This window comes from Gymnogyps californianus, chromosome 7, assembly GCF_018139145.2.
Source record: "Gymnogyps californianus isolate 813 chromosome 7, ASM1813914v2, whole genome shotgun sequence".
Lineage (NCBI taxonomy): Eukaryota > Metazoa > Chordata > Aves > Accipitriformes > Cathartidae > Gymnogyps > Gymnogyps californianus.
Window position 1 is genome coordinate 26,109,976 of NC_059477.1, and position 267,252 is coordinate 26,377,227.

Sequence of the window (267,252 nt, forward strand, 5' to 3'; positions counted from 1 at the left end):
TCCAGGAAGCCCCCCATCCTCCACCCCCCGCCGAGGCCAAGTGACGTCCTTGTTCCTTGCTGGGCGGCGGAGCGTGCGGCGGGGCCGCGGAGGAGCCTTGCCTGTGCCAGGCATGCTCCTGACGCGGAGGGGATGACGCATGCAAAGCCTCGTCTCCAGCTCCGTGACCACCGGCGGCGGGGCTGGGGGGAGCCATGAAGCAGCCTCCATTTGCCGCCCCGGCTCCGGAGGGCAGAGAGGGTGGCGTGGGGGGAAGCCGCCGGCGTGGGTCCCAGCCCGGCTGCTGGCACAGGCGGTGCTGAGCACCTGCCCTCTGCCCCTCCTGCCCGGGCTGGCGAGGACAGGCAGGCAGCTGGCGGCTCTGCAAGCAGGGCTGGAGCCGGTGATGGGCAAAGCCCTGGGAAGCCCCGGGCGGCAGCGGCAGGGCCGGAGGGACACCCCCATCCCTATCCCCATCTCCATCCCCATCCCGATGCGCTCCCGCTCCCGGCACTGCCCCCTCCTCCCGGCACCCGCCAGCGCGGCAGCCCGGAGCCCTTACCTGGAAACGCTTCTTCACCCAGATCTTCTTCATGCTTCTGCAGAGCCCCGCTGGCCCGGTCACACCGGCTCAGGCCCGGCAGGACGCCAGCCCGCTCCCGGCGGGGTCCCCGCTGTCAGCACGCCGGGGGGGCAAGCGATGCTCCGAGCATTCTCCACCGCCGGCAGCCGGGAACGGCGGAGGGGGAGGAAGGGGCTCGCCAGGTTGGGCTCTCGGGAGGGCTGGAGCTGTGAGCATGAAGCATCACTGGAGTGCTCCTCCCTCCATCCTTCCCCCGCCTGCCTCCGCCTCCGCCTCCCCGCCAGCCCTGGCACACAGTGACAGCGGCGGGGGACAGGCAGGGCACAGGTGGCGGGTGGCGAGGGCAGCCGCGGGGCGGGGGGGGGCACACGTCCTCCCCCCTGCTGGCTTTGGCTCCACGGCACCCACGGGTCCGAGCCCCTGCCCAGCAATGCGGCTGTACCACTGTCCCCTGCCATCGGTCCATCCTGCCCCACCATGCGGGCCAGGGGCTGCTCTTCTCTCCCGTGCTCAGCACCGTGGGGCACAGCCCACCACCGCGGCTCCCACACGCACCCCGACGGGGACAAGAATAACACAGCACACCACGCCAGCGCTGCACGCGACTGCCCTCCACGCGCTGCCCCCAAAGTGCCCCCAAACGGGGCAGCTCCGCTGCCACGCTGTCACAACCCTGCACACAGCAGCACAGCGGCAGCGTGCCATGGCACTGCCCAGCCAAGATCCAGGCTCACCAGCGCTCTGCCAGCCTCCGCTCAGTCCCCCACATCCTCCAGCCGTTGGCGATGCAGAAGGGTCCCCTTACCAAGACATGGGTGTGGGTCCCAGCACTGCTGACCTGCCTGCACACGAACAAGAGCTGATACGGGCACAGTCCTTCACAACAACCCCCCTGGCCCAGCACTGCACATGCCATGGCATGAGCCCCCCTTGCAAAACACACAGCCTTGCCTTGCAAGCCACACAGCCTCCAGCCCCAGGCACCCAGTGCCCTAAGGCAGACCTTGCACCCTGCCCCCTGGGTGCCTTAGGACCCACGCAGGAAGGCAGGGCTGGAATACTTAGCCCTGGGCTAGCATCACTGCTTTGTGGCTGGTGGGAATGCAAGCTTGACCCGGGGACGTAGGCCGTTGTCGCTGTCCACGTTGCATGACACACACGAGAGTTCCCCTCGTGCTGGGGTGAGGACCCACGGCACAGCTCAGGGCAGGACTGGGTGCCCCGGACTGAGCTGTGATGGGGCTCCCAGGGTGTGGGCAGAAGCTGTGGGTGGGGGTCCCCAGTGAGGCTGGTCAGGGCTATTAAGACCTATTAGTGCCCCCGGGGTGCTGGCACAAGCCTTCCTTAGCCGAGTGTCCCCAGCCCTGCTGGCCTGTCCCTGTTCTCTGGGTGACGCTGCAAATAAGCTGGAGGAGCAGACCCAGCCCCACAGCCTCAGCGGGGCCTTTCCTGCCTGCCATGCCCCCCACAGCTCTCAGTGCCCTGCATCACCAGCTCACCAAGCCGTTGAGCCCTGCAGCACCCATCAGCCCCCTTTCCAGGCTCCAGGAGAGGCTGCCAAGGTCCCAGCCCCACCAGCTGTCCGTGCTGCCCCCTCCCACTGCAGAGCATCCGTGGGGACGCTGCTAGAGGCCTCCCTACCCAGCGCTTGTCCTCATGCTGCTCACCTGTCCCCTGGGGAGCCGGCCACCCCACGCGGGGCTGCACGTAGGCATCACGCTCCCCACGATGCTTGGCAGCTCCGGCAGCTTTTCTCTGCTTCCCCTCCCAGCCCATGACTCCCAACGTGAGGCTTTTCACGGCTCCATAATAACTTGCAAATTACCCAGTACAAAAGGAGCTGTTTATACAACATTTCTGACAGTCCCACAATTCAAGTGATGCTGCGGGGTTTCCGTGGAGACCCTGCACGTCAGGCGAGTCCCATGAATGCCAGAGCTGGCACTAAGGGAATCTCCTGTCGTAGCGAGAGGACTCTGCTGGGCCCCCCAGCCCTGGGTGCGGACAGAGATGGGTACCCCTGAGCCAGGGCACAGTAAAGGGGTGGGCTGTGGGACTCACATCTGTCAGGGTCCCTTGCACCCAGGGTCTCTCTGCCAGGTATTCTCCCCAGGCTGTGCATGCCTGTGGTCCTGCTGCAGACCTGCATAGCCTGTGCCTTTTTTTCACACTCAAGTGGGATAAAAGCCTGGTCAGGGATGCCAGGAAGGAGCACCGAGGCTTGGGCTTGGCACACGGTGGTGCCAGGGCAAGGGTGCTGCCACCACAGCACCTGCAAGGACAGCCCCAGAGCTGGCCCCAAGGAGGGACCACATGTGCCCAGCCAAAATGCAGTCATTCAGGTATCCTCCGACTGCCACATCTGCTGCCCCATCGGCCACGGCTCCCGGCTGGCCGGGCACACAGCCTTTCCCTGTGACTGTGGCTCTGCCACTTGGCCATCCCTCAGCAAAAGCCCCAGGAGTGGCTCAGGGCTGCCCCAGAGATGCTGCACCCCTGGAAGCAGCTGGATCACCTCCGAGGGGTGCACCTGCTGCAGGGCCCGAAAGTCCTTTCCAGAGGCAGCAGCACCTGCAAATCCCCCCGCAAGGGCAAAGCTGGAGTCCCTGCAGAAAGTGTCCGGTGGGAGGTGATGGCAGCCTGCACCCAGGGCGGCCCCTCTGCCCTGCCCTAGCCTGGGGGCAGCCCTGGCACTGCTCTGCTCTTCTGCAGGACAGGGACACGGGGCAGGGGACGGCGGCCAGCACGGCCACGGCATGGACAAGGGGCAGAGCCGGAGCAGGTGGCCCCATCGCCACCCAGCTCCAGCTTTGCCTGCTGGACATACACCGGCCCCAAGCAAAGCAGACAGCAAACACTTGCTCAAAATGCAGCATTAATTACGCTGCTCAGAGAGCTGCGGCTCCCCACGCCTTGCTGGACCTCCCCGGCAGTTCTGCACGGATCCTGCCCCTGCACCACAGCACCGGCTCGGCACTGGCCACCCGGCCCTGGCCATCAGCCCCCTTGTCTCGATGCTTGAATAATTGATAGTGGCGGGTGTGTGCAGCCGTCTCGGGTAGGAGGAGGTCTGGGCATGAATCTTTCATGTGTTTGTGCCTCCTGGAGCTGCTGGGGACAGTCTGCAGGAGGTGGGGATGTGCTGGGAGCCTGGGGAGGTGGGGACCATCCCCAGCCCTGTCCCCAGGGGGAAATAAATGCAGCAGGATGGCCCTCATCGTGGGGCAGGACAGCACTGCAGCAGCTTTCTGGCCCTGGGAAGAGCAATGCTCTACTGTGACCCCTCTCCCGAGGGCTAGGGACACCCCAGGTGCCCTCCCCAGCATCGCCTCCCCTTGCCACTACTAGAAGGATGCCCAAGCACACAGTGCCCACTGCAGGTGGAGGACCCAGGGACGCAGGACAGCAATGTGACCTTGGCTCCGGGTGCCTGGGGACAGAGCGGGATGGCAGGAGGCATTTTGTCCCTGCCCTGCCAGCCCCGCTCCTGGCATCCCCCCTGCCTGGGGCTGAGGGGCTGCTTGCAGAGGGCAGAGGGAGAAACAGCCAAGAGTGCAGGCAGCAGGGTAGAAGCAGCTAGCCCCTTCCCAGCGCCACCGTGCCAGGGCACAAGCCAGCAACCTGGTGTCGGGAGGCAGGAGGGGCACAGGGAGCGCTGGGCAGCCCCGGGAGGAGGAACAGGCCGTCGCCCCATCATGCAGCCCCGAGCAGCAGTGCTATATTTACCCGCCCGCAGGCCCAGGTCTCAGCCTCTCGCCTGTAACACAAGCCCTGCAGCCCGCCAGAATCCGAGGGGATGGCACATTCCACAGCAAAAATAACCCCCCGGCAGCGGGCGAGAGGGCAGGGTGGAGGTGACTGACTGGACAGCTGCACCCACCGCTCCGCTCGCCGGGGAGCAGCCCTCCCAGTCCGCAGCACCCCGGGACGGGGACCCGGCACGCGTGGCCACCGCGCCAGACCCCTGCCCAGGTGGCTGGGGGCAGAGCTGGGAGCCCGGGTCTCCGGCAGCTGCCCGTGGGCTGGCCCCAGTGCCACCCCCGGGGCCAGGGAACGGGCCCAGCCCCGGGGCTCGTGGCTGTGCTTGGGGACTGGCGGCTGCACAGCCAGTCCACCCGCCGGCCCTGCTAGCTGCGGGCATCCTGAGGGCCAGGTCCACCCACTCCCCCCTGCACTGGCCAGCCCTGGGGACCTGTCCCTGTGCCAGCTGAGACCAGCACCTGGGGTGGCACCGGCCAAGCAACTCTGCAGAGGCAGCCCCTGCGCTGGCACAGCCGGGCATGATGCCCACCCCACGGTGGGGCATGGCAGCCTGGGCTGGAGCCTTGCTGGATCCCAGGCTCGTCCAAGATGCTGCCGTGCCCTGGGGCTGGGGGGACAGCCAGGGACAGCAAGGAGAAACTGAGGCAGCCCCAGAGAGTCCCATGGGAGGGAGAAGATGGCAAAGGGAGGCTTTAGGTCCCATTCGGTCCCTGAGCAGGGCTGGCATGGGCTCCAGAGAGAAGGGGCAGTTGGCATTAAACATGGGCACGGCGCTGCAAAGTAAGGGGCTAAAATTAGGCACTGAGAGAAATGGCCAGAGGCGCTGAGGCACCAGGGACACTGTCAGCACAGCCATCCCCACCAGGGTGCCATTGCCATCGCCACGCACCACCAGCCGACAGAAGCAGGCCCACGCTACCCCACTGTAACTCTGGGCTGGACGGGAAGGGGCCCTGCAGGGTCGCCGCACACAGGCAGCTCCTGCCCCCTTCCCTGCCCCCAAATCCAGACGGGTGCAGGCTGTTCCCTGGGCGGAGGAAAGGTTCCAAGGCAGTTTGATTGCTGAGTGCAGGTGGAGGCGAGTGGAGCAAGACCCTGCGCTGGGAGCCCAAGACGGACACATCCAACCTTGAAACAAGAGGCAGCCCCAGCAGGGACGATCAGGCAGCGCTGGCAAGGCGAGGGAGGGCTGGGCTCTAAAAGGAGATTAGCTCGGGTTCTTAAGAGGTGATTTAATCCGGTTTACGGGGAAAAAATTCAGGAGATGCAGCTGAGAGGTGTTACAGGCTTTAGCGAGCCTGGGGGCAATGGAGCCACAGTGGGAACCAGGCTGGAAGGGTCTGGAGGGTCCCTGGATGGACCTGAGAAGCCCCTGGACCAGCCTGGTGCTGCTGTGAGAAGGGCCAACACACTCCACCTGCATGCGTGGAGCTGGGGCACGAGGGAGAACCTGCAGCAGGAGAGGGACAGAGCGGTGGGACACGGTGGGGACAGTGTGACACAGCCGGGATGGTGTGCCCCCAGGAGCCCCTGCACCCGGCTGCCCGGCCAGCCTCACGCGTGCACTCCCCGCTACCCACGCCGGGCACTGACGCACTCAGGGGACCTGGGACAAGAGCAGGAGAAAATCATTAGTGGGGTGGAGCGACAGATTCAGGGCAAGGGATTAGAGGAGCTAAATCGGGCTTGTGCGAGCAAGGGGGAATGCTGAGCTGGTGCAGAAGGAGCTACCAGGGCCGAGCGCGGAGCTGGGCAGCACAGAGCCCCACCACCCCCCCCAGCAGTGACCTGAGCTACCTTAGGCAGAGCCGATGCTGGCCCCACAGAGAGCTGCAGCCTGGCCTGCACGCCGGGGAGAGAAGGTGGAGGACCGGGCTCTGTGCCCACTGGAGACCGTGACCCAGCAGAGGCGAATGGAGCAAGGGCACCCCGATACCTCCAGACACGGGGGGACAGGACCCCAGGCCCAGAGAAAGACCTCATCCTGCCCGGGAACCTTGCACGCATCCCTCTTGCCCCACAAGTGGCCGATGACCCAGCTCACAGGGTCCCCCACGGAACAAGGACAGGGTGTCCCTGCATGGCACAGGGACAGTGCAGCCACCAGTGGAACTTCCACGGTCCCCAGACAGCTAGGTCTCAGTGGGGAGTGTGGGGAGCCCCTGAGCAGCCAGGGCCTCCATGCTGGAGGCTGGCAAGCCACGGCACACATCCTGGCAGGGTGTCAGGGCAGGCGGGTGCAGAGCAGTGGCACGGCTCCTCCATTTCACACGATGACCTGTCTCACCGCTCGGCTGCCGGCATGGAGAAAATGGCCTCGGGGGAACAACACGCTGAGTGCCAGCAACCTGCAATGGGGCCAGGCAATAGGACTGGACCCCCCACCACATTCCATCACCTCCACACCAGCACCCCTCTCCAGCACCCAGCAGGACATGGTTCTCCCTAGGCACTGCTGCGGCACACCACGGAGACTGTTCTGCCCCGGGGCAGGGGCAAAGCCACACTCCGGTGCCCCAGAGCCTGCATGGCTCCAGAGGCATCTCTGCCCTGGGGCTGGCTTTTTGGGTGGCTGTTTGCTCAACGGCGGTGCACCCACAGCCAAGCACCCGCCCGGAGGAGCACCAGGGGCAGGGTGACATTCACCCTGCGTGTTAGGCAATCCTGGCTGCTCCGTCCCTCCCTCAGCTGCTCCAGAAAGGCGGCGGCGAGGGCTGGCGGCTGGGAATTGGAGCAGGGACGAGTGCGTCAGCACAACAGGAACAGGCACCTGGGGAAATCAGGCGGTGCCGTGCCTCTGGGCAGAGGCAGGGGGGCCTGGGCCAGCAGTGCCATGGAGAGGTACAGCTGCACACCAGAGTGTGAGAACAGGGTGACGACCCCTTCCCTTTGCCCCCCCGGGACAGGCTGCTCCTGCCCCATGGGGCAGTGCATGTCTCCCACTCTCTCTGCACACACAGCACCATGCATCCGACTGCACAGTGCCACGGTCCCCAAAGGTGCGATGCACAGTGACCCCCACGCAGACCCATTGCAGGGCAGGACCCTTCCTGCACATTTCTCTGCTCCCCCTGTCCCCTCACCAGGCCCATGAGCAGCACATACACCTTCCTCCATCCTCCAAACGCTGCTCCTCCAGCCTCCCAGCTCACACAGAGCAACCTCTCCTCTTCCTCCATTGCTCCCCTTCAGCACGGTGAAGGCTCCTTCTGCCCCCCTGCTGCCACCCAGTCCCCCTCTCAAGGTGCAGCATCTCCAGCACGCCTCCCGTGCCACAAAGCCCCAGGTGCAGCTCCTTCCCCAGAGCCTCGGGGCTCAGCACCACCTCCCTCGCTCCCTGCCCTCGCTGTCCACACACAGACGGCACAGCTCGTGTCTCAGAGCAGTGCCATCCCGGCCAGCACCACACGCTCCCCAAGACCCAGGTCTGCAATGCCCCAGGGAAGTGGCATCCATCCTGGGGCAGAGGGGGCTGAGCCCCAAACCTGCCTGGCCCCTGTGCAGGATGAGGCCCACCCATGCAAGGGCCCACAGCAGCCCCCATGCACTCCCTGTGCACCAGAGGAGCATACCCGGCTGCTGCACCCAGGGGTGATGAGCACAGGGGCTCCCATAGGGCTCTAGAGGACCAGAAAAGCTGGCTCCACCCCTGCTAATTAACCATCAGGGCTAATTAACCACTGTAGGGCATAGGCTCCACCCACTTGACAGCCCCGCCTCCTACAGTGTTAGGCTCCTCCCCCTGGCCCCACCCCCGGAGGGTCCCAGTTCTCCCAGTGCAGCCCCAGTGCCTGGTACAGCTGTGATGGTGATGCCATGGGCAGCTCTGCCCGCGGGCAGCTGGTGCGCGGGAGTGGCTTGTGCACGGGTACCGGGGGGTACCGGGGACCGTGTCGGTGGCTGCGGAGGGTGGCACCACCGGTGCCGTGCACCCGCGCTGCATCTCTCTCTCTCTCTCTCTCCTCCTGCCCCGAGCAGGCTTGGCATCACATGCTCCCGACACCTCCATGCCCGGCCCTGGCACCCTGCCTGGCCTGGCAGCGGGTACTACAGCCACATGCTCGCTCCAGGCCAGAGAGCCGCCCCGGTGCTGCTGGCACCGGGCACCCCAGCCTGCAGCAGGGCGGGCACAGCAAAGTCCAGCCCTGGCTGGCCCCGGGCATGCACTGCGGCGGGAGCCTGCAAAGCACCGCTGCCACCCTCGGCAAACCTGTGCCCACGGCTGTGCCAGCACAGCCATCCCAGCGGCCACACCGCCCTTACCTTCCACATCAATGATGGCCAGCACAGCGCTGGTCATGGCCTCTCCCCGCTCGTTCTCGGCAATGCAGGTATACACACCGGCATCCTCCTTCTTGCTGTCCCGGATCCAGAGGGTGCCGTACTCCTCCCCACGTGGGGCCAGCAGCTCCTCATTTCGGTACCAGCGGAGGCTGGGCCGGGGGTTGCCCACTGCCACCACCCGCAGCCGGATGTCGCAGCCGGTGCCGATCGCTGCGTTCTTCAGCTTCCGTGCAAAAAATGGCGCTGCCGGGCGAGCCGGGCCCTCTTCGGGTGTCCCGGGCTCCGCCGTGACCTTGGCGCGCTTCGGGGGGATGCCGGGGCTCGGTGGGGCCGCCCGGGGCTCCCCACCGGCCCTACTCGTGCCGCCGTGTCCCTGCGCTCGGTGCATGGTCTGCAGCTCCCACGCCCGCGACCCCCGCCGCCCCGAGCCAGCAGCGCCGTGCCCCTCTTCTCCCCCGCCTGCAGCCCGGGGGTGCTGGGTGCCTGTCAGGGGTGCCGGGGCAGAGGTGGCCCCCGGTCCAGGTGCCGTCCGGTTCGGTGCCTCCCCCCGGCCGGCTGCAGCCCTGAAGGTCGCAGCACCGTGGGCAAGCAAAGGGCTATTTTTAGGCAGGGGCTCGGGTTGCTGCTCGCCGAGCCACCACTCACCAAAGGCCCGGTGCAGTGCGGCACCCACACCCCATGCTCCGCTGCGACCCCGAGCCCACCCAGCGCCTCGGCACCTGCTCCTCCGCCGGCCTGGGTGCGAGTCCCGCGGGTGCCGGCTGCTTGCTGAGCCGTCCCAGTGCTGGGGCCGTGGCGTCCCCCCCCTCGCCCGTCCCGTCCCGCGCAGCCCCCGGCGAGCTGCGCTCCCTCTGCCCCCCTCTCCTGAAATGGCAGCTGCCTCTGATATGTCACATTCCTTGGCCGGGCTCCCCCTCTCCGCGCCCGCCGCCCCGGCCCTGCAGCCCAGCTCCGCTTGCAAAGATAGAAAGGGGCCAGCACCTTTCCATATTAGCAGCGAGGCTCAGGGGGGACCCAGCCTTCCTCCCCGCCTTCCCCTTCTCCGGCGGTGTCACCGGATCGGGACAGAGAGACCCTGGTGGCATGTGGAGGGAAAGAACACCGTCATGCTTCCTGCAACGCGAGACCCCGGGCAGGAGCCAGCCCTGCGGGGCCCCTTTGCCCCATCCCCAGCAGACAGTGGAGGGGGGAACCCTGCATCCCTGCTCACCCAAATCCACCCTGCCGGGAGTCTGCAAACACAGCAAAACCCCATTTCTCTCACCGAGCCCCTGCCTCGCTGCCCTGGGCAGTGTGGGTGCCGACCAGCCCCCCATTCAAGCCCTGCTTGGAGAAGGAGCACCCCACTGTTCGGGTTTGGGGTGCCCCATGAGAGCTCCCACATGCTGCACTCCAGGCAGCGAGCGACCAGGGACTGCCTGTGCCACGCGCTGCCTCACCACCCCCGGGCAAGGCAGGGCTTCCCCGGCTCCCAGTGCGATGGCACACGTCTCGGCACCTGGCCCCGGCCGCCCTCGCCAGGGGCTGTAAATCTGGGTGAGCAGGATGCAAGCGACATGGCATGCTGCTTCCCAGCTGCAGACCAGCCCTGCCGGCTTTGGCACAGCCCGTTGCCACCAGCCCAAGGGCGCCAGCATCAGTGGAGCATCATCGGGGAGGAGAAGATCCCAGGATCCCCCCAGCTCAGGTGGCTGGAGCACGCCGGAGCGGGATGCCCTGCTAGACCCACAGCCCAGCTCCAGAGCAGCTGAGTGAGCCCCAGGGTCTCCGGGGGCTGGAGGAGAAACTCGGGAGAGGCTTGGGGGGCTCTTCCCTGCCTGCACTGCCCTGCGGGCAAAGGGCTGCTCTGTCCCCTGCCTGTCCCCCCCCGCCCCAGGGGCAGAGCCCTGGCCCAGCCACCCTGGGCCGGGCAGGGAGGGAGGTGTCGTCCCTCCCCAGGGCAGCCCTGGGGACGGTCCTCGATGTCACAGGGCCACCTGCTGGAGACAGCCCTTGAGATCCGACACTCCCCCGGCCCTGGCCGGCCCCACAGCCAAAACTAGGGTTTGCCACGCTGGCCTCTCCGTCAGGGACCCCCCAGCCCCGTCCCCACTGCTGGCAGCAGCACCTGCCTTGTCCCTAAAACGCCACCCCGTGCCAAGCCCACTGCCCTCCCAGGGCTCTGCTGCCTGGCAGGGGGGTGTGGACCCTCTGACGCCTCCCGGGGCAGAGTAACCCTGAATGTCTGTCCACCATGGGATGCTTGACCCTGGGTTCCCCTGATGCATCCCCCATCACTGGGGCGAAGGAACCGAAGCCAAGACCCCCACACCCTGACCGGGGGTGGGGGGGGCACGTGTGTTGCGGGGGAGACGGCGCAGGGGGCAGGTTGAGGCTGGAGGTTGAACCTGGGCTGGGAGCAGGCGTGGGGTGGTGGGGCTGATGCCCACGGGGTGCTGGGGAGGAGGTAGATTTGGGATGAGAGGGGTTCTGCTTGCAGGTCGGTGGCAATGGAGGGGGCTTGGAGAGGTCCCAGGCGGGTGTGGGTCTGGGGCAGGGCTGGCCTGAATGAGGGCAGAAAGGGGGCAGCTATGGGGCTGAGAGCCACCGGGCCATGGTGTAAGGCCCTGGGTGTATGGGGGGACAGGGGACGGTCACCCAGAGCCCCTCCAAACCTGCTCAGGGCACGGCTGCCGTTGCCCCCAGTCCCACCACGGGTGCCCCACTCAGTGCAACTGGGAAACCCACCACCACAGGCAGCAAAATGCTCTGGGGCACCTTCAGTGTGAGGGACACACACGTTTTGGGGGGACCAGCAGCCTAGGCAAGAGATGGCTCAGGGGGATGCTGGCCCCCCCCTTCACCCCAGCCCAGACCCGGGGACCTGTGCGATGCACCCCTGAGTGCTGCCTCCCTGCCACCCCATCCCATCCTTGCCCCAGAGATGCACTGGGAGGAAGGGGTGATGCTCCACTGTTTATTTCAGCCGCCTGAAGAGTCACGTAGATGTGGTGGGGTGGGGGTGCAGTGGGGTGAGGGGTAGGGGCGCCTGCCCTGGCCCCCGGCTCTCTCCGGCTCCTCTCCTTCTCTCCCCCCTCTCTCCCACTCATTCACTCCTCCTCTCTCCTGTGTCCACCTACGGGTACCCTCTTGGCTCACGAGCCTGGCCCCACGCAGCCTCCTGCTGCTGGGGGTCCCCGTGATGGGGGGGGCAGGCGCTGCCCTCCTCTGCCCCACAGGGCTGCCTCTCAGGCCGGGGGGAGCGCAGGTCCCTAGCCCCCCTGGGCCAGGAGGGGGATACAGGTTGGAAGCACCCTGGCTCTAAGCTGGGTGGAGAAGGGGGGGCTCGGCCCAGACCCCTCTTCTCCCCATCCCCAGCATCGCCGCCATACACCCGAAGAAGTGCCAGCTCCAGGGAGGCTAGCGGTGCTGGTGCGGCGGGACGGGTCCCTGCTCCCGCGGGATGAACCCTGAGCCCATGCCTGGTGCGGGGAGGGGGCTGCAGGGGGATCCAGAACCCGCTGCTGGGACCGTCCAGCTCTCCGGGGAGCTGGCCCAGGCCACCACCTGCTCCCCCCAGCCCCTCCTGCCTGTCCCCTCCCTCCCTCCTGCCGCCCCCCCAGCCCGGGCCTGATCCTGACGCTGGCGTTGCCGCTGCGAAGCTGCGAAAGCAGAGCGAGCCTTTCGAAGCCGAAGGAGAGAGCCCAGGGGGTGTGGGGGGCCCGGAGGCGGCTGCGGGGGGGGGACCCCTTGGGCGGTACCGGGGGAGCGCCGAGGGGGCGAGGTGGGGGGCAGGAGGGGGGCTTGGCGGCAGGACGGAGGCAGGGACGGAAGGTGCCAGCGGGCTGCCGGAGAAGCCTCCTCTACAGCACTTCATGCTGCTGCTGGGTCGCCTCGCTCACCACCTGCCGGGAGAGAGGCACCGTGAGACGCCATGCCATGCCAGCACCGGAGCCCCCGAGCGCGGGGACAGGCGCCGTGCTCGGCCCCCCCCCGCCTCCCACCCCCACCCCCACCTCCCCCCCCCGCAGTGCCGCCCTGCGCTCACCTCCCCATCGCGGGTTTCGATGGTTTTGATCATCACGGTCTTTTTGGTGTGCACCTCGGAGCCGCGCTGCTCTGGGCTGGTCTCTGCGGGTGGGTGGACACAGGGGATGGGACCGTGGGGACGTGCGGCATGGGGGCACAGCAGTGGGGCTGGGGCCACTGGCGGGCTTCAGGAGCCCTGGCTTAACCCCGCCTCAGCTCATGGCAACACCCAACCGAGCGCTCTCACACCAGGGCCTCAGTGTGGCACCCGTGGGTCCCCAACCTGCCAGCCTGGCTGCAGCCCCCACACTGGGGACCCCCAACGACTCGTCCCAGGTCCCCCTCCTCACAGGGTGATGCTCACCTCGGAAATTGAGTGCGGAGGCGAAGGTCTGGTGCATGGGGATGCTGATCCTGCGGGCACACAGAGAGGAGAGCTCAGCGCCAGCCAGCCCCAGCCCTCAGGCAGCTGCTCACAGGGTGGGAGCCCCAAAAAACAGCTGACCCTGCTGGTCCCTCCACCTTGTCCTGCCCCCCGGCGCTCACCGGTTCTCCTCGCCCTCCAGCAGCTTGCGGTATGTGGCGATCTCCACGTCCAGAGCCATCTTGACGTTGAGCAGGTCCTGGTACTCACGCAGGTGCCGGGCCATCTCATCCTTCAGCTGCCGGATCTCCTCCTCCAGCCGGGCAATGGTGTCCTGGTACCCGCCGGCCTCCCCTGCGAAGCGCTCCTCCATCTCCCGCATCTGGCGCATCAGTGAGTCGTTCTGGGAAGACAGGGGGGCTCAGCGAGGCAGGGGACCCGGAGGGGCCAGAGGTCACCTGGGGTGGGAGCTGGGGATGCCGGGGGGGTCCTGTGGGAGAGCCAGGGACCTGGGGGGAGCTGTGGTCAGCCCTGGGCTGGGTCCAGCTGACGTGGGACCGTGATGGGTGGCCATCACCCTCTGTTTGCCCAGCGCTGGGCAGCAGGGTCTGGTGGGGGCAAGCAGGACAAGTGCTGGGCAACCACAGCACCCTCTGCCCAGGTGCCCAGGCCCCCCAGCAAAGCCATCCTACCCCAGTGGGAGGGCGCAGAGAGGTGCAGGAGCACCGGATGACTGTGCAGGGGTGGCACTGCCACACTGGTGGCTGCTGGCTGGCTCCGGTGACTGTGACCGTGCCGGAGCGGGACTGTTGTGCCCTGTTTGTTTGCAACCACCTTCCCAGACTGCAACCAGACACCCCGTGAGCCCTGCGCCCGCCTGCCTGGAGCCTCCCGGTCTGGGGCACCTTTTGCAATCTGCGCCTTGACTCTGGGGCTCTGCCAAAACACCTCGCAGAGGCCCAGACTGCCACTGGGGGAGGTGCAGCCCAAATGTGGGGGACGAGTTCCCCCATGGCAGCAACTCAGAGAGCTGGGAAGAGCCCCCCGACCCCAGAGATGTCCCAGAGGTCCCCGAGCAGCCCCAGAGCAGCAGGTCCTTGCAGGGAAGCTGGAGGTCTCCCCAACGCTGCCCGCAGCTCACCGTGCCCTTGAGGGCATCAATCTCGCAGGTGTAGGACTGGATCTGGTGCCGGTACTCCAGCATCTCCTGTTTCGCCTGCCGCAGCGCATCATTGTTCTTGTTGGCCGCCTGTGTCAGGTCAGACACCTGGGGAGAGGCCAAGGTCAGCGGGCACGGCCACCGGGACAGCCGGGACCCGCAGCGCCGGGGCCAGCCCGGAGCCCGCCGCCTCCCACACCTTCGACTTGTACCACTCCTCGGCCTCGGCGATGTTCTTGGCAGCGATGCTCTCGTACTGGGCGCGGATGTCCCGCAGCGCAGCCGTCAGGTCGGGCTTGGAGATGTCCATCTCCACCTGGATGTGCTGCTCCTGCAGTTGAGCCTGCAGCTCCCGGATTTCCTGGGGGGACAAGGTGACACCTCAGGGCACCCACTCCGTCCCCCGGCCCCACAGGTGCCCATGGGAAAGGGGGACACCCCTGACCTACCTCTTCGTGCACCTTCTTGAGAAAGGCGATCTCCTCCTGCAGGGACTCGATGCGTCTTTCCAGGTCGATACGTGCCAGCGTGGCTGCGTCCACGTCCTGGGGGGACACGGAGTGAGGGGTAGCAGGGCAGGGGGTGCAGGGAGAGCACCAGGGCTGGAAGGTGCAAAGCTGTGCCCAGGGCCATGCCCTGGTGCTGGAGCCAGGCTGCGGGGGGGAGATGGGGATGGGAGGGGAGGCGGGGGTCCCATGCTGCGTGGGGCGGAGGGCGGCTACTCACGGCTCTGAAAGCAGCCAGGTTGTTCTCAGCCTCCTCCTTCAGCTGGATCTCCTCTTGCAGCCTGCAGGCAGAGAGGGGAGGTTAGGGGGGTCCAGGGGAAGCCCCATCCCCTGGCAGCGATGTCCCCCCAAGCTGTCCCTGAGCCCAGCGTGGCCCGGTGGAAAGACAGTGGATTGTCCTGCATTCCCGGCAGGCGGCCGCAGGGCTGGCGGGGGGCCAGGGGCTCTTCCTCCCATTCCCTATTATAGTCAACGCCGGAGAGAGCACAAAGGCATGAGGTCAGCTCGGTGCCACGCGCGCTGCCCCGGCCCTTATAGGGGAGAGTGGCCTGCACCGGACGGGGTGCAGGATCCGGCACGGGGGGCCCAAGGGATGGCCACCAGCTGAGCCATCCCAGGGGGAGCAGAAGGACAGGCAGGTCTCAGCAATGCTGTGGGATGGGGGTATGGAGCAGGGACCGCTGGGGTGTGAGCCCAAGGTCAGGGCTGGGGAGCTGGGCTGTGCCAGGGGAGGGGGCAGTGCTGCAGGCTACCAGTCAGGGGGAAGGCGGCGGGGAGGAGGCAGAGGTGCCCTGTCGGTGCTGGCACATGGGACGGCAGGAACCCGATACCCGTTTGTTCTGGGCCATGCTCCTCCCTTGACATTGGGGGGTCCTCCATGCCGCTACCTCCAGCCTCCCAGCATCAGGGGCTCTGCCCCACCAGGACCCTAGTGCTGGCCATCTGGGACAGAGGATGGGGTTGCAGGGGGAGGCAGCAGGCTATGTCACCCCCTGGGAGATGGGGACTCGGCATTCCCAAGGCACAGGGGCCAGGAAGGAAGGTGCAGACCAGCATCAGAACAAGCGGCTCCCCCTGAGCATCCGCCCCTGCTGCCAGGTGCCCCCACGCTGGTCAGTCCCTGGGGGGTCACTCAGCCTGGCTGCCCTTGTGGCTATTCCCCCCTGGCCCCAGCCCCCTCCCTGGCACCAGCCAGGCCCACGGCATCCTTGGGGGGTCCCCCTTGCTCCCAGGGCACTGTGGACACCCACACGGCAAGCCTGGAGCGTCCCTGGCCTGCGGAAGTGTGGCCGCTTCCTCCCCTCCCTCCTTCGCGTCCGGAGCTGGTGGAGCTCTCCCCCCCCCCCCCCCCCCGGGTCATCCTCCCCCCTTGCTTCCGCCTGCCTGGCTGGCTCCGTCTGTCTGTTTGTCCTGCAGGGCTCAGTGCACAGATGGGCTGGCCAGCCCTCCCTGGTGTGAGCAGGGATGGGGACCCTCGAGGGGGGCACTCCGATCCCCCAGCTCTGGGGGTCCCATGGCATCACAGCCCGGCCTCGGCCCCACTGCAAGGGAGGGTGCAGGGGACACCCTTGCTGCTGGAGCCACCCTGCCCACTGGGTGCTGCCTGGGTGCCTGGCGAGGTCTGGCAGCAGCCACCTGGAGTGCCCTGCTCTGATGCCCAGGCTGTGGGCACCTCCCTTCCCTTGCCTCACACCGCTGGGCCAGCTCCCCCCCGCCTGCCCCACGCCGTAGGTTGGGGAGCACCCAGCACTGGCGTAGTGGGTCGCAGGTGCCCTTCTCCCTTCCAAAACTCACAGCCACCATGCCAGGACCTGGCACCCTGCAAAGTGCCCTGCAGGCGGGTGCAGCCAGTGAGAGGCACAGCCGGGGTGCTGTCCTGCCCCGGGGGATGGCATGAGGGGGATGGAGGAGCGGGGCCATGATGGGCTCCAAGCATGCGGCACAAGGATGGCAGTGAGCACCCGAGGGGCTGCCAGGGCGAGCTCTGCCACCGCCCATCCCTAGGGATGGAGTTGCAGGGGTGGATGCCCTCAGGGACACGCCGGGGCCCCTCCTCACCTCTGCTTGAGCTTCTGCAGGTCATCAAGCAGGTTGTCACGCTCGACCTCGACACGGGCCCGCTGGCTGGTGAGCAGGTCCACCTGGCGCCGGAGCTCCCGCAGCTCCTCCTCGTACATCTCGGCCACGCGGGTGGGCTCCTTGCCCCGCAGGCGGTTCACCTCGGCCACCATGAGGGCATTCTGCTGCTCCAAGAAGCGCACCTTCTCGATGTAGTTGGCGAAGCGGTCGTTGAGCTCCTGCAGCTCCACCTTCTCATTAGTGCGGGTCTGGAGGAACTCCTGGTTCATGGCATCGGCCAGGCTGAAGTCCAGCAGCTCGCCGGCACCTTGGTAGGCGCTTTGGTATGAGCGCAGGGGCGTCACACGGGTGGTGCGGAAGCTGGACAGGCTGGGGACGGCCGAGGTGCGGGACACCTGGTAGACGCGGGAGGTGACGGAGCTGCCGCTGCTGCCCTTGCCCCCAAAGGAGGCGCGGGAGAAGACCGGGGAGGCGCCGCCGCCGAAGGTGCGGCGGTAGGAAGAGACCCGCTGGCTGGAGGAGTAGGACTGGCTCATGGCTGGCGGCGTGGGGTGGCGAGGCCGGAGCAGGGAGCAGGCGGCAGGGCTGGCGAGCGGCCGGCAGCTCGGCGAGGCGTCGGGAGGGGACCCGCGCCGCTGCTATTTGTATCCTGCTGACATCACCCGCCCCTCCTGCTGCCGGGCAGCTGGGGGATGCTGCTGCGGGGGGGGGACGGCCGCCAGCCCCCGCCCACCACCCCTCACCTGCCCGCACCGCCGGGCTGCGGACCCCTGCGCAGACGACGACGATGCCCATGGACCCCCAGGCACCCCCAGACTCTGCCAGTATATCAGCCTCCCCCCTGGCCCCCACTGCACTGTCCCATCCCTGGGGGTGCGAGGGGAAGAAGCGGGGCGGGCTAGTGGTGAGCCCCCCCAGCACTGCCCACCCGCCCATCAGGGAACAGTGCCACCCTCGGGGGGCCCAGACAGACAGACGGCCTGGGCTGATGCCAGGGGAGAAAGACGGGGACTCAGCCCTTCACACCATCACTTGACCCCCTTGAGCCAGACCCCATGCCCGGTAGCCACAGTCGCCAAATTGGCCTTGAGCACCCCAAAATGCCCCTGATGATGCCCTGACCTACCCCACGGCAAGAGCACCAGGCTCAGCTCTCCATGTGGGGCCAGAGTCTAGCCCCCCCACCCAGAGAGGGGGCAAGGGAGGGCCTTGGGGAGGGGGTGATGTGGGGGGACCCCTGCCCTGAGTGTGATTGTGCTGACCTACGGCCCAAACCCCCCTTTCTGATACGGGGCCCTGAGTGCCAGCCTGGGTCTGGGCGCTATCAGGGTGCTGCTGAGTGACCCCGAGCAGGTGCTGGGTCCAAGCGGCCTCGGTGACGTCACCCCCCAGGTCCTTGCTCCAACACATTCCCGAAGCAGCAGGCACCCAACCAAAATAGCCTCCCGAGCTCATACGCGTGGGACATACGTGGTATTTATAGCTGGGGGAGGCACTCTGTTAACCCTTCTTATGCCAGGCTTGTGGAGAGCACAGCTGGACGGGGACCCTGCCTGGAGCAGCCCCAGCCCCGCTCTGGTCCCCGTCACCCCAAGAGCAGAACAAGGTCCCCAGGTCATCCCGGGGTGCTGCAGGCTCTGCCCTGTCTCCTCAGCCTCCCTTTTGGCTCTGCAGTACTTTGGGGAGCAGAAAGCCCAGCCCAGCTCCCCAATTCTTCCCAGAATGGGGAATACCCCAGTTCACCCCAGGACCCGCACTGCAGCTTCCCACCTCCTGGACAGGGCAGGGACCCCCAGAGCCATGAGCTGGCCATGCCAGCTAAAGAGGACACCCTGAGGGAGGAGGGCTGTGCTGGGGGAACCCCTCGGGGTGTTGCCCCTTGCCTGGGCAGCACCCCCTCCTCTCCTGGCCCCCCGGCACACCTGGTGACCCCCAGCCCTGCCCAAGCTGGGCTGTTTTGGCTGACATCAGCTGGCACAGCCCCAGTGCCTCTGTCCCTGGAGGCCCTGGCAGAGGGGACCACTGTGCCACCGGGCACCGGGTGACTCAGCAGCAGGAGCAGCGCTCAGCCCTGCCTGGCCCCGCACCTCCCGGCCCTCCACCCCGGCTGCAACACAGATGCCGAGCGGTGCCAGGGCTCGCCCGTGGCAGCATCGGCATGGCAAAGGCTTGGGCTTGGTCACGGCAGCATCCTCAACTGCCCCGGCTCCGGAAGGCACTCCTGCCTGCTGCCTGCCTGCTCCCTGCCACCTGGGGGGCCAGCAAAGGTCTGGGCCCCACAGCCATGCAGGTGGGCAGAGGATCAATGCCCCGCATCCCTTCTGCCCCCCAAGCCCCCCATCCCCGGAGCCCCTCCCGGCTGCCTAGTTGCAGCGTAATGCAGCAGCTTCCCGGAGGGTGCACGCTGCCTGGCGGAGCCTGCCTTTAAAAGGGAAGGTATTTCCAGATGGGGTTGTTTCATCCCAGTGCAGGGGGGAGGATGGAAGGAAGGGGGGCTTGTGGGGTGTGGGGGGGGAGAAGATGGAAAAACAGACAGCATCCTTCCTCCTTCTGGCCCTGCTCCGAGTGCACCCTGCGCATCCCTGAGCCCCGCACGTGTGCCCTGCCTGCCCCATGAGTGCTGGCAGGGTGGCATGCCAGCACTTGGCTGGGGTGCAGAGGGGCAGGTGGGTGCCCACACCAGCGCGGGGGACCCCAGGGGTCCGGGCCAGCACAGTACCAGCCATGCTGTTCAGCCGTCCCTTCCCGTGACCCCATCCTGCTGCCCTGCTGGCTGGGGGTGTGGGGAGGATGGGCCCCCCAGGAGTGGTGTGTCCAGCGGTGCTCAGCACCCTGCCTTGGTGCTTCAGGTAGGGCAATGCAAACCCCACCCCAGGCCTGGAGAGCCCTTGTCCCCATCCCCATCCCACAGAGCAGGGGGGTGCAGGGTTGGGGTGCCCCGAGGAGGGGAAACGCACTCTTGGGCACTGCTGCTAGGAGGGGAAGTGCCTCAGAGGGGTTAACCAGGAGCATCCTCCTGACCCAGCTCTAGGACAAACTGTTTGAAGTGGCCTTTCCTCAGCTGCCTTCCGGGATGACTCTGTGCAGGCAGGGGCCCCATGGCTGGCAGAGGGTGGACGGACGCCTTGGACTTTCCACAGCCTCTTAGGAAAGTCCCGTCTGCATGCGGGACCTGGCGGCATGGGAAGCAGGGAGCGAGGAGCAGGACTCGGGAACCCTGCCAGCGTCCCATCCCAGGGACGCAGCCCCAAGCACTCTGTGCCAGCTAAAGCCCCAGGGGCTGTGAAAAGCAAGGAGGCTGCGGAGAGCAGTGGTGCAGGGGTGCCTCCTGTCCTGTCCGGCCCCGTTCAGCCTCCCCGCAGCTCCATCCCAGGGCGGGCTGACCCAGACTGGTGGAGCCTGGGAAGCAGCCCCTGAGCCCTCGCGCTGGCCCAGCCCCAGCTCCCGCCGAGCCCTGGGATGAGGCTGCTGCCGGGAAGACGTCGGGAGCTGGGAAGTCAAACAACTCCCTCTGGTCATGACATCCCCGTGAGTGAAGCCAGCTGCATCCCGTGGCCGCCCCTCCTTCCCAGCCCTCCCTCCCCGCGGCTCCCCCAGGATTTAAGCCACGCGGGGAGGTGGGCACAGCCTCCCGGGGCTGCGGGCATCTCAGGGCTTGGAGCCGGACAGGATGCGGGGACGGGGTGCTGACCCCTCCTCAGCCCTGTACCCTGCAGCCAGGACCCCTGTGCCCCCCTCGCGCCTGGCCCTGGCTCAGGGGTGAGCGGAGGGATGGGAATGAAGCAGCGAGGGCGTCCATCCCCCTCCCTCCTGGCCCCTGGCCGTCTCCCTCCGTCCCGCTCCTTTTACAGCCATGAGCCTCCCAGGCGCCTTTACCCTAAGAGGGAAGGACCGTGCGGCCCGTTCCCCGGCGCTGACAGACCCAGGGCGCGTGTTATTGTCTAAATAGGAGACGGTTCTCCTTCCCCGCCTGGACTGCGGCCCGGCCCGGCCCGCCAGGGTCCCGGGAGCTGGTGGGTCCCCTGCAGGCTGCAGCCCCCCGCCCGCTGCTCACCCCACTGCCCCCATGCCTTTGCCCACCCCAGGGCTCAGGGCCAGCAGCGTGGATGCACAGCCCGTCTGGCTGCACCCGGTCCCCACCCCTGTGTCCCCAGGTGATGGGGATGCTGGGGATGATGGCCTGTCTGCAAGTGGCACAGGGATGCTGGGGGTGCTTGGCTGCCCCTACGGCATGTGTGGATGCTGGGGGTGTCCAGCTATCCCTCATAACCTCTATGGATGCTGGGGGGTGTTTGCTTGCCCCCTGGGTCTATGTAGGTCCTCGGGGTGAGTTGCTGCCTCCGTGGTCCATGAGGATGCTGGGAGTGACCTGTTGCCCCCAGAGCCATGTAGATGCTGGAGGAGACCAGCTACCTCCATGTCCATGCAGGTGCTCAAGGCACATGCCTGCCCCTGTCACTCCTCTCCAGCTAGCCCTGTGATCCGTGGGAGTGCTAGGGGAGTTCACCCGTCCTCGCAGCCCGTGGGCAGGTTGGGGATGTCCACTTGCCCTCATGGTCCATGGGGATGTTCACCTGCCCTTGTGGCCATGAGGATGCTGGGGGTGCCCAGCTGCCCTTGTGGTCCACGTGGATGTAGGGATGACTGGCCACCCTCGTGGTCCATGAGGATGCTGGGGTGTCTGTCTGCCCTCCCGCAGGCCTTGATAGCATCACCCATGCCAGTGAGATGAGGTAGCAGTTACCCGCTGCATCACTGGCGGCTCATGTAAGGCATGGTGGCCATTCGCTCAGCCTCCAGCAATGCCCAGGCAGTGATTTCACTTTCCCATGCTCAGACACGTGGGCCGGGACAGGGCGGGGGGACGACTGCCTCGATGGGTGCCATCCCTGCGCTCGTCCTGGCAGGGCGGGCAGGGAGGGGGTCCAGGCAGCCTGGCAGGCAGCAGGAGAAGGGGGCGGCACTTCCTGGAGCTCCGGCTGTGTTTACAGGTTCTGTCCTGGGCCATCTCTCCATTAACCCCTTCCAGCAGGGCTCAGCTCTGGCTGCCCTTCCCCAGAGCCACCCGCCGCTCCAGGGAACACTTCCCGGAGCAAAGTCTGCACGGCACCTCACCCTGGGCTGCCAGGGGACGTGGAAAGGGGCACGGTGTCCTGTCCCCACCGGTCCTGCCCCTGTCAGGCACCCCTGAGCACACGCGTGAGCCCTGCAGTGGGGTGCAAGCACCCTGAGGAGGAGCTGGCACCGGTTCTGGGGGGCTGCCTGGGGCTCCCTGCTGCACCGAGGGGTCCGTGGGGCAGAGAGGCATGGGGACAGGAGCAGTGCCTTCCCAGCAGCGCAGTGACGGGGTGAGGGGCGGCTGCGGCAGGTGCTGTGCAGCCCCCGGCATCCAGCCAGGGGTGAGTCAGAGCCCACCCGGAAAAAAACAGCAGGAGCTTTTTCTGGAAGCCCCACTGTTCCGGGAATAGCTGCGGCATGCCAATGCGCTGCCCTTTGCTCGCGCCTGCAGGGCTGGGCAAGGGCCACACCCGGCCCTGCCACTCACCCCCTGCTCCGGTCACCCCAGATCCAGGCACCCCCTGCTCCTGCACCCACCCTCCCCGGGACCCATCTGCCCTGGGCACCCGCTTCCGCCGGGTACCCACCCACTCTGGGCAGCCACGAGCTGGGGGGCCACGGGCTCCAGGCACCCACGCTGCAAATGTCCCCAGATGTCCCCCACGCATGGCCTGGGGACCACCTGGCAGCACCCGGCCCTGAGCTGGGTGCCTGCAGCAGCGGGGGGTGATGTGGGCAGGAGGACTGGGAGGGACGGCTGCCTGGCACCCATGTCCCTTCGGCAGGAGGGTGCAGGGCAGGGGGCATGTGTGGCCCAGCTCCGGGCCAGGGTGCTGGGTGCCTGCTCCCAGCCTGGTCCCGTCTCCGTGGGGCGCTGGCCCTGTGTTTTGCTGTGGTGGCTGTGGTTGACATGGAGACCCTCCAGCTGTCTGCTCGCGGGGTGCCAGGCGGTGGGGGTGCTCGTTCCCTCTTGCGGGGGGAGAGGCAGGTGCTGGGGGCTGGGAGCATAAATCCAGAGCTGTCGTGAGCTCCCGGCACGGCAGGTCCCAGGGTCAGGGGCAACAGGACCGCCAGTTTCCAGTCCCCAGAGCACGGATGGCGTCTCCGGCTAACAGGGTGCCCACGCTGGTAACTCAGGAGCTGGGAATCCGGCTGGCACCAAGCACTTGGGTCCCATGCAGCACTCACAGGCTGTCACCTCCCTCCTAAGGCCGCACACCCATTGCCAGGAAGACACAGGATCCTGCTGGGAAATGATGCATGAGCACTGATGGATAATCCAAAACCCCACTACTGCACCCCAGCCCATTCAGGGGACCCAGCCAAGGGCAGGAGCCACCCCAATCCGTGCAAGGCCCAGGGGTCCCATCCCCTAGATGTGCCCAGGCTGTGCCCCCGCTGGGGCTGGCAGGCAGCTGGGGTGCTGCGCTGCCACTGTGCCAGCTCCCAGCATGCCCCTGCGCATCGCTGTCACTCAGGGACATTGGTCCCCAACATGGCACCAAGGGCTTGTGCCTTGTTTTCTGTGAGGGCCGAGCAGTGCCAAGGTGGGGGAGCAGCAGTGATGGGGGGGCTGCAGCTTGGCTTAGGCCAGTGACTCACCCCAAAGACACCCAGCCTTCGGGAAGCGCGTGTGTTGCCTTGTGCACTTGCACCCCTGGGGAGCGTGGGGACGGCTGCAGGTGGGCCAAGCCATGTTTCAGGGTGGCCCCTACTCACCCGGTGCCTGGAATTGGGGCACCCCGGGGCAGCACTGGGTGACCATCCCTGGGAAGCCCACCCCTGCCTCTCGGCTCCCACCCCAGCCCCTCCTGGCTGTGCCTAGCTTCCACCCACCCAGCCCCCAGCTCTGCCCCGACTTTGGCAGGTGCCGGGTTTGCCTGGCCCCGGACCAGGGTGCAGGGTGCAGGGTGCAAGGGTGTGGATTGCATGGTGTGGGGTGCAGGGTGCGAGGTGTAGGGTGCGGGGTGCAGGGCGTGGATTGCGTGGTGTGGGGTGCATGGTTAGGGATGCAGGGTGCGAGGGGCACGGTGCGGTGCGCAGGGTACACGGTGCGGGCTGCAGGGTGTGGATTTGCAGGGTCGCAGGGTGTGGATTGCGGGGTGCGGGGTGCAGGGTGCGGGGTGCGCACTGTCGGGCCGCCTGGGCGCATTCCTCCGCGCCAGCAGGGGGCGCGCGGGCGGGGCGGGGCGGCGGGGCGGGGCGGCGGCGGCCATGCAGGTACCGAGCGGGCGGGCGGGCAGGCACGGGGCGGGGGTCGGGCCCTGCCCGGGGCTGGGGGGGAGGGGGTCCCCGGGCTCACGGGGGTCCCGGCCTGGGGTGACGGCGGTGTCCGCAGGCGGCGGCGCAGGGCTCGAAGCAGGCCGCGCAGGCGGCGGCGCAGGAGCTGGTGAAGTTCGTGAACCGGAGCCCCTCGCCCTACCACGGTGAGGAGCCGCCGGGCCCGCCCGGCCCTTCCTTCCCCTTCCCCTCCCTCCCCTCCCCTCGGTGCGGCCCCCTGACGGCTCTTCCCCCCCCTCCCGCAGTGGTGGCCGAGTGCCGCAGCCGGCTGCTGCAGGCCGGCTTTCAGGAGCTGAAGGAGACGGAGCACTGGGAGGTGCGGCCCGCGCAGAAGGTGGGCCCGGCCGGGGGCAGGGTGGCGGGGCGGCGGGGGCGGCGGCCGGCCCTCACCCCCGGCCCTCTGCCCCCAGTACTTCATCACCAGGAACTACTCCACCCTCATCGCCTTCGCCGTCGGTGGCCGGTTCCAGCCCGGGAATGGGTTCAGCCTGCTGGGGGCCCACACTGACAGCCCCTGCCTCAGGGTAAGGCCGGCCAGTTGGGTGCCTTCCCCCAGGGCTGGGGCCTTCTCTGGCGTCCTCCAGTTTCACTCCACAAGCAAAAACTACCCTGCCTCCCCCTGTGCCCCACAGCACCATTGCCGGGTCACTGCATCTCCCAGATCTGCCACCCAGAGCAGCCCAGGCTGACCCCCTGTATTGCTGCACCTGCTGTTATTGCCTCTGTGTCCCCTGTCCCACAAAGCACCTCACAGCACCCTGCGCTGACAGGATCAGCGATGAGACTCTGGGCGTGCTCTGCCCAGTCCCCACCAGTTACCCAGTCCCTGGGGCTTTGCGGTGCCGGCAGTGACACCTCTGCTCTTACCCAGGTGAAGCGGCGCTCTAAGCGGGGGCAGGTGGGAATGGTGCAGGTCGGTGTGGAGACCTATGGAGGAGGCATCTGGAACACCTGGTTTGACCGTGACCTCACCGTGGCCGGGAGGGTGATCATAAAGGTGAGCCTGATTTGGGACAGGCATGGTGGGCTAGCTGTGTGCCCTTGGCTCTGGGTCCGTGACTCCCACCCAAAGCGGGACCTACTGCAACCTCTCAGCCCTGCAGGCCTGGCCCCAGCTGTCCTCCTTGTGTTTCAGGACCCAGCCACGGGGCGCCTGGAGCAGCGCCTGGTACATGTGGAGCGGCCCATCCTCCGTGTTCCCCACCTGGCCATCCATCTGCAGCGCAGCATCAATGAGAGCTTCGGGCCCAACACCGAGCACCACCTGTAAGGCCTGGCTCGGCTCCGACCCCTGGCCAGCCCTCGGGAGGGCTGGGACCCAGCTATAGCGGTGCCCAGCCTCAGCTCTCTCCCTTTGGCAGCTGCTTGTCACAGTGAGGAGGTCTGCAATGGCTTTGCTTAGCCCCATAGAGTCCTCCCAGGAGATGCTTCCAAGCTTGGGACTGGGGAAAGGACACTGGGGTGTCCTGAGGTGGCACGATAGATCTGTGCTTGAAAAGTTGTGTGTCCTTGCTCTGTTCAGCATGGCAGTTGCTCCCTGGAGGAGCAAGGCAGGCACCCCAGGAAGGGTTGGCTGTGTGTGACCCAGGCGGGAGAGGTGAGCAAAGCCCTGGGAGCTAACGGCACCGTCTCCCCACAGGGTTCCCATTCTGGCCACTGCCGTGCAGGAGGAGCTGGAAAAGGAGGTGCTTATGGAGGCCACACCTTGCGATGCTGCGGCCCAGGTGAGCTGGGTGCCAAGGACTAGCAGGGGTGCTTGCTAGGACCTCGCACTTGTCACCTTTGATTTCCAGTCCTCAGGGGCCTGCCAGCAGGTTCCCCTTCTCCCTGTGGACTGCCGGTAACTTTCCACTCTGCACCGGAGCTGTGTACACAACACATCTGCTCGGCCATCTCTCTGTTCCCACCCTGGTCTGCAGCCATCCTATAGAGGGGGCTGCAGCGCCCGTAAAGCTGTCACAGCCTCCCTGGGGAGGCAGGGCAGGGAGGGGGGATTGCACAGCGGGCAGAGGGCCCCTCGATGCGCCCTGCAAATGGCCCTGCTGCCCTGTGTGAGGTGGGGGCTTGAACACAGGACGTGTTAGTAGAAGGGATGACCGTGTCAACGTGAGTGGGGTGTGGGACGGCTCTGCCAGGGGGAACAGGGAGTTTCCCCTGCCATCCACTGCCTGCCCTGCCTGCAGCTCTGCTTTCTTCCCAGGCAGAGCGGCACAGCCCTGTCCTGCTTTCCCTGCTCTGCCCCCAGCTTGGGGTGAAACCGGAGCAGATTGTGGAGCTGGAACTATGCCTGGCGGATACGCAGCCAGCGGTGAGTAAGGGCGGGAGCCTCCCTCTGCCTGCACCCAGCCTGCGGGCTGGCACTGCACAGGTTTTACCCGGCACGCTTCCTCTGCCTGGGGCGTGCCAGGGCTGGGAGCTGAGCGGAATGAGAGGAGGCAGCTCCTGAGGGGCAGAGATGAGGGGACTGGAATGGGGACCCAGTGGCAGGTACTTTTTGGTGACCCAGGGCCCATGCCCTGCTCCTCCTGGCTCTCTGCCTGCAGACGCTGGGTGGTGCCTTCGACGAGTTCATCTTCTCCCCACGCCTGGACAACCTGCACAGCTGCTACTGCGCCCTGCAGGTGAGCAGGAGGGGGAAAGGAGCCTGGAGGCCGCAGCGTGGCCCCCGCGCACCCCAGCTCAGCTTAGCAGGGCCGTGGGCTGGCCTGAGGCTCTGCAGGAAGGCGTGTTCCTATGGAGTGGGTCTGGCTTGTTGGAGGATCTGGGGTTGGATGGGGGTTGCCCCCTTTGTTGGGTCTGTGGGGTTCCCAGCAGCTTCCAGAGGTGACTCCTGCTCTCGCTGGGCAATGCGTGTGCCCACAGCTCCCTTTCTCAGTGCTTTGGGCTCTCCTGGGGAAGCTCCTGCCGGCTCAGTGCTGAGCTTCCTGGGATGGGGTGGCACTCAAGCTGATGTCCTTTCTCCTCTAACCCTGCAGGCCTTGATTGACTCGTGTGCGGCGCCCTCCTCCCTCTCCCAGGAGCCCAACGTGCGTCTCATCGCGCTCTACGACAACGAGGAGGTGAGTGAGAGGCACAGCCGTGGGGTGGCGAGCACAGGGAGGGACTCCATGTTCTTCACTCTCCCCCAGCCGTGCTTAGCAGGAGATAGATCCCAGGCCCCAGCAGGGCAAGGCGGGGGTTTGCTTACCCCCCCATGGAGCATGGTCCAGGCAGGCGGTGGGAAGCACTGGTGTGGTTGGAAGCTGCTCTGCTGGCTTTGGGGAGCCCCCTGTCACTCAGCCGGCCCCTGGTGTGCTGGGGGGTTGCGCTGCATGGGTCGTGCCGATGGTGGTCCTTGGCAGGTAGGGTCAGAGAGTGCACAGGGCGCGGAGTCCTTGCTGACGGAGCTGGTGCTGCGCCGGATCTCGGCATCGCCGCAAAACCTGACAGCCTTCGAGGAGGCCGTGGCCAAGTCCTACATGATCAGCGCTGATATGGCCCACGCTGTGCACCCTAACTATGTGTGAGTAGTCTGAGCAGTGCCACAGGCCAAGGCAGCCTGCCCTGCCGGCTGGGGGGATGTATCCCCGTCATTCCCAAGGGAATGCAGACAGCACAGTCCTTGTTGCGGCAGGGAGGGAGGGCTGTAGCGTGAAACGCCTGCTTCTCTTTTGCAGGGACAAGCATGAGGAGAATCATCGTCCGGCCTTCCACAAGGTGAGGGCAGCCCTCTGCTTAGGGCTTGGGACGGGTGCTGTCCGTCTGTCCTGCAGCGCTGTGAAATGCCCAGCCACTCCCTGGAGCACGGTCCCCGGGTGCAACTCAACAGCGCTCAAATGGGAGACGTTTGTCCCGCAGCACGATTTGGCCGTGCTGCACGTCTGGTGTTAATCACTTGGGACCACAGCCTTGGTCCTGGAGCCCTTCCCTGCTCTGAGCTGGGGCTGTCACCATCCCCACGGATCACCCCGGGAGGAGAGAATGGACTGGTGGGTTGGGGCGGGACGGCATTGCCTGGGCACGGGAGTTTCCAGAGCCACCGACTATCCCCGGTGCCAATCGCGGGCCTGCGGTGCCTTCCCTTGTGCAGGGCCCCGTCATCAAAGTGAACAGCAACCAGCGCTACGCCTCCACGGCTGTCACCGAAGCAGTCATCCGGGACATCGCCGCCCGCGTGGGTGTCCCGCTGCAGGTGAGCGGGGCTGGGCGAGCCCTCCGTGAACGTTAGCAGCTTGGGCCGCGGCCCTTCCCCTGGGTTCAGGAGAGGGGGCCTGTGCCAGACCCCCACCCCTCAGTTACTGTGTCCGTCCCCGCCGGGGTCTGCGCTGCCTGCTGCTCTGGGGCTCCAGCTCCGGGGCTGCCTCAGGGAGCAGGCTCAGGAACAGGAGGGGAGGGCTTGGCCTGAGCATGTCCCATCTCGGGGGGGGATTTTGCACCCTGGCTCGGGGACGGTGCTGCTTCCCCGTCCCAGGTTGCCTCCCTTCGGGCTGGGGGGCCCATGTGGGAGGCCGTGGGGCAGCGTGGGGAGCTGCTGAGGCCATGTCCCCGTGCAGGAGTTCATGGTGCGCAACGACACGCCCTGCGGCACCACCATCGGCCCCATTCTGGCCTCCCGCCTGGGGCTGCGTGTGCTGGACATCGGCTGCCCGCAGCTGGCCATGCACTCCATCCGGGAGATGTGCTGCACCTCGGGGGTGCTCCAGAGCATCACCCTCTTCAAGGTGAGCCCTGTGTCCCCCATCCTGCGCCAACGCCCCCTCCCTACTGCTCCACATCTCCCGCGTCCCCATAGTCCCCATCCAGCCCCCGTCCTTGGGGCTGAGCCCGGCCATCCCACCGGGCTCCCCACCCCTCTGGAGCAGCGCAGGTACTGGCTGCTTCCGGAGGTGCCCCCTCGCCTCCCAGCCTTCCCTGGCGACTGCCATCCCCAAATGGTTCCTATGGCAACTGGCGCTAGCCTTGAGTCAGTGATGGGTTACTATGGCGACGAGGTCCTACTCTCTGCGAGTAGCTGCCTGCTGTGACGCTGCGCACGTAACCGGACGGGGAGCCGCTACCTGCCCCCCGCTGCCTGTCCCCCACCCCACGCCGCCCTGCCCGGCCCACCCTGACGGCCTGTCTCCTTCCAGGGCTTCTTCGAGCTCCTGCCGGCGGTCAGCAGCAGCCTGGTGGTCGACTGAGCGCGGCGGGGAGGGAGCGGCTGCGCCTTCAGCCCTGGGGCCATTAAAGCATCTCTCTCTCGCCAGCGAGTGGTCCATGAGCGCGGCTGGGGGCGGGGGTGATGGACCTGGGTCCCCCTGGGGACTCCCATGGCTCCCCACCTGTGCTCTCCCCTGGGGCCGGCAGTGGGACCTGTTCACCCGCCCACAGCGGCTCCCTCAGTGCCCTACCCCAGCGAACGGGCAGAACGCGGCTCTGCCCCCTTCCCCCCTGCCCACGCCAGGGAGAGGACGTTCCCTGCCTCCTGCAGTGCTGGGGCTGCCCCCGTCCCCAGGGGAGCGGGAGGGGGCTGAGCCTGCCCTGCCATGGCCAGGGGCCTGCTGTCGGGTCCTGCCTGGCGCTGCCAGCCCCCTGCCAGCCCCGAAGCTGCAGCCGCTCCCTGCTGCCCGGGATGGGGGTGTTCCCTGCCCACTCCCCTCCTGCCCTTCCTGGGGCGGTGCCGCTGGGCGGGGGTGTGAGGGTGTGGCCCGGTGCTCGCCGCTCATTGGGCTCTCCTCAGGGGCGTGGCCCGCGCGGGAGCCAGTGGGGCCGCAGGGCTGGGAAGGGGCAGGCGGTGATTGGTGGCGGAGCTGCTGGCGCGGTGGCACACCCCCGGGGGCGTGGCTCGCCTCCAGGGAGGCTGCGATTGGCGCGGTGCTCGGCCGTCTCCCCCCCCCGCCCCCCGGGGCGCGACGTAATTGGCCTCGCTCGATAACAGGGGGGCGTGAGCCCGAAGTGTGTGTTGGGGGGGGGGAAAGAAGTCCGGGTCTCTAATTGGCTGCGGCGCAGGGGGGCGTGGCGCGGCAGCAGTGGGCCGTGCGCCATTGGCGGGGAGGCGGCGGTGGGCGGGGCGCGCGGCGCGGCGGGGCGCGGGTTGGCGGCGGCGGCGGGGGCGCGGCCGGCGGGTGCGCCATGGTGCGGCCGTGAGCGGAGCATGGGGCGGCGGCTCCTCCGGGCGCTCCTCTGCCTCCTCCTCCTGGCCGGCCGCGGGCTGCTGCGGGACGGCGGCGCCTCAGCTACCGCCACCGCCGCGCACGGTGAGACCGGGGCCCCGGGCAGGGCGGCGCCCGGGCAGCGCGGGAGCCGGGGGGGGGGGGCGCGGCGCTTCCCGGGGAGCGGCAGGGCAGGGGGCTCCGCGGGCGGTGCTGTCACCGCTGCCGTGGATGCTGTCACGGTGCGCGGCGGCCGGCCTGGCCCCCGGCGGAGAGCGGGAGAGGGCAGCCTGGTACCGGCATCGCGGGTGCGTCACGGGCAGCGGGGGGCGCCTCTCTCTCCTGGGGCTGCCGGGCTGGTGGCGGTGGTGCTGGCCCCGGGGCACCCCGCCGGCTGGAGAGCTGCTGCCGCCCCCGGGGCCGGTTGGACGCCGGGAGCAGGGCGGTGCTCGCTCAGAGACCCTGCCCGGGGCGAAGCCGGTGCCTGGGGCTGCCGCAGGGATGGGGAGCCCGAGGCAGCGGCCCTGAGCGGCGGCTCCCTCCGGGACCCCAGCGCCCTTTAGCCGCCCTCCGTCGGTGAGCGCGGCCCGGCCCGGGACGAGAGGGCGGGCCGGTGCACCGGCTCTCCTCCAGCTCGGCCCCTGCGGCCCCTGCCCGGGGCTCTCGAGGACCCGGGTGCCGCTGCCGGTAGGAGGGCTGCAGCCCCCTCGCACGGCACGGCCCCGGCGGCCGCTGACTCACTAACGGGCGCCCGGGGCTGCTGCGTCCCTCGTCCTCCGGCGGGCCCGGGAGCGCCGGGACGGGTTCGGCCGCACCGCGGGGGCCCCGCCGTCTCCGGGAGCAGGCGGGGACGGTGCCGGAGCGGCTGCGGCCGAGCCCCATCCTGCCCGGGGGAGCCTCCCGGGGCCGGTGCTGCCGCCCCTCCCGGCGGAACGGGGCGTCCCGGCGGGAGGCGGCTGCGCCGCTTCAGCACCGCGGACAGCGCCCGCCCGGCTCCGCCGCCCCGGCCCGGCCCCCCCGCTCCCACCGCCCCCCCCGGGGGTCGCCCCTCAGCAGCGGGGTGCTGTGCCCCGCACCTGTGTTAGCCCCCGCCCCGGGGGGAGAGGGCCCGGGTTTCGGAGACCCCCATCCCCACTTGCCCCCTTCCCCCGCGGCGGGCTCGGCGGGCCCCTCCCTCCCCTCCCCCGGTTGTTTTCTCGTTCCTTCCTCGCCATCCGGGGCTGAGTCATCGCCTGCTGCCGTCTCGCTGCTGACGGTCTCGGACCGAGACGGGGGGGGGGGGGGGGGGGGGGGACAGGAAGGGGGAAGCCGCCCCCTGCCCAAGTGCTGCCCCCCGAAGGGGGTGGAGAGACACACCACACCCCCCCCCACCCCCCGCTGTATGTGTGCTTTGGGGTCCCCCTCGCAGGGAGAGTGGGTCCCTGGTGTCACAGGGTGCAGGGCTGTGTCCCTGCCTCGTAGTGCCACGTGTGGGAGGGCAACAGATGCGGTCTTGCAGGTCTCTGCCCCCTCAGCCTTCCCTTCCTAATTGCCAGCACCCCAAAAAACTCCAGGCCTCCCCCTGCTCCCCAGAGCCAGGGGCAGGCTCTGTACATATGCCCCGTCTTGGCTTGGGGGGGGGGGGGCGGGGCGGGGAAGGCCGGCACCGAGGCCCTGCCCTGGGCTACCAGGCTGTGCCCCCCCCCCATCACCACATTGTACCCCCGTGGCAATTTCCTGGAGAGTGGGGGTCCCCAAGCAGCTGGTGATGAGCAAACCCCGTTGGACCCCCACCTCGGACGCTGTGCTGACTGGCCTGTCTGTCTGTCCCAGGCTGCCTGTTTGACCGGAGGCTGTGCTCCCCCCAGGAGGTGTGCGTGCAGGGTAAGTGGCTAGCGGGGGTGCAGGGATCCCTTCTTCCTTCCCAAGGGAGTGCAGAGGGTGCAGGGCTGCCTTGCAGGGGAACTTGGGGCGCAATGTGGGGGAGGCATGGCAGGAGAGAGGTGGAGCTGTGCCCGGAGACCCTCACCCCAGGGCGTTCATCCATCCAGCCTCGCTGCTTCCCCTCTCTTGCAGATGGGCTGTTTGGGCAGTGCCAGGTGGGCTCCGTGCAGGACAGACCCTACTTCCAGGTCACCTCTCCCGTGCTCCAGCGCCTGCAGGATGTCTTGCGGCATCTCATGGCACAAGGTGAAGGGGGGAGCGCGGGGGGAGTCCCTGCGGCCTGGCGGGGAGGGGGTGTCAGGCAGCATTGCCTAGGGGCACTAGGACTGTCTGGGGTCCTGCTGGCCCAGGGGCCAGGGTGGGCTGAGGAGGGGTTCCAGCTGATTCTGGGAGGAGCAGGGCCAAACCTGAGCCATGGGACACAGGGTCAGGACACCAAAGTGGCCTCCCATGAGCTCACCCCACGGTCCCCAGGCCTCCTCCGTGTCTCACAGCCCCCTCCCGTGGCAGGGCTCTCGTGGCAGGACGGCATCACCCAGTATGTGATCTCGCAGGAGATGGAGCGCATTCCCCGCCTCCGCCCACCGCCCTCGCTGGAGTCGGCGGCCAGGGACAGGTAGGGCAGTGCCAGCCACCAGCCTGCGAGCAGAGCCCGGCAGAGCAGCGAGGGCTTCGCCCCCCAAATGGAGTTCTGGGGGGGACCTCCCCCTTACCCAGGTGAGTCACCCCAGTGCTGTTTGCCTCCGAGGTTCCTGCCCCTCCGCAGCTCCCCCCGGCGAGTCCCGCTCCCTGCGGACCCCGGCCTGCCAGCAGCTCAGCATCTGGGGCAGCCCCCGCCGCTGCTGCCCTCCCCCCTGGTGCAGCGGTACCTGGAGCACCTCCTGCTGCCCCCCCTGCCCCAGCTGGGCTACGAGGAGGCTCTGCTCAACCCCTACTCCTACCCCAAGGTAAGCCATGGGGGTGAGCCCCCTTCTCCCAGGCAGAAAGGTAGAGATGGGCAGGGGGCTGCTGCACTCCCAGCGCCCTCCTTCTGCTGGCTCTGGGGTGCCCCCCCGGGCTCTGGGGTGCCCTCATGGGGTGGCAGGGGCCCTGTGGGGTTTGACCATGGTGACTCTGTGTTTTGGTTGCAGTTCGACTATCAGGATGGCACTCACCAGCTCCCCCGCAGTTCAGCCAGGCAGAGCCCTGAGACCTCCTCGCTGCTGGGCCGGGTCCCTGCCCAGGCCCTTTTTGGGGCCAGCCCTGTGTCCTCCTATGGCGGTCAGCCAGGAACAGACGGGGGGCATCTCTTCCAGGACTTGGGCATGCTTTCCCTACCCAGAGAGAAAGCCGGCCGCCCAGACCCTGCCGGCACCAGGCTCCAGCACAGCTTGCGGCTCCCCGGTGACTACAGGGACATGGAGGAGAGGGAGCAGCCAGCGCCTCTGGCCGCCCAGCCACCCCCTGCACAGACGGGTACCATGTCCTCCAGACAGACACCAGCCCTCATCCCCACCCTGTCCCCACAGCCACGTTCCTCATGGCTCAGACTGTCCCTCCTCTCTGGCTTCATGCCCACGGGCAGCTTATCCGCCCGACCCCACCTGCCCCGGCTGCTCTGTCCCCAGCCCGCGGTCCCCGTGCGGATGCACAGCATCTGACCTGATGCTGCGTCCTTTTGCAGACACTGCCCTGAAGAGACTGGCCTCCCTCCTGGCCAGCTACGGCCTGGGGCTGCCGGAGCTGAGCCCCCAGCAGCTGAGCAGCCTCTCCGCTCTCCTCCAGCTGCTCCAGAGCTCTGGTGAGCGGGGCGCAGGGATGGGGCAGGCAGGGACTGGCAGCAGTGGGTGCCAGCATGCCATGTTTCGGGATAGGGGGTGTTGCCTCTTGGGGTGGGTGCCGCAGGACCTCTGTCTCTCTCCTTCTCAGGTGTTGCTGGCCCCGAAGTGCCCACAGCAAAACGGGTGGGTTTGCAGCAGGGTGATGCTGGAGGAGGTGCCACGCCGCAGGTGGGATGGGGGGTGGGGGGAAGTGGCAGCCCCCCAGGGCTCTCCTCGGAGGTCCCAGCTCCTCCCTTTCCCTCCCTCCAGGTGACAGAGGGGGACATGCAGCACGGAGAGGAGCCAGTGCCTCCTTCCTTCACAGTGCCGCCCCCCAAAATCCCAGCCAGCAGCTCCCCAGGGGATGGGCCAAGGGGCAGGGCAGAGTCCTCGCCAGCCCCCCGGGCAGAGCCGCAGCGGGGACACAGTGGGGATGCACTCAGCACTGGGAAGCCGATCGTGGTGAAGAAGAGCTACACAGAGGCGAAGGACGGTGGGGTGCAGCGGGGCACGCGGCCACCGGACGAGTATGGCTACATTGTCACGGACCAGAAGTGAGAGCCGGGGGTCGGGCGAGGGGGTGTGCGTGTGTGGAGGGTCTGTATCCCGCCCCCCCAGCTGTCATGGTTCCACATGCTCGGCTGAGCCTGTTTGGGTCTCTGGTAGGGTCAGGTCTTCGGTGGGATCAGCTTCCCCATCCCCTCTCCACCCGCAGCCCTTGTCCCACCCCAAAGCCTTCCTCTTTGAGCCCACGCCAAGGCCAGAGCTCGCTGCTGCAGGATGGGAGGCTGGGACAGGCTCAGCCAAATATGTGTGCATAACTGCCCCTGTGCACGCTCGTGTGCAAGGCAGGGGGATCAGCTCACTCCCATCACCACACATCCCCATGCTCTTGCCTCCTGCCCACCCTGACACCCCTGCAGCCAGCACAGCCCTCGCTGCACTCGTGGGACTCCCTGAGCCTGCCTGTCCCCTTCCCTGGCCACGGGGAGCGTGGGCTCTCCCCTCGCCCCCACTACCTGCTCCTCACCCTGCCGCTGTCCCCACAGGCCCCTGGGGCTGGCCGCCGGCGTGCGGCTGCTGGAGCTCCTCGCCAAGCACCTGCACCTCTCCACGGCCAGCTTCATCAACATCAGGTGAGGGCAGCGGGGCCGTGGGGTGATGCTGTCACAGCCCTGGCCATGCACAGCCACTCTGGGCGGGGGGCCAGGAGGGACCGGGCGGTGGTGGGGATGGGGAGGGGGTCTGCGCTTCCTGGTCTCACGCTGTGTCCCCCCTTCTCTGGCAGCGTCGTGGGCCCTGCACTCACCTTCCGCATCCGGCAGAACCCCCAGAACCTCTCACTGGCGGACGTGGCCAGCCAGGCTGGTGAGTTGGGCAGGGGTACCCCTGGTCCTGCTCCTCTCTCCCCCCTCCCTCCAGTTGCGGGGTGCCCCTTTCTAGGGACTGGGAAGAGGGGGCTCCCACCATACATCCTAGTGCCTGTGGCTGAACTGGGGAGCTGGCGTGGCATGGGCAGCTGTCGGGGGTATCCCTTGGCTCTGTCTCTGGGGGGGTCTCTTGGGTGGAGGGGAAGCACCTCTCTGACCATCTCCTCTCCATCCACAGAGCAAGTGAAGGCAGAGCTGGAGGCAGAGCTGGGCCTGAAGATCGTGCAAACAGGAGTGGGAGAGGTAGGAGTGGGCATGCCCGTCCCTCGGGGCTCGGGCAGCCGGGGACAGGGCAGTGGGGGTGCTGCTGCTGGGTATGCGCCGGGAAGCGTGCTGTGCCGCAGCCCTGGGGCGCAGGGGTCTTCATGAGTGAGCCGTCCCCGTGGGTCTGTGGGGCAGCTGAGGAGCAGAGGGCTCTGGGCAGTGTTTGAGCTGCTGTGTTGGAGACCGACTTGGGTTATCTGGGGTGGGCCGGAGCAGGATCGCTCCAGTGACCCCCTTCCACCCAGCAGCGTGATGCTGCCCAGCCGCCTGCACTCCCAGGGCACTCGGCTTTTTCCAAAACAAAAGCTCTGCAGGGTTTGAAGGCAGTTTGCGAGGGTCACCCAGAGGCTTTCCCCCCTCCATCCAAGACGGGGGTGCTGCAGGCTGCACCCCGCAGGGTTCATCCTCACCCTTGCCTCCCTGCAGCCTGTACACCCCAGTGCCAGGCTGTGCCCAGAGCACCCCAGAGACCACAGCTAGGCAGGCAAAATGCCATCGTGCCCCCAGAGAATGTCAAAGCAGCTGAAGGCAGGGATGGAGCAGGAGTCATCTGCTTGGAGAGCGGCACCCCCTCCCCATGCTCCTCTGGGAACCCCCAGGAACAATCTCCTGGAGGGGAAGCGGGGGCTGGAGGTGGGGGACCGAACCTGGCTCCTGTGTTTGCAGCCTGGAGAGGGGAAGTAGTGCAGCACATCCCCAACCCAGGGTCCCTGTTTCCCACCCTCCTGCTCTGTGGCTGTAGCCATGGGCAGGGAGGAAGGAAGGGGGGACCTTGGAGGAGGAGGAGGAGGCCACAGAGAAGGGGTGGCCTGGCCACCGAGGCAACCTGTCTCCCTCAGCAACATGTGGAGCGTCGCTATGGCAATGCCTTTTGATGTGGCAAATGGCAGGAGCTGGGAGAGATGGCAGAGATGACGGAGCTGGAGCTCAGAGGAGGCTGAGGCAGCTTTGCGAGCCCTCTTCTGCACGGATTTCCCCAGTCCAGACCAGCTTGTGCTTCGTCCCCCCACCGGGCTCTGAACTTGGTGGGACTGGTGCAAGATTTGGGAAGGAGGGATGTAGAGAGGCAAGGGGACAGCAGGGCCCCGGGCAGGCCTTGGGAGGGAGGTCCCTTCTGTCCCCCCAGCCCTGCTGATGTCTCCAGACCTTCTGACACCTGCAGGGGCTGCAGGGCTGCTCCTGCTTGGGTGCCCCGGGGAGCTGGGAGGTGCTGGCCCTGGTGGGTAGCCCTGGCTGCAGGGCTGGCTGGGCCCTGGCGGCAGTCAGGCTGGCCCCCAGGCGCTGGGGCTGGTGAGGCTGGGGGGCAGGCGGCAGTGGGGACCCCTGGGGCAGGGGCATCCCCAGGCAATGATGATGATGTAGGTGATGATGATGTAGTGTTCCTTCGGTAACCTCATCAGGCTTGTAGCCAATGGGAGGCTGTGGCAGTGAGGTAATGCTGGGCTCTGGCACCTCATTGGGCACAGGGAATACCCTGTGGTGGTGGTGATGCCCCAGCATCCCTGTGCTGCCCCAGGACCTGGCTGTCCGGGATCAGCAGCATCCTGATCGCCAGCGGCTCTGGGACAAGGCCCTAGGGGGTCTTGGCCTTTGGGGGGGCGGGTCTCATCCAGCAAGGGCTCAGCACCATCCTGTCCCAGCATGGGACTGGCATGGATTGGGCTGTCTCCCCCAGCCACAGGGAAGGAGCCCTGGAGGCACTGCCCGCAAGGTGGCAGGGGCTGCTCTGTGTCCCAGCTGAGGAAAGCGATGGGGAGGACCTGTCCCCCAGCCACCGCAGCTGGGATGGCACCAGCCCTCTGGCAGTGCCGGCACATCCCCTGTGTCCTGCTGTGGAGCAGTGGCTGCAGGGAAGAGCCAGCCCCATTTGGGGAATTCCCCTGGGAGCAGCGATTGCTGCCCTGGACCCAGCACTGCAGTGGCCCATCCTTTGCCATTAACCCCTTGGGCTGATTCTGGCCCTTGTTGACCTCCAGCTGGGCAGGAGCTCACTGAACCTGAGCTCCATGGGGCGATTGCCTGCCCTGGAGGGGGGCAGCCCGGGCTGGGGCTGCCCCAGGGAGCAGCCCTGGGTCCTGGGAGCAGGGGAGCAGCAGGTTGCTGCTGCCTGGGCTTGGCCAGGCTCTGCCCCCTCCTGCAGCCCCAGGGACAGCAGTGTGAGCAACGCCCCATGCGACACGCAGGTGGGTGCACCGTGCCTCACCCCAGTGACACCAGCTGTGCCCCAGCTGAGGGTGCTGGGAGAATCAGTGCAGCACTGAGTGCCCTTGCTCTGTTTTAGCCCCCAACAACTCCGAATGTGGTGCAGAATGGGGTCTCTGCCCCCCCCCCCGCCCCCCAAGCCCCATGCAGATGCCCCGCACTAACCCTTGCTCGGCTCTGCCCCCAGCGAAACGAGGCTGCTGCCTACTCGCGCCCATCCCACTTTGGGGATGGCTTCCACTCGGTGCTGCTGACCTTCATCACCCTGGCCTGCGTGGCGGGCGTCGCCATCGCGGCGGCTGCGGCCTTCTGCCTCCGGCGCCACGCCAAGCAGCGGGAGAAGGAGCGCTTGGCTGCCCTGGGGCCTGAGGGTGCTGCCGACACCACCTTTGAGTACCAGGTAGGATCCAGCGGGATGCAGGACCCCGCGGGATGCGGCACTGCTGCATCAGCATCACTCGGGGTGCACGGGGCTGCCGTACGGCAGCGCTGTGGCTGAGGGACAGGGCTCTTGCTGGGGTCCCCCAGGAGCTGTGCCGCCAGCACATGGCTGCCAAGTCTCTCTTTGGCCGCGCTGAGGCACCGGCGGCACCAGCGGAGACCTCGCGGGTCAGCAGTGTCTCGTCCCAGTTCAGCGATGCTCCGCAGCCCAGCCCCAGCTCCCACAGCAGCACACCTTCCTGGTGCGAGGAGCCCGTCCAGTCCAACATGGATATCTCCACCGGACACATGATCCTGGTGAGCTGGCCTGGCGGGGTGGCAGCCCCCCTCCCTGGCCCCCTATGTATGCTGTATGTAGGCTGCCGGGCTGACCCCCGCCCCTCTGCCCCAGGCCTATATGGAGGACCACCTCCGCAACCGGGACCGGCTGGCCAAGGAGTGGCAGGCTCTCTGTGCCTACCAGGCTGAGCCCAGCGTCTGCTCCATTGCCCAGAGTGAAGCCAACCTGAAGAAGAACCGCAACCCCGACTACGTGCCCTGTGAGCATCCCAGCCATCCTGCCCCAGTGATCAGCTCCCAGGGCCGTGGCTGGAGGGCGGTGCAGGTCACGGGGATGCTTGGGGCCACGGCAGGCTGCAGCGTGGGTTTGCCCCCAGCTCTCCCGGGCACTCACCACATCCCCTGGTCTCCGTTTCCCCAGATGACCATGTGCGGATCAAGCTGAAAGCCGAAAGCAACCCATCCCGCAGCGATTTCATCAATGCCAGTCCGATCGTGAGTGATCACCGGGGGGTCCTGCCCTGCCACCCTGCTCCGTGATGTGTTCAGCCCAGGCGAGGCTTCCACTCTGGGACGGAGCTGGACTGAGCTCACGTCCCTGTGGGCTACGGATGTGAGCAATGTGCCTGCCCCATTGCTCAGATGTGGTTAAAATCCATTTCCCTCCTGGCTGTGGCACCCGAAGCTCCCTCCCCAGCCCTCCCATCACCCCTGGAGTATCCCCCCCGCTCCTCCTGGTGTCACCAACCCCTGGCCGAAGAGCATGCAGTCTGACACCCTCTTTCCTGCTTCAGATTGAGCACGACCCGCGGATGCCAGCGTACATTGCCACGCAGGGGCCGCTGTCCCACACTATCGCTGACTTCTGGCAGGTGAGCGTCACCTGGCTGTGCCAACCCATTGGGGTCCCTCTGGGTGCTGCCCACCAGATGATGGGTCACAGCGGCTCGGCTGCCCTCCTGCCTGGGCTGTCACCCAGCAGTGACGCCCCCCCCATGCCTTGCCCGCAGATGGTGTGGGAGCACGGCTGCACTGTCATCGTCATGCTAAGCCCACTGGCCGAGGACAGTGTCAAGCAGTGTGACCGCTACTGGCCGGACGAAGGCTCCTCTCTCTACCACATCTACGAGGCAAGTGTGGCTGGTAGCCCGGGGCAAGGAGCACCTTCCAGCCCCGCTGCCCGGCGCTGACGCCTACCAGCTGCCTCTCTCGGGCAGGTGAACCTGGTGTCGGAGCACATCTGGTGTGAGGATTTCCTGGTGCGCAGCTTCTACCTGAAGAACGTGCAGTCGCAGGAGACCCGCACCCTGACGCAGTTCCACTTCCTCAGCTGGCCGGCCGAGGGCATCCCTGCCACCACCCGGCCCCTCCTCGACTTCCGCAGGTGAGCGCCCACCCGGTGCCGTGCCAGCCCCCGGGGAGCCGGCGGTGGTCCCGGCTGCAGGGGACTGATGGGCGAGGACATCGCTGCTGGTGCGATGAGGGTCAGGGCCGTGGCATGGACCAGCTCGGGGGACAAGGGGCTGCCGTGCATGGGGAGGAGCAGAAGAACCGGGTTCTGGCCAGCTTGGGATGAGGCTCAGCAGAGCTTGGTGGGCAAGAAACTTCCAGCTGAGGTTGCCAGGGCTCTCCAGCCTTCATGGGGAGGGTGGGAAAGTGCTCTTCCCCAGAGCTGGCATGGGGGACAGCACCACCTGGCACACTCCCCAGCTGTGGGTGCAAGAAGAAACCCCTGGAGCCAGCCTTGAACAGCTGTGACCCATTGCTCCCCATGCCCTACAGCCAGCGGCGGGTCCCCACCTAGGCCGGGGAGAGGGCTGTGGGGCTGGGACTGCTCCCAGGAGGTTTGCAGGCAGCGCCTGCTGGGGTCTCAGGGTCCCTGGGTGGTGGTGGGCTCCTGCCGGGGGCTGGCCGGTCACTGTCTGCAGGCTGTGTGGGGCCAGGGACCCTGCTTAGGGCAGCGGGGGGTCCCTGAGCACGTCGCCCTCCTCTCCACCCCGCTCACGCTCTCTCTGTCTCTCTGTCTGTCTCTGTCTCTCTCTCGCAGCTGCCGGCGTCATTTTTGTGATTTGCAGCTAGTAATCTGGCTCCAGTTGCATAGTCACAAAAGTGATCGTTGGCAGCCGTGCCTGCTGCATGGAGCATGCCGGGAGCCCCGCCGGCGCCTGGCCCCCAGCTTCGCGCCCCACCGGACCAGAGCTGCTCCCTTGGGGGTCCTGCCACTGCTCCCCTCCCCAGGCTGGGCACCTGAGGAGCCAGGCTCCTCTCCCCGCCATGGCCCCTTTCCACCCATGGTCCCCATCCTGTGCCCAGCACTGCTGGGGAGGCAGGAGGAGCCATGCACCCACATCATGGGGTGCCTGCTGCCCCCCCCCCCCCCCCCGGCTCGGCACAGCGAGGGGCACCTAGTGCAACCTTGTCCCTGGCATGGCAGGGCACTGACCTGCTCCTCCTTGTCCTTGCAGGAAGGTGAACAAGTGCTACCGGGGTCGCTCCTGCCCTATTATTGTGCACTGCAGGTACTGCTGGGGATGGAGCGGGGGTAGGGGTTGGGGGGCAGCTGCAAGGCTGGGACTGGCTGGTCAGGACCAGTCCCTGGAGCCCGTCCCCACTGGTCCAAGCATCTGTGTCTTGCAGTGACGGTGCAGGCAGGACTGGGACGTACGTCCTCGTCGACATGGTCCTGAACCGAATGGCCAAAGGTAGGTGCAGGGCAGCACTGCTTCTGCTCAGTCCGGGGGGTACGGGGCTATGTGCTTGGCCCGTGGACCCCCCTCCTAGCACCCTTCTACCCCTCTGCCGCAGGGGTGAAGGAGATAGACATAGCTGCTACGCTGGAGCACATCCGAGACCAGCGGCCTGGCATGGTGCAGACCAAGGTACCCCCTGAACTGGGGATCCCCTCCCTCCCTGAGCACGCACAGCCCCTGGCGCCGGGCTGGGGGCCCCTCATGCCCCCCTCCTCTGCTCCCCCAGGACCAGTTTGAGTTCGCGCTGACGGCCGTGGCCGAGGAAGTAAACGCCATCCTGAAGGCGCTGCCACAGTGATGGCAAGGAGCCCTCCCCTCTCGTCTTCCCCCATGCCCCGGCTTCGTGCGCTCTCCTCGCCCTGCCCCTGGGGCTGCTCTCCCTGTAAAATGCTGTCTGTGCTGCTGGTTCTGTTCCCCCCCCCCAGCTCCCCCTGCCCCTCTCCCTAGGGCCACAAGGCTCAGCCCCTCTGCGCACAGGGCATGGAACCCCATTGTACCCGCTGCCACCACAGAGGGGACTGGGCTCGTGTCCCCCTGTGGAGGAGGGGACCAGGTGATGCTGCTCAGAGTTGGCTGTGGGGCCCCCCGCAGCTGCTCTCCTGCACCCCAACCTGGTGGTCCTGTGTTGGATCCCTCCCTGTGCCCATGTGGGGGGCAGGAGTGGGCAGGGGTCCCCCACGGTTGGGGGGAGCACTGGGTGCAGGGGGGCCTGGCCCAGCCCCAGGTCCTCTCCCTGTGCTCCCCGCCTCGTCACTCGAGCAGAAGAGAAATTTCTAGAGAAATATAATTTTGTATCTTGATGTGAATAAAGTTCTCGTGTCGCGTTCGTGCAGCTGCAGCCCGGCCTGGCCTCTGACTGTGTGTGTAGGGGTGGCAGAGGGAGTGTCGTTTGTGTGTCATGTCCCGTCCCCTCCGCGCCCCCCCACATCCCTGCAGGAGCACAGCCTGCACCCCACAACTGCGCATAGTTGGGGACTGGGCCTGGGCTCCCCTGCCTGCAGGCAAGGATGGGGGGGGATGACCCTGCAGCCCCTAGCCCAGAGACACCCCACAGGCACCAGCTACTGCAAACAGGTTTATTGACAGCTGTCAGCAGAAGGGGGTCAAGGAGGGGGGCTACAGCAAGGAAGGGGGGAGAGCCCAGCCTCACTGGCTGAGCCCAGCCATGCTGCCCCTTGCTGCCCGCTACCAGCACCCCCCAGCAGCCTAATCTACAGCAACCCCCCCTCCAGCCCCCTCCCCTCCAGCCTCCCATCACCACATCACCATCCTCCCCACCACCTCGTGGTGCCTGGGGCATCTCCCCCCAGCCCCAGGTATTGCTCAGCCATAAGCCCTGTCGTGCCCCCCTCCCCCGCCACGTCCCACGGAGCCAGAGGGTGCTGAGGGAAGGGGGTGGCAGGGGGTGGCCGTGCAGGGACAAAGCGGAATCCTGGCTGGGAGAGCCTCCGTGGGCGAGCGGGCGTGCGCGGTCCCCGGGCGCAGCAGCCTCAGAACACACCTGGGGAGACAAGCGGAGGGGGGGACACAACAGCACCCATGAAACCCTCCTTGGCCCAGGGCTGGGGAGGGGCAGGGAGGGAGGGAGGGAGGAAGGTCCCAGGAGGAGGAGGAGAGCCAAGGCAGCACCACAGGCAATGGCGAGGGTGGGAACACCTCTGAGCATCACTAAGGGTCACTGTTGCTGCAGGAAGCAGGGAGGGACAGTGTCCGCTGGCCAAGGCGGGGGGGATGACAGCGCCCTGCAGGGTGTGCAAGGCGTAGGAAAAGGGGTGACCAGGGTCTGCAATGGGGGGGACAGAGGAGGAGGAGGAGGGGGGCACAGGCAGGAGCGACAGCATCCAGAGGGAAGAGACAGACACAAGGCACCAAGCAGAGCCCACGTGCGCACCCCTCCTTGCAAGGAGGGAGAGCCCGACCCAGTACTCCCCAGCCTGGGCAGGGGCAGGCAGCGGTCAGGGAGGCACCGGCTGGAGCCCCTGCCCGCCTGCAGGGCAGGCAGGGAGAGAGGAGCAGGCAGAGCTGGGGCATGCCTGCCCACAGGCACACCGTGCTTCCAGGAGCCAGGGCAGGGAGCTGCCCCTCTTCCTGGGACCCCACCAAGGGCCCCTCTTCCAGCCACAACCCCCAACTCTGGCAGCCCCCCCACCCCGGGGTGCTACCAACCGCCCACCCACCTGAGCAGCAGCAAGGAGGCAGGGCAGGAGAGACCCCCTCCCTTGCTGGGGGAGGCAGGAGCCGAGCCCCAGGCAGCGAGCCCCCACCCCCCTTTCCTCTCCCTGCCCCATGGGGGGGGGCACAACCCCAGCCCCACGCTCAGAGCAGGGGGCAGTGCCACTGCTTCGCTTTGGGGGCAGGTTCGTGCCCCGCTGTGGTGGGGCTGCCGGCCCCTGGTGGCTCCCGCTCCGGCCCCCCCCGGGGACCACGGGCTCTGCGGGTAGAGGACGGGGTGCCGGGGCTGCTCCCCGGCGCTGGCAGAGCACCAGGGCCGTGCCCACCTGCTCGGTGGTGCCCCGCAGCCTCCATCTCGGAGAGGCTGTAGGCCATGGCCAGCTGCAAGTCCTCGTCCTCATCCTCGCTGTCCGTGTAGAGGCAGACGGGTGAGGAGCTCGGGGGCTGGTGCGGGGCAGGCGGCGGAGGCGAGGGGGGCCGTGGGCTGGGGAAGGCTTGCTGCTCCCGCCGGCTCAGCTCCAGCCCCAGCGCCATGTCGTCGGGGACGCCTGTGGGGACAGAGGCAGGGGACGGGGGTCGCGTCCGCGCCAGCTCCCCAGAGCTGGCACCGGGCCCCAGCAACTCCTACCCACCCCACCAATCCTCCACAGCAGAGCCCCAAAACCAAGCCTGGATGCAGCACCCCCCAGCCACCCCAAAGGAAGAGAGATGTCCCCAAATGGAAAGGGCGCTGGGAGGTGGCACTGCCAGACCCCAACAAGTCAGTCTGCAGTGCCGCTTCTCACCATCGATGTGGATCGACTTCAGCTCCCCGTCCTCCTCCACTTCCACCCGCTCCCGCCCGTTCTCGATAATCCTGCAGACAGACAGACGGACGGACGGTCAAGGGCCAGGCAGCCAGAGCATCGCAGCGGCAAGCTGCAGGGTCCGAGGCCCGCCGATGAGGGGGGTCCGCAGGGGCGAGGTGGGCCAGCACTGCCCTCACCGCTTGGTGGTGATGCGCCTGCCGTTAACGAAGGTGGTGGAGGTGGAGACGGAGCGGAAGCCCAGCCCTGCGTCGGCGCCGGAGCCAAAGGACGAGGCGAAGAAATCTGGAGAAGGGAGCGACAAGGCTGGTGCCAGGGTGTGGGGCCCGAGGAAGGCAGGGGACGGACCCTGCGCAGGGGGACGCGGTGTCCCGGGACTCCCCTGCCGGGTAGGGACTGGCAGCGTCTCCTACCTGAGGATCCTGGGAAGGGGGAAAAGAAGTGGCCTCCCCCGTGGTGCCGGGGGCCAGGTCCTCGCAGCTCGGAGAAGGGCAGCATCTCATCTGGAAGACAGGGCCCCCCCCGTCAGCATTGCCCCTGCGGCTTGGCGAGCCAGGAGAAGGGCACCGCCATGGGGACGCCCCGCCGGGGCCAGCCGTGCGCTCTGTCCCCGAGCCCAGCAGCTGCCCCAGGGCCAAGAGAGGTGCCCCAGTGCCAGCCCCCAGCCTCCCCCTGCCCCGCACGCACCAAAGAAGTCGGCGAAGGGGTCTCGCCCGCCGAAGAACTCCCGGAAGACGTCATGAGCGCTGCGGAAGGTGAAGGTGAATTCAGGGGCCCCAGCATCAGCCCTGGAGCCCCCTGGTCCTGCTGGAGGCAAGAGGCTCAGAGTTAAGTGGAGCCCTGAGTGGGAACCCCCCCGTAGGGCGGGGAGCCCCGGGGAGCACAGACCCACACCGGGTCTTCAGACGGGGCCGTATTCAGAGCTGCACTAACCCCCCGTGGCCCTGCTCACCCACTCACCTGCCCCCATGAGTCCGTCCTTGCCGTAACGGTCGTAGACATCGCGCTTCTGCTCTGGAAGAAGAAAGGGGGCTGCGGGGAAGCCGGCTGCCAGGCATGGCCAGGAGCACCGACACTTCCCCTGGCCAAGGGAGGTGCAGAACAGCAGGGAGCAGGAGGAGGGGTGTGGCATGAGCCCCCACCACACCGGCGCCGCTCCCAAACCCAAGTTGGGGCATTGGGCGAGGGTGCACAAGCCTCAGCCCCGCTGAGGAGACCTCATCCCGGAGGCCAGCACTCCCGCATCTCTCCCAAGAGCCATTCAGGGGATGTGTGGGGAGGTAACCAAGCCCCACAAGCCGGGCGGTAAAGCTGGAGGGACTTGCTGCCACCCAGGGACGTCCAGGGATGCCACCTGGGTGAGCCCAGCAGCAGGACACCCCAGGGTGAGCAGCCTCAAGGGTGGGGGGACACGCGAGACAGCACCGTGGCCGCTTACTGTCCGACAGCACTTCATATGCCTCAGCTATCTCCTTGAACCTCTGCTCGGCGTACTCCTTGTTGTCTGGGTTTTTATCCGGGTGCCATTTCAGCGCGGCCTTTCTGTACCTGCACAAACGGGCAGCGATGGGCACGCAGCAGCCCTCAGGCGGCGGGGGCTCCTGCACCAGGGACCCCCCTCTGAGCGCACGCCTCTGACCCTGTGGGCAGGGGCACCCCAAGCCCGCTTTATCCAGCACCCTCCGGCCTCAGGCATCAAATGGGAGCTTCCTGGACTGGTTCTGCCTCCCAAGCAAATATTTGTGGCATGACCCCAGCGGTGCAGCCCGTGCCCGCCTCAGCTGCTCTTGGCAGCGGCTCCGGACGATGCTCACAGGTTTGCTCTGGAGCCTTCCCGGGCTATGCTGTGAGTGTTCAAGGACCAGGGGTCACCGGGAGGCTCCTGGGGCCAGGTGAGCACAAGCAGCCCTTTCCTCCTGCCTGCAGCTAGCTGGGGTTAACCCAGGCTGCCCAGCTTCTCTCATCCACTCTTAGGAAGCCCCCCCAGCAGGGACCTCCATCCCCTGCCTCTGTCCCCACCAGGCAAGCCACCAGTCCGCACCTATTCCCCCCGGGTGATGCCTCTCCCCAGTGAGAGCAGCAAGACCTCGGCAGGGTGCCAGGCAGGAGCTGCGAGAGGCTCCGTCCGACCCTGGGGCCCCCCTGCAGTGCCTGGGGCGCAGCACACGACCTGCCAACGGGGCCCAGTCCCTGTGCCAGGGGACAGGCTGCTCCTCTCCCTGCGAGCTCCAGCCCCCTGACCCTGACGCCAGCAGAGGCCCTGCGCCCCAGCCCTCTGCCATCCCCACACCCTCTGGCAGAGAGAGGGGACGCCTCCAAACACCAGCGGGACCCACCTCCCTCCTCCATCCCCAGCCCGGGGCTGAGAGCGGGGACAAAGGGACCAAACCCCACCAAGAGATGCCTTTGTGCAGCAGCGAAGCCCGGCCCCGCTCTGGCCTCCGCACAAAGGAAACAAAGGCTAGATTGTCACCTCTGGAGATGGGCCCTGTCCCCACTGGCCCCGCAGGGAACCCCCGCCTTGCTGGTGCCAGGGCAGGGTGGGGGTGGGTGGGGGGGGTGGCTCGGGCTGCTCTGCCCGGTGGGCAGGGGCACGCCTGCCACGCACTTACGCCTTCTTGATGTCATCGGCAGTGGCATTGCGGCTCACCCCCAGCGCTTCGTAGTAGTCCACCATGATGTGCGGCTGTCCCGCGGGGTCACTGCAGGGGGGGAAGGCAACATCAGGGGGTCCACAGGCACAGCCTGCAGCGCTGGGTGTAAAAGAGCAAGGGCGGGCTGCCCTGCCCTCCCCATGCGCGCCGGCCACCCCACAGGTCCCCCAAGAGTTGTTCAGTAGCCACCCCACACACAGCTCCCCAGCACCCTGCCTGCACCTCGGCCACCTGGATGCACGCACAGCCCCAGCCTGGGACCCCTTGCTGCTGCCGCGCCGCCGTCCCACCTGCATCACCCCAACTTGCCCAAGCAAGGGGACAGGGATCCTCGCTGCCGGCCCCGCTGGTCTGCCCCGCTCCCCCCCAGCTGCCCAGCTCCCCTCCCGTCCCCCCGGGGGGTTCTGTCCTGGGGCGGGGTGGGGGGAAGCAGCGGGAGCAGCCCGCTAAGGTGCTTAGCGGCTGGAGCGGATTAAGGGCTCAGCGGGGACCCTCCCCGCCCCCGGGCACCCCGAGGCACTTCAACCGGCCGACTCGCTCCGGATCAGGGACGGGAGCGGGATGCCGCCGCTCCAGCCCCCCCCGAGCCCGGGGTGCCGACCGCCCCCCCCGGTACTCGCCCCCCGCCCGCGCTGCCCGGGCGCATCAGCTGACGGGGAGGGCGGCGCTGGCACCGGCACCAGCACCGGGAGCGCGGCGGGGCGGTGCCGCGGGGGACCGCCCCCCCCCCGGCCCGGCTGTAAACACGGCGCTCCCGGGGCTGCCCGGCCCGGCACTGCTGCTGGAAGTTTCCGTCCCCGCCCCCCGCCGCCACCGGCGGGCAGCCCTGGGCTGCGGCCAGCGGATCTAGGCCACCGGCAGGGGCGGGGGCGGCAGCACGGGAAAGGACCGCACCGGACCGGCCCCGCTCCCCCCGTGCGCCGCTCCCCCGGTGCGCCACGGTCCCCCGGTGCCCCCGCTCCCCGGCGCCCCCCTTGCGCACCGCTCCCCCGCACGGCCCCCGCCCCGATCCGGTGCCCACCTGAGTACCGCAGCCGAGCCCTCCCCGCCCGCCCCGGGCCGCCCGCGGCCGGCGTCGCGCTTCCCCCCCCAGCCCGGGCCGCCGCGGGGCCTGGAGGCGGGCTCCGCTGGCCGACGAGCGGCGGCTGCAGCCAACCGCGGCGCCGCCGCCTCGTGACGTCACGCGCTCGTCGCTCAGGCGGGTGAGGTCATAGGGAGGCGTGCTTGAGCGCGGAGCCGGGTTTCTCCGCTGACCGTCTCCCTTCCCAGTCCCCGTCCCCGCAGCCCGGGAGGGACCTGGCCGGGGGCTCCAGCGCCCCGCCGCCCCCCAGCCCTGCCGTGCGCTGGCCGGGCACCCCCTGGGCAAGCCTCCCGGAGGGGGGGAGCGGGGCTGGGCTGCGTGGGACCCTCCAGGGCGCTGCGGGAAAACCAGGCGGCGGTGGGAGCGCCCGGCAGGGTCTGCCTGCCTCTGGCTCTCCCCGGAGCTCCGCTCCGACTCTCCCCGCTGCCGGGGGCTGCGTGCGTGCCCGGGGCAGCACCGGCAAGGGGGGGCACTGACCTTGCTCGCTGGCCCCAGTGGTGCAGCCGGTGCTGCGAGCGCACCGGGGCACGGCCACCGCCCCGGGGGCAGCCCCCGGGCTCCGCTTGCCCCTGGCCTCCTGCCGAGTCAGCTGCCCGGCCCGGCCCTGCCGGAAAGGCCAGCGGGAGGGGACAGCTGGGGTGACTCAGCGCTTTGCCCGGGCCGTTCCTGCCGGGGAAGGGGGGGGGGGACGGACATGAAGGGGTGCAGCCTGCCAGGCTGGTGGGCCCAGGTCCCTGCCAGGAGCCTGGGCTGCCTGGCACCACTGTGGCCCTGGCAGAGCATCACCAGCCCTGCGCCCTCCCCAGCCCTGCTCAGGCAGAGAGGAGCCAGGAGCAGCAAGCCACCCGGAGCACCAGAGTGCCCAGGCACCTGGAGCACCGGGGCTCAGGGGACGGCCACGCACCCGGAGCTTTGGTGTGGACTTTTCCTCTGCATGGCCCTGCCCGGGCAGCCGTCGCAGAGGGGCTGTTCCCACCCATGCTCAGGGTCGTGGGCAGTCTCGAGGCTACTCACCTGCACCTGTGAACCTGTCCTGGCCACAGAGATCATACTGTTCCCTCTTGCTGTCTGGATGGGAGAAGCAGGGAGCCTGGTCTCTCTGCAGGGCCAGAGCCTTTTGGACCCCTGCCACCCCTGCACTGCAGCTGGGATATCCTCCTCACCTCCTGTAAATCCCTAGCTGGGAAGCCTGGCAAGCTTTCCCTGGCAAACTTTATGTGCCAGGCTGGGGAGACCTGGGTGTTGAGACAGGCCATTCCCAGCACTCCTCAGGGACCGGTTTCAGGACAGCCACCCCCAAGAAGAGCCCTCCTCAGCCACGAGCAGTGGGCCTGGGTGAGCACTGGGATGGGCGAAATGCCAAGGGCATCGCCTGTGCCACGGAGCATCTCCTTTCCAAGGGATGGGAGACCCATCCCCTGCTGTCAGACAGTACTTGATTTATTTTCGTTGAGTGACTGGTTGCAGTATTCCCTGTTGTTGGGGATTTTTTTCCTGGATGCCACTGCAGCGCTGCCCTCCTGCACCCGCCTGCCCAGGAGCAGGGAGCGGGCTCCCTGCTGTGGCTGCCTCCGGCCAGGGTGCCCTCGCTGGCTGCCAGGGGCTCTGATTTGGCCCATCGGCGCAGCAATGGGTGCAGGGCTGGCCCGGGCCGGGCAGGCACGGGCACTAGATGGAGCCACAGGCTGCTTCACAGGGACCCCATCCTGCTGGCTGGGAAGCCGAGGAGATGCCACCAGGACCTAGCCGTGTCTTGGCACCTTCATTTCCTTTCCCTAGCTTTTGCAGCTTATGTGGGGACAAGGAGGCCCCAGAGCTGCCAGGTCTCAGCCCACTCTGTGCCCACTGGACGGGGAGGCCTCTGTGCAGGGAAAGGAGAGGAACCCACATGCTGGCCGGGACTTTGGAGTCAGGGGAACACATCACTGCTGCGTTCATGGCACGTGTGTCCCTAACCCATGAGATCAGGATATGCAGTGAGAAGGACTTACACCTCCCTAATGTCTTTAGGGGAGGCCATGCGGAGTTGGGCAGTAGCCCACCACGGCACTGGTAGGAAAGAGGATGTGATGCCAACCACACCTTGCCCCAGAGCTGCCACGATCACTTCCTTACTCGAACCAGCAAAGCCAGCCACCTTGCAGCAGCTGAAGAGAGGCAGCCCATCACCTGCTGGTGCCTCACACGGCGCACACCTTCAGCCACAGCACCCTGCCCTCTTTTCCCTGCCCTTTCCTCCTAGGTCTGCCCAAACTCCTGGTGCACCTACATGCCAGCCTGGCTCACACCAGCTTCAAACCCAGCACAAGCATCTTGAGTGTGTCTCGAGAAGACCCTTATTTCTTTACAAATGCTGGGGATTGCTGTGTTGCGACCCTGTTTTTAGCTTTCCAGGGTTGCAAAAATGCTCATGAAATACTCTCAAGGCTATCTGAGAAAAGAGCTTTTGCGTGAGCGAAGCAGGACCCCAAAGGACCAATTTTTTTTATCTTGGTTACTCGATGTCTTAGGAAGCCAACTGAATTGCATCATAAACTTGTGCTATATTATTATGCAAACCACGTATTGAGAGATATTTTTTTCAGCGCTGCACAACATTTCATCTTTTCATTTCCTCAGGAGAACACAAACCCTTTTACAGCCTCCTCAAAACTGGCAATTACGTACTGCAAAATCGTATTCTTGGTGGTTTTTGAATTGTGGAGTGATATACTTGGCAAGTCGCGTGCCCACTGCTCCCCTTGTCACACCCAGCCATCTCCCCTCCACTTCTCCCCACTCCCTGAGGGAAGGTCCCCTCTCTGGGGCAGCCACGTGGAGATGCAGCAGGGAGCAGGAGCCGAAGCCAGTGGGACAAGGTGAGAAGTGGTTGAGCAGAGTGAGGCAGGCTCCTGGGTGCCATTTCCCTGCCACCTTCCTCTGCCTGCCCACTCCCAAGAGAGAAAATGGCAGCGGCCATGGCCATGTTCCCCATCTCTGGGCATGGCCACAGGGTCGGTGCAGCCCCCAGAAAAGGGGTCAGTGGGAGCAGCAGGTTTGCTCACCTCTGGAAGGGAGGACTGCACCAGGGTGGGGACCCCTGAGCGCAGGGGACTGGCGACAGCCAAGGACATCACTTGAGAGGGTCATCCATTTTAAAAATCCACGTTCATTCTTTTACCCCCAGTCCTGCTGTCTCATCCAAACAGCCCTGCCCAGCTCCCCTGGCTTCCCTGCACAGCCAATTTCTCCACACCCTCGTGTTTTTGATGCTCCTCATGTTTGTCTCAATGGCCACGCTCTCAGCCGCCTGCCCAAGCTGCTCTGTTCTCATCCCAGCTGGCTTTTCTAGAATTGCACCTTCTAGGAGCTGGGGAGTATCCAGGGAGGCAGTCATCCTCGTGCTTTTAGCAGAAGTTGGTGTAGCAGGACAGAGAAGTGAGAAACAGCAAAGTCAGGGTGACTTTCGTTCAAGCAGGGCAATGACTTTGGGCCGGATTCAGTGATGTGATAGACACAGGCTGTGCGTCCCAGGCACCGCCCCGCGGGAGTGCTCGCCTGCACTGACGCTGGGGCTGCTGCCCCAGCCAAAACCCAAACAAAACTGAGGTGCTTGCAGATTTTAAATCAACAGAGTCAGAAGCTGGCAGAGGTGGTAGAAGCCCATGAATAAATAGGTTAGCCACGACGAGCACACGCACGGGCCCAGGCAGCAGCTGAGCTTCACAGCAGCAAGGGGCTTCACCCCATCCCCGGCACGTGGCTGGGAACAAAGTGGGCTGCCGGGCCTGGATAATGCTGTGATGCTCAGGAGCAGGGCACCCCACACCCACCCGCGGGTGAGGCTGGGGCTGCATGGTCTGGATTTGATCCCAGAAGGAAGGGAGATCGGGGCAATGAAAAGACTGATACTGCACACTCCCCCTCCAAATGCTGGGGAGCCCTTCAGCTGCGGAGGGGAGCAGAAGCTGCAGCTGACACAGGACAGGAAGGGATTTTATTGCAAAGCAAAACCTGATTTCATTCACACACACCAGCATGCTCATGCCCACACACTCCCAAGCACCAAGACCCTCGTGTCCAGCTGACTTGGCCAGGATTTTCTGCAGTGCCTGGTAGGACTGGGGTCATCGGCTGTCTGGTCCTCACCATGCCCTCCAGCTACGTGTCCAACCTTGGCCCATTGCCTTGGTGCTAGGCATGGCTCAAAGGCAAAAAACAGCCAAGCAGGGTGAAATGAAAAAGGAGATGGGACAAATGCATTTGCATTAGAAGAAAACAAGAAAAAGCACAAAAGGATGCCAGTAAGCAGCCTTCTGCTGTTTTCCATAGCCGTCGGTGCCTGAATACCAGTGCAACACTGTGGATGCAATGGAGAAGGCTGTAATCTGGATGCCATCTGTAACAAACCAGCGTGTAAAGCATCACCTGCTAAAGTTGATATTTTCAGTTAGTCAGGCCCACACTGAGAGTATTAATGGACCTGAGGGTCTTATTGAGCTGCTAATGGCAATTTTTAACAAAGCTAGGAAAACTGGGGTAATTCCAAAGGACTGAAGGACAGAAATCACTCCAATTGTTAAGCAAATAAACCGGTTGACCCAGAAAACTCTAGATTACTGATAATACCAGAAAAAAATAGCAGAAGAATTAATTTTGATTCTGTCAGCAAAGAACTAAAGATGTTAAAATGCACGTAATACAGACCAGCCTTGTCTCAGGGAAGGCAGGTATTGCTATGCAAACTTGTTGTCACTTTTCAGCACGATTACATGTCTGGCTGATTCAGATCAACACCGCTGGCATGACATCCTTACTTGGAAGCTGGCAGGAGATAACGTTAACAGCATTTGCATAGATCACGATATTGCTGCAAAGAGGGATGGAATAATCTGTTTTCCACATCCACAGAAGAAGGAGGCTCATAGCTGCTGCCGCCAAAGGTCTTTCCAGATCTACTTTTTGTGTTGTCCCAGAATGTTTACCTCGGCATGCCAAGGCAGCCTGTTTATATTCCTGCATTGCTAAGGACACACCAGATGCATCAAGAGCAAATGTGTGCTTGTTAGCCAGGAGCTATAGTGCCCTTTGTAGGTGGGATCCCCAGGAATGGGTGCAAGGCCCACAGTGACAAGAAATGTTTACTAAGAAAAATTAGGGATAACAGTAAGCTTGGTGGGGTAGTAGCTAGTGAAGGAGACAAATAACTAGTAGGGATGGTTTAGAATTGCCCAATTAAAAGGTCCCATTGCAGCAAAATTTGCTTTAATGCAGCAAAATTTGCTTTAATATAGTGAAATGCAAAGTAATTCATTTGGGAATTTGGAGGAAGGGGCAATCTTGTCACTTATTACTCTGCAAATCCACTTGTCACCCTCAAACTTTATCAGTGGTAATTCGGGATTCATGTCAAGACCATTGATTAAAGCGCCAAAGCCGGCGGTGCCTGGCAGGGATCCCTGCCGAAGCCCGGCAGGCTTTTGCTGATGATTCCCCATCGCCAACCAGCACTTGGGTACCCCAGGCTGCCTCTCCAGGCACCGCACCAACACTGCTGCTCACTCCCCGGGACACCCTCCGCACTACAAGCCGGTTACATCTCTGCCTTTCCCCTGAGCAGACCTGTCATCTCAAGAATTGAAACCAGGCTTGTTTGGTGAGGTGGGTTTTCCATGGTTAATCGACGCCTGGTAAGGATGCTGAGGGTCCCCCAACACATGCAGGAGCCCTCAGTACCCGGCTCTTCCCAGGCTCTGCATCCCTCTGCCTGAGAGGTGGTAAAGCCCTCCTGGCTGTGTCCGATGCAGGGCTATTAAATGGCAGCGTGAAGCCACGCCGTCCCAGGGAAGGGCACAGCAGCCCCGGTGTGCACAGGGTCCCTGGGGATGACTTGTCCTAATGAGGAGGGCCACATGAGGCATGGGAGCTCAGCAAACCGAGGCTCCTGAGCCCTTGCAACAGGGAAATCCTGCAGAAAAGCTGTTGTTTTACGTGCACAGCCCCTCATCATCTAACTCTGCTGTGGAGCTCTCAGGGATGTGTTTGAGCCAGGCATCCTCAGGATGGCTGTTGAATGCAAGGTCTCAGCCCAGTGACCCAAGGCCACCAGCTCACGGAGCCCGGGGCTCTGGAAGGAGCGGGGAGCCCAGCCCTGGTTTCGCATACCGCACTCTCTCCACAAACAAACAGCTCCAGGCAGCAGCACCCTGGGAGCCATTGCCCGGCTGGGTTATTAAATGCATCTTTTATCTCGTTAACCGTTTCCCTCTGACATCCACCAGCGCTTGGCCAGCCGCCAGCACCTCCTTTCTGCTTTTAAACACTCTACGGCAATCTCCGAGACTCCTGGCTAGTTTCTCCAGGCCCAGCTCTGCTCTCAGCATGTCCTCGGGCCAGCAAGCTGTTTGCATTACATACAACCCACTTCCACGTGCAAAATCCCCCTCGCACACATCTGTCCAGCCATCGGAGGCTCAACTGCTCCCCAAAGACCAAGGCAGAGAAGAGCCGTAGGCGAGATGCTCCTGCGCCAGGAATTGTTTGCTTTCCCAGGGGACGTTGGACTTGCCCACCTGGCAGTGGTTTATCTACCTCAAAGGAGTGGGTGCATCTGCAGAGCTGCCCAGTGTAAATCTGCTGTGTCCCCTCTGCTGCCCGGAGGCTGGGGGCTCAGCCGCAGTCCTGCAGACGAGGCGTGCGCTCCTGGGAGCGGGGGAAAACGATCGCTGCCTCTTGCCCCATCGCTGCCAGCTCACACAAGCACGCTCTGTGGCATTGCAACAGAGCTGACCACAGCTTTGTTGCAATTCCTGAGAACTTGCAAGACAGGAAGGCCTAAATGGCCAGGGATGGAGACTGACTCATCACCGTGCCTATGGTCCTGCCTGGGGCATGCAGAGCCCCTCCAGCCTGACAGGGTAACCCGTGCCCCTCCAGGAGCTCCTACCATCACCCAGCTGTGCAAAATTCATTGCACTTCTGCTTCCAGCTACTCCTACACTGCTTGTGCCACCACCAGCTCCGAGAGCTGCTGGAAAAGAGGAAAAACAGCGTTGGCCCCTCCACGCAGCCCACCAGCACTGCACGCCAGCATCCCCTGCGAGCACGGGGACACCTCAGCAGGCTCAGCCCCTCCATCACCTGCCTGGAGGCAGCTTGTTCACACCAGGCATGCTCAGAGCCCTGACATGAAGTCACTGCAATTAGCCAGCTGCGGTTTTATTTTGCTCCCGTGGGTGTGTAGCTGCCTTTCCCAGGACGTGAAGAAAGGCGGGTGACACTGGCAGCCAGGGAGGCTGACTCTGAGCCAGGGAGGCTGCTCACCCAGGGCTGCTGTGCCTGAAAAAGAGCTAGTCCCAACTCGTCCGCCAGTCCCTTTTAGCCTTGCAGGTTGGGGCTCGGCATGTGTGCGGGGCTGCCTGCGTCCCTGGGAGTGCCTCCCTACTCTTGCCACTGCCCGGTGATTCAGGGCTTAGGACTGTAGCAAGATCTAGAATTAGCTTTATTGTTCCTGTAACACGGCACACGCTCCAGGCAATGCAGCAGGCGTTGCACAATTGACTTCATTTTATCTGAACCAGCAATTACGCTGCTGTTGCTCAGCTCCAGTAGAGAGAACTTCTGTCAGATCACTACCGTGCTCTGCATCCCAGCAGGTCTTCTGGAGTAAATGCCACACTTGGGTTATTGAAGACATCCACTGATGAAGATCCCTTGACCCTGAGACAATCATGCTTCACTACCCTTACTGCTAGCAAGCCTTAAACTTGCATCTTCTTGCCCTGAGCATGTGGAAGAGTTAATCCCCTTCCTATCTGCATCTGCCTTAAATATATTTTAAGGCCTTAATTGAGTCTCTGCTTGGTCTTCTAGACAGTCCCCCTTCTTTGAGCCTTTTACTGCAGCCCATGGCATCTAGTCTTCCATTCACCCTTGTTTCTCATCTCTGGATCATCTCCATCTACTCCAGACGAAGGATGAGGTGCTCAGAGGGCCCTTTCTGACCTTAACAAGGCATGCATATCTTAAGTAATGGCAAAGGGAGCATTTTCTGCCCGTCTCCATGCTGTGCTAGAACATTTCAGGGTAGCAAAGCACGTCCCAAATGCTGTCATGCTAGAATTGCAGCAGCAATCAGACATATGATGCTGGGCCGTCATCAGGAGCAAGCTGTGCTTTAGGGACCCTGCACAATGGCTCACTGGGATACTGCTGGAGCAGTTAGCATCACGAGGGACTTGCTTGAACTCACAACATCTGCAAGATGCAGTCAAGCCCTATGCTTTCAACAGACTCATTAGTTTCACCAGCCAATGTTGTCCACCCTGTGTTAATGCAGAGCTGCCTTTCTGCTTTGAGAAGGTTGTCATCATGACTCACCCTGCAGCAGAGCATCACTGGATCTCTGGGCTTACCAGCCCAGCAGCTGGGTTTGCTGCTTGAGTCCTTGGCCAAGCAGGAGGCAGTGCTTGGCTATATGGGGCTCTGGGAGCTGCCGAGCTGAAGGAGCTCCCTCCTGCCTGGTTGCTCATGGGCTCGGGCTGCTGCCATATCATCCAGTGCAGCTGCTGCTGGAGAGCAAGCTGCGCAGGGCACTGACAGGCTGGAGGCATATCCCAGTTCCTCCACCTCCCTGCTGAACCACACTGCTAAGAGGATTATGGGCAGAGCAACTGTGCAAGGATGGAGTGAGGGGTGAGCAGGGTAGGCATGGATGCAACCTCTTTGGGAAGGTTCTGGCTGAGGTTAAAGATGCGGACAGGAGCCCTGTTCCTGAAGCACCCCTTATCATCTGGTGCTTGCTTTGTGCCCCCCCAAGCTAGGCTTAAAGTGGAAGGCACTGCGCTTCCTCCCTGAACCCACAGCACAGCTGTGGTCTCTTCTACCTTCCCAACAGAGCTGTGTCCCCAGACTGCCCTGTGACACTGTTTGCTCTGCCTGGAACAGCCTGGGTGGAGCTGAGGTCTGAAAAGTGGGAACAATAGTTCGGGCTTTCCGCAGTGAAGAGAGTGGGGAACAGGGGTGTGGATGGGATGTACCAGGCTGGACTCTGAACAGGTCATCTCCTCCCCAGTTTCAGCTCTGGGTGCTTTTAGGTGTGGCAGACTTTAACATACTTCTGGAAGACAGCTCTTTGAGAGGCTTGCTTTGGGTAACTGCAAGCTCCGCTGACAGTGGTTCCCGTACCAGCAGGTACCTGTCCGAGAGCTGGCTGACCTCCTGGACCCTGTGGGCAGCGGCAAGCAGGGGTTTCCCCTGCAGTGCACAGGGCTCTGCCTCTGGGATATCTTCGATCTGTTTTTCCCATTCTTCTATCAAGAGACGGTTGAATTCTGACTCACTAGCCTAAAATTTGCCTTGCTTGCATTTTTTACTTCTCTGGGTGCTGGTGCAGGGTCCAACTTTGTTCTGAGCAATGTTGAAAATGTTTCCTGAGCAATTCTTGCAACCTTGTGATTTCTGATGTGATCTGAAAACATTTGCAGGGTCTTCTTAGACATGTGGGTAACATCTCTGTGAGAGAGGGGTCGTCTCGGGACGAATCTTCTTCCAGCCAGGGTGAGCTCAGCCTCCGCCGTGTGCTTGCAGGCTGCTGCTACCAGCATCTGGCAGGCTGCTGAGCAGTTAGGCACTGACAAGATGCAGCCGATTGGTGCTCCCTGGATTTAGCCAGCTGTTCTTAAGCATTTCAAAAAAGCTTAGACATCTGTTTGGGCTTTTCAGATCAGAGGTACATGGAGATGCCTAGCTCCGAATGACTCACAGCTCTCTTGTCACTCATTGCTGCCCTGCTCATTCAACACAACAGCATCTGAGTGGTTATTTTCACTGTGAACATGCATTTGCAGCAATGACGAATCAGGGACATTTCACCCTCAGCTCTCTACCAGAATGGTATGTAAACAGATCCAGGCATCTCTTGGAGAAGTATCACATCATTTTACACCCCAAGGTGCCACCAGATTGTCATACAACTCTTCTGAATTTGGGTGAACCATGCAAGCCTTGCAGGGCCGCCTGAAATGCTGCTCGCTGCCTAGCTCCAACACTTGTGCTTCCAACCACTGCTGCAAAGCATTCATGCTATAAACACCCCAGAGTTAATTGGCAGCGTGGAAGTAAGGAGGGTTCTAGGAGACACCCAGTCAGAACTGACACCTTGGCATCCAGCATGCATTTCAGTGAGCACCTTGGCAAAGATTTTCATGGGGAAAGATGATCCCATCGCTCCTTTTCACACCAATAAACTTCTGGGGCTCAAATTTTGATGCCTCAGTGCTACCAATTACTCTTTCACTCTCATGGACTGTCTGCATCAGCATGGTCTGTGTTATCTAGTGATCTCTGAGGTCACTCAAAGGACATTTATACCATGGGGAGGAGTTTAGGCATTTCCAGAGTTATCTAGTCACCACAGCATCCTATCCAGGTTCAGCAGCACTCACAACCTGGGACATCTCTGTGGAAAAAACCATTTTCCCACCAGCTTGATAACTCTCTCTGATCACTTGGCTCAGCCATTTCTGCAGGTCTCAAAAATGTGTTGCTTAGACACCGGCACAGGCTTCATAGCAGTACCACTGCTTTCAGTCACTTTACACGTGTTCATCAGTGAAGGTGACACTTTCCAGGTGACTCAGGCACAAAGAAAGGCCATTGTGGGTGGATAATTTATGTCCAGCTTTCAACTTTCGGAGCGAGCTGAGAGATGACAGCGCCTTTCAGTGAAAACTCATTAAGTCGGAGGGCTCGGGCAGAGGCAGGGCTGATTCTGCACTGCAGTGGATGCTGCGAGCATTTTGGAGGGGGGAGGAAAGGATGGACACGTTATTCATTGTACCAAAGCCAGACACCAGTGAAGTCACTGTGAAGAGACTCCAATACACCCCCTTCGAGGTGCTCCAAGCTCTCCCCATCCCCTCACTGGTCATTTCATAATGCTTTGTGAAATCAGATCAAAACCACGGAGGTAAAGCAGGTAAAGAGGTAAAGGCTGGAGAAGGAGGAGCCCATCGGCAGGCAGGGCTTTCAGACACAGCCCTGGGGCACAACTGTCCTTGAGGGGCTTGTGGCAAAGGACAGGACAGAGTTTTCCTGCTGTGCTGGTTTTGGCTGGGGTAGAGTTAATTTTCTTCACAGTAGCTGGTATGGGGCTATGTTTTGGATTTGTGCTGCGAACAGTGTTGATAGCACAGCGATGTTTTTGTTATTGCTGAGCAGTGCTTACACAGAGTCAAGGCCTTTTCTGCTTCTCACCCCACCCCACCAGCGAGGAGGCTGGGGGTGCACAAGAAGCTGGGAGGGGACGCAGCTGGGACAGCTGACCCCAACTGACCAAAGGGATATTCCATGCCATAGGATGTCATGCTCAGCATGTAAAGCTGGGGGAAGAAGGAAGGGGGGACACTCGGAGTGATGGCGTTTGTCTTCCCAAGTAACCATTATGCATGATGGAGCCCTGCTTTCCTGGAGATGGCTGAACACCTGCCTGCCCATGGGAAGCAGTGAATGAATTCCTTGTTTTGCTTTGCTTGCATGAGCGGCTTTTGCTTTACCTATTAAACTGTCTTTATCTCAACCCACGGGTTTTCTCACTTTTACTCTTCTGATTCTCTCCGCCATCCCACCAGGGGGGAGTGAGCGAGCGGCTGTGTGGTGCTTGGTTGCCAGCTGGGGTTAAACCATGACACCTGCTTTTTCCTCACTGATCTCCAAAGAGGCCGGGAAAGCTTGTGCTTGTCTCTGAAGTGTTTTCTCTGCCCATGTTTCCTCCAGAAATTCTCCCCGGTGTTCCTCAGGGGCCTTGGGTGGCTGGCAGAGACCCAGCTCTGTGGTCGCCCAGGGATCACATCAGCAGTTCCACCCACCAGGAGGGAAGACATGAGCACGGTTCTTTGCTGACTTTCCTTCCTCAGCTCCCAAAGTCTGTCCCGATTAATGCCTGGATGGTACCTCACACCAGCAGGACATCCAGCAAGGAGGTGCCGTCTCTGCCCCTCAGCAGAAGCCCCTCTGCCAAGACTGGCAAGCGTAGCAAGACCAACCCTTACATCCCCCTGCCCTTCCCTCGAGGGGACCCCTGGGTCTCCCATAGCCCCTGCGAAGCAGGGAGCAGCGGGCCCCGGGGGTGCTGCTCCTCGCTGGCTCCACCAATGCACCCAGCCGGCTGCCGGGCAGCACAGCCGCATCTATGCAAATGTATGCAAATACGCGCAATGCACGCAAATTTATGCAAATACACGGACCCATCTCGGGCGGGGAGGCCCGCCCCAGAGCGCCGGTGCCGCCCCCGGTATAAGGCGGCGGCGGCGCGGCCGTCCCGGCCGTGCGGAGCTGCGGCAGTCCGGGGAGAGGCAGGTCGTGCGGCGGCGGCGGCGGCGGCGGCATCATGGTGAGTGCCGGCCGCGGGCTGCCCCCTCCCTCCGGTCCCACGGGTGCTCCCAGGAGTAGGAGGAACCCTTGTGGGGCCCTCCCCGGAGCGGGCTGTGACCCCCGTAGCTTCAACGAGGGGGCTCCCCTGGGAGCCCAGGGGTGCGGGCAGCTGCCGCCGGGAGTACCTGCTGTGCTTGCCCTGCCTCTGCCTGGCTTTAGCCTTTTCTGAGCTGCTCCCTCCCTGGCACTCCACAGCCTCCCTCCTTTGAGCATCCCCTTGCACCCGTCTGACACGTCCGAGGCAAGGAGGCCACCAGCCAAACCTCGCCGTGTGCAGAGACTGGCGTTTGGGCTGACCCTCTCACCTCTCCTCCCTTCTAATAGCCACAGTTCCTGCCTATCTCCCGTGGTAACACCTCCGGCTGGGGGGAGTGCGCCCAGTCGCCAGCCCCCCATGCTGCAAACCCACACCTGAGCCCCAGGAGCAAGCTGTGGCTTCACCCACTGCCCTGCACCTCGGGTGCCAGGGGCCAACCCATGGGTGGGCATCACTGTCCGTGAGCCTCCGGGCTGCCCTGCCGCCATGGTCCTGCTGCAAGCTCTGGCTCCTGAGCTCTCCGGCTGCTCTGGAGAGCATCCCAGCCCCAGGGTGCCCAGTCACCCTGCCTGCTGCTTTGTGGGGCCATGCTCCCCGCCCTTCCTGAGCCAGACCTTGCTGTGAAGAAGGCAGAGTCTGCTGGCTGGTGACCAGCACTGCTGCGTCCCCCGCACTGCTGGGCTCTGCCCAGCCTACTGTCAGCGCTGTGTCCCACAAAGCCAGTTCTGGCCGCTGCATGTTGGAGGGATGAAGTGCGGTGACCAGCATAACTCTTTGCCCCCTGGCTCTGATTCGCAAGGTCCTTGGCCAGGGAGGAGTCCTTTCTCGTCTCTTCTTTCTTGTCATCTAGAGGTGCTTGCAGCTGTGTCAAGTGTTTGCTGTGCGCTTCTGCTGAGGATCCTGGAGCTTCCTCAGGACTTACCGTTGGCTCTTCATGTTACAAAACCTTTATGGACCTGCTGGGAGGGATAAGCGGGGTGTGACTTTGCTGTTCCTTGCGCCTCAGCTTTGGGAAAGGTGGTGAGATGGACTTCTGCCTCTCACCATGGATATCAAGGGCTTATTTTTCTGTCATCCCTTCCTGTCACTGCTGCCTCTGAAATGCAGCACCGAAAGCACCCTAGATGCAAAGAGCCAGGACTTGCTGCAACCCGTGCAATTTCCTCGGACGGCAGTTGCTGCCGCGCTCCCGAGCGCAAAATGGCTGGCTCCACCGGCTTCCTGCCAGCTGACTCACAGCGGGGCACCCATGGCTCTGGAAATCCGGTTTGGTTTGGATGCTCCTCTGCCTCAGTTGTGCCTAATGACGCATCCAAGTCCTTGGCAACAGCAGGGCTGAGGCACTGGATCTTTTGGTTCTTTTCGAAAAGGCTGCAGGCTCTGGGGTGCCTCACCTGGGGGAGCGAGGCTGCAGAGCCCACCGCTGAGGGACCTGAGGCTGCCCTTGAAGCCCTGAGCTAGGGGACCCTCCCACCTCAGCCCCTCCGTTCAGTTAAGAAGTGCAACTCACGCTTCCTCCTCCTCCAGAGCTAATTTAGGGAAGCCGAGCCTCACAGCATGGCAACCGTTCACTGCTGCAAATCCTCCCCCTTGCCGGGCACCCATCCTCAGTGCCGTCACCTCCTCAGCTCCCAGCGCCCGGGTGATGCTCTGTCACCTCAGCCTGCAGCCCTGTTGTTGGAATAGCAACAGGGGCCGTGCCAGCTGCTGCAGGCCCCAGCCCTTAAGCCGTGTGCGTGTTTGGGCAATGGAGAAGATGCGTGCTGCGTGCTTCCCCGGGCTGTGGGTGGGGCAGTCCAGGGAACGTGCTGGCCTGGTGTCCCGAGCACCAGCAGGTGGGTCTCCATCTCACTGGGCCCCTGAGATGGGCAGTGCAGTGATGGGAAGCAAAGCACCAGATTTGGGAGAGGGCAGCAGACTGGCATGGACACCCCAGAGGTGTCCCAGGCTATAGGGCAGTGTGGCTTGCACAAGCTGTCAAGGGCCTGGGCTGCCCTGCCTGGGTTGTGCATGACCTGCAGCAATTGCATTTGCGGTCCCGGCTGGGAACTGACCCTGCCTCCCCCTCCCCAGCGCGAGTGCATCTCCGTCCACGTCGGCCAGGCCGGCGTCCAGATGGGCAACACCTGCTGGGAGCTGTACTGCCTGGAGCACGGCATCCAGCCCGATGGGCAGATGCCCAGCGACAAAACCATCGGCGGAGGGGACGACTCCTTCACCACCTTCTTCTGCGAGACCGGGGCTGGGAAGCACGTCCCGCGGGCCATCTTCGTGGACCTGGAGCCCACCGTGATCGGTGAGTGCACCTCAGTTGGGCAGTGACGGTGGTCACTGTCTCTGGGAACAACCCACTGTGGGACAGTCCTTAGGGTGGCTCCTGCCACCTTTCCCCAGGGTCAGTTAGAAAATCTCTGACATTGTGCCAACCTCTCCTAGACGAGGTTCGGGGAGGAGTCTACCGCCAGCTCTTCCACCCTGAACAGATGATCACTGGCAAGGAGGATGCTGCCAACAACTACGCCCGTGGGCACTACACCATCGGCAAAGAGATCATCGACCAAGTGCTCGACAGGATCCGGAAGCTGGTAGGTGACCACAGAGGGGGGACGTGTCCCCTGGGATGCTCTCCAGCATCCTGCTGGGGGTGGGAGCATGGGGCGAGCCCTGCTGTGCCCTGGGAGGGATCTGCGGCTGCCCAAGCGAAAGTTTGAAACTTCCCTCCAGCACAGTCAGTGCTTGGAGGAATCTTACTTGGCTCTTTCCGCAGGCTGACCAGTGCACAGGCCTCCAGGGCTTCCTCGTGTTTCGTAGTTTCGGAGGGGGAACTGGCTCTGGATTCACCTCCCTGTTGATGGAGCGACTCTCCGTTGACTATGGCAAGAAGTCCAAGCTGGAGTTCTCCATCTACCCCGCACCACAGGTCTCCACTGCTGTGGTGGAGCCCTACAACTCCATCCTCACCACACACAGCACGTTGGAGCATTCGGACTGTGCTTTCATGGTGGACAACGAGGCCATCTACGACATCTGCCGCAGGAACCTGGACATCGAGCGCCCGACCTACACCAACTTGAACAGACTCATCAGTCAGGTTGTCTCATCCATCACGGCATCGCTGCGGTTCGACGGGGCCCTGAATGTCGACCTGACCGAGTTCCAGACCAATCTGGTGCCCTACCCTCGCATCCACTTCCCCCTGGCCACCTATGCTCCTGTGGTTTCGGCTGAGAGAGCTTATCACGAGCAGCTATCGGTGGCCGAGATCACCAACTCCTGCTTTGAGCCAGCCAACCAGATGGTGAAGTGCGACCCTCGCCACGGCAAGTACATGGCCTGCTGCCTGCTGTACCGCGGGGACGTGGTGCCCAAGGACGTCAACGCCGCCATCGCCACCATCAAGACCAAGCGCAGCATCCAGTTTGTGGACTGGTGCCCCACAGGCTTCAAGGTGGGCATCAACTACCAGCCGCCCACGGTGGTGCCGGGGGGGACCTGGCCAAGGTGCAGCGCGCCGTCTGCATGCTGAGCAACACCACGGCCATCGCCGAGGCCTGGGCTCGCCTGGACCACAAGTTCGACCTGATGTACGCCAAGCGAGCCTTCGTGCACTGGTACGTGGGCGAGGGCATGGAGGAAGGGGAGTTCTCCGAGGCGCGGGAAGACATGGCTGCTCTGGAGAAGGATTACGAGGAGGTGGGCCTGGACTCCTACGAGGACGAAGAGGAGGGCGAGGAGTAGAGAAGCCCCTGGCAAAAAGGACCGTGCTCCTTCCCCGTGTTACCTGCAGAAACCCTTTGCAATAAACCGTTTCAGAGCCTCTGTGTCTCCCACTAACCCCCCAGCTGTATTGGTTTCTTGCCAGGCCAGGTGTGTGGTGAGTGCTTCAGCTCTGCTGCTGGTGCTGCTATGCTTCCTCCCAGCGCTCTGCTCCAGCTCCGGCTTGCTCCCCAAGTAGGTAAGAGCCCTGTGGCAGGGCGATACGGACAAGACACATGGCATGCTCTGGGGAAGCACGCAAGCATGTCCATCAAAGGGATCTGGAGGAGTGCTGATGATGTGATGGGAGAAGCATCTGGCTCAGGCATAGGGTCCTCTGTCTGGGAGCACCTCTGCCAGCTCTCTGCCTGGCTCTGCCAGCGCTCTGCCACCCCCCTGGGCCATGTGGCCCCACTCTGCCTGCCCCAGCTCATCTTCTGCATTGTCCCTGTGCTGAGCCCTCTCTCTGCCCTGCCTGGTGGTGAGAAGTCCGAACATCAGCTCCTGGCTCCAGCTGCAAACTGGAGATTTCTGTTACCCATTATCCAGCACGCTGGGTCCAGAGATTAATTTTCCCTGCTTACCACTAATGCTCCAGCTATATTGACCCACAGGGGCTGTCCTCCCCTGCCCTCCTCCTCCCGGCATGCACCCGTGTCAGCTGGAGGGGAAAGTGTGAGCCAGCCCTGGGCTTCACTGATTGCTGGAGCGCAGCCAGGCGCTCGTCCCACTGTGCAGGGCTGCTGGCACTGTTCCCCATGCCCATGACCAGAGTGCTGGGCTCAAAGTGAGTGGTGCCTGCTGCTGCGCCAGGGCAGGAGTTGCTGCCCCTCATGCTGGGCACTGCTCCGATCTGCTCCTTACCGAGGTCTGAGTGTGGAGCAAGGAAGGACCCTGCTCCTCCAGGAGAGTAATCCCATTGCAGAGACACATTTTCCCCGTGTCTTCACAGACACCTGACTCTGCTGCTGGAAGCACTGTAGGAGTTGGAATTGTGTCCTATTACTTTTTTTTTCTAAAGGTTATCCTGCACCTCTGATGTGGACCCTGCTGCAGAGGGACACAGCAGTGTCTCCAGGCATGTGACTGAGCAGCAGAGCCCCCATCCCCATGGGCAGGGACAGCTGTGTTAGCCCATGCCCTGGCAGCAAGGACAGAGCCCTCTCCCTGCTGCATGCAGCATGCAAGGCTGGGGCGCAGCGCTCTGCCTTTTGCCCAGCCGCAGCCAGGCTGGTGGTCCGCACATCCTCAGCAGCAGGGTCAGCCCTGCCCCGGTGGGGGAGGCTGTGCTAGCTGGGGCTCTTCTCTGAGTGTAGTCACAAGTCATCAACAGCGAATGGGTTGCAATGACCCTTTTCTTGCAGCTGGGCCAGCCCCCCAGCCCAGATTTGCAGTCTCACGGAGGTACGGCATTGCCTGCCTGTCCCCACCAGGAGAGAAGGGCAGCCCTTGGCCAGAGGTTCCCAAAGTACTGATGGCAAAGGGAGGTTTGGGGGCACCCCGGGCTCCAGAGCCTGATGTGTATCTCTAACATGTTTCTTCTCCTTTCTCCTGCTCTAGAGGCCCAGGTGGTCTTGGGGTGTCCCTAAATCCCAGGGGGCCTGCAGTGCAGGGGAGGTGGTAGCAGAGCAGGGTAGGGGCTGTTGTACCCGCTCCTGCCCCCGTCCTGGTGGCTGAGCACCGCCTGTAACCCCTGAGGGCTGGAGCCCAGACCTCCTGCCCGCAGCCTGGCTGGATGCCCCCCGCTTCCCTCCCGGCACAGGAGGGAAAGCGGCCCCTGCCCCTTGGGGTTCCTCCGCAGCCGGGAGACACCCAAGCAGGCTCCCGCTGCCCCCAAAGTGGGTACTCCCGCCCCGCATGCAAATATACCCAAATGAAGGGGGCGTGGCGGCATCGAGCCCCTCCCACCTATAAGAGGGCGCTGCGGAGGGGATTGCAGCAGCCGCAGCTCCGCGCCGAGCCCCGCCGCACCGAGCCGCCGGGAGAGCCCGGACCCCCAGCCGCAGCATGGTGAGTGCGGGCCGGGCGACGGGGCAGAGGGCACGGCGGGGGGGGGGGGCGCCCGGCAGCCCCCCTGGAGCACCGGGCACGGCGGAGCCGCCGCGACGCGCCCCCTCCTTCCCCGCCGTGACCTTGGGCAGCCCCACCGGCCCCTGTCCGGGGGCAGCCGTGCCCCCCCGCCGCTTCTGCCCGCCCCCCCCGCCGCCACCGGTCGTGGGGCGCCTGGGTCCCGCCGCCCCCGCAGCGGAGGGGGCGCTGGGGATGGAGGGGGGTGACCCCTCCGGTGGGGAGCGGTGGCCGTGGACGGACGGGGACAGCTGCCGGGGGCGGAGGCGCCAGCCGGGCACCGGGGACCGGAGCTGGGCGCTCGGCGGGGCTCTCCCCGCGGCAGCGGGCGCCCCGTCGGGGCTGGCGGCGGGGAGCGGGCGCGGGGGTCCCGTCCCGTCCCGTCTCCTCCGTCCCGTCCCGTCCCGTCCCGCGGGGGTCTGGTAGCGGCGGAGCGGGCCGGTGCCGCTGTCCAAACCGGGCAATCGCCGCTGCCCCCGCCTGGGGCCGGGGCTATATTTAGCGGCTCGGGAGGGGGACGGGGCCGTGCCAGGAGGCGCAGCGCAGCGCCCCGCCCGCCGCAGCGCTGACCGGGCTCTGCCGGGGACCCTGCCCCCGGCTGCCCTTCCTCCCGGCGGGCTGAGGCTGCCCCGGCTCTCCCGGAGGAGGCCGGAGTCCTTATTCTCCCCCGGCGCTGGACCGGGGCACGGTCCCCATCGCGGCTCAGAGCGCTACGCAGTCGGGGAATGCAGGAGCGAGGAGCTCCGGGACCCCCAGACTGAGTTGTGGTGTCCTGCCCAGGGGAGCGGGGATGCCGGGCTAGAGGAGTGAGGATGCCGGGAGCAGCGAAGCAGGGATGCTAGGGCTAGCGGAGGAGGGATACCAGGGCTAGCAAAGCAGGCCTGCACCTGCAGGATGGGAGCGCAGGGGGCACATCTTCAGTTTGCAGCCTGCTCCTTGGCACTTTTGCCCACCCGGGTTTTGCAGCACGGGCTTGGGACTGCATAGCTTGGGGAGTCTCTGTGCTGCCTCGCAGACTGCTGGGCTTCACAGACAGCCCTCCTGCGGCTGCCCCCCACTGCCCCTGCATCCCCAAGGCCCCTTGCCCCAGGAGGCTGAGTACTAACCTGGCTCTGGAGCAGCAGGCGGAGGGGTTCCCTGTTCTGGCTGCACCTCATGGGTTAAGTATGTGCCTGCTCAGCTCAGCACCTCACCGGGCTGCCGTGCATAGGGAAGGTGCTGAGGCTGCCGGGGAGCCTGGCAGGGCAGCTGGGGCAGGGGAGCCGAGCCACGCTCTGCTCCCCACGCTGCTGGAGGACAGCCCTGGCCAGAGTCCGTGAGGCTAATGCCTCCCAACGCAGGTTGAGCGGGAGGGATGCCAGGGCCGGCTCCCGATCCGGCATGGTGCCTGTGCATGCCCGAGGGCAATGACAGCCGTGTGGGGACCCTTAGGGGCACACGGGAGGTCACCCAAAGGAAAATGTGCTTCCTGGGGCTGCTGGCCAGGGCAGGTCCCGTGCAGATGGCCGTGGGGCACTGGCACCAGGCAGAGCCCTCCCTGGGGTGGGCAGGACAGAGCTGTGCCAGGGTCTGACCCTGCTCCTCCTCCCCAGCGCGAGTGCATCTCCGTCCACGTCGGCCAGGCCGGCGTCCAGATGGGCAACACCTGCTGGGAGCTGTACTGCCTGGAGCACGGCATCCAGCCCGATGGGCAGATGCCCAGCGACAAAACCATCGGCGGAGGGGACGACTCCTTCACCACCTTCTTCTGCGAGACCGGGGCTGGGAAGCACGTCCCGCGGGCCATCTTCGTGGACCTGGAGCCCACCGTAATTGGTGAGTGCTGGAGTTTGCACAGCCTGGGGTGCACCCCTGGGTGGGTAGCAAGCGGCTGGTGCTTGTGATCCGCTGGCAGTATCCTGCACTGGGTTCAACCTGAGGGCCCTCCTTTCCCCAGGAGAAGCCACAAACCTGAGCACCAGCTTTTGTTCCTGAAGTGTCCTAGAGGCAGTGGTGCTGGTAGTCCCTGCTACCACATGTGCACGGAGAGAAACCAGCCCAACCGGCACAGCAGCTCCTGCTGTGCTGCACACTCTGGATGGGTGGGAGAAGCTGAGCTCCTGTGCAGGGAGGTGGCAGCCACCTCCTTCTGCCAGCGAAACCTGACGCCCATGGTGGCCCTGCTGACGTGTGGGTCCCTGGCCGTGCCCCCGGCAGGCGGAGCCGGGGCGAGGGATGGGTGCTCGCACCCGCTCAGCTGCTTGGCGCCGGCTCAAACCAACAGCCTCCACCAGGCTCAACCCTTCCCTGCTCTCTCCTAGATGAAGTTCGGGCTGGAATCTACCGCCAGCTCTTCCACCCCGAGCAGCTGATCACTGGCAAGGAGGATGCTGCCAACAACTACGCCCGCGGGCACTACACCATTGGCAAAGAGATCATCGACCAAGTGCTGGACAGGATCCGGAAGCTGGTAGGTGACCACAGAGCAGGGATGTGTCCCCTGGGATGGGCTCCAGCATCCTGCCGGGGCTCAGAGCACACTGCAAGCCCTGCTGCGCCCTGGGAGGGATCTGCAGCTGCCCACGGTGGGGATGGACCAGGTCCTGAAGGACTTCTGAACAGTCAGACGTTCACAGAGAAATCCATCTCAGAGCAATCTCACATGTCTCTCTCCACAGGCTGACCAGTGCACAGGCCTCCAGGGCTTCCTCGTGTTTCACAGCTTTGGAGGTGGCACCGGCTCTGGATTCACCTCCCTGTTGATGGAGCGACTCTCCGTTGACTACGGCAAGAAGTCCAAGCTGGAGTTCTCCATCTACCCCGCACCACAGGTCTCCACTGCTGTGGTGGAGCCCTACAACTCCATCCTCACCACCCACACCACCCTGGAGCACTCGGACTGCGCCTTTATGGTGGACAATGAGGCCATCTACGACATCTGCCGCAGGAACCTGGACATCGAGCGCCCGACCTACACCAACTTGAACAGACTCATCAGCCAGATCGTCTCGTCCATCACGGCATCGCTGCGGTTCGACGGGGCCCTGAATGTCGACCTGACCGAGTTCCAGACCAATCTGGTGCCCTACCCTCGCATCCACTTCCCCCTGGCCACCTACGCCCCTGTCATCTCTGCAGAGAAGGCCTATCACGAGCAGCTATCAGTGGCTGAGATCACCAACTCCTGCTTTGAGCCAGCCAACCAGATGGTGAAGTGCGACCCTCGCCACGGCAAGTACATGGCCTGCTGCCTGCTGTACCGCGGGGACGTGGTGCCCAAGGACGTCAACGCCGCCATCGCCACCATCAAGACCAAGCGCAGCATCCAGTTTGTGGACTGGTGCCCCACGGGCTTCAAGGTGGGCATCAACTACCAGCCGCCCACGGTAGTGCCGGGGGGGGACCTGGCCAAGGTGCAGCGCGCCGTCTGCATGCTGAGCAACACCACGGCCATCGCCGAGGCCTGGGCTCGCCTGGACCACAAGTTCGACCTGATGTACGCCAAGCGAGCCTTCGTGCACTGGTACGTGGGCGAGGGCATGGAGGAAGGGGAGTTCTCCGAGGCGCGGGAAGACATGGCTGCTCTGGAGAAGGATTACGAGGAGGTCGGCCTGGACTCCTACGAGGACGAAGAGGAGGGCGAGGAGTAGAGAAGCCCCTGGCAAAAAGGACCGTGCTCCTTCCCCGTGTTACCTGCAGAAACCCTTTGCAATAAACCGTTTCAGAGCCTCTGTGTCTCCCACTAACCCCCAGCTGTATTGGTTTACTTGCCAGGTCAGGTGTGTGGTGAGTGCTTCAGCTCTGCTGCTGGTGCTGCTATGCTTCCTCCCAGCGCTCTGCTCCAGCTCCGGCTTGCTCCCCATGTAGGTAAGAGCCCCTGGGTCTGCTCCCTGGGGCCATGGCACACATCCCACCCCACTTGCTGCTCCAGCCGGGGCTGGGTACCGCTTCCTCATGTGGTATATGGCCCCATGGTATATGGCCCTGTGTTGTATCCTGGAGCTCAGGGGAGCAGATTTAGCCTGAGCAGGAAAAGATCAGTGGCTGCTGGGACTTCTCCCCACGTGCAGCCCGAGGGCAGGTCGGCTTGTCTGGAAGGACAGTGGTTGAAGCAGTTGGGAGCAGCCTGGTAGCCCTGTCCCTGTGGCCACAGTGCGGGACAAGGGGCATGCCCGGCTCTGTGGTGCAATGGGTGCACGCCGCAAGGGCATCCAGCGCGGCATGAACCCCCGCGGCTGCTTTACTGCTGTGTTGTGGTGAGAGGATTAAAGGAGGGGAACGCTCCCTGTGAAACTGCTTGTCTGCATCTCTTTTTTCACCCCGCCTCCACGGGCAGCCCAACTGCTGCGTGTCCCAGTGAGCCCCTCCAGCCACGGATGCCCACCGGGTTGGGGGGTGTCCCCAGCACTGGGGTGGTTGTGCTGTCCCGAGGCTCTGCTCGCTCCCACTGGAGCAGGGCTGCTGCACCTGCCTCCCAAGCTCTGGCAGCTCCCCAGCCTGGGCACCCACCTCCCTCTCCTTGGGCAGCTGAGCAGCTCTGCCTGTACCCTTGCCACTGCCTGCCTGCCTGCCTGCGCTGTGCTGAGCCCCTTCCTGCGGTGCCCAGCCCCGGAAGCTCTGAACAGCGGCACCTGGCTCCAGCTGCAGAGTTGTGTGAACTCCCATCAGGAGCATGCTGGGGCCAGGGATTAACTTTCCCTACTTACTGCTAATGCTCCGGCCACGCCGCCCTGCTGGGGCTGTCCTCTGCTGCCCTTCACTGCTGGCAACGCTTGGCTGCTCAACCCAGACAGTGTGTCCCGCTCTTCTCGTGCCCCTGGCGGGACCCCCTCCCCACAGACAGGGACACGCCATCCACACCTCCGCAAGAACATCTTTTACTCCAAACACAAGGCAACGTTGGCGCTGAGAGCAGCAGTGGAGCGGGCACTGGGTCTCCCCGCCTTGCTCCAGCACCGCACTGGGACCCGGACCACAGCTCTGTTCTTGGTCAGGAGCGACCCTCCTGGGGTGCAGAGCTGTGGGGCCGTGGCTGCCGTCACCTGGGGGCTCCCACAGCATCCTCCTCTGCAACCCCCGGGGGGAGGCAGCGGCCGGCGAGGGCCCCATGTTTAGCAGCAGGTCACACGTGCACAGTTCTGGGGCACAGACCAAGTCCCAGGCAGCAGCATCCAGGGCACAGAACACTTCAAATCCAACACACCTCCGGCACAGAGCAGCAGCTCTCCCCCGAGTGCAGCAATCCCCTCTGCAATGGCTCCGCAGGGGAGCAGAGATGAGGGCAGCTGCTTTTCCCCTGGCTCGGCCTCAGGGCATGTTGCTGCCGCGGGGTGGAACGGGCTCAGATCTGCGTGGTGTCCTGTCCCGCCGGCGCTGGCTGCAGCCCCTCCAGCTGGTGGAGGACGTCATTTATGCTGGGTCGCTCCTGGGGGTTCACCGTCATCATGGAGGAGAGCAGGCGCTGCAAGGCAGCCGAGTACCTGGAGGAAAGATGGCGAGGAGGGGATGTCCATGTGGTGCACAGCACAGGGGGCTGCCCGGGAGCAGGGTCACCCTCCCCAGCCCCTCACCTGGTCGTGGGGGGCATGGCGATGGGGTTCTGCACCGCCAGAGCCACGCTGTCACCCTTCTGGAAGACGGCATCGTAGGGGCCCTCCCCAAACATCATGCAGTACAGCACGCAGCCTAGGGACTGGAGCACGGTGGGGTCAGGGCAGCCCCGCGGCGGTGGGCCGGGGGCTGGGGGGGCCAGATCCTTACCCAAATATCTGTGCGCTCGTCTATGACACACTGGCTTGGCACTGTAAAGAGCTCGGGGGCACGGTAGGAGATGGTGCAGCGCTGGGCAGCCCAGTCCTGCAGAGAGGAGGGTGAGGGTGGGAATGAAAGGGCTCAGGGCAGGGACAGGCTGGTGGGGTGATGTCCCAGGGCACCCACCTGCACGGCCATGGCCTTCCGAGAGCTGTTGACTTCGATGCGAGCTTGGTTCATGGAGCCCAGGTCCATCAGCACAGGCCGGTCATCCTCATCCAGCAGCACGTTGGTGGGCTTGAGGTCCCTGCGGGGATGGACATCACTGAACGCCCGCTGGGCCCCCTGCCAAGCCCCGCAGCCAGGGCTGCCGGCTCCCCACCTGTGTGCGTAGCCCTTGCTGTGGATGGCTTGCAGCCCGCGGCAGATGCCATGGAAGATGAGGAGGATCCGCTGCTCTGGCATGAAGGTCCCTTTCTCTCGCAGTGCTTCCACCTCGCTCCAGAGGGTCCCCCCCTGGCAAACGCAAGCAGCCGGTCGCCACTGCCACTCCCAGCAGCAAGGGGGTGGGAGCGGCCGGGGAGCCCCCCTCACCTTCACGTAGGGCAGGAGCAGCCAGGCTTCGTGCTTCGCACCCTTCTCCACCATGCAGTGGGCCACCAGGCGCAGGATGTTGGGGTGGTCGAAGAGGCCGTGCATCTCCACCTCATGCAGGGCGGCCTGACGGTCCTCCTTGTCGTGGCACAGGATGCGCTTAAGGGCGTAGAAGCGCCCGTCCCGCAGCCCCTCCACCAGATCCACATAGCTGAAGCCCCTGCGAGGAGCCGAGCACACCGTGGGCTGGGTGTCACACCGCTGCAGCGCCAATGTCAGGGTGGGCCCTGGGCCCAGCCTCAACCGTGAGCACCCAGGGGAGGGGAGCAGATGGCAGCGGGTGCCTGCACCCCTCTCCATCGGAACCCACCAGGCATGCATGTTCCCCCACCTTGGGGGCACCTGCCAGGCACCCAAAGCATCCCCCCTTCTGCATGAACAACCCCGCTGGCCCAATCACCCTCACTCTTGTGGGTCCAAGCACCCACTCCTGGGCATGACCGACCCCTGCCACCCAGCATGAGAATCCTCCTCCATGCACATGCTCAAGCATCTCTCCCCACCATGCCCAAGTATCTCCCCCACACCCAAACACCGCCTGTGCTCAAGCATCTCCCCACCATGCCCGAGCATCCCCCAGACACCCAAGCATACCCCCCCATGCCTGAGCATCACCCCCATGCCCGAGCACTCCCTATGCCCGAGCATCCCCTATACCTGAGCATCTCCCCCATGCCTGAGCATCACCTCTATGCCTGAGTACTCCCCCCATGCCCGAGCATCCCCCCATGCACAAGCACCCCCCATGCCCGAGCACCCCCAAGCCCGAGCATCCCCCCGTGCCCGTGGATCCCCCACGCCCGAGCCCCCCGTGCCCCAGCCCCCCCGCGGACCCCTCTGCCAGGCGGTGGAGCAGGAGGTACCGCGCTCCCCCCAGGCTGACGGTGCCGCGGGAGCAGACGCACAGCGCCTGCCCCATCGCCCGCCCGCGTCATCGCCCGCCGCCGCGCGTCACCCATTGCGTCACCCACCGCGTCACCCACCGGGCGGGGCGCTGCAGCCTTCCCAGTCCCCGGTGCTGCGGCGGCAGGGATCCTATGCTCCCTCCTCCGGAGCGGGCGGGCTGCGGGTGGAGGGGAGCGGGGGGGCAGCGCCGAGCCCCGGGCTCGCCCCGCATTGTGACCGGGGTGGAACGCGGTGCCCCCGGCGGCGCGGCATCCCCCGGTGCCCGGCTGCGAGCGGTGGCGGTGGTGGCGGTGGCGCTAGCCCACAGCCTCGCCGCTCCCCGGAGCTGGCCGCGGTGAGCGAAGCCCCTCGCCCGGGCGGGCAGGTCGGCGGTGCAGGGGACGGAGATGGCGAGGCCACCCCAGCAGGGCTCGTCCCCGAGGGCATCCCCCCCTCGCCCTGCCCTGCGGCACCTCCCCGACACCCCTGTCACCGGCTCTGTCACCAGGCTCCGGCCCGCGGTCCAGGGACGTTTCCCTTTCCTTCAGACGGCAGCAGCATCCCCCGCCTCGGAGCTATAATCAGGGTGTCCCATCACCACCTCTCTGATGAAACAAATGGGCTGAACTCCCTCGAAGGCGTTTTGTCTGGTGGTGACACTTATATGAGACTCCTTGTCCCTCCACCTGTGTCACCCGCCACCCCGGGGGGCACCGGGGATGTGTCCACTGGCTGGAGCTGGCTCAGGCGGTGGTGAGCTGCCCACATCCCGTGCCGAGTGGGCTTTGAGGGGGGTGATGTGCAGCTGGCCCAGGCGCAGGGGGCCAGAGGCGCTCACCCCCTATCCCACGTTCCCCGCCGCAGCTGTGCTGCTGTTCCAGCTGCCTGCACTTAGGACCTGGAGGAAGCGCCCGGCGCTGGCGGAGAAAGATCATGTGATGGTGGTGTCCACGTCCCGCTTCGTCCCCCATCCCGGGCCCGTGGAGCGCCCAGCGAGGATGGGCCTGCCAGCTCTCGCCCTGCTGCTGGTGGTGGGGCTCCTGCACACGCAGGTTAGCAAACACGGGTGGAAACTTTGGGAGAAGTGTGCGGGGCTGAGTTGCGAAGGGTCCGCGGGGACGGCTCCGGGATCTGCCTTGCTTTCCTCCCTGTGTCCCTGCTCTTCCTGCTATGGCTCCCTTCTGCAGCCCATGTCCCGCCCCAATGTCCCACTTGCGCTCTAAGCTCCCTGCCTGCCCTCCCAGCACCCGTCCCCCAAAATGCCACCAGCTCAGCCGCAGGGTGTTTGATTAGCGAGGGGGGGGCCATCAGGCAGTGCAAATGGCTGCCCTGCTTGTCCCTCCTGCTCTCCCGGGACAGCGTGGTACCTGCCTGCCTTGTCCCTGCACCGAGGATGGGGAGGGTCCCCCCCCAGGAACAAGCACCCATCAGTCCCTGTCCCAGGGAGCATGGGAGGGGGCGGCTGGGCTTGGGGAGGGTCTGCAGCCCTCCAGCACTGCCCCTCTCCCGCAGGCCTCCCCCCCAGCGCGCTCCTTCCAGCTGGATTACGAGGAGGACTGCTTCCGCAAGGATGGTGCCCCTTTCCGCTACATCTCGGGCAGCATCCACTACGCCCGCGTCCCGCGCCCCGCCTGGAGGGACCGGCTCCTCAAGATGTACATGAGCGGGCTCAGCGCCGTGCAGGTGTAAGCGACGGGCAGCCCCAAGGGTGCACAGCCCACAGCCGCCGCAGCCCCGAGGGGTCCCTGGGGTCCCCAGAGTAGGGACAGAGGCAAGGGTGTTGTCTGATCACAGGGAGCAGGGACCAGCCCTTGCACTGGGCTGATTGGGACCCCCAGGACCTCCCTGGCAGTCCCAGTCCAGCCCCAGTTGCTATCCCCAGCCCAGGCTGGAGACCAGTTCCCAGGAGCAGGGACCAGCCTGTGGGATGGTTCCCCGTCGTGCCGGGGTGCCCTTAGCCCCCATGTGCTGATCTCCCCTCTCGCCCCAGCTATGTCCCCTGGAACTACCATGAGCCGCTGCCGGGGGTTTATGACTTTGCTGGGGACCGGGACGTGGAAGCCTTCCTGGACCTGACAGCTGAGCTGGGGCTTCTGGTGATCCTGCGGCCGGGGCCCTACATCTGTGCGGAGTGGGAGATGGTGAGCCCCAGCCCCCCAGGCTGGGACAGGGGGGTGACGGGTGGTCCGGGAAGGGCACAGCGGGGTTGGCCCTTCTGGCTGGCATGCCGACTGTGCTGCCACGCCACCTATGCCCAGGCTGCCGCCCCGCAGGGCACATGCCACTCTGGTGCTGAGCATTAGCATTGCGCTGGCCGGGTTTCGGCTGTGTGCCAGCCAGGGCTGCTGAGCGGTTTCTCTGCCTCCCTCTCTGCTGTGCGTGTTTCTCCAGGGTGGCCTGCCTGCCTGGCTGCTGTGGAAACCAGACATCGTCCTGCGCTCCTCCGACCCCGGTGAGCCTCGGCACAGGGCTCTGGCCACAGTGTCCTTGCAGCCTGGTGCCAGTCCAGGCATGCTGGTCTCTCCACACACCTGCCAGCCTCGTGTGCGTGGTCTCTCCCATTCTCTTCTCCATCTTTTGGGAGCCCCATAGTTCGTCCTCCACCTCCACTTCTCCATCGCACTCAGCCCTGCCCCATCTGCTCCATCCTTCTCCTGGCAGGGCTGGCTGTGGGTGGGCTGGGGTGGATGCTGCAGCCAGGCTGAGCTGCCCTCTGTCCCCCCAGCCTACCTGGCAGCCGTGGACTCCTGGCTCCATGTCCTGCTACCCAAGATCAAGCCACGGCTGTACCAGCATGGGGGGAACATCATCAGCGTGCAGGTAGGGTGCTGTGGGACCCGGCCCCCTGCCCTGCTCTGGGTCATCTTTGGATGTGCCCCAAAAAGCCACCTGTACCCTCTACACCATGACATCATCTGGACAGCTCTTAGATAAAGCCCTCCCGACCTCTGGACCTGGGTTTAAATCCAAGGGCTGGGACTGTGGGGTGCCTGCCACCACCCCAGTTGTGGTTTGAGGGACACTGGCAGAGGTGGGGGTCATGGTGGGGCTGGAATGTCGTTCTCAGGACCCACCTGGCGGCTGTCATGACATCTGATGATGGTGGGAGGGAAGGGGGGAGCTGGGTACTTGTCCCAGTGGGCGGTGGGACCTGGCTGCAGCCCTGCCATATGCACGGTGGGTGCCAGCCCCTGCCCTGCTCGCAGGTGGAGAACGAATACGGCAGCTACTACGCCTGCGACTATGGATACCTGCAGCACCTGCTGGGCTCCTTTCGGGCGCTGCTGGGGAGTGAGGTGCTGCTCTTCACCACTGATGGCACACAGGTAGAGGAGCTGCGCTGCGGCACACTGCAGGGGCTCTACGCCACCATCGACTTTGGGCCAGGTACCCCTGTGGGGGAGGAGGAGGAGGAGAGGGGATGGGGTCCCCACTCTGTCCTGCTCCGACCTCCCTCTCTCCTTCCACCTCTGCAGGCTCCAATGTGACAGAGGCATTTGGTGCCCAGCGCTGGGTTGAGCCGAAGGGTCCCCTGGTGAGCTTGGTGTGGGCACCATGGGGGAAATGACCTGCAATGGCTTTGGGGAGGCAGAGGGGCTGAGGGGGTGAGGCAAAGAGGGGTGCTGGGGCCAGGCTGCAAGTGAGCAGAAGGGATGTGGCTGACAGAGGGGTGCCAGGAGCCCCAGCTCCAGGCAGGTGACAGTCCCTTGCTCCCCCAGGTGAACTCCGAATACTACACGGGCTGGCTGGACTACTGGGGGGAGGCGCACGCCAGCACCAGCTCGGCACTGGTAGCCCAGGGGCTGAAGGACATGCTGCAGCTGGGAGCCAGCGTCAACATGCAAGTAGTCAGCTGGTGGGGGGTGCAGCCTGGGGGGACGATGTCCTCTGCTCTGCCAGCATCAGAGCAGGCATCACTGCTCGCCTTTGTCCCGCAGGGCTCGGGCAGGGGGAGACAGGCAGGGCTGGGACTGTGGGTGCAGCAGGGAGGGGGCAGCACCCGGTGAGCCCCCACTGGGTCTGTGGGGTGCTGACAGGGCTCTCTGGGGTGTCCCATAGGTACATGTTCCATGGGGGGACCAATTTCGCCTACTGGAGCGGTGAGTAGGGCCCTGCGCTGGGGGCGGGGGCACACTGCAGGGCTGGGGGGGCCTTTCCTTGGCCATCCCTGAGGAGCCTGCTTCAGGCTCCCGTTCTGTCCCACGGGGCAGGCTGACACATACCCCAAGGGGCCCTGAACTGAAGCTTGTCCCCCCCAGGGACTCCTTTTGTCCCCAGGCAGAGGCCCCCAGTTCTGGGTCATGCCCTCCCCATTGCCTTGCGGCCAGCCTAGGGCTGGGGTCCATGCCCTGAGCTCTGCCAGAGCCCCTTCCTCCAGCTTCCATTGCTTCCCTGGCCAGGTGCTGACTTCAAGGACCAGTACAAACCAGTGACCACCAGCTACGACTATGATGCCCCCCTCTCAGAGGCAGGAGACCCCACTGAGAAGCTGTTTGCCATCCGCACGGTCATCAGCAAGGTGCTGAGCCTGGCAGGAGGAGGGGGACAGTACTGGGCACCGCTGCCTGTGCCAGGGAAGAGGGGGACACAGAGGGACCTGGCAGGGCAGGAGACATTTCCCTGCTTGCCCCGGGGGGCAGCTGACAGTTTGCTGTTCAGTTCCAGCCCCTGCCAGTTGGTCCAATGCCACCTGCCAGCCCCAAGTACGCCTATGGCCGGGTGGCCCTGCGGAAGGTGAGTGCCTGCCCCAAGGGCTGTGCTGCTCCTGCCTGGCACTGCCGGGCTGCCCAGCGCCCATCCCTCTCTTTGCAGTATGCCGACCTTGTGGACATCTTGGATGTGCTGTGCCCTGCTGGGCCCATCCAGAGCCAGTTCCCCCTCACCTTTGAGGCCATAAAGCAGGTGAGGGGCTAGGTGCAGTGGGAGACCCTGGGGGAGATGCTCCTAGGCTTGTCTGCCCTGCCCTGGCTCCGGGGTGGAGGAGCAGGGCTTGTCTCCAGACCCATTTCCCTTTCTGTGCTGCTCTGCTGTGTCCTGCAGGCCCATGGCTTCGTGGTGTACCGCACACAGCTGCCCCGGGATGTCCTGGACCCAGCCACGCTGAGTGCTCCTCCCCACAGCGTCTGCGACCGTGGCTACGTGATGCTGCAGAAGGTGAGGCTACGGGAGCATGCCCATCCCTGGCCCGGCCTCTCTGGAGGGCTGTGGGACCTGCCGGCAGCGGGGCCGTGCCCTGCCAGGGCCTTGGGGACAGCCAGGGTGCTGAGAGCCACACTGAGCCCTTGTGGGGTAGCCCTCTGGCCCACACTTGTCCCCTCTGGGGATGGAGGGCAGCCCTGGGCTGGTTCTGGGAGAGCAGGCAGCAGGATGCAATGCTGGCAGGCTGCCGGCAGCAACTGGGGTGGTGGGATCCAGGCACGGGGCAGCAGTGCTGACCCTGTGGCTGCAGGAGTACCAGGGGACGCTGGAGCGGGACAGGCAGACAGCGCTGCATGTGACAGGCAGTGCAGGGGACACCCTGGACGTGCTCCTGGAGAACATGGGCAGGATCAGCTTCGGGGCCAACATCAGTGACTTCAAGGTGAGGGGAGAGGGCCCTGGGGCCTGGGGGCCTGGGCACCTGCGTGGCCAAACACCCCCTCTCCTGCCCCCACGACAGACACCAGCCATGGCAGGGCCACCCCCAGACCTGCTCCCTGGTTAATCTCACACTATCCCCTCGCCTGGTCCTGGCAAACCCAACAGGACCGGGATAAGGCCATGAGATTCGCATCCCTGTCTCCCAGTTATGCTGCCGTGGCAGCCAGGGCCGTGCAGCCCATCTGAGGGGATCCCATCCCGCCTCCACTGCTGAGGGGGACGTGCCCTGGGCAAGCCAAGCATCCTCCTGCCTGTGGCAGAACCTGCTGCCTCATTTTCCCTCCTGCTCCATCTCAGGGCTTGCTGGGGAACCTCTCCTTGGACTCCAGCCCTCTCAGGAACTGGCTGATCTATCCCCTGGCCATAGACACTGCCATCCAGCAGGGCTGGCCCCACACTGCCCAGCCGAAATCAAGCAGCGGGGGCAGAGCGGGGCCAGCCTTCTACACTGGGACCTTTGAGACCCCCGGCATCGCCTGGGACACCTTCGTGAAGTTCCCAGGTTGGAGCAAGGTAAGGCAGTGCGTAGCCGGGAGCGGGGGTGAGGGTGGAGAGGGGCACAGCTCAGTCCCATCTCCATCTTCCAGGGCCAGCTGTGGATAAATGGCTTCAACCTGGGCCGGTACTGGCCCCGCCGTGGGCCCCAGCAGACCCTCTTCGTGCCCGGCTCGGTGCTGCATGTTGGCCACCCCAACAACATCACAGTGCTGGAGCTGGAGGGGGCACCCTCCACCCCCCTCTTGCTCTTCCTCGACCGACCTCTTTTCAACAGGACCCTCAGCCGCAGCACCGCAGCCACAGAATAAACAGAGGGGTGCCAGGCACCGGCATCACTTCTTGCTGGGGCTGCGGAGATGGCAGGGGGCTGGTGAAGCACGGGAGGAGGGGTTGCAGGGCCCTAGGAAAGGGGCACACGTCCTGGCATGGACATCCAGAGCTCCTGCCCTCCTCTGGGGCCAGGCAGGGTCTGTGCTAAGGAGAAAGGGGCCCAGGAATGAGCTTGTTTTGCATGTTAATCCCACACTCATCCCAAATAATTCCAGTGCTCATGCTGACTCTCCCCATGCCGAGGGGGTCAAGGCATCTCTTTATTGACAATGCAGGCAGAGGAGGTAGTTGCTAACATGATACAGCTGAGATGCCAATGGCATCCAGGAGAGGAGAGGGCAAAGCACAGCCCAGAGGGTGTCCACAGCGTGCTAGCTCAGGGCTGCAGGGTCCAGATATGTCAGGATCTATCCCACTGCCACGGGCAGCAGCCTACGAGGTAGCCATGAGAAAAGCCAGCAGCAAGACGCCCAGCTGGAGCTGGGCCACTGAGCAGCCCTGGCCCCTCACACTAGTACGTAGGGACCTCCCGGTTGTAATGTCCCCAGAGTCACCACCCAGAGTGACAGTCTTGCCTAGAGCCTTGCCAGAGTTGCCCCGAAGAGCGACATGGCCAGCTCAGTCCCTCTGACCAGCGCTGCTCCACAGGCTCTCCCTCACTGCACAGCCAGAGCTCAGCCGTGTCTCCGCCACACCGATCCTTGGCAGGTGGCAGCAGTCCCCAGCTTTATGTGTGGCTGGCCCGGGCCCGGCGGTGGGTTTGCAGGCAGGCCGTGGAGCAGAAGGAGAAGTCAAGGTAATGGAAAGGGATTCGGCCCAGCAGGGACTCTCCACAATGCCAGCAGCGGCTGCAGGAAAGAGCAGAGGTGGCCCTGAGCAAAGGGGACAGTTCCAAGAGGGTTAGAGGAGGAGAAGATTCACTGCCTGGGCTGTGACATGAGACATGAGGGAGCTGGGGCTCCTCTGGTCCTACAGGGCTGATGTGCTCACCCAGCAGCCTGGCCAGGACATGCTCCCTGGAGGCGATGCTGCGTGGGAGTGTGCTGTGAGGTATTTCGAGGCAGGCTGAACACGGGGGAATTTGGCCCCAGACGGGGTTGTGAAGCCCCTGCACAGATCAGCACGGGCAGGGCTGGCTGCCCGCAAGCCTCTGGGGTGGCACAGGGAAGGGATGTGGGATGTGGGGTCAGGGACTGGGGCACAGGAGTGGCTGGGGGGTTGGCTTGCCGTAGATCTGGCTGCAAGTGGACCAAGTTGTCCTTTGCAAAATATTTCAGGGGGGCAGGGCAAGAGAGGGAGAAAGCTTTTACACCGGCACTACTGGGAATCGAGTAGACAGGAATAGCTTTAGACTGGAAATGAGAACTGGAGCAAGAAGGGCAGGGAACAGCTGTGCTGACATGGGAGAGTTTGTCTGCGGAGCCGTGCTGCCAAGGCTGTTACCTGATGTTGGCAAGAGTTGTGCCGGCGTCCTGCAGCTGCGCAGCCAGCCTCCGCTCGGCAGCAAGCGCCCTCTGGGGAGCAGAGAGACAGCTCAGCCCCCCCAGCCCCTGGGAGCAGCTGTGCCCGGAGCCCACCGCATCGGCACTGCCCCAGCCGGGCTGGATCCCCTTCCCCATGCACAGCCTCACCTTCTCCCTGTCGGACAGGGCTGCGAACCGCTGCTTCTCTCCCTGCTCCTGCTCCCAGCGCTGCCGCTCCTCCCGCTGCGCCTGCTCCCGCTGCTTCCGCTGGGCTTTTTGTGCCCGCTTCTTCTCCAGCTTCTTGGCCTCCATCTCCTGTGTCAGGGGCCCTGGCACCTGGGGGCAGAGGGCAGTCAGCATCTCCCACTGAGCCAGGGGCAACGGCACGAGCGGGCGAGGGGCGCTTTGCTCTGGGGTCCCCCAGCCGAGGGCAGAGGGCAGGCACCCACCTTGGCACGGCTGTAGTCGTACTTGTCTGGATGGTCCACCATGAACTTGCGGAAGGCGTTGCGGGTTGGTTTGTCAGCGGAGACACAGTAGGGGGTTCTGTCCTGCCCATCTCTGCGAGACAAGGAAGACCAGCTCACTCTGCCATCTTACTGCTACGTCCCACTGGGCTGTGAGCCCAGCGACTTCCCAGGGATGTCCGATGGGTACCGTAGGCCAGGGTATCATAGCCAAGGAGGGGAAAGTTGCTTATCCCGACACCAGAATCCCCCAAATCCTCCCCTTCTTGCATCTCAAATGCCCTGCAAAGGGTGGTCTCATGCCTACCCTCTGAACTGTCTACCAATAAACCTGGGAGCACTTTGGGGCAGTGCCCGCCTGCCGCTGTGCCAGACCTGGCAGGCAGAGAGAACGGCGGTTCAGCTCTTAGGCCTCCGTAAGAAACCCAGACGTCTCGGCTGGGAGAGACCAACCCTGGCTGTCCCAGGACAAAGCTGGCACCAGTCTCCCGTGGCTGAGACAGGAGGGAGTTGCTGGGCTCCTACAGCAGGGGCTGTGCTCGTCAACCGCTGGGCGCCCTGCAGCCATACCTGAGGGCAGGGTCCGCCCCTGCCTCCAGCAGCAGGCACACAGCCGCAGCCTTCCCGGCCCGTGCTGCCACATGAAGCAGGGTGCAGCCGCGCTCATCCACGGGCTGGTTGAGCAGGGAGCGGGGCATATCCAGGGGCTGTGCGCCTTCCCCATCCTCGCTGTCCCCCGGCAGGCCCCCGCTCTCTGGCACACGCAGGAGGTGCCGCAGCGTCCCCACATCCCCCGTTTTGCAGGCGGTGAACAGGGCATCGCGGAGCTGGGTCTGAGGGTCTCCTATGAGGGAAGAACAGAAGGGGAGTCTGATGGCTCCCTGGGCAGAGTGGTGCTCTGGTCTGACTAGGAAACACACAGAGCGCAGTTAAAGCATCATCCTGCTAGCTGGATTTGGGCACTGCAGGATCTCCAGCACCTTCAGAGTCTGTTACAATGTGCCATGGCGTTGCTGGGCACTGTTGGCAACAGCCGAGCCCTCTCCTGAGATGAGGCCCACTCCAATCCCCCCCAACACACCTAGCTTAGCCAGGTGCTGCCTGCCCCCCACTTCAGAGGTCTGAACACATGGCTCACTTGAAGGCAAGTGGCTGCACTACAGCCATCCCACACCCAGCTGCTCTGGGCATGTGCATGACAACGTGCTCTTCACCCCACCACAAAGCCACCAGCAAATGGTGATCACTGGGACATCCACCCGGCCCAGCTCCTGACCCCACTTACCGCCATCGCCCCAAGGAAGGGGCTCAGCCCCAGCCTCCCCTTGCAGCTCCGTCACCAGCTCCACGCCAGGCTGCCCACCCTGGGTACCATGGCATCCCGTCTCTTCAGCACGGGGCCCTGCACAGGGAGCACATGGTGAAGAAGAAGGCCAAGGCCAGCCTGCACCCCAGCCATGGCAGTCCCTTCCCTGATGCCTTCCTACACTGTCCGCCACCACTTCTTCCCCCTCACCTTTCTCCACCTTCTTGTCCCTCTTCTTCCTCCTTTTGCAGTTTCGCTTGGGCATCACTTCGAACTCCCGGAGGTCCAAGGTCCCCAGTGTCACTTCCACAGTCTCCAGTTCCCCTGCAGGGCTTTCCTCCTCCTCTTCCTCCTCCTCCTCTGGGGCTGAGGCGGGTGATAAGACAGGGGCTGAGGCCCCACACACAGCACGAATGACTCGGGGCTCTCAGCCAAGCACACCCTGCCCTTCTCCTGCCCACCCCCACTGTGGTGCCAGGCCCTGTCACAGGGCTGCAAATCTGGTCCCGCGCCATAACACCAGACCCCCCCTGCTTGCTCCATGGCTCAACTCACCACTTGTGTCCTCCTGCGGGGGATCCATCTCTGCTTTCCGCTGCCTCTTCTGCCAGCCCTTCCGGGGAGACCCAGTGATGTCCTCCAGTGGTGTGTCCTTCCCTGGGCAGCAAGGGTGCTCCTGTCATTGCCTGGGGACAGGGAACGCCCCACGTCTCCAGGAACTGAGGGTTGGAGAGCTGGCACCTCAACTTCATAGGGCAGCATCCCCTAACACACATGGGATTACACGAGGGACCGCATCACCCCACCTGCTCTGACCCACAGGCACTGCGGTGCCAGGGCTGGGCCGACTCACCATACACCTGCAGGCTGGCCAGCATGGCGTGGACTCGCAGCACTTCTCGCAGGGTGGCCCTGCGGGTGCTGAGGGGGATATGGCAGATGCGAGGGTCACCCCGGGTGAGGGGCGGGTTCCTGCCGCCAAAGAGCAGCGCACGGTTGTGGCGCGGGGCCCGGAGGAAGATGCGCTGAGCTTCCTTCAGGTGCTGGGCCCAGGCTGCCAGCAGGTCCTGAATATCCTGGGGAGAAAGGGGAAGCACCACGGGGTCCTGAGCGCACCATGCGGGCACAGGCAGGTCCGGAGCAGGGCCAGACCCAGGACAGAACAGCCTCAATTGGGCCCTGATCCCCTTCCGGAGCTCACACCCCACCCATGCCCTCCAGCAGCAGTATGGTCCCACCCCATGGAGCCAGCCACAACCACGTTTCCCTGCCGAGAGCCCAGTGCTGCGGTCCAGCCCCACCTTGAGCAGCGCGGCCTCGTTGTAACGCCGCAGGGAGGCTCCGGCTGACCTGGGTGCCGACCCTGGGGTCTGGGCGTCCCGTAGGCCCTGGGCTGTGCCCCGCCGGGCTCGCACCGTGTAGCGGTGGAAGGTCTTGTGCTCCTGCACCTGGGGGCTGCAGAGAGGGGCAGGCATGAGCAACAGGGCCCCACGCATGGAGAGAAGGTGAGTGGATGCTTCTGGGACCCCAGAGGGCTTGTGGCTTGCCCCTGGGGCCCTAAAAATTAATACTTCTCTTGCAGCACAACTGGGCTTAGCCAACTCTCACACAAAGACTAGGAGCTGCGGGTGCCCAGGGTGTGATAAGCACTGCAATGGAGGAGTAGGGAGGGGATGTCCATCCAATGCCTAGCCCCATTTGTCCTTGCCCAGAGTGGTGACCCCAGCTCTGTCCCCCTGTACTCACCCCCGGAACACAGCTCCTGCGAAGTGCCCGCCGCCCATCATCAGCACAACCCAGCACGTGCTTGCACCGAGGCTCTGCAGTGACGCCATCAGCTCCGCTGGCTCCTCACTGCCACCCTGAGACACAGACACCCCTGCTAGCAGCCACAGGATCACCTTGTTACCTCTTGCTGTCCCCTGGGACAGAGATCAGCCCCTCTGCTGGCACCAGAAGCAGGCTTCTGGGAGCACCCCAGAGCCAAAAACCAGGCCACCAGCAAGCCTGGGGCTCTGACCTGGCACCAGAGACCACCCCTCCCATCGTGGGACAGGAGGGACTGTCAGGCAGATGTCTACACCCCAGTGCCACCTGCCTTCTCTGGGGTCCCTCTCCCAAGAAGCTGGGCTGCGACTTGCCTTCCCAGTGCCCAGCACGCAGCGGTAGATGGAGATGAGCTGACCCTTCGCATTGCGGAGCAGCACCTTGTGGGAGCGGGGGACTGGGGGGTCCCAGGGCTGTCACTGGCAGAGGGAAGCAACTCTGACTCACTGCTTGCATCAGAGCTCTCTGAATCGGACCCTGAGATGCTGGAAACGTCACCTGCAAGAGAAAGAAAATGGAGCAGGGCAAACATTAACCACCAGCTTCCCCAAAACTTTGCAGGTGGCTCCAAGGGCCGGCCCACAACCCCAGAAATGTCCTGTCCAATACCCTACATATCACAAGGGGGTTGTGGGCTGGGGAGATAGGCGCTTGGGACTCTGGATCCCCAGGTATGCATAGACATGGCTCAGGTAGAACACTTCCTTCTCCCTATAACAAGTCAGCAGGGCTCAGGAGCAGTGCTGGACCCCCAGGAGACGCCACAGGGGCAGAATAAAGGGACCCTGAGCTGGCAGGGGTAGCTGGGGGCTTCATCCCTGGACAGAACAGCCCCAGCAAGACCACTGACGGCCTCTGCTGGGGGCAGCCCCGTTCCTCACCCGCGCGGGTCTTCTCCTCAAACACTTCTACTGGCAGTGTCCGGCGCCCCAGGAGTCGCTGCTTCAGGTTGAAGCGGTGCCAATCGAGATGGTAGTGCTCAGTCTGTGGAGGAAAGAGGTATGAGCTGGCAGGGTCTTGGTGGTCCATGGAAACCCCCGCCACCAAAGGCCCTGAGGTGACAGACCCTGAGGGCGAAAACCGATGCTGGGACCCTGCAGTGATCTTGACTGGAAGACCACGGTACATTAATGAGTTAGCCACGTAACAGTTAACCTGAACAGGCACAGGCCTGTGCTGCACGTACCACTTACCTCCAGTAAATGACATTTTAAGCAATAATACGCAGGGTCTGAGTGCCAGATCCCAACAGGACGTGGGCAGCAGAGCTCCGGGAAGCAGCTAGTGCTGGGCTGCACCGCGCTGGGGCTGAGCCTCCGCAGCAGGACCCTGCCAGCCATGACAGCCCTGCTCCCACCTCACGCTGGCTGCTCGGCCCTGCTCACCTGCTCCTCCCGGCTGCTGAACACCTGCCCACAGGTCGAGCAGCACATCCGCTCCGGCACCTCGGGGACCCCGTGAGCCTTCTCCTCACTGCTGGTGGCTGCAGGTTTCTCTGGAAGAAGAAGGAAGGGCTGTGCACAGGCGGCTCCCCACGCTGCATTTCTCAGCCACCCAAAGAGCCCTGTGGCTGTAGAAGGAGCTCGGGAACCTTGGGGTGACACCGAGGAAAACCCATTTACCCACCCGCCAGGCAGCTCCTATGGCCAAGCGCCAGGGCAGCCACCCAAGTTGTGCTGGGGACAGAGCTCCTTCGTCGCGGCTTGGGGCTGGCAGACATGAGCTTGGCCAAATACCGCCCCCCGCCGCTGCCCCCGCAGAGCCCCACGCACCGTGGCTCACCGGTGCCGGCTCGGCGGCCCACGTATCCGCAGCAACTCCGGTGACGAGGGTCAGCCCGCGCAGGAGGACGGGGTCCTTGGCGGCCTCGAAAACTGACCTGCTCTCCGGGGCCGCCATCGCTCCTGCTCCCAGCGGGAGGGACAGCGCCTGAGCGACGCGCCTGGCCCCGGGGGCGGCGGGAACCACCCGTCCGTGACCGGACGGGCCCTCACCCCTCCCCGGGGTCCCTCTCCCCGCCACACGGGCCCACCACTCTCCCCCCGCCCGAGCCCTCCCTGCGGCCGGGACCCTCCCGCGGCCGCTGCCCCCGGGATCCCCCCCACGCCGTTAGTCCCCGGGGCCGTTACCCCCGCGATCGCCACCCCCACCCCCCGAAGCTGCTTCCCCATGATTTCCCCCCCCCCCCCCCGGTAACGGGCGCGCGCCCCGTCACTCACGTGCGGCCGCTGTCGTCCCGGCCCGGAAACGCCCCTCAGCTGCCGTACGTCACATCCTCCCCGTCTACGGACCGCCGCTAGGCTCAGTCCAGCTTCCCGCCCTCCCGTCTTCCCATTGGCCATCCCCCGTCCCGCCCCGCGACTGCCATTGGGCATCGCGGCTGCCAGTCGCGGGGCGGGCGGGGCAGGGGCCGGGCCGGGCCGGGGCCGGGGCCGGGGCCGGGGCCGGTGGCGGCGGCGGCGGCGGCGGCGCGGGCCCCGCCATGGCCCACTTCGAGACGCAGTACCAGCGCCTGGAGAGCTCCTCCACCGATTCCCCTCCCGGCGGCGGCGACCTGCTCGTCCACGTCCCCGAGGGCGCCAAGTGTGAGCGGCGGCACCGGCACCGGGGGTTGGGGCCTGGCCGCCGCCGGCGGAGGGGCGGTGGCCTGAGCCTGAGGGGAGCTGGGGAGCGGGGTAGGGAAACGTGAGGCGGAGGAGGCCTTGGGGACCAGCGGCGTCCGGGCTGCGGGGGACAGATCCGGGCTGGTCCAGGTGGCTGGGGATGGGGGGAGCAGCCAGGGACCGAGGGGAGAGGCTGGGCACCGAGGGGAGCCGGGGATGGGGGCTGTGGGGCCGGTTTGGGGCCTCGGGGGGCCCAGGACAGGGGGGAAGAGATGGGGTGGTGCCTGTCGCAACAGCAAGGCTGGGTGTGCCGGAGGGCCCCTCACCCTGCGCTTCTTCTTCCTTCAGCTCCGTGGCATCACATCGAGAACCTGGACCTCTTCTTCTCTCGCATATCCTTTCGCAGGGCAGGGTTCAGGTGGGATGCACCCCCCACCACCACCTCCTGGGCTCTCAGTGCTGGTGGAAACACTGGGTTTGGTGTAACTCGGAGCTGGGACAGCGTCTGCCCCTTCCCATAGGACACCACACGGCTCCAGAGGGGCTGGGGGATGGCAGAACCCCCATGCCTGTGGGGTGCTGTCACCTGACACTGAGGGGACAGACAGGATCTTTTAGGGATCCTTGGCAGAGTGATGACAGTACTAAGTTGTTGTTACAATTAAAGTTTTATTTTCTTAACCGGATTTTATTATTAGCATAGCATTTATAATCTATAAATGTAGCACAGGATTTCTGTAAGCAGAATCAGTGTAGTACAATTTTATAAGTAGCATAGTGCAGAATTCTATAGCACTGCTTAGCTTATGGTTTCTAATCACCTGGACTCTGCAGATCGGGTCATATCGTAATACATGGTTTGCTGTATCAGTATAACAATCATAATCTAGACTCAAAAATCGTATAAAAGAATCCGAGTTACTCAGTCCTCGGAGGAAGCAGACAACAGTGGGGGCGTTGCTGGCTGCTGCGGGTTCCTGGGTCTCACTGTCCAGCAGCAGTTCTGGTCCAAGTTCCCACTTAGGACTTGTAACTCTGGATTTTGTGGACAGTGCTCTGGGTGCTGTTACACTTCCCTGTTCTGTGACAGGGTCATCGCCGCCATTGGGTTGGCCAGGTGCCTGGAACCTTCAAGGCCAGCGCGGAAGGGAGTAATCAGCCTGGCGCCCAGGGATCTTGAGGCCGGTAGGGAGGGGAAGAAGAAATCTGTTTGGTTTGTGTACTTGGTTCACAGGACCTTCAGGGCCTGATAACGAGGGAAGGGGAGCTAATAGGTGACCCGCTCAGTCACGGAGAATGGCTGCTTGCCTTATAAAATGGTGTTAGTTATGCTAACCACATTACTAGGGGTTGGGAGCAGGGGGTAGCAGTCACAGGTGCTAGGGGTATTAAATGCATTTTTGTCTGTCTCTGTGTTGCCGTGCCCTGCCTTTCCCACTCTTGTGTGGCCTGAGGGCAGGCTGAGTTTCTATTCTGTGCTGGGACAGACCCCACTCTGGGTGTTCGGTAGAGGAAGAAAGGAGCTTGGATGGAGCCAGGTCCTCTTATCCCAGCCGTGCTCTACCTGGGCAGAGCATGTTTTCCTGCAGTGCAGAACCAGCTTGCTGATGAGTAGGGGTGGGAGGGGTTTTCCATTGGTGGTGGAGGGAGACTTGGCTGGGGAGCTGCAGATGCCAGTGGGACAGAAGCCTCTCCGTCCTTCATCAGAGGGAAGGAGCCTCCAGACTGTTCTCCTTGACTGTAGCTTTCACGTCTATAACCTGCATCAGAAGAATGGCTTCACCTGCATGCTCATTGGAGAGATCTTTGAGCTCATGTAAGTGCAGGTTCCCCCTCTGTTGTGGCTGTGACAGCTGCTGGGGAACAGCCACAGGAATCTGCCAAGCTCCTGCAGCTGGGTGGGCGGGAGGGTTCCCTTTACAGTTGTCCTGTCTCCCCTTCATTAGGGTTTTCTGTGCCCCAAACCTGCATTCCACTTCGAGGAACTGGTGCCCTTGAGCTTTCCTGCTGCCATGACTGTGGGAATGCATCTCCATGACGCGTGACCCTGCCTGCTTTGCGTTTTGGGGGGTAGAAGGCGATTCCCTCACACCTGCTCCCTTTTTTCACAGGCAGTTCATCTTTGTGGTGGCGTTCACCACCTTTCTTATCAGCTGCGTTGATTACGACATCCTCTTTGCCAACAAAGTGGTAAATCACAGCCAGCATCCCAGTGAGCCCATTAAGGTGACTCTGCCAGATGCCTTCCTGCCTCCAAATGTCTGCAGTGCAAGGTAAGGGCAGTGGAGGGCACGTTAGCCACCGCTCTTACTTTCTCAGGTACTCGGGGCGCCTGCCCAAGGCCTGTCTCCCACTACTTGCCTCTTCTTGCTTGCAGAATCCAGGCAAATAGCTTCCTCATCTGCATCCTGGTGATAGCTGGGGTTTTCTGGATCCACCGACTCGTCAAATTTATCTACAACATTTGCTGCTACTGGGAGATTCACTCTTTCTACATCAATGCCCTCAAAATCCCCATGGTAAGTAGTTGGGCCAAGGGCCGCGTGTGGGGCTGCTAAGGGACACGGGAGGCATTTGCTGAGTGGTGAGAAGCAGCTCGCCTTCACTCCTCTCTGGAGCCAGCTTCTCCGGGAGATCTGTACTGAGCGCTCTTCCCTCTGCTCCATAAGGATACATCTCCTTTCAGCCTCTTCTCCAGCAGCCAACTTACTCCATGTTAACCCCTCTCTGCCTAGCCTGCCTCTCTGCCTGCTGGCACACGCCTCTGCCATCTGCCACCCAATATGTTTATTCTTCTGTGATACCTTTCAACAGAGAAGGCATAAGCGAGGATATCCTCGTACCTCCCTGGGTTGTGGATGTCGTCTTCCTTGTTTACTGGGGGGGAAACTGAGGCATGGAGCTACCTAGTTGGTGAAGACCACACTGGAGATCGGTGTGTCAAAGATGGGGTTTGAGGCTTGCACATATATCCTAGTCCAGAGTCCTTGCTGTGATGGACAACATCAAAAGGTGTGTGCACATCCTTTGAGGAGAGACCGTGTCTTGAGAAAGGTGGGGTGAGCCAAGAGGCTTGGTTTGTCCCCAGCTTTTCCACAGGCTCCCTCTGGGACACTGCTTAAGTCCCTTCCCCTGTTCGTGTCTCCCTGCTGACTCCGAATGGCAGCTCTGGGAGGACCCATAGGAGCCTGGAGCCGTGTTCGTCCCTCCAAGGCAGCTGGCGTGTGAGTGGCTGGGAAACAGTCATCTGCGCTAAGCTAGGGGTAAAGGGCACTGGGGCAAGGTATGGGGTTTGCTCACCGCAGGCTGAAGCGGTGCAGGGAGGTCCCTCGTGTCCTGGTGTTGCACGTGCTTCATCAGCACCCCAAGGCGTGCGCTGGGACCTGCTGTTTGAGTGGGCTCAGCCCAGCTTCTGTCCCCAGACGCATCCTGCCCCTAACCTTGCTGCTTGCCCCCTTCCAGTCCACCCTCCCGTACTACACCTGGCAGGAGGTGCAGGCCCGCATCGTGCAGATCCAGAAGGAGCACCAGATCTGCATCCACAAGAAGGAGCTGACGGAGCTGGACATCTACCACCGCATCCTCCGCTTCAAGAACTACATGGTGGCCATGGTGAACAAGTCGCTGCTGCCCATCCGCTTCCGCCTGCCCCTGCTGGGAGACACCGTCTTCTACACGCGCGGGCTCAAGTACAACTTTGAGCTCATCTTCTTCTGGGGGCCCGGCTCCCTCTTTGAGAACGAATGGAGCCTGAAGGCCGAGTACAAGCGGGCTGGGAACCGCCTGGAGCTGGCTGAGAAGCTCAGCACTCGCATCCTCTGGATTGGCATTGCTAACTTCCTCCTCTGCCCCCTCATCCTCATCTGGCAGATCCTCTATGCCTTCTTCAGCTACACAGAGATCTTGAAGCGGGAGCCGGGCAGCCTGGGTGCCCGCTGCTGGTCTCTCTATGGCCGCTGTTACCTCCGTCACTTCAATGAACTGGACCATGAACTGCACTCACGCCTCAGCAAGGGGTACAAGCCAGCTTCCAAGTACATGAACTGCTTTATCTCCCCGCTCCTCACCATCGTGGCCAAGAATGTGGCCTTTTTTGCTGGCTCCATCCTGGCTGTGCTCATCGCTCTCACCATCTACGATGAGGACGTGCTGGCGGTCGAGCACGTCCTGACCACGGTCACCCTGCTCGGGGTGGGCATCACGGTGTGCAGGTGAGGTGGGTCTGTGCTGCCCCTGTGCTCCTGGCAGCGCTGTGGGGAGCAGTGGGGCTGACAACCATCCACGCAAACGTGCTCTTTGGTTGCAAGTGGACGTGAATCTGCCTGAGTGAAGGGCACGGCTGGGGAGAGTCAGGGGCAGGCAGGAGAAAGGGGTAGTGGTGATCTTGGGTGCAGTGGTTGTATGATATGAGGGGTGTTGCTGGAGCTGTACAGCAACACCCCAGGGCTGGGCTGGCAGGAAGGTTTGGCTTGGGTGTGAAGGCCACAGGTGGAGCTGTGATACGGGCCGGTCACCCTGCCCTCCCAGGGTGAGATCTCCCAGGAACTGAGGTGTGATGCTGTGATGTTTCCCTGTCCTGTCCTACAGGTCTTTCATCCCTGACCAGCACCTGGTGTTTTGCCCAGAGCAGCTGCTGCGAGTCATCCTGGCGCACATCCACTACATGCCTGACCACTGGCAGGGCAACGCCCACCGCTACGAGACCAGGGACGAGTTTGCCCAGCTCTTCCAGTACAAAGCGGTGAGCTGGGCTTGCATGGGGCTGGGATGGGCACTTGCCCCCATCCCTGCAGGAGGGAGAAGCTGCTGGAGAGCTGAGCAGCTCCTGGGCTGGCAGAGGAACAAGGCAGCTTTCTCAGAGACGCCCTGCCCCAGAAGATGGAGGGCTGGAGCTGGGGGCTGGCTTTGGGATTGCCAATTTTTTGATGTCCTCAAGCTTGTGCTGAGCCCAACATCTCTGTGCTCAGGTCTTCATCCTGGAGGAGCTCCTGAGTCCCATCATTACCCCCCTGATCCTCATCGTCTGCCTGCGGCCCAAGTCCTTGGACATCGTTGACTTCTTCCGCAACTTCACTGTGGAGGTGGTGGGTGTGGGCGACACCTGCTCCTTTGCCCAGATGGACGTGCGCCAGCATGGGCACCCGGCGGTAGGTCCTGTGGGTGGCGGGAGAGCAGCCTGGGCTCCCACCAGCGTGTCTGGTCCTTTAGACCCATGAGAGGCCGTAACTTGCCACTCCTGGTAGCCCACAGCCCAGCCCAGCCACCTGCCTCTCTGCTGGGTGTCTGGGGCTGCGAACACAGGTCACCAGCCCCAGAAGGCTCTTGTGGCCCAGCTGTGATTATTAACCTGATATTTTGGGAACCAGGCTTTGTCATTTCTTTATTTGATGTTCTTGCCTGTCTTCACAACCAAGAGTCCTGTGTTCTCAGGAGAGAGGAATGGGGATATTTGGACATTTAGAAAGTGTGACCACTGAGAACTTAAAGAAGCTGGGCTGCTTGTGCCCAGAAGAGAGGCAGCCTCAGGGAGATGGGAAGCATTTTGCATTATGTAAAATCTAGTGTGGAAGGAAGGGGGATCCATCTGTTTCCTGTGACTGGGAATTTAGGTTACTTGTCAGGAAAGACTCCCTAGTGACAGGGCCATGAACTAGGGAGGGGGTGGACTCACTGCGGCAGGAAGCTTTTAAGAACAGTCATTTTTTGGCTGTAGTCGCTCCTGCTGTGAGCTGGAGAGTGCAAGACGAGGCTTTCACCTCTATTTTGTGACTCGTCCCCATCTCTCTGGTTCCCTTGCAGCGATGCATGTCCTGGGGTGGAGGTGGAAGATGCTGTGCTTGCTGCCGCTTCCCCAGGCTGCGAGGGCTGAACTAGTACGGGGCTTTTGGTGTAGTGCCTGCTACATGTGGAGCTGTGGCCCAGCTTATGCTGGGTGTTGTGTGCTTTGCCCAGACGGATTGCAGGATTCCCAGGCCTAGTGGGGATGTAAAGCAGATCCTGTCCCTCATTACCTGTCTATGCTCTGCAGTGGATGTCAGCAGGAAAGACGGAGGCCTCCATTTACCAGCAGGCCGAGGACGGCAAGACGGAGCTGTCCCTCATGCACTTTGCAATCACCAACCCCAAGTGGCAGCCCCCTCGCGAGAGCACGGCCTTCATCGGCTTCCTGAAGGAACGGGTGCACCGGGACAGCAGCGTGGCGCTGGCTCAGCAGGCTGTGCTCCCCGAAAACGCCCTCTTCAGCTCCATCCAGTCCCTGCAGTCGGAGTCAGAGGTGCCCAGGCTGGGGAGGATGCGGGGTGTTCTTGGGGTGCTTGCTGGGTGCTGGCAAACTGATAATCAGACCCTCTGGGCAATTTTGCCCTTGCCTGGGCTGTATCTGGGGATGCAAATGTGATAGATCAGCACTAGTTGGGATGCTTCTGGGTTTCTAGAGAAGGCAGCAGGCTGTCCTGGGGCCCTGTGAGGTGGGAGAGGGGCTGAGAATGCTGAGCTGCCTCGGTTCTGTCTCGCTGGCGGGGATCAGGCCTCCAGGTCTGCACAGGACTGATTCTCTCCCTTTCAACTCTGCAGCCTCACAGCCTGATTGCCAATGTGATAGCGGGCTCCTCAGCACTGGGCTTCCACATGGGCCGGGACGGACAGGCCTCTCGCCATCTCTCCGAAGTGGCCTCGGCCCTGCGTTCCTTCTCCCCACTCCAGTCTGCCCAGCAGCCTCCCAGCGGCTTCCAGACAGCAGGAAGGGATGGAGAGGGGGCCCAGCCTCGCGGTGCCAGTGCCATGACAGCTTCTGGGTAAGCTGCAGGCTGGAGAGGGGCGGCCGGACACTTTGCAAATTCCTTAAACCCTTGTCCGATTGCCATCCTGTTGTCCTAGGTGAATGGTGGCATTTGTCTCTGCAGCCCGGGACAGCAAGGGACATGTTCATAAGCAGAGTTAGGCCCAGGTGCTTAGGCTGGCCCCAGAGGACAGTGTTGGGGTTCTGGTATTCTTCTGTAGGTACTACGGTGGTGAGAAACCCCTGGTAGGGAAGAGGCAGTGCCATAGCAGGGCTGGTCACCTTGCACGTCTGGGGAGATGCTACAGAGAGCCTGTTGCTACCCAGCCCAGGAGGAGATCTCTGCAAGCCTGACATTAGAGCGGAGAGGGGCTGGGCAGTGCGGGGGCACCTGGGCAGCAAACACCACTTGTGTGTCCCATGGCAGTGCCGACGCGAGGACCGTGAGCTCGGGGAGCAGCGCCTGGGAGGGTCAGCTACAGAGCATGATCCTGTCGGAGTACGCCTCCACTGAGATGAGTCTCCACGCACTCTACATGCACGAGGTGAGCAGCCTGGAGCTGGGCTAGCCAGAGGGGCGCAGGGCCACAGCAGGCAGGACTGGGGTACCCTGTGTAGAGTGACTGGGATACCAGTGTGAGTGCGAGCTGAGACCAGTGTGTGTACAGTGCTGGGGAGAGGGTGTGTGTGGGCATCTGGGCTCTCCCATACAGCTGACTCATTCGTGTTTTGGCCTCCAGTTGCACAAGCAGCACGCCCAGCTGGAGCCTGAGCGGCACACTTGGCACCGGCGAGAGAGCGACGAGAGCGGGGAGAGCGCCCATGAGGAGCTGGACGCTCAGCGGGGTGCCCCCGTCCCCATCCCTCGCTCTGCCAGCTACCCCTTCTCCTCACCGCGGCAGCCTGCCGAGGAGACAGCCACGCTGCAGACCGGCTTCCAGCGGCGATATGGTGGCATCACAGGTAACGGGAGCCCGGGCAGAGGTCTGAGCTCTGGGTCAGAGCCCCATATCTGATGGCCTGTATGGACTGGCACGAGCAGCCTGCCTGCCCCTGAAGACTGACAGTCCCCCAGGTAGCTAATCTTCCTCCTCGCCTCTCCTGCAGACCCAGGCACAGTACACAGAGCCCCATCACACTTCTCCCGCCTCCCTCTGGGAGGCTGGGCTGAGGACGGGCAGTCAGCGAGACACCCAGAGCCCGTGCCAGAGGAGAGCTCAGAGGATGAGCTTCCACCGCAGATCCACAAGGTAGGGGTGAAGGCTGTGGCTGAGAGGGGAAACGTGTACTCAGGATGGTCCCAATAGGTGCCACATCCCCTCTCTGTCTTGCAGGTATAGCCTTGTAGACTGGGGATCTCGTGGGGGTTGCAGACTGGGAGCTGCCTGGGCAGCAGGATGTGGCATCAGCCTGATTCTTCTCCCGTCCTGAGTGGACAGGATAATCCCGGGCTCCATTTTGTTGCCATCAATTGCCGAAGAGACAAAACTGCCAGGCCGGCGGCTTTGCGGTGGCACCTTGTGTCCAGCCGTGTGTCAAGTCAACGCCACTCTGACTCTTGTGGGGTGAATGCGTGTGTGAGTACATACATGTGTCTGTGTTCACATCTGTGTCGTCCGTGTCGGAGGATCGCTGCAGAGCCTGCGAAAGCTGACGTGACAGGACTAGCAGTGGGGAGCTGTGGACTGGCTTGGAGGTGGCAGCAGCAGCTGCTGTTCAAAGGGATGTGAGATGGCACCAGCTCCAGATGTCCGCCCGGAGCTGGGACCTGCCTCCGAAATGAAGGCAGGGAGCTGTTGAGGGGGATCTAGCTCAGCCTGTAGCACCACACCTGCCTGGCCTGCAGCCCTGAGGAGGTGCCCAGGACCACGTTTGCCCTCCCAGAGAGGACCAATGTTGTGCCCCTCAGCCCGGAGCAGGACAGCAGTGGGGCAGTGGCCCACCCCTCTGCCCCAGCACCCTGCAGAGGGATGGGCCCTAGCTGCTGCCGGCGTGGGTAGAGGTGGGACCTAGAGCTGATGGGAACAGCTCTGGCCGGGATCTGGGGATGCTGCACCTCTTCCCCGACTCTCATGACAGCTGGCCCGTCCCCTGCACGCAAGGAAGGGTCAGTGGGGTGAAAGTCCTGGGTCCCTGACGTTCCTCCCAGCTGGCAGCCTCCGTGCCGTACCTCTGGGATGGGGCAGCAGCATCCTCCCCCCTGCATGGCACCTATGGGATGCGGGCTGCCAGTGGGCCCTCCTGCAGTGCCAAAGAGACCCCAGCGCGGGCCGGCCCGGCGCCTCCCGGGAGTGCTCGCGGCCCCCTCGGAGCCCACCCTGAAGCTCTTGTGCTCTGTGTATTGGTTCCCTTCCCTCAGGCATGATAAAGGCCTTTTCCCCATGCCCAGGCTGCGGTGCATCGGGTCTGTCCTCCTGATGCGGCCATTTCTGTGGTATCGGGCCTTTCCTCTTCCCCAAGCAAAGGCTTCAGTGTGTCTCGCATCTCACCCGGGGGCTCCCAGCTCCTCCTTCCCTCCTGAAACCATCCTTTTGCTTGCAACATGGCTTCGGCTGCTGTGGAGACCATGTACCAAGCAGGTGGCTCGTGCCTGGCAGGGCAAGAAGGGGTGCCCTGAACCCAGAAGGGAGAGGCAAACCCTAGCCCAGCCTTGGGGTGGTAGTGGGGGATCCGGATCCCAGCCGTACAGCGTGGCCTCAGACAAGACCTTCCCACCATCATTCTGGTTTCCCTCTCTTCTCTTCCAGTGGCAGCTTGTGAGGATTTGCATCCCGGCTAACCCCTGCCAGGCTTTGCTTTCTCCTCCCTCTCCTTGCCTCTGGCAGGGGCTGCTTGCTTTTGCCATGCCCTCCGTGAGCACCGCAGGCCCTCCTCTGTTGTCCCTGGAGTCCAGGGCCGCCTCGCTGCCCCTGCCAGGGCTGTCACCCTCTGCCCTTGGAGCCTGGGCCCGGTGCGTGCTGCCGAGCCGCCTGCTCCCAGGGGTACGTGCACCCTGGTAGCCAGGGCATGAGCGGGCCGGGGTGCTCACGCAGGGGCAGGCTCTTTGGGGGTGGCAGGCTCCCTGCTGCGATGGGGAGGGGTGGATCGGAGCTGCGACTGCTCTGGGGTCTGTAAGAGACCAAACGGAGTGTGCTAAAGCAGAGCTCCGGATGGGGATCAGCTCTTCACTGCTGGGGGCAGGACCGAGCCAGGCAGGGGATCCGTGGACCTGGGTGCTGCTGGGGTCCTCCCACGGAGGAGCGGCTGCAGCAACCCTGCAGCAGCTCCGGCTTGGGGCTGTCATGGCATGGTGAAAGGAAACTGAAAGCAAATCTCCCGGAAACCCAAGCTTTCCGGTGGCTTCCCCCGCTGCCCAGGCTGCCACCCTGCACGGCGGTGAGCCTCCCTGGGGCTGCGGGACCCTGCGTCTGGGCTTCCCGGCAGAGCTGCTGCCGATCTGCAAGCTGAGCGGCTGAAGGCTGGCAGTGCCCTGGGGCAGGGAGGAAAGTCTGGGTCTTTCCCTGGGCTGGCAGGAGGGAGAGGCCGGGCAGGAGCAGGCCGGGGTCCTTGCCGCATGTTGTGCTTGTGTCGTCAGTGTCCCATGTGCATGGCGAGCCACTCTTCCTCATCTCCCCCTGGGGCGTGTGGGCGTGGGGGTCCCTGGGGAGCGTGGTATCGCACCCCCTGTGCCCTCGCTGTACAGCTGTATAGCCGTCTAATAAAGATGGGCTGTATCATTCCTGCCTGCGTCCGAGTCTCCCTTCACCCTGCAGCGCCGCGTAGCCCGCCTGGACCCGGCCGCGGCGTGGGGGACCGAGGAAGGCGGACGAGCTGGTGCCTGCGGTGGCGGCAGGAGGCTGCGAGGTGCCAGCCGGCTGTCCCTGCTGGGCTGGGAGTTCCCTGGAGCTCAGTCCTGGCCGGCCGGGGGCCGCGGGGAGGGAGGCAGGGGCTATATTTATCCCTGGGCGGGCAGCGCCCCGTCCTGCCTGACCTCTGCGGCGGGCAGGGCCCTCGCTGGGGCGGCGGGGGCTATCTCGGCACCGCAGGGCTGGGCTGGCGGCGGCGATAAGCGGGAGCGGGGCACCTCGCTTCGGCTTCGGGGACACCCCCCCCCGCCCCCCCCCGGCCCCCGGCCTAGGAGTTCGTCCCACACCACCGACACCTCCCCATCCCCGGCTCTGCAGGGGGGCGGTTGTGGGGCAGGGTGACGCGGGGGGGGGGGGCGCAGGTCCGTGCAGCCTGGGGCTGGGCACCGGGGCCCGGGGAGGGGGGGACGACACACACACCGGGGGATGCAGCCCCGGGGTGCGGGCGAGGGTGCAGTCCCGGCGCCGGGGAGGGCGCGCAGGAGCCCGGCGGTGCCGGCGCGGGGGCGGGGAGCGGGGCGGAGCGGCGGCGGGGCCCGGCTGGCGGCGGCTGGCGGCGGCGCGGGGGCCCGGAGCGGGCCGGGGCCGGTGGGCCCGGGGCAGGTGAGCGGGCCCGGGGCCGCGGGTGGCGCGGCGGGCAGGGCGGCGGGGCCGGCACGGCGGCTGCGCGGGCAGCGGGGCCGCGGCCGACCCGGGGCCGCCTGTCCCGGGGCCGAGCGGCGCCGGCACCGCCCGGGCATTGCCCCGGCACGGCCCCTGCCTCGCCCCCGCGTGTCCCTCGCCCTGCACGTGTGTTTCCCCGCGCATGTCCCCCGCGTGTCCCCTGTCTTTGCCGTCGCATTTCCCCTGCATTGCCCAGCGTTTCCCTGTGCGTCCTCTTGCATTACCCGCCCCGCACTGCCGCTGCGTTGCCCCCGTTGCTCCCCCCGCCGCTCAAGACCGGTCCCAGCACGCCGCTGCCATCCTGTCCCTGCGGCTGTCACTGCCCTCATGTCCGAGTGCACCCCCAAGGGCCCATGTGGCACTGGGGGGCCCAGTGCAGTGTTACCCCCCCTGTCCAGGGCATTGCCAGGGCCCACAAGTGCATCCTGGTGTGGTGCTCGTGTCCATCCCCATGCAAAGCTGGCCCTGCTTGCATGCACGGCTGCGTGTGTGTTGCATGCAGCGTGTCCCGTGTGTCCGTGTCCAGTGGTGCTTGGCCCTGTCCCCATGAGTGTCCCCCTCTGCTTGGCCGTGCCATCCCACCGTGGGTCCCTCCTTGCAGCCGTACCCAACAGCTCATCCTGAGACCTTGCTCCAGCCCCTCTTCTCTCCGCAGCTGGTGACCTGCTGGGATGGCGGTGCTGGGGGGCTACTGTGAGGGCAACATCTCCATCGCCCAGGCCTGGGTGCAGCAGGGCTTCCAGCCCTGCTTCTTCTTCACACTGGTGCCAGCCGTGCTGCTGAGCGTCTGCCTGCTGCTGGGCGCCCTGCAGTACGCCTGCTACGTCCGCTTCGGCCGCACCATGGAGCCCAAGTACATCCCCCGCTCCCGCCTCTACCGTGGCCAGGTCCTGCTGTCCCTGCTCCTGGCCCTGCAGCCCTTCGGCGGGCTGCTGTGGCAAGCAGGGGGGCCGGGACGGCTCTACGGGTACATGTTGCTGCACGCCTGCCTCTGGGCCCTCAGCTGGGGCTGCGCCATCGCCCTCCTGCAGCTGGAGCATACGCGGGTGCTGGCGCACGACCGGACGCGGGGCCATGGCACCGTCCTCCTCCTCTTCTGGGCGCTGGCCTTCGCCGCCGAGAACCTGACCCTGGTGTGCTGGAGGAGCCCGCTGTGGTGGTGGGCGCTGGAGGACACCAACCAGAAGGTGGGCTGGGGGGCTGTGGGCAGGGAAGGGGGACGGGGCCCTTTGCGGGGAGGGAGCTGCAGCATTGTGGTGCTGGGGTGGGGTGTGCATGCCGTGCCCTGCCATGCCCAGGGTGTGCATGCTCCCGGGTTGCACCCACGCATCTGCCGCATGTCTCGGCCCCGAGCCCAGCTGTCGCACATCTCTCCATGTCCCCATCTGGCTCAGCTCCCGCTTCTGCCTGGCCCAGCCCCAGGCGCAGAGGCAGGGGGGTGCCTGCCTGCTCCCCACAGCCCTTTAACCCCCTGCTACCCCCAGGGTAGGGGCACCCCAAGCCGGAGGGCGCAAAGCCAGACGCAGCAGGGAGGAAGGAAGGGATCTGGGTGCTGCGTGAGGTGCTGTGCTCAGCCAGGGGGTCCCGCTGACCTGTGTGGGGTGTCCTCTCTTCCCTGCCTGCACTGCACCCCATTCCCTGTGCCCTGCTCTTTACCCCTCTCAGCTCGTACCCATGCCATGCCTGGTCAGGCTGCGCTGAGGGCCGGCTGCGGCGCTGACCCCCCGCTCTCCATGCAGGTGCAGTTCTGCTTCTGGCTGCTGCGTTACATCTGCACGTTCATGCTCTTCATCCTGGGCATGAAGGCCCCAGGGCTGCCCCACAAGCCCTACATGCTGCTGGTCAACGAGGAGGAGCGGGACGTGGAGAACAGCCAGGTGAGTCCTAGGGCCGGAGCAGTTTGGGGACATGGCCAGGGAGGAGCTGGGGACAAAATGGAAATACAGCTGCCCTGGGATCAGCATCTTCAGGAGACCGGGGAGGAGCGAGGTTTAGGGCTGCCCAAGCTCCCTGCCGGCTGTCAGCAGGATGCGGCCCTGCTGGGAGGATGGAGTGGGGACCCTGGGAGGACGGGGCTGGTTTTCTTGGTGGGGTGTTCCTCGGGGCCGTTGCCAGCTGGGCTGGGATGCCGGGGCAGTGACCCCTCGCTCTGCTCTCCCCCAGCCGCTCCTGCCCGACGCCGGCAGGACCAGCTCCACCTGGAAGGATTTCCGGAGGAAGCTGCGGCTGCTGGTGCCGTACATGTGGCCGAGGGGCAACCACCTGCTGCAGGGGCTGGTGCTGTTCTGCATGGTGCTCATGGGGCTGGAGCGGGCCATCAACGTCTTCGTCCCCATCTACTACAAGAACATCGGTGAGGTGCCTGGAGCTTGGTGTGTGAGGCTGCCCATGGCCTCACCAAGTGCTGGGGGGTGTCGTGAGTGACCTGGGGGGCTGCAGGGACCTGGCAGGAGCAGGGTTCGGGGGGTCAGGGACCGGCGCTGAGTGCTAAGGCTGGTTCCCATGGGGCACCCGGCGATGTTCCCTGCCTCTCTGCCCTGACCCTTGCCACCTTCTCCCCAGTGAACGAGCTGACAGAGGGCACTCCCTGGCACACCCTGGCCTGGACTGTCTGCATCTACGTGGGGTTGAAGTTCCTGCAGGGCGGGGGTGCTGGTAAGGACCGCCAGGAAGGATGGGGCGCTGGGGAGAGACAGCGTGGGGCACATCATGCCGGGGCTGGGATGGCCGGGGATGCCGTTATGCCCCCATCACTGCTGCTCTCTCTTGGGAGTAGCAACCAGGGCTGGTCCCGGGTTGGGGACAGCGGCGGGGGGCCCATCCCAAATCCCTCTTTCCCAGCTGGGCTTTCTGAGCTAGCTGCACGCCCCGGTGGTGCCAGTCCCCGCTGACCGTCCCATGGTGCCCCACAGGCTCCACCGGCTTCGTGAGCAACCTGCGCACCTTCCTGTGGGTGTGGGTGCAGCAGTTCACCAACCGGCAGGTGCAGGTGCAGCTCTTCGCCCACCTGCACGGGCTGTCCCTGCGCTGGCACCTGGGCCGTCGCACCGGCGAGGTCCTGCGCAGCGTGGACCGGGGCACCAGCAGCATTAACAGCCTGCTCAGGTCAGAGCGTGCCTGTGGCGGGCGGGGGGCGGCCGGGCAGCCCCACCGGGCCGGGCTGACGCGCCTTCCCCCTTCCCACCCCCAGCTACATCGTCTTCAGCATCGTCCCCACCATTGCAGACATCGTCATCGGCATCGTTTACTTCACCTCGGTCTTCAGCGCCTGGTTTGGCCTCATCATCTTTGTGTGTATGAGCCTCTACCTGAGTGAGTTGGGGGGTCAGGGTGCAGGGGTGCCGTGCCAGGCTGTGGGGCAGCGGGCGCCTGCCGACGCAGCCCCCTCCTGCCCACAGCTCTGACCATCTTCATCACCGAGTGGAGGACCAAGTACCGGCGGGACATGAACACGCGGGACAATGAGGCCAAGTCCCGGGCCGTGGACTCGCTCCTCAATTTCGAGACGGTACTGTAGGCAGTGGGGGGTCGCTGAGTACTGCCTGGCACCGGGGGGGCTGACCCCAGCTCTGCATCCTGCAGGTGAAGTACTACAATGCGGAGAGCTACGAGGTGAACCGCTTTAACGATGCCATCATCAAGTACCAGGTACGGGGTGCTCAGCACCAGTGGGGGAGTTGGGGGGGAAGGAGCCGAGCCTCATGGGCACCTGTGGGGAAGATGGAGTTCACCGTTGGTCTGGTTTGGAGGTGGCAGCATCCCGGAGGACCTTGCCTCTTCCAGGTCTCGGAGTGGAAGGTCAGTGCCTCGCTGGGCCTCCTCAACCAGACCCAGAACCTGGTCATCGGCCTGGGGCTGCTGGCAGGGTCCCTGCTCTGCGCCTACTTCGTTACCGAAAACAAGCTGCAGGTAAGGCTGGTGCCAGCCTGGGCAGCCCCTGGCCTGGGCTGGGGCCCCAGGGCTGGCAATGACAGGCACCTCTTCCCTGTCCCTTCCAGGTGGGGGACTTTGTCCTCTTCGGCACCTACATCATCCAGCTCTACACGCCGCTCAACTGGTTCGGGACTTACTACAGGTAACGCTGGGAGCTGTGGGTGTGCCTGGGGTCCCCCTCCCCCTGGGCGCCTGGGTCAGGATGTGCTCCCCCAAACCCTTCCCCCTGGTCTTCTCCCCCTTCCAGGATGATCCAGAACTCCTTCGTGGACATGGAGAACATGTTTGAGCTCTTCCACGAGGAGCAGGAGGTGGGTGCCACCTGCCCGGACCCCGCTCCCTGGCACGGTCCCGTGGTCCTGCCCTGGGGAGGAGCTGGCTCTGAGGCCACGTCTCACCCTCCGGCAGGTGAAGGACGTGGTGAACGCCGGCGACCTGCGCTTGGAGGCTGGGCGGATCGAGTTTGAGAACGTGCACTTCAGCTACGTGGATGGGTACGGGGCGGCGGGCATGGGGTGGCAGGGTGGGACAGGTCGAGCTATGGGGCCTGGCACAGGGACGTGGGGCAGCAGAGGTGGCGCTGAGCCCCTCTCCATCTCCCTCTCCCAGGAAGGAAATCCTGCAGGACGTCTCCTTCTCTGTGATGCCCGGGCAGACTCTGGCCCTGGTGAGAGCGGGACCTTGGGTGTGAGTTCACTGCTGGAGGGTGGGATGGGGGAAGAGGGGCTGGGACATACGGGGGTGGGAAGGACAGACCCCCAGCCCCTTCCCTGCTCAGCCTCCAGCAGCAGGGAGTCTCTGATGTCTCCAAGTCCCTTTACCTTCGCATGCAGGTGGGACCTTCGGGCTCAGGGAAGAGCACCGTCATCCGCCTGCTCTTCCGCTTCTACGACGTGTGGGGTGGCTGCATCCGCATCGATGGGCAGGACATCTCCCAGGTGAGGGTGGGAGGCCTCCAGGGACCGGGGCGGGGGAACACCAGCTCCTCTGGGCCTCGCAGCACTGCTCAGTGCAGGCACTGGCATCTCCCCGGGGCAGGGGCAAGCGTGCAGCCCCCACAGCCCCTTTGAAGGCTGATGTCTGTGCCAGGAGTGGGGTGAATGGCGCAACTGCGGGACCCCTATGCTGAAATGCTGGAGACTGGCCAGGGCTGCCCCGGGAAGGGCCGGGGCACTGGCAGGGTCCCCCCACCGCAGGGCAGAGATGCAGCTGAGCCAGTGCTCCGGAGCACACACCCTGCAAGGAGCGGGGTGTGGGGCTCATGGCTGAGGGGTGGGATTGGGTTTTGGGGGGTCTTTGTGGGGGGTGTGTGTCTGGCTGAGCCCTCCCCCCCTGCCTCCCCAGGTGAAGCAGGCGTCGCTGCGTGCTCACATCGGGGTGGTGCCCCAGGACACGGTGCTCTTCAACGACACCATCGCCAACAACATCCGCTATGGACGGATCCTGGCCACTGACCAGGAGGTGCAGGAGGCAGCAGAGGCTGCTGACATCCACAACCGCATCCTTTCCTTTCCCGATGGTGAGACCCCCACGGTCCCCTCCTTGCCCTCCCCTGCCGTCCCGGGGTCCCCCATGATTGTAGTTGCCCTCACAGGTGTCCTTGGGTGACATCCCCCGTGGGGACACCTGCACAACCCTGTGCCTTGCTTTGCCTCTCCCTGCCATTTCTCCGGGGCTAAATCAGCCCCTGGGCAGGGATGGGCTGAGGCTGCGCCAGGCGGCTGTGTGGTCCCAGCAGGACCTCCCCATGCAGCAGAGCCCTGGTCCCCATCCCCATCTCGGAGGGCACCAGCGCAGCACGTTCCTGCCCTTGTGCCTGCAGGATACAACACCCAGGTGGGGGAGCGGGGGCTGAAGCTGAGTGGTGGCGAGAAGCAGCGCGTTGCCATCGCACGCACCATCCTGAAGGGTCCCCGCATCATCCTGCTGGATGAGGTAACGGCAGCAGCCCCCAGCCCAGCCTTGCCCTGCTCTGCAGCAGCCCCTGCCCCAGCGGCTGCCCGCGCTGCCTGCATCCCTTCCCCACGCCCTGCCTCTCCCACAGGCCACATCCGCACTTGACACAGAGACCGAGAGGAACATCCAGGCCTCCCTGGCCAAGGTCTGCGCCCACCGCACCACCATCGTCGTTGCACATAGGTAGGGACAAGGGGAAAGGGCTGATCCGGGAGGCACTGAGCTCTCTAAGCTGGCCAGCCCCTCCTCCCGCAGGGGCACACAGACCTGTCCTGCTGCTCAGGAGGTGACAGCCCCTGTGATTGCAGCTCCTTGCACTGTGCAACCTCCCCCTCTGAGCCAGAAGTAACACCCTGCCTTTCTCTGCAGGCTCTCCACTGTGGTGGGTGCAGACCAGATCCTGGTACTCAAGGACGGACGCATCGTGGAGCGAGGGAGGTGAGCACAGGGGGAGGGCTTGGTGCTGTCTGCCTGCAGGGACCCCCTCCCTTGGCTCTGGGGCCAGCTCGGGACCCTGCACCCCCATGCTCTCCCCGCAGGCACGAGGAACTGCTGCAGAAGGGCGGTGTGTATGCTGGCATGTGGCTGCAGCAGCAGGCCGGTGACGAGGGTGAAAGCAAGGAGCGCTGCACCGAGAAGCCCCCGGGCAGCAAGAAGGGGCCGTGAGCACGGCCGGGGGCTCTGCTGTGACACTGACCCGGGCCCAGGCCCCCACGCTGCCAGGGAGCCCTTTGCTGGCTGCGGGCCGAGGTACCGCGCGCTCCAGGAGTTGCAGGGGCTGGGTTGGACACTCCACTACATTTGTACCTGTTTGTTTTGCTGTTGTGTAGTTTCTTAAACCAGGTCCTTCCCAGCTCTGTGCCTGTGTGCTTTGGGCAGGGTACGCGCCTGCAGGACCCCTCCCTGGGGGGCCATGCTCCGGGCAGGGGCAGGCAGGGTTACTGCCTGTGCCCTTGGGTCGACCAGCAGCTCTGCCATGGGGCTGAGCTACTTGGGCTCAGGCGGGCAAGGGGCAGAGCAGGCTGTCAGCGCCTGCCCCATCCCTGCACAAAGGGCTGAGCATGGCAGGAACAGCAAAGGCAGGAAGAAGCAGCACAGCTGGTGCCTGCTTCACCCCCATGTGCCCCCCCCCTGCAGAGATGCACCGCTCTGGGCTGGACACCAAGCGACCAGTCCCCCAGAGTGCCTCTGCACCTTGAGCTATTTGCTCCCAAGCAGCACTTCAACAAGCCTCAGCATTCCCTCAGCCCAGCCTGAACCCACCTCCCGCCCCAGGGAGGCACTGCCAGCAGATAACCCCACCTCGGCTGTACACTGCTCAGAACGGGACAGCCCAGGCCTGTGCAGAACCAGGCACAGCCCCGCAGGCAGGAGCGGTTCCAGCAGGGAAGCTCGAGAGTGAGTGGGAAAGCAGCACCCCCTGCAAGAGGCCAGCCGGACAGGTCCCCCCCTCCCAGGGGTCAGCTCCTGCCTCCAAACACCAGCAAGGAAGGGCCGGCTTCAGGCTCAGGGCTGTGTTTGCAAGAAGGGATTTTGTGTTGCTGCTACCCAGGAGGGGATCCCCCACAGCATGGCTGGAAGGAAGGAGGCGTTCCTGCCCCAGCAGCATTAGAACAGGGCCCTGGGATAGTTTAGGGCAGCCGAGAGCAACCGGCAGCAGGAAGGCAGCTGCAGTCCTCCCGTGCAAGTGACGCTGGCACAGTCAAGTCACTACTGAGGTTACTTTTTAGTTAATGGTCCTTGTTAAATTAAACCAGAAAGGGAACGCAGCTCCATTCAGTCTCAGAGAGGTCCTGGGCCCCAGCCAAGTCAGGTAAGGCCCAACGTGCTCTTGTGCATGCAAGCAGCAGGGGAGGCACCGAGGGCATGGGGAATGGGAAAGGGGCTGCCTTCATGCTGCTGGGAGGCCGCACATTCAGCCGTGCCGTGCCTGTGCGAGAGACTGTCCCAGCCGCAGTTGTTCTTTGCTGAGGGGCTGGCACAGCCCTCCCCAGAGCATGAAATCCAGCCCCCCGCTGCTGCAGCGGGCAGCCGCATCCCAGCTGTACGTCTGAGCATGCAGAGACGTCCCCATGCGGCACTTCCCTCCAGGCCGGCTCTGCCCTCACCCCACAGTCCCAGCAGTGCTGGGACATGGCCGCAGCAGCTGTGGCTAAGTGCACGCCACGGGCTACTGCTTGCTTTGGTCAGTGTGTACTCAGCCTCGTCCCACACCATCTTCACCTCTCCAGGAGCATGAGCAATTTGCTGCACCGATTTTATACAGGTACGATGGCTGAGGTGTCAGTGTGTGTTTGGTGGCTCGCTTACAGCCCCCAGGGAGATGAGCTGTCCCTGGTGAGGGGCTCTTGTCAGCAGTGTCCAGGCCAGAACCCCATGGCATCCACGTGGGAGGCCAGAGCTGCTCCTCAGGTCACAAGCTGGATCCCACGTCTGCTGGCACACCCTGCCTCGCCTGCCTATGACATGCTGCAGTTTGATGGCTTTGAACCGTGTGCCTGGAATGGGAAGAAGCACACAGTGAGCAAGGGAAGATGGGCTGCTTCCTCTGTCCTACAAGGGGGCACATCCAGTGCTCAAGTCCCCAGGGCGGTGTGTTCAGCAGTGACGCTGCCACTGCCCCAGACCGGGCTGCCCTCCTGATGAGAAAAGTGACCCTAGACAGAGCCCAGAGGAAGCAGAACCCAGGGAAGACCCCACCGTGACACAGCCAGGCTGGGATCAACGCCACCACGGCGCAGAGCCTACAGCCAGCCTCACTCACCTGCCGCTGCGACTGCTGGTACTCAGCTTCGCTCGCTGACAGCGCCTGGGCCAGTGCCAGATCCTCCTCCTCCTGTGTGCTGCTGGGGACAGCGATGCATTGTGTGCCTCGGCCTCACCGAGCCAGCGCTCAGAGTCCCTCGGGGTGGCAAGATCTCCTGTCACTGCAACCCTCCAGGACAGCTAAGGGCAGGGATCTGAGGGTCACCCTGAACGGGCCAGGGGCTGGGGAGGGACCAGAGGATCCAGCTGGGGCTGGCAGCCAGCACCCTGGGCCAAGGAGAACCATGTTAACTCCAGTCTGCAAGACGGTGCTTTTAGCAGCACCAGGCGATGTGCCCGAGGATGTGGGCTCCCAGGTGCCCTCTGTGAACACCCCTACTCCACCTCTGTCATGCTCTAGCCATGCTCATTAGCTGACAAGTGGTCAGACAATGGTTTGCCCTGCTCTGTGCTGCAAGTCACTGTCCCCTCCCAGCACCCTGGAGGGCTTGCTCGCTGAACAGAGCTGTGATGGCTCTGGACTCTTCCTTTTTTCCCCTCCCCGTCAGGCACACAGAGGCATCATTCGGAGCCACGTGCTGAGAGGAATGTCATCCCAGAGCCACATGATGCTGCCCCAGGCACCTCTCACACACAGGCTTGGGGCATGACACCACATGTCCCTGGGCCATACCTGGGTGGCTGCGCTGAGCTGCATGCTGACTCTGCCAGGGACATCTCCAGAGCTCGCTGCAGTGCCTCTTCCTCGCTCTGAAACAAAACACCTCGTCACCAGCTTGGCCGGGGTGGCAGGAGGCAGTCCTGAGGGACACGCGGCAGGTACAGTCTTGCCTGGCCAAGGGTGGGTGCATCTCCCCTCTCCAAGGCCAGACACAGCCAAGGTGAAGGCCCTGGGCTCAGGACAGACCTGCAGCTCGCTCTCCCCCTGCCCAAGGGAACGTAGCCCTGCCTGCCAGTGCAGGGAGCATGCTAAGAATACCAGTGGGAAACAGCTTCCAGTCTCCTCCTCCCCCCTTGGCTTGCAGAACAGAAAGGCAACACCCGGGGAAAACAGCCAGTGCACTTTGTCCCTTTGGAAAGCTGAGCACGAAGCGCAGCCGTGAGCTGCCATTCGCAGGCACCAGAGCAAACTCTGATGCCCCACTGAGCATCCGGGATCCCTGTTTGCCAGGGAAGGCCCAGCTGGGGAGCACCGCAGTCACCTACAGAGCATGGTTTAAAAAGCAGTTGCTGCAGTAGCTCCCCAGGACACAGGAACCACCCAAAACCACCCCAAATGCCCAGGCCAGGCCACTCACCAGCCCATTCTGCAGCATGACAGCTGGAGGGGAGGTGCTGCGAGTCTGCAACGCAGCTGCTCTGCCTCCTCTGCAAACAGGAGAGAAGCTGGGTTATTGTCAAGGCAGGGAGCCCTGGTATGAGCCTACAGCCCTGCTGATGCACAAGAAGCAGGGAGCTGTCGCTCCTGCGTCCCACAGGGAGCCAAGCTGAGCCTGGTAGTGCTCACCTCAGAATTACGAGTTGGGCCATCACCTTACCTGGCAGGGGCTGGAGAAGAGGGGCTGTCTGCTGGCCGGGCAGCTCCACTGCTCGATGCAGTGACTGTTTTGGAGGAGGATGCCTGGGCTCTCGCAACTGCAGCATGCCTAGCACAGACAGGACGCCTGTAAGCAACTGTTTTACCATCACAAGCCACCCCTGGGCATTGAATACCCAGGGAGATGAAGCTGGATAAGCAAGATGCCTCCCCTGCTCCCCGCTCCTCTTCCTCCCAAGAGTACCCATGTTGTGGCTCAGCTACGCCCAAGAGTTTCAAGTGCCATTTCTCTCCTCAAAACACTGTGCCAGGATAGGCAGAGATCATCAGCTACAGAATAAGGGACTGGGCAGAGAAGCAAGAACAAAACAGCCCACAGGCAGTACCAGTGGCTTTTGCTGCAGGAAGGAGAGACTACGTATACAGCTGTGCTGACTCTACAAACCTTAACGCTGCTGGAGGACACCCTGGCACACAGGGCAGGGAGTGTGAGAATGCAGCAGTCCCAGACAACGGGCGGTGAGGAGCTCGGCTTCTTCCCTGTCACCCATCTGATGAGCACAGCCCCATCCCTGCCAGCCTATCTGTCCCCAGGCCCTCACCCTGCTTTGGAGAGGGGACGCCCTGCCCCGCTGCAGTCATGGTCCAGGGGGTGCCGGTGCTTGAGGCAGTAATTCTTGTGGCACTGGTCGCAGATCACCTTCATCATCTCCTTCTGCTTGCAGCCAGGCTTCAAACACTTGTTGGTGAAGATCTGAAAGACGACATGGCGGTGGTGAAAAGGAACATGCCCTGCAGGGCCGGGGCTGTCCCTTCCCTCCATGCCAGACCCTGGGCACTGACCAGCCTTCTCCACCAGTGCCTCTTCCATGGGGCTCTGGAGTTTGTCTCTGAACACTAGTTTTCCTTAGATAGTTTACTAGTAATTCATTAGTGCCTTGGTCTCCATAGTCAAGGGTCTCCATGATCACAGAATGCACAGCAGGAGAGAGACTGCCTCGCCCAGGGACTCCCACCTGCCCCGCCAGGGCAGTGGGGACAGCCCAGAAGCCTCCAGCTGCTGCTGGGCTGGATTCCTGCAGGGCCAGCTCCCTGCAGCAATTTCCTCTCCTGGCAAGATGGGGCAGCTAATTGCTGATTGCGTTTTCCTAATGGCAGCATGCAGTTTCCCATCCTCATGTCCCAGGAGGCTGCCCAGCCCCACTCCATCGCGTCCTCAGCCCCAGACTCACACCACAAAGCCCTGCAGGTGCACTCACCTCCAGCTCACCAACCCTTCCTGCCCTCGGCCTGTGCAAACAGAGACGGCACTGGGCAGGGCTGAGTCGCGTGTTGTTTTCATCCCACCCCCAGGCTTCGGCAGGGACCCAGTGGAGCTCAGCAGCGAGACAGAGAGCACTGGTTTCCTACCTTGCGCTTGCGCTGTGCGGGGTCAGACTTGCAGTCACGGTCAATGTGCTCACCCACCACGACATCGGGCATCTCCCCCCGCCTCACGGGGACCGGGGTGTTGCAGAGGGGACACACGGGGACCTGCACATCCTGTAGGGACAAGAAAAGGAGGCTGGGAGCACATAGCTGGGCAACCTCAAGTGCTGTGTGGCCATCTCTCTCCCTTTCAGGATCTGCCTGCCGTGGCTTCTGCAGCATCACCTGCAGTTTGAGATCCTGCTCACCACCCTCCAAACAGCTTGCTGTTTCTGACCCAGCAGGTGCGACAGGCACAGACACACACTCTGGGAAGGGAAGACAGCAGGGCTGGGAGATGCCCAAACCATTTCACCCAGCGGCAGAGGGCAGGCTGGAAGTTTGCAGCACTGAGATACAGATCCTGGCTTTCAGGGACACCTCCAGACTCAGCGCACATCCCAAAGGGGATTGCCCCAGTGACCAAAGAAGTCACAAATTATTCTGATCCCTGGCTGGGAAAGCTCAGCAGCTCCGTGCGGGAGGCTGGATTAGACTTCCTCTCCACGCTTACCTTCTTGTAGGCAGAGGTGCAGTCGTGCTGGGCATAAGCAATGTGGTCGGTGCAGAAGATCTGCTCGCAGGCGTCGCACTTCAGGGGAAGGAAGTCTGGGAGCGGGCAGATGCCACGGGCAGAGAGCGTTGAGGTCAGTGCTGCCCGCCTGTGGCCCGGGGGCCTCCCTGACTTCCCAAAGGCACAGCCCTGACCCATGGCAAAGCCAGGGCCTCTCCTCTCTTCCCCCAGCTCCCAGCACGGAAACAAAAGGGCTGCAGGTCCATAGCTACGCCTTCAGAAATACCTAGGGCTCCTCCTCAAAACATGCCCTCCCTGGCTTCAGGAGCAGCACCCTGAAATCATATCGAGCTCCCTGGGGGCTGCCGGCCTCAAGCCAGAGGCGAGCGATGCTGCCGCATCCACCACGGGGTTCACTCACCCGGGATAACCGCTGCCGTGTGCCCCGGGGGAAGGACGGGCCCCCGGAGAGGCCCCCTGGGCACACCGCCGCGCCCGGCCTCCCCAGCCTGCGGCACCAAGGGCCAGCAGCCGGGCTGCATGCCTCGTCCCCGCCCCGCTGCCCCCGACCAAGAGCCGTTGCCTGCGCTGCCGTCTCGCTGCTCCGCCGGGAAGAGCCGTGTACCCGGGCAGAGCCAGCCGGCGGCAGCCCCGGGCTACCGGCACCGGCAGCCGGCTCCGCCCTAGCCGGGCGCCCGCGGGCAGAGGGAAGGACCACAGACCGCGGCCGCCCCGCGCCCCTCCGCCAAGGGCAGGCCGGGCGGCACGACCCGCCCTTCACCCCCCGCCACACCGAGCGGGCGCCCGGCCTCGGCCGCAGCCGCCGCCTCCTCCTCCTCCTCCCTCCGCGGAGGCCGAGCTAGCCGGTCCGCGCCGCCTAGGCCCGGGCCTGCGACCTGCGACCACCTCGCCCGGGCGGAAACAGGGCCCGGCCGCCCGGTACCCCCGCCGCCCGGTACCCCCCGCCCCTCCGGTGCCCCCGCCGGCCCTCACCCAGGCGCTGGCAGGCGGGCCAGGAGCAGTGGGCGCCCAGGTCCGGGAACTCCATGGCGGCCCCGCACCGGCACCTGCCGCTCCCGCCGCGCCCGCTTCCGGCACAGCGTCACGCGGGGCGGGGCCAGCCCCAGCCCCGCCCCCTAGGCGGACCTCGCCCCGCCCCGCGGCTCCGTGCGCGGCCTGCCCGGCTCCCCCCCTCCCGCCGCGGGCACCGCGCTCCCCCTGCTCCGGGAGCGGCCGCTGGCAGCCTGGGGGACGGCCCCGCGGGAGGCGCTTCCTCCCGGCCAGCTCCACGGAGACCTACACCGACGGGCCGGGGAAGGCTTAGGGCAAGGGGAAGAGCCCAGGAGGGCCAGCGGCAGGCGGGGGAAAGCACCGGAGCCATCCTGCCCCCGCCCCGCCAGCAAGGGGTGAGACTGCCCAAACAGGACAGCTTAAACTCAGGGAGTTTCCCTCCATCCTTCTCCTCCCGTGCCCTCCCCTGCCCCAGCCCACCCCTCCCTCCCCAGCCCCAAAAGAGACACAAAACAGGGATCCTCTGCTGTGTAACTGAGCTCCTGGCTCTCTTCAAGCCACTGCAAAGTCTTCAGGTGCCACGCTACCATGCCCGACTGTGCACGGAAGGGGTGCGGAGGGAAGGGGTGCCAGCAGGGTCAGCGGTGCGGACGGCGAGCGATGCCCGGGAGAGGCCACGGCAGGAAGAAACTGGAGTACCGAACAGGGCCAGGAGCGAATTTCATTGATTGCAAAAAACTCCACAGCCACCCAGTAGCAGAACTCAAATCAGACAGGCAAAAACCAGGGATCGCCCGACACCCTGTTCCAGCAGCGACGTGAAAGATGGCAACGGTTCGCAGAAGGGGTCTCTTCGCTGCACAGCGCCCGTCTGCTTTTGTCCCCTTACCACCACCCTCCCCTCCAAAGACCCCTTTCCCTCCGCTAGCCCCTGAGAGCCACGTTTGACTGTGCACCCCATCCCTCCCCCCAAACGAAACCAATGAAAGTTAAAATTATTTACACTTTTAGCCATTTAAAAACCCAATAAAATAAGATTGCATATGTCCTACTGGGGATGTGGGTATTAGCAGCAGCTACAGCTAGCTCGGTACTCTGCGTGCAAAACGAAAGACAAACAGAAGACAGACCAAAATACTGCACCATTACTAGGAAGCGTTTGCCGGGGTTGGTGTTTCGATTGTGGCGTAAGGCTTCTAGGAGCCGGCTCCTCCCCAGCCGCAGGGCAGGGGCGTCTTCCGCTCAGCCAGCGAAGGCCGGGCTCTAGAAGGATGGAAAGGATTCGTTATTCCAGACACAGCACAGTAACACTGACGCATTTCCATCCCAGTCAACACAAACATCTAAAAACCCACTGCACGTTCACCGTGTGAGTTCTTCCTTCTTTCCAGTGACGACGGAGGAAAAGGGGGTGCATGAAGAAGACCTACGACATAGATGCTGCTGTCATCACTGCCTCCTCCTCATCTCTTTGCTTTGGCAGCTCAGCAAGCGTGGGAGAGGGGGGAGCCGGAGCGGCAGGAGACTCTTGTGCCTCCTGCTCCTCTCCGAGCCCCAGCTCTACATCCATTTGCTCCAGCTCCCCCTGATCCAGTAGCTCAAAGTCATCTGCTTCCTCCTCATCCTCCGGTGAAGCTGCTGTCTCTGTCTCCACCACTTCGCTCTCTGACAGCTGTGCTTGGAAGCTCAGTTTCTCTTCGGGCTCGGTGGGGAGGAACTCGGAGAGGGAGGGCCCCTCGCTGGCCTCCGAGGACCGCAGCAGGGCAGAGAGGGTGTTCTGCACCGCCGTGGTAATGGCAGTGGTGACGATCTCCTCGCTCAGTGTGTCAATGCAGATGCCCAGGCCCGGGGCAGGGACAGTCTTTGGCTCTGCGTTGCCTCCTGCCGCTTGCCCGCTCCCATTGAAGTGCGTATTTACAAAATGGAGAGGAGACGCTAGGCGAAGGATGGAGAGGTCAGAGTCTGCGGCCTCCTTCTCTGCTGAGTCCAGCTCACGGGCAGCGTGGGCAAGCTCAGGACCCAGAGGCACACCAAACGTGTCTTCATCGCTCTGTGGTCCCAGGTCTCTGGAATGATATTCTTCCACGGAGGGAAACTCTGCCAGGTCCTTGGAAAACGACTCCTCCGGCTCGCTGTGCAGGCTCTGCTGATCTAGGTCTGAAAGGCACCAGCATTAAGGCGCAGGTTCCCCTCACCTCAACCCAGGGTACTGACACCTCCCACCCACCTCCCCTCAGCTGACACACCAGGGCTCACCTTTGGGCATCCTCCCAGCTCCGGGAGCACAGCAGGAAGGGCTCTGCAGTTACTCCCTTCTCCCAGTGGCACGACTCACGCGGAGCGTCCCTTTTCTCATCCTGTTCTATGTGCTCTGTGCTCAGAGAGGACTTCCTTCTCCAGCTCACGCTCTCTGCATCTAGAGCCCTCCACTAAAACCCACAGGGTCAGGGAAATTGTGCTTAACAGCACGTCACCTGCCTGTTCCTCCCCAGACACTCAAATGACCACATCCGAGTGGTTACCTTCACGTGCCTCACCTCTAACCAGTCTTTTTCTGAGCTTTTAAGTCTGACAGAGTGGGGTGTCCGACCTGTTTCACCCAGCATCATATATGGGTGTGTGACTATACTATGCAATTATTTCTGCGGGACTTTGTGGCTGGCCTTGCTCCCTTGCTGGAGTCACGAGAGGGCATTGCTTTGTGGGGCAGTAATGAGGCAGATGTTCACTCAGGACCAGCTCATGATCAGCCACAAAGCCAGGGCATGCTGCGCTGCTATTACTGCTTCCTCCTTTCAATGTTCTTCCCCCTGCAGATAGCTGGGTTCTCTCCCTGTCCTCCCATTCGGAAGGCCAGTTGTTCTGGGCCAGAACACCCAGGGTAAGGAAGGCGGCAAGGTGTCCCATCACGTACCTTCAGAAACGTCCGTCAGCTGTGGGGTGGTAGCCCTTGAGACAGAAAAGCCCCCACTCTCCAGGATGGAAGCCTCCTCATCAGAGAGCTCAGAATCTGTGATTGACAGTGCCAGGGCAGTCTTCTTCACATCCACCTGCATGGGATGAAGGCAGAGGGACAAATTCCTGGGTGTCTGACTACCAGCGCTGCCTACAGGCACCTCCACACAAACCAGAGCTTCCAGGCAGAAGTCCTTGCTGGAGGGACAGTATGCTGCACAGGGACAGTATGAAAGCAGGAGGGGGCTGGGCAAAGTGCTCATTGCACTGCCAGGGAAGGACAGTCTCAGCTCACTGGCTTTCCTGCAATAATTCACCGCCTGAAGCTTTGCCTGCTCTCAATGAAGAACCCAAAAGAGCCAGCACAAGATGGGATCAGCCTGTAGGAGTCTCAGAAGGCTTTGATCCTTCTTCCTCTCCCAAGATCACCAAGGAGCAGAACACCCCTTCCCTTTTGCATTCATGCTGGGCCCAATGAAGCCTTCCACAAGTAGCAGCGGTTCAAGTATCTGCATTCCTTTGGAAGCTGAAGCTTCCCACCTCACAGCTGAGCTATATGCCCAGACCTCCTGTAAAGGAAGACACTTGGTCTGTTTCTGTGGTGCAGGTACAGAAAGGTCACAGCCAGTCTGACTGAGAGCAGGAAACTGTGTAAGAGACACTAGTGTTGCTCATCTCTCTCTTGCAGTGGTAAGGAGCCTCTGCACCTTACACCAGGAGAGTTGATTTCTTTAGGAGGAGACACTCACGTTCTCTGAGCATGAAGCATAACCACCAAAGCAATTCCACAGGTCAGCAGGAGGCTGGAGCACGGCTCGCCCTGTCCTGCTACTGCATCACCAGCCCTGTGGCACTGAATTCTCAATACCCAGACTGGAGACAGTGGCCTTCATCAAACAAATACCCTTCTCCCCTTGGGATTCTGCAAAGAAGTGACTTGTTGCTCTGCTGTTTGTTATCAATGCAGCTGTACTCAGACCACCCCTTGGCTCTCAAGCTGCTACAGACCAGACAGGAGGGACTGGTTCCGGCACAGCTCTTTGTGCTCTTACCACTGGGGAGAAGCCTGACAGCTCTGCCTCGCTCTCACTCTCCGTCTCTGCTGTTGGCTCATCACCTGCTGCAGGCTCACTCTTCCCTTGTCGCTCTAGGAGAAAGAGATGAAAGGCTTTACATGAGACTGAAGGGATTTTATGCCTTTATACGTCACTTTCCCACTACTTCTCCTACGCTGTGAAACTGCACAGGTTTCCCAGAAGCCCAGGGTTCTCAGAGATAACTGTAATCTGTTGCTCTCATTTGCTGTCCCCAGGATCACCTGCCCAGTTGCTCTCCCCATAACCCTCCAGTTTCAGTCTGTTTCCCCCTGCTCCGCTGCAGCCTTTCACCACACACTGTTGGCAGACGTGCTCTCCCATTGTCCCTTTGCTAGGGCTCCACCCTGGGAGTACAGCACCAGAAAAAGTTAGAGAGAAGGTGGGTCCTTACTCTTCTTCTCATGCTTGTGGTGCAGTGTCTCTGCCTTCATACTGTAGTCCAGTTTCATCAGGACAGGCTCCAAACGCGTGTACATCCTCTGGATCAGCTCATGGTAGACCACCAGAGGCCAGAGCAGAATGCTGAGCACTGCGGACACGGGATGCGGGGAGTGTGAGAGACAGACCAAGCACAACCCTGCCCTTCACGGGGCACCAGCAAGAAAGTCTGCATCAAGGGAAGCACAGTTGAATGGCATTTGCTTTCCCATCTGACTCTGCCTAAAATCCTCATCCATGGCTATGCTTACTCATTCCAAAGCTGCTTGATTAACCAGGTTTTCCTAACAGATCTCTGTTAGGATACAGATTTATGTTAAGATGAAGCATAAGCCCTCCTCTTCAGCCACTGCATCCCAGCCCCAACATGCAACAGAGGCTCTGAAATGAGGTTATTAAAACTGAAGATCACCAAAACTTTTATAAGGGTAGCAGCATAGAGCTCACATGTAGATGCGCTAGCAGCAGACCACCCGAACAGTCTTCGGAGTTAGCAGGGACTCACGATGCAGTGAAAAAGGTCTTACTTACTAAACATGCAGCTTCTTTAACAACTCTCTCGATATGGATTTGCCCATTCTAGAAACTGAGAGACTGCAGCTTTCTGCTTCCCAGCAGCCTCACCAGCACAGCCCCAGCCGCGGGTAGAAGAGGAAAGCAATGTTTTAGCGACGGCTCCCTCTCCTGACTTTGCAGTTGTACTGCATGCACGCACTTAAAGCAAGAGACTTCGTGGAGCACATTGCCTGGATTGATTCATCATCTAGCACAGATCGCCTCAAGAAAACAAATATGCTTCTACCAGCGTATCAACAGCAAAGTTAGGTCGTGTTTCAGCTTAAGTCAGACAAGAGAGCTGCTTATACTCACAAATGATGTAGGAGATCATTATGCCTGGAACATAGTGTCCAACTACAGCCAGAATCAGGCAGCCTGAACAGACACTCATGCAGAACTGAAGGAAGAGAGAGGAACAAACAGAAGTGACAAGAGGCAGAGATACATCTATGCAACCAGTGCAGGAAACCCAGTTAGAGCAAAACGAGGGATGCTCCTAACAAAGTCAGTACACCAGCTTTGCACTGAGTACATTCAGATGCTGACAATCACAACTCAGACAGCTTGGTTGGGTTAAGCTGTAAGCATTAGAAGTTCAAACGCAGGAAGGCCAAGGTAACCCAACACCCCAATAAAACGAATCAAAACTTTATTGGACAGTTCTTTATGAAGTAAATTATGTTCCTTGAGGCTAGGATGGGATATTGCAAATTGCCATTTTAGAGTACATCTCTCCTGCAGCGCTCAGCACTTTAAGAGAAGCCCGTACTGTCCCGACAGAGACAGGAAGCTCTTACAGAGTCACCAGATGCTGTGCCACTGCCACGCCATAAACCAGCTGGCAGAAGCATTAGCAGAACCCACGCTCCCACCAGACCAGGACCTTCCTCCTCTGGAAAAAAGTGGAAGTATAATGGTGCAGCCCTGACGGCTTGTCCTGCCTTCTCCTGGGGAGGGGGAGAAGTCAGAACAGACACCGTGCAAGCCAGGGCATGGGTTCAGATATCAACTAAATCCAGCAAGGAAGAGTTTCATTCGTAATGGAAAGGGTCTATGAAAGCTAGGGCCCTCTAAGGGCTTTGCTCCCAATGAATTCACGCTTTATAGGCATCTTGGTCCTGGTCTCTACTCCCTGTAGTTGGGACAGCGTTTTAACAGAAGAGGAGTAATCAGCAGTGATAGAAACCTACTCCTTTTGGCACACTGAACCCCAGCAAGCCTGATACAATCCCAGTGGCTGGTCTGTCCTATTTTTTGTGATGGTAAGGCAAATCCTGTCTACAAACCCTTTCCAAACAACACACGTCACAGCCATCAGAACATGGTTAATGACAAGTTTCCATGCACTCAGAAACACCGCTGCATTTGGACTTGGTAGCTACAATCTTGGCTAGCAAAATAGGTAGGACCAGCTTAAGAATGGAGCCTGTGAAAGGGGCAGAGACTGTAGGCTCCCCTTTTTTCTCCCCACTCCCAATCTAAGAGCTTCCTTTGCACGCTAAGAAATAAAACTAAGTATAGCTAGCCATTCACAGAAGGGGTTAAGTTCAGCTCCAGTTTACAAATACTGGAAGCCAATTACTCATTATTTAAGCTTCTCATGGCATAGAGTCTGAAAGGAATGAACAGCAAATGTTAAACAGGGACAGCAATTGTAAAAATATTGATTTTACATTCTTCCATCTCCTAGGCCACTAGTAATGGAAAGAAAAGCCCCTGCACAGAAGAGTAGGTATCTCCAGCTTACCTTGGCAGGATTTTGCCTCTTGTACTGTAGCAGTTCCTGCAGGTACAGCCTGAAGGTGACCCAGCTCTCTGCCAGACAGTGGCACAGCTCAGGGACACTGAGCAGGTGAGGTTGTGCCCCTGAAGTCACCCCCTCACTAGAGACAGACAAGAGCAAGAAGACAATCTTTGAATACGGTCTGTTTTGTCGCGCAGAGAGGGGAGAGGCAGGGGGTGGGGAACAGCTGCACTGGGAAGCAGAGATGCAGAGATCCCTACCAAAGGCTTGACAATACTGACTGCATCTTCAACTGAACTATGGAAGACGCTCGATTTGGAGATACTTTTTTCCTTTGATCAGAAAGAGAGACAAGAGACACCTGAGCCAAGCAGCAGCAGCAGACACCATGCCACAGCATCCTCGTGCCACAGGCCCAATATGCAAAGCGGTTTACTCAAAGCCACGCAGACAGAAGCGCTGGAGGTGGAACCAGTTATGTGGCCTCCTCTGGCACCAAGTCTGAAGTACCCAGAGTGTGGTGCTCAGACCTATAACCATGGCCAAGCACAGGATGCAAGCTATGCCACCACAGACAACACGTATGGCCTGCAAAAGTCAGTCTTGGGGATTTTCTTCTCTCTGGAGGATTCTTAAAATAGTCCAGGACAGATCCAGGGAAGAAACCCAAGAGTTCCTAACATCAGAAGCACTTGAGCTTTATTGCTACTGAAAGAACACTAGCTTTCCCCAGAGTCTCAAACTGTGGCTCTTGAGCTGATAAGCAGCTCCCGGTGCAGGAGAAACCGCTACCAATGTTTCACAGCAGGAGCCAGGCAGTCTATCGACAACAGCAAAAAGGGCAGGTGAGATCACCACACTAAATTAAGGCTTCCCCACTCTCCCCTCTCACCAAGGAACACATCAGCGAGCTTACCTCTCCCCTCCTGGCTCCTCCGATGGCTGTGCTGTGGAGAGAACACAGATTAGTCAGCCAAGTGAAAAATACAACCCAACATTTTTACCACTTGAACAGAGCAGAGCTGGAGATGTATCATCCTTAGCTAGGGATGCACCCTGGGGACCTTCTTCATGTTCTCGTGCAAGCAGGAATCACTGGCTTGGAGTCGGAGCTGCGCAGGCTTCAGTGAAGCATGCCTGGAGACTCAGAGCAGCCAGAGCACTGGTCTCAGAGTGCCCCAGCATACCTCGCAACCTGCGTTGACAAATACGTGGCATAACACTCATATCCGAGGTGCACCCTGCCACTAGCACGTGAGCTCTCCACTGCAGGGATCGCACAGCTTGCCCCAGCGTCCCACACGTCTGGGCAGTGCCATCCCCAGGGCAGCTGCCTAGCCCTTGTCGTTCACAGAGGGCTGCCAGCACGGTTCCTGAGCCGGGCAAAGCTTCAGCTCCCACCTCGGAGCTCAACATGGCACTAGCAGGTCTGAGCTGCGTTTCCCACTGACCAGCCCAGACCACAGTCCCTGGCAGGATGCTGTGTACAAATGCCAGAGATCTCCCTGCCGTCTCTATCCTTTCCCATGGAATTAAGTAACAAATAGCAGTCTTGTGTATAATTATCTAATCTTAGGGCTCTTTTATGTCCCTTGACAGCCCTTTGTGCCAGGCACAGATGTAACTAGACTCCTAAGGTCTGGCAGTCTGGATAAGAGCAAGGGAAAGCTTCTCCCATTCTTCTCTGCACCCAACCCAGTGATGATCAAACAGGGACTTACTCCATGCAGTACTGAAGGGAGGAGCAGTGTTTCAATGGCAAAGGTCACGTATGATTATGCTCTGCCTTTAGATATATAGAGGAAAAAACCCCAAATATTTCTATGACAATTGGAACTCATTAGCCTGGCTGCCCACGGATTTGGGTGTCCTGGCTAGCTGACTAGTGTCTGAGGATGTACATGGCTCATCCAAAGCTCTTGCAGCAACATAGTCTTTATAAGTCTCCTGTGTTTAACAAGGCCCTGATCATGCTGTGAAGGCCCCTCAAGGTCTACCCTCCTACCAGTCAGCCTAATGTTCTAAAGCTGGCAGGGACAGATACATCTTTGATGCTGTCTGGCCAACAGCAAACTTGGTCCAAGAGGTTCTAAAAATCAGTGGGACCCTATCCCCGACACTGCATGTCACCACATAAACAGGACTGAAATAAAGGAAGAGAGTTTCAGTTCAAAGTCCAGGCTAATTGTCAGAAATGGGCTGAAAAATGCAACATGAGCAAAAAGGGATTTGAATCTTCCCTGGAGTCATCAGCCAGATGCAAAGCCCAAGAGCAGCAACGACTCGCCCAGGGAAATGCACAGAAGAGGTGAACATCCGTCACTGCCAACACCCAGTGAGACTCCAGACTCCAGTTCAAGCCACAGAAGAGAGCAACTGCTTGTAGCAGCCTTGCCACCATTCTCCCACGACACAGGACATTGGGCCAAGTATGTCAGACCCCTCCTACCGCTGCAGGCACTGCACCAGCCAGCTCGCACAGTGCAGTGGAGCGGGAGGCCATCCGCCCAGGGGAGGAGGCGATTCTTTGAGAGCGTGACCCAGATTTCCAGTAATCAAGCCTGACAAGAAGAGTCAACTGCTCTCAGACTGGGCTGCCCATTCGCTCCTCTGCCCACGACTGCTGGGCACGGCGGCTGGGGCAGCTGGCAAGCACTGCTCACAAAGGGATCTCGGGGTGTGAAGTGAATATTATGGACACAGCTCCACCCCCACGGGGCGGCTGCTTCTCTCGCGCAACCACCGTTGCTGTATTTTGTTATTGTGCTCAGGAATCTAAAGCTGCTTAATCGCAGCACGCAGAAATCCAGCGATATCTCAAAGCCTCATCTACTACCTGCACTAAATCACCAAACAAATTACATTTGGCACTGGCCCATCTGTGACGACTGGCTATACTGGTTGTACCAGCTACCAAACGAGGTGCTGGGATGCTCACCGTACTCTGCTGGACAGATGTGCCAGCAACAGCAAGCGGGATGGCACAGGAATCCCACTCCTCTCTGACTGGCTGCAGTAATCCAAGCCATCCAAAATATGCCAGCAGAGGGAGTGAAACAATTCTCCTCAGTTGCTTCTGAAGGTTTCAGAGACACTTTGGGGAGCTGCAGAACATCTCAGCAGGCTGCAGAGTGTTCACGTGATTTTGACTATCTGGCAAAACACAAGCTGTCCTTAAAATCAACAGTATCTTGCTTCCTGTAGTAGAGCAGTCTGCCTGCTGTCCATCCCAAAGCACTGGAGTCTTACACCAGTTGGAGGAACAGCCCAACCACAAAAAACCTGGAGGATTTCTGACAGGACACGTTCACTTAGGTAAGGCTTAACTCCAACCTGTGCTGCAATACTGTCTAGCACCGGTACAACTAAACCAGCAAGCAGGACACCCACAGCTGGCCTCAGACCATCAATAACCAGCTGAAATGTTGCTGTCGGCATTTCACAACGGATTGTGGATTAATACAAACCACTTGATATACACCAGACTCTTCTGGGAGACCAGTCAGCCACACAAGAGTTTAGGTTACATGTTGGTACTGACAAATTATTGCTGATGGATTCCTTGGCTCTTACAGGTTTTCAACGCTTCCTCAAGAGGCATTCTTCATCTGTGTGTAAACTTTAGCTAGAAAGCAGGGGCCCTTTTTAAGGAGTACCAGCAGTCAATTGCAATGCAGGCTTTGCTAAAGCTCTTCCATGCTATACTCTCCTACGCTGACCAAAACACAGCTGCCAAACAACGGTACAGAAAACATCCCTACTTGATACCCATTTCAGGAGAAAGTGAAGGTGCTTCCTAAGTCCTTAAAGAATATTTAAGTGGAATCCCATGTAGAGGTGGTTACATATGGAGAAAATACCCTGCGTGGGAGCTGAAAATATGCAGTCCCTTCTGACAGGACCTAACAAGGTTGTGCATCTTGCTGCTGTTACCGTGCCCCTGATCACAGTGTGTGAGTAACTGCACATGCTGAGGTTTTAGCATTCCTTCAGAAATGATGTTATAAGCAGTCACCCGAGACATACAGAACTGTCACAAGCTGCGGTTTGTGTATATACGTGCCGACTCTTGAAGGTGTGGTACTGACCTACTTCCAAAAGCTCCTGGAAAGGCTTACAGGAAGCACTGAGGAGGAAAGCCACAAAGCTACAGCTCTGCTTCAGCGGGAAGCGAGAGCCACACAAGAACCCCTAAGTATTCAGCAGTGCCAATTCAACAGGAGGCCCCACCGGAACACAGAGCACCGCTCCTTCCTTGTGGAGGCTGAGGAAACACGGTCCAGTGGACCATGTCGAAATAAGGGCTGTGACCTAACCAGGCACATCAGAAAGGTGTCCCTGTTCTTTGCTGTCAGCAGCAGAAAAGCAGCAAGGAGTGAAATATGGGGAAGAACACCACCGAGGAGTGGCTCAGGAGGATGTGCACTGACTTCTTGCAGAGCTGATGGCACAGGATGAGCCTAACCCCTGGTGTGTTGTTTTGTTTGTTTTTCTTTTTTATTTCTCACTGCTCTGCATCATATAAATTGATTTCAGTATGGATTTCCTACTTCTTCTGTGATAACACAACTTTTACAGGCCTGGTACTTGCTGGAGCGATTCTACCCCCACCTGCCTCAATGACACCATTCTGTATTGGACACCAGGCTTTTGCATTCCTGGACATGTTTCAAGTGAGATGTTTTGGGTTGGCTTTAAACTATTCCCTTAAAAATCCAATGTGAATAAGCAGGAAATTAAATTGGCCAGTCCAGTTTGGCTGCCTAGTTACCTGAACCACACAAAGCAAACAGTTTCAAGACTACAGCTGAAACATATCTAATCTTATCAGGACTTCTGTGAAAGCACCCTTTAAGTCAGTACCCTTTTAGGTCAAATAAAGGGCACTTTACAAACACACATATAGAGGGGCTTTCATTCAGAAACCTTCCCTAGAGTAGGGGGGCAGGGATGGAGGGCCCCAAGCTGCCTTTGAACAGCAGCAGTAGATGCAGTAGGTAGGTCTGGGTCCAGTCGTTTAATAAATTCCAATGAAGGAGGCACTCAAAGCAGACAGCAGCCAATCCATACTTATCATCATTATGAGGTTATTCCTCTTGTTGCTTTTGTGGCTAATGTTGGCAAAGACCCTTCAATAAATGGGAAAGATAAGCCAAGTGATCAGACTCACCGATTAGCTGGAGACCAGATGCTGTTCAGTACAGCTACAATACACTAACTGTCCCTGCTGTCAGACCTCATCATCCACTCTGCTACCTGCCGCAAGAAGTGGCTCTCATCTGCTCTGCCTCTTTCAGGGCATAAGCCCATGCTGCACTTAACTAAAACCAATACACTTCAAGCCCCCCAGTCTCCTTCCCCCAGCTTAGCTGGCCATATATGCTCAGACCTGGAATGATCTTTTTGACACACATTTGCAGGAGAGACAGGACACAGCAGAAACACTGCATCATCCCTGTCACCAGCTTGCCTGACAAGCTAGCTAGGCCCCCTTAGTCACTCTCAAAATGAGCTACTCCCAGAACTTCTCAGCATTGGGAGCAATTCTCCCCATGCCCACACAAATAGGCAAGAGGCAGCACCAGTACCAAAGCCTGCAGTTACAGTAGGAACAGGGCTTACATGACCTGTGAGAGAGCCAGGAAAGGACCGGCTGTGGCCATAGCCCAGCAGCTGGTGACACTAGAACCATGTCACTAGCTACAGTGCTACTCATCACATACCTGAGAAATCAAACAGGAACCTGGGCTTCCACCTCTCCAGCAAGAGGATGCCAAGAAGGGACATGCTGAGGAGAAAGAGGGGTCTCAGGGAGGTGGAGGAAAACAACCTAGAAATCAAACGAGAAATTGTTAGGCAGGAAAAAGGCAGCAAGTTACTGCTCTTGATGAGCAAACAGATATGGCTCAGTCTACGGCAGAGCAGAAACATCCGACTGCTACCAGCCACTGCAGCAAGCATTGTACTCTGCAGACACCCACCCCCGCCACAGCACGTTCTCAAATGGCGCCTTTGCCCACCACCAGACTCCCAGTGCTCTCCTCCCCTGCTCCTGAGCTCCTCCTTTGGTTGTAAAACAAGGCTAATGCTCCCTTCTATGAGTACAAGTCCCTCCGCATCCTCAAGGTGGAGGCTCTAGATAACATAAATACAGATTGCTATAGCAGAAGACTGGTAGAGAATCAGCCTGTTTTTTGAAAACTTTTTCCTATTTGTCATCCCATTTGTCGTCACAAGGTCCAGCATTACCCGCAGGTAGCACCAAAACACATCCTGCACCTGCTTCTAGATGCCCGTTCTTTTATCACAAACCTCTCCCCATTTCATCAGAGCGTAGCACTTAAATGGTTTAGTTGCTCACTTGACTCTATCGTAAAACCTTTCATGTCCCTCATCAACACATTGGCTTGAGCCAAATGCCAGCTCACACAATACTACTCACACATAGTCGCACAATCCCACCATCAAAGAGTTTATCTCCCCGCTCCTCCACAGCAAAGGTCCCAGGGTGGTGCTTGTGCCAGCCAGTGGCTGTCTGCATTTCTCCTTTCCTCCAAGCAAGGGCATCAGCACTTCCCTCCAGCTCAGAGGAGCTGTTTTTAAGTCACTCCAGAAACAAATGCCGGGGAAATGCATTCACCCTCACCCCTTTAATGAACACTCCTTTCCAGAAAGGAAGAGCTGCTCCACTATTTTACCTTGCTCCTCTTCAGCGAGTATTTGCCAATAACTAATCTCAAATGCACCAAACAATGATCGGAGTCAGAGAGCATCTCGCCGTGCAGCGCAGGGAAGGGCTGTGCTTCCCACCAAACCACAGTCAGAGGTAGAGGACTTGGAAGTGAGATCTGCCTCACTGCATGAAAGCCACACACTTTCCATGGGCTTACAGGACCTATAATGAGCTAAACAACAACGTTTTTATCCCTTCTCATGGGACAACAATTCTGCAGCTTAACATGACAGCTCTGGAAAACCTTCCTCCTATTACACCTCATTTATGGATTGCAGTTGAAGGATGCTGGCTGAATCCTCCATGGCACCATAAATAATTCCTCCCCCTCCATGATATCTAAATCTCTCTCTGCCGTCCCATATTCTGGGCACTCTTTGTTCTTCTCAACCTTTTTACACATAGTCCCTTAGCCATCATTGTCTACCACCCCTGCCATCTCCTGGCAGGCCTCTGCCCCTCCCACTAACTTCAAAGCTCTGCTTTCAGACCTTCCCAGCTGGCAGAGGAGTCCAAAACCATTTAAGTACCTGGCTACCATGTACGCCTCTGACAATCATATGGATGAGGGAGCAGAATGTAAGTGGCCTCCTCAGAGCAACTTCAAAGGCTGTTTGGTCACATACGTTCCCCTTCTCTGACTTCAGAGTCTACCCCTTCCTATTTCTCCTGCAACCAATGTTTAACTCTTTCCCTGGCCAGTTTTGACCTTTTCTGCTGGGAAAGCTGCTGGCTGAGAGTGTTTTTGCCAGTAAAACTGACTCACTGTTTATACAAACAAACAGGATGTTTTTCATTCCCATCCACAGCTGGGCTCTGCCACTCACGCTCCTGGCTCCTCGTGCTGCTGCCCAGCCCGAGAGGCAGAGGAGAAGGGAAGGCAGGGCAGGGGGGATATGCTCATGCCCAAACGGCCTTGGCCTTTGTGAAAAATCAGCACCCTCCAGAAAAAGATCAACGAGCAGAAGGGGCTTAAATAAAACGCCACACGGCAGCCTGCTGCTGCAGGAGGCGACGGGGCTTACCGACCATGATTACAGGGTGAAGCGAACCGATAAAGTATGGATGCAAAAATTAACCAGAAACGTGCCTGGGCGAGCCTCCAGTTGGGCCCAGCTGCATTTTATTATCACGGGGCAAATCCTGCCTGAGCTCTTGGCACTTTCTCCCCTCAGGGAGGGGCCTGTTCATGCTTGTCGGAGGAAAACAGCACGGCTACTCCTGGCCAAGCACATCCCACGGCATTACGGGGTGCAGCCGCCCTCAGCTTTGCTGCAGAAATGCAGACTGTAGGCACCCCCGAGGGGATCGCCACCGACCCCGAAGGCTCACAAGCGGCCACAGGCCACCACCAAGGGCCGGACAAGCAGCACCCCGACAGCCGCCCTGCTGCTGCCAGAGCCGCCCGCCCAGCCTGCGCGGCCTCGGCGGGGCAGGCCCCGCTGCCGGCCCGGCCGCCCCGCGGCCTACCCCCGCCCCAGCTCACCAGAGGGCCCCGCCGAGCGCGGCGGCGGTGACCAGGCTGTGCAGCGGCCTCTCCCACACCAGCAGCCGCTGCGCCGCCGCCAGCGCCGCCTCCCAGCCCCGCAGCCGCTGCCGCAGCGCCGCCGCCAGCCGCGCCGCCGCCGCCGCTGCCGCCTCCTCCTCCTCCTCCTCGGCCGCCGCCGCCGCCGCCGCTGCCTCCTCGGCCCGGCCGCTCGCCATGGCTGCGGGGGGTGAGGGAGGGGCCGCTGTCACCGCCGGCGGGGCGGGGGGCGGGGGGGGCGGCGAGCGCTGCACCGGCCCGGGCGGGCGGCACCGCCTGAGGGGGACCGGCGGCCGCTGGCGCCGCGCGCATGCGCAGCCCACTCCGCGGAGGGGAGGGGGGGCGGCCGCGCATGCGCCCTGGGGGACGGGAGAGGCGGGGCGCCCTGCGCAGGCGCGCCTTAGGCCCCGCCCCCTGCACCGGAAGAGGAAGGCGGGCGGCAGGACTCGGCCTAGCAGCGGCTTCGCGGCCTCCGCTCCGGTCAGCGGATCCGGCCTCGGCCTCGGAGCGGCCCGTGCGCCTCGGAGGGGACCTGGCAGCCCCTGCCCCGGGGGCGGGCGGGATGGAGCTGGACGGGCTGCTGCTGGACGAGGAGGGTACCTTCTCCCTCAGCGGATTCCAGGAGTTCACGGTGAGTCCCCCCGGGGTAGCCCGGGCGGTGCCCGGTGTCCCCGGCCCAGCCTGTCCCTGGCCCTGCACCTCCGCAGGCCCCTGGGGTGTTCCCCCCTTAATTCCTGGCCCTTAAGAGCCGAGTGTGACCGCGCACCCGGGCCCTTGGCTGAGTTCCTGGGGTCCCTGCCGGGCCCGTTGTACTCCTAAGCTGGGTTGGGGTGGACAGCCCGGTATGGGTAGTGCTCAGGGCGTTTCTCACATTCCCCCTGTCTGCCTGCAGTTCCTGCCCAGGCACCAGCAGCTCAGCGAGAGAGTGCGGAAGCGACTCTATTATGGCTGGGACAAAGACTGCAGCCTGGATAATCTCTCCAGCCCTGTGGCAGGTGGGTTGCTGAGTGTCCCCAGATGGGAATGCTGAGTCAAGGGGGTTGGAAGTAGCCCAGGGGCTGAGACCAACAAGTCACCCGCTCCCTCCCCAGCGCCAAATCCCACCCCTGCCCAGCCTTCCTCACTCTGCGCAGCACAGCGGGCAGGGTGCCAGAGCCTCATGGCTCCTGCTCTCTGTTTTATTGCCTTGTCTGGCCTGCTGCTGCATTTTTGGCACCTCACTGGTGTGCAGAGTCCTTTAGGTTGCTTGCAGATTCCTTGGCAGTGAAGGCTGTGTCCCTGTCCCTGCTCGGGGGTGTCTTGGACAGCCTCTTGTGCTCTGCAAAGTACTGGGGAGTTTGTTTAACTTCTAGTTGTGAGCACCAAGGTGACAAGTTCCTGCTGTGTGTTTGTCTGGATCACATCCTTTATTTTCCTGTTGATTCAGCAGTGTTTGGGGGAGCAGAAAGACACAGCTGGGTTGAGGCTGAGGAGCTGGTGCAGGTGATGGTGGAGAGGAGCAGTCGAGGTCAAGCGGTGGTTTGCTAGAGGGCCTTCACAGTGCAGTTGTGTTAGCGTTTCCATTAGCTGCATGCTCACACAGCTTGCAGGGGGCGTTGAGCGGGTGGGGAAGTGTGCTTGCAGTCAAAACTCTTGCGATAGATTTGGGGAAACGGTCTGAAGTCGCCACGAGGCTGTGCGTGACGTACCTCAGCGAGGAGGGGGATGCTGGGCACGTGGTGACAGAGCAGGGCAGCCAGCTGCCTGGGCGCTGCTGGGAGTCACGAGTTCTGACACGGGCAGTGCAAGGCAGGCATGTGGCTTGTCTTTGGGGCTGGCGTCACACCCGGGGTGAGGTGGAACTGTTCTGCAGGACACTACCAGTGTTGAAAGTTCAAAGGGCACATTCATGGAAGAAGACTCTGTTGAGGGCTATTAACTATAAAGACTGCCGTGCACCCAGGAAATGCCTCAGCTCCAGCAGGTGGGGGGGGAGCGATGCACAGAGAATATCTCTGGGCTTATCTGCTCTTACAGCCTTCCTTCGCCAGCTGCTATCAGCTGCTGTCAAAAAACAGGGCCTAGGGCTATGGCATCTGTCTTGGTACAGCTGTGCAGTTGCTACATGGTGAATTTATGGCACTGCTCTTCAGACAAGACAGAAGCAGTTGTGGGGAGAGTCCAGAGTAGCAGGAGGAGCTGGAAGAGGTCTTTGGCATTGGGGGGCAGTCGCAGGAGGCAGTATGGGGCTGGCTGAGGAGAGAGGTTGAAAAGTGAATTTGTTCCTTCTGAAAGAACGAACCATAACCACCCTCAGTGTGCTGTGGCTGTGAGATCGGGACAGCGATCAGCTGCTCTCTTTGCCTCTAGGGCAGGACACGCTGTCATGGGTTGGATTTGTGGGCTGAAGAATTAGGTTTCACGTCGGGATAGAGCCTGGAGGGCCTCATATACTTTCCATCACTCAGGGCATTGCTGCTGCCTCTGTGGTGGCTGGTGCAGCGGCACAAGGGTGGCCAAGCAGGGCAGAGAGAGCAGCAGCAGTGCGAGAGGCTGGGAGCTGCTAACGGGTGGCTGGAGCTGTGTCTTGCCTGGCTGTGGATCCTAGCGGTCGCGTGGCTTGAATGACCTGGGGAGGTCCCTTAGAGCAGCATGTTTCTGAGCTTGGTGGCTGCTGCTGTTGGACAAATAATTCCTGTGGAACTGCAGCCGTTCTCTTAGTTGCCGGAGAGACACGGAAAGGAGGGATGTGGAGAGAAGAGGCTGTGTGGTGATGGAGCTCCCCTGGGCGCTGGAAACGCAAGGCTGCTGGGACGAGCTCTGCTCTCGACTCTGTCAGCCGAGGGCTCGGCAGCAAAATGGAGCTGGAGTTGCCTGTCAAAAACACTTCTTGCCAAGCACCAGACTGTAGTGCTCTTTGGGATGCTCCCAGCTGGTCCTATCGTGTTGAGAAGTGGGATGGGAGCTGCTGAAGCCATCTGCCGGTATCTGTCAGTCTCTGGCCTTTTCAGTGCTTGAATGCTGAAGCACGTCCGTGAGCGCGGGGGAAGTGGGCTGAGATGAGCTGCAGTTATACCTATCACTGCTTCCATGCCCTGTTAGTGCCTTTGGGCTCCTGCTGACATAAATAAGTTGTCTATCGTCATCTCGGGGGCACTGGGGCTGTGGTGTGAGGGCAGCTGGATCAGTGCTGACGAGCTCTGGAGGAGGAGGATGCTGGTTGGAGGGGATCAAAGGACTCTGAAGACATGGTGTTGACATCAGGTCCTACAAAGCCTCTGAAAGGGCTGCCTGAGGTCCTGCAGGGTGAGGGGAGGGTGTTAGCCTCTCTGTGCAGCTGACTGCTGGTAACTCCCCATGACGCAGACACACTCATCTGGTTCTGGCACTGCCGCTGGGCCTTGGACACTCACATCCTCTTCCTGCTTTGGTCTGGCTGTCCTGCCTGTTTGTTCCTCCCTCATCCCTGACCTCTGATAAGGCCTGTCCTACCTTCATAGTTTAATTTAAACTTGAGGGGCTGAGCAAACACCAAGACTCAATGGGCTTATGGGGAGAAGGGGGAGGGTAGGGATGGACTGTGCCATATAGGGCTAAGCCCTTTTGCTGCTTTTCTGTCCTAGATATTGCTGTGGAGTTGCTGCAGAAAGTGGCTCCCAGCCCTATCCGCAGACTCCAGAAGAAATATGTGTCTCGTGTATCTCGGTAAGAAGCAAAACCTGTCCCTTCATGTCCCGTGTCAGAACTGGGAGCTCTGGTCTCACCTATGACTCACTTCTGTCCCTTGGGCCAGCACAGGCTTTGTGCTTAGGCCTGACTAGTGTCACAGAGGAGCTGGGGGCAGGTTGCAAGGGCAGCAGGCATAGTGGCTTCCTGACACAGCCAGGCCCGATTCAGGTTGGCCCTGCTCTCTGGGGTGCAGGGGCGCTCGCTCTTGTTACTGGGAGTCTGTACTGGCTGGATCTGCAGCTCACTGGGTAGTCAGGTCTGAACCCTGGGTCTGCTCTTGGCAGCCGAGCCCTCGCAGCGTGCCTGGCTGCAGGCAGGGCTGCTCAGTTTGGAGCTGGCTGTACCTGGGAACAGGAGCCAGGGCTTTCTGCTCTCCACCCTGCATGCCCTGCGCTTTCTCTTGCTGCGGCTCAGGACGGCCAGCATGGAGCTGGCAAGGCTGTGATGTATCTAGCTGTCTATTTACTAAATCTCCCCACTACCTACATGGGGAGGGAGCAGCCAAGTTGTGCTTTGGTGGCTGGGATGTTTGTAGCATGCAGATAACCTTCTGGTTGGTTCTTGCCCTGTCCCACAGGGAAGCTTGCATCTCACCCTGCTCCATGATGCTGGCACTGGTTTACATTGAGAGGCTCCGGCACCGGAACCCTGAATACCTCCAGCAGATCTCCTCTTCCGACCTCTTCCTGATCTCCATGGTGAGTGGTGTGGGCTGGGGGGTCGCTGGGTTGGAGGGAGGCCTGGAGGAGTGCAGGGGGGACTGAGATCCTGTCCTTTGTGCTGCTTTTAGATGGTTGCTAGTAAGTACCTGTATGATGAGGGTGAGGAGGAGGAGGTGTTCAATGACGAGTGGGGAGCAGCAGGGAAGGTGGACGTCCAGACCATGAACACGCTGGAGATGAACTTCCTGAGCGCCATTGTAAGTAGGGCCATCACTGCGGCCAACTATTTCACAGAGCCAGGGAAAGGAGGCATTGAGGGGAGTCTGGATTTCTGTTTTCCCCCCATCTACTCCCATGAAGGAATAGAGAAGGATGTGTCCAGGTGCTGGGTGGCCTGTGCTGACTGCGCTGACCTTTCACTGCTGTCCCCACAGGACTGGAGTCTCTACACAGATCCCCGGGAGCTGTTTGAAGTGCTGAGCTGGCTGGAAGGACGGTAGGTGTGTGGGGTGGGGGTGAGCCTTTCATCCACCTTTCAGCCCTGGCTCTGCCTCTGCTCAGAGCTAGCCCTGCTGCAGTGAAATAAGAGTTTGGGGTACCTGTGAGCCTTCGCTAGGCTCTGCAGCTCCCTTCCACAGACCTTGAGCAGGTTCTTCTCCAAGCCTGTCTGGGCTGAAGCATCTTTGATGGGGAAGGTCCATGCCGCATCCACCGTACCCTTTTTTTCCTGCAGTGTGGCAGAAAAGCAGGGCATGTGGCGTGGCTGGTTCACGTACACGGATCTCTGTGTCCTCATGGAGCAGTCCACGTGGCAGCATTTGCTGGGCCAGTTCTACCAGCAAGTGGTGAAGGTAAGAGCATGGGACAGCAGCTACTTGCAAGAACATGGGACCCAGCAGGCCATGGGTTTGGAGCAGGACCCTCTCTTCCACTGGGAGCAGCAGCTTGGTTTATTCCCTGTTGAAAAGGGAAGCTGTCAGAAGCCAGAAGATGCCGATCTGCAGCTGTGCTGCCTGAGGCACTGCAGCCTGGTGCTGGGTTAGTCTGTGCCCTGTGCTGGACCGCAGCCCCACAAGTCGTGGTGCAAGGTCCTGGTGGTGGCATGGAGGGAACTGGGTGCTGGCTGGGGATTTAAACGGGAACTGTTAGGTTTTAGCTGGGGCATTTTGGGTTGTGGTATTTAGACCCTGCTTTGAACAGGCTGTGTGCCACCCACTGTTAGCAGCGTGGCTGCCTGCTCCCCGGCATCCGGCCCTGGTGCCAGTGCTGCCATTTGCCATCATGGCTGCTGGGTCGGTGTGTGGCCATGCTGGGTCACGGCTGGCTGTGGGGTGCTGCTGGGGGGTCTGGGCTAACCGTTGGCTTCTCTGCAGCTGGCCTGCCTCCTGGGCGTGATGTACCTGACTGGCTTTGCCACTGTCTTCGCCTCTGTCACCGTGGTGCACCGGTCCATGTGCATGAGGAGTGTCAGCCCTGCAGCCCCCCGGCCTGCGCTGTTCCCCGAGGAGGGCAGCTGCCAGCTGGATGCCCAGCCAGCCCCAGCCCCTGACCAGCCCCAGCCCAAGCTGCCCGACGTCTCCCCAGCCAGCAGCACCCATTGCCTGGGGGAGAACAAGACGACCGAGGAGCCGCGTTGCGGGGGTGTCACGGCGACTGCGCTCTACCTGTGGGGCAGCGTGATGACGGCTCTGTCCTACCCGAAGGGGCCTGATCTAGCCCAACACAGGAGCCCCCTGCAAGGCCCCTTCCGGAGAGTACCCACCGCCTGTGAGAGATCTAACCGTACTACCGCCGGCCAGCCTGGCCCCTTCGGACTCGCCGTGCTCCCGGCTCCTCCGGCACTCCACTGCCATGCCTGCTTAGCCGGTGCGGGCCCCACATGGGATGCAGCCCCCAACCGCAAGGACTGGCTGGACCCTCTGGGGCTGAGGCAGTGCTCCTTGCACACTGCCATGGATCTTGCTAGAATCAAGAGCTTCATTTTTCCCAGCTAGGAGCATGGGGCAGCAGCCCCTTTCCCCTTCCCTCCTAGTGTGGCACAACTCACTTCCTTGCACTTCTGGGACCCTTGATCCCTGGGGCCGCATGGGGCTGGAGGCCCCTGCGTTACTTCCAAACCAGCATTTTTGTCCCTCCACCCAGGGCAGGGGTGTCCTTCACTTTGGGGGCTGCTGGGACAGGTTGGGGCAGAGTTGGCTTCCTGTTGGGGTGCTGGGGTGGGAACCTACTAGCTGGAGGGTAGAAATTAGGTGCCCTTGGGCTGGGGTGCTAGGGCAAGGGGGGTGTTGTACCTCTTCCTACAGCGAGTGGGTAGCCCTTGGTGGTGCTAGGCAGGGGTGGTGTGTGAGATGTAGGATGCTGGGGCTGTGTGTGCACGGTGGAAGGGCTGGGGCTGTGACCCCAGTGGGGGGGGTGGGGTGCCTGGGTGAGGGGAGAGGAGGTCAAAGGAGGGGGGAGCAAGCAGCGTGAGCTGGCTGGCCATAGCAGCAATTCCCCTTGGGGGCTGCCAGGCCACTTCCTGGGAGGCACAAGGGTCACACCAAGAGGGAACCTCGATGTGGCTGTGCCCCAGGGAAAGGTTGTGCCCCCCTGGGCTTGGAAGTGGTGAGGTATGGTTAAGGCTGAGCTTCCTTATCTTGCTTGTGACGGGTGTTTTGAAACTGTGGTGCTCTGTGACCCCATCGCAAACCCCAGCTGTCTGTGGCTGTGAGCAAACAGTGCCTGACTGCTCCTCGGGGTGGGGAGAAGGCACCTTGTCTTGCTGACCAGCCCAGCTCATCGTGCCCCTTCTTTTTACTGTGGATTTTACACCTGTTTTTCACTCTTTTGTAGATGCAAATCTCTTCCAATAAAAGTAGTTCTTGCTGTGCACCTGCCTTGTCCTGCTGAGCTGCTCCGTGCCGGCAGCATGCCTACCCCAGTGCGGAGCCCCATCGATGCAGCTGTGCTTCCTCCCTGAGCCGGTGTGCAAGGCACATCCTAGGTGCTGCAAGTGAGCCCAGGAGCACTGTGAGGCCTGTCCTGCAGGGCTCTCCAGTGAGAGGAGGGACATCGGGTCTGGTGCCTGGAGAAGACAGGGGCAGCGGGAGAGAGGAGGTTCCCCATCCTTGGGAACGCGGGGAATGCATGGTCTCCACCGCTCTTTGCTCTCCGAAGTCTGTCCAGTTAATGAGTGAGCCCAGAGTGGCAAGGGCTTGGCAGGGTCTCCGTTGTGGTTGCTGGCACAGCCACCTCTGCCCTGTGACAGAAACACGAGCATCCCCTGCCTGTGCTCCCTTGGGAGCCTTCCCAGCCAAGCGGGCAGCTCTTGTCCCTGGCATCCTTGTCCAGTGGCAGGATTCAGTGCCCTCCTCCTAGGAGCATGGGGGACATGGTAGGCCTCCATCAGAGACCCTTGTTGCGTGGGCACAGTGCCCACAGAGGGGAATGGCAAGACCTGGGGAGGGGGGGCCTGTGCAGCTTTTAATGGGCTCCTCAGGGCCTGATGGTGAGGAAGGGCTGGACCAGGAGGGCAGGGGGATGCCGTGCTGGGGAGGAACAAGCACAGGCTTGGAGCTGGAGGATGCTACTGGTGGGGATGCTCCAAGCACATGAAGGAAGAGGTGTGTGTGCTGTGGCCCACCCATTCCCTGCCCTGTGTACCACAAGAGGCAGGGATGGGACCTGGGCTGTGGGCAGTTTGCACTGTAACAGTGTCCCGTATCCTGGCTGTGAGTGGCTGTCACCTGGCCCTTGTGGTGACAACCCAGGGTGACACTTGCATTCCTGGCTGCAAGGGCAGGTTACTCACCAACTCAAGTTAATGGCTAACCCTGGGGCAGCTCCTGCAGAAGGTGGAAGTTCAGCTGTGTGTGGGCTGTGAGGAGCCCTTGGGGGGGGGGTGGGAGCCTGCCCACCCCCTCTGCACTGCAAACCGGGAGCGATGTGGGGAGGCAGCATCATGAATGGGGGCCACCGCGGAGCGCCTGGTGCCGGGAGCCCCGTGCTCGCATGCTGCTCCCCGCAGAAGATGTGCTCCTGGATGCTGAGCTGTTGCTTAGCCCTTCAGGTAAGGGGGGACCATGGTGAGCAGCCAGAGAGGTGGGGTAATGGGGAGAGGGCTGGGATCCTCACAGGTGGCAGGGCAAGGGCTGCATCCTGCCAGGCAAAGGGTATGTGGGGCTCCGGCCAGGGTGTGCTGGGAGGGGAGTGGGCAGTGGTGGGCACTGCCCAGGGGGTGTCAGTGAGCATGCATCCACTCGGGGGGCCAGGCACAGGGAGCTGCAGCTCTGAGTGCTGCAGGGAATCATGACCACCTCCTCTTTTCCCTGCACAGCACCTGGCCGTGCAGGCCTCCTTGCTCTGCATCTTCCACCTCCTCCTGCTGCCCACCCTGCCCAAGGAGCCGCCCCACGCCCAGGCCACCAGCGAGCTGCTGGCACGCAGCCTCTTTGCCTGCGGCATCTCCACGGTGCTGCAGACCACCCTGGGGAGCCGGTGAGCAAGGGGGATGAAGGGGCTGCAGCTGTTGCCAGGAGGAGGGTGACGCCATGGCAGGGCATGTCTCTGCCCCCTCCTAGGCTGTGGGAAGACAGGCTTTGCTGGAGGTGGGAAGGGGTGCAAGGACAATCTCTTGCCCTGCATCTCTGGACAGCTGTCCCCTCCCTGCCATCACTGCATCCTCCTCTCACGTGTCCCTCTAGCAGAACTGCTGTGCTTTCCTTCTAGCTCCTCGCTGCCTTGCTCCAGCATCACACACAGCTCCTCCAGACCATGTGGTGCCTGTGCTGCCCACACCCCATGCAGGGGCTGGGTGTGCGCTTTGGCAAAGCCCCTGACCTCTGCGCACATCCCATGTGCTGCCGCTTGGGATGTGCTAGGGCACGTTTGGGATACTGGGTGATCTCCTGCCACTTTGGGGTTCTCATCTCCTTCCCTTCCTGTCCCTCGCTCCTCTGGCAGCCAGGGCTTTGGAAGCAGACCTGTCCCCTCTTTCCTCCCTAACGTGCCCTTGCTGTCCCCTTCCCCAGGCTGCCGCTCGTTCAAATCCCATCCTTCGAGTACCTGGTCCCTGCCATGGTGCTGAGCTCCCACCTGTCCCTCAGTGCCAGCACGGACAGGAACGGTGAGCACAACCCTGGAGCCTGCGTCCTGCAGGGTGCGGGCCATGCCGGTGCCAGGGGAACGGCAGTGATGAGGTGCCTGGCGCACGGGGTAGGGATGAGGGGTAGCAAGGGCTCCTGCCTGCTGGCCCCTCTGGTGATGGTACACAGCACCCTACTTGCCCCCAAGTGCACCCGCAACGCATCTGGTCACCTCCCCAGAGTCAGGGCTTATGAGGACGGGGATGCTGGCACACTGGCCCTTCTCCAGCCAGCAGCCTCTGTGCTGTGTGCTCTTGGACCCAGCTCCAGGAGCCCAGCGTCCACATGCATCGCATCCCTCTGAAATTCCCTTCCAGGCACAGCCGTGGCGAGCGCATGCCTTGCACCACACTGCACTGTCGCAGGGAGCCAGGCTGCCTCGCTGCGAGAGGTGGGTGCTCCTGTGCTGGGGATCCCCATCCTCCTGCTCCACCAACACCCCAGTTGTCACCTGCATCCCTGCACCCCCAGTCCCTTTTCCAGCCCTCATGGGGATTGCCATGAATAGGGGGGACACAAGGGGATGTGCAAAGGCAATGGGGATCATGGTGTATGTGGGTGCATATGTTCCCCTGGGCTTGGGGTGAGCGGAGCATGGGGAACAAGTGATGCTACTGGGGCGGTGGGGCTGTGGCCAAGGGAAAGTGTTGGGCTGCTCTCCATGTATCCTGTCCCATGGGTCCCATCCTTTCCTCCCGCAGGTCTCTGGAGCTGTGCTGGTCTCTGGGCTGGTTCAGCTGGTGCTGGGAGTGTCTGGTGTGTGTGGGTGGGCAGCCCGGCGCTGCGGGCCCATGGTCCTGGCCCCCAGCCTCTCCATCATCGGGCTGTCCACATACAAGGAGGCTGCTTTCTTCTGCTCCACTAACTGGGGCGTAGCGCTGCTGTACGTGCACCTGGGGGCCACACCGGTGTGCAGCTACCGGGGCCTCCCTTCACCATGGGGACAGGAATGGGGCTTCCCCACAGTGCATGGCACACGTTTGGGGCCCCATTGCCGTGATGCTGCATGGTGACCTGTGCTCCCTCTCCTAGGCTCATGCTCCTCGCTGTCACCTTCTCCCAGCACCTGGGGTCCTGCCGCCTGCCCTTCTGCGCCTGGCCCCAGGCTCAGGGGGGCTCCACGGAGCCATCTGTCCCCACCCTGCGCACATTCTCGGTACTGTGGTTTGTCTGCCCCTGCTCCCTCTGCTGTGCCCAGGCTTCTCTCCGAGCCTGGCTCTTTGGTGTGGGGTCAGGTGGGACCCTGTGGCCCTGGAACGGAGATGGGTGCTGGGAGCAGAGGCAGGGGTGAGAAGTCCTGGTGCAGCTCCCAGGGTGTGGGTGCTGCTGGGGGACCACAGGGGACCTGCACTTGAGGGCGTTGGAGCAGCAGAGCCCGGGATGCTCCCTGCAGGGGCAAGAGGAGATGTGGCATGGCTCCTTGGGAGAGGTGACAGGACAACAAACTGCTGTCTGGGGCACAGCAGACGGGGTGCTGGCCAGGGCAGGCAGGGGAGGAAGGTCCCCTGCTGAGGGTCCCCTTTCTGCCTTGCAGGTACTCTTCCCGTTTGCTGGTGTCTGCGTTGTCTGTGCCATCCTCAGCCACCTCCACATCCCCTGGGAATCGCTGGACCTGGCCATGGCACAGCTGTCCTGGGCCAACAGCACCTTCCATGCGCCTTGGGTCCGCATCCCCTACGCAGGTGGGGGCAGCAGGGCTGGGTGCAGCCATCTGCCTTTGGCCAGGGCCACTATCACCTGTCCCTTCTCCCTCTGCTGCAGGCGAGTGGGGGTGGCCGCTGCTCACCCCCCGAGCACTGGCAGTGGGCATTGCCATGGCCATCGGCTGCAGCATGAACTCAGTGGGCTGCTACGTGCTGTGTGGGAGGCTGCTGCGAGCCCCCCGGCTGCCCCCCGATGCCTGCAACCGGGGACTCTGCACAGAAGGGCTGGGCAGCCTCCTGGCAGGGCTGCTGGGCACCCCGGGGGCACGGCCGCCAGCATCGCCAATGCCTGCACCACCGGCCTCACGCAGGTACGCACAGGGTAGGGGGAGGAAGGTCAGCAAGGGATGGAGAGGCAATGGAGCAGGAGGTGTGGGGGACCTTTAGCACCCAGGCTGTCACTGAGCCAGCACTGGGAAAGGCAGGTCTGTAAGGCAGGATGGGGGGACAGAGTGGGAAGTGATGCTCCCCATCCTCACTTTCCCATCCTTCTTTCCTGCAGGCTGGCTCTCGCCTCTCGGCGCAAGTAAGCGCGCTGGCGTGCGTGGTGCTGGGCATGTCCCCGAGGCTGGCAGGGCTCCTCACCCACATCCCGCTTGCGGTTCATGGTGGGTACCCTGGCCTTCCCCTGCACTGCGGTGCCCGCAGCCTGCCTGGCGCTGCCTGACTCCTGCCCCTCGCAGGAGGGGTGCTCTCTGTCACCTACGCCGTGGCTGTGGGCACGGGGATCTCCTACTTCCAGTACGCAGACATCGACTCAGGGAGGAACATCTTCATCGTTGGCTTCACCATGTTCATGGCGCTGCTAGTGCCGCGGTGGTTCGGCACGGCTCCGGCTCACCTGGCCACAGGTAGTGGGGACATTCCGCAGGCAAGGCAAAGCCTCAGGCCCCATGGCATGGTGACCACACATCTCTGATGTCCTGGGAGGCTGGGTCGGCTCACGGCAGCAGGCAGCTCCCTCTCCAACCCCTGGATCTGCTGCGGCAGCTCCTGCCCCTTCCCTGCTGCTGGGCTGGGACATCCTGCGTGATTCTGGCACTGTCCCTGCAGGCTGGGTGTCCCTGGACCTCCTCTTCCTCTCCCTGCTCATGGTGCCTGTCTTCTTAACTGGCTTCTTGTCTTTTTTCCTGGAGAACACGGTCTCAGGTGAGGGGCTGCTCTAGGTGCTCTGCGTGAGCCCCTGCTCTGAGGGCTGGATCTGGCCACGGGACTGTCCCCAGACCACCAGCTCTGCCTCCAGGCAGCCCTGCTGGGGGTCCTGGGGCTGGTGTGGGCCAGGAGGGTGCAGCCAGAGGAAGGGGCTCCCGTCGTACTGCCCACTGCCCTGCTTGCAGGAACCCTGGAGGAGCGAGGGCTGCTCTCCGAGCTGGCGCCACAGAAAGTCAGGGCAGGCGATTGCCACCCCTATGGAGAGAAGGGCGAAGCCAGCCAGGTGTATGGGCTCCCTGCCGGGCTGAAGAGGCTGCTGCCGTCCTCCTGCAAAGCCTTCCCCTGCTGCTTCCTTTGCCCGGGGAGCGAGGAAGAGGAGGAGAAGGAGGAGGAAGAGGAGGAGGGCAGCCGTGCCACCGAGGAGGGGACTGCTGCCCCAGGGGAAGGGACGCACCTGCTCCCCAAACCCAGCTTGGAGGAGCCGCAGCTGGCCAGGAGGCAGAGCGAGATGGAGATGCCAGTGTGGCAAACCGTGGCCTGACCCTGCAGCGCAGGGACGCCTCATGGGGAACCGGGGCTTTGACCCCAAGGCAGCTTGTGAGCCACTTTGCTCCTTGTTTCTGAAGCCCACGTGAACTGGAGGGACCTGCGCTCCCACACTCCCAGCACGAACCTCATTTACCTGCTTGGGAGCAAGCTATAAAAAACTTCAACCAACTTTGCCCTTTCCAGGGGTTTCCTTTCCATGCCAGCCCATCCTCCCCTGGTGCCCTGAGGACTGTGACCATGGAGGGCATGGCCACCTGGTGCCACTGCAGTTGGGGATGTGGGAGCCACTTAAGCCCACCATCACCCTGTGGATGTGGCTGGGGAAGGGCTTAGTGCTTTGGCCAGCCCCAAAGGGCTGTCGCCTCAGGCTCTGCTCACCTGCTGGCACCGTGCTCAGGAAGGGCTGGCTCTCCATCTCCTCCCTGCCATGCCCCAGCTGTGCCCATGGCCCCTTGATGCCCATGGCACCAGATGTATACTAGTGCCCTGGCTCTGGCGCACCAGGATGCCCCAGACTGGGGGTGCAGCTCAGCTCAGTTTCCCCAAAACAGTGAATGCCCTTTCACCTGCAGCGGGTTGGTCCCAGTAGTGCTCACTACTTAACTGCCCCCCAGGTATTGCTCTTGTTGTTAACCAGCCAGCAGCAGATTTCTCTGGGGAAGAAAACATCGCCTTTGACCCCTGTGATTAAGCTCATTGCCTGGGTTGTTTCCCACTGCTGGCTGGTTATGCTGACTGCAGCAGAGTCTGCACCAGCCCTGCTCACTGCTCCAGTGTTTACAGCAGATCAGAGTCCGCAGGCAGGGCCCTGTGCTCCCCGTGCTGCCTCCACCAGTCTGAACTGGCCTGCAAAAGCCCAGCAGGGGAGTAGGAAAGGCTGGAGATTTGCAACCTTTGGGTGATGCAAGACGGCCCCAGGTACAAGCTCGAAGGAAGGATGGACTTGGGCTGGGAGGACAATGGAGCTGGTCCACGGGAGTGACGTACTCAGGCTGGACCACAGCTCCAGCTTGTGGCTGCCCCCTCCACCTGGTCCCGAGGAGCCCCCCAACACCCAGGAACACCCAAAGGTGGCTGCAGGGTGGGAGGGACGCGGTGCCACTGTGTGTGCAGGTTCTCAGGGGTGAGCCCCCTTTCCCCAGCTGCCTGTGATCCCCACAGCTGGGCCCTGTGCACCCAGTGGGCACAGGGTGCAACACACAGCCCGGCCTCACCCAGACAGCACCCCACCTGGGTCTTGCACCCCAACCCGTCCCTGCACTCCAGCTGTGCCCAAAGCCCAACTGGGTCCCACACCCCAAACTCTCCTGTACTCTAACCTGGCCATGCAACCCAATCTGTCCTACACCCTGCCTGGGTCCTGCACCCCAAAGCCCCTGCCTGCTCCCACTCCCCCCGGCATCCCCTTGGGATGCAAAACCTCTGGGATGACCGCCCTCCCCTGGCCCCGCCCCGGGGGCGGCTGCAGCCTGCACGGTAGGGAGAGGGGGTGGGGTGTGCGCGTGAATAGGGTGCAAATGGGGGGCTCAGGGGCAGTGCATGGGTGCGGGGTGGATGGCCTCAATGCATAGGGTGCAGGTGGGGGATCACAGCGTGTGAATGCTGGGTGGGGGAGTCAGCGCCCAGTGTGGAGCCGGCTGGAGGGCTGGGGCATGTGTAGTGCCCACGGCCCCTGCCAGGCTGGCACAGCCCCGCTCTGCGGTGTCCCGTGAGCCCAGTCCCCAGGCGTGGGGGACACAGGCACTTGCAGCCCCAGCTGTGCGGGGCTCCCTGGGGTGCAGCAGCCGAGTCCCAGCGCAAGCCCGGGAGAGCCGGGGTGCAGGTGCATGCCCTGTGCCATGCCTGCGCGGGCACCCTGTGGCTGCTGGGGCTGAGGAATAAACTCGGGGCCAAGGGACAGGAGCCCCGGCTGCTGCTGCCTCTCCGGGCTGTACCGTGCCCACAGCCTGAGGGCTGTCCCCAGCTGGGCACTTGTACCAGGACATTTCATAACAGGAGGAAGCGCAAAACAAAGTCTCAAGGCATTTCAGTCCCCATCGCTTTGCACAGCATCTTGGCCATGGCACCTCCTGTGACAACTGGCAATGCTCGAGAGGGACGTGCCAGCTCGGGTCCTGGTCAGCAGGCGAGGGAACAGTCGCAGTCGCTCCCTGGGCCCTGAAGAAGTGATGGCCGTGGCCGTTTCCCAGCGCCGGTGACCCGTGGCATGTGGTGCTACACATCCCGGCATGCCCCGGCCCCTTGCACGCTGCGGAAGTGAGCAGCATGCTGGGAGCCGTAGTCTGGCCCTCACCTCCGGTGCGGCATCACTGGCGTCTGCAAAGCCCCTCACCCCGACACCCTTTGGCCTGCCTGCTCCTCTTGCCCTCGGGTAACTCCGCGGCTCTGCAAAGCCCCAGTCCTGCAGGCACCCCGGGGATGCCGGGTCCCCAAGTGTTTTGGCAGGCACGGAGCCTGTCACAGGGAGGAGTGGGAAGCGGCAGTGCTCACAGGCGGCATGGGCTGCTGCTGGCACTCTGCCGGCGTCAGTGCAGGCAGGGGACAGCGCGTGGCTCGTGTGGAGCACAGGGATGGGATCTCCGAGCAGGAAGAGGGCTGCAATGTCCTGCTACCCATCCCGGTGCAAGCTGGGCGGCTTAAACATTAATTTGCATGTAGAAGTCTTGCCGTATTAATGGCAGCAAGCACTGGATAATGCCAGGGAGGCAGCAGTTACATTGCCATGCCTTTGCTGGTGCATTTGGGGTGCTTATTGTGAGCTGGGGTAGGAACTGCCCTGCATGATGCTCCCCAAAATGCCTGCCCAGCAGAGGTGCATGCATGTGCAGGGACGTGTGTGACTAGAGCTGGCTGAGCATCCTCACCTCCGGGCTGCGAGGTGGGGCTGGCATCGTGGAGGGGCTGGCAGGGACCGAGGGTCCCTATGAGGCCACCCCAGGGACCAGGGTCTTCCTGGGTGAGGGGTGAGGCAGAGACCCGATTGCTCTCTTGCAGATGGAGGGCTCCGAGGAGCTGGAGAGCAGCCTCCTGACACAGCCCTGGGCTTCTGTTTGCTTTGGCGAGTCTGCTTTTCTTGCCAAAGCGTGCTTCAGAGATACTGGCTACATCCTGCTGATCTCCGACCTCAGCAGCATCTGGTATGAGAGTGCAGACACTGAGACCGTGGGACAAAGGTCCAAGGTGAGTGTCTGGAAAGTCCAAGGACCTCCTTTTCTCCTCACAGCACCTGACGTCCCAGCATAAACTGTTTGGTGACACAACAGCTGTTGGATCTGACAGGGCTCGGGTGCAAATGCCCAGCCTGGGAAGTCCCTGGGTGGCTCTGCCCAAGCACTGTCACCCTGGTTGGCCGAGCACCCTCCTCCTGGGAGAGTAGGCCAGGCTATTTAGCATGCCCAGGGCAGCCAGGTGTTCACTGAGGCTGCGTGCTGAGGCCAGCACACTCGTTTCACTTGTGGGCTGGATGGGCAGCTGGTTTCCCCAGGACCAGTGTACTAAGGAGGAGCTTGAAACAAGGCTGCCTTCCCACCAGTGGCAGAGAGACTCCTGTTCATGTTCATAGCCAGACACAGGCTCCCATGGGGTGTCCTGTCAGCACGGCCCCCAAAACACATGGGGCTGTGCCTCATCCCCTCACCCTAGCCCATGTGCCCAGGCCCCCATGTGCCACCCCTGTCTGCCAGGTCCCTCTGCCACAGAGCGGCTGTGCTGAGCGGCTGGTGGCAGGAGGGGTGGGCATGCAGTGGCAGCCATCCCCCAGCTCTGGCAGGTTACCTGAGCTCGGCCAGCCTGTGACAATCGCAGTGGCATGTGGGGCAGCTGCACTAGTGGAGACCATTGCACCCTGCCCACCACTTGGACCTGCCTGGGCTGGTTGGTGGGGCAGGGGAGCCTTCCCAGCTCGGCTGGCCTGGCAGAACCAGTGGGGAATGTCCTGTCGCAGGGCTGGAAGCCAAGGCCCAGGGATGGCTTTTTGCAGCGCTGGGACATGCAGAAGTAGTTTGGCTCCTTTTGTGCTGAAGTTTCTGCTGATTTTTTCCCAGTGCTGAGCTCCCTGGGGCATTGCTATACCCCTAACCTTGCCTTTCCCCAGGAGCTGAACAAGCGGCTGACAGTCCACGTGTCCTCCTTCCTGCACCGCTTGTGCAACCTGATGTGCCCCTTGCTGGCAGGGCGGCCGGACGCCGCCACCTCCTTCTCCTGCCACCGCACTGCCAGTGGCCTCAGCCTGCATGTGAAGAGTGCGCTCTCGGGACTGCCCTTCTACTGGGACTTCCACTGCTGCCCCGCTCCAGTGGAGATGGTGAGCAAAGCTGCGGAGAGTTTGGGGAGGAGAACGGCCAAAATTAAGGATTGTCTCCTAATGGTTGGAGGCTTTTGGGTGGTCTCGGGCCGTGCTTGGTGGCTGTAGGGTGCCTGGCTCTGCCTGCTGCCCCTCCCAAGGTTCACTGTCCCCATTTCTTCCCATTAAGGCTTTGGCACCTTGGTTGGTGCCTTGCAGCGAGGCAGGGACGGCCCAGCACATGCTGCTACCAGGGCAGCAGGGAGATGTGCAGTTTGGGATGATGCCCTGCCAGCGCCCCGCATAGCAGAGCAATGCTGTTCTCCTTTGGTGCACGCCGTGAAGCAGGGCACAGAGCGGCGGGTACCCCCAAAGGACCCACAGGCGGTCTGCCACAAAGGAAGGAATTAAAGCGGGGTCTCCCCGGTTTTTAAGGGGTTGCTCTTACCGCGGGGCTGCCTAACATGTTGGGTTTCGGGAAGCAGCCCCTGGAGCCCGGTGTCGCAAGCTGAGCACCCAGGGGCAGCACCTCCGCCGCACCCCCGGCAGGCGGGATGGGTGCTGCGGGGCCGGGGCTGCCCGGGACGGCCCCCGCCGCCCCCGGCACCCCGGGGCCCTGCGGCCCTGCGCGCACAAGAGGGCGCCCGGCACCCGCTAACCGCCTCGGCGGGAGCCTCCGGCGGCAGCCCCGGCCCCGGGGCCGGCCCTGCGGCTCCGCTGCCGGCGGGCGGCCGCGGGAGGCATCGCCCTAAATCCCCGACACCCCCCTCCCGCCGGATCCCCCGGGTCCCGCTGCGGGGCACGTCCCTTCTACCCCCCGAATGGGTGTGCTTGGGCATCACGGGGAGGAGAGCTGGGCTCCCCAGCTGCTGTGGGGGTGTCTGTCCTCACTTTCAGGGTTGAACTGGGGAGCAAATAAACCCGGGGTCCTGGCTTGGCTTGCCCTAGGGACTTGCTGGCCCTCCCTAGGCAAGAAGTGTGGAGGCTGAGCTGAGAAGGTGCAAAGCCCGAGCTCCCAGCTGGTAGATGCTCCTCTCCTTTGGCTTGGAAATGTGCCGCATGTCTACAAGGCACCCAGGAGGTGGGAAGCAGTTGGGGTGCTGAGCGTGGCTGGTGTGGATGCAGGAATCGGACCAACTCTGCCCTGCTAAGCTCGATTCAGCAGCTGGCCTGGGGCTTGAGGCAGGCACAGAGCCCACCTGGCAAACCGCTGCTTGCCCCGTCCCAGCTCTGCAGCGGACAGTGCCCTCTGAGTGCTTGGGTGGCTGATGGCTGTCACCTCCGTGGCTTGTGCCTGGGGGTGAGCAGAGCACAGAGCCCACCGTGGGCTTGCTGCAGGAGCGAGAAGGCTTCGCAAGCAATGCTGGGTTTGCTGCCCTCTCACTCGTGGGCTCAGCCTGGCCACAAAGACAAGGGGCGTGCTGGGGCAGGGGGATCCCAAATGCCCTCCCAGGGGCTGCGGAAGGTGATGGGCAGGAGGCTCCTTCATGTGCCTGGTGGGCCAGGGTGGCCCAGCCTGGCTCCAGGGCAGGGGACGTGCTCAGGGCTCTGCGTGGGACTTGTGTGGCCATAAGCTGCACCATGGGCACGGTGGGCTGCGATGGGGAGCTGCAGCCTGTGTGAGTCCTGCACGTTGGGATCCCTTCCGCTTTTGATCTCATCTCCCTGGGAAAGTCTCTCCTGTTCCTCAAGCTGCAGTTTGATACCTCGGGTCCTTCTGGTTTTTTGCCTAGCTCTGCCTGTTTCCTGCATAGGAACATGGCATGGGGTGCGCAGAGCCATGGGGAGGGTCTGGGTGGCACATGGGGGGCTCTCTGCCTCCTGCTGCACCCCGAATGGTGGGTGGAGCATTGCCTACCCCTGCAACCTGTCGCCATCGGGCTCTCCCACCCAAGCTCTCCCCTGCAGCAGACCCCAGCTGTGAAAGGATGGGGCTGGGATGGTGGGACGTGTCCTGCAGCATCTGGCCTCCCTTCTCCCAGCTCACGTCTTTTGACCACTTCCCACTGGCTTTGGGTGAGGCGTGGGGTATCTTGGGGAGCCCTGTGTGACCTGAGGTGCAGCTTTTGCTAGGGCCTTGCTGGCTGCCCTGCTTTGACCACTCTATGGACAGCTGCGCGCCTCCCTGGACCTTCCCTAGAGTGTCCCTCGTCCATCCTAGGTGTCCCGTCACCTCGTGCGGCCCCTGATTCGGATGAGCCTGGCGCTGCAGTACCAGGTGCAAGAGCTGACCTCCCTGCTGCTCCAGAAGGATGCTGAGATCGAAGACTACAGGGAGAGCGGGGCCACTCTCAGCAGAGGTGAGGAGGGTTGCCCGGCGCCGAGAGAGAGGAGCGAGCAGGGAGCGAGTTTCCTCCTTAGCGCGGGGCTGGCGTGCTCTGCTCCCTCTGGCTATTACCCAGCCAGGCTTGTGTTTCATGTTCAGCCACGCCGGCAGCGAGACGGTAGCCAGAAGGCTGGGGAGCAGCCCCTGGGGAGACCTGGGGGAGGAACGGCCCTTGACCAGTAGCTGGAGGAGTTGGGGAGTCGCCAAGGGGCTCTCCGCTTCGCCGAGAGCACCTGGCTGCTCCCCAGGAGCTGGCGTGGATGCCAGTGAGGGCTGGCCTGGAGCGGTGTCAGGCTCCCTTCCCGAGCGCGGTAGCTCGCCGAGCGCTTGGAGAGCAACCAGGGGCTCCCGGCTTTCCCCACCGCGGGAAGCGAAGCCATGCATGTAGGCCCCCCATCCAGTGCCCAGCCTGCCTTGCCATCGGGGGGGACAGGCGGGCAGAAGCCCCCTCGGGTAGGATGTGGGTCAGGACCTGCCTGGGGGAACCACCTTGGGGGGGATTGTCCTCCACCCGTGGAGGTTGATTGGGCACTGTTTTTCGGGTTGTCCCTTGCTAGTGCCATGCTCTGTCCTGCTGCCAGAGGTGACACCTGCCCTTCTGTGGGAACCTTGCCCTGCCGGGATGTGGGGTGTGATGGGGGTCAGCCCTGACTTGCGTATCATGGCCAGGAAGGTGATGTGGTCCAGACCCTGTCCCACGGCAGGTACCCTACCACAGGAGCCTGGATCTGCCCTGCAGCTGCACTAGAGCTGTGTCAGCCGGCCGTGCTCCCCTCTCTCCTGCTGCATGCTGGCTCTGCAGGGTTTGGAGCAGCCAGGGCAACCCAGTTTGGGTCCAAGGACTGATGCTGGTGGGCAGGCAGCCTCCCTTATCCCTTGCCTGGGCAGGGCAGGAAGCTGGGAGGAAGCTTTGCACCAGTGCTGCTGAGCAAAGCTGGCCAGGTGCTTCTCCAGACAACATCTTAGCAATGATGGGGAAAAATTAGTGTTTTGAACGAGGCACAGAGCAGAATGAGCTATAACAGGGGTTTGTCCTTGTCCTGCAAGAGGAGGACACAGGCTGGCTCACCCCTCCAGAAAAGCAGCTGGAGACAAGCAGTCCCCTGTCCCGTGGTGCTCAGACCCAGGCAGCTCTTTCACTCTGTAAGATCTGGGAATGGCGCTGAGCATGTCCTGCCACTGTCCCCTGCTCCTCTGTGCGGGAGGTGCTGGGACAAGTGTGGATGGGCTCTGGGCTCTACTACCTCGCTGCTGTGTGCATCAACAGGCTCAACCTTATTCTCCCACTTCCCTGTGGCCCTTGCACCTTCTGCTAACCGGGTGATGTGTCCCTAGCCCAAGGGGCCCACTGGCCTCTCCCGCTGGCTCTGGGATGAGCGTGCTGGAGCTGTTCCCCTGCAGCCCCCTTGCCCCACGGGCAGGGAAAGGGGAAGCCGGGGTGGGAGGTCTGGCCAGACCTGCCTGGGCTGATCCCTGCTCTCCCCTGCAGACCGTCTGCGGACAGAGCCCTTCCAGGAGGAGAAGTTTCAGCAGAACTTCATGGCTGAGGTAAGGAGCAGTGCAAGTCCTCCCTCCTTCAGCAAAGGCACGGTGGGGAGCTGGTGCCAGCAGCCCCAGTGTGAGGTGTGCTGGGCTGGATGGGGGCACTGGTGGGGATGGTTAGGCATGCCTGGAGAGTGGTAATGCCCACTGGCTCCCCCATGGCCCTCCTTGTGTCCTTGCACCTCATCTGCAGGACGAGCTGAGGGCATGCCTGGCATGGCCGGATGGGGACGTGGCACCCTGTTTTGTCACCCTCTCACCATTGCCTGGCTGCTGGGAGTTCCCGGGAATGCAAGTCGGGCTGGGTGCTCCACGGGAGCGTGCCATCTCTGGGGCATCCTCACTTGCCTCCTGCACTTGCCGTGGACCTGAAATGCCAATGCTGACAGCAGGCAGGGAGCAGGTGAATGAGGAGAAGCCATCTGCTCCTTTTGGTTCATCTGCTGTTTTTAGGGGTGGCTTTGCAGTGGCGCACTGTGGGGACAAGTGCCTTTCAGCCTGTTATCTGTGCTGTGCCCCCCCCACTCCCCTTGGCACACTCGGCTCTAAAATCAGACATGTGCTTTGGAGAAACTGGGGCTGGAAGGAGAATGTTTTTCCTCTGATCCTTTTTCATTACTGGAAATAATCACAGAAGCACTAAAATGATTCAAACCGGTGTGGCAAGATCAGAAATGACTGATGCCCATCAATGCAAAAAGACTCAGGATGCTTCTGAGTGTTCCTGTGCTCACTGCGATGGTGCCGGAGTGGGGAGCGGTGGTGTCTGCTGGGGACCAGGGAGTCAGCCGGGGTGTCTGTGGTGTCACACGGGCTTCGAGAGGAAATCGCTTTGTGAGACACACACTGATGCTCTTGCACAGCCAGCAATAAACCATCTGCAGAGTTTCTAAAAATTAGAGACGATCCCTCTTTTATATGAGAGGCATTGCATCCAGCACAGGCAACTTTCGTTTCCCCCCGGTTATGATGGATAGAGATGAATTCACTGCTGGACTGCAACTTGGAGGTTGCCTAGGGACCGATGATCATGACCAGATTACATTCACCCTGGGCAAAGAAAGGACATTCCTAAACAGTAATTTATACCCTTCATGCTTTGAAAGGGCTAATTTCCCAAAGCAGGGGGAAAATTATGAGTGAAATCAGCTCGGAGGAAACATTTAGATAGAAAAATGTGAATGAAAATGGTGAGCTCTTTCAGAAGAATTTCAGAACCACAAAAAGCCACAATTCCACAATCAAGAAAGAGGGCAGCGCTGGCCGGGAGCCCGTTCTGGTTCAGTGGCGAAGTGAAGGCAGCAATTAGAAATAAAAGAGCAGTTTATAACAAATGGGAGAGCGGGAGTAGATAGCAATCAATATAAATTAGAAATTATGAAGTGTAGAAAATGGATAACAGAAGCTAAAGACATCAGGGAAAAATCATGGCGAAGGACAGAAGGAAAGGGTTTTATTTAGCATAGTAGGAGAAAACCCCAAGTTCCCAGCAACGGGATAAGCTTATTAGTAGACAGAGGTGGTAAAATGATTGATACTGGAGCAGACATGGCAGAAGCAGTCGGTAAATGTTTCAGTGCTGTCGCTGGAAGGATGCAGGCAGATGTGCCAGGATCGCGGGATGATGAAGTGTGTCTTTGTCCGAGGGTTGGCTGAACAGCATCTGCTAAAGATGAACGTCAGGCTTGAAACTCGGAGTCCTCCAAGAGCTGGTAGGGTGTGGGGCACGGGGGAAGGTGCTCGGTGGTGCAGGGTGGGCAGGAGGGGAGTGACGCAGCCCTGCACAGAGCCTTGCAAAAGCAGCTGGTGGAGAGCTCATCTGGCAGAGACTTAAAAGATGGGAGGGCAGTTGGTGCTGTGTGTCCCGAAAACAGTCCAGGAGCAGCGTCGTGGTGCTGGAGCACCGGATGGAGAATGGGAGGGTTTGGGAGATGCTCCCCCTCTGCATCCCTTGGCAGCCAGGTCTGAGCACTGGCCGCGGGGGAGAGGCTGGTGGAGGGATGCAGTTGTGCGTTCAGTCTGCCTGGGGGGGATCTGTCCTCTCTGCATTCATCCCGTTGCTTTATAAACCCGCTGATGATGCTTTTGGCCCATGTACCATCCTGCGGCAATGAGCCGTGAGATGCGAGCAGCTGCTGCCTTTGGTTTGAACGTGGTACCCCGTCATTCTTCCTGATGCCTCCTAGGTCTTGTGTTAGTAAGGAACACCAAACACGGCTTTGCGGCTCTCCACCACCAAAACTGGCTGTCCACCCGTCTCCCCTCTCTTCCTGCAGCAGAAGGGTGGGCTGGATGATCTTGTTGTCTCTGGGCAGCTATTTCCGAGCCCCTGGGCAATTTAGTGCTCCATTTGCTAGCTCTGAAAAGGAGCAGCACAAGGGGCTGGGGTCCCTCGGGACATGCTGTGGGGAGCCGGGAACACTGCGACTGACTCCCGTGTCTGGGTTTTCAAAAAGACGCCGGACAATCAGCGCGGAGTCACAGGAATGAATTGAGGGCTGGGGAGAGAGCCCGGCATTGCGAGACTTGGAAGGGAAGAGCTCTGTCTAGCTTATCAGGGAGAAAATTGAGAGGCGCCTTGATTACAGTGCGTGAGGGTCTTTACAAGGAGAAAATGCTGGTTAGTGAAGGGCTCTCTTTAATCTCGCGGAGAGCAGCAGAGCACGAGCCAGGCACCGGGAGCCAGAGCCAGGCAATTTTGAGCTAGAACGGAGGCACTTGGGTTTGCTCCTGCGGGCAATTAGCGATCGGGGCATGCTCCCAAGGGCAGCGGTTGATCCTCCATCTCTTGATGTCTCCAAAAGAGGGCTGGGAGCCCGCCTGGAAGAAAACCAAGTTGCTGGGCTCGGTCTTGGGATGTGCGTGGTTGAATGTCAGCGGGCAGAAGGTCAGGAGGAGAGGTCTGATGGTCCTTCCGGCCTCTCCCTCTCGGAAATGGGGCTTCAGGTTGTGGATATTTGGTAGTGGTAAGCACCTCCTGGCTGGAAAGGGATTGTGATGGTGTGGCACAGGGCTGGTGGGATGCGGGAAAGCAGTCCACAGCTTTGCTCACATCCCAAACCTTTGCCACATCCCCTGTGGAGAGGAAAGGACCTGCCAGTCCCCCAGGGCAGAGCTGCAGAACCTCTCGGCTTAAACGTGCCCTTTCCCTGGGCTTGCATGCGCTCAGCTGTCCAGGGCATTTTAACTAATCATGAGGAGTTTTCCAGCAAAGCCCTGGGAATATTTATACGTTTAGGAAACGACGCTTTCACACGCGCAGTTTTTGGCAAGGGTTCACTGCTGAGCAGCTGCCTGGGCTTGGGCAGAGCTGGAGGGAGAGCGGCGGCTGCGCGTGAGCCGAGGCAAAGCCGGCAGCTTTTATTGGCAAAGCCAGGGGTTCATGCCGTGAGGGGAAAGAGCAGGCAGCTGGAGAGGGCTCAACCCCTTGGGGCTGCCCCAGCATCCTTCCCAGCAGCCTAGGACCCAGCGGGTCAGGGGTATTTTGTCCCCAGGTGTCCCTTTGGGTTGCAGAGATGACCCCACGGGGAAGCGTGGGGTGCCCACCCATGGGTTTTGAGAGCTTGCCCCAGCCTGGCTACGGTCGGCATTTTGTGACACAGCTTCTGCCAGAGCCCATGGTCTGGCTCCGCGAGGGGGGCAGGGTCAGGGGGTCCATGCAGCACTGTGCCCCCCACCCCGGGGAGGGCAAGGACAGGTGCGCCGGGGGCAAAGTCACCAATACCACCGGTGCAAATATGGCCCCCGCGCCCCAGGATGCTTTGCCCTGCGTATTTTTATCTGCCGCGGCCGGCGCACACAGGGGCGGCTGCTCCGCACCTCCGCAAGCCGAGCGCGGGACCTCGGCAAACAGGACGCAGTGGGTTCACGGCTCGACCCTGGGGCCCGGTGAGGAGGAGGAGGATGTGCCATCAAAACAAGCAACGCCGGAGAGGAAGATAAACAAACAGGCGGCTTCCAGCGTGGTCCCAGCCGAGGGCGAGCGGGAGCCCCGGGGCCAGGGCGGGCGGCAGTGCCGGCGGCGGTGCCGGCTGACGTCAGGGCGCCCGGGGGTCAGCGTCCCTCTTATTGTTCCCCACCAGGGCTGGGATGGGGGCCAGGCGCCCATCCCCCTCCTGTGAGGGAACACGGGCCAGCGGGGCAGGTGGAGGGCGGCCGGGGCGCCCACCGGAGCCACCAGCCATCGCCGCCCTGGGGTCCAGCTGGGCACCTGCCTGCACACTGTCTGCCTCCAGCACCCTGCCTCTCCTTTTTAAAAGGCGCTAAAAATAAGCCCCGGGGAGCAGAGCTGCCGCGGTCTAGCCGAGGGCGAAGGCGGCGGTGGGTCGCGCGTTTTGCAGGGCGGGGACGGCATCCCTCAAACCCGCGCCAGCCCGGTGCGGTGGGGAGGAAGCGGCCCTTTGGCTCCTTCCAACGAGGGATGTTTTTAATTAGCGCAAGGTAGCTGCGGCTTTGCAGCTGCGACCGGGCCAGGGCAGGGCTGGCGGTGTGGGTACGACATGGGCTGCTCGCACGCAGGGTGCACGGCCCAGGGGAGAAGGTGCCACGGGCGCTCGGCTGGGCTGGGCTCCTTCGGCGCAGGGCTGGGGAAGGAGCCGGCGGCCGCGGCGTTGTTGCTAGCAGGGCTGAGCGGTGCAAAAGTTGCAACGCCCTGGGCAGGCTGGCTCGGGGCAGAGGTGGCAGCATGGGGCTGGCTTTTGGGGAGGCTCGGATGAGCCGAGCAAGCTCTTGTGTGCAGCCAAGCATCTGTGCTGTGCTCATCCAGGGAGACCCATAGGTGCCTGTGTCCTGTTCTGGACTGGGGCCGCTTGTGGGGTCATTGCTTCATTCCTGAACAAGCCTTGGTCACCCCATTACATTGCTGCCCTGGAGTCCAGGTTCCACGCTGGAAATGCAGTGGGCTGCGGCCATGCTGGGGGGAGCAGGGCACATGCTGCCCTGCACACATGTACGCAAGGAGCTGCATGCTGCTACAATCGGGAGGAGCAAAGGGCTGCTCGTGCTCAGCGTGAGCGCGTGTGCAAGAGCACGAGCGTGCACACAAAAGCAGGAGCGTGCATGCCGGCACCACTGGGCACAAGGGGCAGAGTGCCACATCTGATGGCTGAAGGGGATGGGGGCCAGGGCCCAGCGCTTTGTGCCCACAGAGGGGCATTTGGGGAGGAGCAAAAGTGCTCATCACTGCATGGGGGCCGACCGCTGCATGGGCACTGGCCCCCCCGCGATGTTTGCCGTGGAGGCGTGTGGCGGGCGGCGCAGTGGCGTTATTTATTTATTTGCTGAGGCCCGATCAGGTGAGGGGGGCCCGGCCAGGGCGCGCTTTCTGGGCCACTGCCGGCAGCCACAGGCCGCTTGCACAAGCAGTGAGTCAGTGGAGCTGCATGCTGCTAAAACCAGACTTGGCACAGGCGCCCTGGGGCAGCAGCCTGCCCGAAATAGTGCCCAGACCATGAGCAAGGAGCGAGCCCCCAGCAGCCGGGCCGGGGCCAGGCTGGCTGTCATTGCTCCAGCCCTTGCATCTGCCGGGGATGGGGGTGCACCACAGCAGCAGCAGCAGCTGCTGTCCCAGGAGCCCCATGGGGACGCTCCTGTTGGGGATGTGGGGGGGTTCACAGCTCAACCCCCTGTGACTGCAGCTGTGCCTGGCCACAGCTCTGGCACCGCCACTGTGGAGAGTGGGTGGCACCTGGGCCAGGTACAGGCAGCTGCCTGCTTGGTCCCAGCCCCACTTCAGCCCAGCATCAGCTGGTGGCTTGTTTGGAGATGGAGGGATGGACGAGCGCCATCACAGCCACCCTCCCTGGGGCACCGCACAGCCGTTGGCTCTGCAGTGGCATGTGGTCTGGCACGTGCAGGGAACCCTCTTTTGCAGTTGGAGTCTTCCTCACCCTCTCCATGTCATGCCATGCTGTACCATACCATGTCATGCTGTGCCATGCCATGTGAAGCTGTGCCATGCCACATGAAGCTGTGCCATGCCATGCTGTGCCATGTTGTGCCATGCCACACCACACCATGCCGTGCCAGGTGCCACTGCAAGCAGGCAGAGGAGCATCACAGGCCATCTGGCAGAAGGGGCCAGACCCTGCTCCTGCAGGAGAGGCCCCAGCCCGTGCATGGGCACCGGCTGTGCGGTGCTGCGGAGGAGCAGCTCAGCTCAGAGGATGATTGATCTCGTGTCAGCAAGCGGTGGTTTGAGCCAGTGCCAGGCCTCAGCTCAAACGGGAGCATTGAAGGGGGAGAGCCCCTTCCCCCTCCGGAAAGCGGAGCAGCAATCCCCCCGCCGCCATCCCCGGTCCCGCTCCCACATCTTGGGCATTATTGGCCCCGTGGCTGCAGGCAGCTGCCCGGCCCTGGGGAGCATGCAGGGGGCAGCGAGGAGTGTGCAGGCATCTGGGGTCCCAGCCTCGCCAGGCTGAGCTCACTGGGGCTGTGTTTGGGTTAGAGGAGGGCAAAGGGGGGATGTGGGGACGGCTGGCGGGGGGAAGGTGCAGGGCGCAGTCTGCCCCTCGCTGCTGCGCCCTGCAGCTGCCTGTCCCGGCCCTTCAGCTCGGGATGTGGCAGTGGCTCCTACAAGCAAAGGACCTTTTGGGGAGGAGAACAAGGTGGACTTTGACAGGGCTCTAAAGGCACTGCTCTGTGTCAGCAAGGGACGTGGCAGCTTCTCAGTCCCCAGCTGCTGGGGTCTGGACCGGGGTGTTGCCATCCCCACCGGCTCCACTGGCCACGGGCAGGGCAGAGGAGCGGTGCTGCCTGCACCCCCGGTGCTGCCTTCCCCAGCTCCCTGCACCCCTGCTGTGCCTGAAACAGGCTGCCAGGTTTGTTCACCATGTCCCTGCGTGTCCTGAGCCCTTCTGCAGCTCCCCCCATACCCCCAGCTGTGCCCCTTCTCCTGTGACATCCACAGGCAGCTTTTTTCTGTGTTTCTGAGAGCTGCTCCCTCCCTATCCCTTGGGCCAATGCCCCCGTTCCCTCTGCCAGTCGTGCCAGCCCATGCAGAGGTGGTACTGAACAGCTGGGCACATCTGGGCAGGCAGCAGCACCCGGGGAGGGGTTGCTCTGCACCCCAGGGGCACAGCCATCAGATTCCAGAGGCTGCCTGCTCCCACTCCGCTCGGACCTTCGCATCCTATGTATCTGCGTAAGGAAACAGGGCCATTCATGTATTTCTCTCTCTATTTATACCTCTCCCTTTCCGTATTTAGTGTGTGCGCAGGCAGAGGGGGCAGCGAACGCCGGGGCCACTGATGTTCTTGGCTCCAGCGCCGGCTGGAATTTCGTCCTGGAATGTATCCTGAACCACTCTGAAAACACGAATAAATCTCTGTGTGTTGTGTGCATGTGTGTACACAAATATATAGACAACGTATAGACACGGAGCCATATAGGGCATTTGTGAGCTTTGCTATTTAAAGGAAGGAGTAGTTAGAGGGCTCTCGGCGAGGCGAACACCTCCGGATCAAAGGGATGCAGGGTGCTCTGCTAGAGGCCAGGCACCTTGGGAGATAGGTGGCCCTTGTTTTGTCCTCTCCAGGGACCTGAAGCCACCCTGTTGGTGACATACCCAAGGTAGCACGCCCAGCCAGCCCTGAGCAGTGCTCTGATCCCCCGGGGACTATGTTTCATGGAGGTCTCTGCTCCCTGGTCTCCAGTTTCCCAGTGAGAGCCCCAGAGAGCCAGCTCCTGTGCTGCTGACACAGGCTGCAGAGCCTGGTGTGCAGCTGGATGCAGTAGGGCAAGGATATCAGCCCCTCTGGGGCACGGGGTGGTCCAGGGCTTCTGGAGGGTCAGGGCTTGCCTCCCGAACATCAACTGGTGCTCACAGCTGTCGAGGAAAGATGAGGATGTGGAAAAGGAGAAAAAAGGTGTTGCATAGCAGGTCCCAAGTAGGTGCTGGGCTGGGCATCTCCTTGGGATGCTGGAGCATCTGGTGCTCACAGCTGTCTGGGAAAGATGATGAAAAGGGAGAAATAGAAATTGGGTACCAGATCCCAAACAGGATGCTCGGCCATGCCAGGAGGGCAACTCCTCGGGAGGCGCTGGCAGCTGCCTTGCTGGGGATGCTGGATGAGGCCCCGGCGGGAGCATCACTGGGTCTCCCAGCACCCCTTGGCTAGGAGCGGGTGCCCTATTTAGCCCAGCTCAGGGTCATGCCAGCTTCTTGTCTTCTGGGTGCTGAAAAACCTGATATTTTGGGCTGAAAATGCCCACGTCTGGTCTCTGGCCAAAGACGATGTGTTTGTGGGTGGGGGAAATTGGAGCAAATTCCTGCTGCAAGTCCTGCACGTGTGCGCGGGCGTGCGGATAGGGGAAATACAGTTTTCCTTTTGAAAAAAAGCCCCGCTTATTTTTATACAGAACTCCAGAAGGGCTGAAGGTGGAAACTTGGCCTGTCAGCAGCTGTCACAGGGGAGCGGGTCCCTGCCTGAGTTTGGGGGGAAACCACAGCTGGGTGTTAATGGGACTGTTAATGAATTAATGTTGGCTGCTGGGGGCCGGGGGGGAGCCTGGCTCGGTGGGGCATGCGCGTGTGGAGCCCTGCCCGGCACACGGGCTCCGGCTCCCGGCACGGCTGCAGAAAGCCCCAGCTCTGGGAGCCATGCACTTGGGGAGGTGTGAGTCTCCCCTTCCAGTCATTTCTTGCTCTCTGGGTTGTGGAAACGCTTGGAAATGTGTCCCTGTTGTCGGGGAGAGGGTCCCACACCAAAGACCGTGCATGCAGCCAGCGTGGGTGTGTTATCTTTTGACTGCGGGCATCTGCTGCCTGAGCTGGTGGTACTGCTTAATTCTGGGTCTCCTCAGCTGCTGAAACCAAATCTTTAAAGCAATTTAAAGAAAACAGCAGGGAAGTAAAATCCCCCCAGGTTTATTTATAGGTTGGAGAGCTTGTGCTGCTCAGTCAGTGCAATGTCTGCAGCCGCGCTGGTCTCTGCATGGCACTGCCCGTCTGCAGCCCTTCCTGGGGTTATTTCTCTTGCTGTCTCCCCCAAAATGTGGAGGAGCACCCACGTGAATGTGGTGAGCACAGCCATGCCCCATGCTGCAGGCTCAGCAGTACGTTTGCACAGCTTTCACACCCGGATTGCTGGGGACAGCTCTGGAGGAGGAGGAGGTTGTGCTAACACGCTCACCTGATGCCAGCATGGCAGGGGGGTGGTGGGTCTGAGGAATAGCACCGTAACCTGGTTGGACTAGAAATGAGAGGGAAAATGCAGAGAGGATCTGGGAAAGACAGAGCAAATTCTTCTCCATGGACCTCTCCTGCTGCGTTTGGCTTCAGGCTCTGTGGGTGAGATCTCAGCCATGGGGAAGCCTGTGGCATCTCCTGGGGTTTCACCCTCTGGTGCCAGACAGCTGTTGAATCAAGAGGAAAGAGTGATCATCCTGAGGGAAGGATGACCGTGCCGAGGAAGGGATGACAATCTCAAAGAAGGGATGACCATGCTGAGGAAGGAAAGACCATACCAAGGAAGGGATGGCCGTGCTGGGGAAGGGAAGACCATGCTGAAGTAGGGATGACCATGCCCAGCATGAGACTGTGGATGGACAGGTTCCCTAACAGAAGATGCTGTTATGGATGGAGATAGAGCCTCCTCCTCTGCTGGGAGGAAGACTGGAAGAGCCTGAGCTCTTGGGAGCTCTGCTTGCTCCCCAGGGATGCTGTGCTTGCACCTGGGCTGCAGATGCTCTGCCAGCTCCGGTGTTGGGTGTCTGTATGTGGGTGCAGACAGACCCTCACCTCAGTAAGGAAACCTCTCTGAGCTGTCAGACCCAGTACCTTTCCTGGCACCCTGTGCTGGCCGTTTGGGGTCAAGCTCCAAGTGTGCAGCCAATGTTTGCCACTCAGTGCCGAACCTGGCTGGTGGGGCTGAGGACCTGGAGAGGGCAGTGCCTGGGCTCCTCTCACAGCCCTGCTCCTTGCACGGGTGGGGTCTACACAACTGGCCCCCCACGCTGGAGAAGGTCCTTCAGAGGTTCCCAAATCCCAGCTTGGAGGGGCTCTGAAGCTCCTCTGTGCCCAGCCGCCAGCTCTTGGGGACCGGCTCCGGCTCTGCTGGGCCCAGAGCCCTTCCCAACCCCATCCCAGACAGACGGATATCCCAAAACCCACTGGTCCCAGGGGCCCCCGCTCTGGGTCCCTTTGGCTGAATGAGGTGGTGTGCGTGTGCCCAGACTGTCCCCTCCTGTGACTGTACAGTACACACGGCTAAATATATGTCTGTGCAGATACAGGAACTCAGAGGGGCTGAGTGATGCTCCCTTTCTATACCTCTTTTCATGGGGAGAGCTAATGAGATTCATGTCATTAAAGGGCTGATGTTTTGTGGGATGGGAGCCTTTTAAACGGGATGTATCCTGGCTTAGTCATGGCAAATATTTACCAAAAAAAAAAAAAGAAAGAAAAAAAAAAGGGACATAGCGTATAAAATTAGAGTTCTGAAAATAGTATTTAGAGCAAGTGAGAGAGAGGAACCTAAAACAGAAAATACAGTCCAGTCTGTTCAGGAGTCAGGGGAAAAAGAGAGAGCGAGGGGAAAAAAAAAAGCCAGAGATAAAACGAGAGAAACCTCGGCAGTAAAAACAGCATCTTGGTAAATAGACTATTAAAAAAATTCTGACCTGCTTTATGGCTTTCTTGGCTGCCGTTCAGCTGTGCTGCCCTGGCCGGCACAGAGGGAAGGTAGCAGGAGCCGGCGTCTGTGTGGATGCTCAGAGCCCCGGGACACGGCTCCCCCCCCGAGCAGCCGCACGGGGCGTTAAATTTAGCCACATAATGATGGCCCTGAGGAGGCAGCCTTTTGTAGCCACACTGTAATTACTGCCTCGCTTATAAATTTTATTTTTCTTATTATGTTTCCTCCTCCACTGGGGAAGGGGTGGGGGGGTGTCCCACACCCCCATCAAACCCGCAGCTCTCCGGGGAGCAGGGGGTACCGCTGCGGGGATGGAGCAGGTCCATGGGATGGAGGGGAAGGTGGGAATGGCTGCCCGAGCCCTGTGCTGCCCTGTGCCTCTCCCCTGCCCCAGTACAGGGCTCAGCCCCGCATTTAGGGGTGGGGGAGGCGTTGACCTAACCCTACCATGGTAGGATCCCCGCAGCCCAAAGCATGGGTGTCTTGGCCCCCCTGAGCTTTAGCATCGCCCTCTCAGGCTGCTTGGGAGATGGGCTTGTGCAGGCAGGACCATGGGGTCTCCGGTGGGGCTGCGAGCCCACAGCACAGCCAGACTGGGGAGGCAGCTGGGACGCCCACCAGATGCAAGCAGCGGCTGTCCGGCCCTGCTCGGCAGGTCACCAGCTCCAGCCCTGCTGCTAGTGTAGGTGGGAAAGGCGAAAAGGGCGAGGGCTGGCCCCGGTCCCCTCCTCCTGCCAGGAGCGGGGCAGAGGGGACGGCTCCTCTCCAAGCCGGTGCAAGTGGGGGACAGCTTCAGGCCGGGCAAGAACGTGCCAGAAAAGGTCTTGTTCCCCTCTTGTTTTCCCAAAACAAAGGAAGCAGTCTTGCATTGCTGGAAGTCGCGTGCTCGGGCTGTGCTGGCTTGTTATCATCCGATAACCCAGCGACCTGGGAGCTGCCCTGCTCCTCACCCGTCGAGCCCGCACTACGGGATGCGAACAGCTTCCGCATGAGCTGCCCTTTGCAGAGATCCGTTTTCCGCTCCCCGGGCTGGGGGGGGGACAGCGGCAGGGGCTGCCGTGGTGGCCCCGGCCGGCCCCGGGCTCACCGTGTGTCGTGCACGGTGTGCCCGGTGGGGGACCTGCCCGTGCAGGTGATGGTGGATGGTGAGAGCAGCAGAAGTTCAGAGGTGGCAGGTGCCTTGGCGTGGCCCGGGTGCTGCCGTCCCGTGTGGGGCGTGGAAGGAGATTTGAGGCTCTGCTGTATCTCACTTTGCCCCATGCAACTTCCCTGCGAGCGCCGTGGCCAGGCTCTGCTGAGGAGCAGGGTGGGCAGTGTGCAGGGCTGGGGGCCGGAGTCCCTTGGGGCACATGGTGATGCCTTCAGGGAAGGGAGCCTTGCAAACTGCTGAGGAAGGCTGCGCAGCACCAGGACTGCCTGCTTTCCCTTGCAGCTCTGGCCCTTCTCCCAAACTCGTGCCCTGGGGAGGGTGCAGGGGTGCCAAGGCACCGTAGGGACTTTGGTGGGGCTGGTGGTCAGGGTGATGTTCATCCATCACTGTGGGGAGGTGTTTGGGGGAGCATCTCCTTGGCAGAGCTGTGCATGGGGGACATGGGGGACATGTGGAACCACAGCAGTCCCACCCAGCTGTGCCCAGGGGAGCCAGCTCATCCCAAAGCAGCCCCTTTCTTCTGCCCCACGCTATAAGAGCTCTGTTCAGCGCTACGATGACCCGAGGCAACCTCCATCCCTTGCTCAAATGCCCGTTTCAGGGCAGGTGGGACAATACTAAATCAACTCCTTTAAAGCCTCCCGACCCGCAGCCCCACGGACGTGCCGGTCTCCATCCCTCCCTCATCTCCTGCGGGCACGCCGGGGGCTGGCACGCTGGCCAGCCGCCCGGGCACGGGGCTGCCTCGGCGGCTGGCCAGGATGCTTCTGGCCCAGCTGGGTCCGTGGCCCGACCCTCCACCCCACCACGGGGTCCGTGGCTTGCGCCAGTTGCCAGGGATTCAGCACCGAGGTGGTCGTGGGAGCCCTCGGGGACAGCGGCCACCGCCTCGCCGGTGGTGGCTTGGGAGCCCAGGTGTAGAGAGCGCCGGGGACCGGGAGACAAAGTGCCCTTTCAGCCTGAGCCCTGGAAAGATGTGTGTGTGTGTGTGCGGAGGTTAATGCCCTCGGCCTCGGGGAGAGGAGAGGAGAGAGCACGGGCTGGCTCCATCCCTGCCGGGAGCCGGGAGCCGGCTCCGCACGTGTGCCTCTGTGTGCGCCTGCGTGTGCCTCTGTGTGCAGGAGGCTTATGCATTTCCGTCTTGGTGTATTTATGTACGTCATGTGTGTGTCTTACTCATCACTGTGTTTTTCTTTCCTTGTTCTTGGGTCTTTCCCCCACCCCCGCCATGGATCTATAATTCTTATGGCATTTTATTCTTTCCTTTTTTTTTTGTTTAAATCTCCAGTTTTGGAAGTTGCTGGCTCCTTAGGAAAATAAACTGTATTTTTAGTGCTTGTCTGCAAGGCTGCTGATCCCGCCTGCCCCTGCTCATCGCTTACTCACTATTTGTTTAAGCTTTTATTTTCCCCTTCACCCCGTGCTGTGGTGTGGGGGCAGCCAGCGGCACGCTGGAGCTGAGCGGCACGGCAGGAGCGCGCCGAAGCCGTCAATGAGCAAAAGGCAGCACCAATCTGGCCTTTATTGAGGTCTGGGCTTGTGTAGCGCTGGAGCAGCCTGCTCTGTAATCAGCCAGCCACCAGAGCTGGCCAGCCTTGTAATAAAGCAGCTCTATATTTATTTGTTCTGTTTATACCCTGCTCTGTAATAAGTTGGGAGCCCTCCCCACTCCCCCCATTTTCTTTGGGAAGCTCCTCCGGGTCTCCAAAGGGATCTGCCATCCCGTGTGCAGCGGATGCTCGGGGCCCTGCATCCTGCAAGCAGCTCTGGCCACATCTAGGCCACACGCCTCTTGCTCTGTGTGCCCCACACACCCTGTGCCCGCTGTCCCCATCCTCTCCCCAGCATCCCAGCCCAGTTCCCCCACCTGGAGAGCCCCCACAGCTCTCCTGGTACCCTGCATCGCCCCCGTGGCCCCTTCTCCCCATCCCCGCCGCCCCCAGCACTGCCTCTGCCAGCCCCCCTCCTCCCCCTCTCTATTTCAACCTTGGGTCTTTTTAAAATACATTCATTAAAGGGAGCTCAGTTGCCCTTTCCCCGGCGAGGCTGGAACACTGACAGCCTGTTCGCCCGCGTGTCTGTAATTAAACTCAATCTCTGGGTGAATACAACAATGTGACTGCACAGAATAATTCCTGGAGATCCTGACGCCGAGGAGGAGTGTGGCCTGTGAGCGGCCCATTCACGCCTGGCTTTCTATAAATACTTTACTATGTGGCACTAAGAAAACTTCAAGCCCTTTTTTCCCCCCCTTTTTTTTTTTATTAGTGCTACATAATATAGTAATTGTGCGACTAGAAGGTCTCCCCTGTGCCTGCCCGGGTTCACGGGCCTGGGTGTGACCTCGCGCTGCACCGGCCGAGTGCGGGAGCCTGCCGCCGTGCCCAGGGACCGCCGTGCCGGCCCCGGGGCTGCCAGCCTCGCCAAGGGGATGCAGGTGGCCCAGGACACCCTCCAGCCCGGAGCTCGGGGGATGTGGTGGGGATGCTCTACCACTCCAAAAGTCTTACACCCCTAAAATCCTTCCCGGTTGTGTTCCTGCTGGCAGCAGTGCTGTCCTGGGAGCTGTGGCTGCTGAGGGGAGATGCAGATGGATATTGGGGCAGAGGGAGGAAGGATGGGTCTGGGGGAGCATCCCTGGATCCCCACGGCCCTTGGCATGGCTGCTCCTCAGGTCCCAGCCTGGGAGCTCTCTGGCTCGGGGTCCTTGGGAAGCCCCAGGGCAGCTGCTCCCCAGGTCCCATCCTGCCCAAGGACAGGGAGGAGGTGTGTGTCCCAAGTGCAGTCACATCCCGTCTGCTGTTCCCATGCCTCCTCGAGGCCCTGCCTGTCCTCCCCTCCCCTGGAGCCTGCTGGTGGCATGGCTGGAAGGATGCCCAGGCACCCCCAGCTCCCTGGGGAATCCTTTCTCTGGCTCTGTAACCTTCATCGATGATGCTTTTTAAAGCATTACTGGCCCATGCAGACCCTGCCAGCTTGGGCTGCCCCTTGCCCAGAGGGGCTGGAGCCAGTCAGTGCAATTTTGCCCAGCCACGGCATGTGCCCCCCCATGCACTGCCCTGCTCCCCAGGCAGCAGCCCTCGGCTGGCTCCTGGGGCACTGCGGCCACACGTGCCTGGCACAGCGCAGGTGCCATGGTTGCAGAGCAGTCGGCTCCCTGCCCGCCTGGCTCTTGCTCCCTGCGTTACAGGACCTCGGGGTTGCAGAGAGAGCAGGGCTCCCATCCCACTCCCCCGGGGTGCCAGAGAGCTGGAGCACAGAGCCTGGGGACATGGGCTGAGGATGGGCATGCCTCCCCGGCCCTGCCAGCTGGGGCACGCCTGGCATGGTCCTGGCGGGGTTGATGTGAGGATATCACTGCATTTGCATGGCCAAGAGTAATATTAGATCTTTGTGCCGCGTTGATGTTCCTGAAAGCCACAACGGGCATTAATATTCATGAGCCCACTCGGCCTCATCCATATTCATGTCACATCCCTCGACTGTGCGGCCCCTGCATGTTTTTCACCTGCTTGGCAGCATGGTTGGTGCCCAGGAAGGTGGCACCGTGCAGAGCCAGAGGTGCCAACCCGCCACCAGCCAGGGCTGAGCAAGGGCCACAGTTGCTGGTGCAGGATGAGGTGTGGGGATTTGGGGACCGGCTCCCCCTGGGTGCTGCCCTGTTTTGTGGCCACCCAGTTGAGCTTGGAGCCGAGCAGACCCATGGGTAGCACCTGGGAACAGGGACCTTCCGGTGTCCCTACTCTCCCCTGCAACCTGTCACAGTCTCCCTCTCAGCCCTGTCCCTGCCTGGCACCCCTGCCTTGGTGGGGCACCCCCTAAACCTGAGCCCCCAAAGCTGCCCAGTGCCTCTGGAAGCCCTTGGGCAGGGTCTGAGCCTGGTGATGCAGAGCAGAGTGCCAGGAAGGTCTCAGGTACCTCCATCCCCTGTAACGCTCCGTCCCATCCCCTCCATCCCTCGCACCCTCTCTGTCCCTCTCTGACGGTTTTGCTGCTGATGTCCCCCTGCATGGCCACCTAACTGCCCTGCTTCCCGGGTTCATTTTGTAGGACAACCCAAACTCCCCCCCAGCCATAGCGCCAGGGTCTTGGAGCCCAAAGGAGACAGCCTGGAGGCATTTGCATCCTCATCGCTGCCACACTGCTGTGAAATGGGTGCCCCGGGTGTCAGAGCCGCGGAGAGGTGGCCGAGGCTCTCCGAGCTGTCCCCGCAGCCCCCCAGGACAGCTCACTGTCACCCCGCCACGCAATGCTGTGGGCTGCCCTTGCACCCCAGAAGCACCACCCCTTGCCCTGCACCCATCCTGTGCGGGGCTGTCACCTCTCCTGGTTGTCACGCCCGCAGGCAGAAGGGGACAGGGGTGAGCAGAGCGGGCAGCACGCTCCCTGCCCGCGCCTGGGCCTGGTCCCCCGCGGCCGGCTGGCTGGGTACGGCGGCTGGCTCTGTGCTGGCCGGTTTGGGGACAGGCCGTGCGCTGGCGTGTGACAGGGACGCGGCAGATGGCGCCCTGTCCCCGGTCAGCGGCCGCGCTGCCGGCTGCGTGGGGCTGCAGAGCCGGCACTGCAGCTCTGCATCCCGGGCACTGCATCTCTGTGTCCCGGGCACTGCATCACTGCAGCCCCAGCATTGCATTCCTGCATCCCAGCTTTGCACCTCTGCAACCCCAGCGCCGCATCGCTGCATCCCGGGCACTGCATCACTGCAACCCCGGCACTGCCTCTCTGCATCCCAGGCACTGCATCACTGCAACCCCGGCACTGCATCTCTGCAACCCCAGCACTGCCGCTCTGCATCCCAGGCACTGCATCACTGCAACCCCGGCGCTGCATCTCTGCAACCCTGGCACTGCATCTCTGCATCCCGGGCACTGCATTTCTGCATTGCCCTGGCTGCAGCCTCTGTGGCAGGGATGCTTCTGGGCAGCGGGGCTGGTACCAGCATTGTGCTTTTGCCCTGGTTAGCGGCACAGCAGGGAGCCACGCAGGGGCTGTCACGCAGCAGGGATGCCGGGAAGAGCAGCCAAGGAGCTTTCCCCCATCGCCACAGCATCAGCCCCACGTGGGTTTGGAGCAGGGACGTGCCTGGGGCTGGATCCTGCCCTGGGTTTCCCTGCTGCACATGTCACTCCATGCTCACTGCTTTCAGGGCAAATGGATCAGGGAAAATGAGTGGGGTTAAGCCCCAAATTTGGGGGTTCTGGGCCTGTTTTCTGTTTTAGGAAGGCTACAAGGAATGAAAGGTTTCGGTGGGTGCAGCTGCGGGCTGGGTGTGGGGTCCCAGCTCCCCGGCCCCTGCTGGGGCATGGCAAGAAGGACTGGAGCCAACTGGGTGCTGCCCAGCACGGTGTGGGGAGCAAACGGTGTCAGTGGTGACAGCAAACTGCCATGGCTCACCTCCTGTCTCATCTTTTATTGCTTACTCCTTGGCAAGGGCCCTCTGTTTGCCTATTCATTTATGATTTTGCTGCAAAACCTGTTGATATTAGAGATCTTCCTAAAACCTCAGCTCTCGAAGTGATGGGATTGCAAGAAAAAGCAAGTCTGCTGTACAGGATCATAGGGGCTCAGCTGGCTCATGACAAGTATATATGATGGGATGCTGATGGCCACAAGGCTCTGCTGGCTGCTCAGCATGTCCCTTTGGCCATGTCCTCACATCACCACCCCTGCAGAGGAGGGCGTTGATGCCATGCCATCTTCTTGCACTGGTACTCACCCTCAGGGACAGGGCATCCCTGAAGGGACATACAGGTTGGTGCATCTCTGGGGCTGCCATCAGCTGCTGTGCCACGCCTAGCTGGTGCCAGCTTTTTTCCCCAACTGGGAACAGTGGTTATTTTCCCACTGCCCCTGTACCTCTCCCCTGTCCTCTCATCCCTCACTTTAGGCTCCCGGCAGCTCTCAGACATCGATATTGCAGTGGGCTGCTGTTCATCCACAGCTTTGTGCATCTCCCCTCTCCAGCCTCCCACTCATGACTTTGGCAGCTCATCTTCAAGCTGCCTCTGGTTCAGGGGTACCACTGGGGTGTCCCTGCAGCCAGGCCCCCCTACCCCTGCCCGCAGCAAGGGTTCAGGCTGCTGGGGAGCCCTGCTGAGGCATCCCCAGCCCTGCGCAGGGGTCTGTCCCATGCTGCCCCACGGAGAGGTCCCTCCATCCCGGAGGCTTTCCATGGGCACAGGTCTCAGCAGAGCTGTGCAGTGTGGAGCCGGGGTGCCCTTCCCCTGGCTCCTGGCCGTGCCGGCCTGTCTGCATGGCTGCTGGCGCTCCTGCCTCCCCTGCCTTTCACTTGTGTGTTTTTACGGCTCGGAGGGAGCCGTCCTGCCCCAATTCCCCGTGTGCTCCTAATTTCATAGTTCTCTCCATATATCCATATATATCCATATAGCATTTGATACAGGTTTTATGGGCATTTCCATACGTTTTACAGACACAGCCATTACAGAGCCAGGTTTCACCCGAGAAACCTCAGGGGAGTGGAGCACTGAATCGCCTTAGTCTTGGCCCCAGAACAAGGCTCTCTTCTCTCCCTTGCCGGGGCTGCCGCTATCAGCGCTGCAGAGGGCAGGGGGACAGCGGGGGGCTGGCGGTGCCTGCCCCGAGAGCCGGGATGCTGCCCGCAGCCTCGTCTGTCCTGCTCCTCACAGCCTCATCCTGCAAACCCCAGGGCTGTCACTGCTGCCCCTTGCTCCCTCCCCAGCTGGCTGCCACTAGCAGGAGGGCTGCTTTGGGCTGGGCAGCTCAGGGCAGCTCAGGACCACAATCTGTATGGCCAGGTTGCCAGGATCCGTCCCATTTGCACGCCTGTTGGGCTGTGCATCCAGCTGGCTGCAGGGACTGGAAGCCCTCAGTCGTGGTGCAAAGGGTGATGCCATCGTGGTTGGCAGGGCAGTGACACCGCTGCACAAGGCTCTGGAGCATCTCGGCTGCTGCAGTGCGCGCAGAGCATCTGAGCTCTGGCAAAGCGGCCTCTGGCTGGTGGAGGGGCAGAAAATGGCTCCAGGTGCATGCAGCTCTCCGCACATTTTGGCATGCTGCGGAGGCTGCCGGCACTGCAGTAATGCCCAGCACTGCTCAGGGGCTGATTGTGTTGCTGGCATCAGGGGGAGAAGCCTGAGACTTTGTTTAAAAAGAAGCCAGGTGACACATGCCTTCTTCACTACCGTGGTCAGACCCTGGAGCAGCCTGAAGTGCAAATCTGGGGCATCCCCATGACACCGTGCCCAGGTGCTGGGCTGCCGAGCACCGTCTGCAGGGGAGGATGAACTGGGGCAAGCGGGTGCAGGGACGAGCCCTCCCTTGGCACCCCCTGCCCGGTGCTGCTTGGCAGGGGCAAACATAGCAGCACCTGGCCCCACTTTGGGTTCCCGGTTCTTCTGGCCTCACTCTGGACTGATGGGCCAAGGAATTTTCCACTGTGCATGTGAATTCCCATTTGTAGGGCAAATGCCCACTCCCACACAGCACTGCCTCCGGCCGATGCCACGGGGACCGCTCCTTGCTACTCGGCCATCCCTGGCACGGCTGTGGCATCGTCCGACTCAGCCCTACAGCCAGCAGTGCCCTGGCTCGGCTATTAATAGCAGCTCCCCTCTCCCCTTTCGAAGGCTGGTGGGAGCCCAGTGTACATCCCACTCTGTTTTCTTGAACAGGTCCCGAAAGCAGGAACCATTTGTGGCTTCCCCGGCCAGCGTGTCTCTCCTTGGCCTCCAGCGTGTGCTATTTTCTGTGCTGTTTACTGTTCTTCTGCGGGCTGTCAGGTTTCCGCGCTGGGGGAAGGCTTGTAAATGGGGGGGGGGGGGGGCAGTGAGTCCGCACGGAGGGGCTACAGGAAGGCGGGGGATGGAGGAGCACAGACATGGCCTTTATCGCAGCCTAGGGGATGTGTGGCTCATAAATCCGACCCAGGCAGATAGGGGATAAATCATCCCAGCTCGGGCACTGGTGGTTACCCATGGTTAGAAATTAACTTTGTGTTGGATGGGTCCCAGGCTGTGGAATGGGAAGGGGAGGCTGCTCCGGGCAGCGCGCCTCCCGCCCAGCTGGCCCCGGAGCCGGGCTGCAGGCAGGCGAGTGAGTGCCCTGTGCCCTGGCCCGGGCAGGCAGGGCTGGCGGGCACAATTAAAGCCAGAGCTGATGAAGCAAATGGCCTGGAGTGGATGCTGTGGCTTAACCTGTGCTGCGGGCAATGATGGCCTGGCACTCATGCCAAGCTGGCTGGGCTCTGGCGCTTCGATGACTGGCTGTAGCCACTGCATGAGCCATCATTGGGCTGCAGGCACGCCAGGCACTGGGAGACACTGGTCTGTGTGGGAGGGGACGGGGACGCGGGGTGCCAGGGAAGGTGGCAAGGTGTGCATGCGGGGCAGGAGGATGGATGTGTTCACAGCGGGACTGTCCTCTCCCCCCACAGCTGCAACCCAGGGCTTGGCAGAGCTGGGAGCCCCATCCTGGTGTCACGGGGATACGCAGGCTGGGGCAGTCTCTGGCCCCGGCTCTGTGCCGCTGAGGGTGGGAGGAGGCAGTGAAGCCCACAGACCCCTGTTTCACTTCCCCTCTCCAGCTGCAGCATCCTTCTAGCCCCAATTCCCCTTTCTCCCATCCCTGGCGCTCCCTGCACAGCTCCGTGAGAGCTCACATTCCCCAAACCCTGCCCTGTGTAGGGCCAGGACTTCCTGGGGGGCTTTTAGGCGTGTGACTGCAGCAACCTCTTCTCCATCTGCTCAGGCCAAGTGCCCACAGCTGGGACCATGCCACCCTTGGGGTCCCAGAGCACCCACCGAGGGGGGAGAAGGGGCAGGGCTGATGGGGACACCCCTCCTGCAGTGGGTCTCCAGGCAGCTGCCTCAGCTAGGCTCAGCTCACTCCTGGCCCGCTCTCTAATAGCTCCCCAGCTTTCCTTTCTAACGAGGCTCTAATTGGAAGCCGGTTGTGCTTCCCTTCCCCTCTTCTCAGAGCTCTCCAGTCCCAGTGCTGCAGGGCGATTAAGCTGAGGTTTTGGGTTTTTTTAATATGGCAGAATTATTTTGGAAGGGCCAGGATCGTTACATGACGGGCTTCTTGAAAAACCCCAGGCTTCGCCTTTCAGACGAGGCCTTTTCAAGTGGTTTTGCACAGTACACGTCTCTGGGCAGCGACCGTCTCGAACAGTTACTGTTAATTATAGATGCCTCTTTCCCGCTCGCCCATTACTCAAAGGATTTTTGTGTGTTTTAACAGTGTTTTACATCAGCCTGAATAAGACTCTATTCAGTATTTCCGAGAGCTGGAACTTGGGCATCCCCTGCTGTATGCGTTGTGCTCTCCTCCCTGCATCCCTGGGGCCAGGGACCAGGCAGCCGGCGCGGGCACAAGCCTTCCTCCCACCACCCAGCCGGTTGCACGCACCGCTGTCGGCGCAGGAGTTGTGCCTGCTGCGTGCACACCCTCTTTGCACCCCTCTCCTGGCTATGCATAGCCTTGGGCTTGCACGCTCAGCTCCTCGGGGCCATCTCCTAAATCCACCCTCCATCATCCCTCTTGCACGCTGAGCACTGCTGCCCGCTGGTGCATGCTCGGCCGAACCCTCTGCCCACTGCCCTGTCATCCTCTTTGGCCAAGGATTGAGGGGCAGTGACAGCCCCGGGCACGCTGGCCTCATCTTGGTCTCCTCAGCATGTGCAGGGTCCTCTTCTCTCTTGCCCTGGGCTGGTGTGTTCCCCTTGCATTAACACGGGGATGTCTCCCCTGCGTCGTGCACCGTGTAGCTGGGGTTGTTCCCCATGTCCTTTGTGCTGCATTTATCAGCACTGATTTCATGCCTCCTTCATTGCTCGGCTATTCAACAGCAACTTGTTGCACTCAGCAGTTTTTCCGACTGCCCTGAAAAGCTTAATATCATTGAGAAATGCTCTTGCCTCTTTGTGCCACCCCACTTGTACCCTCTGCCTGCAAAAGCCACCCTTTATTCCAACTTGCCTCCTGTGCTTTACGCTAGGCGTAGGCTGTGAGAAGAGCTTGCCTCTTCTCCCACAACTGCCGAGCTGGTTTAGCCATTCTTGGGGAAACAACTTGCCCTAAGTATTTTTCCAGTCCCACTGCAACCCCCAGTATGCTCAGCTGGTCATGCTGGCCCCTTCTGAGAGCTCTGGTTGGTTCGTGAGGGCTGACTACCCACCACAGAGCAGTGCTGCGCCTTCTTTTCACATCATTTCTGTTGCCGGGTGCTTTTTGCCCCCTTGGCTGCAGGCTGCTGGTGTTTCTGCAGCTCCCGAAGCCTTCCCAGACGGAGGACCGAGCCCTGAGCTCTGGGTCCCCCTCGAGGGATGGGAACCCTCCAGGATGTGCCGGGCGCTCTGCGGAGGGGACACGGACTCGTGGGCAGAGCAGCCTGCCCAAACGCTGGGCAGCTGGGATTTGGCAGCGGATGCCTCTGCCAGACAGTGAGGCTTTGGTCAATGCAGAGGTTTGGAAGGGTTGGAAGATGAGGGCCAGCTTCAGGACTGCTCTGCTGGACCAATTTCACAAACCCAGAGGGGACAAGAGCTTCCCCTGGCTGCTCCAGGGCTGTCCGTGAGCTGCTGGCTGCTCCCCCGAGAAACCATGAGTTGGGGGGAAAAGCTCATCCTCATGCCCACCATCCATCCTCCTTCAGGCTGGAGTGAGGACTTTGGAGAGGGTGGGGGGCAGCTGGGGGGCACAGTGGTGTTGTCCGGGGAGAGCCCCATTTGGGGAGGGGGGGATGCACCTCGTTTGGGCACCTCCACAGCCCTCGTCTCCTCCAGCTCAGCATATAGGGCACTGTGGTCAGGCCCATTTATAAAGCTGGTAAATATATCAGCAGAGTTTGTGTCCCCTCCAAAGGTCAATATTTGTGCAGAGTTTAATTTTAACTTAACAAGCAGTTGTTTGCAGAGGCTTCCCTGTTTGTGTGTGTGTGTGCACGCATGTGTGCGCTTCCCCATCGATCGAAGCTTGCGGGGAGGCGTGCGAGCGGCTCGCGTGTGTGCACCGACTCACCGGGGCGCAGACGGGGTTGGCGCAGTTCCCCGCTCCCGGAGATGCTCCAGATGCAGGGGCAGCACTGTGCGGTCCAGAGGACAAGGACCAGGGTTTGTGGCCGAGTCTATAAATGCAACCCACAGACCTCTCCGGGAGGTGACAGTGGGCAAAATGTGCCCCGTGAGGCTCTGAACAGCAGCCGATGGGGACGGTGGCTTTCCCAGCCTGTTCTGACCGGTGCCCTGGGCTTGCTGTAGGCAGCTCTGCAGCTGCGCAGCCCACGGCCTTGCCCCTCCTGAACCCCTGTGGCTTTTGTGGCTCTCACCCATGTTCTGGCAATGTGCATCTCCGAGCTGAGCGCATCGTTCAGGCCGGTTCCAGCGTGCGGCGCTGGCTTTGCACGGGGCTTGGAGGGCTCGGCACTGGCCCCCGTGCACAGCCACTCCAAAAACCCCACCATGCAAAGCAAACCTGCATCCCACACACACCTGCAACACCTCACCGGGGCTGGTGGCTCCTCTTTGAGAGGACTAGAGCTGAAGTGCCCCCGCATTGGCAGGGGAGAGGGGAACAGTGCTGCCCTGGTCTGCGCCCAGGCACCCAAGGCTTCTGTTTCTGCTACTCCCAAAGCTCTCCTAGCTGAAATCCCGTGCTGTGCTTCACCCTGGCGCTGGCCACGTGTTCCCAGCTGGGCTTGGGGACAGGCTGTGCATCTCACCCACCCCAGAGCATCTCACCCCTTGGGACAGAGGCTGGGTCCCCTCAGGTACCCACAGTGCATCCCAGCATCCCAGGGCAGGATGGGACACCAGGTTGGGTCCGATACCCACCCCCAGCCCGTCTTGCTGAGGGCACAGAGTGTGTTGTCTGTGGGAAAACAGGAGAATAACAGTGGGCACAGCCCTGGCCACCAGAGTTTTCCCAGTCTCCCAGGGACAGCAGCTTGGGGGCAGGAAGGGGGGACGCAGCCGGGGAGAGGCGGGAGAGCTAGGACGGAGCCCTCTGTCCCCGCAGCGCGGCCGCTGGGGCTCCGTGTTTTGCAGCCCGCCTTGTGGGCGCTGAGGTTTGGTTTCCTTCTCTCTGCTCTTTTCCTCTTCCTCGCCAGGCCCCGGGGCTGCCGACCGACCTCAAAGGGAAAAGCGGGCTGCAAGGGACAGCGGCGGGGACGGGCAGGGGTAAACACGGGGCTGGGGCCGGGCAGGCAGTGGGTGATGGAGGTGAAGTCATGCCGTGACGTCAGCCCTGCGGCTTTGGGGACAGCCGTGGTTAGGCTGCTCAAGGAGGGGCGGCTGTTTTCCTGCAGCTCCGCCGCTCGCTCCTGGTGCCCGTCTAACTTATAAACTTTAATGGCCAGTTTAAAAGGTTCCTGCCATGGGCACCTTGTTGCCAGTTTTAGGTTTTTAATTTGGAAACTTTCCCCTCTGTGGTCGAGGGAGGAAGGACTTGGGTCCGCTCAGGGCCAGTCATCAGGACACGCGGGTGCCAAAGAGACGGTCCAGAAGGGCTCTGTTCCCGTCACTGGTGTCGGGGCAGGGTCGGCCACGCCAGCACCAAGGAGGGCGGTGAGATGTGTGCTGTGCATGGGGCAGACGGGCTGGAGGAGCCCCCCGGTCCCCCTCACTGCCCACATATTGGTGGAATAAATTTAGCTTCTCCTCGGCTGCTGGGTGGGGGAGCACCAGCAGCAGCCACCTGCTCCCACTTGGCGTGGTCCTACCCCCCCGCCCCGGGGGTCACCGCAGCTCTGGGCTGTGCGGGCAGCATCCTCACCCCGCAGCCCTCGGGAGATGCTGGGAGCCCCTGCATCTCGGCTCGGGGGGGTGAGAAGGCACGGGGCTACAGCCACGTTTGCTCCCCCAGGCGCCCAGGTCCTCGTCCCGGCTGTCACCGTGTGACCTGGTGCTCAGGCACTTGCCTGGCTCATCCCCCAGCTTCCACCACCACGGTGGTGGTTGTCCTGCCCCACGAGCCTGTGTGTGTGCTGGACATGCGCTTGGCAAGTGTCCATACTGCGGAGACCATCAGAGGGGTCTGCCTTGTCCCCTGCCCTGCGGTCACTGACGGCTGTAACTGCCCAGCCATATCGCAGGGGATGCCGGCATCCCTCCCCGCAGCTTGCTCTTGCCCCGCTGCAGCCGGCAGAGCTGGGGTTGGGCGCAGAGCCGTGCCTGCGCGTGCTGCTTGGCAGGAGGAGAGGATGCATGGCTGGTGCTTCAGGAAAGGCTGAGGGCATGGCACTGCTGCTCTTCCTCGCTGCCCACCTTCCCTGAAGCCCTCTGGCAGCCTCCACGAAATGTGGGTTGGCAAAACCACATTTCACCAGTGCAAGCTCTCCTCTGCCTGCAGTGATTCAGGAGGCCCTTGCAAATGTGCAGGAGGTGCTGGGTGCTGGGACACGGGGCTGAGGCCTGACACCCTCCCATGCAACAGGGAAACCAGCCTACAAGCTTGAGGGGAGCCTCCCCACAGCCTTTCCACCCAGCCTTCCCTTTGCAGCTGGAGAGAGCAGGGACATCTCCCCCCAGCCCGGCCACAGCCACTTGGGGTTACTGACGGTGGGTCTCCAAGGAGTGACCATGGCTTGGCTGGGTCTCTCCTTGTCTCCAGACCAATTGGTGGGGCTTGTCTATATGTTCCTGCTGTACGTGCTGGCTGTCCAAGGGTGCTGCATGCAGTCTGGGCCCTCCAGTGCAGGCTGATGTGGCCGTGCCATGAGCCCCTGTGGCTGGCTGGATCCTCGACCCAGCTGGGACAGCCCACCCTAGAGCATCTTGGCTATCTGGGACCTTTCGCAGACCTTGCTGGGGGTCCAGGGAGCTGCACAGCAGAGAAGAGAGCTGGCTTGGCAGAAGTCTGCACCCCAGGGGTTGAACTCCCCCGGGGTGGGCACCGCTATAAATAGCGCGCGGAGCCAGAGGAGCAGAGGAGTGGCCCTGGTTTACCAGCGCTTTCATGCCATGGCTTTCAAGTGGTTCCCCTGCGTCTTCCCCATGAGCCAGTGGCACATCTGCGCTCAGCCCAGGCGTGGGGCCGGCCGGCGGGCTGCCTCCGGTGCTGTGCCACGTGCTCTGTGGCCGCTGGAGCTGGTGCCACTCGCCAGCCCCAGAGCAGCCCTGCCTTTGCCAGCCCTGTAATTGATTCCTGCTCTCCTGCGCGGGCGGAGGCTGCAGATGTGCAGCCTGGTAGGAGGCAGTGGGCTGCGGGTACCAGCTCCAGGAGCCAGCCCGGGCAGGGCAAGGAGCAGCCTAGTCCTCGCCTCAGCTCTGATGTCTACTTTGAGAGCTGCCTTTTGAGTTTCCAGGTGTTTGGAGAGGTTCTCTCCCAGCCTCAGCTCCTGGAAGCAGGGGGGGACCCTGCTCCACCTGTTTGGGGCTGCTGGAGGAGCTGGAGTTGTTGGGGAGCAAAGAAACAGCTCCCCAAATGTCACTGTTGTGTCTGCCGGTGACAGGCTCATGTTTTGAGACGATGGCAGCTGATGGCAGTGCAGGGGGGGCTGTAGAGGTTCCCCGTTCCCCTGAGGCTGCAGAAAGACCTGGCTGGGGAGGGAGAAGGTCCTGCTGCACAGTGCCCCAACAGCTCTGGAAATTCGCCGCCCAGCCAGCCAGCAGCCCCACCAAAGGCTGGGGTCCAGCAAGGGGGAGCAGGGGCAGGAGCCAGCACAGTCCAGCTTGCCGAGCTCTCTGATGTCTTTAAGGCTGGCAAAGAGCTGGGCCATTGGGATGGCAGGGGTTTAAGTTACGGAAGAGGATTTTCTAGCCTGGCACCATATAGGAGACAATATATTGGAGCATGTTATTACGGATAAGGTTAAAGGTAAACCAATTTTTAGACTGGAAGGTGATGGTGGTCCAGGAGAGAGTGACTGCAAACAGAGGAGGTTTGACATGAGCACAGGGGAGCTGCAAGCAGGCGCCCTGGGTACCTTGTTTTCCAGTGCTGCTGATGACAGATAGTGCTGCATGGAAGAAAACGCCTAGAAAAATAGGGATGAAAATGACGAGGCTTTTAAAAAACCCTGTATTTAGCCAAAGGGCATGGTTTTGCTGTCTGGAGATGGCAAGGGGTGGGTGAACCCTTTGGAGCAAGGCAAGCCCAAATGGAGAGAGCGGCGTGACGAGTGGGCAGGGGGCTGGAAAAAGCAGCAGTCGCTGAAGCCGGTGAGGTCTGTGCTCCTCATTGCCCACGGGGGAGTGGCAGGGCTCGGAGCATCACGCTCCCAGCACAGGCTGGGATCCCTGCCCTTGAAAATGAGAAGCAGCTTGGGCTGCAGCGGCCAAACCTGGCAGGACAGAGATGGATGGGGCTGCAGTGGCAAGGGGAGGTCTGCTCACCCGGGCAGAGGGGTGCAGCGTGGGGCAAGGTCGGGGCCACATCTCCCGGCTCCACCAGCCCTCTGTGCCCCGCCAGGCAGCACCGCAGGGACCCCGTCCCTCTCTCCAAGGGCTGAGAGGGCGAAGGTGCCCTGACAGAGTGTTTTATTAGCAGCAGGTGCCTGAAATCCAACCCGTGGCCCAGCAATCCTTCCCCTCACCTGGAGATGAACCCGGCTTGGGAGGCACGGCTGTGCAGGGTCAGGCCCAACCAGTGCCGGGATTACCCCTGCCGTAACCAGAGCAGCTCCCTGGCAGCCTGACGGGCTGGTCCTGCCGTGGGCGACAGGCGCGTAATGCCTGATTTCACAGCGCCGGCATGCTCTGTTTGCTTGTGGCAATGATCTCTCTTGCCCCAGCCGGCTCCAGCCCCTGGCCAGACCCCGACCTGCAGCTCTGTCAGCTGGGATTAGGTACAAGATTTAGGCTAAAACCTCTTTGCTACTGGCTGGAGCAATGACAGAGAGGGGAAAGCCCGGCCCATCATCTCTGGAGATGGAGCTCCTGCCCTGCCCTCCAGCCCGTGTGTGGCAGCTCCCAGATCTGCCTTCAGAAATGGGGCAGGAGCATTTCGGCTCCTGCCCTGCAGCCAGCGCCAGGGCTTTGCAGATGTCACGGCACTGCCATGGCTGGGAGCAAACCCCATGCAGAAGAGGAGGAAGGCAGGGACTCCCCCATCTCTCTGACTCTGAGGTGGTCCATGAGATGGGGGTAGGTCCCTGGGCTGTCTGCAGCAAACCAAGGGGATGCTCCTAAGGGAGGGAGCTGAGGAACAGGAGTGGTCCATGCAGAAAGGCTCTCCCCTTTGCTGCCTGCAGCCCCGCTCTCAAAGTACTCCTTACTGTGCCCAGACAGCTCGTTCTGGCAAAGCCATGGCTGGGAGGAGGAGCTGTGGGGCAGATGCAGCCAGCAGCCCCCTGCCCTTGGCTCCTCCAAGCAAGGGGCCGGGGGTGGTTTGGCAGCAGATGAGCAGCGATGCCCTGCGGGAGGGCTGGGGCTGGCTGCCTGGTGCAGCTAGTGCTGGGGGCAGGCAGAGCAGGATCCGTGCAGCGGCCAGGGATGCCGTGGCACCGTAGCAAGCACCAACCCTGGACCTGCAGTAGCGCTCTATCTGCACCTCCCTATTGCACAGTGCTGTGCCCGGGCTGAGGGTACTCATCACCTCCTCGTGGGGTGCACAGCCCCGGCCAGCCCTCCGTGTCCCTGCAAGCTTGTCCTCTCCCAGAGTGTCACTTCCTGCTTGTCTCCCCGGACCCCGGCTTTGTTGGCTGAGCTCATTTAGCTTTGACAAATTTTATAGTGCGCTGGAATGCAGAATGGCTGCTGGCCTCCCTCCAGCCTAAACATCCCCACCCCGTGGTGCGACAGGAGCTGATAAGGCTGAGTGCCGCAGCAGGCAGGTATCTCGCGCCCAGCCCGCGACCTTACAGCCACACGACCTTGAAGGCTGTCATTTATCTCACGCGCGTGCACGTGTGTGTGTGTGTGCGCGCGCGCGCGAGCTGTCTCCCATCCTCAAGAAATGTTCTCAGCGTCTCTGGTTTTCTCTCCAGGCCAAACCCACATGCACGTTGCCCGAGACCGACTCCGAACAGACTCCTTTGATGAGCAGGGCTTAAATATATATTTGGCATTCCAGCGGCAGCGTGCCGAGCGTGGCCGAGGGTGTGAAAGTGTTTGCTTGACAAACTCTGGGGGCTCTCGCCTCTCTGCCGGCCCTGGGGACTCGCAGGAGAGAAATGTCAAGGAATTTTTCACCTCTCTGTTTTGTTTTGTGTTTTTATTTTGTTTTCCTTCTGAGAGTGCATTTTTAGCTCTGGTGAAAGGTGCCTGATTGACAGTTCCAGAGACTGAGTCCCCTCTCTTCACTGGGACAGGGACAGTGGGAGCAAACATCCCACCTGGGTCCCAGGGGGGAGAGGGAACGGCCCTGCGAGCCTTGCGCTGACCCTGGGGGCTCCCGTCTCCTCTCCGCTGGCCCTGTCCCCTCTGTGAGCCCAGCACTCTCATGGACAGATTTGGGTACCAGTAGGACGGAGGTGCCCCACATCCTAGATGTCCCAGGCTGTGGTCTGCTCGGAGCCGGCCCTTTTGCAAAGAGCCTCTGTCTGCTGAGGGCAGTGGGGTCTCAGTCACAGGGTCCTTTGTCACCGCTCAGCTGGTCCCAAAGAGCCCTCCACCCCAGCGCCGTGCTGTGAAGACACCTGTGCCCATTGCTGCACGGAGGATTTCCCAGCCAGTGTCCCCATGTGCCACAGCACCAGCCTGGGGTACACGCTGGCCCCCAGGGACCTTTGGGGGTGCGGAGAGGTCTTGTCACCTTGCACCTGTGTGGGGGGAGATGGAGCAAGTGGAGCAGGAGAGTGTCTCCGTGGGCAAGTTGCAGGTGGACGGGCTGGAGGCTTGCAACCTCCTAAAATGGTGCATGGGAGGCGCTGGGGGTGTGAAGTCAAAACCACCCAGATCTTCACTTGCCACTCGGCTGCTTCTGGGCTGCAGCCGGTGATGGGGCAGGGGAGGCAGTTCTGTCGCCATTTCCCATGTGATGTGGGATACATGGTGGGGCTGGGGTGTGCAGGGCAGAGTGGGGTGCAGAGCTGGGGCTCTGGGCTTGGATGGGAGCCCAGGGGTGTCTCCTGTGTGGGGAGGAGGAGGAAGGCAGAGCCTCCAGCCACTGCATCCTGCGCCCATGGGAAATGGGGAGAGGAGGCCCTGGGCAGCGGATTCGGTTTCAGAGCCCATGTCTGCAGTGTCCGCCGGAGCAGAGCAAGATCCCGGCTGGCTCTTGGGGAGGGAGCCAGGGGGGCTGCGTCTGTGTGTTCCCAGCTGTCCCCAGTGTAATCTGTCATGAAAGAGAATCCCCTGTCCTGCTGCATCCCCGTTGTCTGGTGGCAGCACTGCCTGGCCCTAAATCACCTGCCACTCCCAGCCTGATGGATCACCATGGAAATGGGGGTGCTGCCCCCCAGGCCAGTGGAGAGAGAGGGTCTGGGGTCTGGGGTCTGTGGGCAGGGGTTTGGACTCTGGAGGCTGCAGAGCAGGGATTAGGATGCTGGGAGTCTATGGGGCGAGGCTTGGTGCCCTGGGGACCGCAGGGCAGGGATTGGTACCCAGGGGTACCAATTTAGGGGCAGGGATTGGGCTGCTGTGAACTGTAGATGCTGAGAAAGGGATACGAGGGGACTGCAGAGCAGGGTTGGGGACCCGGGGGGGCCGTGGGGCTGGGGGCAGGCTCTGTCCTTGGGGCAAGGGCAGGCTTGGCTCGAGCTCCCCGAGGTTTCCTTCCAGGCCCACTGAAGAATCGCTGGCTTGTCTGGCGGAGCATGGACCTGTGGATTTCCTGGGCAGCAAGTCCTTTTCATGTGGCCGCTCGCAAACTCTCATGACATCACCGGGGGCTGCTCCTCCCAGAGACAAACCCAGTGCTTTTTAGGGGTTTGCCATCCCCCCCGCCCCAGCCTGTGTGTTTTGGCCGGGGGGGACCCAGGGAACCGCGTCCAAGAGTGGCAGCTCTGGCAGGGAGATGGCACGCAGGGCCGGCGGGCAGGGGGAGGGCAGTGCGTCCCCCCCGTACTGAATAAACATGGGCTGGCTGGGGCTGGAGGGGGCTTTTCCAGGCTGGACCACGCCCCGGGGGGCTATTTTTTGCCATGAATGAAGGGGCTGTGTGCTCGCAGGGCAGCCTGGCCTCCTGCCGCCGCTGCTGTGCACGGAGAGCTCGCCTGACGCTCAGTCCTGTTGCCTGGCTGGGGACCAACATCTGCGCTGAGCAGCTGGGCACTGCCCGTGGGACACCTGGGCACCGGCACTGCCTGGGGGACACCTGGGCACCCCACACAGCTGGGCACTGCCTGTGGGACACCTGGGCACCGGCACTGCCTGGGGGACACCTGGGCACCCCACACAGCTGGGCACTGCCTGCAGGGACACGGGTGGGCTGCCGGGGCTGGGAAACATGGGCTGTCGCAGAGCAAGGGGAAGTGACGGTAACCCAGTGGCTGTGCCAGCGGTGGTGCCAGGGCCGCTGCGGCATGTCAGACCCAGCCCTGCCAGGGCCGTGTGCCTGGGGAGCCTCCTGAGCCAGCCCGGGGCCGAGCCCTGCTGCCCCCCTGCCCCACACAGCGATGCTTCCTGCTGCAGTTTCGGGTGACGATGGGGCAGCGTCCCCAGGGGCTGCCCCTCCGGCTGTGCCTGCGCTTGGGAGGAACTGCGAAGCTGCCCGGGTGGAGCAGCCTCTGCCTCCCACTCAGCCCGGTCCTGAACGCGCCCAGATTCCCCCCAAAGCCGCTAATCCTGCCTGGCTCAGCCCCAGGTTCCGCTCTGGCCTTGTTAGCTCAGCTAATCCCTTGTGTGCCGGGTTTAGGGATGCACTGGGTGCAGCATCCCCTTGGGTCTCCCCCCGTCACCCCCAGATTTCGCTTCTCAAGGGGTCTGCAGGCTGCTTTGCCAGTCCCCAGCCCTGACCCACGCTCCTGTGGCCTCTGCCAGCCCCGCTGCCCCACGGGTCCCAAGGGAGCCGCGAGTGTTTGTGCCCGTGAATGAGTGGCCTGTCCTCGCCGGGTGGAGCCGGGGTGCTGGATCCCACCCCTCGCTGTTCCTTATCGCCACACAGCATCCTTGTGATTCACCAGGTGTGGCTCCCTTTCCGTCACCCCACTTTGCAGGAAGTTTCCTGGCCAGCCCCCCGCGAGGCCTGCGCAATAATAACAAGCTGGGATGAGCTGGCCGGCCTTCCTGAGCAACCCTACAATAACAAACCAGCGCGATGTGTCCAGCTTTCCTGGACAGACAATAATAAACCCGCATGAGCTGGCACGCTTTGCAGAAGAACCCTACAATAATAAGCTTGGGTGATGTGTCCATATTCACCGAGCCACCCTACAATAACAAGGCAGTGTGAGCCACCCAGCTTCCTCACAGAGAAGAGGGGTCCCTGAGCTGTCCCCTGGGACAGGAGGGACCCTGGCCACCAGGTCTCCATGTCTTCTGCTCCTGGGCTTGCCCAGGCCCTCCCCTGCCTGCACTGGCCCCTGGAGAAGGCACCCCGTGTCAGTGGTGGGACAGGTTGGCAGAGGTGATGACTGTAGGTGCCATCAGCCTGTGGTTCTGCCTTCCTGGAAGCCAGCAGCAAGTCCTCACAAGTCCCGGCATGCTGGGACCTGCTGCTCTTCAGGGCATCCTCCGTGCCCAGCTCCCTTGCCAAAGTGGCACCCAATGCCAGCTGCCCCAGAGGCTCTCCTGCTGTTGCCCCATGGGCTGCTGGACGGGATGACAAGTGCCCATGGTCAGGCTGGAGCTGGAGGTGCCACCAGCAGCTGCCCCCAGCCCCTGGGCAGCCGTGCCCAGCTTCTTGCAGGGTCGCCCAGGCAGGGAGGCAAGGCTAGTGCCTGTAGCAAGGGCTGCTCTGCTGGACCGCACTCTTTTTCAGGGAGTTTGTTGGCACTTGGGCAGCAGGAGGGCTCGGATGCCCATGGGTTTGCTGGGCAGCGTGGCAGGATGGCCTCTCTCCAACTGTGATGGGGTAGGGGCTGTGCCCACCGGGGGCTGGAGCCCCTCGCCCCCCACCAGCCTTCTGCCAAGCCCCAGGCTGCTCCTGGTAGGCTGGTCCTCACATGGCTGGGGAGGAGATGCTGCAACCTCTTGCCCTACCTCTGCGCTGCCACGGACCCTCCTTTCCCTGGGATTTATCCCTGGGAGCTGGAAGCAGCAGCGGGTGGGCAGGGCAGGGGCAGGACCCCCCCAGCAGCCCCGCGTGGGGGGGGACCCGCATCCACCCCAGCGCAGAGGCAGCACAATGCAGAGCCCCCACTGCCACCGCGCCCCTCCGCTCAGTGTCTGCGAGAAAAGCTGTAACCCAAGCCGCAAAAACAGCACAAGGAGAAAAGAAAAGGGTATTGAGCGGCGGGGCTGCTGCGGTCGCCGGCCAGTATAGACTGCTGGTTGTTAAGCGGGTGCCTCGCTTGCAAAGGCTGCCTTGATGAAGTGTGAGACAGCACTTACGGAGGGACGCGGGCAGGCATTCTCGCTCCATCTTCCACTCACAGTGCCGCTCTTTATGCGCCTGACATTTGCTCGCTGGAAAGGCCCCGAAAGTCAGGGGGAAAGGAAAACATTACCCGCAGCAGGGCCGGAGCGGCGCTGGGAGGAGTGCCGGGCCGTGCCGGGCTGGGCTGGGTCGGGCTGGGATGCTTGGCCGTCCCGGCCTCACCGCCCGCTCTTCCCCGGGGTGACCCCTTCACCTCTCGGCAGCTCTCCGGCTGCCTTCCCCTGCCGGCACCGCTGCTTCCTGCCAGGTGTGCTCAGCCTGGCTCCCTGCCTGGGAAGCCCTGGCCATCCTGCCCCTGCCTGCTCCACGGGCGGGCTGGCAGCACCGCCAGCTCTCCTAGCTGCTGCTGCTGCTTGTCCCCAGGGGCGTGCGTGGTAGGGGGCGATGGGGACAGTGCAAGCTCAGGGCAGGTCCCTTAGCCATCCACCGCTGGGGTACGCAGTGCGCCAGGGACTGCTGGAAGCTGGGGTGCGTGTGTGTGAGCAGGTCCAAGGGCTGGAGGAGCTGGGAAAGGGCATCAGTGTTCAGTGTGGGGCAGCTCGGGGTGCCCCTGGGGTTCTTTGGGGCAGCAGGGCGGGAGGCCAGGCTGGTGTGTGCTGCTCCATCCCAGGGGGATGAGCTGCCCCTTTCCCTGCTCTTGATCCCAGCTGGAAGGGAGCAGTTCAACCCCCTCCATCTCTATCCTCCTGCAGGCAGATCCTGGCGGGATCCCTTGGTCCGGCGCTGTTGCCAGAGGCTGGGTGAGCGGCTAGCACAGATCGGTGCTCATCTGCCTGGATCCCAGGGTGGATCCCTCCCCAGCCTGACCGACACTGGCATGACCATGGGCAGAGATGCCCAGCGCGCATCCAGCGAGCCACGCCAGCCCCATTCCCAGGAGCATGCACAAAGCTTGCAGCAGGGGAGAGCATTGAGGGCAGCCAGGCCACGAGGCATGGGAACGCCCCGGCCATGGAGCCCTTCCCCTGCCCGCCGCGGGCTGCCACAGCATCGCCAGTCTTTGCCTGTGCCAGTGCAGTGGTGGCCGTGCCCATCACCGGAGAGCCGGTGCGCCGTTCCCGGGCCGCCGCTCCACCACGCTGCTTCCGCAGAGCCCGCTGGCGGGGGGAGCCCAGGGAAGCCATGCCCCCCCCACCACCACCCCGGCCCACACCCCTTGGCTCCCGGCCCCGGCAGGAATTATTAAGTGTGCCCCAGTGGAGCATGTGCTGAGGCTGGCCACGGGAATGTGGGCAGATCTGACATACAAGCCACAGCAGCCAGGCTGTAATTTCCAAACAGGCCCCATTCGCTCTGTTTTCCAGTTAAAAATATATTAAAAAATAGGAATGTGGGGTTTGTAGTGAAGAATGTTGGTAACCGCTTCGAACGTCTGGTGTGATAATGAAAGGGTCAGTCCCCAGCTTTGAGCACGACCGATTTAGACTCCGGTGCTTGGCAGCGGCGCGGGGGCCCAACATGGTCCAGCCTGCCTGCAAACCGTCCTCTGAGCCCGGGCCAGGGGAAGGTGATGCTTCTGCATTGGTGGCACTGTGCCGGGCTGGGTGACGTGCCTCTCCTACTCATGCTGTCAAGAGGACATCCGAATCGCCGTCTCTTATGGCCTCTTGAGAAGGGAGTCTGGGCAGGAGTGGGTGAAGGCAAGATGCTTGGGAGATGGATGCTGTACCCTGCCCACCACTGGCCCTGCCACCCCGCCACACTGTGGTACAGGCCCATAGCAGAGCCTTTGGGATGGGGGGCACCGAGCGAGGCTGCAGTCCATCTCCCCGTGAGCTGCCCCCACCGCTGCGGGGCTGCCAGCGAGCACGGCTTGCTCCTGGTGCGAGGTCAGGCGCCTGCCCCCCTTCACTGGGCAGCCCCCCCAGCTGGGCTAATCGCAGTTCAGGGTGTGCTGCGGAGCCTCCCACGCCGCTGCTGCAGCCTTGAGTCACTCCTGATACCAGGGCATCCCGCTTGGCCTTGTGGCCAGGTAGTCATAACATGTGGGGCAAGCCGTGCCAGCTCCCCAGGCATTGCTCCCCAGTGCCCGGTGAGCCACGTGGGGCAACCCGGCCAGCACTCCCCCGGGTGCCAGCTCTCTGCTCGTGCCGCTCCTTGGACCTCGGGCATCATGTTTATCCTGGAGATGGGTAATCAGAGAAAAACAAGTCACCGGAGGCCAGGGCTGACGTCGTAGTGGGGACAAGAAGTTGGCTGCAGCGCTGTTCAGCTTGGGGATGTGCTGGGGCAGTGGGGCAAGGAGGGAGGGGAAAGTGACTGGTACCCAGGGCTTGTCCCCCACCCAGCCCTTTCTGGGGACACCTCCTTGTCCCTCGCAGCCTCCGGGGCCATCAGGTGGCCGGTGGCTGGCACAGCACACTCTGCTCCCTGCTGAGTCACAGCTCTGCAGGGAAACGCTTCCAGCTCTGGTTATAAACCCATTTCCCTCCAGCGCTGTGAAGCACGGCCCTCCCATCCCGGCGCGGGCCAGCTCCGGCGGCCCGATGGCTCTGAGCCCACAGGCTCGAGCCGCCGGGAAGGGCAGTGGCAGGAGATGGCCAGTGACTCCCAAATTCCACTCTGGGCCTGCCGGAGCTGGGCCCTTCCTGAAGGCATGGGCAGCGAGTGCCCTGCACCTGCAGACCCCTGTGCCAGCCCGGATGCCCATCCCTCCCTGGGGGGCTGGTGGCACTGGACACCCTTCTCCCAGTGCCTCCCCAGGGTGCCACCCCAGCGGGTGCATGTGTGCCGGTCTTGGGGACACCGAGTGATTGCAAGCATGGTGGGCACTCCACAGCATTGCCCCATCCCCAGGGACACCACGGGGACACTGTGCTGGCTCTGGGCAGTTGGGGCTGAGCACCAAGAGAGCAGCTGCCCTGCCTGGATCCTCGCTTGGATGCCGGGAAGAGGAGCAGCCTGAGCAGCCCCAGGGCTCGGGGCATGTCCCAGGTGCCATCCTGCACTGCAGCCTGTCTCCTGGCTGGGTTGGAGCAGAGGGGGGTGGGCAGCACCCTACGCCTGGGTGCACAGCCTGCCCCATCACCCTGCCACTCCCCAGGGACCCCTTGCTGGCAGGGAGAGAGGGTGGGCAGCAGGGTAGTGGCACTCAGGGCCGGGTGGCTCTGCAGGAGACCCTCCTGCCCTCCTGGAGCATTGACCCACGCAGTGCTATCTAGTACACTTTGCTCACTCCACCACCGTTCCCGGCTTTCCTGGGAGCTGCTGTTTGCTTTTCTCTGAATTATGACTCCAGCTTGTGCCTTTGATCTGGGCTGTGTCGGCCACTCGTTGCCAGCTCCTCTCCTGCCTTTGAAGTGCAGTCGCCTTCCCGGCTTCAGATGCTGCTTTTGCAACCTCGGGTGCAACCCTGGCCCCGTGGGGTGAGACACCCTGGGCAAGGGCATCCCCGGGGTGTCTGAGGTGTTCAGCATCCCTCCTCCTCCCTGGGACTTTGTGATGGGCAAGCACAGGTCATGGCTCAGAGGCCGGGCAAGGAGGCATTGAGAGGTGTGTTTGCCCAGTGGCGAGCAATCCTGGGGATGCTGGCAGGGCGCTGGGAGCAGAGCATCGCTCCCTCCTGTGGCAGTGGGCAGGGACACAGGAGGTCCTGCACAGAAGCTGGCTAAAAAGCAGATGCCGGTGTCATGTGTGTCCTACAGCTAAGGGGCCTTTCATGCCCGCGACTCCGGCAGCAGGGATGAGACCTGCGGGGAAGGCGCCTTTCTGGGCACCAGCCAACCCATCCTGGCATCAGCCCTGCCCTCCCTCCCCGTCCGGCAGGGAGCAGCGAGGGGGGCTCAGCCTGCCCTTTCTGCCACTGGGAAGCTGGGGCCAGGCTTTGGACTCTGGCCTTGAGTGGGTCTGAGCGTCCCCATCCCCTCCCCGCTCCCCTGGCCCAGAGAGGATTCGGCCTTATCTGTTACACTTTGTTCTCCTGCTGTCAGGGTGTGGAGTGGCGCAGAGATTAGTGCGCAGACCTTTGACACACAGATGCACACACACACACACACTGCCACACAACCAGCCACGCATGCAGCCAGAGCCATGCTCATCTATGCACGGCTGCGCACACAGCCCCCGTGCATGCACGCATACTCACACTCACCTGCACGTGGGCACCCATACTGTGCCCTACACACCCCCACGCAGCCACCCCCCCCAGGGCACACACACGTTTCCCCATCCCTGCATGTGTTTGTTTGCTGGCTGTGTGCTGTGTTAGGTTCCCAGTGGAGCGTGGCACTTGCTGAGCCTGCCAGCCTCCCCATCGTGAAAGCCAAGGTCCCCCATGCACGTCGGCATGGCCCATAGGGCGAGGGTGGCATCCCGCAGCCCTGGCAGGGGGTGCGGGCAGGAGGAGGGGAGCTTCCCTGAGTCAAGCCTGGATGGAGAAAAAATGTGTGCAGGGAGGTGGGAGCTGCTCTGGCAGCCTGGGAGCAAACCTGGGCATCCCTCGTCTCGCCACCGCATCGCCCTCACTTGCCAGGGGGCCACTGTGGATGGCTTGTGCTGCCTGCATAGACATCGCTGGAGGCAGTCGTGGCAGGCAGGGGCTCCCCATCCCCACCTCGTGCCAAGGTCCTGCCCCTGCCCAAGACTCGCTGTCCTTACCGGTGATCTGTGGCCCCCGTGCTGCTCCAGCCAGGGAAGCCGCAGCCCTTCCCGTGCGATCTTATCTCTGGCGTTTCATGAATGACTTGCAAGCCTCCGCAGTCTGCCTCTGAATGGGAAGGCAGCCCACTGGCTGGAGCAGGTGTGCGGTGTGTGCACACGTGTGTGTGTGTGTGTGTGTGTGTACAGCTGGGGAGCAGCCATGTCCTGCCCAGCACCAGAGCTGGCTGGCCCCGCAAGCCATGCTGCAGTCCCTGGGGTGAAGCAGATGGAGCCCAATGGGCAGAGGCATGCATGGTCCCTTCTCTGCCCCACTGCGGGACCATGGCAGGGTGTCCTGGCAGGAACCGGCTCCTGGCAGGTGATTTCCTGGCAGGGTGATGGTGGCTCTGCTCTCTCCTGCAGAGCCTGCCCCAGATCTGCGGTGCTGGAGAAGGACAGGCATTTGCCTCTGCTCTGCAGCAGCTCTACGCAGCAGTGACGCAGCAGGAGGCCAAGCAGGCTCGCAAACGGCAGCACTCAGGTGAGGAGCTCCGTGGCTGTGGGATGGGGAGCACATGAAGCACCCGGCCCCCCCCTGCAGCCCCCCCACCCCCTCCCCTCCCCCTAGGGGCAGGGGAGTGGGGCCCTGGGTGCAGCTCACCCCATGCAACAGTCTCCCGCTTTGCTTTCCCCCCCTGGGCTGAGCTCCCCCACCCAGGCACTGTTCCTGGTGTGGGTTTGGGCAATGCCCTGTGCTCCCTCATCTCAATCCCAAATTGCATCTCTTTCTGCTGGTACCAGAGGATGCTGAGGGCCCAGCACCCCCTGCAGAAACCACAGGGCACCCCCATCCGCCACCTCCATCCCAGGAGGATGAAATAGCATCTTCCAGCGAGGAAACCACGGTGAGTGCAGCTCTAGAAACAGCCTCTCTGTACCAGTGGCAGGATGGGGCCCGCGCCTCCCTTCCCTCCTCGTATCCCAGGCCCGTGCCCCTCCAGGATGGGCTGGGGGTCTCAGCTTGGTTCCTAGCCCATCCTACCCCATGCACCCTGGCTGGGGAGCGTGTGATTGCACACGTGTGTGTGGTTTGCACTCCCCCACAGGCATGATGGGAGTGTTACTGCTTGCACATGCACACCCATCCTGTGTGACCACCCGGGGGGGACTGACACTGCCTCCCCTTTGCTTCCAGCCAGCCTCCTCCCCAGCTCAGAAGCCCCGGCTCCCTGCGGCCAAGACCAAGCCAAAGAAGGCGAAGGGGCTCTTCAGCTGAAAGGTCGCAGCCACTCACCCTGAGGGTCTCTGCTCCCCCCAGCATCTGAGAGCAGCAGTGCAGACCACCCATGCATCCTCTGCCTCCTCTCCTGCATCTACTGGTGGACCCTGCCCAGGTCATGGTCCCCTACCGAGGTGTCTCCAGCCGGGGAGATGGGGCATCTCCTTTCTTCAACGGTGTCTCAGGATCCTCTTTTCTACCTCTTCCCTGGTGCAGAGCTTGCCCAGGCTGCCTCATGGTGGAGCCAGCTCTGGACCTGGGGGGAATGGGAGGGATGCTGCTGGGTGGGTGTGGGACAGCCAGGGCTCTGGCAGGGCTGTGGGGTTTGGCTGCTCTCATGTGGGTTTGCAATAAAGGGTTGTGTCTGGGTGAGATTTCCTCTCCTCCTGCTCTGTCCTCCCCGGGACCGCAGTGTCCAGGCAGGGCTGCAGCCCCTGGCGCTGCTGGGTCCCCCTCAGGCCAGTCCTGCTGTCCCAGGGGCTTGCAGGAGCTCTGGGTGGTAAGGAGGTGAGGGACAGCACAGCAGCTCCCAGCCCGTGCTGTACCTCACCCTGAGCAGCAGTATGTGGGGTGGGGTGTGCATGAGGGGACCCCCAGATCCTGGGGGCACAGCATGCTGGGGGGGCTGTAGCGTACATTCTCCTTGTCCCACACTGGGGACACACCATGTGCTGGTGCCTGGAGCCAGGTGAAGCCCTTGCAAGCAGCAGGTTGGCAAAGGCAGCCTGGCTGGGCTGAGGGGCACCCTCCATTTGCAGGCAGCTCCCCCAGGGTTAGTGGGCAGGTGATATGGGGTTAATCCATGCTCTGGCCTCCAAGGAGCAGGGGACGATCAAGCCATTAACACACTGAAAGCTTCCAGGCCTGGGAGCAGCCCTGGAGCAGGTTACAGATGCTCCCTGGACACAAAGCACCACCTCTGCCCCTCCACACCCCATCCATCCATCCATCCATCCATCCATCCATCCATCCATCCATCCATCCATTAACCCCTGCTCTCCTCTTCCAGCCCTTGTGTCCACATGCTTCCTTTGGGGCTGGGACCCCACTCCTGTGCCTGAGCTGGGTCCTAAAGCAGCAGGCAGAGAGCCAGGCAGCACTGCCGCAGGCAGGCTGCAGCCCGCGGTGCCGCTCTCCTGGGGCAGGGACCCGTGCCCCCAGCTGCCCTGCTCCCTGGGGCTGGGCCGGCTGCAGTCACACTGCCTGCTTTCCTGGGCGGGCAAGGGGGAAAAAGAAACATCCGGAACAGCCCCTGTGTCTGTGGAAGAGGAATGAAAGGGCCTTTGCTGGGCCGCGGCCGGCCGGTCCCAGGGTGAGAGCAGCCGGTTGCTTTTTATATTTCCTCTCTGAGGGAGCAGCGTGCAGGGCAGGGTGGGTGGTGAGAAGGGGAAGCCATAGGATGGGGAGCTTGTGCCGACAGCCGTAGCTACGTATCCTGCCTTCTCCCATATGCCAGCATCTTACCCTGGCGGCTTTGGGTCTGCCTGCCGGGCACTTGCCCCCAGGGAGGGTCCTGCTACCAGCTGGGGGTGGGTAGGACTGGGGCAGCAGGAGTTTAGCAGCCCTCCGTTTCCTGTGTCTTCTGTCACCAGGTTGTCCCCTGGTGCAACCTCTGCTCCATCCATGTGGGCTCCGTCTCCTGGCCTGGGAGCTGCTCTGTTCCAAGCCAGGTCCCCCAGCTCCCTGCTGGGCCCAGGCTTCGTGCTGCTTCCCTGTGCATGCCGGGACCTGCAGGAGGAGAGTTTGTCATCCCAGTGAGGGCATTTGGCTCATCTGTCCCTTTTGGGGCTGAGGGGACATCACATGGGGCAGGGGGACATTCCCATCCCGCTGTGCTAGTGGCTGGTGGGCTCTATAGGGGAGCAGGTGGTACAAACCAGCACCTGCACCCCCGGGTTGTCCCAGGTGCCAGCTGCACCCAGGCCGTGTCTCTGCTTCTCCCTGGGGTGCTCAGCTCTGGGGAGCCAGTCCCAGGGATGCTGCAGGGGTGTTGCTCAAGAGCCCTGTCCTGCTGCAGAGTAAGTTCCCGCAGGGAGCCCTGCAGCTCTGTGCCCAAGGGATGGGCGAGCACCCCAGCAGGCAAAGGGTGGGGGTAAAGACCTGCTGCAGGGACAGATCCTGCTCCACTCACCCTGCTCCTAAAGCAAGGTAAGCTGGGGCTGCAGGAGCATGGACGGGGGGTAAATAAAAGCAGGAGAGTGAAGACATCAGTGGGAAAAAGAGCTCTGCCGATACCCCCCAGGCCACCGCAGGGACCGCAGCCCCCAAGACTCCAGCGTGGGGCCACTGGTGCCTCCCTGGCCCAGCTTGCCACCGGCTCCAGGGAGTGTCACCTCTCATTGTCCCATCCTGTCCCGCTGGGGTCTCCTTCCCTGTCCCCACCCCCTCCTCCCTGGAGCCGGCTGGATTTGAGCTCCCGACACACATTAAAGGCCACAAGTTCGGCCTCGGCCTCCATAAATTTGATTCCATAAATATTAGTTTTCGCAGGGTTTAATGAAGCCGTTATGCCGGGCACGGCCCAGCACCCCGACCCGTGCCCTTAATAAGGGCTCTGTGGCCTCGATTAAAGGGACCTTTCAATCGCTGTCAAGTATTTTTAGAAAAGGAAAAGAAAAAAAAAAAGAGAGCGAGAGAGAGGAGAAGACGACGACCAAGGCAGCGAATAGGGAGAGGAAAATCCCAAACCCGTCCAGTGCAAAAATAGAGAAATAGCACCACCTAGACTGCATCGCCCGGCTCCGCCGCCCGCTCGCCCGCTCGCCCTGCGCAGCGCCCGGCTCCGGGCAGCCCTGCAGGGCCTTGTGCCAGCCCCGTGCCCCCTGCCCCGGGCAGCCTTGGGAGCCCGGCGAGGTGTCTGCGGGATGCTGCCTTCCCGCTCGGGGCAGGCATAGGGGGATGCGGTGGTGGGCAAAGCTGAGGTGCAGAGGAAGGAGGGACTTGGGCATGGTCGAGATGCAGGCAGGAGCAGTGCATGGTGGCTGGGCGTCCCAGCGGTGCCTGAGAGTGACTGAGCGCTGTGGGAGATGCCGTGCGATACAGGGATGGACGCTGCATCTCTCCCACCACCACTGGAAGGTAATTCCTCCTTGTGACCTAGTGCGGCGGCAGCAAGCGTCCCTTCCCACCAGCTCCCCGAGCAGAACCCCCCCGCCCCCCGAGCAGAAATCCCCCCTCACTCCCTGGTTAGATGGACCCTGTCGCAGCCTCCAGCCACCTCCCCGCACACCCAGACCTGCCTGCCCTATCGTGCCTGGGGCTCCTGTCCCACTTGGCTCCATGTGCCAGTGGGCTTTGCCTGGCAGTGACACGGGCTAACATTGGGAATGCTGCATGGATTGGTGATGGACTCTGCACCCAGTGACAGGATACTGTCACTGCTCGCTGTGGCCAGAGCTGGTGGAGGATGCTGAGGCCCCTGCATGGGTAGGAGCTGCTGTCATGGACAAACCCAGCTCCCTGTCTGCAGCCCTGGGCTTCCATGGGACATGGATGTTGTACCAGCAAGGGCTGGACTAGTCTGCTTGCTGTCAGCCCGGAGCTGCTGGGAGGGGGACAGATGCGTGTGACGTGCACGCTGCATGCTACCAGGCTGCAGAGGTTTTTTGGAGGTCTGGGTTGAGTCATTGGCAGCCATAGGGCACTTCTCCCTGGGGATGTGCTGCAACCCCTGGACCCAGCGCCATCACAGACAATCCTGTTCCCCGCTCCCTTGTGGCAGGGATGAGCAAAGTGGGAAGCTGCGCTCATTCCTTTGGTGGGAGTACAAACCAGCCTGGAGGACCCTGTGGACCTAGCCCAGGCTCCGATTTTCCTGTGCCAGTGAAGAACAGAAAGCTTTGCCCCTTCTGCAGCCCTTGGAAGCCAGGGGCAGGGATAGGGGTGGTGCTGTGACACGGTCCCTCTGCTCTCTCTGCCGATGCCCTTAGGATGCTCCACTGGAAGGATCAGCTGAAGAGATCTGGAAGTGGGATGGCCTGGGGCTGCTGACCAAACCCTCTTGCTCCATCATGTGCAGGAGCAGTGGGACAGCCTCACCATCCTGCACAGTGGCAGAACTTCACAGAGGCTCTGGGCCCTGGTTTTGGGTACCCAAAACCAGTATGAAAACCTGAGGGAGTGTGGCTACTGCGTACGAAAACCTGATGGAGACACCTCTGGCCAGCTGCACTTTGCCTGCAGCTCCTGCAAAGGAAATGGTCCACTGGGGCCACTGGATAGCAGTGTCCCAAGCCCGTGGGTGCTACTGGCTCCCCAGCCTGCGTCCCTCTTGCCCAGGTTGCTTGGACCTGCTGAGGCCAGGACAGCCCTGCAGGCAGAGCTGGACTCCTGGCTGGGCTGTTCCAGCCCGGCCTCTCTGTGTGTCCCTAGGAGTGACCCATGCCCTGTGCCCACCAAAGAGCTGGCAAGGGGACATCCCTGAGAGAGTTGTGTGCACAGGGGCATCCCAAGGCACTGCCTCACCTGGGAAGGTCCTAGGGAGCCAGAGGGGGTGCAAGCAGAGCCGTGCCGGACCCCTCCCCGGCACACAGCTGGGGGAGAACCGGGGGCGCCCTGCAAGCCCTCGCTCCTGAAATCAGGGTGTTGTATTTACTTTCCCCTTTTGGCAGCTAGAAGGGGAAGCCCATCCCAGCCCCTCATTGTTGTCTCAGCGAGTTAATCAGATGCCATAATCCTGTTGTGGAAATATCGGGCCTCCCTGGAAACAATGGGGAGCGAGAATATTGTGGTTAAATTTCAACCAGCTGCCTCCCTGCTCTGTTTGATCCCCGCCCGCAGGCCCGGGCCCCTGGCGAGCAGGCGGCGCGGCGGGGGCCGGAGCCCCGGGGGTGCCACCCCGCGCCCACGCCGCCGCGGGGGAGCCCCCGCGGGACGCCCTGAGGGGGGTGTAGGGTGCGCGGCGGGCCGGGCACGCCTCGGGGCGGCGGCGGGGCTGCCCCGGGGGGCAGGTGGCGGCGAGCACCCCCGGCGGGGTGGGCTGCGGGCCGCGGGGCTCGGCCGGGGGGGAGGAGGCTGCGGGCGGCCCGGGGCAGGTTCCGCGGGGAGGAGGCGAGAGAGGGAGGGCGCTGAGAGGCTGGGACACGGGCAGGGTGCGGTCCTGGCGGTTCCCGGTCCCGGATCTCTTCAATTTCCCCTCTCACTCCTGCCCGGGGAGCGGAGGCAGCGGCGGCTCCGGCTCCGGCTCCAGCCTCGCCGCGCTGACCGCCGGGGCGCAAACCGCGGGGGGCTCCGGCAGCGCCGAGCCCCGCGCCCCGCGCCCCGCAAGCGGCCGCTCGCCTGCCAAAACAAACGGCCCTTCGCTATTTATTGCCGCCGCCGGGCCACGGCAGCTCAGAGCGGGCCGACGCCAGCCCGCCGTACCGGGCAGCCAGAGCGCACCCGCGCCGGGCAGCCGCCGCGCCCCGCCACAGCCGCCGCCGCCGGCACCGGCACCGGCACCGGCACCTGCCCGCCGGCTGCGCGCCGCATGGGGAGCCCCGGGGCGGGCGGCGGGAGCGGCGGCCGAGCCTAGCGGGGCCCCCGGAGCCGCCGGTCCCCCGGGCCGCCCCGGGGCCGCCGGGCGCGCCATGAAGCCGGCGCGGCTGCTGCTGCTGCTGAGCGGGTGCGCGCTGCTGCTGGCGCCGGCCGTGCGCGGCTGCGGGCCGGGCAGGGTGGTGGGCAGCCGCCGCCGCCCGCCCCGCAAGCTCATCCCGCTCGCCTACAAGCAGTTCAGCCCCAACGTCCCCGAGAAGACGCTGGGGGCCAGCGGCCGCTACGAGGGCAAGATCGCGCGTAACTCGGAGCGCTTCAAGGAGCTCACGCCCAACTACAACCCCGACATCATCTTCAAGGACGAGGAGAACACCGGCGCCGACCGGCTCATGACCCAGGTACGGCCCCGCCGCCGCCCGCTTCTACCCCCGCGCCGGGCACCTGCGGGCACCGGGGCTGCCCGGGAGCGCCCTGCGCCCCGCTCTCCTGGGGCAGCGCGGGCAGCGGCGGGGGACCCGGCGCTGCGGCTTCCCCGTCCTGCCCCGGGCATCCCGGTGCCCGGCCCAGGCTGCCGGCTGTGCAGCGCGGGCATCTTCCTTCGCCGGGCGCTGCGAAGCGCTGCCCCTTCGGCTGGGCTGGGCGCGTCGGACCCGGAGCTGGCAGCACGCTGCGCCGTGATACGGCAGCACCCTGCTCCCGGAGCCGGCAGCACGCTGCCCCGCAAGCCGGCAGCACCCTGTTCCCCGAGGTGGCAGCACCCTGCCCCGCTGCTCCTCGGAGCCTGTGGCACCCATGCCTGCTGCACCCTGAGGTGTACCCTTGTGCCCCCCGAGCTGGCAGCACCCCGCCCTGCTGTACTCCAACCCGTGTCCCCGTGTCCCCCGAGCTGGCAGCACCCTGCCCTCCTGTCCCCCAACCCATGTCCTGCTGTCCAAGCTGGCAGCACCTTGCCCTCCAAGCTGGCAGCAGCCCGCCCTGGTGGCCCCCGAGCCATGCCACGCTTGCCCCCGAGCCGGCAGCATCCTGCCAAACCGCCCCCGAGCCGGCAGCGCTGTGCCGCGCTGTTCCCTGATCGGGCAGCACCCTGCCCCGCTGCACCCACCCTGCCCTTGCCCCTCTGCTCTGCCTACCGGCTGGCAGAGCAGGCAGCCTGCCTACTGGAGCCGAGGGACAGAGCAGAGCCCGGTGTGCTGGCGGGGAGGGGAGTAGGCAGAGCCGCAAGCTGGGCTCCAGGAGCGCCCTTGCTGACCTTGTCCCCACTCTGTCGCCAAAACCCTGTGCCATGCCTCAGTGCCCCCTCTTCCCGCGTGTCTCGGGTGGGAAGGTGAAGGGTGCCTGATGGGGGCTGCTTGCTGCGCTCGGGAAAGGGAACAACCTGTTATTGCAAATGCCCTGTTGCAGTCAGCTTACAAGTGCCCTGGACCAGCGGGAAGGAGGGGTGGGGGGGACAGACGACAGCAGCGGGGGGGGGTGATGCTGGACGAAGGTTACTCTGTGTTTTAATATTGCCAGGAGAATGCCTGAGGGTTTCAGGAATGCAGATAAGGAGCCGCACGGCCTTGCTAAGAAACCTGGCCACCAGCCTCAGCACTGGGTTACAGCCCGAGCGAGCTCCCGGGGGAGGCTGGGGGCAGCCAGGGCTGTCCCACTGACCACTGCACCCCCAATCTGGGGCTGGTGGGTGGGTGAGCATGGGTGGCCGTGGTGGTAGGCACTGAGCAGGGCTCTGGCCATGGTTTCTGACTGAGGTGTTAGTAACAGCAGGAGGAGAAGCTGCTTGGGTGCTGGCTTGACAGCTCTGCAACCCCGCATGTCCCAGGGGCAGGTCCCTGAGGGCAGGGACCGTGGTCCAGGGTGGTTCTTAGACTGGGGACTGCAGCAGAGGGACCGAGACCCCCTGTGAGGGAGCATCAAGCTTGGGGAGTTGCACAAGTCGTGGTTGCTGGTGACTGGAGCCCTGGGGCTGGGCTGGAGCCTGCATCCCCTGGGGAAGAGCTTCAGGGATACTTGAGGAAGCGGTGAGCTCCACTGGTCCGTGCATCGAGGAAGTGGGTGACATCATATTGCTTGAATTGGAGGCAGGAGAGTACTTCTGGCTGCGTTTGCTCTTGAGAGTGCTCCCACCACCTGCCCTAACCCAGCCAGTGCCCCTCGGCACCCCCTGGGAGAGGGAGGGCTCCATGTCCCACCTGCCAGCCCCACACTTCCCACTGTCCCACTGCCTTGTTGGCAGGGTACCTGGAAGCATCCTGGTCTTCTTGGGGTGCCTTACCCCAATGAGAGCTCTTCCCCCAGGAGGGTCCCTGTCCACCACATGTCCACGCACAGATGGTGCCTTGGGCAGCTCTGCAGGGAATTGTGCCCATTGCTATGGAGGTGGCATGACTTCTGGTAGCTTGCTGCCATCCCACAGCCCTCTGGGCTTGTCCTGTGGCCCCTGACTGTGGGAGATGCCCCCAGACATGGGAGCTCTGCCTCCGGCACCATGCCCTGTGTTGCTATGGGTTGGGAAAGGCCATTGACCCAACTCCTTGTCCCTTCCCCCAGTGCATTGGCTTTTACTGCTGTTGACTCACTTCAAACCTGTTTTCTTTCCCCAAGTCCAAGGGTCTGGGTGTCCCAGGCAGCCGGAAGATGCCGCCTGCTTGGGAGGGTGGGTAGTGCTGCTCTCTGCCTGCCTTTCCTTTATCGTTTCATCTTCCTCAAGAATTCCAATGTGTTTGCTCTTGCTGGTCCCACTCGGAGGTGCTGAGATAAGGCTGGAGGCAGAGCCCGCCTCACCTCTCCCCGGCAGCCTGGCCCAGGAATGTCCCGGGCCCCCTGCCCCCATGGAGTCCCAACCCCAAGCCGCTCCCTATGCCAGCCATCACCCCTTGCAGCCACTGTTGGCCCAACTGGCATGGAGACCATCCTTGCAGTGGGGAGGAATTTCTCATGGAGACCTTGGGATAGGACTCTTCGTTTCCTTTGGGAGAAACCTCACCTAGGGGGGAGATGCTAGTGGGACCCCTCTTCTCCCAGCCAGGCTCTGGACTTGGGGGTAGCTGTGGCCAAGCACACGCCATCCGCAACCCGTCTGCTGAGACTGTGGTCATACCTGAGTGTCCTGCATACCTCCCCTCAGATGGCCCTGGGGTCCCTGCTGACTGTGCCCCATCTTGGAGCTGTACCCTTCCTTCCAGACCTGCTGCCTTCCCTAAAGCCTGTTTGGCTTCCCCCACAGGACATGTTCCTGTCCCCAGTCTGGACATGAGAAGGGAGATGCCAATGTTGGTCAGCGGGGAGAACGTCCCTGCTCAGCTCAACCCAACATCCCCGGGGTCTCCACCGTGATGTGCATGGGGCAGCACAGAGCCACCCAGTTCAGCGTGGTGGCACGAGGCCCTGTCCTGCATGTGGCCTGGGGGTGCCCAGTCACCTGCACCACTACAGGGACAAGCTGTGCTCCCCCTCACACACTGTCACCACCTGTCTTCCCCCCAAACCCTGCTATATGCCTGTTGCATGGGTTTCAGCCTCCCGGCTGGGCACCAGAACAGCTCTGGGGCTGGTGAGCTGTGGCCAGGGCTCAGTGCCACATGGCTGAGCTTGGACATCCCACTCTAGCCTGGGCCTCGCAGGGCCTGTGGGCCATGGTGGCATTTTCACATCTTTGCCATCACCTTGCAAGACCTTGTGTTCACCCCCAGGCAGGAGGGGAACCATGCCATGCAGGCAGGCATGGTCACCCTGGTCCCCGAGGATGCTGTAGCCCCTCTGGGCTGTGTGTGGGGAGGAGGTGGGCTCTCCCTGCAGCCCCCAGCAAGCACAGAGCCTGCGGACAGCCCATGCTCGTGGGTTTCTTGGTCCCTGCCTACCTGTCTGTGCAGGCAGCAGAGCCCCTGGGCAGGCAGTGCCTGTCCCTACCTGCTCTCTGCCCATTGCTGCCTGCTCCTTGACCATCCCTGGCCATCCCTGCCCATTGTTGTCTTGCCCCTGCCTCCTGTGCCTGCTCCCTGCCCATCCCCACCTGCTTGCCCTTGCCTATCACTGCCTGCTCCCTGCGTATCATTGCTCATCCCTGCCTGCTCCCTCCTCATAGCTGCCTGTTCCCTGCCCATCCATGCCTGCTCCTTGCCTGCTGCTGCCCTGCCCGCCTATGCCTGCTGCCCACCCGTTAATACCTACTCCCTCCCCGACCCTCCCTGCCTGTCCCTGCCAGCTCCCTGTCCATTGGTACCTGCTACCTGCCGGTCGCTGCCTGCTCCCTGCCCGCCCGTGCCTGCTCCCCGCCCGCTCCCTGCCCCTTGGTACCTGCTCTCTGCCCATCGCTCCCCGCTCCCAGCCCGTCGCTGCCTGCTCCCTGCCCGTCGGTACCTGCTCCCTGCCGGTCCCTGCCCGCTCCCTGCCCGTGCTCTGACACCTGCTGGCCACCAAAGGCACAGGCAGAGCCGCCCGTCCCGGCAGCCCGGGGGCAGGGTGCTCCGGGGCCCTGCCTGCCCCTGTGCGCCCAGTCGGGCGGGCAGGCAGGCAGCTGGGTGCTGCCCCGGGCAGGGAGGGAAAGGTGGGACCCTTGGGCTGGGGCTGCGCTGGGAGAGGCTGGGGCTGCGCTGGGAGAGGCACACACAGGGGACAAGGCAGCCCAGGTGGGTCCCGCTAGGAAAAGGTGGCCCTGCCCCAGGGGCTGGTGGCAGGCAGTGTCCCTGCCTGGGGGACAGGGCTTGGAGGGTTTCGGTGTTTGTGTGCGGGCAGGGTGCCCCTGGAGGACAGAAGGGCTGGCAGTGAGGGCAGGAGGGGTGCCCAGAGCGGGGTGCTGGTGTGGGAGCGGCAAGGGGACGCCTGGAGTGATGGCTGGGGGGATGCAGGGTGGCATCAGGGACTCCCTGCCTGCCTCCAGCCCTGAACCCCCTTACTGACTTCTCTGCAGGGTCCCCATGGGGCCAGGGACCTTGGGAGCTGCTTGTGCTATGTGCCAAGTGGCACCACGGTGGTGTCGGACGGGGACAAAAGTCGCTCCCCTCCCTCCTCCTCCTCCCCTCACCTGGCAACTGTTTGTCCAACACCTTCCTGGCTTATCTCCCCACACCCAGGGAGCCGTGGGACGAGGGCAGAGGTGCTCCCCCACCCCATGCAGGGCAAAGGCCTGCCTGGCACTGCCCTTCCTGGGGCCCGGACCCTGCCAAGCACAAGCGGGCTTCCCTGAGAGCAGCAGCACCCACCTCCCCGGGACAGGAGCAGATGCTTGGGGATAGGGTGAGGCCCCACATTTTTGAGGGGGCAACTCCCTGTGGAAGCAGTGCTGGGGCATTTCTGAGCCCAGGGGTGTAGCCAGCATCGGGTTTTATAGCCCTGGCTCACGCTCGCCATGACTGTGTCTCACGACCCACGACATCCCGTGGTGGGGAGTTCCAGCGCTGAGTTGGGCATCACGTGAAAACATCCCCCGTGGTGACTGGTTTTTAGGCTGCTGCCCAGTCATTTCATTTAATGCTTCGCAGGACTGGGCTCATGCGTGACCATGAATGCTCTGTCCTTCGCCCTGATTTTACAGCGCTCTCCAGGACCCCCCAGCATCTCCTTTCCAGGCTGCACAGTCCTAGTCCATTCACCTGGTTTTGTGTAGAAGCTCCCATATTGCTTTTCCTACACCTTTTCTAGCTCTCCTCCATCCCTTTTGCAGCAGGGGAAGGGACCAGAGGTGCAGGCTGTACTTTTGCAAGCCAAGTGCACCAGGGCTTTGTCCCTCCTTGAGATGCAGCTGTGGCTGGGGGAAGTGGGCAGCGCAGGGCGAGGCTGTGAGGGCTGTGGTGCAGGCATTCGGGGCTGGCATCCCTCTGCTTGCTGGGGAGGACTGCGGCAGGGGGGGACGAGGCAGGGCAGTTGCCTTGCTTATGTGACCTCTGTGTCCGCCAGGTCTGGGGCTTTTGGGATCTGCTGCTGTTCCTCAGCCCTGGCTTTTCAGTCCTTGTGGCAGGGAGAGGTGGTGAGGCTTCACCCCACATCCTTTCTGCTCCAGCACAACAGAGGTCTTGGGCAGGTTTGGCATTTCCCGTGTGAGCAGAGGCTGCATGAAGCTATGAGGCTGCCCAGTGCTGTGTCCTTGTGCCTCAGGACTTGAGGAGTGATACCAAGGAGAGCTGTGCTGAGGACTGGGCAGGTTGTTTCATTTGTGCCTGGGGACAGTGCTGGGGACCCTGAGGGATCATCCCAGCCAGGAGGCAGCAGGGTCTCAGCTCCCACATCCTCCTCCTGTCAGCTGGGAGCTCCTGGGGCAGTGCTAGCACAGCGCAGGTGTCCTGCGCGCAGAGAGAGTGTTTCACCCCAGCCCAGGCTGTGCTGCCCAACAGGCACCCCAATGAGCCAGGAACTGGGGGAGAGATGGAGGAGGAGATGGGTACCCTGTTGGGGTGCACACCCTTGGGAGATGCTGTGTCAAATGCTGGGGTATCGGGCACTGTGGGGAGTCTGGAGGGCATGGGATGGACAAGGCACCTCATGTTCTCAGATCTTCCTCCACTGGACAAGCCCCCAAAGGGTCTGAGGACTCAGAGAGGCTTTGTGGAAGCATGGTGGGATACAACCTGCCAACCAGGCAGCTAACCCCATCCTCCAAAAAGCTTTTACTGACTCTGCCCCTCTGTCTTGCAGCGCTGCAAGGACCGCCTGAACTCCCTGGCCATCTCCGTCATGAATCAGTGGCCGGGGGTGAAGCTGCGGGTGACGGAAGGCTGGGACGAGGACGGGCACCACTCGGAAGAGTCGCTTCATTACGAGGGCCGAGCTGTGGACATCACGACCTCAGACCGGGACCGCAACAAGTATGGCATGCTGGCTCGCCTGGCTGTGGAGGCTGGCTTTGACTGGGTTTACTACGAGTCCAAGGCACACATCCACTGCTCCGTCAAGTCAGGTAAGGCGGGGGGGCAGTGAGCAGGGTAAGGAGCCAGCCCCCCTGTTGCGGCATGCCTGGGGAGCCTGGCTGGCTGGGTGGGGTGCTCCCGGGGGGTGCTGGCTCTCGCAGCCTGATTTCCCTGTCTGGGGCAGACAGTTGGGTGGGGAGTGAGTCACAGACCTGTGGCCAGCAGTGCCATGGGGCAAATTCCCCATCTAGCTCCCATGGACCTGCATCCTGACCCACCTTCTCTACCCCCCTCCTTTTCCCACCCCACGTCCCCTTCTCCCCAGCCTGTCCCCAAAGTCTGCCCATCGCATCTGTCTCCCCTGCCTCTGCCCTTGCAGTCCCTTAGTGCCCAGCTGCCCACGCTCAGCCCCATCCAGCCCTGCCCTCCTCCACCGCCGGCTGCTCTTGAGCTCCAGCTGTCGCAGCAGCATCCTTCCAGCCCTGACTGGCCAGGGCCAGGGACACCCAGGCAGGGACAGGCCAGGACACCTGGGATCAGCTCTCTGCTGTGTAGCGTCTTCTGCAGAGGGGAGCAGTGCTGGGGGTGCTGGGGGCAGAGGCAGCTGGACTGGAGTGAGGGGTGCTATCGTCGCTGGTGGTGTTCGCTTCCCCCGTGCGGTGCAGTGAGGGGGGGATGGCTGCTCTCAGGCCCTGCCCGTGGCCGGGACGGGATTGCGTGGGGTGCAAGGCCCGCCCCCCCCTCCCAGCCCGGGGAGAAGCTGCCGTGCCCGGGATGCTGCAGCCCCGGGCCCCGCGCAGGTCCCGCCGGAGCGGCCGCGCTGGCTGCGTGCGGCAGAGGGCAGCAGTGGCCCACGCACGGCACCGGCCACGCAGGGCCACACACACCCCGCGGCCGCACGCCAGGAGAGGGCCGTGCTGCTACCCGGACGCCTGCGTGCCCATGTCGCGACAGGCTAGGAAGGGCTCTGCCTGTGCGTGGGCTTGCGTGGACACAGAGGCAGCCTCGGTGGCTGCATGTACACACACACCGGCACTGTGCCGGCACATGGCTGCCGTGCCGGAGAACTGTGCCTGCCCACAGAGGCTTGCACACGCACACACACGCACAGGAAGAGGGCTGTGGCTGCACACACATGCCCACAGACATGCCCACACACCCATGTGCCACGCACCGTGCCGCGGTGGTGCCGGGGCTGGCGCCAGTGCTGCTCCACGTCTCTTGTCCCCGGGCTCGGCTCCCACCGCACTCTGCCTGTCCTACCGCCCTAGCCCGCAGCCAGCGGCCCGACACCCCTAGACGCCAGCCTGGCCCCCCACGCTGACCCACTCCCCCGTGCTGATGCCAGGACGGGCGCAACGCCGGCCGGCGATGGAGGTGGGGCAACCTCACCGCAGAGAGGGAGCGACGCGCCCCCGAAGAAGAGGGACAAAGCGTGGGCGAAGGACCAGGGCTCCCGTGCCCCAGGGCACCCTGTGGGGCTGGCCAGAGGAGTGGGGCCAGGCTCTGAAGCAAGGACCATGACCCCAGAGCCTTGGGGCTGGCCAGAGGAGTGGGGCTGTGCCCCTGGAGAAGGACGGAGGCTCTTGAATCCTGGGATGCTCCCCTGGACCAACCGAAGAGAGATGCTGTGACCCAGGCAGCAGACTGGGGCCCTGAGGTCCTGGAGGGCTTCTGGAGGCTGGCCACAGCCCCCTTGCTCCACAGCGGCTCCTTGGGGCTCTGGGTCCCCCATATTTATCCCCGAAGCCAAGGGGAGCCCAAGGGTGCGTGGTGGAGGCTGTGGGGTGCGTATCCTGACCCCCCCAGAGCTGTGTACAGAGGGCAGCCGGGCTGCCCCTTCCTCTTAGTAAATGGCTTTTATTTTTGTATGGATGGCCGCGTGGCCTGTTGTATGTATTGTGTCTCCTCGGCTCCCCCCCTGCACCCGCGCACCCCTCCATGCCCAGTGCCTGTGCCCCCTGCGTCTGCCAGGTGCCCTTCTCACCCTCCTGCCAGACCCTCCCCACAGCTCTGCTGCCTGCCCGGGCATGTGGGGTGCAGGATTTGGGACCTGACCTCCGGGGCAGGCACGGGGCGGACACTGCACCTCATCTGAGCAATAAAAGGATTCTGTCCCAGAGATGGATGCCTCTCTTCATGGGCCTGGGGGCTGGGATTTGGCTCTGCCCAAAGCTGGGGAGTGATGGGAGGCAGTGCCATCTGGGTGGGGACACTCAGGGATTAGATGAGGGAGTTGGGAGAAGGCCCTGAGTGGGGCTGGGAGCTCGAGGCTGGGACTGTGCAGGGCCAGGAGCAGGACCCTAAATGAGATGCCCCTGGCAGATGGTGGGAGGGCATCATATAGACACTAAGAAAGGGGTTGCTGGGGCTTGGGGGACCGGGGCTGCTGTGGGAGCTGAGCACCGTTCCTTGGGAAGCCAGGGTTCCCCTGCTAAGTGCCAGGATGGGCCCCTGGCGACACTTGGTGACTTGCTGCATCTTTTCATCTGGGGAGGGGTACGACCACTGTGCCACCATCCCAGGGGACAAGCCCAAGAGAGTTTGGGTGCTTTACCCTGTGACAACCACTAGCAAAGCCCTGCCCCGGAGGGTGGTGGCTTTTGCCTGATGATGGCCACAGGCTGTGACATCTCCCTGCAGCTCAGAGAGAGGGTCGGCTGGCATCAGCAGTGCAGGGGCGAGCAGGCGGGAGAAGGGAGCAGAGCTGCAGCATGGGGTGGAGGGCTTCTGCAGTGCTCGGGGAGGGTGCTGCACCCTGCGCCGTTCCTTGTAGCATCCTCCCCAGCGGTATGCAGGCCCAGCACTGCAGGGGATGGGGATGCTGTGGGCATGCAGAGTGCGACCGGGCACTCTGGTCCTCAGCCTGCCACCGGCTCAGGGCTCTGCCTCCCCTCTTTCAAGCTTCGGGTGCCCCCTGGCACTGCCGTGTGCATTTGGGGCTGTGGCTGTGCCCCGCTCCCACTGCCAGGCGGGTTTCGGGACCGGGCTCTGCAGAGCAGTCCCAGCGCCCTGGCACCACAGCAGGGAGCAGGTGCCACCATGCGTGGCTTGAGCCCCCAGGTGCCACCCCCAGTGACATGGTGGCTGGGGGAACAGGTGTCCAGGGAGGCTGGATTGGTGGCTGGGGGTGTGTAGGGGACGCATGCATGTTGGTGATGCCAGGGCAGGGTTATCCCTGGGTGGGCAAAGCTGGGCAGCCTGGAAGGGTCTCTGTGCGTCGTGGAGGGGAGATGCTGGGGGTCTGGCAGATGGGTAACCCTCCTCTCCTCTCTCTCCCCGCGCAGAGCACTCGGCCGCTGCGAAGACGGGGGGCTGCTTCCCTGGGCGGGCGCTGGCGACGCTGGAGGACGGTGCCCGGATGCCGCTGTGGGCACTGCGCCCGGGCCAGCGGGTGCTAGCGATGGATGGGGCGGGCAGGCCCACCTACAGCGATTTCTTGGCTTTCCTGGACAAGGAGCCCCGCGCCCTCACCTCCTTCCACGTCATCGAGACGCGGGAGCCGCCCCGGCACCTGGCCCTGACGCCCACCCACCTGCTCTTCGTGGCCGAGAACGCCTCGGCGCCCGCCGCCCGCTTCCGCCCCACCTTTGCCAGCCACGTGCGCCCCGGACATTTCGTGCTGGTGGCGGCGGGGGGGGGCGGCTTGCAGCCCGCCGAGGTGGTGGGGGTGCGGGACCGGAGGGACGTGGGAGCCTATGCTCCGCTGACGCGCCACGGGACGCTGGTGGTGGACGGTGTGGTGGCCTCGTGCTTTGCCCTGGTGCAGGAGCAACATCTGGCGCAGCTGGCCTTTTGGCCGCTCCGGCTCTACCACAGCCTGGTGGGGTGGCCAGGGGCGCAAGGGGACGGTGTGCACTGGTACTCGGGGCTGCTCTACCGCCTGGGCAGGCTGCTCCTGCCCCCCGACAGCTTCCACCCACTGGGGGTACCCCGGGCAGAGAGCTGAGGGTGCGCCCCGGCCACGGCCGGCGCTGCTGGCAGAGGTGGTGGCTGCAGGGCGGCTCACCAGGGGCCAGCACCCCCTCCCAAAGCTGGGTGCCCATGGGGAGCTGCCTCCAGCCCTGACTGCTCGGGGCACAGCCACCTCCTGGTTGAGGGGCACCGGGGCTCCCCGGTGTGCCTCCTCCATGCCCACCACCCCCTCCTCACCCCCTGTTCCTGGGGGCAGTGAGGAGGCACAAAGGGTCCCCCCCCGGACATGGGGGTGTCCCCGGTTGGATCCACATGCTGCTATTTGTGTGTGTGCGTGTGATGTGTGTGTGCGTGTGCAGAATTAGCTAATGACGGAGGTCTGATAGATGAGGGGGAGCGGGAAGAGGAGAGAGCCCCTGGCTGCAGGCTGCTCCTGCGGGGCTCCCAGCCTGCCTGCACCCAGTCGGGAGGCTTTGGGAGAGGGGCCCCAGAGCCCTTTGCTGGACAGCCCGGGTGGGAGGGCAGGAGATGCCATTCCCACCCTTGGGACATGGCAGCTGGGAGGAGGGTGACGCAGGTACTGGGACTGTGCCTTGCCCTTAGCCCTGACTGGGGGTGCAGGGGGGCACCCAAAACCAGCCCCTATATGCCTGGGGTGCCCAAGCATGGGCAGGGCTGGAGGGGCTGGCACAGCTCTGGCACGAGACCCCTGGCTTGGTGACACGAGTGCTGATGGAGCGAGAGACTGGGGAGCAGGACCCCAAGCTCTGCCCAAAGCCAGCACTGTAGCCACCCAGCTGGGCATGCCCCTGAGGACGCTGTGAGAGCACGGGGGCTCTGGCTGGCAAGAGGGGGCTGCAGAGGCAGGCGTGCGGGCAGGAGGGTGCGAGTGCCAGCCAGGCATGGGCACGCACTGGTGGGAGCAGGGGTGGGGGGAGCCAGGGCTGCAGCCCCAGCCTGCTGGAGCCGGGGGAAGGAAAGTGGCTGGGGAGAAAGCGCTCCCTCCCTTGCCTTCCTGGCATCCCACCCTGAGCTGGCTCAGCCCAAAGCCATGTCTTTCCCACCCCAAAGCTGAAAAAACCTCCCCAAGCTCCAGATTCCGCCTGGCCTGACCTCCCTGACCCCCCAGCACCCCAAACCCTCAGGGTAACTCATTGCTGCTCACCTGCTCCCAGGACCTGGGGGAGTCCCATCAGAGCTGCAGCCATGGTCCCCCCCCCAAATCCTAGCTAGAGCCTCAGCCTCCCCTGGCTCCATGTTAGCAGAGGTGAGGGGGCTGGAGGGGGGCTGTGACCCGTGTCCCCCCTGCAGCATCACGCATCTTTATTTATTTATCTGCTCTTTATATGTACCATAGGTGGGAGGCAGCGTGGGCGCGTGCAGGGTGAGATGGGAATGGGCATGGGGGGAAAGCTGTTTGGTTGGGGGGGGGATTTTTTTTTTTTAAACAAAAAGCAGAAATTATTTAAAGATTATTTTAAAACACAGTTTTTATGGTGATTGTTGTCCAGGGCGAAGTGAGAGAGCGCGAGCATGGCCGACGGCAGGTGTATTTTTGTCTCTTCACTGGATGTACCTTTCCTGGTCGGAGACACGGCCCAATAAATCCATCGTCTCCCAGGCAGGCACTCCGAGCTCTGGTGTGGGGAGGGCAGGCAGGCATCGGGGACGCTTACTGCTCATCATAAATGCGGCAGGCAGGGCTAGAGGGCACCTTGCGCTTCTCTAGGAGCAAGACTTGGCCACCCCGGTGCCCCCCACCAGTAAGGGCAAGCTCTCCCTCCCCACTCCCCCATACCCAGGGCAGGTGGGCAGCCGGAGGCTGTGAGAGTGACCCAGCCTACATGGGACCAAGCTGTCATTGGGGCCACCTGGAAACTAGGGCAAGTGGGGCAGGATGTAGGAGGGACAGCCACCGTGGGACTGCCAGGGACAGCTCTCTATCCCAGTCTGGGCCCATCGCCCCAGTGCCTGGCCATGCTGGGACACCCTTCTCCACCATCTCCATCACCACAACACCCACTAACCCAGTGCTCCTGGAGAAGATGGATCCCCTACCCTGTACACTGGGTAGCCAATGTCACTAGCACTAGTCACTGCTGGCTCTGTCCCCTTGCCCCTTGCCAGCCCTGTCCCCCCTCCACCCCATCCCAATGCCAGCAGAAGGGAAGACCATCAGCCAACACCCCACACAGCCTCCCCATACCTGTCCCACCCATGCACCCCTCTGTGCAGCCCCTGCCCCATCAACAAGCTGCCCTGCCCTGGTCTCCCCAGGGGGGCTGGGAGCGGGGTCCCCCCAGGGCTTTCCCTGGACCCCACAGCATGGCGAGTGCGGAGCAATTTGGCAGCAGGCTGTCAGCGAGGGCCTTCATCACCACGGCTAATTTAAGGGCTCTGTGAGGTGGCTGAGCTAATTTAATTAGGTTCTTATTACAGAGAAGGACAAATTGGTCCCCAGGGGGGCCACAGGGTCAGGCTTTCGAGAGGCGCTTTATGGAGTGAAATTTCAATCAGGCTGCTGTCGCAGGCACAGTGGGGGGAGCCAGAGGCAGGGGATGCATGGGGAGAGGATGTGCCCTTTGGGGTGCCCCATGGTGCTGTGGGCAGCCCATCTCCAGGCCCAGGTTTTTAGGGTATCAATGAGTATGGAAGAACAGCTCTTTGCCCCATTAGGAGGATGCTGCAGGGTATTGGGGGGCTGCTTTGGGGTGGAAGCAGGGAAAGTGGGGGGGTCTTGTCTCTGGGCTGGCCCCAGGGCAGTGAGAGGAAGGGGGGACACCCATAAATAAGATTCTGGGGTCTTTCTGAAGCCCCATTAACTCCCCCCTAACCCCATAAAGCCCCATGATGAGGATGGTGAGGACAAAATGATGTCCAGCTGACAGGCAGGACTTATGGGGGGCTCTTCCTTCCCTGGATGTGCCCCCCCTCTCTTGTCACTCGGCCCCAGGAGAGCCAGGGCAGCCTCGGGGCTGCCCCACTGCTCATGGGCACCTGAAGCAACCCCATGTCCCCCGCCCCGTCCCAGGCGGGGCAGTTCCACCAGGGTCCCAGCTGGGTGGTGATGGATGGGGATGCTGGTGGGTGGCCGGCAGAAGGGCCGGGCTGCAGGGTACCACAATGGATGTCTCTCCATCAATTTGTCCTCATTACCATGTGAATGGTGGGCAGGAGGGAGAGGAAGGGCATGTGGCGGCAGGAGAAACCCCCCACATGCTCCCATCTGGGGTAGCTTGTCGTCCCCCCCCTTCCATCCAGCCCTGTCTGAGTGTGTTAAACCAGCGCCAACATCCCCCTGGCCCCAAATTCAGGGGAGGAGAGGTACCACCCCCTATTCAGAGCCTTGAAAAGGCTACAGGGTCCAGTGCTGTTAACAAGGGGGGACGCTGTCCCCGTCCCCGCCTCTCCCGTCTGTCCCTGGCGCCGTGGCCTTCTGCCGTGGCAGCACCAGCCAACACTGCTCCCAGCCCAGGCTGGCACGCTGGGTGCTGGGGTCCCGGCAAGGGGTGGTGGGGGGCGTCGGGGCTCGGGGAGTGGGAGCGGAGCACCCCAAAAGCATCTCCTGTTTGTGGGGAACTGCACCTTTGAGTGGCATTGGCAGGAGACGACAGCAGGATGGGGATCCTGTGGGACTCTAAGACCAAACCTTCCCCGCAGAGGGGGGAATATCTCCGGGCAAGGAGGTGGTTTGTCCCCATCATCTGGGAGCTCTGGGTCCAACCAGGTCCCCATGGCCTGGGCTGTCATGGTGATGGGGGGCATCACCCCTAAATATCTGGGCCTGCAGGCATCGGTACAGCAGGTTGCGGGGATCCTCCTCCTGGTGAGGGCAGACCGACCCATAGCCGCCCCCCCCAAAAAGCCCAGGAGAGGCTGCCCAGCCCGGCTCAGCCCCGCACACTGTCAGCCCGCGGGTGCCCACAGAGGGAGCCCGTACCAGCCTCCCACTCTCACTTGCATTAGCTTAATTTAGCTTAATGGCTTTTCGGAGTGCTGCTGCTCCGGGTGCAGGGGCAGGACCCTGCTCTCTGCAGCACTGTCAGCGGGGGGGTCCCAGCACCCTGGCCCCGGGCCCACAGGAGCGGGCAGCGGAGCCCATCCTGCGCCCCAAACGCCTCCACCACCTCGCCCTCTGCCCCCTACCTCCTTCCCCTCTCTCAACCGTGGCACCCATGTGGGGACAGCGTTGGGAGCGCCCCCTCCATTGCAGGGGCTGCCTGCCCCTCCCCAGAGCCCCTCTGCCTGCGCTTGGCAGCTTCCCCCGGGCAGGGATGAGGTGCTTTAGCAGGCAGCAGCCTCTGGGAGTCACACCACAGCCCGCTGTGCCTGTACAGATACAGACAGACAGATGCACACGTCCACCTCCTACACATACCTTTGTCCCCTGGACAGACACATGCCCACCACCTCACCGGCCGGGCTTGGACACCCCCCAGCTCTCAGCATTGCCATCCAATCCCCCAAATTACTCTCTTTCCAGCCTGGATACTTTATATCCCAGGCAGCGTCTGGAGCACCCAGGTGTCCCTGTGTCCCTGATCTCTGTCCCCTCCAGGGACAGGCCGGGGGACACGTGCATGGCCCATGGTGACGGCACGGGTACTGTGAGGACCACAGGACACGGGCACCCCGGGGCAGTGCCCACCTCTGCAGCAATGCCCACCCTACATCTCCTGGTGCAGCTAGCACCCCAGACCCACGGAGGGGGCTGACACCCTCTCCCCCCACGCAGGGTGAGCCCTGCCAACCCTCCCGCTGGAGAGGCAACCTCTAGCTCCCTCTCCCACAGCATGGGGTATGGAGCTAACACACCAAAGCCCACCTTTCCCTTCCTGTATCCCCTCCCTGGTCAGCAGGACCCACCCAGCACCCGCGGTGGGTCCCCGCTGCAGGGCACGCAGACCTGGGGGTGACGCTGGTGGTCCCCCACCCTCTGTACAAGGGAAGGGCAGGCAGAGGCAGCTGGGAACCGTGCGGGGGGGTCTGGCAGCAGGCATCAGCCGTTACCTTGTACACCGTCCCAATATGAGACTGGGGGCTCCCAGCGCTGTGGGAGCAGCCAGCAGGATACAGCCCCGGGGAAACCCTGCAGCCATCCGGCACTGACCTTCCACGAGCGGCTCTGGGGTGCCCTGGGCGTAGGGACAGGGGGTGTGTGAGTATGCACCCACGCGCAGGGGACGAGTAAGAATCTAATCAGGGTCCTTTTCCTTAATAAATCATTCGTCTTAATCCAACGCCCTCCCTCCTGCTCTAATAACTCCCAGCGCTGGGCCCCACAGCCACAACAATGCGGCTAATGGAACGATTTATTTTCATAATGGTGCTGGTGGGGAGAAGGGGCGGCTGGGGTGGGGGCAGCACGCTCCGGGGCAGGAGTTTCTAATTAGTGAATGAAATTTGATGTAAGGCTGGAGGAAGATGGATTCGCTGCCTGACAAGGGGCCTTTCAGCTCATCAAAGCACCCGAACAGGGAGGTAAATTAAATTATTTCTAATTCTTCACTAACCTCCAGGGAGTCACCCTTCCACCAGCAAAAGGTGGGTCTGTTCCTGAAATGAAGAGGCACTTGAAGGACTGAGGTTGAGTGGAAGGGACCAGGCTCTGTGAAGCAATGGAGATGACAAGATGGGATGGGATGGGGTGGGACAGCAGAGCAGGACAGGCTGCCACTGACTTTGCTGGAAGAATGGGGAGGGAAAAGGTGGTGATGGAGGGAAGAGTTTCAAATGGTCAATAAATAAATAATTCCGGGGACTAATGACTAATTTGCAGCAAGTTTTCCATCCATGCCTGTCACCTAACCAGACCCAGAGCAGGGCTGAAATGCAGCCAGTGCTGGGGTGGAGCAGAGCAGCCTGGCAGTGAGGAAACAGCATCCCAAACCTCAGGGGGTTTGAGCAGGGACAGCACTTGGTTTTGAAGGGGTGACTGATGCTGAAGCAGGTGAAGAGTCCAGTGCAGGGGAATGCTTCAGCAAAGACCTGTGTTCTCACGGCTCTGTATGATTTAAGGCCAATGCCAGTATGTTAATGCTCGTGGCATGAAAGCTGTTCTTGGGATGCACAGTGTTTTTTTCTAAATCCCCAGCTCCTGGAGTCCTGTGATGGAGACTCAATTTTTACAGAGAATAAGTGCACTCCCTCCTAGCACTCCTGCTTGCAGAGGGACCTTGCAGTGCCAGCCTGCCACTAGCCCAGATGTCCCCAATACCAGAGTGCAAAGAAAAAGGCTTGGTGCTATGGCTGAAAGCAGCCCCTGGCTCTCCCTGGAGCAGGGAGCATTACAAGCTGCCCCAAAAGCACCAGAGGCTGCCCCACAGCTCCCCTCCCTGCGGGGCCAAGGAAGCCCATTCAGGGACAGCAAGCAGATTCCCGGGGGACTTTCTGTACGAAATCATGGTCTGCATTTCCAGCAGGAGGGTGCTGCCCTCCTAACCACGCTCAGCACCGCCGAGCAGCCGCAGTTGCAGCACAGCCCAGGGAGGGAAATAGGGGGAATAGGGGGGCTGTGTCTTATTGCGAGGGGCTAGGGAGGCGGGGGGGGGGGGGGGGCAGGGCCCTGCAGCAGTGCTGGGGGCTTGCTGCAGGCTGGGGACCACAGTCCCCTCCCCATGGCTGAGCTAGGTGGAGCTGGGACAGGCGCAGAGCCGGCTGTGCTGACCCAACGCTCCAGGAATTTAATTTGTTTAATATATTCCCTGGGAAAGAAGAAAATAAATAAGTGGCACCTTGCATGCCCCCATGTCTCACTCTCGCAACGGAGGTGTCAGCTTAACGAGCCGAAGCCCTCAGCCTGATTAACCAGCCGCTGCTCCCGCTAATAGGGAGCCGCCGAGCAGCGTGATTGATGTACGGAGAGCATTAGCCCCCGCAGCCTGGTGCTGGACTGCGGGGCGGGGGCACCGTGCCCACCCCAGCTCCCTTGCTCCTGCCCTCCATACCCAGGCCCAGGTCAAGGGCAAGTCAAAGGCTCCCTCTTGCCCCAGGGCAGATCATCCTGCCCCACTGCTCTGTGGCTCAGGCAGTGCCCGGGGAGATGGAGGTGGGGCTGCTTTTGCCTCTAGATGCAAGGACACGCTGGTGGCTTCCCACCGGCTGTGGGACTGTGTGGCCACTCCTCAAAAGAGGGGCTGAGGGCCAGGGTTGCACAGAGGTTTTGTGCTGAGCTCTAGGTCTCGGCCATGCTCTCCCCCATGAGCTGGGGTAGGGACACGTGGGGACACTGAGGTACAGGGATGTGCTAGAGGCCACGGTGACAGCCCAGGGGGAGCCCATGAGTCTTGGCAGCTCCTTCAAGGCTTTAATCCACCGAGCCCTTACCATACTACTACGAATAAAACCCAAGTGTCCTGACCATTCCTTGTCCCATCCGTCCCTCGCTCAGGCCCTTCTGCAGTCCTGCTTGCCTGTCCCTCCATCTGTCCCCCCCTTATTGAGGTGTCCCTGGGTCTCACTGCAGAGACGTCACCTGTTCCCGCCATACCTGTCCCATGGCATCACCACCCCCTGACACCCCCCCTCCCCCTTGGGAAAGGGTTAATCAGCAGCCAGGGAGACAGGGTAATAAATGGCCGTTATCTCGTTAATGAGCTGACATTAATTAGAGCCCAAGGTCCTGGGAGGAGCAGCTGATTTATCCGGTCACTCTGGGAGCAGGTTAGGAGCTGACTCCATGGAAAGGCCATTAACAGGGAAGAGGTGAGGCTGTGCTGCTAGGGGGGTCACCCTGTACCCATCCCTGTGCTGCTCCCCCCGAGCCCAGCCCTGGCTCCCTCCCCTCCCAGGGAGCAGCTCTGGCCTTGGGACAAGTCCCAGTGAAGCGAAAACAGAAGATCCTGGAGGTGACAGGAAAAAGCAGGGACGGAGGATCCCCTGGTGTGCCCAGCGATGGGGGTGCCAGGGGGAGGACAGCCTGGCTGTGCCAGGGATGCATGGCACTGGACACAATGTGCTGGGCAAGGGCTGTGGGAGCGGGGGTATAGGGAAGCAGCAGGAGGGATGCTGTGCTTTCTGTCACTTCCCTGCTTTCCTGGATGGTGCTGTGCTATGGGAGATGCTGGCTGTTTAGCCTCTCCTCGCAAAAGCCGAGGCCTGGGGTGAGGACAGACATTGAGAATGAGCCCAGGTGCTGCCAGAGCTCATTTTGGGGGCAGTAGGATGGAGGAGAGCTCTGGGTGGGTACTGTGGGCTCATGGTGTTTCAGGATCTAAGAGGAAAGGGGCCAGGGGCTAATGGGACTGGAAAAGTAGCAGTCAGACCCTGGGTCCTTGCAAGAAACGGATCTGAGCTGACTGTGTGTCCCTGTCTCTCCAAGCCATGTGTTTACAATGGGACAAGCCATCTGTCCCCGAGCCTGAGCATCTCCGCAGTGCATCGCTGCATCCTGGGAAGCCAAGCCAAGAGCTAATAGAGGGGAGACCTAGGGCATCCCCTGCCTGTCCCCTGCAGCCGTATGGCCTGATCATGCAGGATGCTGGTGCCCCAGCTTGTTGCAGTGGCCATGTGCTGGGATCAGGTGTGACACTTCAGAGCTGCCCTGGCTGTTTCTGCTGGGGACAGGCACCCTCTCTGCCCTGCAAGCCTTCCCGTGCCCATTTGCCATCCCCGTGCTCCAGGATGGGAGCTGTTAACATGTTTTTCTGCTCAGCCTTGCCACGTCCCATCAGAGATGGGGCTGCTTATTTGAGGAATTGCTTGGCTAAACAAACAGCTGCTCAGAAATCCCTGCAGGAGGCCTGTCTAGGAGGGACTGAGCCATGTTTGCTTTGCCTGGTAACCCCTTCGCTTGGGGCAGGTACCTGGGGCTCGGTGCGGAAGGAGGTGTGAAGGCTGGGTAAGGTGGGCAGGGGGAGCTGTGTACTCCACCAAGCCTGTGCAGAGGCAGGGGGACAGAGGCACAGGGATTTCTGCCTTCCAGGATGGATCCCTGCCTGCCGGACCTAGCAGCTGATGTGCCAGGATGGAGAAGCCCTCGGGAGCCTGTGGCTGGCTCAGAAGTCCCTGGGGTGGGCAGGAGCAGGCAGACCCACACGGGAGGGGATGCAGGCAGGAACAGGGAATGGCAGAGACTGAGCAGAGCACCCCTGGAAGCAGGCAGGGAGGTGCCTCCAGCGACTTGCCTGGTACTTGTCTCCTGCCATCACCAGAGCAGGGGGAGACCCCTAAAGACAGGTGAGGAGCCCTGCGAGCATTTCTGTGGGGTTCTGCGGACGGCTGCTCTGCTCCCACGACCGTGGTGTGGATGCCTCTGCCAGCGTTTCTGCAGAGGGGACGGCCACCAAGCAGCCTGGAACTCTGGAGCCGGCTGTGCCAGGTCTGACACAGGCTGGGCTCAGCTCCCACCACTGTGGGGCTGATTAAGACCCATTACCTGGTTGGTTAATGGGCCCTGGCCCACTCACAGGTAACTTCAACTGTTCATTTAGCCACAAATCATCACGGGGCTGGCAGTTTATTTACCTTCCCACCAGCCTCCTGTGGCTTCCCAGACTCCAGAGATAGCAGGTGGCCCTGCTGCAAGGGGCAGGGGAAGGGCAGCATCCTGCTGCGGGCAGTAGTCAGGGCTCCCACAAAACCTGGGACACTCCAAACTGGGGCAGACCAGGGGCTCTTACACACAGCGCTTCTCACCGGGGGCTCAGCCTGCCCTGGGCTGGAGGCTGCAGAGCACGGATGGGAGTGGGACGCTTGTGCAGCCCCTCTCATGGGGGCATGGCTGGGAAAACACCTGTGAGCAGGCTTACAGCCTGTCTCCAGCATTGGTGATGCTTCTGAGCTGTATTTCTACACTGGCTGGTTTGGGACTTCAGAGTGCTGCAAGATCCACTGCTTCATGAGAGATGCTTTAAACAAGGTTGCACTGTAGGTCTCTTACAGTGAAGTAATTTCTAAAGATCGAAAGCCCTGGGGGCTGTGACCTGGGGAGTAATCAATGCTTAGCAAGCAGGTACAGCCATCCTGGGGACGGCTCTTTCAAGGCTTAAAAGCTATAGCCTGGGCAGAAATCAGGGTTCCTGCCACCTCTCTGGGATGGGCTAAGCACTCCAGTTCCTGCATCAGTCACTGTCTCAAAGGTAACTTCTATTGGCTTGTCCTGGTTTTGGCTGGGATAGAGTTAATGTTCTTTCTAGTAGCTGGTACAGTGCTGTGTTTTGGATGTAGTGTGAGAATAATGTTGATAACACTCTGATGTTTTAGGATAAGCGCTACTTACCAACAACTAAGTTAAGGACTTTTCAGTTTCCTGTGCTCTGCCAGCAAGCAGGTGTGCAAGAAGCTGGGAGGGAGCATGGCCAGGACAGCTGACCCGAACTAGCCAAAGGGATATTCCATACCATGGAACGTCATGCCCAGTATATAAACTGGGGGGAGCTGGCTGGGAGGGGCGGAACGCTGCTCAGGCATCAGTCAGCGGGTGGTGAGCAATTGCATTGTGCATCACTTGTATTTCCTTGGGTCTAATTTCTCTCTTTTTGTGTTATTCCTTTTCATTACAATTATTATTGTTGTTATTATATTTTATTATTGTTGTTATTATTATATTTTAGTTATTAAACTGTTCTTAACCCATGAGTTTTACTTTTTTTCGATTCTCCTCCCCATCCCACTGGGAGGGGGGAGGAGTGAGCAAGCGGCTGCATGGTGCTTAGTTGCTGGCTGGGGTTAAACCACGACATGGCTGAAGGCAGGAGGTGACCACAACCCACCAGAAGGACCTGGTGCTAAATTGTGTGTCTAGGAACAGCCAAAATGACAAGTTAGGTGGAAATCAAGACACAGCCCCAACACGGGTCATGTCTTCATCTAATGTCTGGGGTAAGGACTTGATCCTGGGAAAATGAAAGTCTGGTCCCAGTCGGTAATTTTTTTTTTATCAGGGTATGGATTTTCCTCGGCACCCTTGACTTTGATCTTGGGGCAGTTGGGTTTGCTGAGGGACGGTACGTTGCTTCCCAAGGTGACACTGAGGAAGTGGTGGGGCTGTAAAACTGAACTGTGCTCCCAAATACTACCTGTGACCCCCATGGCTCGTTTCTGAGAGCTCAGGCACTACTGGCAACAGCTTGGGGTAGTATGTAAACTGCTGTAGGTAGTGTTGCGGGTCTCTACAGATGCTGAAAACTTGTGTGCACCAGAGCTAGGTGTCTTTGGCGGCCATGTGGGTGTTTGCTCTTCTAGTTTTGCTTCTGCTGCTTGACCTCGCATGGATGGAAGTTGCATGGAGACAATCCATTTGAGGCTACGGACACAGCAAAGAGAGCTCCAGTTGTCTAGCACCTTCATGTCAGCAATAAAAGGCTTTGCAGGGCTTATGTACACCTGCCTAGATGCTGCTGTGACTGCTGCTTTCAGGTGGCTGAAGAAAGACCGGGCTCTGAATGTCCAGCTGAGGCACATCTAGAAAATCCCCCCAAAATGCCTGGGCAAATGAAAGAGTCCCAGGAAGCCCTGGGCTGTGTGAACACTCCTGGTGCTGCCCATTGCCCAGTGAGGGATGTTGTGATCAGGACCCTCCCAGAGAGGTGAGGGAGCTGAAGAACATTGCTGCTGCCTGGGCAGCATGGACCTCCCACTGGTCTGCACTTGCTGGATGGGAGTAGACTAAGTGGTTAAGTGTGGAGGCACCTTTAGGGCACAGCCAACATGAGGTGCATCAGGCAGGGGACAAATGGAGATGTTGATGGGGTGGACTTGAGCCAGCAAGGGATGTGAAGATAGGAGAAGCATTCTGGCTTGTTCAGGGCTTCGAGCTGGTCCATCTAGCGCTGTACGGGGCTCAGGAGATCTGTCCTGGATGTGCCCAAGATCTTCCATAGCAGTAAGGTGGTGTTTGCTGGCCTGTTTCATAGAGCTGGTCACCTTGGGAGGGCTCTGCTGCCACTGGGTGAGCAGGGGAGGCCCTGGGGTAACAGCACAGGGTGAGCTGTGGGGGCACTGGGAGCAATATGGTGCTGGCTGGGAACATCCCCCCTTAAACTGCACCTCCTCCTGAACTGGGGTGGTTTCCTGGGACAGCTCCTGTCCCTAGTCCCCTGTACCCCCAGGCCATGGGAACGAGCTGTCTCTGTCAGATATCCTGGGGTCTGCTACCTGTGGCTGATGTTTGGGGTTGCCTTACATCTTCTGTGGAGACCCTCCTGTGGAGGAAGGATGCTGGGCAGAGGTAAGAGGCCAGGCCACAGTCACGTTCACTTATTGCAGTCCTCAGATCTAGTTAGCAACCAGGTGAGCTGTCACCAGAGGACCTGATGGATGGGGAAGAGAGTTCCCTCCTTCCTGAGGCGGGAAATGAAGCTAATCAGACCTCGGACACCTTAATCCAGCTCTGATCTGATTAATGACCCTGAAGACTGTGAACTCATCAGTACCCTGGCATCTATCACTGCCTGCATCCCGCCCCTTCTGCTGGCCACCGCCCGGCATGGCTCTCCTGTGCACAGCACTGGGCTCTGTCCCTCTGCCCTGTATGGCATGGGCTGCGTGCAGGCTGCTCCAGCCCTCAACCCTCTTGCAAGGTCCCAGTGTCTGGGTTTGATTCACCTGGAGGAGGGAACTCCCTCCATGATTTTCCTAGATTTCTTTATTGGGATGTTTCCAGCCAGGTTTTATGGCTGGTGTCTGCAAAGAATTCTTGCTTGTGCAATTCCAAGGCTGCAGCTTGGCTGCTTGTACTCGCATCACCCTGCCATCAGTGAACTGGGCACCAGCCTGGGCTGCTGATCCTTGGAGGAGCTGCTTGTCTTTGGAGAGCTTCCTTGGGTAGCGCAAGGGACTTCCATGAGGACAGTAAGGGTGTGACTCGGTGCTGTGACCCAGACCCCCAAACGAGCTTCACTCAAGCCCTGCTCCCACTGCCTGAGCTACAGTGGGCACAGCCACAAATGGTCTCAGGGCTTGGCAGGGGTTACCCAGGCTCTCCTGAGCTGGCTGCCTGCCTGTCTGCCACCCCATGGTGGTCACTGTGGTGGTGACTTCTGTGTTGTGCCTCAGTGCAGCAGCCCCAATCTCTGCCCTGGGTCTCAAGGCATGTTCCCTGTGCAAAGCTAACAAGTCATTGCAATCCTTGGAGCCAGTCCTGGGGACTCAGGTAAGGAAGCGGCAGCTCCTCCCTTGCCGCTGTCACCATTGCAGGCTGTTGACCTGCAGTGGAAGAGTTGTCCTACCTCTGCTGTGCCCTCTTTTCCCTGGATACTTGTTGCAGTTTTCCCCTGTGCTTGGGAGCCAGGCTGCTCCGTTCCTCCCCAAATCTTGTCCTGCCCACGCCTGCTGCTTGGCAGGGCTGGCTGCTCATATGGGGGGGAGAGGGAAAGGGCTTCGGGTCCTTTTGCTTGGCAGGGACATTGGCTTCTGTCCTGGGAAAGCAGAGGGGGATGGATTTGGGCGGGGCAGGGGAGGGGAGCCCTACAGCCTCCCTGACGGTGGAGAGGGTATAGCAGCAGGCACAGCGGTGCTGGGGGTGGAAAGGGACACTGTTCCATCTTCAGTACCCTCTGTCCAAGTAGGGTGTGTTACTGTAGGGTGACATGCACCCCAAATCCCCTTCTGAGCAAATCCAGCTCTGGGCTGTCCATGGGGCTGATTCCTGCCCTCCTCCTCCGTCTGTTCCCACACAAGTATTTGGGGCCACCCAGTGAAGCTCGTGGGTGCTGGGCTCAGGCAATGGAAGGAGGAAGTTGTCCCACACGTGGGACCTTTGGAGCTCCCTGCAGTGGGGTGATGTGTGTGCAGGGAGCTCAGCAGGCTCCAGGCCAGACTGGATGGGCACAGGGAAGAGAAGCTCATGGGGTTACTGAGCAGAGAAAGCACCGGAGGCTGAGGAAGGCCCCATATGTCCCTGCCTTTCTCCTCCTTGGGCATCTATCTGCCTGCAGCCTCTGCGGCACACAGGATACAGGGGAATGGACCCATCTCTTGCTCAGGGAATACAGCAGTGCTGGAAATGCTGAAAGGGGAAGAAATACAGGGATGGGAGCTCCCTTTAGCCGTTATAATATTTAGGCAGGGCAATAGCAGCTGCCTCTCTTGCCTTCCAAAGAGCAGGACCCATCATCAGGCACAAACAAGCAGTGTGTGTCAGTGTGACACAAATAGGTGGGACCCAGAGACAGACAGATGCAGACCCTCGATGCCAGAGACCACAGATGCACTTGCACGCACTCTGCCTCTCCCTGAAGGCCAGTGCCAGGGGGTCTGGGCCAGCTCTGCGCCTGGTCACCCACATCTCCCTGACCAGCCAAGGCTTTCCTCTCTGCCCTTCCCTGGTGCCACTCTCCAAGCCGTGTCTTGTCTGGGAAAGATAAGACCGGGCAAATGAGTAACAGCCTGCCTATAGGCACCTGCTCTGTTGGCATCTTGGACAGACATGGGTGATGGAGGGTGGTGGCCCCTGTGTGTGTCCAGCTCAGGTCCACTGATCTCCCTGGCCCAGAGTGGTGCAATGGGAAATGGCACAGCTGGGCGCTGCCGGTGATCCCTGGTGCACGGTGTGTGGAGGAGTCTGCTGGTGAGTGAGCGCCTCTCCTGCCCTCCCAGCCAGGCACTCTGCACCCCAAGTGCCTGGGGGCTCCGCAGAGCCAGGGCAGCACTGGAGCCCAGCAAGGCTTCGCCTACATGTGCCGAAGTCCATCTAGTCTCTCCAGATCTCCTCCAGCCGCTGCAACCACAGACCCGCTTCCCCACCGAGGGGCTCTAAGGCAAGCAAGATCGGCTCTGGATCAGGACGATGGGCTCAGCGCCCTGGGCAGCGGGTCCTGCAGGCTGGGGGGACCCCCTGGGTGTGGACCAGGGCTGGGCTGGGTTGCGAGGCTGGGGAAGGGGCAGCACGGTCCGGGTCAGGCCCCGGAGTGTCCCCGCTGCTGTGGCCGGGGGATGAGGAAGCCGGGGGAGGGAAGCCGGCGGGGAGCCCGGCCGGGGCCCGCGGGAGGCAGGCCGGGCCGGCGGGGCGGGGGGCCGGCGCGGAGCCAATGGGGAGCTGGGGCAGGTGGAGGGGGGGTTAAAACCCCTCCCGGTGCCGGCGGGCGAGCGAGTGCCCGGGAGGAGGAGCGGAGAGGAGGGCTGCCCCCGAGGGCAGCCCCGCGGAGCGCGGCGCGGCGGGGCCCCGCGGGTGAATGCCCGCCGGTGCCGGGGCTGGCCCGGGGCTGCCCGGCCGGGCTGCGCCCTGGCAGGGGAGCGGCGGGGTGCCGGGGGCCCGGCGGCTCCGCACGGGGCCGGGCCATGCACAAGCCCATGGAGAAGTCCCAAAACTTCCGCATCGAGGCGCTCCTGGCTGAAGAGCCGGCGCGGAGCGCCTCCCCGCCGGGGCTGAGCCCCGGGAGCCCCGCGGCGAGCCCCGGCCCCGCCGGGCTCTCCGACACCCCGTCGCCGCGGGGGCCCCCGGCCGCCGCGCCCCTCGCCCCGGCCGGCTTCGTCCCCAAGCCCGGCTTGCTGCACCTCCCCGGCCCCGGGCTCGGCGCCCTGCCGGCCCTCTACCCTCCCACCGTGTACCCGCTCCCGGCCCTGGGGGGCCAGCACCCCGCTTTCGCCTACACCGGCATCCCCCACCTGCCGCCGCCCGGCGCGGAGCACCTGAAGGCGGCTGTCGCCGGCTCCTTCCCGCTGGAGCACTGGATCCGAGCCGGGATGCTGGTGCCGAGGCTCTCCGACTTCCACGGTGAGTGACCCGGGGACAGACCCTCCCGTCGGGCGGGACGCAGCTCTTGCCCCTTTCAACCCCCGGGGGCCCCCGCCGGCACAAAGGGGTGTGGGTCCCCTCGGGGACGGGGAGCTGAGGCTCTCCGAGGCCGCCCCTTCACGGCTCCCCGGCGGTTCGGGTCGGGAGCCCGGCGGGGGCGGCGAGCCCTCGGGGCTGACCCCAATGCGGGGCTCTTGCTGCGCCCAGACCCGCTCCCGAGCCAGGGCAGGTTTGGGGGTCCCATTGGCGGGGGGGGGGCAAGACCCGCGCTCCGGAAACCTCCGAGGGCTGCGGGCCCCCAGGAACCCGATCCGAAGGGCGAAGTCTCGCCCTACCCCGGCCCGGTGCTGCGGGACGGCCCCGAGGGCCACTGCCCGCCCCGGTGCCGGCAGAGCAGAGCCGCTCCCGGGCCGAGCCAGCCGCGCCGGCCCCAGCTGCCCGCCCCGCACGGCCGCCGCGGGCTCGTTGGGCTCCTCCCCGGCGGGAAGGAAACGAAAATAGAGAAGCGGCGGCCGGAACCGGCACCGGGAAACGAATAAGTCCCGCCCGGTGCGGTTGGGAACGAACCCGCCCGGGTCCCTGCGGCGGAGGCCGTCCACCGGGGCGGGGGCACGGAGGGATGGGCGGCCGGATCCGGCCCCCGGGCCGGGGAAGGGACGGGGCTCCGGGTCCCTGCCCGCCGCCGCGCTCGGCTCGTGGGGGCTAGGAGCCGGCTCGGCGGGGCCGGTGAGCCCGGTGCCGGCGGGAGCTGCGGGAACCGGGCAGCCCGGCAGCATGCTCGGCTCCAGCCCAGCCTCGGTCCCTCCTGGCGTGCAAGGAGGGTGCCGGCTCCGTCCACAGCCCCTTGCACGGTGGGCACGGCCAGGACTGCGGGCAGGCACCGGATCCTGCACTGCAGTGATGGGCTACGGGTGGGGAGGGTCCTGCAGGGCACGGACGGCACAAGGACCGAGTTCAGGCTCTTGTCCCACCGGGGACAGGCACTGGCACCCCTGGCAGAGTGACCCGGACCCTGCCCTGTGCTTGGGGTAAGCGGAGGTCTGGTCGCCGCAAAGACGGGGCCAGTGGGCAATAAACCAAGAGTGGCTTGTTAATAAACCCCCGGCGGAGTATCCGGATTTATTAGCTGAGTTTAGTGTCTTAATAACCTGGGAGACCATTTACAAAAAAAAAAAAAAAAAAAGCGGGATGAGTCAGTTAATTAATAAACTGGCTGGATGAATAATAGTGCAAAAATGGAGAGTTAACATGAAACATCCCATTCATTGCTCCTTCCTCAAATTACACCTGGGCAGGTTGAAGGGAAAGAGGCTGTTCCCTTCTCTGGGCTGTCTCCCTTTCCCTGGCTCTCCCCCGACTGTAGGATAGGTCCAGCTGTGAAGTGGTGGTTGCACCTACGGGTGCAGAATAAGCCTCTGGTGCTACGGGCTGTATGCGCTCTTCAAGCATGTCATTAAGAGCAGGAAAAAAAAAATCTCTATTTGTTGGGTGGTGAAACACCTTCCTGCTCCTCTGCAGAGGCCACGTTGTCCTCACTGAGTCTGGGTCTGTCGGTGTATCTCAGCATCCCAGTAGCTTCATGCAGGGTTGTGTTTCACCAGAGTGGGATCACACCACTGCATCTGCCCCTGTGGCCCTGAGTGCAGCTTCTGGCTGGGATAATGTAGAGATATTTGTGCATCAAATTTGCATTTGTGCATCAGCCCCATCCCTCTGAAGTTCAGGATCTGCTCCAGAGCTGGTTGTCTCCAAAACCCTGCTGAAAGTAGTTAAATCCCAAACCATGGGCATGAGAACAGCTTGTGGAGGGAGCTTTTGGGCTGTACTAGGACGCATGGGAACAGCATGTCAATGGGTCTTGTGGGAAGCACTGAGCTGGGCTGAGGGGGAGGAAAAGCAGTCTCTGACCCAAGTATTGCTTGATTGGGCCCTGGAGAGCCCAAAGCAGGGTAGAGCCAAGGGAGACACATGGAGGTGTAACAAGGATGCAGCAAAAGCTGCCAAAGCTGTAGATTTTTAAATCAGTGTGACCACTGCCCCAATCTGTATCCTTGCTGAAAGGTATTTTCTCCCAGTGCTGGGGAGCCCTTTGCAGTGGGGATTCTTTCTCTGCAGACTGTCCTGTTTAGTACTTCAGCAATTCTCCTGCTGTGAAACTTTTCTTGCTCCAGTTTGCTCCCAAGATTTGTCACGCCAAACACAGCAAATCACTATCCATTCTCTTTGCTTGCCTGGTCTGCACATGAGGAAGATCTGTAGGTCTCTTTCAGCCTTCTCCTTCCCCCACTACGCAGCCCGGCTGCTTCCATCTCCTCTGAGCTGGGTTTCCATCCTGACTGCTTTCAGGGTTTTCTTCCAAATGTCCCCGTCTCAAAGCACAGAGAGCAAGCTGGGTGCGGAGCTTGAGCTGATGCCTCCGTGAAGCAGAAGGATGAAGCTTTGTGCGTTTGCAGCTGCTCTACCTGCCTGTACCTCCCCATGAACATCACTTCTGACTTGGGGGACTTATGCTTAGCTTGGGGTCTGTTCTCCTCTCCACGCTTGTTCTCCCAGGGATCCTGCTCCCCTGGTCCTTGTTTCGTGTTATTCTCAACACCACGTAGACTGTGTCATCAGACCCTGTTCCTCGTCCATCTTCAGATCCTTGTTTCAGTCTGTTGGGAACATTTGGGTTCTCAAGTGTGTCCTCAGTCTTTCCTCTTGTGGGCTTGCTGCAGGGTCCGAAAGCAGGTCCCTTTGCAGCATGCCTTGTCCGTGTAGTCACCAGGAACGGCCCCACCTGCATGTTATGGCTGTGTCTGGGCTCATACTGCTGCAGTGTGCTGGCCATGGTGTGGGGACGGGGACAATGCCGTGGGTGTGCAGGGACAGGAAGGGGCACCTGCCTAGGACGTGCTGCCTGCACAGCCCTTCCTCGTTTCTCTGCGGAGGGTGGTGGGCTGGGCAGGAGCCTCCTGCTGTTGGCACAGGGCTCCTGGGCTGCCTGTGGTTCCCGGGTGCCCTGTCCCAACACCCAGCCTAGACAGATGGATGGACCTGCCTGGCTGAGGTTTCCAGGGTAATTGAGCACAAGTGTCCATGGTGCTGGTCATGTTTAGCTCTCCAGGTAGCAGTGGACAGGTAGCTGGAAGAGACAAGTCTGAAAGCCTCCTAGGATGTGTTCTGGGGCATCCCAGAGGGAGGTCACCCTTGTGATTTATTTATAAGGGATTCCAGGACTAAATCCTGGAATAGATTCCTTCTTTAGCTGCATGTATAGAGATGTTTTGCAGGCACGGTCTAGTTTGGTCTCCTGGGGACAGTCAGGGTGGGGGAAGGAGTGGGACAGCCCCTGAACCGAAGCTGCAAGCTCTGCGGGGATACATTGCACACACTCGCCCTCCTCTCACCTGCGTATGGGGAAGGTTGGATGCCAGGGAGATGGTCTGAGACAGTGGGTACCCTGAGGAACCTGGCCTGGACCTGGGTGCTGGGATTGCTCAGAGAAGTGCTCCTGCTGTGTTGCAAGCGGGTGCCGTGCCTTCCTCGCTAGCTGCCTCTGCGGAGCCGCAGCCAGCGCCTGGCTGCCTCTGCTGCAATGCGGAGTGAGAGGGCTGGGTGGGAAGGCCTGAGTGCAGGAGCAGGCATGCCCTCGCTGCAGCTGGCAGGGAGGCTGCCTGCCCAGGCTCCGCTGCTCCCAGCATGGGTCCCTGTCCTAGGGCTTTGAGCCCCTCCTCAACCACACAGGGCGAGCATTTGGCACCGGGGTGCCGTGCCTATTAGTATTTCTGGGAGCTGTGATTTATTTGCCCTGGCTATCAGCATGGAAATGCAGCTCAGCAGTGGGAGCCAAGTGCAGAGACCCGCCTCGGCAGAGAGTTGTAGGAGCGGGGAGCGGTGACATACAGCTGCAGACTCTCGGGAAGAGCAAAGGATTCCCCGTGGGGGACCTGATGCTCAGATGACTTTCCTGGGACGTTGCTTCTCTGCATCAGCCACTCACCACCTTGATGACTTGGAGCCCAGGCCAGATCCTGCCCGTAGCGGCGGAGAGCTGGCTGATGGGCTGTGCTGGGCTAGGAGAGCGGGCAAGACAAGTCATATCAAACTGCTTCAAAAAGCAACGCCTTCCGAGGCTCACCAGGTGCACAGTGGTTTGGCGTCAGCAGGAAACACGGGTTGGAAAACAGCTGGCAAGCAGCAAGCGGGGCTCAGTGGTGGAGCAAGCAAGGGGCAAGCAGAGGTAGCAAGTGCCCTTACACATGCTGCCCCATGGACAATGGTCAGGGCTGCTGGCAGGCCAGGAGAAGCCTCTGGTGATGGCCCTGATGCTGGTGAGACCACCTCTCCCTCTCCCAGCCCTGACATCTGGAGAAACACCTCCAAAGCAGACAGGGTGCTAATTTCCTCTCCTTTATCTGCCAGCCCACAAAGTTAAGTGAACTATAGCTAAACAAACTAAATTAAAACCAAGGGGGTTAATATCAACCTAGGATTACCCTTGTTATCAAGTAGACGGAACTCTATCAAATAAACCAACAATTCTTTATAAGCTTTATTTAATTATCCAGGAGGCAGCTGCCTTGTAGGGCTCCTGGCCTCAGAGTCGGAGGGTATTCCCGGCTCCAGGCCAAGCAATTTATTTACTGATATTGCAGCCAAATGCTGGGCACCCATCAGGGAGTCCAAGCCCTGCCAGGCTGAAGGGATATTGAGATGAGCTCTGATCCTGGATGTAGCACTGGAGGAGATGGCTGGGCAGATAGGAAATCCTTTAGCAAGCAAAGGTGTGATGCGGAGGCAGTCACTGGTCTTCTGGTAGGAGCTGGATAAGGGGGAGAGACTTCCCAAAGGGTTATTCTTTCTATGGGGTGCTAGTTGTGATGGGGATGGGTTCATAGCTCAGCTGGCACGGACCTGGGGAGGTGAGCCCTGGGGGGATACTTGCTGTGCATCCCTTGGGAGGATGCTGTGCATGTCCGTGTGACAGCCTGCCACGGCACAGGGCTGGACAGGCTGGAGCTACCAGCAGCCATGAGGCGTCTTTTCCTCTTTGCATGGGAAACTGGAATATACTTTATACCCTCAGACTCCACTTCCTCCTCCTCCCTGTGCTCCTTCCCCAGTGAGAAATTGCAGACCCTTTCCTTCCATACTCTCCCCATGCAAAGGAGCCAGGGCCCTTCAGGGAAGCTAACAGCAGGTCTGAGGCCAGAGACGTTGGTCATTCAGGTCCACGTTGACCTACTGCTGTGGGTGGCTGAAGGTCAGGTGGACCTTAAAGCTGTGTTGGTTTGGGCTCGCCCCATCTTGTCTGCAGGCCAAATCTTGAACAAGTCACGCCGGGGAGCAGTGGTGATGGATAATAGTAGCTGCTGAAGGGCGTATTGTCAGAGGAGGTCACAGGTTAGGTGGCCAGCCACACCTGTGTAGGCTGGGCTTTGGACTGGTAGTGGCTTGAACTGTATGACAACACCACAGAGGGGTCTGAGGGTTGTTTTTTTTGTCAGCACTGGGGCAGGAGGAAGGATGGGTTTCCTGGGAAGTCAGGGTCTGTCCAAGGTTTGTAATAGACACCACTGCACTGAGCCTGAATTGGAGACACTGAGATGGAGAAGCTGGGGCTGGCAGAGGGACTGTGCTCCAGCAGTTGGTCCCCTGCATTGGTAGTCATTTGGGATATATCCCATTTGGATTTATTTGGCTTTTGGGCAAACTTTCTATTCTTCTTTTCCCTGCTAGACCAAGCAGTCCTCAGCATCTTACCTGGGGAAGAATGAGTCCCTTGGTGGGGTGTTATTAAAGCAAGCTGCCTTCCAGCCTCCTCTGAAGCTGGACAGACTGAACTACCGCTGCTTTTGGGGTCGAGACTCACTTCTGTGCCTCCACGCTTCCCACATCTGTTTTTAGTCTGGCCACATCTGACCTTGCAGGAGGAGGCACAGAGGAGCCTTTCGGGGTGGTCTGAAGGATTTCTGTGCTCCCCAGGGCCAGGATGCAGTGCCCTAGGAGCTGAGCCCTGGGCCCTCTGCTTTGGGGTGGGGAATTCAGGCTGGGAATATGCTATTTCTTCACCCCTGGCAAAACAGCCTCCAGCTCCAGAAAGCACAGAAGTCCCAGATTACTGGATGCTGGGATGTGGGCACACCCTCTTCCCTTCTCTTTCCTTGAAGCAGCCTCTACAGACGATGCCCAGAAAGAGGACCTGCTCAGAGGGACCCTTCCCTGAACCCGGTACAGCCAACCTGCACAGTGCCGTCCCTGCTTCAGGGAGGGACTGAGGCACCGGCTGCCCCCGTGCACCCTCCCGTCTCTGGCAGCAAAGGGGGCTTGCTGGGTGCCACAATCCTCCGGCTGCAGGACGCTGCCTGGGGCTGCTTTGTATTGTGCTTCCCACGAACGCTGACTGAATGAATTTCCCCTCCGGTTCTTTCTGACGCATCTCTGGCCTTCCCCGCTGAGGAGCTGCAAGGGGTGTTAGCTTGGGCTGCCCCATCCCTGCAGTTGCTGGTCCCCATGGCACCTCCTTTCCTTAGCCGAGGGGAGCCTTCTTGGGTTTGTTTGGTCCCATGTCTCTGCCAAGGATTTGTACAGCCAGAGCATCCACGGCCAGCCAGAGCCAGACGGCAGCCGAGCTCTGCAGAGCTGAGCCATCTTTCATCTGACATTTGTATTTGTCCCAGAAATCTTTGGAGCCTCTCATTTGGTTTTAGCCTTGAAAATGTTTTGTGTGCAAAATAACGCACCGTGTGTGTGTCAGAGCCATCGGCACAGCATGCCTCTATTCAGTCCCTAGTTTAACTGGCCAGTGGCTGCAAGGTGGGTCCCGTGGGCTGTCTTTCCTGGCACTGTGGGGCTGCAGGTGCAGGAGGGGTTGTGTCCATCCCCGCTCCCATGAGGAGTTTGCAGAGCCCCAGCCCAGCCTGGGCTCTGCCTGTTTGACCCATCCCACCCAGCATCCAGGTACTTGGGATCAAACCCGGATCACGATCAGTTAATGCCCCCTTCATAAATTCCTGCCTCATGCGTCACCACTGTGTTTGTGAAGGGCTCGGTGGACACCTCAGGAGATGGGCAGGTCGGGATCAAAGCTGGAATCTGGGGGAGATAACGTGGATGGTGCCCCATGCCCTGCAGAGTGGGCAAGCCGGAGCAACCCTTGCCAAGCAGGGCATGTCTCTGGGGCCACGATGCTCCATCTCGCCCCCCCAAGACGCAGCAGCGGGGATGTGCCAAGGACCTTTCCCGTTAATGCCCCCCCCCGCCGCTGCTCCGGCACTTTGCTCCCAGCTGCAAACCTCTGGGTTTGATTGCCGCTGCGGTGCTGGGAGAAGCAGTAAAAGCTGAACCCCAGGGGGACAATAAAGCTGGCGGAGAGGAGATAAGCGGGGATCAAACACGGTGCGGCAGCCACCCCACGCTGGACTCTCAAAGGTCCCTTTGTTCCCACTGCCTCCTGATTCAGCGCCGCGCTGCCTTCAAGGGCTGCGGGCGAGATAGCGGGGCTCACGGGCAGCCCTGCCGCCGCAGCCCCTGGCAGTTGGGCAGCCACCTGCGTGGCCCGGCAATAAAAAAGGAGGATTCATTTCAGTCACAGGACTGATCCCAGTTGCACACCAAGGCCTGATAACGTATCTCGCTGGTTCCTATCAGCCAGGCAATAAAGCCATTATTGGGGTGGGAGATGATGGAAGAGACGCTCGCCTTCCTTCTCATCGTGGGCTTGCCGAGGGGACGTCCCCCCCAGCCCCGCTGTCCCCTGACCCCCGCCCTCTGTCTGCTCCGCAGCCACCCCACAGTCTGGCTTGATGGGGAAGTGCCGTCGGCCCCGCACAGCCTTCACCAGCCAGCAGCTCCTGGAGCTGGAGAACCAGTTCAAGCTCAACAAATACCTGTCCAGACCCAAGCGCTTTGAGGTGGCCACATCACTGATGCTCACCGAGACGCAGGTACCTTGGTCCTGGGGGGATGGAGCATAGCACCAGGCAGCTGCCAGGGAGGGAAGTCAAGGTCATGGTCAATGCTGATGCCCCTCACTTGGCTGCCATCAGCCCCACACCCCGCTGCCCCCATCAGCGCCCCTTTCCAGGGCATCTCCTGCAGAGCCCTCCCTGGTGGGCTCCAGGCTCTTGTGAAGGGCACCCCAGAAATACTGCTCCTCTTTTTACCCGGCACCCCCAACCTGGGTTTCAGAGCCTTCCTATCCCTCACCACCCTGTGGGAGGGCGCTTTTTGTGGGGCTAAAATTAAAACGTCCCCGTGCAGACCCTTGGGCATCCTGTGGAGGCTGGGCAGGGGGAAGGGAGCAGCCGCCCAGGTACTCCTCTCCCCATGACAACCTCAGCCTCCTTGCACAGACCCACAGCACCACAGCATGCCCCGCAACAAAGAGGCTTTGGGGGGACCCTCCATGCAGGGAAGGCGAGGGGGTGAGTGGGGACAGGATGGGGCAGGGGGACACACTCTCCCCTGGGGGCTCTTCCTCGGCAGGTGAAGATCTGGTTCCAGAACCGCCGCATGAAGTGGAAGCGGAGCCGCAAAGCCAAGGAGCAGGGGGCTCAGGCGGAGGCCGAGAAGCAACGACGGCTCAGCAAAGCCTGCGAGAAGCTGCTGCCCAGCGAGCCCCGGGGACAAGCTGCCGAAAGCCCTGAGTTCATGGGGTGCAGCCCTGGCTCGGCCTTCCTGCACCGCAGCACCACCGAGCTGGGCTACAGCCCAGACTCCTCCTGCTCGGGGGGTGAGGAGGAAGAGGAAGAGGACGAGATGGGTGCCACGGAGAGGAAGATCAGCTCTGTGTTGTGAAAGGCGGATGGAGCCGGCTGGGGAGAAGGGCCGGGCTGCGGTGTCGGGCGTCTCTTTGCTGGCAGACACAGACTGTGCCTGGGCGGAGCATGGGGGGCTGCAGGCACCTGCCCCCCTTTAACTTATGTGTGTTTGGATCCTATTTAACTCGTAATTATTCCTCTGTGTGTATCTGGGGGAGTCCCCACATTCCTCCCCTATAAAGCTGTTATCCGGATGCCTGTGCTCTTCCTTAGGGGACAGGAATCTCTGCCCCGCTCCTGCCACTGTGCTGCCCTGCCAGCATCCCTGGGGAACCGGGTGGGGACAGCAGACTTGCACAGCTGGCAGCCCGCTGGCACAGCTGGAGAGGAGAGACCCTGGACCCTCCTTTGACTGTGTACTGCCCCTTCCCTGCAGATATGACAGTGCCTGAAGCAGCGCATCCCTGTGTGGTGCCAGCTGCCCTTCCCCTTGGCGGCGTGAAGGGCTGGGAAGGAGGATGCCCCGGATGCGTGCCAGCCTGCCCTGCCTCCTCCTGCACCCGTAGCATCCCTGGTGGGGTCTGCGCTTTGCAGGGCAAAAGTAATCTGTCCTGCAAAGCAGAGCTGGTTAATTGGCTAATGCAGCGGTGCTGTTTTCCATGCTGTAATTGGCCTGGCTGCATTGGTGTGGCATTGCCCCGAAGTAAGGCGGGGACGGAGCCCTCCTGGGTTTGGGGAGGTGCTCAGGCTGTTTGTGAGGGCTCAATGCTGTGGTGAGCCCTCCTTTTCTCATGGCAGTGTCTGAACCCCTCTGAGTCCCTTTCTGGGCTCATTTCATGATCCTCTTGGGACCCTGCTCGCTCTGGCTGGGCTCAAATCAACCCCTGGTAGCAGGATGACAATGGACACGCTCTGCCACCTCCCTAGAAGCACTAGAGTTAAGCTCTGACCCCCCTTAAGCAAGCAAGCTGCCCTTGTCCTCAGGATGCTGGAGGGTCCTGGCAGACCCTATAGACCTCCCATGCTTCCTGCACACTTTCTGGGCCTCCCCTTGCGGATACTCAGACAGCCATGGAGGCAGAGGGACCAGCCCCGCAGTGTCCAGCCTCCCCACCCCGCCAGCCCGAGAGGGCAGCCCTGCTTCACTACCCCAGTGCGTGTAGGGCTGCAGGAGTGGGGCAGGCTGGGCTGGAATGCCCCGTTCCCTGGCAGGCCCTGGTGTCTCCCTCCTGGCCCATGTCCTGCTGTCCCCTCCTCTCTTCTCCTTGTCCCTGCCTGGGGGTGGCAGGGAGGGCTGCCTGCCCCCGGGACCTGCCTGTGGGGGTGGGAGCTGCCGAGGGGCAGCAGCCCCAAGGGAGCCCTGGGTCTCCTCCGGCAGCCGGTCAGTGAGGGATGGGACAGGTAAGCATTGGTGCGGGGCTGTCACACCTCGCAGGGCTGGGTAACACCTGGCAGCGGCTGGGGCTGCTATGGGACTGGGGGGCAGCACCCTGGGCAGGGGGACAGATGTGATGCTTTTGGGACAGAGGGATGGACAGGGGAAGCAGATGATGGGAGAGAGGAGCGTGGGAATTGACGGATGATGGATGGATGGACGGACGGACGAACAACGGTCCTGTGTGGGGTGACAGTGACCCTCAGTGGCTGCTACCAGCTCAGCAGCTTCCCCCTGGGTGTGTGGCATCCTCGGTGTTCAGGTCCCCTGTCCCCAGGCAACCCAGCCCAGGGCACGGCGGTGCCCCACTGCCCACGCAGGAGGTGTCCGGACCCCTGGCACTGCCCGGGGGGGAAGCTCTGGTCCTGGGGATGGTGCAAGGGCAGCCCTTGCTCCAAAGGGGTAGATGTGAGTCAGGGCAGGGGCTGGGCGCTGGGAGCCTGCAATGGTTGGCATAACATGGAGCAGGAGAGGAATAAATGTGGGGAAGGGGGGAAAAAAGACAGGGAGGGAAAGGAGGAGGGGAGGGGGAAGTAGGAAAGGATGGTACCCACTTCCCTGCCATTGCCCTGCGGGGACAGCAGGGCAGGAGAGACCCATCGCCACAGGGGAGCTGGGCCCCCGCCCCCAGCAGGCACACAGGACTGGTCACTGAGATGCTGGCAGATGCCAGGCCATGCCTGCAGGAGCCTTGGGGCCAAAGACATCTATCACCCGATGTACAACCTAGTCCTCCGGCAGCGGGGGAGCATGGAGAGGACCACAGGCTGGAGCTGGGCACACTGGGGTGGGGTTGAGGTGGGGGGGACAGGGATGGCAGGGGCAGAGAGGAAAAGGAGAGATGGAAAGCAACAAAAAAGAGAGTGCCAGGAAGGAGGGGGGGAGCTGAAGGGATGTCACAGACTTAAAACGTTCACCTTGATGGGCCGTGACAGGTTTAATTTCCAGAGTACAACCATTAAAGTGATGGATGGGAGGCGTTCATCTCGCGCTTGGCGCACACAGGCCCACCGTGGCTGCAGGAGCGTTTGTTTTGTTGCTGTTATTTATGAGGTTGTTTCTGCAGGAGCCAGGCACTCATCCAGTGCTGGGGGGACAGAGGAGGGGGCACGATTGATGCCAGAGGAGTTGGGGTGCTGATTTACAGCTGCTTAGCCGGATGACTCATGTTGTAAACATCAACAAATGCCATTAAAGCTGCATCTCCTTCCTGTCTCTGCCCTGGCACCCTCCCCATGCTGGGGGATGTGGCCAGCCCTGCTCTCCACCACGCTGCAACCTGTGTACCCTGGAGGGGCTGTCTGGCCCTCTGCACTGTGGACACAAAGGTGTATGTCCTGAGGGCCATCCAGGGCACTGGGAAGATGCAGGAGTGACCCACGGTAGTGGTGGTGCCCCATGGGGATGATACCTGGGATACCCGATGGGCTTGTGCAGCCAGGGCTCCCCAGCCTTTGTCCCTCTGTCCCTTTGCCGGTCTCGGCCCCATAACTTGTTTTGGCAACGGTCACAACTTGTTATTTGTGTCACCAATGCTCCAAGGAGCTCGGAGTGACCTGGCCCTGTTAAGGCGCCACCTCATCCTGATGCCAGCACTCTCCAGCCTGCTGCACCCCATGCCCCCTCGCCCCGCCAGCATCCCCACCTCTTAGCCCTGCACCCTCCTCACCCACCCATCCCGCGCACCCACGTACTTCATGGCACCCTCTTTGCCGACTCAGCTTTGCGCCTGTCTCCCTCCCCTGCACCCATCCTCATCACCCCTCTCCCCTGAGCTCTCTCCTGCACCCCTCCACCTGCCCCCTGCATCCCCTGCACCCCTCGGGCTGCCACCCGCCCCCCTCCATCTCCCTGCCCCTGAACTCCCCCGTCTCCCCCTGGTCCCCATCTCCCCCTGCACCGTTTCCCCCCGCCATCTGCCCCCTGCTCCCCTTCACCTGCCCTCTGCCCCCCCGTTCTGCCCCCCGCCCTCTCCCTACCCTGGCCCCCCGCCATCTGCCCCGCTCTGCGCGTCCCTCTGCTGCCCCCTGGCGGCCGCCGCCGGCAGCCGTCGCGGCGCCCTGCGCGCGGATTGACCCGAGGCGGCCGCCGTCGTTGCTCCGGGAGACACCGCCGCTGCCGCCGCCGCCGCTGCCGCCGCCGCCGCGTCCGGTCTCCATAGCAACACGGGCCGGGGCCTCGTGGCGCTGAGCGGCCGGGACCGGGCCGGGCTGGGGCCGGCCGGGACCCGAGGTGGCCCGGGTTCTCGGGGGTCGGGCTGTGCTGTGCTATGGGGCCGGGCTGTGTGCTACAGGGAGCCGGGCAGGGCTTGAGGGGCCCGGGCTGGCCGTGTGGGCCCGGGGCGGCGGCGGTGGCGCGGGGCCCAGGCTCTGCTCCGGGGGCCAGGCAGGGTTATAAAGGACTGGGCCGTGCCCCAGGGAGCTGGGCAGGCTCTTGCTGTAGGGAACAGGGCTGTGCCACAGTCATCTATATAGGGTTTTGGGGGGCCAGGCAAGGCTAAACAGCAGGGCTTTGCTATACTGGGCTCTGTGGGTCTATAGTGGGCCGGGCAGGGCTGTGCTATAAAGGCCCGAGGAGAGCTCTGCTACAGGGGGCTGAGCTGTGAGTGACGTGGGGGTCATGGTCTGTGCCAAGGAGGCTGCTGAGTGCAGGGCTGCGGCAGCTGGGGGACAGTGTGGTCTGTGGAGAGGGTTGGACTCAGCTGGCAAAAAGGGGACGCTACTGGGGACACTGCAGCCCCTGCAGGGAGGTGTGCCACCCTGAGCTCGAGGAGGAGTCGTTGGGTCTCTGGAAGAGCCCAGGTCTTGGCAGCAAAGACTATCTGGGTGCAGGAGCAACGTGCGTGAGGACTTTTTCGTCTTGTTTTTCAGATGCTTGCTCAGGTGCATGGCGAGCCCCAAAACTCTGACTCTTTTCGGAAGCTGTGCTGTGGCTGTGTCAGGAAGGTGAGTGGAGGAACAAAGGGTGCCATTGTCGTGGGTGGATTTACTGGCAGGGCAGGGATAGGAGGAAAACAAAAAGCTCTTTAGCCTTTGCTTCCCTCGTTCATGACATCCTTTAGTATCTGTTGTTTGGGCTGTGGCCAGGAGGTGTCCCCTCTGGACTCCTGGAGCAGGGCTTTTGGTGACTCCTGGAGCTTTGTTGTAGGGTGACTCCTTCCGTCCTTTGCCAGAGTCAGAGACTTTTAGTGTAGAGAAATAGCTGTTTGAGTGATTTCTCCTCCCTCCCAAACTGCTAATGTCCCCGTTGCAACTCCCTAAGCTGTCTGCAAGAAAGGCAAAGAAGAAAGGCGTATTCTGGGGCATTGAGGTGGCCGAAACACTCAGGTGGCGTGGCTGGGAACTTGGAAAAGAGGTGATCAAACATCTGATCTTGAAAAATGTTCATGAGAAAACCCAGAAGCTGAGCTACAGGTGCGTGGGAAGTTTCTTTCTCCTTCGTACTCCGCACACTCTCACTGCATCTTCATCCCTCCTGCTGTATCAGTCACATTAGCACCTTTTCTTGGATTCATCTGCACTCTCTCCCCTTGGGCATTGTGCTGGAGACAGTGCGTGCACACTTGTGTAGCAGGACAGAAACCTGCTAATTCAGAAGCACAGCCCTTGTTCCTGGCAGGAGTATTTTAAATGAAATGCCTTTTTTTAAATTCTGTTTTGCTGATACTTCTGTCTGTGAGGCATTTCCAGTCTAGTGAGATTTTAACTGTGGATGTATGCCAGCCAGTCACGAGTGTGTCCTAAAACCATTGCTCCCGGGAGTCCTACTGGATGTTGAGCCACTCCAGCACTCCCTGTGACCCTCCCTGCTCTGAAACTCAAATGTTTCTGCCAAATGTGTTTTGCTTATGCTGCGTGGCCTGGGAATGTAAACTGTTGTTCAAGGAAGGGGTAGGTACTTAGAGCTGGGAATGGGTTTCCAGGACACCTGCGTTCTGTCCCTGTTTCTGCTAATTTGCTACTAAGGTACCCTTGGGGTCAGGTGTGCAAAGTGCTTCTAATTGTGGGGTCTGGAGGTTTTGATTCTTTGTTCTCTTTTCTGCTGTCTAACTTAGCAACAGCTGTATGGCCTCAGACAAAATCTCTTGTTTTGATTTCATTATCTAGATGTCCCTCCACGCGATTCTTCTTCACTGTTTTTCCACAGCCGATCACTCTGAGCCCTGGTATGTCCTTAACTCTGCCCATCGTTTTCCGGCCCACTGAAAAGGTAAAGTGGCAACATCATAACTGCTCTCAGTGCTCAGGCTGGCTTCCAGGGGGCAGTGGGCCTCTGCCTCTCTTGTCCTTTCTGATCTGTTCTCACTTGAATGAATCTGTCCTTAGGGAAGGTTCTAGCATAGAAAGACTGGGCAGTGTGGCCTTCCTGCTCTCCCCACATCTTCATCACCTGCGGCAGCCCTAACCCCTGAGTTGTCTGCAGAGTCTGCCAATAGTTATGAGGGGATCCTCACAAAAAGCATTCCCGGTTTTCCGTGTGCTGCTTCTGGCCATGAAATCAGTAAGATAAGGTGCTTGAACTGTCCACACCTGGTTTGATCCCAGGGAGCCTCAGCTGGGTGGTTTTAGTGCAGAACCCTGGGTTGAGGGACTCGCTCTCTGCTTTCTTACAGCAGACCCCAAAGCCTGTACATTGAAGGGCTACTGATTTTCTACAAGGGATATGTTAAGGGCCTCCCTTCTTTTGAATGGGGTGGGTTTCTTTAAGCTTTATTTTTAACAGCAGTGATTTTTTTTTTTTTTTTTACCCGGCCCCTTTTCTTGATTTTCAGCTTGTTCCTGGTGTCTGTCTTGGCTCTGAGTGTTGATCTCTGGCTCTTGTCCGCAGCTGTATGTCTTTGATGTGAACCTCAGTCCTAGCCATAGACTGCGATCATTGGGTGGGTTCCCAGTACCCTGCTCTCTTAGTATCATGATTTCCTGATGACTGCTCAGTGTTCCCTTTATGAAATAAGCTGCTGGCCTTGTTCCATTTTCAGTGAATAGTTTGTCTGCACTGCATCAATTGCTAGGGTAGAAGGCTCCCTGTCTTAGAGAGAGCAAGGACTATGTGTGCTGCAGTGCCCAAGGTCTCTCCTTACCTGTATAAGTGGTACTCAGGAGAGGTGATGATTGGGGAGCATGGAAGACACATATCTTGCAATTCCTTCTATCTTAGCTGGTTAGCAGATGTCCTGGGGCTATTTGTACACAGTGCTGTCAACGCTGCATCTTTAAGTTGTATGTTATCTGCTTAGGTCTCTAGCTGACAAAGCACTTAATCAAAGGCTAATATTTCTGTGCTTGTCGAGCTCAAAGAAAGGTTGTACGTGCTTCAGTTTAGCTGAGTTGGGATCTTGAAAACACTGAAAGAAATACATCTGCATCGAAACAAATCAGGTGAAAAAAATGTGGTCTTCAGCTGCTCTGTCTGAGGGTGTTTGTGTGTTCCCTGACAGTGAGGAGTATGCCTGAGTACCTTACTCATTGCCTGCCTTTTCTGAGTGCTTCATATGCTCTCTGTCCTGCACAGAGGCCTCCCCTGGTGCCTCTGTCACCCCAACACTCTCGCAGAGGTGAAGGAGATGGGTGTTCATGGGTAGAGCTGCAGTACCTGCAAGATGGAGCCCATCTAACTGCTGTCTCCCCTTGTTTTTCTGTGCAGAGGGAGTACGAAGACAGCATCTGCTTTAAGAAGGCTGAGGGTGAGTTCTCTGTCACCCTGCGTGCTACGCTTCCGCGCCCCTGTCTGTCCTTCCCAGCTGCTGTCCAGTTGCCTATCTGTGCTGTCCACAATGTCACAGAGACAACATTCCCTGTGCGCAACGTTGGGTGAGTGAGACATGGCTGGGCAGACCCTCTTTCTGTTTTGTCAGGACTCTCCAATGAATGCAGCTCATTCCAGTTGTTATTAGATCTGCTGGCTGCCTTAACAGGCAGCAGATCTCTGCCTCCTCTGAGGTCATGGCAGAAAAGGCAGTAGAAATGGTAGTACAGGTCAGATGTCACTGTGGGCACATCTTGCCACCTCACATCTGTACATTTCCAGCATACGCTGAGAACCATTCACGCACAGGAACTACTTGGGGACCAGCGTGGTGTCCCGCTGAGAACATCCCACATTGACAGGAGAGGCCTGGGCTTCTAGTTAATCAAAGGCAGCCTGCACAGCGTGAGCAGGGAGAGATGAGCTATGAGCTGGAAACATTTTAGTTTTTCTGTTACCTGACCTCTCTTCCCTCGGCACAGGAATGCTGTAGGGATGGCAGTGGAGTTGCTTGTGCTTGAGCCAACCTCTTTGATTTGGAGGCAGGCAATACAGAAGTTGGAGAGTCTCTCCAGTGCCTGCTCTTAGGTTCATGGAGCTGCCCAAAGCAGTGGCAGTATTCTGTGGCTTGGAGTCATCATTTAGGAGCAAAGATGCTCCTAGTTACCAAGGACTGTCTTATTTTAATGAGGGAAGGACAGTAATTCAGGCAGTATTGTAGAAAGGAGTGCAGTGAAGAAGTTTCCAGGCAAGGAGGAGGTGAACTTCCAACCATTTACAGTGAGAGGAGAATAATCTTTACTAGTTGGAAAATGGCCTGTGCTCCCCAAAGCAGTCAGCTGATGCGGTGGGAGGGTGGAAAGGACAGAGGGCACATGTACCTTCAGCAGAGCAAGGTATCAGCCAGAGACCATTTCAAGTGATTCATTCTCCCCTTAGAGAAATCATTTGTGCTGACTGAGAGGTCCAGGGTGGTAGAGGATATGGATGGTAAGTAACACACAGCTTGGAATCAATAAAATATAAAAAGCTGATGGTATGTCATGTTCGTTGCACAAATCAAACAAGCAAAGGGAGTTCTGGAGAGTTGAATGAGGTATTGGGAAAACAGCTCAGTCCTCTCTTCTCACCTGGGCATATAACAGAGGAACAAATGTTCATTTGGAATTAAGAAGCAGCAAATTTAGATACAGGAAAAGCAAATACTTCATTCTGGAGCTGATTTGTTTGCTATGACAGGATGAGGCTGAGAAATTTTATGGCCATTAATAAAGTTCTTAGATGTAATAGCTAAGATTCATTAAAGTGTGAACAGAGTGTTTGCAGAGACTAGAGATAAATTTCTTCCCAGCATCACATATTTGGCCAGGTGCATTACAGATTCTGCCATTCAACATTGGTTGCTTCACGTCCTAACTGAACAAACCATTGGGAAAGGTCCATCCTATGCGTGACTGCACAGGCAGCAAAGAATCCATTCATCTACTTAAAACATATCTCCATTTCCTAGTGATCTTGTTACTGTGTTTGCCTGGGAGACACCAAGCCCTTTCTACATGATTCCTGACTGTGGCATGCTGAACCCAGGTGCTGAGTGCATGGTCAAGGTGGTCTTCCAACCCACAGTGGCTATGGTGTATGATGTGGCAGCAACATGCTGGTATGGAGGTGAAGAGAAACAAAAGAGGACTATCCAGCTAAAAGCCCTGGGTGAGTCTTCCTTGCATTTAACACTCAAAGAAGTGTGTATCATCCCTAACTGTGGAATAGCATTCCACAGGGATACACGGAGGTGCTGTGCTCTGAGGCTGTGCCACAGTTGGCTCAACCCACTGATGAGCAAGCGAAGCCCGTGGTTTGAAAGTGTCCTGTGATATTCTCTAATGTACTCTTGTCAATATGGAAGCATGATCTGAAGAGACGCAGGGTCCAATGTGCCCTGCGGCATACTTTGGCCAAACCAGCGTTTCTGGAGCCTGCTTAAGGTGACAGAGGGGAAGAAAAGAGAGGAGTTCATTGGCACAATGCAAAAACCTCCAGAAACTCCTGGTCTTGTCTGCACTCAGTCTCTCCTGTCTGTCCCTGCTAGACAGAGAGCCAGAAGGAAATTTCTAAAGCTTTCTGGATGCAAGCTAGAATAAGCAATGGTTTCATTAGCAAGTCCTTGCCTGAAGTGCCTTGTATGGCCACTGACAAACAAAAGATGTGACTCTGAGTTTAGTAAATTAGGGCTGGAAGGGAGCTTATTTGATTGAAAGCAGGGCCAACTTTGAAGGTAGATCCAACTTCAGAGTTACCTGAGGTTGTTCAGAGGCTTGTCCAGTTGAGCGTTGAATATCCAAGGATGGAGATTCCACCTCTCTTTCTTAACTCAGTATATTATTCCTTTTAACAGCCAAATACCCCTACCTGCGGGTGAGTGTGACAGGGGAAGAGTATGAAGGTGTACAGCCTGGAAAGTTTCAGGATGTGCTGTGCTTTGGATCAGTGCCAGTGGGGACAACTGTGGAGAAGCGTGTAGAAATCTTCAACATGTCTGTGGTACGTGGAGAGGGAGACTACTTCTTGTGAGAAGTTGGCATGCTGGCACATTTCACTGGTATATGCGGTCTTGAGTATCTCCCTTAATGGTGTGAAAATAACCCAAGTGGGAATGTGAATAAAACAGAGATGATGAGCCTTCCCCTACCAACCAGGCCATTCACCCTTGCCTTCCAGCTACGGTGCTAGCAAGTCATCCATTTGCAGCATGGTATGGCAGTTCCCGCCTGCTTCCCGCTGTGCTTGGTCCAGATCAGGCAGCCACCGTTGTCCTTCACATCCTGCAGCTCTCCTGCTCACCCTGGATAAGCCCATCAGTCCTGTGTGGCAGTCTCAAATTGGTGTGCGTGTGTCCTAGGCAGCTGATCGATCTTCTGCTGTCCTCAGTGGACTGCAACCTGTGAATTGCTCTCAAAGTCAAGTGGGCTGCATTTGAGCACCTTGTTCTCTGTGCCAGCTGAGCCCATCCCAGCCTGTTAAAAGATGGATGTACTCAGAGACTGCTGACATGGATGACAGCAGTGCTGACTCCTCCACAGGCTCTGCAACTTGGGAGTGGCAAAGACATACTCATTTGTTGTACTGTTATTATTCACACTGCAATGGTGCTCAGCATCTGCAGGCAAGGATCAGGACCTTCTTTTAAGGGGCTTGAGGAAGGCATCAGAGCACTAGTCTTGTTTTTTGTGAAAAGAAGATCCCCAGACAAGGTGGAACTGTGTATGCAGGGAAATAAGTTATCTGCCTGCCTGTCCCCCTGGTCACAGCAGTCACTTAGGCCACTTTGGCCCTTGGGGACACCTTGAGCCATCCTCCCCCCTACCAGGAGGGGCACTCCAACCCCAGAGATCACCAGGATGTTTTGGTGCAGCCCACCGACTTCTGAGCGTATTGTGGGAGCTTGCTGCTGGCAGTGCGTCAGCAGGACAGGGTTGCAGAGGTTTGCACAGCATTTCTGTGCTGAGCTGGAGTAGCCTTGGTGTTCTTGGAGGTGTTCAGCTCTGCTGAAAACTGCAGTTCTTCGCTGGTTAGTGTCCTGCATTCAGAGTCATCCCAGCTCCTATTGGCTCCTTTGTTAACCTATTTCTTTTCTGCTTGCAGGTTGATGCACCATGTAGGATAGAAAGAACAAAAGATCCTCTGCTTCGAGATCATGTTTTCTCCTGTGATGTGTCCCATGGTGTTGTCCCTGCCAACGGGAAGCTGGTCTTGTGCATACGATTTCAGCCTCAGACAGTAGGAGAGCACAGTACTGACTATTTCACTATCATATCTGCTGGATGCCTCCTGCAGACTGTCTTGAAGGTGGTTGGCTCATGTAAAGGTACCAGAGTGAAAGCCTTCCCTGTTTCTCCCGGTCTTCTTAGGACTGCAGGGGAAGGGCTAGTGCTTGGGGAAGGACTAGGAACTGTCAATGCCCTCAGTCATAGACTTACCTTCTGCTGGGATCCAGGCTGTCCCTGGTGCACCATTTGGCGTTTATACTTGCTTGAGGCAGATGTGAGACTGTTGGAAGTGAATGTGCAGCTGTTTGCTAGGACTTGTGGGTTTGCTGATGAGATGATTATGGTTTGGTAAGATCAGTTAAGTGCAGCAGTGGCTTGTGACATGTTGACAGAAACAGCTATGACAGGTCCAGGATCTGTCTTGCATGTTGTTGTGCTAGGTCCTCTGGTGTCCCTGCACCAATATTCTGTGGACTTCGACTGGATCAATCTTGGGGAAAGTTTGATGCAGACGCTGAAAATCAGCAACATCTCAGATGTCCCAGCCTATTACCAGTTTGATATTGATGGCAGAGGGAGCGTCTTCTCCTTGGATCGCCCCTGTGGAGTCTTGGAGGGCACAACAACACTAGCGCTGAAGGTGACCTTTCGACCTACTCACCCCATCAGCTATCACCGCAGAGTGGTGTGCCTTGTCCACCATCAGGTATGAGAGGCAAAGGATGGTTTCATTGCTGTGATAGCTTGGAGGGATCTTCCAGTGTAACCCACCAGGGCTGGCCTCTCTCACTTAGTAGCCCCCAGAAATCTCTTCCCACTGCGTTTCCATTGGTACCTGTCATAGAATCATTTAGGTTGGGAAGGACCTTTAAGATCATCGAGTTCGACCGTTAACCCAGCACTGCCAAGTCCACCACTAAACCATGTCCCTAAGCGACACATCTGCACATCTTTTAAATACCTCCAGGGACAGTGACTCCACCACTTCCCTGGGCAGTCTGTTCCAACGCTTGGCAACCCTTTTGGTGAAGAAATTTTTCCTAATATGCAATCTAAACCTCCCCTGGCACAACTTGAGGCCATTTCCTCTTGTCCTATACCGCTCGTTACCTGGGAGAAGAGACCAACACCCACCTCGCTACAACCTCCTTTCAGGTAGTTGTAGAGAGCAATAAGGTCTCCCCTGAGCCTCCTTTTCTCGAGGCTATACAACCCCAGTTCCCTCAGCCGCTTGTCATAAGACTCTAGACCCTTCACCAGCTTTGTTGCTCTTCTTTGGACGCGCTCCAGCACCTCAATGTCTTTCTTGTAGTGGGGGGCCCAAAACTGAACACAGTATTCGAGGTGCGGCCTCACCAGTGCTGAGTACAGGGGGACGATCATTTCCCTAGTCCTGCTGGCCACACTATTTCTGATACAAGCCAGGATGCTGTTGGTCATCTTGGCCACCTGGGCACACTGCTGGCTCGTATTCAGCCTGCTGTTGACCAACATCCCCAGGTCCTTTTCTGCTGCACAGCTTTCCAGCCACTCTTCCCCAAGCCTGTAGTGTTGCATGGGGTTGTTGTGACCCAAGTGCAGGACCCAGGCTCTTGTTGAGCAGGATCCCCATGGTGCAGGTTCCTATCAGCAGTAGAGGGCTGGTGTGGACAGACAGTCAGTAATGCCTATGGGTAGGGTGAGGTGCATCCTCAGTGGCTCCTGTCCATTTCGGTCTCTGAGTGAAATTTAGCTGCACAGCTGTGCACTGAGTGCCTTCAACTTTCACTCCAGTTTCAAGAAAGTTCTTGGGTCCCATAAGGACATAAAGTAAATGGCAGTCTAGCATTGCAGATGCTAAGCCTTTTCCCAGGCATAGTTTTGGAAGTGAGATACTAGGATGGTGTAACTCTCAAAGCAATCACAGAAGGGCAGTTTATTTCTTATAATCCTTTCTGGTGTTTTCCCAGGAACCCATCTATGTGGACTTTTTTGGTACCTGCCATTCAGACATAGCTAAGCCAGCCATTCTTCAGGCAAGACACCTCTCCTGGTACCGAACCAACATGGTGAGGGGACTGACTTTCTACCCCCCTGATATCCTGAGTGTGATGCTGAAGGATGGGAAGTTGCAGATGGATGAAAAGGGAGCCCTCATGCTGCCCCCCAAGGTATGAGCTGCCCTCCCTGGAATCTAAGATACTCCCGTGCTGTTCTCTGCAGATGTTGGGCTTCTGTTGCGCAGGCCAGACAGATCTAGAAGGACTTGCAGGTGCTAGACTGATTTCTTTAGTATCTCTGCTGTTAATGTTCCCAGCACACACCAACACTATCTGCATCAATTGGGTCTTACCCAAGCTCAGCCACTAAGCCACTTTCTGGCTTTAACTCAGTCATGGGGTCTTCTTTTCCTTCATGTAGCTTCAGATTGAGGACTGGCTTACAAACAGGAGCCTCCTTGAAACCTAGACTTTGAGTTGTCCCAGGAACTGTTACTGAAGTACATCTTGCATACACTCTTGCTCGTGAAGGCAATCGGGACCGTAGTGCCTGGTGTCTCCCACAGGCACACTTCCCCTGCTCACACTGAGATGTTTCCATCCTATAGATCCCTCAGGACAAGCCTCCCAAGGAGTACGTTGAAGCCAACTCCATATCTGAATATTTCTATGATGGTGTAACCAGCGACCTGGCCTTGTTTCCCCCTCATGTTAGTGTCAGCCCCAGGGAGTATGATTTTGGTTGCTGCATGCCGCTCCACAAGGTAGAACCGCTTCCTCTCTGTGTGACCAACCACACCAAAGGAAAGATCACTGTTGCCTGGACTCTGAGCCATGGCAGTGCCTTCCAAGTGAGCCCTGAAATCTGCGACATCCCACCTTTGAAGTCTTCAGCTTTCCGTGTCCTTTTCCAGCCCACTCAGCTGAACAGCCTCTATGCAGCGGAGCTGGAAGGTTTTGCCTTCTACAAGGTTAGTAGGAATTACTAGGATCAGTTTCCAGAGAGGGCCTGGTGAGAGACTGCAGGCTAAAGGCTTTTGGGGGAGTTAAAATTCAAATGGAACCTTTTATTTTGAGTTTGGCAAACTGGCATCTTTACTAACTCCTTTGACCACTGTTTTGATACACTGGTGGATTAAAATTTCTCCTTCACCTGTGTCCCAGCAAAGATAGATCAGCAAAGCAAGCCACAGCTCATGCATATGGACAGTTACACTTGCTCTTACTCCCAGTGAATGTGAAGTAATGTACACCTCACTGAAGGAGGAACTACTGTGAATTGCTGCGCTATTAGTGTAGATGGGAGCCTGCACAAGGATGGCTGTTGTGGCCTGGGTGATGGGCAGTAACTTGGTTTTTGTGTCTGGCCCTCCACAAGTAAAGCTGCTGAGGGCACTGTACGTCACTGCAGCCTCTCCTCCCATGTGATGTGGAATTCACATCACACAAGGCTGCAATTGCAGGAGTTTTAGCACCCAGAAACTTCCTGGTAGGTGAGAGAGATTTTCATTACGTTGTTGATTACTCTTCTTGCATTTTTTTTTTTCCCCTTCTAAGCCAGTGTGGAGGATATCTGGGAGTAACCTTAGAGTCAGGAGTTTCTTAGGCTCAGATAAAGGATAGATTATTATTTTCAGTGACTCACTGTTAAATGCTAACTTTAGAACCTGCAAGTATCTCAAACTGTACTAGAGTGTCTGTAGACCCTCCTTCCCTAAGGCAACTCTTGTAGTATCACAGAATTGCTTGGATAGGTCCTCCTGCTTGAAAGTCACTCAGTGGTCTTTTGGGTCTGAAATGCTGCTTGGGAAAGCAGCACTCATATTCCTCATCCGGCACTGGTCAGTCCTTCTTCCCTGAAAAAGTCAATTCCTCAGCCCCAGGGATGCCATTGAAACAAACTGCTGCTTGTGATGACACGTGCATTTGAAGGCACCTTGCCACACTCGCTTCCTGCATGCACTCTGTTCTGTCGCTTGTATGCCTGCAGGTGCTGAGACACTATAGCAACATTGAGGAGGATGCCTCCATCTGTCCGTCCTGGTGCCTGACTGTCAGGCTGAGAGCACACACATATGAAGCAGAACGGGAGCACTTCATCCCACAGTACATCCTGGATGTCCCCAAGGTGTGTAACTCGTTGACATTTGGACCTTTGCAGAGATGCTCAGTGTTTACCTCTGAAGTCTTTACCTTGTCTCCCATTGCACCATCCTGAGATGTGGCTTAGGTGGTTTCTCATGGTGTGGAGACTCCTGCTTCGGTACAGAGGTAGGATGCTCTTTCTCCTGCATTAGCTTCCCAGCCTCCAGTGTGTCAGGTTGCACTGAGCATCTCATTAGTTCTGAGAGAAAAGCTGTTGGGATCTCCTTCCTTTCTGTTTAAGTGGACATAGGCACTGACAAGGGTGCTTAGTCCCCTCCTAGGAGCCTCAGACACTCTGCATGCACTTAGGCAAATAGAGGGCAGCACACAGAATCCACACTTCTGGAAGAGAAGTGGTTGCAAGGTAGAGTGGAATTTTCCCTGACTGTCCCTGCTGTTTCTGTAGCACAAGAAAGTATTGTTCCTATGAGGTAAAGTGAGATCTGACCCTAGGAAGTAAGAATAGTCTTGAGAACTTCTTAGAAAGTCTCCTCAGCTAGTTCAGGACACATAGCCTGTATCTGATATGCATGAGCTGGAACAAATTCCAGCTTGCTGAAATTCTTAATCCAGGAGGTCACTACCCATGCAGAGACTGCAGGCCCCAGCAAGCAGTTCACTTATTGGATGAACAGAAAGCACTGCATAATGGCAAGTAGCTTCATTGGTTCCATGAGCCTATGAAAGATGAGGGCCACTGTGGGAAGGGAAAAGACCATAATTTGTATACCCTTAGGTGATTTCCTTTCTTTCCTTGAAGAGAAGCTGTTACAAAGTTCTCCATAGACTCAGGATAGTGCTTGTTTGAACCTGGAATTCAATGTAGTGAAAGCTTTTTCTTTAAGCTGGTTTTGTAAATCCAGTGCAAACAGCCCTTCTTGCTTGTCTCCACCAGACTTTTCCTCCTGTGGCTCCTAACACTGATACCTACTGCAGTATGCTGCTCTTGAACACAGGCACCTCTTTGATAACCTTCAGTGTGAACCAAGCTGCCTGTCCTTCTGTTCTCGTCAAGCCCTGCTCAGGACACATCATTCCAGGAGACCACCAGATTTTCTTTCTCTCCACTCACCCAGTTAACACAGCCTCGCAGCAGCATGTCCTGCCTTTGCAGCTGAACTCTTGTCCTGGATACACCAAGGTAGGGAGAGGGAAGTAGAAGATGGTGAGCAAAGTTTTTTTTTTTTTTCCCTTGTAGTCTTCCCTTTTCACAGTGACTTGTGGTGTGACCCCTGTTATATCTCCTAATGGTTAGTTTGGGTTTTTCCCTTTGGAAGTAGGAATGAAAGAATATTTTCAACATTTAAGGCGGGGTCAACACTGCAGATAGAAGGTGCTTGTGGTACCAGACATCCTGTACCCCTTTTTCCCTTGGGTTTCCATCTCCTAGAATGCACTATACTATGCTCAGGACCCTCCTTGACAGCACAACCTGAAATCCTTCCCCTCCTCCTTCAGATCCAGTTTGTTCTTGGTTCTCTCTTGGAAGGAGCAACATCTTTGCAAGGTCCCTCCAGAAGTAGCTGAGACTTCTAGCTAATATCTGTTACTTTTCCCTTAATTCCACAGGAGATTGCTCTCCAGAGTTGTGGGGAGTCCCTTCTCCTGCTCTTAGAAGGTGATGGAAATCTGTATTTCAAGCCTGCCTATATAGGGACCTCCTCTACACGAATGTATACCATAAAAAACTGCACAAGGCTACCCATGGTTTTCACATGGAAGATCCATGAGTCTGACAGCAAGATCCTGTCGGTCAGCCCCGCTGCAGGGATCCTCCAGCCCTATGAAGCCATGGTAAGTTCAACTTCTACCAAAGTTGTATTTTGCTCTCTACAGCTGTGGCAGAAATATGAGGGGTGCCAATCATTTGGCCATTAATGCCAAAGTTGGAGAATACCAGTCAGTGTCTTAGCTTGGGTTGCTAGCCAGCATCTGCAGTCATGCTGGTTCCCACAATGTGGATTTGCCCAAACATGATGACATCCTCCTTGACTACAGGACCAAATGGGTCTTAAACAGGCACTAGATAATGATACCCTGGATGGGACTGGGCATTAACACAGCAGCAACTTTGTCGTGCACCAGGAGATCTTAATAGATGGAGGACAAATGGGAACACGAGAGGGTTTATGATGTTCTTCTGTTCTCCCACCTGTAAATTCAGGTTCTAAACTTCTACTGTATTCCCTGCGTGCTTTTTGAGAGTAGTGAGGACTAGCATATCTCCATGGCCTGGCTTTGAATATCTGAATGTGCATTCCCAATATGAACCTTTGACACAGGCAGAGATGGTGGAGGACAGAAGTGAGAGTGTCTCCAGAGTTGTCTGTAGTGGACTAGATTAGCTGTAACGGAGGAAGGGGCTGTGCATTGAATGTAACCATTGTGGTGTATAGGCTTGGCTCTGGTCTGGAGCTCCTGTGAGTGCTCTCCTTCCCTCTTGTGATTTCAGGCTCAGGCGTGGACTTTTACTCCTGACAAGGAGACCAAGTATCTGCTGCGTGCTATGGTGTTTGTAAGGAGGAAAAGCCCAGACCCCGTGTCTCCCAAAAGTGTCCGTTATGCCTTACGGATTGTTGGAGAGGGGGCACTGGGGACCATCAGGGTAAGGAACTGGGGCCCATTGGGTAGTAGGAGGGGTACTAGGGTGGGATAGGGGTCTTGGGCTTCCCCTTTTTGAGAAATCTGTACTGGAGGCAACCAATAAGGATTTACAGCAAAATTCCCAGATGTTACTCTCAGTGGAGATCACAGAGCTGATTCTGGCAACCTAACAGCAACAGCATGATGTAAATGTCCTGTCAGTTCAAATGTGACCTGCCCAAATCCTCTGGGGTCACTCTCAACTCCTCTGTTCCAGACTGAACTGAGCAAGCCATTTGGCTCCTTGGGAATCCCAGGTCTCTCCTCTCATTCTGTCTTCTCCATTTGTTGTGCTGTCAGTCTGATTTCTAAGTGTAGCGGACCTGACTGTTAAAGTGGTGTGGCCAGCACACATCCACCTGGCTTTCCTCCTATTAGCTGCAGATCTCTGTGGCCACCTTCATTTTCAGGCAGGTTTCCTAAGGAACCAGAGCTAAATAAAATAATACTTAGTAAGTCATTGCCCAGTGTCAATCATGTTGGACGGATGGGTAGAAATGTCTTAGAGGTGTTTAGTCACTATAAATTGCAAGCAAGTGGGTGACTAGCCAAAAGAGAGGGGGACTTTTAATGCAGTCATGGGGGGACCAGCAGACTTGTCCCAGGTGCAGCTGGCCACCTAGTGTCCTCACTGCCCTGACTGTGCTGCACCCTACCCCACCAGCAGCCCAAATAACAGTAGGAGAGAGCCTTTGGAGGTGGGACTGAGCCCCTTGCAGCCCTGTTCCAACATCTCCCAGGGCACGACAGGTCACACGCAAAGCAGGGAGGCCTTTGCACTGCACTGTGCGTGCCAAGGGATGAGCATGTGGTGAGATAAGTGGTGGCTACACTGGACCGCTATGCTTGATGTGTAACGGTCACCTTCTTGTGGGGGGTTTAAATTCCAGGCACAAAAGGAGCACCTGGACCTTGGAAATGTTCTAGTTGGTGACCTGCAAAGCTGCAGCATTGTACTGCTAAATGATGGGATCTGTTCTCTGAAGTACATCCTCAGCGTGGAACAACTGATCACCGGGCCTTGTGACCCCGAGGAGGTCCGCAGCGATCCGCTGGGTACTGTCACGGAATTAGCACGGGATGGGGCCTTAGCTTTCCCCTCTTTTCTGCAAAATCAATCTAACATGAACTTGGAGGTTGGGCTGCTTGCTGGCTAGCTTGCATTGATTCTCTTAAGTGCCTTAAGGTGTCTGCTCCTTTGCTTAGGGATTTGCTACAGGTGACTCTTCTATCTTGCTGGAAAAAGCATAACCCGGAGCCTGACAATTGAAGTTAGACCAATTTGGACCTTGAAATAAGATGCGATTTCCCAGCAGAGAAGGGATTTAGATAAAGGAGCTTCCCAGAAGAAATGGTGGAGTGCAACCCTCAGCTGCCTTTCTAGAGGACATCCTCTGGGGAAGTTCCCTGTTCTTTGCTGGCCAAAGGCAGGCTGGGGGCTCCCAATGAGCTGCCTACAGTTGTAGTCTGGGAATCCCTACTTCAACACCTGAAGCTGGTCCTAACGACTAGGCATGGGGGGGCAGTGGCTTGAGTGCAGGTAGTCTTAGGGAGCTGTGTGCTGAACACACATGTAGTGTGAGAGATCAGTGATGCCAAGAGCTCATACCATCTCTTTTCTCCTGCAGCTCTAGAGCTGGAACACTCCAGAGGGACAATCCCTGCAAGGTCAAAAGCTTTTGTCCAAATAACAGCCAGGCCAGCCCGTCGGCTGCATTACACGTGGTCAATCAAATATGCTATTTGCACCCCCACAGGTGAGAGACGGGTATTTTGAGAAAATCATTCCCTCCCAAACAAGTAGACTGTGCCATAACAGGCTGAGCTGCACAGTTCCCAGTGTATGAGTCCTGCCTGAAGAAATCCCTGTGCTGAGCAATTCACCAGAGCCAGATCCTATCTGCTGTCTCCTTTTTGCTGCACCTTTTGGGCTTAGATATGATTGAGCCATGAGACATAAGACAGGGAGAGCTCCAAGTTTCCTGCTGCTGTGGTCACAAGAGTCCCTGCTCCTCTGCATGCTCATGGCCTTTTACGATGTGTCCTGAAACATATTCTGAGAGCTTCATGCAACCAGTCCTATGCAGCTGTGGTCCTTTTTGCAGATCTGGATTGGTCCCTGTATGAGAAAGAATGCAGCTGAACTAGAAAAGGCATGGAGAGGGGCAACAGGGATGTTCAGAGGTGGGGAACAGTGTACAAGAGACTAGTTAGACAAGGATTTTCCAGCTTGGAAAGTGGAGAATGGCAATGCCACATGAATGGTACGGAGAAGACAAGATATAAACAACTGTTTATGATTTTTTCAGTGTGAAAACAAGGGACACTTCATAAAATGACTAGACCATAGGCTTAAATTGAAAAAGGGGGTTTTCACACAGTGCAGAGATAAACTGTGCAAATACACTGCTTAAAAGCATGACATTCATAGTCTTTTGGTGACTTCTAAATGCAGAAGTCAAGGTACAACTAGAAGTCAGTGGTTTAGAGGTTTTCAGGAGCTGCCAAAGAAAAGACTGTGTGCAAGTCCTGTTCGTTCTTTCTTTGGTCTGGGTAGGGCCTCTCTCCATTTTGCTGTCCCAGACAGCTGCCCCTTAATGGTGCCTGACTACTTTTTGGTGTTTCTTTCTCTCCCAAGCTACAGATCTTGCGAGCACAAAAGAGGAGCAGCAGCCCCTCTGCTGCATCGTAGCAACAGGCGTCTACCCAACTTTCTGCATCGCAGATGCCTGTTCAGCAGGGAGTGCCAGCGGTATCAGCAAGTTGCACCTCTGGAGACTCTTTTCCTTGGACACACTGAATGAATACTTGAGGCAAGACCCGACTCCCAGCGAGCTCACCTACAGAGTTCCCACAAGGCACAGGTGAGACAAGGAGATGGCTCAGAGGATCTGTCAGTCCCTCGCATGAGTCAGACAGAAATGCTGTGGCTGTTGGCTTGTGTTGCAGCTCACTGCTGCATGGTACTCTGTTGTTCCATCCTAGCCCCTGCAGGCAGTTGCTCACCTCCGCTTCTCTGCTTACCCTCCCTAGAGAGGAGCCACAGAAACAAAGAATAATTTAATTGCAAGGGACCTCTAAAAGTCACTGGTCCAACTCCTTGCTCAAAGCAGGGACAACTAGACCAGGTTGTTCAGGGCCTTGTCCAGTTCAATGCTGAATATCTCCAAGGATGAAGAAACCATAGCACCTGATTCCAGTGTTTGACCACTTTCATGGTAAAAACTTTTTTCCTAGTATCTGATTGGAATATCTTGTGTTGCAACTTGTGCAGTTGCCATCCCTGAGCACTTGCTTCATAAGGCTGAACAAACCCAGGTCTCTTAATCGCTCCTTGTAAGTAATGTGCTCCAGCCCTCAGCCGTCTTGGTGGCCCTCCACTGGACCTGCTCCAGTATGTCAGTGACTTCCTTGTACCGGGGAGCCAAAAAGAGGCATCAGCTAAGAAGGACTCTCTTATGCCACTCACTCTCATTAGGCATATATAAAAGATTTTTTGGAGAAAATCAAAAGGCCTACCTCATGCCCAGTATCCTTTCTCCCAAAAGGGCTGAGAACGTAAGGTCAGAGAAGAATTATAAGGAAGAGAGCCAGTGTAGAATAACCCTTTCCCCTGTCATGCCCCACCAACCCTTCTTCCTGTCTCAATTTAATCTGTTCTTTGTCTCCTGTGACCAGCACATGCTTGATCCCTTCAGTGTACACCACTCTCCTGCTGGATTTCAACTTTGGGGCTGCCCCGATAGGCTCAGAGCCTACCCTTGTGATGCTCCTGCTGGTGAACAACGGTGTGGTGCCTGTGGAGTGGTAAGTGGTGCTTGCTGGAGCTCAGCCTTCTTTCTGGGGTCTGTCTGGGGATATAGAAATGCTCACAGGGGCCTTGAGATGTTTGCAAATTAACAGGGAGGATTTTGTAGGCACGGCTTGTGTTGTGGAGCTGCAACTGAGATCTGTTGCTGGGTCTGAGTGGGGAAGCAAGCAAGGGATGGCAGACAGTTCTGCAGATCAGACCTGATGAAACGTGATGGGTCCACCAGCTGGGCTAAGCCTGGCTGGACTGAATATGCTGACTATGGCCCTGGGGAAGCTGTGTGTCCCTGTTGCTGACCAGCTGACTGGTTCCCTAGGGCCTTCTTGTTTCCTTCTGATCAGAAGATGGACATGGAGCACTGGGCAGAGGATGCTGAGTTTAGCCCCCATGAGCTGCACCAGATGAGAATTCAGGATAACCAGCTCTTCAGTGTTTCCCCAAAGTCAGGGAAACTTCTTCCAGGACAGGAGGAATCAGTCCAGCTCTCACACAGGTGATGTCAACTACCTGTACTTCAGGGCCTCATGCTGCATGCCAGGACAGCACATGCCACCAGTCCCCTGTGCTTCCGTGCTGGATCCTTTCCCTTCACATGCCCATTGCCCAGCAGAGATTGGGCAAGTAAAAAGTCCCTGGTATGTCCAGTTTCTGGACCCCACAAAGCTTGCCTTCCTCAGGGGTATGTTGTTAATGTGCTGCAGTGTTAAAGCACAAGAGGCATTTAGCATGACATGCTGGGGACACTGCTCTGCCTTGACCTGACAGCTGGGGAGACAAACAAGATGCTGCACTTCCTGTGTTTTTGACTATACAGTGATATTCTTATTTTTGTCATCTACTATAGCTGCTAGCCCTTGTGTGCCTGTGGAGGGTATGAAGAAAGCTGAACACCTCCCCTTTCACAGTAGCCCTGATCTGAGAAGTACTGGCATTTCAAATGGCGTTGGCCTAGAAACTTGGGTCCCTAAATTGGTGTATGACTAAAGTCAACATTGCATCACTTGTTCCCACCCAAACACAACTGTCCCCCTCCCTCTCTCAGTGGCCCTTACACAACAGTGACTCTTTAGCTGGGAAGTGAATTGTCTCTAATGTATTGTGTGACTCTGATTCTATCACCCTGGGCACAAGGTTGGTTTCTAATGTTTTCCCCTCTCTCCTCTTTCACTGCTAGACATGATTTCATCGGCACTGATCACCTCCCTGTCCTGCTGAAGGTTTCCTATGGCCATGAGATTCTGGTAAGACAGCAGGTGTCTCTTGCTTCTGTTTGCAGAACAGCAGCAGGTAGGAACTGAATTAAAAGGTGTTTTCCCCAGAAGCTGCATGGCATGCTGGGGGCTGTGGCCTTCTCCTGAAATTTGGACTGGCCAGGCAGTAACACAGGGCCAAGCAGAGACATAAAACCAACATCCTCACAAACTCGTGGTTCCAGTACAGTGTGATGTGGCAGTGCACTGGCAAAACGGCCCTTGGATGTAGCATCTGCTGGTTTCCCCAGCAAGAGGATGATTATTATTATTATTTATCTATTTATTATTAACCTTTGCATTTTATTGGTGGTGTTAGTGCAGAATTGCTTCCTCCACCAAGCCAACTCCAAGTCCGAAACAGCCCTCCTGGGTTTTACAGTCCCTGCCTCACCATGAGTTCTTCCATGCAGTGATCCTGGAGTTCAGATCTGCAGCCCATCCTTCTTCTCTCATATGCAGCTTTCCTGAATCTCTCCATCTCATCAGCTCTCTATGCTCTTCAAAACCCCCTGGAATGTGCTTTTCTCCAAAAGTACCACCTGCACTGGCTGCAGTTTGGGGGACACACGTGCTGGCACAGGGTGGCAGAGCATCCTCCGGCTCTGGAGGTATGGAGGCAGCCGCTTCCCTAGGCCCAGAAGGTACTCCCTGCATTCCTGGTTGGCTGTTCTCGCAGCAGCCCTAATGCCTTTTTCCACCCACTTACTTCTCCTGTCAGTGATGGAGGAGCTTCCTACTCATTCTTCCTGCTTTGCTGCTTGCTAAAGCATCCGGGACCTGGTCTGTGGTGTGTTTTCCCTGAGCATTTCCTCAGGCTTAGAACTAAATTCTCTCTCTCTCCCTCTCTCAAACTGTCAGTTAGAGTCAAAGTCACCTTGTGCTCTGCCGGGCACAGCTCATGCCCGGCTGAGCCTTCCTGTCTGTCTCTGAAGTTTCCTATGAGACCATTGTGTTCACACATCTCTTTTATTTTTCTTTTCTTTCAGGACTGTTGTCAGCTGAAAATCCAACCCTTTGACCAAGCTGTTCAAACAGTGGCTTAACTGTGCCTTCCCTCAAAGCCCTTGGACAGGCTCACTGTGCTCTGCCTGCCTGGCACAATCCTGAGAGTGAATGTGAGCATTTCACCAACTGGCCAGTGAGGGAATAGGCTTTGGAGCACCAAAAGCCTATAGGGCACACATCCTCTCTTGCCATATAGCCAGTGGCTTTGGTGGCTACCAGAGGCCACTACCCTACCTCATGGTGTCACTGCAGGAGGGGCTGAAAAAGCCTGAGAGGCCCTGGGGATGGTAAAAGATCCCTGGGTGCGTTGGAGCTCCGGCAATAGGAGCTGCAGAGGCCAATCCAGAGACCTGGAGCAGTGCAGGTGGTCACAACCTGCAGGGATCCACAGTGCCAGTACTGAACTGCTAATATCAGAAAGTAGGAGTGGAAGAGGCTCCTCCTTCTGCAGAGAAGGCAGCTGGGGGGCTGAACACAGTGTGCCTTCTTTCCTTTCAGTCATGGCATGAAGAGCACAGAGCTGCCAGCCCCCGTGGCAGAGACTGCCCTAAGCGTGCTCACATGCCAGGGTTGAACAGATCCTCACCTGGGAATCTGGTGAAATGTGCAGAACATATGCTAACCTTAAGGGAAGCAAATGCCGTAATGTCACCCCAAAAGTTAAGCATTGGAAATCTGAGAAAGCAACAATAAGCAGAGGTGGAGACCGTTGGGCTGGGGTATTGTCTGGTCATTCTGCCAAATTCCAAATTGCCTGGCTTCGGAGCACTGATGTTAGTCAGCTGCAAACCAATGCCTGACTTTTTTGGGGGGTCCAAATTCACCTCTCTGATGGCTCTACCCATGTGGACAGATTTTGACCTCCCACTCCTCTGCTTCCCCAACAGAGTCTGTCTGCCTCATCTCCTGGAGGAGCTCCCTCCCCATTACTCCTTTCTCACTCCATGGCCAACTTTCAGTCCTGAGATGACTGGATTTATAGGTGCTCTGAAGGACCCAAGCTGATTTCCTGTTGGCAATTTCTTCTGGCTGCAGGATGAAACTTCTGTGGGACTTGTGTGTTACCCACTTCCTTGTGCAGGAGGGAAACAGTCTCCCGCTGCCTAATGCTCTCACAGGTTGTCCTTTGCCTCATCACCATAGCCTTCCCTTAAGAGTGCAGCTGTGACCTTGTTCTCAGAGCTCTGGGATAGTTTGGCCAGTGGAATCTGCAGCCCTCAGCAGTTTTTAGTAGGAAAAGCCCAGCCGGCTGCAGGTGTTGCAGGATGAGGTAGGCTGGTTCCCAGAACTCGCTGGAGAGAAGGGCTGGATCCCAGGGAGAATCCCCAAGCACACAGGATCCATAAACTGGAAGTGTTTGCACGTTGCTTCTCAGCTGCTAATTAGGTATTGTGAGATGTTGTCACCTGCAGCATGTGTTCTCCAGGCAGCTCTCCTCCCCAGGGAATCCCATCCCTGTCCTCTCATGCTCTAAGTCATTGCTGTGGGATGAAGTCTGTGCACTCTGGAAGGAGAACTGATTGCAGCAGGTCTTAATTTTTCTCCCTTTGTCTCCCTTTAACTGATAGTCCTCTAATTGTCACATCCTGTGTCTATGGAAACTGATGACAGTTTTTCCTTGGCAGTTGTGGTCTGGTGGAATCCAAGTTGGCTTTTTGACTCAAGTAATATAAATGGGTGTTTCACTCCCAAAGCTCAGGAAGGTTCCTGTCCCTTTTTCTCTTGCAGTTTGAAAGAGTCAGCTTTTGTCCTTCTGTTTGTACTTCATCTGGCTTGCTGAGGCCCTCAGGAGGCTGAATGCTCATGTAATGCTTTGAAAACATCCCATGTGGGACTTTGTTAGCATTGTATTTCTAGTCCTCTCTCCCTACTCACTTTGCTTATGGAGCTGGAATGGGTTGTTTTGGAGGAATCAGCATTCTCTGCTCTTTTTTAAGCAGCTGATACAGCATGTCCTGCAGGTGTTTGTCCAAGGTATCCACCTGCCATCACAAACTTCCTCTCCATCTTCTGCATATGCACTTAAAAAATAGCCATGCTTTAGGCTTAGCTAGTTGTGAATTGCAACAACTTAGCTCCCTTTGGCCCATGCAGAGGCATTACTAGCTCTGTGACTGCTTTGCAGCCTCTGCCTCAAGGCAGCCAGCTCAGGGGTGCTTTGGGGTCATCCTGCAGGAAATCGTGCATCATGACTCATCTCCAGCCTGATTCCAGTTTTCTCAAAATGCAGAATCCTGTGTCTCTTCCTTTTCATGAAATAGCTCTATAAATCTCTCCGCTTTGCTTGAAGTGCCTGGTGGCGGCTTTGCTAGCAGGATACTGTTGATCATTACTTGATCACTTAAAATTCAGCTGGGATCTTCTTGCAGCTTTTGGGCTGTTAGACACATTCTTGGAGCAGGATGTCCTCCTGAGTGAGGACATCCAGATGGTCCTTTCCAAGAGGAGGCCATTACTTACCTAAAATCCTGTCTTTCCAAAGGATTTGGCTGTCACAGCTGCATACTTTCTTATGTACAGTCCAGACACTTTCATTCACAGAGAATTTCTACCATATACTTGCAAAGAGAAGCACTGAGGCCAGTGCCTGACATAGCAGAGAGAAAAGTACCTTCTCTCTGAAACAAGATGTAAACTTTTCAGAGAAGAGCCAACAGTTGAGTAGGCTCTCCATCTCCTTGCTTTTTTCTTAGGACACGCTGTCCTGGTATTCCCAACTTAAATCTGTAACTGTGTTGCCCTCAGCTTGCAAAGTGCTTCAGGGTCCTTGTGCAGTTGTTGGTGATGGGGCCAAGGCCCTGTGAGTGACTGCATTTCTTTCCACTGTAGCTGAACTTCAGCGGCGTGACGGTGGAACAGGACCAGCGGTACATTCATTTTGCATCTACTAAGCACCTCTTCACACCCATTGCCATTGGGACCTCCCACCCCCCCAAACAGGTGAGCATCCTGGGGCCAAACCCAGCAGCAAGTGGAGGGAAAGAGGTAGTGTTACTGTGTCCCAAGGACGGGCAGTGTCTGAGGGATTTCCCAGGAAACAGAATGGACTCCACAGGAAAGCATCACAGCAGAACTTTGAGACTAGTACTAAGCAGAGCCTGGAAATGGCTGCTGGGATGGCAGCAGGGAAAATACCTATCACCATCTCCAGTTTGACAAGATTTGGCTTTCACTCTAGCCAGAAGGCTTATGAGGTGTGTTGGGCTGTTCCCTTATTCTCTTGCATTGGATCTGAGTGGAAACTTGTCTAGCTGCCCCAGGCACTCTGGAAATAAATCCTAATTGGTTTTTTAGTAAATTAATTAAACTTCCTTAAACACTTATTCAGCAAAAAGGCAGCTTTGATTCTGTTCTGCCTAATTTACTTGGGAAATGAACAAGTCTGAATTGAATTAAGATCACTTTAATACAAGTGTTTTTGCATTTCAAGTAATCCACTTTACAGTGATCCCTTTAGCTAATTTGTATTAATTTTCTCCTAGACTGAATTTGCAGGGCACCACTTGGAGAGGCACTGTAGTTATCAATGTACATGTGTGGTGATAAACCTTCAGCACAGTCTCCTATCAGAGCCTTAGTGATAAATCCTGACACTATGAGGTCTCTTCATTCTTAGGAGACAAGCTGACTAATTAATTATTAATGCTTATCAGAGTCCTCTGGGGAAGTGTTAACTAGTTTAACTTGTGCATGGTATAATAAGCACTGCTCACTCTGACTCATTTCAGATTTATGAACTCTACAATGGTGGCTCCATGCCTGTGATGTTTGAGGTTCAGCTGGACAACATTGTGAGGATCCAGGAGGATAATTTTCAGCATCCCGTGTTTGTCTGCCTAACTCCTAGAGGAGAAATCCCTCCTGGCACAACAGGCCACATTGAGTGGATCTTCTCACCGCTGGAAGCTAGAATGTACTTGGTAAGACCCTCCTCATGACTGCTAGAAACAGTTTCTTTCTATTGTTGTGTGCCTAAAATTCTTTAGATCTCTTACTGATGGCTGGTCCATGTCACGCTACAGCTGAATTGAGCTCTATTGTTCCAAGAAGCAAAGAGTCTTGAGAGCAAATGAGTGGCTGGTCTGGTCAGGAAATGGAGCAGATAAATTATTATCTCAGAAGTTTTTTCTTCCCAAAGAACAGATTTCTCCCACAACCAGAGTCATTCCAGTATATATTTTTCAAGGATCAAACAGTGCCTGGGGATATCAACAGTATCTGATCAGATCCGTGGTTCATTGTTGGCCTCCAATAACTTCCACCAAAGAGAATGATGTCAGTGTCTTTTATCGTTGCAGTGTACACTGCTGCAGCCCTCTGGAAACAGCCTTCCCAAAGACCTCTGTCCTAGGCTGCAGCAGGCAGGCAGGGCCAGAGCTGGAGCGCTACTTATTACCCCACTCTGTGGTGGATGCATGGAAAAATAAATAAATTTAATTTTGAAACCCCAACTTTTGCTCCAAGAGGGAGTCCCTGCCCATCTCATACAGTAACTGGCTATTTGACTACTTAACCAACTTTCCTGGGTTAGCAGGGAAGGTCAAGGCCTGAAAGACCAAAAGAGACTGGATTTCTCTTCATCCGTGCATGTGGTGTATTTAGACCAGTCCATTAGCAAATATACTAGCTTATTGCACATCTCTCCCAAATATGACTCTGGACTTAAAACTCTTATCTTGTCCAAGGCAGGTTGATGTTCCCATCCACATCCTGGGGGGTGAATCAGCTCTGATCACCTTCCAGGGAATAGGCTACGATCCGAATACTGTAGGAGAGACTGACACATCCAGCGAAGTTTTGTCTCCTTCAGTCTTTCCACATTTTACCAAGCTAACTGTGCCTGGGCAGGTAAGTCTGGGTATGCCGATATGAGCAATATGATCAGTCCAGAAATGTGTGAGAGAGACTGAAATATGCAAATGGCCCCATCTAGCACTAGCCTGTATTGCAGGAGAGTTCATTTGCCATGAGATAGAGCAAGATATTTCCTTTCCAGCAAGTCATCTAGAGCCTAATTCATAAAAGCAGTTGTTCTGAAAGGTGCCTTCCTTCCAGCTTGCTGCTTCCACTGTCATTAGAACCAAAAACGCTTTAGGGTTTGTTCATGTTCTGAATTTTCTATTAAAAGTTACCCCCCATCACAGCTACTTTTCTTGTTTGCAGCTACACCACCTTTTTCTATGGTAATTCATTCACAAAAAGAGCATTATACTCCTGACATACTCTGTCAGGGCTTGGCTGCCACCATTTCACAGCCAAACTCAGGTGATTCATAACCTGAACACAGACTGCAGGATGGTCACTAATTCAGGCACATCCCGAGGAATGCACTTGTCTGACCTGTCGCTGGCTCAGCAGAAGCTTGTTTGGCCTGGCTGGAGCTGGCCTGCCAGCCTGGACAATCTGTTGTTAAACTCAGCCACAGATCCCAGCATAGTGAATCAGCATTAAACAGCATCAGCAGAGGCATACCCCGGGCAGGTAAAGGATTCATCCTGTGTGACATTAGCATGCCTAACTTGGAGCCCAGCCACAGCTACATACGCTCTTTGGCTTCCAGCAGGGCAATTGCATTCCTGGGTACAGCAAAGAGCAGATGATTAAAAACCTGTCTCAGGCTGCCAACAAAGATGCCATTCCACAAGGCTCTGTTGTCTGTAACCAAGAGTCATTAGCTTCTCTAATGATCAGTGTAATTAATTAGACTTTGCACTGTGCCTGGAGAATGGGACAGACCAGTAGCATACTAGTACCAAGGTGTGGTAGGGAGCAGTTTCCCAAAACTCGCATTCAGGTTGATGAGGATTTTGCACAAGCATGCACCTCACGTGTTTGCCAACTGAAGTAGAAAAAGGCCTGGATTGCAAGTGCTGCAGAGAGAATCTGGGTGCTGCTGGTCCTCTGTGCTCCTGAGATCCTCTCCTGCCCCAGCACCAGCGTTATGTTCTGTTCATTGTTCACTCAAACCCACTACAAGAGGGCTGTCCTCTTACTGCAAAGAGTCATTGTAACCAGAGCAAAAATGAGAGAAATGTAACACTCCCTGAAGTTGTTATGGTAAAGGTAACTTGCAAATATTATCTATGAATTGCTGGATAACTTAAAGATGACTGTGTGACTGCCCTTCCCCAATGGTCACATCCCATCTTCCTTCCCTGCTGTTCCTCCTGGTTTCACCTTGCTTCCTGCAGGCAGCCACCTTGTCACACCACGGGATTTGCCTTGGAAATATCCCAGACTGCACCAAAGCCAGTCGACTTGTCTTTCTCAACAATATCTCGGAGAGCAAGGCTGTTGTGTTTGCCTGGCACATAAGCACCTGTAAAGACAAGAGGGTGAGCCCTTCTCTTTCCTCTACAGCCTTCTTGCCCATCTCTGTTGTGCCACGAAAGGACTTTACAACTCCATTTTCAACCAGGCGCTCAGAAACGATCCTAGGGAATTGGCTTTTCTACTAGTTGATGAAAAGAAAGGGCAGAGAAAAGTGAAGGCAAGGGTTAGGATAGGGGGGAAAAGACAGAAATTCAGAAGGGGAATCTGAAGACTTGAGTGAGGATACATGAACATGGAACTACAGGATGCGATAAGGAACCTCGGGACCCTTTCTACCAGCAAAGTCTGTGGTCATTCTTTGAATATATCAGCTGCATATCTCTCATGCCACATACCTCTGAGAAGGGGAGGGGAGAGAATTCCCACAGTCCTGTGTTTCCTGAAAGAAAAGGCACGCAGGAAGGTCCCAGGACAGTGAAGCAGCTCCTCTGTAGCTTGTTGTTTTGTTGTTGGTTTTTTTTTTTCCCCCAGGTGTTGCAGATTGCTCCAGAGTCAGGGGTTGTGCAGCCTGGAGAGAGCATCCCCTGCTTCATCACACTGCAACCTTCAGGGAGTGCTTCCTTCTGCAGCACAGATCTGGTGTGTGAGGTGAGACCCAAGAGGTACCTGTGTATTACCATCACCTGGGCATGTCACTGCAGTTCCCAAATGGCAGGCCCCAGCAGTCAGCTGCCTGCTGCTTCCAGCTGAAGGAATCCTTCTTTGCTCCATTATGCTGGCCAGCACTGCTCATTCCTGAAGATACTGAGCTTCATCTCTCCTGATGCTTTAAGTGTCTCTCTGTCTGTGTGGCTCACTAGATGAGGTGTAATTGTGCAACATGTGGCTTTGTGAGTTGAACCCAGCTACTAGAAGTCACAGTTTGAATGGGAGTGGCTTTTAGTGGATGTCAGAGACTTAAATATCTGCAAAATGCAAGTCTTGCTTCTTTAATATTAGTGGGGGCACAGACTTGCAGTAGTGTCCCTCTGGACAATTTCCAGGTGTCCTTTGGCAAGAGAGTGTGTCTTCTCTGTATAAGTCTTATAATAGCACTGTTCTCTCCCCTTCCTGCCACTGGAAGACATGGAAAGGGAGTGGACTTCTGGCTGGGACCTCCTGGAAGGGAGGAATTGGTGACAGGGATGGACTTGAGCCAGAGACTGTGTTTATTTGCAGCTCCTTTCTAGCCCTGCTCCCTCCAATCATGGTTTGCTTCACAGGTTGTCCTGGTTTCGGCTGGGACAGAGTTAACTTTCTTTTTAGTAGCTGGTACAGTGCTGTGTTTTGGATTTAGTGTGAGAATGATGTTGATAACACGCTGATGTTTTAGTTGTTGCTAAGTAGCGCTTATCTTAAGCCAAGGACTTTTCAGCTTCCTGTGCTCTGCCAGCAAGCAGGTGTGCAAGGAGCTGGGAGGGAGCAGAGCCGGGGCAGCTGACCTGAACTAGCCAAAGAGGTATTCCATACCATGGAACGTCATGCCCAGTATATAAACAGGGGGGAGCTGGCGGGAGGGGCGGATCGCGGTTCGGGAACTAACTGAGCATCGGTCAGCGGGTGGTGAGCAATTGCGTTGTGCATCACTGATTTTTTTTCCTTTCCCCCCCCTTCTTTTGTTGCATTCCTTTTCATTACTATTATTATTATATTTCATTATTACTATTGTTAGTATTATATTTTACTTTAGTTATTAAACTGTTCTTATCTCAACCCACGAGTTTTACTTTTTTTTTTCCTTTGCTTTCCTCCTCCTCACCCCACTGGGAGGGGGAGGGGGAAGCGGCTGCGTGGTGCTTAGTTGCTGACTGGGGTTAAACCACGACACAGGTATACATCCAGGAGTCCCTGGTTCGGTACGAGAGGGACCTGCAGGAGTGGGAAAAGGAGAAGGAACGGCAGGCTGTGGAATTCACCATCACAGAGAAGGACCTTGGGACTAAGAAGAAGCCAAAGTCACCTGCAGGGGTAAGTGCTGCCATAACTTTACACCAGCTTAGCTCAGCTCAGAAACAGCAGCCAGTGTCAACAAGAAACGTTCTTTAAGAAAATCTAGGCAAGCTGATAAGAGGACATGAGGCTCTGATCTACTCAAGATCTCATAGCTGGTCTGTGGATAGTGGAAAATGAGATCTTGGTTTCTAGCCAAGAATCACCTTACAAACGCTGAAATTGCTAATGATCATATGAAATTTGGAAGTGCATGAGAAGCCTTAGGAAAAACAAAGTCAGTGGCTCTGGAAACTGATGGTTGGATTTTTAACCATGAATAAACACTGGAGAGAAATGTGTAACTACCAGTAAGAATGTGGTCTGAGTGAAGAATGGGAGGATGAGATCATTAACTCTCAGCTGGGACAAAGTAAGCAATTTCTCTTCCTTCTTTTTTTTTTTTTTTTTTTTTTTCCTTTTCAGAGGTCATCAGATTCTGCTGAGACAGAAAATCTTCCTGAATCCTCAGCTGTGATCAGGAAATACAAAGTAAGTCAGGCCTGTCTCACCCACAGTAGAATAAAACTGACTGCTTTAGAAAAGAGGCAGATGCTGGATATCACAGCGTGGGAGCCTGGACAGAGAGCACAGCAGGATTTGTAGCTTCAAGGCTTTGGGAGACAGACTGTTTGGAGGAGCCAGGAGAATCAGATTGTCTGGCTGTGTCCTGTGGGCAGTAACTTTCCAGCTGAGGTGAACGGGAAGTGAAATTGGAACCAAATGTGCATCCATGACTGGAAAAAGGGGGAAAGGTTTTGAATAAGCAGAAAAGATGTACATGGGCAGGGCAGTCAGTACCTGGACTGGTTTCACGCTGGGGCCACAATGGAATGTGTGCCACAATGGAAAGCGGCAGGACCCTGGCATGATGTGGTGCAGACTTTGTCCTCACCACTAAAAGAGCTGTGCTCTGTGCCTCGGGAGAAGCTGCAGGCAGGAACCACCTTGATTTAAGTGCACGGAAAGCTTTAAAGCTAGATTTGCCTGGTTCATCTCTGTTTCCCCTCAAGTTTGCACGACTGTGTGTGCTGCTGGAAAAGACAGCTTTTCCAGCAGTGCTGGCGAGGTGTGAGACAAGGTCCCAGTGAATGCTCTGCAGAACTGCCTGGGCCCAAAGGCAGAGCCACGCTGTGTCCACAGGCATCAGCAGGACGTGCTGTAGGAATGACAGGGCTTGTGGAGAACCAGCTAACCCAAGATGTGAAAGGGTTAAGGGGAGCTGATGTGAGGCTGGGCCTGAGCAGATTGACTTAGCTACGAGACACAGCTTGTTATCTCAGGACTGCCACCATAGTAAGGCTGTAGCAGTGCTCCTGGGACCCTGTTGTTGTTTAACCCCAGCCGGCAACTAAGCACCACACAACCGCTCGCTCACTCCCCCTCCAGTGAGATGGGGGAGAGAATTAAAAAAAAAAACCCAAACCAAAACTCACGAGTTGAGATTAAGACAGTTTAATAGGACAGAAAAGGAAGGGAAAATAATAATAGGAGAATATACGATTGCTCACCACACGCTGACCGGTGCCCAGCCAATCCCTGAGCCATGGTGTCCCCCAGCCAACTTCCCCAGTTTATATACTGGGCATGATGTCATATGGTATGGAATACCCCTTTGGCTCATTTGGGTCCTTGTCCTTGCTGCGTCCCCTCCCAGCTTCTTATGCACCCCAAGCCTCCACTGGCAGGGCAGTATGAGAAGCTGAAAAGTCCTTGACTTAGTATAAGCAATGCTCAGCAACAACTCAAACATCAGTGTTATCAACATTATTGTCATCCTAAATCCAAAACACAGCACTATACCAGCAACTAGGAAGAAAATAATCTTTATTCCAGCTGAAACCAGGACAGACCCTGCAGAGTGCCTCTGAATGCCCTGCACTCTCCTGTGTGAAGGTACCAGCTCCGGGCAGCTCTAGCTTGGACTGTGTGCCCTGTGCTGTTAGGTTGATCAGTGATGTAGGCCAAGGCATTCACTGGGATGAACATAAGGATGGTTGGGGAAAAGTAAAAAAAGTTTCATTTAGTCCTCTAGGGTTTTAGCTCCTAGTGACAATTTGGAGCCTGCAATCACCTGCTGTGTCTGTGTCAGGAGCAGTGAAGGCCTCTGGCCTGATTCCCAGAGGCTGGACAGCTATGTCTCAAAGGTCACTGAAGTCCTGTGATGCCTGAGGGCTTCTCCAGAGCTGGGTTGTGTCCTTCTGGCTCAGGCTTCTGGACTACTGCTGCCCTAAGAAACTCCCCCCAAACTGACTGCTGGTAATGCAACCCCAAACTGGCCCATGTAGTGTGGCTGGAGTCAGTTCCTGGTTTCCTTCCAGGCTTGGGGGACAATTCCCGCATGCATTCCTGCACATCCCTTCTCCCACAGCGCTCCCTGTGTGCTCGGAAGAGCAGAGATGATCTCCCGGAGTTCCACAGGGATGGATCAGAGTACAACAGCCCCAAGTGACCTGGGGATAACCTGAAGCCCTGCTGACACTCGGGGCTGGCACACTAGGCTGTGAGGAGAGAGCAGACCTGATTTCCAGCATGGCCACTCACGCCTGATAGCAGTACTGCAGTGCCAAGATCATTTTGATGCTGTCTCCTGTCCAGGATCTGGTGGCTCTGGCTGCTGGGCTTTCCAGTTCTCATGCCTGTGCTCACACCTACACCAGCCTACTGTGGCCAAAGGAGCAGCTAAGTACCTGCTATTTCTTTCTTTCCAACAGACATTACCCCCTATTAAAAACCACCCTATGCCCAATCTGCCAGCTGGACACTTTCAGAGGAGGCTGCTGTTGGACAAAGAAGCCAGTCGGGTGTGGGTCAAACCAGAGCCTCCCAAGCCCATCCTCTTACACCTTGGGGTGACAGCCAGGTCCTACTCTATTGAGGACTTCTTCAGCAACTTCACCTCAGAGTTCCCCAAATACTTCTTGTCACGGTAAGAGATCCAGCTTCTTGGATTGGCATCTTCATTTGAGCCAGGGCTTCCCATGCTGTGATATGCACTGAACCTGGAGCTCTGCTCTGCTCCTCTCCAGTGCTTCAGTGTTAGGCAAGAGGTGCCTTGCTTTCCCCAGCATTAGCTGACATGACCTGTTTCTCTCCCTCCCTCAAAAGGGAAATACTGTCAGAGCTCGGTGCTCCTCTCTTATGACAGTGTCCCTGCTGCTGTTGCAAATGCAGCAGCTCCCACTCCTCCCCTGGTTCCCTGCACCGCTCCCCGCTTGCCTGCAGTGGTGCTGCTCAGCCGGGGGGATGCAGGTCTTCGGTAGGTCGGTTCAGTAGTGCTGCCACTGACAGAACAACTCCTTCTTTCCCAGCCCCTTCAGCGACCGGCCCTTGGAGAGCAAGTTTGTGGATGGGAGTAGGGACAGAGACAGGATGGCCATGGACCCCAAATGGCTGTCCCTGGCTGCTGCTTCCAAACAGGAGTTGCAGATAGTGACTGACATACTCACAGGCGTCATCAGGTGCGTGTCCCTTCACCCTCACCGGGTTTGGAGCCCCTGTCCTCCAGGGGAGTGTGTGCAGCATGGGCAGCCCTCTGCTAATCCCAGAGGAGTCTGTGCACTCCTGCTGCACCAGAACAGGGGATCCAGCCTGCCCAAGGCTGCCCTGGGGACTACAAGCTCAGGAGTCCTGGTGTGACAGCCAAAGGCAGGGTCTTGCTCCTCAGCTAGGGCTGGGCCCATCTCTGCATAGTGAACGGTGTCACTGCCCAGGAACCAGGGCACTCTGCCTGCCATGATCTTGGGAACAGGCTGCATTGGGATTCACCTATTTTGTCTGTCAGCTGCAGAAACGTAAAGAACCAGTGCTGTGGAGGCAAAGGTAGTTTCCTTAGCTCAAGCCATCTTGCTGCCTCCCTTAGGCCCAGAAAGCAAGAAGGGACAGACTAAACATTGACATCAGTTAGGGTTTTCCCCTGATTTGTACTGTCTTGTAATGATCCTCTGTGGTCATACAGATATCTGATTTGCTGGGACTCATCCCTTATTTTGCTCCTCCCAGAGGCCTCTTGGAGAACACCCAGTTCCATGACGCAGTGAGAAGAAGCCTGGATGAGCCCATTCCATATTTCTCCCAGTTCCGGTATGCAGAATCAGCAGAGCTCCAGGACAGAAGACAGTGCTCCACGGTTCCCTCCAGGGTCTCTGCTTCACCAGATCTTTACCTTGAGAAGGATGGAGAGAGGAAAGAAATGAGGCAGGAAACCTCTCCCAACAATGATTTGCTGGAGTCTTGGGAGATTTTTCACCACAAGCAGTTGAGGGAGCAGAAGGAGATGATGAGCAGGTGAGGAAGAGCTCACACATAAAAGGCAAAAGCTGCACAGGCAGCGCACCACCTGGCCAGAAACCTATTTCTCCTTCAGCCCTGTGGCATTTCTGCTCGGGTGTTCTGTGTGCTCTGAGTCGAAATCAATGCTAGCCCACCTAGCCACCCTCTCCCGAGTGTGGTTTGTGAAGAGTGCAGCTTTGCTGTGTCTTGGGGTAGAGCTGTGGGCAGTGCCAGGATGCTGGTAGTGAGTGAAGTCTGCTTTATGCTTGGACAGTCCTGGCCATATTAGACATTAGCGTGCAGTGTGTGCTTACCTTACCCTTTTATTTTCACTGCAGTATTTCATCACCTTGCATTTGCTGTGGCTACTCCCTTGCACGCTGCTACAGGCCACAAGCATATGCACAAATACTAACTACAGCACAGCTTGGAGGGAGAAACTAGTAAAACCATAGTCACCTAGCTCTGTCCGAGGTCAGGGCCTGATGCCAGCTGGTAGCAGTTCTGGGAGAAGGGTCAGCACCCCATTGCTCAAGTCTTTGGTTCATTGGCCTCGGTGCGTAGGAAACTGTGTGTGCTCCACTGCTGTGCGTGGTGTGTGCTGGGAGGAGTCACAGCAAGCAGCCTGCCTTATCTGCTTTCTGATAGCTGTCCTCTGCCTGTACTTTTGTCGCTCCAGGCAGCCAGCCTTTGGGAGCCTGGTGGAGTTGGTGCTGGAAAACACACTGCGGAACATCCTGATCGAAGCCAGCCATGGGGAGGTGGTGCTGACAGCCCGGCCCAGGGTCATTGCTCTGCCCCCTAGCCCTTCCCGAAGGTAGCAGAGTGTATCTGTGCTGTGGTGGGGGACAGGACCTGTCCTTAATATGTCAGGCTGAAGCACAGCCCATTTTCTAGACCACGTGGATTAGCTGGATTGCTGCCTGTCAATGCCAAGGCTGCCTGTGCAAAAGGGGGAATCCACTCCCAAAGCCTCTGCCCCTTCTTGGCTTGTCCTGAGCCACAGACCGGAGGTGGTAACACTACAGCCCTTCTGTGGGCCTGAGACCATCATGCAGCTCTGAGGCAGGGCCCTGTGAGTGAACAGCTGGCAGAAGGGGCTGGCCTGAGGCACTGGAGAGCCCAGCACAAGGAGGAATGGCCACTGGTGGGGAGGCAGATTTGGGGCTGAGGGCAAAGCACGAGGATTTGGCCCAGCTTGGGGAGAAGTGCAGGGAGATGAGATTGAGGGAGGATGGGAGAGGGTTGTTGGATGGAGGTGTCATCTCCAGAGCTGCAGGAGTCTCGTCTAGATAGACGATGTGTGTTCACTGTGATCCCTCAGGGAGGGATGATTGCCTGGGGGGAGGTGGCAGCAGGCTGCACTCTCGCCACCCCAAAAGCAATCTCTTCTTCTTCAGAATCACCAATCCAGCACCCCCACCCTCAAGAGCATAGCTGCTGGGCACTGTGCTGCTTGAGCTCTTCAAGCACATCAACTGTCTCCACTCTTCATCCCATCCCTGTGATGTCTAGAGCAACTCTGATCCTCCCACACCATGACCTGAGCTCAGCATGCTGGCTGCCTCTGAGGAGGTATGTCCTGATTATGTCCTCAGCTTCAGTTTGAATCCTCTGGCAACTCCACAGCAGAGTTCATGAGATCTCTCCTCTCTGTGGCTGGCCACATCATCGGAGAAGAACCTCCCTGCGCTAGAGGGAGCACATGGACAACCTCTGTGACTGTTCCCACTGCCCCCAGTCTGTACCAGCTGGGAGAGGAGTGGAATCTGCTTTGAAATGTAGCTGAGGAAGGACTGACAGCTGGGCATTGAGGTGCTGAGTCCCTGCCAACATCACTAGGACGCAGGTACTGAATCCTCCTCCCCTCCTTGCTCCAGTGGCTGCTGCAGGTCTGCCATACAGCGACCCAGCCGGAGTGAGCAGCTGCAGCACCATCTAGCACACTCAGCAGCCCAATAAAAGCAGCTTGGCCTCTGGGCACACAGACACCGGCATGTAACGTATGTAATCCATGCATCTGGGTTTGCGAGCACCCTGGAGGAGCTCTCCCCTTTTCAAACTGCGAGGCTGTCGCCTGGGGAAGGGGACGCCTTTGAGCCTTGGCCTGGCAGAGGGGTCCGGCAGGCTGCGGGAGGGTGTCACTGCGAAGGAGCCGGCTTTGTCACAGCCGGGAGGTGGCAGTGTTAGTTGTGAGAAATCCCGGGTGCCAGCGCGGAGCTGCGACGGGTGCGGGCACCGGCTGCCAGCTCCCCGGCAGAGGCTGCAGGCCGGCCGTGCCAGGCAGCGGGGCTGGGTTTGCAGCGTCTCCCCTCTTCTGCAGCCCTGCTACGGGCTCTGCTACGCAGGGCTCACCCAGCCACCCTGCTCTGGGGGGGATGCAGCCGGTGTCCCCCTCCAAACCCTCCTCCCCTGTGATCCCAGTGCCAGCGCCCAGCCAAGACCGGAGCTGCACCTTCTCCCCTTGCAGCCCAAGAGAAGACTGTGCACGAGGAGCTGTGGAGGGCTTTCGCCCTGCTCGGCAGCGGGCAGATGCCTGCTGTGCCCGGGGGTGCTGCAGCTCACCCAGCACCACCCCAGCGCTCCGCTCTGTGCAGGAGCCCTGCATGCGTAACCATTACTAAGCCCCAGGGCTGAGCTGTTCCTGTTGTCAGAGATACAGCAAAGGCGCTGCCAGCTCCTGAGCTCAGTGTGGGTGCCTGGGGCCTTCACATGGGTCCTGGATCCTTCTCATGAGAAGTGCAGACCCTCTCCTCCCTCCCCAACACTCTGGGTGCCAGGTCTCCTACGTCATGGCAGCTTTTCTGTCTTCCTCTGGGCTTCGGCTGGTGCTGAACAGGCGATGGGGTACCACCTCCTTCCTCCCCAGCTCAAGGCAGCAGCAGGGCCTGGCTGTTCAGTCCAGTTGGGGTGAGTGCCTGGTCCAGGCTCCTTGCTAGGATTTGCTCACTACAGATGCTCTGTAGTCATGTGACAGACTTCCCAAATGGGTAATGCAG

At 60.6% G+C, this 267,252-nt stretch overlaps 19 protein-coding genes and 1 pseudogene across 35 annotated transcripts in view; 13 read left to right on the plus strand and 7 right to left on the minus strand.

The window, feature by feature from the left end:
- The window catches only part of LOC127018425 (acid-sensing ion channel 4-like), a 22,528-nt gene extending 13,532 nt beyond the window's left edge, over positions 1–8,996 (minus strand). Inside the window, exon 1 of the mRNA XM_050900034.1 lies at positions 8,588–8,996. Coding sequence (XP_050755991.1) covers positions 8,588–8,996 — 409 coding nt within the window. The remainder of the gene's footprint in view (positions 1–8,587) is intronic.
- Positions 8,997–11,550: 2,554 nt separating this feature from the next.
- On the minus strand, positions 11,551–17,301 carry DES (desmin). Of its 6 annotated transcripts, none has more exons than XM_050899594.1 (9): positions 16,704–17,298; positions 14,866–14,926; positions 14,589–14,684; positions 14,339–14,500; positions 14,122–14,247; positions 13,163–13,314; positions 12,981–13,030; positions 12,636–12,718; positions 11,551–12,492 (listed from the first exon to the last, which is right to left on the minus strand). In XM_050899594.1, the coding sequence occupies exons 1-9, from the start codon at positions 17,258–17,260 to the stop codon at positions 12,451–12,453; spliced, it is 1,329 nt and encodes a 442-aa protein (XP_050755551.1). In that variant the 5' UTR covers positions 17,261–17,298; the 3' UTR covers positions 11,551–12,450. The 6 variants fall into 6 exon arrangements, with proteins under 6 accessions (XP_050755551.1, XP_050755550.1, XP_050755549.1 ...); XM_050899593.1 differs by having other exon boundaries at positions 13,163–13,362; XM_050899592.1 differs by having other exon boundaries at positions 13,163–13,383; positions 14,869–14,926; positions 16,704–17,297.
- A 6,810-nt stretch (positions 17,302–24,111) lies between these two features.
- DNPEP (aspartyl aminopeptidase) lies at positions 24,112–29,282 on the plus strand (the record flags this gene model as incomplete). Its single annotated transcript, XM_050900035.1, has 14 exons — positions 24,112–24,208; positions 24,308–24,396; positions 24,473–24,586; positions 24,934–25,059; positions 25,198–25,328; positions 25,702–25,786; positions 26,263–26,370; positions 26,606–26,683; positions 27,038–27,121; positions 27,404–27,564; positions 27,719–27,758; positions 28,132–28,233; positions 28,595–28,762; positions 29,171–29,282. Coding segments are annotated over 14 exons (1,434 nt in total), but the record flags the coding sequence as incomplete, so codon positions are not given.
- Positions 29,283–31,984: 2,702 nt separating this feature from the next.
- Positions 31,985–42,111, plus strand: PTPRN (protein tyrosine phosphatase receptor type N). The gene is made up of 22 exons (XM_050899793.1): positions 31,985–32,035; positions 32,228–32,341; positions 32,606–32,711; positions 32,844–33,042; positions 33,226–33,550; positions 33,759–33,875; positions 34,004–34,083; positions 34,165–34,448; positions 34,944–35,030; positions 35,183–35,262; positions 35,503–35,567; positions 37,978–38,190; positions 38,319–38,528; positions 38,623–38,770; positions 38,932–39,005; positions 39,305–39,382; positions 39,521–39,640; positions 39,728–39,894; positions 40,976–41,029; positions 41,148–41,212; positions 41,316–41,389; positions 41,487–42,111. The coding sequence occupies exons 2-22, from the start codon at positions 32,332–32,334 to the stop codon at positions 41,556–41,558; spliced, it is 2,628 nt and encodes an 875-aa protein (XP_050755750.1). The 5' UTR covers positions 31,985–32,035; positions 32,228–32,331; the 3' UTR covers positions 41,559–42,111.
- Positions 42,112–42,521: 410 nt separating this feature from the next.
- Positions 42,522–47,955, minus strand: DNAJB2 (DnaJ heat shock protein family (Hsp40) member B2). 3 transcript variants are annotated; one of them, XM_050899796.1, is made up of 10 exons: positions 47,914–47,955; positions 46,851–46,940; positions 45,677–45,786; positions 45,199–45,252; positions 44,926–45,042; positions 44,652–44,741; positions 44,418–44,523; positions 44,218–44,288; positions 43,759–43,980; positions 42,522–42,761 (listed from the first exon to the last, which is right to left on the minus strand). In XM_050899796.1, exons 2-10 carry the CDS (start codon positions 46,913–46,915, stop codon positions 42,751–42,753), a joined length of 846 nt encoding a protein of 281 aa, XP_050755753.1. In that variant the 5' UTR covers positions 46,916–46,940; positions 47,914–47,955; the 3' UTR covers positions 42,522–42,750. The 3 variants fall into 3 exon arrangements, with proteins under 3 accessions (XP_050755753.1, XP_050755752.1, XP_050755751.1); XM_050899795.1 differs by having other exon boundaries at positions 44,926–45,045; XM_050899794.1 differs by lacking the exon at positions 42,522–42,761 and having other exon boundaries at positions 43,574–43,980; positions 44,926–45,045.
- Positions 47,956–60,325: 12,370 nt separating this feature from the next.
- LOC127018155 (tubulin alpha-5 chain-like) lies at positions 60,326–64,238 on the plus strand (annotated as a pseudogene).
- Positions 64,239–67,836: 3,598 nt separating this feature from the next.
- Positions 67,837–69,952, plus strand: LOC127018153 (tubulin alpha-5 chain). The gene is made up of 3 exons (XM_050899559.1): positions 67,837–68,059; positions 68,545–68,693; positions 68,902–69,952. The coding sequence occupies exons 1-3, from the start codon at positions 67,879–67,881 to the stop codon at positions 69,871–69,873; spliced, it is 1,302 nt and encodes a 433-aa protein (XP_050755516.1). The 5' UTR covers positions 67,837–67,878; the 3' UTR covers positions 69,874–69,952.
- Positions 69,953–71,090: 1,138 nt separating this feature from the next.
- STK16 (serine/threonine kinase 16) lies at positions 71,091–73,547 on the minus strand. 3 transcript variants are annotated; one of them, XM_050899561.1, is made up of 7 exons: positions 73,462–73,547; positions 72,569–72,788; positions 72,357–72,490; positions 72,161–72,281; positions 71,984–72,079; positions 71,794–71,915; positions 71,091–71,703 (listed from the first exon to the last, which is right to left on the minus strand). In XM_050899561.1, exons 1-7 carry the CDS (start codon positions 73,545–73,547, stop codon positions 71,565–71,567), a joined length of 918 nt encoding a protein of 305 aa, XP_050755518.1. In that variant the 3' UTR covers positions 71,091–71,564. The 3 variants fall into 3 exon arrangements, with proteins under 3 accessions (XP_050755518.1, XP_050755519.1, XP_050755520.1); XM_050899562.1 differs by lacking the exon at positions 71,984–72,079; XM_050899563.1 differs by lacking the exons at positions 72,357–72,490; positions 72,569–72,788.
- Positions 73,548–74,393: 846 nt separating this feature from the next.
- Positions 74,394–79,970, plus strand: GLB1L (galactosidase beta 1 like). Its single transcript, XM_050899976.1, has 16 exons — positions 74,394–74,565; positions 75,026–75,198; positions 75,504–75,654; positions 75,905–75,965; positions 76,239–76,333; positions 76,720–76,900; positions 76,990–77,048; positions 77,233–77,354; positions 77,573–77,613; positions 77,914–78,032; positions 78,173–78,247; positions 78,326–78,415; positions 78,554–78,667; positions 78,963–79,094; positions 79,451–79,666; positions 79,741–79,970. Exons 1-16 carry the CDS (start codon positions 74,452–74,454, stop codon positions 79,957–79,959), a joined length of 1,962 nt encoding a protein of 653 aa, XP_050755933.1. The 5' UTR covers positions 74,394–74,451; the 3' UTR covers positions 79,960–79,970.
- A 389-nt stretch (positions 79,971–80,359) lies between these two features.
- On the minus strand, positions 80,360–86,943 carry ANKZF1 (ankyrin repeat and zinc finger peptidyl tRNA hydrolase 1). Its single transcript, XM_050899848.1, is given in 16 exon segments — positions 80,360–80,829; positions 81,425–81,495; positions 81,613–81,780; positions 81,894–82,005; positions 82,482–82,755; positions 83,197–83,313; positions 83,428–83,607; positions 83,776–83,874; positions 84,071–84,293; positions 84,519–84,672; positions 84,964–85,079; positions 85,359–85,441; positions 85,444–85,542; positions 85,926–86,028; positions 86,430–86,539; positions 86,817–86,943. Coding segments are annotated over 16 exon segments (2,157 nt in total). The 3' UTR covers positions 80,360–80,708.
- A 583-nt stretch (positions 86,944–87,526) lies between these two features.
- Positions 87,527–98,146, plus strand: ATG9A (autophagy related 9A). Its single transcript, XM_050900064.1, has 14 exons — positions 87,527–87,629; positions 87,996–88,039; positions 89,399–89,463; positions 89,759–89,920; positions 90,025–90,166; positions 91,110–91,858; positions 92,235–92,388; positions 92,615–92,794; positions 93,676–93,921; positions 94,221–94,441; positions 94,853–94,970; positions 95,166–95,388; positions 95,533–95,675; positions 95,760–98,146. The coding sequence occupies exons 1-14, from the start codon at positions 87,527–87,529 to the stop codon at positions 95,763–95,765; spliced, it is 2,556 nt and encodes an 851-aa protein (XP_050756021.1). The 3' UTR covers positions 95,766–98,146.
- A 703-nt stretch (positions 98,147–98,849) lies between these two features.
- On the plus strand, positions 98,850–105,675 carry ABCB6 (ATP binding cassette subfamily B member 6 (Langereis blood group)). Of its 4 annotated transcripts, XM_050900384.1 has the most exons (20): positions 98,850–98,873; positions 99,589–100,120; positions 100,673–100,810; positions 101,097–101,286; positions 101,496–101,588; positions 101,846–102,038; positions 102,124–102,245; positions 102,332–102,441; positions 102,516–102,581; positions 102,717–102,842; positions 102,932–103,008; positions 103,114–103,177; positions 103,275–103,360; positions 103,476–103,533; positions 103,700–103,804; positions 104,211–104,385; positions 104,689–104,801; positions 104,911–105,005; positions 105,192–105,260; positions 105,362–105,675. In XM_050900384.1, the coding sequence occupies exons 2-20, from the start codon at positions 99,605–99,607 to the stop codon at positions 105,486–105,488; spliced, it is 2,523 nt and encodes an 840-aa protein (XP_050756341.1). In that variant the 5' UTR covers positions 98,850–98,873; positions 99,589–99,604; the 3' UTR covers positions 105,489–105,675. The 4 variants fall into 4 exon arrangements, with proteins under 4 accessions (XP_050756341.1, XP_050756342.1, XP_050756343.1 ...); XM_050900385.1 differs by lacking the exon at positions 98,850–98,873 and having other exon boundaries at positions 99,496–100,120; positions 103,700–103,810; positions 104,217–104,385; XM_050900386.1 differs by lacking the exons at positions 98,850–98,873; positions 100,673–100,810 and adding an exon at positions 100,495–100,514 and having other exon boundaries at positions 99,497–100,120; positions 101,126–101,286.
- Positions 105,676–106,024: 349 nt separating this feature from the next.
- Positions 106,025–112,154, minus strand: ZFAND2B (zinc finger AN1-type containing 2B). 5 transcript variants are annotated; one of them, XM_050899786.1, is made up of 9 exons: positions 112,100–112,154; positions 111,107–111,201; positions 110,536–110,667; positions 109,728–109,879; positions 109,127–109,234; positions 108,887–108,956; positions 108,262–108,338; positions 107,587–107,668; positions 106,025–107,320 (listed from the first exon to the last, which is right to left on the minus strand). In XM_050899786.1, exons 1-9 carry the CDS (start codon positions 112,152–112,154, stop codon positions 107,282–107,284), a joined length of 810 nt encoding a protein of 269 aa, XP_050755743.1. In that variant the 3' UTR covers positions 106,025–107,281. The 5 variants fall into 5 exon arrangements, with proteins under 5 accessions (XP_050755743.1, XP_050755741.1, XP_050755740.1 ...); XM_050899784.1 differs by lacking the exon at positions 112,100–112,154 and having other exon boundaries at positions 107,587–107,665; positions 111,107–111,585; XM_050899783.1 differs by lacking the exon at positions 112,100–112,154 and having other exon boundaries at positions 111,107–111,585.
- A 900-nt stretch (positions 112,155–113,054) lies between these two features.
- Positions 113,055–127,403, minus strand: RETREG2 (reticulophagy regulator family member 2). The gene is made up of 9 exons (XM_050899849.1): positions 127,129–127,403; positions 124,633–124,739; positions 119,826–119,856; positions 118,913–119,048; positions 117,478–117,562; positions 116,561–116,698; positions 116,125–116,219; positions 115,032–115,167; positions 113,055–114,274 (listed from the first exon to the last, which is right to left on the minus strand). The coding sequence occupies exons 1-9, from the start codon at positions 127,344–127,346 to the stop codon at positions 113,544–113,546; spliced, it is 1,677 nt and encodes a 558-aa protein (XP_050755806.1). The 5' UTR covers positions 127,347–127,403; the 3' UTR covers positions 113,055–113,543.
- Positions 127,404–127,663: 260 nt separating this feature from the next.
- CNPPD1 (cyclin Pas1/PHO80 domain containing 1) lies at positions 127,664–133,919 on the plus strand. The gene is made up of 8 exons (XM_050900078.1): positions 127,664–127,798; positions 128,060–128,162; positions 130,770–130,851; positions 131,453–131,573; positions 131,666–131,794; positions 131,972–132,033; positions 132,271–132,388; positions 132,911–133,919. Exons 1-8 carry the CDS (start codon positions 127,730–127,732, stop codon positions 133,529–133,531), a joined length of 1,305 nt encoding a protein of 434 aa, XP_050756035.1. The 5' UTR covers positions 127,664–127,729; the 3' UTR covers positions 133,532–133,919.
- Positions 133,920–135,459: 1,540 nt separating this feature from the next.
- On the plus strand, positions 135,460–140,056 carry SLC23A3 (solute carrier family 23 member 3). Its single transcript, XM_050900376.1, is given in 13 exon segments — positions 135,460–135,585; positions 135,853–136,013; positions 136,547–136,641; positions 136,978–137,051; positions 137,362–137,543; positions 137,693–137,816; positions 138,195–138,342; positions 138,422–138,619; positions 138,622–138,674; positions 138,866–138,971; positions 139,047–139,214; positions 139,417–139,512; positions 139,701–140,056. Coding segments are annotated over 13 exon segments (1,887 nt in total).
- A 2,349-nt stretch (positions 140,057–142,405) lies between these two features.
- NHEJ1 (non-homologous end joining factor 1) lies at positions 142,406–187,506 on the plus strand. The gene is made up of 8 exons (XM_050900333.1): positions 142,406–142,435; positions 143,059–143,244; positions 144,158–144,367; positions 146,508–146,646; positions 148,162–148,220; positions 186,396–186,513; positions 186,774–186,877; positions 187,168–187,506. Exons 2-8 carry the CDS (start codon positions 143,059–143,061, stop codon positions 187,246–187,248), a joined length of 897 nt encoding a protein of 298 aa, XP_050756290.1. The 5' UTR covers positions 142,406–142,435; the 3' UTR covers positions 187,249–187,506.
- Positions 187,507–192,818: 5,312 nt separating this feature from the next.
- IHH (Indian hedgehog signaling molecule) lies at positions 192,819–203,511 on the plus strand. The gene is made up of 3 exons (XM_050900353.1): positions 192,819–193,121; positions 199,351–199,612; positions 202,850–203,511. The coding sequence occupies exons 1-3, from the start codon at positions 192,819–192,821 to the stop codon at positions 203,509–203,511; spliced, it is 1,227 nt and encodes a 408-aa protein (XP_050756310.1).
- Positions 203,512–218,648: 15,137 nt separating this feature from the next.
- Positions 218,649–228,144, plus strand: LOC127018629 (motor neuron and pancreas homeobox protein 1-like). The gene is made up of 3 exons (XM_050900346.1): positions 218,649–219,132; positions 226,921–227,081; positions 227,623–228,144. The coding sequence occupies exons 1-3, from the start codon at positions 218,697–218,699 to the stop codon at positions 227,932–227,934; spliced, it is 909 nt and encodes a 302-aa protein (XP_050756303.1). The 5' UTR covers positions 218,649–218,696; the 3' UTR covers positions 227,935–228,144.
- Positions 228,145–232,200: 4,056 nt separating this feature from the next.
- Positions 232,201–266,383, plus strand: CFAP65 (cilia and flagella associated protein 65). Its single transcript, XM_050900093.1, has 32 exons — positions 232,201–232,277; positions 232,594–232,745; positions 233,439–233,541; positions 234,976–235,142; positions 236,588–236,787; positions 237,473–237,618; positions 238,720–238,942; positions 239,285–239,550; positions 240,794–240,994; positions 241,432–241,794; positions 242,814–242,951; positions 243,864–244,109; positions 244,538–244,762; positions 245,421–245,573; positions 246,502–246,667; positions 247,240–247,368; positions 248,250–248,475; positions 249,290–249,418; positions 249,739–249,915; positions 250,597–250,663; positions 254,510–254,620; positions 255,409–255,600; positions 256,370–256,528; positions 257,872–258,015; positions 258,485–258,601; positions 259,823–259,960; positions 260,408–260,473; positions 262,696–262,910; positions 263,293–263,442; positions 263,984–264,268; positions 264,933–265,070; positions 265,654–266,383. Exons 1-32 carry the CDS (start codon positions 232,203–232,205, stop codon positions 265,688–265,690), a joined length of 5,304 nt encoding a protein of 1,767 aa, XP_050756050.1. The 5' UTR covers positions 232,201–232,202; the 3' UTR covers positions 265,691–266,383.
- Positions 266,384–267,252: the final 869 nt, after the last annotated feature.

Excerpts from the sequence above, each read along its gene's own strand:
- PTPRN (XM_050899793.1), top strand. Across the intron at positions 33,876-34,003 it reads CCAGCTGCTCCAGAGCTCTG|GTGTTGCTGGCCCCGAAGTG; the intron begins GTGAGCGGGGCG and ends TCTCCTTCTCAG. Across the intron at positions 38,529-38,622 it reads CCACCGGACACATGATCCTG|GCCTATATGGAGGACCACCT; the intron begins GTGAGCTGGCCT and ends CCTCTGCCCCAG.
- GLB1L (XM_050899976.1), top strand. The coding sequence starts at position 74,452 with ATGGTGGTGTCCACGTCCCGCTTCGTCCCCCATCCCGGGCCCGTGGAG. Across the intron at positions 77,355-77,572 it reads CTGGGAGCCAGCGTCAACAT|GTACATGTTCCATGGGGGGA; the intron begins GCAAGTAGTCAG and ends GGTGTCCCATAG. Across the intron at positions 79,095-79,450 it reads CCAACATCAGTGACTTCAAG|GGCTTGCTGGGGAACCTCTC; the intron begins GTGAGGGGAGAG and ends GCTCCATCTCAG.
- ABCB6 (XM_050900384.1), top strand. The coding sequence starts at position 99,605 with ATGGCGGTGCTGGGGGGCTACTGTGAGGGCAACATCTCCATCGCCCAG. Across the intron at positions 100,121-100,672 it reads TGGAGGACACCAACCAGAAG|GTGCAGTTCTGCTTCTGGCT; the intron begins GTGGGCTGGGGG and ends CTCTCCATGCAG. Across the intron at positions 105,006-105,191 it reads ACCATCGTCGTTGCACATAG|GCTCTCCACTGTGGTGGGTG; the intron begins GTAGGGACAAGG and ends CTTTCTCTGCAG.
- RETREG2 (XM_050899849.1), bottom strand. The coding sequence starts at position 127,346 with ATGGCGAGCGGCCGGGCCGAGGAGGCAGCGGCGGCGGCGGCGGCGGCC. Across the intron at positions 124,740-127,128 it reads GCGCTCGGCGGGGCCCTCTG|GTTGTTTTCCTCCACCTCCC; the intron begins GTGAGCTGGGGC and ends TTTGATTTCTAG. Across the intron at positions 119,857-124,632 it reads GTTCCTGTTTGATTTCTCAG|CACAGCCATCGGAGGAGCCA; the intron begins GTATGTGATGAG and ends TTCTCTCCACAG.
- LOC127018153 (XM_050899559.1), top strand. The coding sequence starts at position 67,879 with ATGGGCAACACCTGCTGGGAGCTGTACTGCCTGGAGCACGGCATCCAG. Across the intron at positions 68,060-68,544 it reads CCTGGAGCCCACCGTAATTG|ATGAAGTTCGGGCTGGAATC; the intron begins GTGAGTGCTGGA and ends GCTCTCTCCTAG. Across the intron at positions 68,694-68,901 it reads TGGACAGGATCCGGAAGCTG|GCTGACCAGTGCACAGGCCT; the intron begins GTAGGTGACCAC and ends CTCTCTCCACAG.
- ZFAND2B (XM_050899783.1), bottom strand. The coding sequence starts at position 111,304 with ATGGGTCAGGGCTGTGCCTTTGGGAAGTCAGGGAGGCCCCCGGGCCAC. Across the intron at positions 109,880-110,535 it reads CCGCACAGCGCAAGCGCAAG|ATCTTCACCAACAAGTGTTT; the intron begins GTAGGAAACCAG and ends GTCGTCTTTCAG. Across the intron at positions 107,669-108,261 it reads AGCTCAGCGCAGCCACCCAG|CAGCACACAGGAGGAGGAGG; the intron begins GTATGGCCCAGG and ends CGCTGTCCCCAG.
- CFAP65 (XM_050900093.1), top strand. The coding sequence starts at position 232,203 with ATGCTTGCTCAGGTGCATGGCGAGCCCCAAAACTCTGACTCTTTTCGG. Across the intron at positions 242,952-243,863 it reads ACATCCTGGATGTCCCCAAG|ACTTTTCCTCCTGTGGCTCC; the intron begins GTGTGTAACTCG and ends TGTCTCCACCAG. Across the intron at positions 250,664-254,509 it reads CCTATGGCCATGAGATTCTG|CTGAACTTCAGCGGCGTGAC; the intron begins GTAAGACAGCAG and ends TTTCCACTGTAG.
- IHH (XM_050900353.1), top strand. The coding sequence starts at position 192,819 with ATGAAGCCGGCGCGGCTGCTGCTGCTGCTGAGCGGGTGCGCGCTGCTG. Across the intron at positions 193,122-199,350 it reads CCGACCGGCTCATGACCCAG|CGCTGCAAGGACCGCCTGAA; the intron begins GTACGGCCCCGC and ends TCTGTCTTGCAG. Across the intron at positions 199,613-202,849 it reads CCACTGCTCCGTCAAGTCAG|AGCACTCGGCCGCTGCGAAG; the intron begins GTAAGGCGGGGG and ends CTCCCCGCGCAG.
- STK16 (XM_050899561.1), bottom strand. The coding sequence starts at position 73,547 with ATGGGGCAGGCGCTGTGCGTCTGCTCCCGCGGCACCGTCAGCCTGGGG. Across the intron at positions 72,080-72,160 it reads GGAAGGCCATGGCCGTGCAG|GACTGGGCTGCCCAGCGCTG; the intron begins GTGGGTGCCCTG and ends TCCTCTCTGCAG. Across the intron at positions 71,916-71,983 it reads ACGAGCGCACAGATATTTGG|TCCCTAGGCTGCGTGCTGTA; the intron begins GTAAGGATCTGG and ends ACCGTGCTCCAG.
- NHEJ1 (XM_050900333.1), top strand. The coding sequence starts at position 143,059 with ATGGAGGGCTCCGAGGAGCTGGAGAGCAGCCTCCTGACACAGCCCTGG. Across the intron at positions 143,245-144,157 it reads CCGTGGGACAAAGGTCCAAG|GAGCTGAACAAGCGGCTGAC; the intron begins GTGAGTGTCTGG and ends GCCTTTCCCCAG. Across the intron at positions 144,368-146,507 it reads GCCCCGCTCCAGTGGAGATG|GTGTCCCGTCACCTCGTGCG; the intron begins GTGAGCAAAGCT and ends CGTCCATCCTAG.
- DES (XM_050899591.1), bottom strand. The coding sequence starts at position 17,260 with ATGAGCCAGTCCTACTCCTCCAGCCAGCGGGTCTCTTCCTACCGCCGC. Across the intron at positions 14,248-14,338 it reads AGGAGTGGTACAAGTCGAAG|GTGTCTGACCTGACACAGGC; the intron begins GTGTGGGAGGCG and ends GCCTCTCCCCAG. Across the intron at positions 12,493-12,635 it reads TCGAAACCCGCGATGGGGAG|GTGGTGAGCGAGGCGACCCA; the intron begins GTGAGCGCAGGG and ends CTCTCCCGGCAG.
- CNPPD1 (XM_050900078.1), top strand. The coding sequence starts at position 127,730 with ATGGAGCTGGACGGGCTGCTGCTGGACGAGGAGGGTACCTTCTCCCTC. Across the intron at positions 130,852-131,452 it reads TATGTGTCTCGTGTATCTCG|GGAAGCTTGCATCTCACCCT; the intron begins GTAAGAAGCAAA and ends CCTGTCCCACAG. Across the intron at positions 131,795-131,971 it reads TGAACTTCCTGAGCGCCATT|GACTGGAGTCTCTACACAGA; the intron begins GTAAGTAGGGCC and ends CTGTCCCCACAG.
- LOC127018629 (XM_050900346.1), top strand. The coding sequence starts at position 218,697 with ATGCACAAGCCCATGGAGAAGTCCCAAAACTTCCGCATCGAGGCGCTC. Across the intron at positions 219,133-226,920 it reads GAGGCTCTCCGACTTCCACG|CCACCCCACAGTCTGGCTTG; the intron begins GTGAGTGACCCG and ends TCTGCTCCGCAG. Across the intron at positions 227,082-227,622 it reads TGATGCTCACCGAGACGCAG|GTGAAGATCTGGTTCCAGAA; the intron begins GTACCTTGGTCC and ends CTTCCTCGGCAG.
- ATG9A (XM_050900064.1), top strand. The coding sequence starts at position 87,527 with ATGGCCCACTTCGAGACGCAGTACCAGCGCCTGGAGAGCTCCTCCACC. Across the intron at positions 88,040-89,398 it reads TGGACCTCTTCTTCTCTCGC|GTCTATAACCTGCATCAGAA; the intron begins ATATCCTTTCGC and ends TGTAGCTTTCAC. Across the intron at positions 94,442-94,852 it reads AGTGCCATGACAGCTTCTGG|TGCCGACGCGAGGACCGTGA; the intron begins GTAAGCTGCAGG and ends GTCCCATGGCAG.
- DNAJB2 (XM_050899794.1), bottom strand. The coding sequence starts at position 46,915 with ATGGTGGACTACTACGAAGCGCTGGGGGTGAGCCGCAATGCCACTGCC. Across the intron at positions 45,787-46,850 it reads GCCGATGACATCAAGAAGGC|GTACAGAAAGGCCGCGCTGA; the intron begins GTAAGTGCGTGG and ends CCGTTTGTGCAG. Across the intron at positions 45,046-45,198 it reads GGACGGACTCATGGGGGCAG|CAGGACCAGGGGGCTCCAGG; the intron begins GTGAGTGGGTGA and ends TCTTGCCTCCAG.